The following is a 288,358-nucleotide window of genomic DNA, read 5'->3' as shown; positions in this document are numbered from 1 at the left end:
CAATACAATATTCCATGAAATTGTCGTAACATTTGTATAAAAAAAGCAAAATCAAAGTGCAAAGGAAAGAAAAAATCCATACAAAACACATATATATATACATATATATACACATGCATCTTAGAATGATATCTGATATACTTAATGTAATAAAGTAAAAGATGACCACCTTTTTATGAATTTCTTCTCTTTCATATTTGTTTTATTTATATACTTTTCCATACCATAATAAGATTTTATTTCAGACAAAATATGGTCGAAAACTGTAAGACAGTGTTTGCATTTTGCTGCAAAAATTTCTTTTCTAACGATTATAAAAATATAATTAAGAGCACAATTGTTGTTTCCGTAAAAACCGAATAGTTTATTCAGGTTTGAAATTTTGATATTCAAATTGTTACGAGAAAACCAAATTTCAAGTTGAGACCATATTTCGTTTGTGTGGGCACAAGAACAAAAAATATGCATAATAGTTTCTTCATAATTATAACAAAAGGTACATAAGTTATCTGTAACAAATTTAAATCGTAACAAAGCATCTTTCATATAAATAATTCTATTCACTATTTTGAACTGAAACCATCTCATGTTGACATCTGCAGTTGAATAAAAAGGTATTTGATAGTAGAACCTCCATATCGTGTTGTCAAAGTCAAACGTCTGTTTCCATTTGATGAGACTTTTACAATCTTTTCAACTTATACTTCAAAAAAATATTGTAAATGTGAGCACAACATTTTTTTACTTTAATTATCAAAAATAGTGCTTCTGGAATAGATAGGTTCCATAGCTTTTGGTATTACATGTTTATTGAAACCATATCGAATGGCGCTGCACAGGCCATAATATTGAAGAAAATTGACGTGTACATTGTATTTGCGTTGAAAATCAAAATATGAGAGAAATTTTCCATCTGTTCCCAAAATATCATTAACAAAACGCACCCCATTAGCACACCAAGACCTGAAAAATATTACATTATTATTCATTTTAATTTTTTGATTATTCCAAAGGGCTTGACATGCAACGTCATCAACAATAAGGCGGGAAAGATCTGAAAAGGCCAACAATACCTGTGCCCAAAATGGGTTATTCATTGATATAGCAAGTGATTTATAATGCTCAGCCCCCATGAATAATTGAAAAGATGTATATGCTGCAGGCAAAAATGATTGAAACATGTGAAAAGTAAAAAGTATTACTATTATTGCTGTGAATCTAAAAGAAGACAGGAATAAAATTATTACTTGGTCAATATTCTCTTTTTTCATGAAATGAAGAGAAGAATCCTGGGGAAATGTGTTCATCGAAAACAAAATTCTTTCACCTGTTTGATTTATCTGGTTCTCTGTCTGTTACTTTCCTGTTGTATTTTCTCATAGAGCCCCCTCCCACACCCCCTCTCTCTCTCTCATTTCTTGACAGCCCCCCCCCCCCATTTCAAAAATGTTATGTCTGTCTGTCCCTTTTTCTCCCGTTTTCCTTCTCGGAGTGCACCCCCTCCTTTCCCCCTCTCTATCTCCATAACAGATAAGAGATACATCAAAAGCAGACGGTATGTTCTATGTATGTCACCAACCCACTTATACCTCACAATTTAAATGGCGTAGAACAAAGGGTCATTTGAGACTAGAATAAGGGTTATGGGGTTTGACAAATTGATATTTCAAGTAATAATCATGATAATGGTCATGACTTCCATGGGGTTATTGCCACCATGGGACTGAGTAATGTTTGAAATATTCAGACCTCCACCGGGATTATGGTTGCTTTTCTGTTAGTAATGACGCCATTTATTTCTCTATGCCGTTCATCATGGCTATTTACGTTGTTTTTGCTGTTGGTTCGGGTATTCCCATTAGAACAGTCATGGCAGTGACACAGTGTCCAAAACTGTGTTCACACGCTTTCATAGATGTCCACGTGGTCGACTCTCCCTACTGGAAAGAACGTTGTATTATACAGTGTGAACACATATAGTCACAACGTGAAATACTAAAATCTAACACATTCGGTTCACCTTGTTAAATTGGAGCAGTTTCATGTAGTGACGATGAGTTCACACTGTGTCACACACTTACACTGTGTTCTTTCCAGTACGACTGTGGAGATATGAGTTATGATCGACGAGTTAGAATTCAACGAACAGTGTGAAGGTGATACCACAGTGAGCGTTACATCCACAGTGTCATGTTTGATTTCACAGTGTGTATTCAGGCCTATCTCTCACTAGTCTGCTGGGCAAACCCTTCACTCGAGTTAAGGGTCTGAATGTGCAGCCTACTCATACATGCATTGTGTACTGAAGGCCCTCTCGCTCCTGTATTGGAACAGCAAGTTTTGTATACTGTGCTAGTCTTTGCGTGGAGGCACACTTGTTGATCAAAGTTCCAATCAGGGTCTGTGCCTGCAGACTAATCTCTCACAGTTTGAAAGGGATTAACAAGGAAAAAGTCGAATTTAAAATGTGAATATGATTTTATATCGTGGACACACCCACGATATGGCAAGTTTCCCCCACATTTGATTTTACGGTGTGAACTTCCTCCCACACGATGAAAATACGTGAAATCTACTAAAGACAAAGTGAGGATTATTCCACAGTGGACACAGACTAAACTGTGTGTCACTGTGCATGGGTTGTACATGCAGTATAGAGATAAAGTCAATTTTACGTTCTCCATTTCATCATTTTCGTTCGCTTCAACATTAACATGATTATGACCAAAGTTAACATAAACTAACTTTTTTTAATCAAAATGAATAAAAATATGCACCTAGATATCCCCCCCCCCCTCATCGTGTCGGTTACACTTCGTAATTCCGAAGGTTCTTTATTCCGAAGGTTCGTAATTCCGAAACACGTAAATTGCCTATACCTCGATGTTCGTTAATCCGAAAACGTAAAAGGGTTCGTTAATCCGTACATTTGTGTCGTTATTCCGAAGGTTCGTTAATCCGAAAACTAAATAGGGTTCGTTGTTCCGAAGGTTCGTTAATCCGAAAACGAAATAAGGTTTGTTGTTCCGAAGGTTCATTAGTCCGAAAACGAAATAAGCTTCGTTAATCATTTCGTTTTCGGACTTACGAACCTTCGGAATTACGAACCTCATTTTGTTTTCGGATTAACGAACCTTCGGAATTACGAACCTCACTTCGTTTTCGGACTAACGAACCTTCGAAATTACGAACCTCATTTCGTTTTCGGACTAACGGTAGGATTTGAAAGCCTCTGAGTATGCCTAGCAATTGAGTCTTGGAACTCTTGTTGGAATGCTCCCCAGGGAGTGGAGAAGATGCATAAATTGTATGCGGGCATGCAAGGATCCGATGACCGGGGTAATAATATATCTGTAAAGCGCTTAGAGACGTCGTTCCGATGTGTTAAGCGCTATATAAATGCGAAATATTATTATTATTATTATGTAGGTCTAAATTTTTCGGAGTAAATTTCACTTTATAAAAGTCATAATATGTCTTTAAAAACATAATTATGGATAGGCAGACGGCGAGCACCTTAGATATCCATAATTCTAATATTCTTTTAATGTGATGGGCTTTCGACAAACTCAAACTTTCTGCTTTTTCAGATCAACTTGACGTCAGCGCTTGGAAAATCCCCATCCGCAGGAACAACCCAAACACTATTTCAAAGTAAATTTGCAGAAGAATTAGTCGTCTAGTGGTTTATTAACAAATATTATATACCTCACTTAATCGGAATGCGTAAGTATCGAAACTAAAAGAGACTTTGATTAAAGAAATAAATCTTGTTTGTGAGCATTGTCAAGTGGCATTAGATATTTCGCAATGTCGGTTTCCTTTGACAATGTGTGGGAATAGCATTTTCAGAATAGTATTAACTTACTTATTAATTTGTTATACATTCTGGAAGTCTTTAAAGAGGAAGTTCACCCTGACAAAAAGCTGATTGCAAAAATAGCAGAAAAAATAATGAAAAATATTGCTGAAGGTTTGATAGAAATCCATCAAAGAATAAAAAAGTTATTAGAATTTGTATTATTTGATTTGTGACGTCATGCGAGCAGCTTTCCTAAATGGTAAAAAAAAATAATGAAATTTTATTTTCTCAGAAAATTGAAAATGGTTATTAGTGTACCTTCATTATATCAATAGACGAATTATTCCACACCCGTTCCTAAAGATAAAACAAAAATAACTCATCACGAACCATAAAAATTTAGAATTTATGCATTTTATATTGCATAACATATGGGGCAGCTGCTCGTTTATGACGTCACAAATCCAAAACTTAAAATTCTAATAACTTTCTTAGTCTTTAATGGATTTTCCTCAAACCTTCACCAATATTTTACATTGTTTTTTCTGCTATTTTGTACAACAAACTTTTTCTTGAGGGTGAACTTCCCTTTTAACTTTAACTTATTGCTCTACAATCTGGAAGTCTTTAATTTGCAATGATACTGACACATCTTCCTGGAAATCATAAAAACCTTGGCGATACACTTGCTGCTGCTGCTGATGATGATGATGGCGGTAACAATATTGTAGGAACTAAAATATCGGATAACAAGCCTACTTATTTCATGGAAACAATCATACCTAAATAGGCCTAAAATTATGTATACCTTTTAAAAATGAACAAAGAAGCTCCAATTAAACGGTATTCAAATACCGCAAACGCTTTTTTTCATTGTTACAACTATTTTCAAAAGTAATAATGTAAATATCTAATTAAAAATTTGAATGCTCTGCAAAAAAACCCGAAGTTAATTCAAATATTTAGACGTGAGTTTAAGTATTTATAGCAAAATGAAATGTAGATATTGAAGTGTTGTTGGTCATCATGCTTTGTATATATGTCTTTAATCAGTCAAGGAAGATGATGAAATAATTCAGTTCAATTCAATGGAAATGTCTGAATACATTGAAAAAGAAATATACATCCTTCTGGTGCTTATCGAGTTTTATCATAAACGAAAAAGAAATTTTATGAAGGTGTATCCGAAAATTCTTGTTGGCAGGCGTGGCAGTCCCACGAGTAAGCTTGTTGTTCAGGTCAACGGCTTTTAGATGGATTCTGGATTACGCCGACCATTTTCGGGATTTATGATGTTATGATTTCCTTCATTTCCCATAAAGATCATGAATTACATGGGATTTGGGGGATGAACTTTTTTTAGAAAAGAGTATGGTTCTTGTACCAATGACACGTTACAAAGCTGTATCATGTAGGCTTACCTGCTATGCCCGCGGTTGAACTTTGTTTGTGAAGTGAGGAGAAGGGGGGGGGGGGTGCGGAATTGAATCACGCAAAACCGGGATACTGTGCGGTTTTTTTCATCCTGACGTCACGTTAGTTTTTAATAAATATGATAAATGCGAAACTAAGATAGAAAAAATACAGGTTTTTACAAAATCCATTCAAGAAGAACAGATTTATTCATTTTTGTTTACTTGGTATCGGGGCGTCACGTGTTAGAAGCTGCCCCATTCTATCAATAATCACTTTGTAATTTTTATTAATTCAATATGACTAGCTGAAAACATTTCATACAATCGTGTAATAGTATGTCATTATCTCATTAAAAAATATGCATATAGACCTTGATTAGGCCTATTTTTTTCAAAAACGGCATTTTATAAACTGGGAGTTCACAAAATATAACCTTTTTTCAAATAGAATGAAGTAATGCATCTGATTTTACATTGAAGATGTTGAATTCACAAGTTCAATAATCATACTAATTTTTATGGCACGTTGTGGAATAAAGTGCACATCATAGTGGGGACGCAGCTTATACGCAACTCCACAAAATTAAAATTTTATAAACATACATAACTCTTTTAAAAAATCATCCAAAACTTTATCGATTTGCTTCTATCGTCATTTTTTAATAAAAAAACTTTAATTGAGAGTACCACTCCCTTGTTTTTTTTTTTATTTGGAAGTTCATGTCAGCGGCATGAATGACTTTGATCACATGACACGCGGCATTTTTTTGACGCATTTACCACTGTAAATAAAATGGCCAAAATAGAAAATGATAACTTGAATTCTATAGACTTCGTGTGAAAGTTAAAGCTGTGCATTTGGCGATAAACATGTTCCCTGCGAGGTTAGGTTTATTTCCAATTCGTCTAATACTAATTCGTCTACTATCATTTGGTCTTCCATCAGTTCGTCCACTCACCACATGATCTACTCTCATTTAGTCTAATGCCATTCCGTCTAATAACCAGTTGGTCCAATAGCCATTTAGTCCATATACCATTTGGTCTAATAGGACTAAGTGTTAAATTGTGCAAAATGAATGAAAATGAAATGGATATTAGACCAACTGGTTATGAGACGAAATGGTCATAGACGAAATGGTGATAATAGATGAAGTGATGATTGGACCAAATGGTTGTTAGACTAAACGTTGATGGACGGAATGGTATTAGACTAAATAGACCATGTGGTGAGTGGACGAGTTGGCAGTAGACGAATTGGCAATTTACCCAAGGTTACAAGTGGGACGCCCCAGCGAGTGCTGAAGTCACTGACCGAGAATACATGGGGAAAGAAAACTCGTAATACAGCTAGTTATTAGCATGGATAACACGTGTGAGAATGAAATATGAGTCCGGTGATAGCTTTATTTTCTAAAAGCTTGACAAGAAAATCCATTCTATAGGAATCAGTCGGCAAATATTAAGTTTTCTTTCAAGAAGAAAATTTCAATGTTCAATGCAATTAATCTCGCAAGGATTTGGGGTCTGTATGGGTGTGCCACACCAGCATTTCGATATCTTTTTTGTAATTCAAAGAATAATTGCAATTGAAAATGAATGAAATTAACAAAATAAAATCAATCAAAATGGCACAAAGGAAAGAAATAAACGATACATCAATCAGTTGTAATGAAATGTTTGAAAAGTTTTCGATAAAATCTGTATTTGGTGGGCAATTATAAATTGAAGAAAATGATAACCAACTATCAAGAAATAATATAGATTCAAAACAATAATCCCTTTCCGAGTTCACGATGTGACGTAACGCAATATTTTTTTTTTTTTTGCAGGATTTTTTGCATTTATTGGAATATATACAAAACAAATTTACAATGCTTGAGACATAATCATAATATAGCATAAGTACATAACCAAGTGACAATCTTATATGTAGTGACTGGAGAAAGACATATAAATACAATATATAAAAAATATATATAATAAGTAAAATGCAGAGGCAAACTATATAAGCAAATATATGCTTGAAGCATAGTAGCCAAATATATTTCTTAGTCTAAAAAATAACAACGGTCTTTATAATAACATTATCGTGTTTTATGCTATATAATAAATTTATGAATTTATTAATTTTAAACGTTAATAATTTTCACAAAGCTTCATATATGAATCTGCAGTAATATTCCAAAGCTGAAAATTTATCAAAGATAAGCTACAAACATGACAAAAGTCAAAACACTTAAACTGCTGTTTCATGGATTTTGTATTCTAATCACATAGTATAAAATATAAATCATGTGTTTGGGGACCATTGATCATAACTTATAATTTTGAATATATTATTTGCATTAATTACAACGGGGTGAATAATGCACTCGAGGAGAATGCAAATAGCATATGACCATGACGTCTTTCGGATGGTGACGTTAAAGGTTGGTCCCAGACGTAAATAATCATATCTGATTAATACACGTCTGACAAAACTCAAATACACATACACACATGACAAGAACACATAAGCATATTGCTTTACGTTTCAAAATTCAAATTAATAAGAAAAATAGGCCCTATAACCATGCAATTTTTATGTAACTTGTACAAAGACCAACAGCAGACTATTTTCAAAATATCGTGTTTGATTCTTTTTGAGAATTTAACACTGCCGCATTTTAGTTAACACTACTCCATTCATCACCATTATGCCCTGTTAAGCGCATTACAATTTGTTTGAAATTCGAAATTAAAGAAGTCAAAGCTCGTTTCTCATCTTATTCAGCCAAGTGTGTCGAAATGTTCAGTGGCGCCTGCCCAATATAAACCAGACGCAAGAGGGTGTATATGCGTGGAGGCTATATAGGCCGACGGGCTGGCGGGGATCGCGTGTCAGGGACCGCCCAACAATCACGGGCTTGCTTGAAGCTGATATAAACCATGTGGTAGTTATATGATCGGTTCTTTCAAGATTTTTTTCTTCTTCTTGAAGCTTGAGATGTTTTGTGTGAGATGGAGAATAGAGGCGGGAGGTATAGAGAATCTGGCTCGCACGTGTACCATTGATGTAAATAAGAGGAAACATGCCCAACCAGCACGAGATTATGCTTGGCGCTTACACATTAGGCATTCAAGAAAGTTGCCATTGCAACCACCTCCCTCTAAAAGAAAAAAAAGAGAATTTTCAAAAACTTGTCATGTATAATATTTTACATTTTAGGAAGCTTGAAATTTGTTTTTCTTCCGAAACGTGAAAATTTACTGTCAGAGAACACTCTTACCTTTGACATCACAAAATAGTGAAAGTTTCAATTTTTTTATCTTACTTATTTTTTGAAGAGGGATTTTGAAAATACTTGGGGACGTAAGAGAAGAGGGAGGGATGTGTAAGGTGGCGCTCGTGAAGCCGTCAATGGTATCAAACAACTTGGTCCCATTCTTTCAATATGTTCAAAATTTGTTTATTCTAAAAAAAAAGAAAACATTTGAAATTAAATTACCCTTGCATTTTCTATATGTTTTTTTTATTTTGATCGGTGAAGAAAATTGAACCAATACAACTTCCCTGGACTATTCTTCACTCTAAAAATGTTTACCCAATATTGGGTAAAATGGGAACATGCATGCTGGTTGGGTAAAAAGATACCAAATATTTCGTAAATTTTACGCAGTGTTGCGTTGAAATAGCCCAATATGGGGTAAAAAAAAAAATAAAAATACCCAACAAACATGACAAACATGCATGTTCCCTTTCTACCAACTATTGGGTAAAATTTACTCAGTGTTTTTAGTGTTAGAAGTCTGCAAATTAATATTCATGCATGATCTTAATGGCTTTATTTTGTTATCCTTTGAATATGATAGGCTTAATTCAACCATGGAGCTTTTCTGTAATAGCTCTATGCATGGTTCAACATTGTGCAATTTATCATTATCATGGACCTGTTGTCACTTGTAGGTCCATCATAATCTAACCATCAACATGATCAAGGCGATCAAACCACTTAAGTTAAACCAAATTGTCATAAACCCTATAAGCTACACTTTTCATTCAAGCGGGTGTGGTAAGACGAATATTCATTCCTACTATAATTATACAGATAATTGACTTTCGATTTGATTTGTCGGTGGAAGTTTAATGAATAAATCTTAGATTAAGGGGGGTGAAATCAAGTCTATCCCTTGCGATTTCATTTCAGTATTTTCTTTGCAGGAGTTTCTACATTTTTTCTAAAATCAAAATGAATTTACATTACATAAACACAATCGTGATAGGACAATACGGTACATTGCAATGTGACATATTTATAAGAGGAGCAATAACAAAATTTAGACATAAATGCAATATGTGCAGCATATTAAGATAAAGTAATGACAATGCAGCTGCAAACTAGAGGCCTATGAGAAATTATTGAGTAATAGCAGCAGTTTGTACCCACTGATTCCACTCCCTTTCCCTTACAGGACAAGTTTACCCCAACAAAAAGTTGATTTGAATAATTAGGGAAAAATCAAACAAGAATAATGCTGAAAACTTCATTAAAATCGGATGGAATATAAGAAAGTTATTACATTTTAAAGTGTCGTTTATTTTTTACAAAACAGTTCTATGTTCAACTCAGTGATATGCAAATGAGAGGGTCGATGATGTCACTCACTCACTATTCTTTTTTTTTATTGTTTGAATTGTACAATATTACATTTTTTAGGGATATGACAATTATGACTAATCTTGTTTGAACCACAAAACGTTAAAACAATCGATTCCCACATGTTAAGGGAGGAATGAACTTTGCTCACATGACAATGAGGAGAAAAATCAAATATTTCATGTAATAAAATACAAAAGATATATATAGTGAGTGGGTGATGTCATCAGTCCCCTCATTTGCATATAACTGTCTTGTGAAATTTAGCAAAACTTTGAAATGTCATAACTTTCTTATTTCAGATCCGATTTTGATGAAATTTTCAGTGTTATTTTTGATTGATTTTTCTCTTTCTATTCAAACCATCTTTTTGTTGGGGTAGACTTCTCCTTTAAGTTTCCCCACGCCACTATTAGTTTTCCAGAATTCTTTAAATTTCCAATAAACCCTCTTGCATCAATTTCTCAGTATACTTTTTCGAAATTTACCATTTCTCTTTCTGCTCAATATACGACCGTGCCCCGTTTTATTTGGATGAATATAATGTGGGGACATGGGGTTATGTTCCAGGGAATACGAAGAGTCCATTGTCATCTACTTTCATGAACTTACTAGTTTCACTTTCTCTTCTTTTCATCACTCATTCGGAGCGTGTCCTTATCTCAATCTACTCTTATTATTACCTGTTCTCTCTCATTTTTATTGAGGGTATGAATCAGAATTGTTCTGTTACTCAGTGATCGAAACAACAGCCAGATATCATGCCTTGGTTGGCGTCATCATCGTTAGCGTACGCTCATTAACACGCCATTCGCCCTCCATTAGTTTCTATTCGACGAATTCTTATAGAGCTCCCGGTAATCATTATTCTGATCCGGGAACGAATCGCTCGCTGATTCCGGGAAAGAATGAAAGTACAGTACTCGTTCCCCTTGTCCGTCCACGCGCCACCCGAATACTTTCAAACTGACTCATGCGGGGACGCGTCGGTAACCAACAAAAAAAGAAGCATTCGTCGCATTTCGTCTCAGAAACTCACGGTTTTATTTTTGTTTCGTGAGAGAAAGAGACAGGGTTCAGTGCCCTCGTGTATAATTGTGTCTGAAGAGTTCCGTCCTAGCAGTAGAGTGCAGATGGGGGTGCTTGCTCCAACCCCAAATTTTTTCACTACCAAGGAAAAAAAATGATAACAGGAAAGAGAGAAGGGTGAAATATGATGTTGTTTTCTGAATATCATGACAAAATCTATCACAAAATTTGATTTTTGTAATAAAGAAATGTCGAAATATTTGCTAGCTCGCTTTTTTTTTATATATAAACTTCACCCGATATACGCCATATCTGGCCCTGTCGAATCTTTCGGCTCATTATGCCCCTTCGTGCTATATAGATATTGGATAATGATATTGTTGTTTCTTCCGGTTTTTTCGAACGTTTTTGAATGAAAGAAATCTTATTTATAATCAGCGGGTTTTGTCAAACCATGGACCTTACTACTCTGACAGAGAAGTAGGTCCGTGCATGGTCAAACTGTATGATTGCAACATTATGAATTGATTGTTTATGAAAATTAAAAAAGCTTTCTGTCACAATCATTACACTACCTCCTTTATTCCACCTTTTCCTTTCCTATCTCTTTTCCCTCTCCCCTCCCCCTCCTCATTCTTTTTCTTCTTTTTTTCGCCTTGTTCTTCTTCTTCTCCTCCTCTTTCTTCTTCTCCTCTTCCTCCTTCTTTTTCTCCTCCCATTCTTCTTCTTCTCTTTCTTTTTCTTCTCCCCCTCAATTCAAATTCCCACCTCCTGTAATACCACCTCTCGCTTTCTCCAATAGCTTTCCCTTTGCCCTCAATCGTATCAACACCAGTCAAATAATTATCAAGAGTTTAGTTTATCATCATATCAAATCATTACATTCCAACAAAAATTACAAGGGGTTGGACAAAATTTAGTTGGTATAGATTTTGAACCTTGAAGAATCGGAGGAACGAGTGCCGAGGTCACATGCTTGTCGAACCCCACATGTCGAAAGAAGAATATGAAGTCTTGTATTTCAGACACTATCTTTAATAAATCAAAGTATGAAATCATGGCACAAACTTTATAAATAGTATTATGCAGATCAAAATTAAAGATTAAATATCATTTATTATATATATGTGTGTTTACTTTGCTACGACTAAGAATATAAAATATTTGGGGTAACTTTTTATTCTCGAAAACTTGAAAATATTAACGACAGGTGCTATTTCGTTGAGACTAGAAGATTCCTGGTCGCCCGCACTGTTTCCGGTCAGTGGCACATGTCATAACTGTGGCACGCGTCTAATCCACGTCCACGCTCCTGGCGAATACAATACAACTTTTGTTTCAATTTTGCGGAAATTCGAAACAAGCGGGGTCTCTCTTGTCCTCCCAAGAGTAATATATATCCTTTAAGGCGATACCCTCTGCTTGTTATTTCGTATTTCTATCATGTTAATCGCTGGGGGCAATTTTTCCCCCCCGACATCTGCGATCCCTCATCTATTTTATTACCATTATTGCCTTACAAGGAGGACCATTTGTGGTCTTGGAGGGTTTTAGAAGCGAATAACGAGTCAATTGTGCATTTACAATCCTCCAAACTGATCAAAATTAAATCATAGCTTAACAATCGGGCGATAGAGGAGAGGAACATGCCTGACAATAAATTGTGGCAAGTTTGTGAAGTTGGTAGATGGTCTACGGCACGCGCCGCGTTTTCCAAGCAGCGCTGTACTGAATGGTGTCACACGTGCCGATAGCAAACAACAAACACCAGGGGAAGTGTGTTGCTATCCCAATTAAATTGGTTGCCATCAGTTTGATAAATTGCTTTATCTCCTGATATAGCATGCTCATCGCACTCATCAATCATTTATTTGACATAAAGAGATGAGTATTGATGAGAATACCATGCTAAAGCGCGAAGTCTGAAGCTTGGTGAAAGGAAAAGGATCATCGTCATCAGTATCAAAAAATCGATCGAAAGGGATTATTTTTAATGATTAACCTAGCTACCTCCAATAATCAAATCAAATTGATGTTTAATTCAAGGAATGTCATTAAGAAGTTTTCCCGGTTAATTCATGTAGAACATCCACCGGTGGTCAAATTAAGTATAATCATTAATCCATACTTTAAACGCAATACTCTCACTCTATAAAAGAAGAAGGATGAGATAAGAAGTTCAACTATAGGAGTCATATTGGTAAGTATATAGAAGTATAAGAAGAATAAATTGTAATATTAGTAGCAGCAGCCGTAGCAGTAGTGTAGTAGTAGTAGTTGAAGTAGTAGTAGTAGTAGTAGTAGTAGTAGTAGTAATATTAGTAGTAGTATTAGCTGTAGTAGTAGTAGTAGTAGTAGTAGTAGTAGTAGTAGTAGTAGTAGTAGTAGTATAGTAGGAGGAGGAGGAGTAGTAGTAGTAGTAGTAGTAGCAGCAGCAGCAGCATATAGTAGCATAGTAGTAGTAGTAGTAGTAGTAGTAGTCGTAGTAGTAGTAGTAGTAGTAGTAGTAGTAGTAGTAGTAGTAGTAGTAGTAGTAAACAGACAGTTAACAGTATTGAAGATGGTTGTAAAAAGTTATAGCAGAAGGATATCGCTGGATTGCGTTGTTGTTGTTGTTGTTGTGGTTGTTGTTGTGGTTGTTGTTTGTTGTGATGGAATGAGGTAGTGATGATGGTTGCATAGGCCCAATAATCCCCAACATGACGTCATAATTTACACCGGTATAGCACATGGACAAAATCTTTTCGCGGGAGAAATCATCCGAGGACTTTTGATCTCGCAATGGTTTAACCGTTCACCGATGCCTCTTCTGTTAGGCCTATAGAATGGTTTAGATATAAATCATTAAGTGACATGCTTTGTTAAAACACTCATTTGCAAATAATTATAACTGTTGTCAGACAGACCGTTTCTTTATATTCAATAAACAAGACGAGAACAACGTAGCAACGCTTTAGCCCGAGGGAGCGGAATAGGCCTACATTGACGCAATTTATGTGATGTACCAGATTCAATGAACGAGAATTGCTTTATGACATCTTTTATCATCCACAATCATGACAATAGTGAGATCTATCAAAATGTCAGATTCGTCCAGATGGTCCCGTCATACCCATATTTATTGGAATTATGTATTCTTACAGTTATTGTTTGATTTATCAATTCACATCACTGCTACAAAAAAAAAATGGTGTATCAATAAAATCCGGAAGCAATCTATTTTGTAAGTTGTCTGACACTACATAGCGGATTTTTTTTGTTATCTTGATGATTAAAGGTTTATCATTTTAATTAGAACCATTTCGATCGGTCTCTTTCTGAGGGATAAACCGTGAATTTAACCGATGGAAGGGCCGATCCATTTTAACCCCCCCCCCCCCCATTATGGTGCCAATTTTTTATTTTTACATGAAATTTAAGGAACTGACGCTATGAAAAATTGCATGAGGAACTTGCCTTCCATTCAACGGTAAATTGCCAATTCGTCCACTGCCAACTCGTCCACTCACCACATGGTCTACCTTCATTTAGTCTAATGCCATTCCGTCCATCAACATTTCGTCTAACAACCATTTGGTCCAATAACCATTTGGTCCAATCATCACTTCGTCTAATTACCATTTCGTCTATTACCATCTCGTCCAATAACCAGTTGGTCTAATACTAATTTTCTTTTCATTCATTTTGCACAATTAACACTTTAATTAATTAGACCAAATGGTATACGGACTAAATGCCCATTGGACCAACTGGTTATTAGACGGAATGGCATTAGACTTAATGAAAGTAGACCATGCGGTGAGTAGACGAACTGATGATAGACCAAATGGTAGTAGACGAGTTGGCAATTGGACGAATTGGCGTTAGACGAATTGGAAATAAATCCATTCAACTAGATAAACGCTGTGTTTAAATAATTAGTTCCTGAAAGTGTCGATTAAATAATAACCATGACCATGGTGATAACTAGCTAGGACCGACATAATTTATATTAAAAAAATATATATATCAACTTGAATATAGTTCTTTCAAAATGAGCAAAATTATGACCACATCTTTCCTTATTGGTAAATGCAATATATAATAAAGTTGATTGGGATTGCACTGTCGTTGGTGACATCATTCAAATGTAAATAACCATGACAATGTGTAATGATTTACAAGTTGTATGATAAGCGTTGGAAATTCTACGGATCCATCGATGAATGGATTTCATTGACAACCAAGAACCAGAGAACGTCGACCTCGATTTCGAAGAAAGCTTGTTCGGGGAACACTCGTGAAAGATGAAGGTCTTCGAGAGACCATACTAGAACATGGAGAGACAGAGGAAATTTAGGCAGCCCTGTGGAAAGACGATAAAATATTCAGCTTTTCGTTCTCTTTTCCTAGAAAACAATCAGAAAGAGACGGGTGATTGGTTTTCTTCATTTTATTTTATTTCATTTCATTTTATTGGTGAAGAGACGTAATAGGAAAAGAACTTGTGAATGCTGAAGGGGGAGATTCGGGAGATGAATTACCTCATCATCATGATAGTTACATCACATTGTTCATCCTTATTTTACGCCAACTTTTAACATATATACATGTTAAAACACTCTAAAAACACTGAGTAAACTTACCCATCATTGGGTGTATAGAAAGGGAACGTGCATATTTGCTGGGTAATTTTTGTCCCCCATATTGGGCAAAATGCATGTTTTAAGGGTAAATTTTAACGCAACATTGCGTAAAATTTCCAAAATATTTGGTATCTTTTTACCCAACAAACATGAATGGTCACATTTTACCCAAAGTTGGGTAAACGTTTGTTTAAGAGTGGAGTTGGTGTAAACAGTCAAATGTTAATTTAGTGTATTCTTCATGGCAATTAACCCATATACAAAAAAGTGCTCATTATGCAATACACAACCTTATCTGCTTATCCTATAGTATTTTTTGGAGTTTTGGTTACCATGGTTATAACCGGCTTACTCTCTTGGATATTTTAGTATAAAGTATCGGATCTGCCTTTGTGGGATGCTTGCTACGGATTTTATATTTTAAACGGCTTTTTGGATTATCATTTCTTAATCCTATTCGATTGAATTTCAATCAACTTCATTTTATAGGACAGTCCTTCAATTCTCCTCCCCTTCCGCTCTCAATCAAGGCTGCTATAAAAATTCGCTTCAAGTGTGATGGGCTTACAATTAATCTCAATTCATCCCTCTTAACGAAAATGACGCCATACAAAATACATAACATCACTTTTTATAGCTACTATAGCGATGCGCTTCATTCAATTGATAATCCTTGATGTACTTGCTTGGCATTGCGTTATAGAAAGCAATTGATGCCATTGAATTTGTAGATCCCCTTCTTATTAATAAGCCCTTTTGGGGGCTTCGATTCATCGTAGTCGTTGTCTTTTGAGATGGTATATATTTCGATTCTTCCCACTAGACTCATTTCCAGACCCATTTATGAACCAGGGTAGTTCGTTCTAGCCCCCTGTCCGCACAAACAGGATTGGGATTTTTTTTTTGTCGAGATGCATCACAACTTATAAACCCCAAACTGATTGCAATGCCAGTGAATTAGTTTCTTTATTTTTTTTCACATTAATTTGGAAGCCGATCACTTTGTTTTCAATGATGGTTCATTACTTCGTTTTTATATCAAACATGGTAAAACAACGAAATATTGTAACAAAAATAAAATAAAACTACAGTTACAGACAGTTCAACAATGCCCGTCAATCAAACTATAAAACATCAATTATACATAATTTTGCGTAAAAATCATACTTCAGTTTATACATGAAATAAACTATTTGTTTGGATAAAATTGGGAAAGTATTAGGCCTTACTGACAGAATTATACAATTCTTGAATCAAACGTTTTAATTACAATATTGTTGATTCCTTCAGTTTGGAAACACTAAGGACCTACAAACAATATTACATGGGGACTAGAAAATCGAATGAGGCATGTTGATAAATATCATTTCCATAAAACATTCAAGCGATACCTTTTCTTGAGTAAAAGAAGGGAGATATAGAATGAGGAACCGTGTACATGGTGTAAGGCGAAACCACGAAGTGCGTGATCGAAGAATGGTGGTTGCAAATTATAAGAATAGTAATTCTGATCATCTTTATCTCTGCCTCGTCGAAGATGTATCCTAATACCACTTCCAATTTACACGAAGCTCTCCATTTATCTGTCCATAATGGACTTAATTACACCCCGCAGGTTAATCCAGGATCCATTTAGAGGTAAAAATGGGTGCCTCTGCCAAGGATTTGCCCCTCTCCCAGCCCTACTAATCCACCCCCTTTCTTTTGTGCCATTCATTCAAGAGATAGTGAACACTTTTAAGTCATGCGATCAAGTTCTAAAGCTTTAAAACGCTAAAAACGAGAACCCCTTGACGTTAATTGTAAGTAATAGAATGAGTTTTTAAGTTCATAAAAAGGCAAATAAACAGAGAGATGAACTTGGGAGTCCTAAAGATAATAAGAAGACCGCTGAGGATTTTAATTTTTTAAGCGGAACCGAAGCGGAAACGACGGAGTAAAAAGACAAAGAAACGCCATGTTTGCGAAGATTGAAGACTTATTGCCTTCTTTTCATAGTTGAACGGCATAATGTAGAACTAATTATTGGCTTTGCACGAGTACTTAACGAGTTTATCTACTTTTCATCTTTGGCGCCACTTTCTGTCAGACATGTACGATGTAGGTTTCCCGGCAAACACGCGTTTCAGAAATGTATAATTTTCTGTACAATTCTACTTTTTTTAATTTCATCATGGTATTTGTTTCATTTTCAGAAAATTAGTCAACGAAATGTATGCCTTTCGTTTACGAAATCTAAAAAAATCATATTCATGCAAGTAATTCTACGTCGGCAGAACATGCAGAATGGCGCACTTTTGTGAATGATGTTGATCTATGCGATGGCAAGTTATCATTACTTGAAAGGAAAAGCGAAGAATCATCAATTTTGGTCCTTCATAATTTGCTTCTGACACTTTCACTTCTGACGCCATCTTCCATCGGACATCAAGGGCGCGTTGCAGGAAGAGTTATTAAAATACAAATAAAAACGAAGCCCGATGTCTAAATGCGTGTTTATGATTGTCTGAAAAGGAAGATACCTTTGAGTTTTAGAGTTGTGTTCGATTGCAACCCCACCTGATACAGCCACCCCCCCCCCCCCTCCATCTCTGAAGACTGTGATTGACACGAAATCAACAACATCCCCCGCGTCCCACCGTTGGCAAGGTTCTTTACAGATTGCACACCCATTAGCACGGCCATCCTCATCTTAGGGCTGTCTTTGTGTTCCCGAAGACGTTAGGAAGTTGGTGGATTTTGTAGAATCACTCCATTGACAAATTCGTAGAGGTCAGACACGAAAGGAGGATTCTTTTCATACCTGTATATGTTCTTTGTCACTGGCCGACAGGAGACAGTCACACCAACGAAACCGAGTCCAAACCGACCGATGATATTCCATTGGAAATAACGTAATAACTTTGATCGGTCTGGAGTCGGTTTCGTCGGTGTGACTGCAGCAAAAACCCCATTGACATGAGAGACTGTCACTTCGATCTTGAGAGCAGAATTAACCCCTCTTTTGATCGGAAAAGGGAAAATATCACCCAAGATTAGACCATCTTCAATTTTGAAGAGGTGCAAAATAGCAGGCTGACAGCCAGACAATCGGACAATTTTCCTCATCGTTTGGTCGACAGGGGAGATTCTTCTTCCAAACAATGAATTTTCTTTTCGAGATAATCATGATAATGGAGAGGAAATCCAATGAAATCTTCGGATGGATTTGAGATGACTTTCTTTTTATTTCTCTCGGAAAGTTTCTGTTTCTGTTTATGGTAACTCCTTAACTATAGAACTCGGCAGGTTTTCTTTATTTTCTGGTAATACCTTGGTCACATTTGTTCTACGGCGGCCGTACAGCGAGTTGAAAACAGCCGTTTTAACATTTTTTTTGTACCAGCTACATATAGGTGGTTTGAATAAAAAATAATAAAACGACTGTTTTCGACTCGCCGTACGGCCACCGTAGAACAAATGTGACCAAGGTATAAACGCCAAGCTGGTATATAACCTTTTACCTTGGGAACAGTTTACGTCCGAGGTTAATCAGTCATAGTGGCTGACGTTACAGACGACATATATTACTCTCGGGTCTTTTTATCAAAGTGGAGATAATGGTAAAGTTGGGATTCGAACTCACAACCTTGCGATTATGAGTCCAATGCTCTAACCACTGGACCACACGACCCAAAGTGCGAACATACATAGCAAAAACAGTGTTCACAACGCTTTCTACTATATAACCTTTACAATATCATTGTTTAACAGTTAAACAGGTGTTTAAAATCGTGAAAAACAAAACAACTAGTGCAAATTCATAATTATAGTAAACGGCGTTGTTAAATTTGTAAATAGCGTTTTTCCTGCGTAAAAACATTGACGACAAGAATGAAATCAATATCTTCACCAAAAAGGGTTTAAAATGTTAATGGGGGAGTTCTTTTCGTTGATTTTATTTTGTTTATAGACACGATTGCAAATGGCGTCCGCGTCACCGACGCAAGTGAATTAAGGGTACATGCTAGGAACTATAAATTTACTTAATTCATCCACAATAACCACGTCAAGCAAGTATAAACTAATTATGATTATATGATTTTGTTTTTTATATATCCTCGACATCGTATAAAAACTTTGACATCATTCAGTAATGAATTGGAATAGTGGCATGCACTTTCGGGTGATTTACCCAATCTTGACAACAAGGTGAAAATCGTCGGCAACATGCACAACAAAGAAGCTGAAATAGGTGCGAAGAGCTTCCGTTTTCTTTATCCTCGTTATAATCCAAAACAGTTCGTTTTTGTCGGCTTTTGCTAATCAAAACCCTTGATTTATTTGCTTCTAACTTCCCCCAAAACACTTTCCCATCCTCTCCTTTCAATGTAGCAAGTTAATGCGTGAAATTTAACGCAAGTTGTATAAAGAAAGCTTTTAACTTTATCCCTTGTTGTGAACTAAATGGCCGAGTGTTTGAGTTTCTGATTTGGATGTCTAACCATGTACCTATTGGTATAATGCAGGCGAGGTTGAGCAGGCTTCGAGGTGTAAATGCATTAGTTTTCCCCAGGTTTTGGTTATTTTGGGAATCCTTAAAGTGAAAATAACACTGATCAAGTAATTTTAGGCAATTATCATTGATGTTTAAACTTTAAACATGACGCTTATAAACGTATGATGCTTCCTTTTAACTGGACACTGCCAAAAATAAACATTTGTAAAAAGCAATACATTTTCAATGTCGATGCCTTAAAGTAACAATTCAAATATACTCATTTCCATTTGTTGTCGATTTACATGAAATGTTATGGGTTATCATAACTTCCGAAATTCATTACTCCTTTATTTCTAATAGGAATCTGTCTAAACTCTGCGAAAATATCATGACACTTAATTTCCGACTTAGTTTATTTGTTCTTTACTTTGGGTTAGACTTCTTATTTGATTTGTTTAATTTCACGGACCCTTGACATTGAAATTTTAATAAAAGAACCCTCTGTGCATTTCTTCCTCTGTCATTTTACGAACAATGATTTTCATTTTAACCCGCAAATGAGGCGTTTGTTGATTTATGGCAATATTTTCTGCCATTCAAACTACAGTGGGTTTAGCAAATAAAGAGTAACCTCTATGTGTACATTACCATAACCCATAAAATTACTCTTCTTTCCTGTTTTCAATAATAGAAAAGATCCCAATAATTTTCAACACACCTGCAGGAATTGCATGGGCAAATCCATGTTTTTTTTTGGTTTGTTTTTTATCGAAGAAGTAAAAATCCGAGAGCGTGCGACACGCGCTCACTCATTCTAACAGATTATACAATCGCGTGCGTGTGTTACATCAATAGAAACTGTGGTTTTCGTGGAACGATTGTTCCACATTGAGAATATTGGTAATGAAAATCTGGAATATAAGAAGAATTATTTTATACATATGAATTTGTTTCTCACAGCCGTTGCCACGATGCCACATGTGTAGGGGTTATTGCAGGTCGGTTGCTGCACTCGGGGTCAAAGCAGATTGACATAAATGGGACGTCCTTTGGATTTCGAAATGATTATTTTTAGTAAGGTTCGGAGCTCCTTGATCAAATAAAATTCATCGGAATTAATAGGTCCAGTTTGTGTTATCGGCCTATAGGGGTGAAATGAAATTCAACACAGATATAGGTTAGGCTTGTAGGCCTATCAGTTCTTTCATATTTAAGAGCTCCTTTTTAATGAGGCGGGTTTCTTTTGCTCTTTAGATTTAATTTCTTACAAAAAATGAAACTATTCGGCGCTGTGAATCACACAACGCATGGGGAATAGATACACGCAATATAATAAAGGATCACTTTCTTATTCGGGTCCAAGATAAGGGAGGGTTAGTAATTACAATCGTCGCCTTGGTTAGCTGGGCTGACCAATAAACTGACCAATATTCAATAAACAAGGTCTAGACAATCCAGATGTCCAGGATGAAAACAATGGTCAGCAGAGTGTCAAGAAAGCAATCATGGGTATTATTTTCGCGCCCTGGACCCCGTGTGTGGTCACCGGGCGCGTGGCTATCTGATTTCGCCAAATAAATTCAGCCTGGCGCGTGCGAGACTCGGTGTCTCCTCCCGCCTGATCAAACGGAGGGCAAAGCGGAAGGATCCGATAGAATCCCGTCACCACTTCGGTGATATCTGTAACGGATTAGTTAGCTAGCACGTCCGAAATTAATCCCTCATTACTGAAAAGGACAAGGAAGGGTGAAAAGGCAACGAATTATGATTATGCTAACTGAATAGCTTCATTGCTTACAATGTAGTCCTCTAACATGTAGGTCTATGAAAGACTTCATCACACCGTAGGCTCTTTACAAATAAAAAATGACAACTATTTTGTTTCGAAGATCAAGAGAAAGACACAGACAGTTGACGTCACCTTTAAATTAATGTCTCACAATATTCTTCAAATCACGGTGGTGACGATTGGGGAGGGGCTTAAAAGGGAGAGATTTTTTTTATAAAGAAACCCGAAAAGGGGAGAGCGGGTACAATGAAAGGAGAAGGGGAGGGGGTTGAGACAAGAGAGGGATGGGTGAGAAGGGTAGATGGGTGTGGTCGTAGCAGGACGGGGGTGGGGGTGAACAGAGATGAGAGGGAATCATGCCTGGACGTTCTTAAAGGTCAATCCACCCTAGACTTTTTTTATTTGAACAAATAGAGAAAAATCAAACAAGCACAGTACTGAAAATTTCATCGAAATCGGATGTAAAATAAGAAAGTTATAGCATTTTAAAGTTTCGCTTATTTTCCACAAAACAGTAATATGCACAACTCAGTGATATGCAAATGAGAGAGTCGATGATGTCCCTCACTCACTATTTCTTTTGTTCTTTATTGTTTGAATGACACAATAATTCAATTTCTACTAATATGACAATAAGGACCAACTTGACTGAACCATAAAATGTTATAACAATGGTAATACCACATGTATAGGGAGGAGAAGAACTTTTTTCACAGGATAATGAGGAGAAATATAGAATATTTCATATTTTACATAATAAAATACAAAAGAAAATAGTGAGTGGGTGACGTCATCAGTCAGCTCATTTGTATACTGACCAGGACCGTTGTGTGAAATTAAGTGAAACTTTTAAATGTCATAACTTTCTTATTTTTCATCCGATTTTCATGAACTTTTCAGTGTTATGCTTGTTGGATTTTTCTTTTTTCATTCAAATCAACTTTTTATTGGGGTGGACTTGTCCTTTAACCACCATGACCAAAAGATGTATTCTTATAACACACAGGGCACTTATGATCGAATCGTACATGCAGGGCATGGGGAAATAAAAGTTATCGTAATCGGAGATCATCTATGTTTTGAAAACTAGTCCTGGATATATCCTGTGTTGTCATGGTGATGGTATATCACAGCGATAATTACTAGCCTAAACAAAAATTAGACACAACAAAAAGTCATATGTAGTAGGCCTATAATACAATGATCAAATCAAAATGAACTGACACATGCCTATCATTCCCAACATCCAATATTGAGTTAAAGTGAAGTGAAATTCCAACGTATAGGCCTATACCACATATATTTTGAACAGCATCATCTCAAGACCTAAACTACTCACATAGTTCCTCATTTTCTACCCAGGATGCAACATTCTGACTCTCCGAGCATGCATAGTCCATATTTATATCAGAAGCCCATTATGATTCAAATCTTAAGAGCAGCCATACCGCAATATTTTGCCTGAAACAAAAGTGGTGCACTGTGCTTCCGAGCATTCTTAATTTTTTTTTACATAAAGATCAATTAGCTATCATAATTTTACCAAGAGCAAATTCACATATGTCTAATTATGACCCCTAAACGGGGTCATCAAGTTTCATACACTTTTATTTAACCAGGGACGTGTCCCTGATTTAACTAGGAAAGAACTTTGGCACACCGGGAGTACCTAACTTAAAGGTCTAACCTTGCACATTTCATTGTCAGAAATTAAGTGCGTCCTGCATTGCAAAAAGTGCATCAAGTGCATTGTTAAATAATAGCTGAAATACATTTCCTTTGTTAAAGATGGAAGCATATATAGAGTTATCATCCTAGGCGCCAATAATATGGATATAGTTGAGAAACGTAGCCATGACATGTCCCACAAAATAATCAACATCTCATAAATCAAGGCTGCATCTTATCGAAATAACTATTAAAACCCCCTCCTTTTGCTATCAGCGCATTTATAAAGATTTCTATTACACGAAAACATACAAAGTAAATACACTCCACCATGAAAAGGTGAATAATTAGGGTATATAACCTACCTACCCCAACTGCCTTTTAACTATTATCCCCGGAGTAACAGGGGTGGATATGTAGGGTTTCAAATGACATTTTAAATGGCGTTCCTTGATAAGCAACCAAAATGGTCAAAAGAAGTAGAAAAACGCAAAATAACATCGCGCAGACATTTTTCAACAATCGGTAGCAATGTCTTATTGAAATAAAAACCCTTTTAATTCGACTCCCCGATCATGGTGATAATAGCAGACGAAAGCCCATGAAAGAAAGTTGGGATGACAGAGAATTATAAATGGGACGGTAATATCAATAAGGATACTAATTAAGCATCGGCGCTCATCTGGAAAATGAGTTATTTTAAGCCGCCGTCAACATGATAAAAAAAGAAAAAGAATACTGCTGTGAATTGGTCTGACTGCCGACAGATCATACACCGAGCTTGGCTTCTTATTACGTCCTTGGTAGGTTTCACTTGAGATTCGCAATGTTGGTGGCGTCTCTCCTACAAACCATTAGATTTCTTTTATATACGTATATATAATATGTATACGTGGTAGTACACAGCGGGGTAGTATTGCCTCCATCCCTCTTCGAGATGTCCATGTTATATTTATTTCATTTTTTTAAGGAAGAAAATCTACGCAACGTGTAAGATCAGATTTCTAAATTTTGAAAATGCGCTCGCCCCTCGCTTAATGTTTATTCAAACATATTTCCTTCGCCATAGGAATATTTTGTTTGCCATTATCTCCGACAGTAGTAACTATAACGAACCCAAACTTCTGAGGGGGCGCAAGTTGGTATAGAGGGGGCAAGGTTTATTTTTAAAAGTATAGAGCGAACATTTTTGCCTTTTTGAAAATTAAAAATCTGTTGAGGTTAGCCCTCGATTCTTGCTCTTCTCAGATTGATGAATTTGTTACTTTGTGTAAGATCCGTTGCAATAGTATATAATTATGTTCACGTGGACAGCGGATGATATTGAAAGTTGGATATCAATAGGCCTTATTACCTACGGAACTATTTTTGTATATAATTTATTTCACCGGAAAATACTTAGTACAAGATTTGTCTGTAAGGTCGAAAATGGGCTGGTGTTTGGCTTGTTGCTCGCCTTGAGGCGAAATTGTTTTTTACTTACACATTTTCGACCACCTTTATACCAGGGTCGTCACGCCCGGAGCTCAGGGCGCCAAAACCAGCAGGGTCCCCCGGTTAATGAGACGCGCTGCGCATGCCGTAAGCGTGTTATTAGGGTTGGTTTGAATATACTCTGACTCTCCGCGGGGCGCACGCTCTCCCGACACACGTGCGTAACATGCGCGTTCGATGTAGACGAGAAAACTTTGCATCACCACAGGCGATGCAGCAGCCCTATTTGAAAGTTAATCAAAATATCACTGATTGAAAAGGGGTCCAAATGAAACGATAAAAAGAAACCGCACGGTTTGCGCCGAAATGAGTAATAAATTTCACTATTTTTATAGCATTTCAAGAAGGGGAAAGAAAGTTATATTTTCAATCAAACTGCGTAATTCGAGCCCACTTCTATGAGGTGCCGAAATTGGGCTATGGGCAAACCAACTTGTACAGTGCATTGTCGAGTCACAATCACTGTAATGTTATTCGACATTTCAAATAAATGAAAGTGCTTTTACCTGATATCATGAAATAAACAAAGAAATTGTTTGTTCATTTTCATGTTTTTCCCCCGAATTCAAAGAGAAAATAAATTGTCAGAAGATTGAAATTTGAAAATTAATTCAAATATATTGGCCTATTTCGCCTCGACATCTGCATAAGAGGCTGCAACAGCAATTGAAAGAATGATATTGATAGAATGTAAACCTATGGAAACATACTTCAAATTTCTAACATGATTTCTCTATATATCTACAAGATTTGTAGGCCTATTCCTTCCTCTAGCTCATTTTAGTTATTCACTGAACAAAATTAATGAGAACAGCAGGGAAGCTGAAATGACAAAACAGCTTTATAATAATGATAATGTCAATTCATACAACACGGTTACTATGTCATGTATGTGCATATAATCATCAACTGCGCTTTGATACTTAGTATCCCGGCTGTAGCTGAGCCGCCATATTAATAGGCGCTCAAGCGTTCAAGGAATTCACCTCACCTGGTCGAGTGCAGCACAATGTGGATACATTGCTTGCCGAAGGAAATTACTAGTACGCCATGGCTGGGATTCGAACCCACGACCCTCTGTTTCAAAGTCCGGCGCCTAATCCACTGGGCCACAACGTTCGACGACGTGACTTGATTATAATAACGGTTTAATAACCAATCCAACTTGAGTAAAAAAAAAAACCCTGTCCTACCAGCGGACCCTGCGAAACATAGTATGGTATCATCATGACTACCACCCTTGTCCAGTCATAATATCGAACGCCCATAGGCCTATAGCTAAAAGGCAGTGGACGTCTCATTTCGAAACACTTTCGTATGACTCGGCCGGGGATTGAACCCACGACCACCTTCATGAGGCGGGCGCGCTACCAGCGAACCACCACGCACAATGTTCCGTGGATTTTATATCAAATGTTGAACAAAACTGATCTGAAATATGTGGATATTAACAATATCATAAATACCATCATGAAACAAACTCCATGATGAAATCAACGTCATGTCACAGTCATCCGAATGGAACCGGCTCCGGACCGACCAAATCTAATTTTGAATGCCATACTATCGGTCTGTTTGGATTTGGCTTGGCTTAGTGTGACTGCATCCTTATACATTTCTGCCGATACCCGTCGAACCGAGTCCACGTTTCATGAAACTTTCATCAAATTATTTTAACTGACTGAAATGCTCTCAGCCAATCAGATGCGCGTATTTCAGTAGCTTATAACATTTACTGATGAAAAATCACAGACAAAACTTTTTATGAAACGCTCCCCTATTGTCTTCGAATGCTTTTTACATCCCCGTGAAACTGTGAGCCTTTGACACCCCTTTGACACCTACGATCGACGCCTCTAACACCTCTACATGTTTTGCGGGTACATTAATAAAAGGATTCATGAGAGAAAAGCTGCACTTTTACGTTATCCTCGTTATACACCCATGACACCTTTAAGTTCTGTTTGGTAGTGATGTAGTATTTGCTGCGTGTTTTGTTTTTCATCAGAACATTATTTTACAAAGTTCTCGACGTATGCCTTAAGAAGCTCAATGAATGTAAGAACTGTCAAAACGTGACGACATTCCTTCGGAAACTGAAGAAAAGGGATGAAAAGAAGCTTACAAACGAGAATAATAATGAATATACGTTAGTGATAGAAAACAATTTTTTGAAATTGAAATATTTTTATGTTTTATTAAATCATGAAGTCATAACCAAGGTAATATTACAAAATTTGCAAAATATTAAGACAAATCAGAGTTATTGTATAACAAAAAGCAATATTAACAAAAATAAAGCTTAACAAAGAACACAATGAAATAATAAAAGGTAAACACACTATAACAACATAGCATTGAACATTTGCTATTTGCTGTACATGTATGGGTTAAAAAGACTTGAAATATCGAAGAAAAATATCGAACTGTGATAGAAAACAATTTCATTATGACCTCTCATAAACACAGCATTTTCAAAATTACAAAATCTACATAAGGCTTGTCAATATACAAACACGGATTCAAAAATTTAAGCAAGTTGTTTATAAAGCCCAGAATTCTAACAACAAGTTGCGTAAACTTTTATATAATTGTTTAAACTTCTTTGAAATTGTTTAAACTTTTTAAACAATTTTTTTAAATATTTAAATAACTTCTTTAAAACTTTAAACAATACTTAAATAACGTGCAATTTTAAACAGCGTTTTAGTGTATAGCAAGAAAAGCATGGTGAAAAAAAAGAGGTATTGAAAAATAGTTGAAATGCTTGAATGAAATGTTGAGGGCAAAAGACAAGTAAAATCAATCGGAAGGCTGAGTATGGGCATGGACGTAATAGGTCCATGGTATGGGTGAGATTAAAACATGGAAAAGGGAGAATGAATTTTGATAAAATGATAAGCTGACTCGAGAATAAAAGGCGGCACTCTTTGATATCAAAGCACATTAGACAAATTATACGTTAAATTTGAATCATTCATGTAGCAAGAAACAGCCATTCAGGCGAGTTCATTACAGCGATTGTCAAGAATTCATCTAACAATAGAAGTATAATGACCCCATGAAACACTGCAAGGACTATTCCAATGGGGTGCTTATCCTCCCCCCACCACGCCCCGCTGCGAGGCTCAATAGCGACCCCCTCCCCGCCAAGCCCCCATCAAATCCTACCAAAGGAGGCGCCGCGAGTAAGAGATTTCTTTTCTACCCCCTTCAAGCGGGTTTGGATCCTATTTTAACGAAGCCCTCTTCTTCTTTTGGTCCTGTAAAGCTTAGATTGAGACGGCGCTGGGAAAATACTAACTCTTTTCTTCCAACTCTTTTTATTTTGGGGCCACCTGCCTGTGGGTCGGACAGGGAAGAGTTGGTTTTTAACAAGATTGGAGGATGAGCAAAACCATTCACCCCTGGAGGGTGGGGCCCCTACAGTTTGATGGAAATCTTTAATAAAGAAAGAAACAGAAAGAAAAAGGGAAAAAAGAAGTAAAGGTTAAAATTATATGACTAATATTGTCAAGTGAAATGTGATTGAGAAAATGTTGAAAACATTTATTTAAAAAAATACGCAAAAATCAATATCTAATGTAATTTGGTCGCACAAAATGCTATCTCATTTGCATTAAGCCCCTTTCACAATTGACGTACGACCATTTGCGACCTTTTGGTCGTGCGACAGGCTGCAACAGGCATCAATCGCTAGTCATCTCATAAGATCGCACAGAGGCTTTCACAGTTGCAACAGCTGTCGTACAACAAAAACAACCAGTAAACCCCGTTGCACGAGTAAGTCGCATATGCTCTTATTGTGCTCGTGCGATCACATGCGAGTGTTGCACGAGGGATTGCGAGTGGAACGGTCGCATACATGCGAATGAAACGGTAGTGCAATGTTGTAAGCCGTTGCGATCGGTCTTGCAACAGTCTTATGGCCCATATTATTATCGCAACCAGTCGCAAGACAGGTCTCTGTACATGTAGGTCGCTTGCACATGTGCAAGTGTTGTACGACCTCCAGTCAAGTAAATGCGACTACTTAGTTGTGCCACCTCTCGCACCAAGTCGTATAACGTTGAACAACGCTCGCACGATGATCGCCCGAGCGATGGTACGACCCCGGGTACGGCCTAATGCGAGTGAATCGATCGTATTTGATCGCGTTCGGATTTTGAACATGTTCAAAGTTCAGATGTGACCAGTCACGACCACCTCGAGTTCATGCGACCGTCTACAACGACTGCGAGTGCTCGCAAGACACCAAGAGATCGATCGTGCAACAACAAGAAAAAACTGTTGCAGGCGGTCGTAAACTGGTCGGACGTCCATTGTGAAAGGGGCTGAACGGTCGCATACAAGCGAATGCAACGGTAGTGGAATGTTGTAAGCCGTAATTTCGATCGATCTTGCAACAGTCTTATATTATCGCACCCAGTCGCAAGACTGGTCTCTGTAGGTCTCCAGCACATGTGCAAGTGTTGTACGACCTCCAGTCGACTAAATGCGACTATACTTAGTTGTGCCACCTCTCGCACCAAGTCGTACAACGTTGAACAACACTAATACGATGGTCGCCCGACCGATGGTACGACCTGTTGCGAGTGAATCAATCGTATTTGATCGCGTTTGGATTTTGAACATGTTCAAAGTTCAGATGCGACCAGTCACGATCACCTCCGACCACCTCGAGTTTGTGCGATCGTCTACAACTACTGCGAGTGCTCGCAAGACACCAAGGGATCGATCGTGCAACAACAAGTAAAAATTGTTGCAGGTGGTCGTAAACAGGTCGTACGTCAATTGTGAAAGGGGCTTTAGGCAACTGATGTTTGAGTAACTTATATTCAACATTTTCTTTTGTTCCAAAATTGTCAATTGTCTTTGAAATTTAGGATTTAACAAAGTAGTCATTTTATTCCAGCAGTTACAGCAGTTGAGTATCCTAAGCACCAGCTCTTCCACTAGAAATGCAATAACTTTAAATTGTTTTTTTTTTAAATTAAGAGGAAATTTCATGTATAACCCTGCTGTGAAAATCTTAGCTGAGTCTATGATCTTAGTAAGAATGTCAGACCTGACATAGACAATCTTATTAATGCTAGCCAAGAAGACGACTTGAATCCAATCCTCATCCCATGAAAATACAAACGAAAAATTGTTATAAATACCCATTGGTTTAGCTGGGGGGGAGCTTAGTACAACACCGTGTAGTCCCAGAGAGTATGATTTCATGCTGGGTCTATACAATACCCCAACCGTCATTCTAATGGTTTGCTGCTTGGACAATATTTATCACAAATAAAATTTCGATAAAACGCTTGGTGGTTTAGATATCGATATGGTTTCTTCCGAGTGAATAGGTTTGATTACTTGATTGTAGAAACATAGATACAATTTGTACGCAAACACTTTTAGAAAATATAAAAAGATATGCAAGTTGAGGTGGGGGTTCTCGTCGTAGAAAAACGTCGAGCCATTCCATTTATTTCAATAGGGCTTATTCTTTTCATTTGAATCTAGATAAATACCATCACCTGGTGGAAAACTGTCGATCGAAACAATAATCTGAATCTGACATGAAATCGAAATGGCTGACATTACCATGAAGTTATGGTATGATGCATATTGAAATGTCAACTGGAGGGGGGGGGGGGTGAGGAAAATGAAAAGGACATGCCTTGTACGGAAAGTTGTTTTGATGAAATAGAATGAAGGGGTTCGTCTTATCATGTGTTATGAAACTCCAGAATTATTTCCCGTTTCTGAATTAACTTAAATGCAAAATAAAAAGAAATTATTCGTCATATTTTATTTTATCTTTATCTATTTATTTATTCATTTCTTATCTATTTAATTTAATTTAATTTTTATATTTTTGGGGGGATGGGGCAACTGGATCTTATAACTTGCATCATTTGAGGAAAACGGGATAGGCCTTGAGACATACAATGCATGGAAAATAACTAAATAAAATGCCAGGTAACGATGATTTAACAAAAATATACCCTCATTTTCCGCTCAAGACCGCGAGTGATTCAACTATACGTCCCTGTTGGTTTATTTTCAATTAGTCTAATGCCAATTCGTGCAATTGCCAACTCTTCTACTAGCGTTTGGTCTACCATCAGTTCGTCCACTATCCACATGGTCTAATTGCCATTTCGTCCACTCACCATTTCGTCTAAAAACCAGTTTGGTCCAATATCCATTTAGTCCATATACCATTTGGTCTATTTGGACTATAGTGTTAATTAGGCGAAATGAATGAGAATAGAATAGGCATTACACCAACTGGTTATGAGACGAAATGGTCATAGACGAAATGGTGATTAGACGAAGTGACGATTAGACCAAACGGTTGATAGACGAAATGTTGATGGACGGAATGGCATTAGACTATACGAAGGTGGACCATGTGATGAGTGGACGAGTTGACAATGGTCAAATTGGCAATTTACCGTCCCTGTTTACATGTGATAATGAGTTGCATTATTATTATTTGAAAAAAGGCAAATTCCCATTACATTTTCTGTTATTTTTTAAAGCACAACCTGATAACATGACAAAGCAAGGGGCAGGAGATCCCCCATACATTGTAATTTCTTACTTTTGCATTGCATATTTCCACTCGACCTTTTTAGCAAAGTTGGCCCTCCCCCTCTCCCTCCGACCCAAAAGATGCATATTTGGCAAGTTTCAAAAGTATGGATATTCTCTGATCATTGGATTTCATCCTCAGATGTGGTGTCCTATATTGTCATTCTCTTTTCGACCTTGATTCAACTAGGTTACTGCCCTGCTTATGAAGTAAAAAAAATGTCTCCACAGACATTAAAAATATCTGCTCTCCCTTCTTTCAGTACAATCAAAATCATCAATATTACAATGGATGATCATTATCATCAACAGACATCGTCGCGCTTAACGGCTGAGCAGAAAAGAAGATTTCTCAGTGACGATTAGGTGGTTGAAATTCATTGTTTTGGGGCGATCATCCAACGTGAGAAAACGCATCCTATTTTCCAGTTCATCAGAAAGGAAGAAGGGATAAAGATCAGGATTAGTGAGAAAGCAAGAAGGTAGAGATGATGATTATCAGTTTTGTTAGAGTATTAACTATTCTTTTGACTCCTTTTATTGGGATTTAGTCAGTTTCTTCTCGGATTTTTCAACCGTAAAGTTACGGGATCATCCCGCATGAATTTAAATCAAAGCCATATTTAGAAGCCTGTAGTGAATTCACAATGAAAAAAAAATATATTTTTGCGGTTATCTTTGAATTCTATTGACGTAAAAATCGTCCTTTATCAGTATCACAATTTTTTTTTATCAATATACACTGAAAATGTTGTTGGATATTGTTCAAAGCGGAAACACATTCTATTTTTAACAATAAAATTACCAGCAAGTAATTTTGTGTGTTTGTGCACCCACTCGCCTCTCCCCACCCCTCTCTCTTCACGTTAAACTGCACATGCCCCGATAACTCCCACTCAATACATAAGTGTAAATTAGGGCAAAATATTTAACCGAAAGAACCAATTATCAATTCATAACCATTTTTTTTTCTTTCCGATCTCGACGCGATCTCCCCTGTCATCACATTATTATCTTCCACCCCCAATATATCCTTCAAGAATAGTCCCACGCACATTCTTACATGTTAGCTGAGAACATGGATGAAGAAGAACCGTACCAATTAGGAATGTGGAATAAAAACGGGTCAAGTTACTGGGCTACTCTCATATGAAACCAAACAATAAACAAAATAAAAATGGTTGGAAAAAGAGCCAGACCCTGAAAATTCATCCAAATCAGATATAACCCCCTACCCCCCCCCCCCGAAGTTATGTCATTTTTATTATTTTTTTCATTATTTTGATGAAAATTGTACATGCATTGTTTTGCAAAGAACACGGTGAACAAGATGGTGGTAACTGCAATCTGCAATTTTTCTTTTGTATTTTATTATTTGAAATTCTCTACATCGAGAATGAAACAATGGGAATAAATACCGATTGAATATGTAAGATAATAATTGCTGCAAGTTTATTTTCTTACAAGGAAGTTAATGGATGTAAAATGAAGTTAAATGAAAATCTTATGAAATCTTGACATTGAAAAAAACATGCACACACACATTCACTTGTCGTGCTTGTCTGAATCCCCAACATTTCGAAAGTGTCGAAAGCATTTGCAGCAAATATAGTTTGCGTTTGAGTAGTAGCAACGGTCTTATCTTTATAATTCAACGTTTCTTGGCGATTTACTTCATGAAATTGTGACACTCTTCATGAATCGCCCAATGCTGGCGCGCGACACTCCCTTTTTCTGTTTATTCATCAAGCACGCACAATATTCCAGCTCATGCACACAACATCGAGGTCAGTGCACAACACGCGACTCGCGAGGAGTCGAGTGCAAGAGGCACGCATCGCTGACTTCTGATTGGTCAAATGTTTTGGCGGGCTGCCTGTTACTGTGCGTTGATTGGTTCAATGTTCGGAGAAGTTTACGAAGGGTTAACGAGAGAGGTAGATCCGCGGAGGAATGGTAGAAGAAGAGCTTACAGCCACGTTTTATTGCAAATACAGCGGAATTCGCGTGTGAATATTCAACTATGGATTTTTATTTTAAAATAGCGGTCTTTCAATACAATTCGCTGTATCTCAGATCACCGAGTAATCTTTTTCATCTCTCAACGGGCAGATGTGAAATACGATTTTGAAAACAATGATCCTTTATTTCCCTCATGATAGAGATTTGGGTTTGATTGGACATGTTGGAAGCATGTACAGTGTTATCATGGAGATGTCGATGCAGATATCCATGGTATGATATTATTGCAGGGAATATGAAGTAGAAAACTGGCACTCTTCAAAAAATAGAACATAAAGATCAAATATCATTTTGATAAATGTCGGAATAGACAGACTGATTAATGATTACTGGTAATTGGTTGCATGCCCCCTCACACCCACACACCCACTCACACACACACACACACACACCCTCCCTCCCTCACACACACCCACCCACCATACGCGGGACACGCCAATCATAATGACACCATAAAACGTGTAGGACGTGCCGAACACTACCAGGTACACTCCACACCTGATCGCCCGGAGGGACATCCCGAACCAGTCATCCCATGAATCAAGTCTCCTGTTTGAGGCTAAATCTCCGGGATTTGTTCCAGTTTTCGTATTTTTTCGCCGTACTACCCCATAAAGACGGAGGTCAATGCCGAGTCAGAAGGTGGGCTCTTAGCCAGTCACTCAGTGAGCATTGCCCCCGGTCTAGCCCGCTAGGTCACTGCCACCGTACCCATCAAACCTCGTGCAGGGAAACACACCCAATCATGTCAATCATACACCTTGATTGATCACGTTCACATTTTATTTCACCAATAATTTTCGTTGTGTGGGGGATGGTTTAATCAGGGGTATCCCTCCCCCTTTATGATTACATTGCATGAGCTATAACGGTAGGTGTCGCGGTGAAATTCTGACGCTCGGGACTGTGTATTTCGTGGTTCGAGTTTGAGTCATGTTTGGGGCGCCATCCATCGTGATTTGGCAAGACATATTTTTGTCATTTATCACGTCAATCTACATGTGCCACTCTCCACCCAGGGCTGTAAATGGGTGTTTGGTACGATGCAAAAGCTATGCATGTATGTGTTGACACACCGGTACAGATGTGGAGAATGTACAAGCGTGGACCTATAGAGATAATCAACCGTTAGCATATCACGCTTGTTTAATCCATATTTTTATACCCATAATGAAATGTATTTGGGTTACTTTAACAATAACAGAGGAGGAAAAATCTGGAATCGTTTGCTCGAAGACGGGTCGCGTCCCTCCAAACGCAAACGACCCGAATGTCTGACAGCGACAAATTATAATGTTTATTTACGAGCGCTTCATATAACAGGTCACGTTCACGGCAGAGAATAGTGACCTCCAAAGTAGGTATAGGATTTAAAAAAAATTGTCTAGTGCCTTCGGTCAACTGTGTACAAATTGTTCACTTATTGACAGTGATATTACTGACGGCATTGATGACAATGCCGATATAAGAATTATAACAGAAATGATAAACAATTGTAATAAATGGTCGACAGCAATACGTTAAAAATATTTGTAATAAGGGTATGCTGAAGAAATAGACCCCCCCCCCCCCGAAATTTGGAAAACTTATATATTTGATGAAAACTTTGCACGAAATCCTTCAATTTCACTTAAGAAAATGCAAAAGTGCTTTCATTGCACACTCGGTCGATTCGCTGTCTCTCTTTCGAATTTCTTCATGTTTTTGTATGCGTCTTGCCCCCAGGAAAATAAATATGCGTACGGTCATGGCAAAGATATAAAGATGTGTCAATGACAGAATAATTGATATGATAATGAGGAAAAACATTGAATGCATAAATAATAAAATTAATGAATCATCTGACTGAAAAGATAAAAAAACATTGATATGAAGATTCAGGCAAACAATAGTCTTTTAATCGTGTGCTTTATTGGTTTAACAACCACAAACATAATCACAATATTTACATAATTAGATTATTGTAATTCCTTCAAATCAAGAAAAGGGTTATAATCAGGAACAGTGTTTTCTTGAAAATGGTTTTCAATATATCTTTTTGCAATTTGTATATCGAAGAAAATGTATTACAATTTTGGTAGATTTAAGTTGGAAAATTAAAAAAGATAAAAATCGAAATCATCCCAATTGAACAACAAAAGATGGTACATCTTGATGGCATCAGTCTCGTTTCGTATTACTCTCAGCTCTGACTATTTTCAGGCTTCACATTCTCCGAGAAGTTTGGCACCCTATTTCAAAATGGCCGCCGGCTTGTCACATTCTTACACGCAAGCCCAATGAAAGCTATACGACACGAAATCCTTTACACATTACGAAAAAAATGTAACATATTTTGACGAATTATTTAGAGTTCATGACAGTATGTGAGGATGGCAGAGACAATCGGCTTCTATTTCACCAAATTTCAGAGACATCAACACTTGGAGGGTGGCAAAGACTAGGTTCTTTTTAATCTCTCTTTCAGAACATCAACATCACCCTCATGTCAATGGTTATCACCGACTGGCACATCCCGAGATTTGCCTAACTTTTTAACTTTTTATTAATTCGCGCTTACCGTTTTACTCTTTCATAATTTTGAATAAATCTTATATCGTGCGTCAGAGTCATAGACTGGTGTAAACAAAGTTGCTATCCTGATATTGACTGCACTCTAAAATCAGAGAGTAAAAATTTACCCAATATTGGGTAGAAAGGGAACATGCATGTTTGCTGGGTAATTGTTTCCCTTATATTGGGAAAAAATGCATGTTTGAAGGGTAAATTTCAACCCAACATTGCGTAAAATTTACAAAATATTTGGTATCTGTTTACCCAACAAACATGCATGTTCCCATTTTACCCAATATTGGGTAAACCATTTTTTAGAGATTAGCTAATTAACATCATCATTGTCGTCGTTATCATCATCTACCACCACCATGTCAACCAACATCGCTAACACGTAAATTGCCTATACCTCGATGTTCGTTAATCCGTAAACGTAAAAGGGTTCGTTAATCCGAACATTTGTGGCGTTATTCCGAAGGTTCGATAATCCGAAAACGAAATAAAATGTGGTTTTCCGAAGGTTCGTTAATCCGAAAACGAAATAAGTTCGTTGTTCCGAAGGTTCGTTAATCCGAAAACGAAATAAGGTTCGTTGTTCCGAAGGTTCGTTAGTCCGAAAACGAAATAAGGTTCGTTAATCATTTCGTTTTCGGACTAACGAACCTTCGGAATTACGAACCTCATTTCGTTTTCGGATTAACGAACCTTCGGAATTACGAACCTCACTTCGTTTTCGGACAAACGAACCTTCGGAATTACGAACCTTCGGAAATACGAACCTTCTGAATAACGAACCTTCGGAATATCCGAACCTTCGGAATAACGAAGCTTCGGTATTACGAATGTATGCGGCACCAACACCTCCTCCCATACTTTCTTCTTCCATCAGTTCGTCCTCTCCCTCTTCACCACCTTCATCATTACCACCACCACCCCATAACAACATCAACCCCACCCAATCAAAATTACCCCCCCTCTCAAATTAAAAAAAAACTACTCCCAGACTCTCTTCCATGGTAAATTGCCAATTCGTCTACTGCCAACTCGTCCACGCATCACAATACCTTCATTTAGTCTCATGGCATTTCGCCTAACAGCCATTTGGTCCAATCATCACTTTGTCTAATCACCAGTTCGTCTATTACCATTTCGTCTCATAACTAGTTGGTCTAATATCCATATTATTTTCATTCATTCGCCCAATTTGCACTTAGTCCAATTAGACCATGTGGATAGTGGGCGAACTGATGGTAGACCGAATGATAGACGAGTTAATAATTGGACGAATTGGCATTAGACCAATTTAAAATATACCTCCTCCATCAGTTCGTCCTCTGCTGCACCAACTATACCCTCCGCCATCCCCACCACCACCTCCACCACCACCTCAACCCACCCCCTCCCCTCACCCCTATATTTTCCCACCAACTCATCCTTAAACCGCCACCATTCTCCATCGACCCCCGTTTTTCAAGCATCATCACCTGATCAAGAAGCGCGTCTACCCCCTTAATATAATCACTGGCATCAACATGCTCATCATTTCGAAGATAGGGGTTCAAGCACATTTGGAACCTGAGCTATACACACATCTGTTCTTCATCTAGGCTCAATAAAGCTACCGAGCTTGTTATTCCTGAGTGTAAACGATGGAATGTTAGTTTAGTGTTTATGAGGGGTGATGATAGCTTATAACTTCATTTCTGCCCACTTTTCAATGTCGAATATGAGCGATAATTTACCGTTAGCAAAGTGATCAAGAAATAGTTTGGGTATCAACAGCAACAACAACAACAACAATATCCCAATCACCTTGACTATGTTTACCGACATAGCAACCGCGAATCACTACGCCGCCAACATCACAACCAACAATGCCCTGTGTTTTTATTATCGCAATGACGACCATCACCACCATCACTATCACTATCACTACCACCACCACCACTTCCACTACTACTACCAATTACTATCGCCATTTACATTAAATGAGCATAATATATCTGTTGAATTTGACTCTCTTATGATACTTAGATTTGATGTCCAACCATTTATCTTTATCATAACGATAGAAGCTAACGACTGACCTAGAATATGGGTCGTCCCCACCTTCTTCACCTAACAAGAAAAAAGAAAGAAATAAAAAAATAAAAAAAAACATAAGAAATTTCTGCGTCTGTCGAGTAGCTGTCCTCTGATAATTGTAATTAACTTGCTGTTCTCATTATGTTATAATTTCAAAAAAAAAAAAAAACACTGATTATTTTCACATTGGTGCCTCGCATTGATTATTTCTGGTATTGATTTACAGATTATTTTTTAATTCTCTGTCATGTTTGTTAATCTGTTATTTTGATTTGTAAAAAAATATTTTGTCCCTTTTCTATTTCATTCATGAAATTAATGAAATCAAATGATAATACAAAACTTCCAAACATAAGAAATGTCACCTCGAAGTCTTATTTTATGACTTCCTTCGAGTTTGTGTCTCTCTATTGATTTTCTCGCAAATCTAATAATATGAGTTGAATTCCAAGTGATTAGCTCAGAAGGCATTTTTCGAGTGCCCTTTTCCATTCCCAAATCCGATTAGCCTACTAGGCTACTGACACAACGAATTGTTTCCTTACATCTCATTTCGAATTTGCTCTCATTTCTTATTTTTAATACACATATTTTAAACAGAATGAAATATTGAGTCTTCTAAATTTACTAAGGAGACATAAAATTATCTACACACGATTGCATAATGTGAAGTGACGATATCCACTTTTCCATAGAAGTACATGCACCCAGCAGTTTCATGAGTGAGTTTAGCGGAACAACCGTAGGCGGTGCACGTTAGTGGCTCAATAAATCACAAGAAACGACTGGGCGTCTTAATCTATGCCACGTGGATGTAGAATTATGTGACCAACCGTCACATAATAACAGTCACAAAATGAACATGTATCCATTTCCTGGGCTTAATTTATTCAGACAGCCGTAGAAGCCTTTCTCATGCCTTCTACTGTTAAAAGAATTGTGGTCGCGAGCCACGGAGAGTTGAACGATTTTTCATACGATACATTCATCTGGATAAATGGAAAAACGGTGCTCTTGAAAAAGAGTTTCACATGGTCTATTCTAATTTATTTCATCGAGAAAGTTTCTTGCGTACTCTCGAAGGCAATGCGTGGCAAACAATGTATGCAAAAACAACAGCAACAAAACAAAACATTAAGGATGACTGAAAATATTGGTGAACATAAAGAAAAAAGGTAGAAAGAAATAATGTTGATTTCTCTGAATCATGACAAGATTATGATACAGACATGCTGCTGATAGCTTATCGGACGTTAGAGCTAAACTGTTCTTCGTTGATATATCATATATAAGTAAGAGAAACAACAATCAATAATAAGCTGAAATTTTGAATTGTAAATTGACAACAAAAAAACATCTCAAAAAAATTAATTGTAACAAAGTGTTTTAAAGAAATATTTGTACACATTGTCTCAACGATGGAAATAAAAAGGAAGGGGGGGGGGGGTCAAACCACGGCGGAAGTATGAGAAAATGTTGAATCGCAGTTCTTTGACTTAAATCAGCAATTTACAATTTATCATCGTGGGAAGAATTCATAGCAAGGCAAATGAGCTGATCTTGAACTTTATAAGGATGAAAAAAAAAAGAGTGAATAAATGAGAGAGGGGGGATAAGGAAGTGAGAGGGTGAGAGAAGGGGAGGGGCGAGAGGGGGGGGGGGGGGTAGACTGAAAATAGGAATGAGACCATGTAGTTCCATGATGGTAACCCACCTTTAAATTTAAAAAAACCTGACGATCCCCCTGAACTAGTATGCTAGGAGAGAGCAGAAAATATTCTTCTTTTATTTTCGTGCTCGTTTGTCAAATGTTTCTGCAAGTAAATTGTTCCCCGTGAGTATTGGAAATTAACCCCCATTTTTGCTTGTATGTTGTTCGGAAAAAGTGCCCCCTTTCTGGTAAAATCCTGGGTCCGCCCCTGGATGAGGGCCAACATGTCACGGCTTTGACTACTGTCCAGATCTGTTCAACGATTCCGTTGATGACCTCGTTGAATGATGAGGAAGCATGGATGTAACATGAACACGAATCTGGGGGGGGGGGGGTGCCTAAGTCTGAACAGAAGGGGTCGGAAAAGGGAAAGGGTCAAAGAAGTCGTGGGAACAGACTTAAAATCACCCTACCATCTGGGTTTGTATGAGTGCCCCCTTACCTAATGGCTCATCATTAAGGAATATTATTGGAATACAATGCTTAAAGCTACATTCTGTAAATCCAATTTCCCCTTTCTTCTCTCTTTCTCTCTCTTTCTCCCCCTTCTTTTCTTTCCCACTCACTCTTTTTCTCAGACGTTCTTCAAGAGGACAATCACAATATCTACCATTTCTTTCCAATCTAACCGTGTTTGGAGCGGATCTAACTCATGATGTAGAAAGCAGAAATCCTAACTCTGTTTTAAAATTACGATTTCCGCATCATACAATGATGTGTGTGTATGTCCAGGTATGCATCATAAATACAATTAACCAATCTCGGGTTTTCAATAATTTAATCCAATATCTATATTAATGACAAATGCGTTTGGCATACAGGCTAAAATAATTGATAAATTTCATGATTTTCATCCAGTTTAATACCCAAAATTTTAGCTCATTGTTTCATTTTTCCTTAGAAATATATATAAGATTCGGTTCACGTTTAAACGTAAATTCGATTAGGCCCTGATAATAGATAAACAGTGAAAAAATACACATCACAGATAAATGAATGAATGAATAAAATGAGTGAATGAACAGAAGTTTTGACGATTATGTTTTGATAGCTTCCAGCTTTAAAAGTTAATAGGGCTATATTACTTGAAACATAAATGAGAAAAAAATTTAAAAAAATTGCAAAAGAAAGAGACTGGATTAGGAATACAGGATCATCGTCATAAAAACAATGTTTCTGATGCAGTCACCCATTCAGTATGGATTGAAAAAAAAAACACTTTCATCTAAAAATTGTTAGTTATGACGACACCTCTTTTTTCATAAAGCTTTGCCCTTTTCACTCTCCCCTCGCAAAACCCTTCTTTCTTTCCACCATAACCGTCCACTTACAAAACGGCGATGAAAGCTCGATTCACTTGGCATTCCATATAGCTATAACACGCTTAATTCATATTAGATTTTTATCAAAATTTACTTGGCCAGCCCAAGTGGGGATTGTGAACGAATAAAGATCTGCATTCCTCTTTCAAAACCGAGTAATGGAAACATAAATTGAGTTATAGAAGATGATTTACCACGCGAGAGGTGCGCTTGGACCAACAAGGAGTTAAAGTAAATTGAGGTAAGGGTTTGGCACCCTGGAATTTGCATGTTTGTCTATATCAAACTTATTTTCACCCTTTTAGTTTCACAGTAATTGCTCGATTTAACCTTAAGAAAACAAATTTCAAACAATTCAATCAAAGAAAAAAAAAGAGAGGAAAATATTGAAGAGCCTCTTCAAAATTTTGTTTAATTCAAACAATAATATTTAAAGGTGGATTAAATGTTGACTGAGCAAATATGGCATTCTAGTTCTGCGCTGTAAGAGATGGCGCTCTTCGCGAGCTGAAGGTTTCCATCACAATTTGCAAGTCATTCAAAATATATTTTATAATGTTATCTTTGTCATATTTTGATTTTTACAATCTAAACCCAAGATGTAAAAATATTGACGTGGGCTTCCACGACTTATGGACGGTATTACAACGAAGGTCTGACAAAATACGCCAAGGTATTTGTGATGGTCTCGATATTTCCGCGCACAATAAAAGCAATGTAAAAGCCTTCTCGAAAATTGAGATTACAGGCCTTTTCATTATCAGCGGAGAGGGGCCCTATTGATCTGAAAATATTACAAACCCACGAATAAAAATATCCAAGTGCTGAACTCAATTTCACCACCCGATAAATTCCAACTCCCGATAAACTTCAACAATCGTTACGATGCCTCGTTCGACCACCATGCCAGAGTGCGCCGAAGGACAGTTCTATTTCATTACGCCATTACTTTTCATCATAAAATCGAATAGATTGTTATCTTTTTATTTTCATTCTAGTGTCGTATAAAAAGCTAGAACGCTCAATAGTAAACAGTTTAACCATGGAGAATGCAATTAAGGGATGAAATACGAGGCAGAACCTGAAGGAAGGACATGCCGATGGATCCACAAGATGTCGGAAGGTCCGTATCACGGGCTTGGTCACCCTACACGATAGCCCACGAAGGCCACGAGACAAACATGAGATCTACGATCCCTGTAGACATTAAATGGAGGTTCATAGGACGTAAAGAACATCGGGTCATACAACCTACGAGTTAAATGACCCACGAGCTAAATGCTATTTAAAGTGAAATTCGCGCACGAGTTGTAGTCAACGTTTTCGAGGTCGCAGACTGTTTGACTCGTGGACCACCCTGGGCGGAACCGGGTGGGAGGGGGGGGGGGGGGTTTGGGTCTTAAGTCCCTCACTTATTTTCTTAATTTTCTGCAAATGTGCAACAACAACAAAAGAGTCAGTGAAAATTAACATCAAATTATGATTTTGTGCATTTTCTCCATCTTCAAATTCATTACGTGGCCCCTGCAGTGGGTAGCTAGTACAAAATAAGAGGAGAGTGACTGAGAGATCGAGAGGGAAAGAGAGAGAGAGAGAGAGAGAGAGAGAGAGAGAGAGAGAGAGAGAGAGAGGGAGAAGAGGGGGGGGGGGGGGGCCTCTGACCAGACCTCTGAAGGGTTGGGGTGGTGGTTTTATAAATCTGCATGGTTAGAGCAGGGACTCCGTCTCACGTTCCTGGTTAGAGTCATGGTGGTCCCACGCGACCCGACATCCTCCGTCATCTAAACCTGTCCCTCGTTTTATGATGTTGAAAGCATGTTGAAAATTTTGAGATATCGGGAGGAATTCAACCCGACATCTTTTGTTTCCTTTCAAACATCAACCCACGAGCAGTAAATAAACTAGGCATACCTTCAAAAGATCATATTCCCATCAACTATTTATGTTTGCGTCATTCAAATGCTCCAAACATGCGCCAACTAAGATCTGGAGCAAAGCGTCTTCCCCCGGCCGAAACCGAAACGCCATTACCGCTGCAGCGCTTCCAAACTTCAAAAGATATCTCATATCAACTCCAGCATGGAAATGAAGCCAAATACTGGCTGGACATTTAGTTTCATATAGAAGGTTTTACAATGACTGGCTATTGGATTTTGATGGAATTCAAAGAGAGCAAAGGCATTCCACGCATTTGGTAGAGGGTTGAGTTCGTCAGCGGGGATGCCGCTTAGCGCGGCAGGGGCAGTCGCTAAGCGACCGTGAAAAGCGCGCCAAAATAAATCGACATCCCGCCAAGCACGTGTGACGCACTTCAGTCAGGCGACAAAGAACCAGATAAGACTTGCGAAACTATTTCCTTAAAAGTTTCTTTAAAGGTCGAAAACAATCTAATAATTTCGCACTCTATACCTCCAATTAAACGAGTGACTCACTACTTATTGGACCACATTTCTACTGGTAGCCTACACCGACCTTTCTCAATATCTTCTTTTTTTTTGTCTTTGCGATAATATAAGCCCTAAATCTTCGGATTGGTAGATTTTTGAAAAAAAAAGCCTCAAAACCTGTATTAACAATTTTGGTAAATCACTAAATCTCACTCCAAATCTTACAAGATTTTGGCCATGACAAATCCATAGGCCTACGTCTAACGTATTTGGTATATTACAAGTTTTGGTAAATCACTAAATCCGAAGCTACGTTTTACGTTCAAATTTGTAAGATTGGAATGTAGTGACAGATCGGGGGGGGGGGGGGCACGGATGCGCGGCCTTTCTATAAATGTAGGAAAATTATTGTCTCCGTCCGCTCCCCCCCCCCGCCATTTCTGAATTTACTCTTGCTCTTCATTTTGAACTGTTGGATCTGCCACTGAAATATTTGAATGACAGTCCAAAATATTATTCACATTATTTAAACTCCATCAGAACTATAGAGAAAATACGAAAGGTCAAAGCATATTAACAGATCGAAGAAAGAGGGGTACAGCATGGGATTCCGGTCTCGTGGATCTTTGGTCAACAGGGTATGTATAACCTGAAATTAATTTTTGACAGAATGGGAAGGAAAAAATTCTTAAAGAAAAAAATGCAATAACTATACCAATATATTTCATATTTAGGTAGTTTGGTCAAAACGGGAACAATGAGAGAAAGAGAGTTAGAGAGAGAAACATTAAAGAAAAAGGGGTGGAAATAAACAGGATGTGCTTGCTCTAATCGGAAGAGGAAGAGAGAGTGACACACACACCCATCCACACCCTCACACACATACACACCCACACACACACACACACTCACCAACCCAACTCACATACACAAGAGAGTGTGAAAGAGAATGAGAGAGAGAAAGAGAGAGAGAGAGAGGGGGGGGGGGGGTGGAGATCGTTCTCGTCTACTTTGTTATTATATCGATATGAAATTGAACTTCTTTATGTGACTCACCGGTAGATGTGACATCTTTATGACTTGTGACCGGTTTCTGTTATGATTATGGTGAGAAAAAGATGACAAAATCGCTTCAGCGCTAGGAGTTTCCCACGATGAATCATAAGACTGATCATCTTTCTATAGACGAACCTCCAATAATCTCGGTTGTAGGTCTGAAGCCAAGGCCTATTTATTTCATCATCGTATTCGTGTACAGAACACGACAACAATCCGGTACCCCCGGATTCACTATCATCTGATGTGACAGCAATCGATTTTCAAACAATAGTTATTCTGTATCAAGTCCAGTCGAGTATAATAACCCTATTTGTAAGGTTAAGATAATGATACAAAAAGACGCCCACAGGAATACAAAGACACTTGGCCATGCATGAATGGTGTGTAGGTCCATCATGTCCATGGTCGGAATAAAGACCCAAATCGGCTTCAAATCGTACGTGATCGACATATTGCCGAGCGACGCATCTACGAATTAGAAATAATTTATATGCACGGAAGCTCTCATCAGCCGGAAAGCAATTCGATTCTAGTATTTACAAGACTATTCATTAAATGGTTATATAAATGTAATAACACCCCCACTGACAAAAAGGGAAAAGAGGAAAAAGAAAATGTGCAGGTGGATCGTAGAGTGTTCGGTGTACTTCTGGCTATTATAACGTACGACCAATGCCGACAGCCAAGTGCTTGACCAGGAACTTGCTTGGACAGACGGTCAAAAGATCAAACGAAAAGCTGATCCAGGAATCAATTCAGGGCGAACACTGATTTCATTTTTTTTTATTATTAAGTCCATCCCATCAAAAATTTGATTTCATATCAAAATCGGATGTAAAAACGAGAAAGTTTTGACATTTTAAATTTTCACATATTTTTCTCCACAATGAAGAATTTCCTTAAACATTTTAAATGCCATAACGTCGGATTTTGATGAAATTTTCAGCACTGAATTTTTTTCTTTTTATTCAACTCTTTATTGGGATAGATTTGCCCTTTGAAGTGTGGTTCCTGAATGGACCTCTAAATTTAGATGGTGCTCATCATCATCTTCTTCATCATCATTATTATCATTATCATCATCATCACCACCATCACTATCACTACCACCATCACCATCATCATCACCAGTATCAATATCACCTACAATACAGCTACGGAGGAAGGGGATCCATGCCAGCTGCCACAACCCTATCAGAAAATTTTATGTCGAGTCACTGAACCCCCCCCCAAAAAAAAGGTCTTGAAAGAGTATAGATATAACTTTTTAAAGATACATTTTCCAGAACTCACTCCAATGGGTGGTGCCGCAAAACCTTTCCCACATTTTCCCCCACACCTTGCCATAAAATTGCATAAAAGGAAAATTTTAACGGACATGTTGATAGATGAAACTCAGAAGAAATATTATGTAAACGTTGCAAGATGGCATCTGCAAGGACATTGTGGACATAAACTTCCATAGTTAGACGAAGAAATAAGGAAATACGATCCCTAGATCATTATGGTTGCATATCACTTTATTCATCTCATAAAACATAATATGTGGAGAATCCTCCAATTCATATTTACTTTATATAACAGCAGAAATTAGTATGCAGTCACACCAGTGACAATAGTCATGAAAGAACATAAAAATGTTTAGACTATTATCAGACATCATAAATACATACATTTACATTAGTTTCATTATGAGTATGACCCATTCTTCCTATACATTTAATAACAAGAAACAAAGACATTCACATAAATTGGCGTGTTTTTTTTTTACTTTCAGAGTTGCACTTTACACATAACATTTAATATCCTTCCATTTTATCCCAACTTGTATCCTACTTCTCACAGACATTAGCAAACCAGAGTTTCAGATTATCATATAAACTATGACATAATTTATAAAACTTAATGTTTGTACCATTTTCAGTCATCAGGAAGAAGATGACTTTTTTTTAGAATGAAGGCTTTATAAATATGTTAGAAAATCTCTCTGTAAATCTTATATTGGACATTATTCAAACATTCCATATTAGAAAAGACCAGTGACCATCACATAATTCTCACTAATTCATTATTTTGTAAATTTGAACAGGACTGTTGAGCTAACAGAGATATCTCAAGGGTTTCATCCAGGAAACTTTTTCTGTAATGTAATTAAAAAAAAATCAATATCAGTCAAATACATCAGTTATTGCATATCTGAAAGCTTTGGATCTATAAGAATATCATTGCCTTATTTTTATATTTTCCCCAATAGGCCTATATGCTTAAGAAGAAATTTCATACCCAAAACAATATCAAATAACCCAATAAACATGGGAAATCTTATTTCACTTTCAATAAGACACTTTACTTATGAATTTACCTAAATAGGCATATCATTGACTGCAGTAATGCATCCAATTCACACAAGTAGGCCAATGTTTTACGATATAATCTTCCACCTTATGAGAGAATGATCCCGAACTTCAATGAAAGATATTCAGATTTACCTAAATTATGGTAATTACACAATGAGGTCCTAGTGACACAATGGGGTCCTAGTCACACAAGTTACAAGCACTTGCCCCCCCCCCCAAAAAAAAAAAACCCGAAATTGTAAGTTTCTGGCAAACAATGTAAAAAAATTGCAATTGATTGCAAATATTGATTTTATCCCTTTTAGTGATGGGACGCAGAAGGAGTATAATCATGGTAACATTGCAAACTCAAGGTTTTTATTATAGTTTCCTGAAAATGATTAGTTTTGAGCCCTTATCTGCCTGCCCTCCATTGAATTTGGGAATGAGAAAGTGCTTCCGTGAGCACACAAACAAAAATTACAAACTGTCAACTGACATAGAAATTGTGAACCAACCAAGTACAAATATTTCACAAATCATTCTCTCCATAACTGCTAGCATGGGGGCACCATAAGCCAGTAAGAGGGGGGGGGGGGGGGGCTGCCCCCTATGATGTTTCAAGTTTTGGAGGAAAAAAGTGAAAACAGGGTAAAGAGAAGAGAGGCCCGTAACACAAAGCTTAGCAATGATCGTAGAACATTTTTCTTCGATGGATTCCATTGACTACAATGTACAATCAATCGTAAAAGTCAAGCGTACGATTAATCGTTAATCTTTGTGTTACGGGACCAAGGGCCCGTCTTGCAAAGAGTTACAACTGATCTAGTCACTCTCAACTGTATGGAAATCCATCCATACCATAATTTTTTCTACAGGAAATTTGCACGATCTCCTTAGTAAGCAAAGAGAATCACACTGAATGTTCAAGAGAATTATGAAAGTATGAATATACATCATATATCTAGAAAATGTTTTGGACAAATTTGCATTTTAGATGTTGACGTTGCTGGCCGTCCATAGTTGTGGTTGATCGGATCAATCGCAACTCTCTGTGAGACGGGCCCTGGATTGTGTAACTCTATATATACATGTAGGCCTACTACTCACACTAATCAACTAAAAAAAGGCAATATATTTAGATTATCGTACCCCCCTTTCAAAATACCCTCGTGCCCCCCTCCCTACATGCTAGTGTAAGGGGGGATTCCAAGAATATTTGAACACACTTGATCGATAGTCACACTAAAATCAGGCGAAGTTGACTTCAAACACACAAACAAAATTCTGAACACAAACATATACAAATAAACATAAATATCCATTTTGGAGATAGTATGAAATAATATTTCAATATAATTATTACAATACATTGCTGCTCTCTGAGAGACAGATATACAATAATACTATTGCTCATGTAATAACACAAGGCTCTTTTGTGAAATAAAAATACATTACCATTAATCCAAGAAGAACAAAAAGAAATTCACAATCACAATGTTTCTTAGATGTGATAAATGTTCATGTTTGGCTAAGTACTTGTCTTTAGTTAAAAAAAAAGAATGACCTTAAAGGTCAAGTCCATCCCAGAAAAATGTTGATTTTAATAAATAGAGAAAAATCAAACTAGCAGAATGCTGAAAATTTCATCAAAATCGGCTGTAAAATAAGAAAGTTATGGCATTTTCAAGTTTCCCTTATTTTTCACAAAACAGTGATATCCACAACTCAGTGACATGCAGATCAGTCCGTCGATGATGTCCATCACTCACTATTTCTTTTGTTTTTATTGTTTGAATTATACAATATTTCATTTTTTACAGATTTGACAATAAGGACCAACTTGACTTAACCATATAGTATTAAACAATGCTGATTCCACATGTTCAGGGAGGAATTAATCATTGTTTCACTTGATAATGAGGGGAACATTAAAATATTTCATATTCCATATAATAAAATACAAAAGAAATAGTGAGTGGATGACGTCATCAGTCTTCTCATTTGCATACCAAACAGGATGTGCATATAACTGTTTTGTGAAATTAAGCAAAACTTTAAAATGTCATAACTTTCTTATTTTACATCCGATTTTGATAAAATTTTCAGTGTTATGCTTGTTGGATTTTTCTCTTTTTATTCAAATCAACTTTTTGTCGGGGTAGACTTGTCCTTTAAAAAAATACTTAAAATGTTATCATTTGATACTGTTATGTATGGTTCTGTGATCTCATGCATCTAATTGTATAGGCCTTCTTGAAACTTTTTTGAAATGAGATCCAACAGCAATAAAAAAAAATGTGAAGGAATTCCGTGTTTGAAAACCAACAAGCCAACTTCTGATACTTTAATATTCGTTTGTACAACACTGATGAAATATGAAAATACAAATTCATATCTATGAGTTATTACTTTTCTAATGGCTACCGATTTGAAGGCATATATCTCCCTGGAAAGCTTTGTAAGATACATTTTACATTCTCGGCTTCAAATTGGCAACTTACTGATCCATGAAATTAAAAACAGGGCCAAGACAATCTGGGAGCTTTATAGGTCTCACAAATATGTCAAAACTTTCCAATTTCTCATAAATCTGCATCAATAAAATGCCTTCATTTGACTCCCAAATGAGAGGAACAAAAAAACTAATTCATGCCTGATTTATGTGCTTTCTAAATTGTAAATGAATTGAACTACTGCAAGAGTAGAGCTCCATAAATAAATATTATTGAAGGAGAAAAAAAGTTTAGCCTACTTCTGAGGAAGATGGGTCAAGTTACACATTGTTTCTCGGGAAGATTGATTTAAATATGGGAGATATTGGCTACAAAAGGCTCCTCATCATTTAATAGCTTGACAATACACGACGATATATAAATATAATAGGCCCTGTTTACTATAATATTGGTATTCAATTTTTATGCAGTATTTTCAATTGTATTTCATTATGGACAACAGAAGCCTGCCAGACCTAGTAACAAGTAATCCATGCAGAATGGACCTTTTTATTAATTTTTTTTCCTTCATTTTTTGACCCCAAATTAAATTATAGTCACCAATAATTCAGGTAAGAGGGGAATCCAACCCCAATGTAAAGGGGAAATTTTGAAATTGGATCAATGCCTGATTAGACTAAAAATAAGAAATTCATGAATTCTAGTTGTAATCACTATACCTATGGAGACTTCAATTTCCTGAGAAAATTTGTATTGTAAGTGAAACTGTACTATCTAATCAATACATAATATGTATTATCTTGAATGGCTAAGAAATTATTTATATTAGTCAAATCTTCTTTGCTACAAATGATCTCAATATCAGAATATGCCTACTTGTTTTTGGAAAAAAGGAGAAACAATCGTTTTATACTTTGCAGCATTGAGCAACTTTAAGGTTCCTTCAAAATTTTATGAAAATGGCAAATGGCACTATATTACATGAACTATTCCTGGAAAAGTATTTTTAGTGTTTACCATCTCTCATTTAGAGAATATTTTCCTCATGATGGTCTTGCTTTTCAAGCAAATATTTTACGGGATTTTCCATTGTTTAAGTTGGTCGATTGTACACAAAATGCACATAAAAATAGAGATGGTCTAATAGAAATATTGATTATTTACCCAAGGTAGCCACTTCAGCTCTTATGAACTGTTCTCTCGACGGGTCTTGCATAACTTAGCATTTAAAATTTATTTAAAACTACCAAAACAAGTCATGCTTGCTGATGATAAGTCCTTTTTGCACATTTCAATCATCCTATTTCAGAAAGCATGGACCTATTACCATGAAGAAAGGAAGCATGTTATTGTACAGTCTATGGCCTTATACACACAATTGCATTTTTTTTTTACAGTTCACCAAATAAATCTTCTTTCTATTTACAAATTTCCTCATGATTCACATCGGTAGGCCATACAATTAATGTCATACCGATTCTGAATGATAAAAATTTGAACTGATCATTACATAACAGTACACACAATACTAATGTGTAGAAAACCCATTGAATAGGTTTTCTCACCCACCCGATCAAAAAATATAATAGATGGTATTTTGCAGGTGTGAATGAAGATTACTTGTAATATGCTCACAACAAAAATACCCACAAATAAGATACTCTTGAAAATGATGAGAACTTTTGAAGGGATTTTTCAGCATGAAAGCAAAAATGATACAAGAACATTCAAATGCTGATATTGTTACTGGCTCATAACTTCAAGAACTTTATCTTGACTATATAGGTGTGAATGTAAAAAAACAACTTATTTATTTCATAAGGCCTGAACCCTAAATATCCAGGTACTTTTTTAAGTGGGTGGATGTGAATACGTCTACTGAATCTTAGACCCCGTTCTCATTACCATCTTCAAACTAGTTTGCAAACTAGAAATGAAAATGGTCGAAGCGATCTTCCAAACAGGTTAGGAAAACCACCTCGCGATGTACTGTAGTTTTCAAGATTGCTCTGCCTCGCTAAATTGGTTTTAGCATAAGTGAGGACACGACCATTCTTTGGGAAGCGATCTACGCACACGTTGTGTGTAGAACGCCTATGCTGCAGTTTCAAATTTCGTGCAAAATTGAACCATAGAAACATGATCGTTTTCTGTGAAGTGGTTTTGAAAACCATTTTCAGGTGATCAAATGGGAACGCTAGCAAAGCGATCTTCAAAACTGGTTTCCTGAACTGGTTTCCAGTAATCTAGTTTATAGGATTGTAATGAGAACAGTGTCTAACTTTGACAGTGGCTATAACACTCACAGGCAGCTATGAAAGCAGCAACTTTTGACATTGCCAGGACTGGTGTAGCCTACAGTTATGATAAAGTTTAAATACTAGTAATATGAATTACATTTGACCAGATCATTCTAACAATTGAATCTTACAATGCTTGGTGCGGTTTATAGTTCTTAATTTCTAATTGATTGATTACAAATTTCATTTCAATTATGGAGTTAATTGAAAGGACAACTGCAAGAACCTATAGTTTCTCCATATTCAATGCTTGTTAAGTTGTTTAATATTTTTTCAAATACATTTTTATTGTAAAATTAATAAATTTCAAGATTTTTTTCACAACATGTGTGTTCATGAGATAACTTATGATGAATTCATCAAATTTTGAAATGATGGTATCTAGATTTTTTTATTTTATCATTTCAAAATATACCAGCTTCAAACCAGTGTCAATGACATACACTGATCCCGAAGGTTCTACCATAATTATCCGGAGGTTGAGGTTGCATGTTCACAATCTACTCCTGGATAGAGAGCGACAATTGACCTTTATCAGCAAGATATTGGGATTGTCACTGGAGATAACAATTCTATTCTGTTTTAGATTGATATAGAACATCTAGAGGCCCATTCCATAAAACTTGTTATAATTATAAATTTGCAATGACAGTTTTAAGCTACTGAAATAATTTGATTTGAATGGCTGACACTGAACTTGTTGTAGAAATCATGCATTAACAAGTCTTTATGAAACGGGTCCCAGGATGATATGAAATGAGGGTTAAGTTATGCAGTCAAATTTTCTAGTAAAATCTGTTGATCTTTTCTCAATATTTTCTACTCCACAGATGATATTCCATTCTGGAAGGCTGTTCCCGCACGTCCAACTTCTCCTCTTTCATTCTGCGGAAAAAAGGATCACCGATAATGTACGATTCCACGACAAAGCTGTGAACCTGTGTCAATGTACTGTAATGTCTGAGTAGAAGACCTCCATCATACCTTCTCCTTCCGGAGTGCTTCAATGAATGCTTCTAATTTCTCCTGAATGTGCCTGACTTTATCTGTTGGAAGAATAAAATAGAGAGAGAAAGAGAGTTGAAAAATAATAATAATTATTTACGTAATTGTGGTTATTCTAACTTTTTATTGAATTTTTCTAAAATCGAGTATACTTTCACAGCTCTTAATAATTTTTTTGGCTAATCTTAATCTTGAAGGATATCACAGGTTGATCAAATGATTTTTTTCCTTCCAGGTATTTTTCACAAGGTAAAACCGAATATGATTCTTTTATTATGACTCTTAATCATAATCAATTTTGGCTACCCAAACACTGATGAAAATAAAGTTTGAATGGCCTATAAAGAGGTGTCCCGGGGCCTCAGAATACCCAACCTTAATTTTAAAGTGTACAGTGTTTTTTTTTCTTTCCAGAATTTTTTTCTAGGTATTTCATTGACCAATAACTGATAAAGAACAACTAGTTCTAATTTATGCATTAACTTCAAAATCTATTTTATACAACCCATACAAATTATGATATGCTTGGTTAAAACACCTCCACGGTTTAAAAGGTGTTCAATATTTTAACTTTTTATGCTGGTCCTTATTTTTAAATTTTCCATTGCAGTTTATTTTGTATCTAAAAAATCAATTACATAGGCTCCATCAACCATGCACACAGTATTTCTATAATTATAATATCATTCAATCATTGTGATTCTACTATTGCAATATAATGTGAATGGGAGTCAGTCCTATCCAGATGTAAAATAATTGATTCAATATCATTACTTATAATTCCTGCTTTCAATTTCCCTTTGGAATAGAATGATGAGAAGATAAAGTGATGAAACAGCTTTATCATCGATAAATCATAATATTTTCAAAGGAAAAAGAGGTTAGGTCTACATACAATCACATGATAATTGATCAGACACACATCATAATAACACTATTGTAAACACAAATCAAAATATTTTCATAGGAAAAAAGAGGTTATGTGTGCATTACAATCACATGATGAGATATACATTTAAAAATAACACTATTTTGAACATAACAAAGCAAGTGAATGTTGTTACTTCTCTATCTCTTAAAAAGAAGTCATTTGAATTATTCAATCTTAATTTTAATCTAACTGTAATTTCATTTTACTTTCATTTTACTGAAGCTCCGGAAAAGATTTAAAATCTATGAGAAATAGGGAAAAACATTGAAGCAGATCCCACCGTTTCATTCCAACATCTTCATCAATTAATCTCATCAGGGGGTGACACGACATTTGCTCTGGCGACAATTGCTCCAGGCTTTTTTTCGTCTAACATACAGGGTTAGTGTTAGGGATGCAATAGGGTTTAATGCTAGGTTTAGGGTTATGATTAGGATAGGGACATTTGATGTTGGTCATTCTATTACTGTTTGGAATCTACAGCCGAGCAATTGTCGCCAGAGCAAATGTCATGGAACCCATCACGGAATGTCTGATCTCAACATCATTAGGCTCCTGACATAATACCACTTTAAAAAATTCAGCAATTTATTAAAAAAACCCACCACAAATTTATTACATTCCTTGAAGACATGAATACCTTGTTTACAGCATGTAGTCCATTTTCTAACTACAGACTGGATTATCTCGCTTGGGAGTATGGATAAAGAACATTCTGATTCCAATCAACGAGGGATGCTATTGATTAAAGACACCATTCAAATCTCAAGGGAGATCGGTGCAGTGAAATTAATCCCCTTCCCTCCCCAGAGAAACCACCCATCATCATTCAACATAACCAGAATGAACAGAAGAACATTGGTAATTTATAAATATTTGATTCACATTAATGCCAAGCTACCTGTACTACATCTCCTTGAAATTATGTTTGTTTGTAATGAGAATGGATAAATCACTCCTGTAACTATGTGAATGATCTTAGATTTTACAAATGAAACGATGGTTGATATATATAAAAAAAGTTAATTAAAAAAGCATTGAAATATAGTATAGGAAGAGAAATAAAGAAAGAGAGATGGGGAATAGAGAGACACATGGAGAAAAGAGAAAGAAAGAAAAAAGGACCGAGAGTGAGGTATATACAGAGAAAGAAAGAGGGGGGGGGGGAAGTCTGCTGTGGAAACCCTTCACTCGAGTTAAATGGTCTGAATGCACAGCCTACAGTGACTTGTGTACAGAAGGCCCTCAGCAAGATTTATATGTGCTAGTCTTGTGTGAAGACCTACCTGTTGATCAGAGTTTCAATCAAGGTCTGTGCATGCAGACTAGGAGGGGGGCAATTACAATTCATTTATTAATTAAATAATTCAAAGATAAAATTCAAGTTGTGGTAACAAATGAGCACAAAATAATTTTGAACATTATCAAACAAATTGACCATATCAGTGATTATTTGAACAAATCACAATTAGTTATCCAATGATTCCGTCAGAACACATAAGCCTATTTATGCTTATCTGTATTTTATAGTTCATTTTCATTGTTTAACAGTACTTGGCTCGCTCAAATCACCATTGTAAGAACTTACTAAACCTTAATGATATGACAGCAAATAACCTTGATTTTAAAGACTTTCTCACAAAATTCTCGCTCTCAGGGACCTACCGAATTTGGCTTTATTCGCTTTAAACATTGTATCTCCATGCTTAAAATCAATTCCACCATGGTAGTCAAGGATTTTAGAACATGTTTTAAGCTTTAAATTGCACCAATAATTCTTCAAATTATGGAAGAACTCCTTGTTATCTTTTCCGGAGCACCAACATCTAACTGTGCATTGCATAACAGTTGGCATGCAGGGAGTACTCATTTGTCAAACCTACAATAGCATCGGTCGATTGTAAGAAAAGAAGGAAGGGGGAGAAGGGGAGAAACTGAAATTATTTCAAAATAATGGCGACAGTAATTCCTCTCGTGAAGTATGCACCTGTAGTCATGAATAAACTAACCAGAACCTATACTGATAGATCATTCAATGACACACGAGAAGAATAGCAATTATGATATTAAAACCTCTCATGGGCTCTGCAGGTACCAGATTGTACAATAACTAACTTTCCCTTTTCTTTTCTTTCCTGTTTTTTTCTTCTTCTCATGTTTACTTTTTGAGATTGTAAGATGCAGGGTGGAGAAGAATTCTCAGACAGATTTATGCAGTTGCTTTTTTAATGTTGCTTCCGATCCCCTGTAGATTCTCAAGTTGTTTGTTTGCTACACTTGACCATTACAACAAATTGAAGATTCGTAAAAAAAAAATAATTAATGGGCCCATGTCAACAAGTAGATGCTTCACACCAACCCAATCACAAAAAATACCTGTAAATGATGACAAGTTTTCAGGCCACAAAATAAGTGATTTTAGTAATTAATTCTGTGCACTTACACCAGCCTGGAAAGGATAAATTTGGTTTAGTTATGAGCCAACAACAAGACTCTTACATTCTATAGGAAAGAATGCACACTTGCCTCACATAAAAATACCCAAAAGTTGTTTTATCACTGCAAAATTCCCACTGACTTTTGAGAAACCCTGCATAAGTTATGAAAGAAAAATTGTAGGCTAAGTAGCTCATTATTTTATGGCAGAACAAGTAGGACTCCCTTGAATTTATATTGGCAAATATATATTATCAGGTATTTTTTGTGTGACCGACTGAGTGTTAAAGTACCTGGGAAATGACTTTTCTTGGAAAATTCATCTAAAAAAATTTCAATCATTTATAAGACACTCTCACTTAAAAACACAATGTTCTTTCAACAACAAAAATCAGGGCAAATACACACAAGTAAATAAAACACAATTGTGTATCATTATAACACTAATTTTGCTAGATGATAAATTTGAAGCATAAACACAAGTCAACCAACTGGAAAGACTCTTTCACCAGGAATCACAAAAAATATTGAAAAGAGGAGAATTTCTAAACAATAAAGGCCATTCACCCTTCTCCAGTGCTATAATCATGGAGGGAAATAAAGACAAAATTTGGAAGATATTTGTTTGGAGAAAACAGCAGGGGAGAGGGGGTTTCAATTTTAATGATGTTTTCATAGGAAGTTTATGTATCATCTTTATTACACTCCTGAAGTTTAGGATGAAATAGAGTGAGAGAGGGGATGGGCGAAGAGAGGGAGAGACAGAGGGGGGGGGGTGGGGGGGGGGGGAGATTTTATAAAACAGGGTTAGAACCACCCCTGCTTCCCCTCTCATAAAAGTTAACTCCTTGATTTTGATTGGCTGAAAGCACTAATGGATCCATTTCATGAAACAGGGTTCTTGCACCCCGATTGAAGAAAGTAATTGTAATCATAAGCACCTCTGAAAATCTATAGTTTATAGTAGTGTTTGAATCTGCCAGAGCAAATTGGTGCAAACTCTTTCACAGAATTCAGAAGTCAATCAGTTAATGTTGGATTTTAAACTCTTTCGATAACAGCTTTGTGTTATGGGGCCCCAGATCTTGAAAATATTCAATAGCAACTGACCATGCAATCGAATACGTACTAATTGAAATTGAAAACGCCTATATTAATTGTATATACAATATAGTAACCATGGAGGCATCCCTTGCCTTATTTCACAAAATATATCAACTATTTCAGATGATCAAAATCTATGTTAAAACAAGTTCATTGGTAGTACAGTTCATCCAACCATGGACCTAGCACAAATCCAACATAGTCATTACCTGAAAGTGTGTCTTTTACTCCAGAGAAAAGCTTTCAAGATCGCTTGAATATGATTTCACAGGAAAATGATTCTTGGGACATGAACATGATCATGCTTGAGATCTTATCACAGGAGATGATCAAATTATTCAATGACCCATTCACATAAGACAGATAATCTGAATATGTAATAATTCACTTGAAATGATCAAATTATTCAACATTTTGAGCATAGCTTTATCACACGAAATGATCAAACTGTTCAACGACTTGTTCACATAAGACAGCTAATCCGAATATGTAGGCCTAATGATTAAGTAAAGATTTTTCATAATTCTATGCATATCTTTATTGTTGGAGATGATCAAATCACTCACTGACCCATTCACATGAGACAGATAATCTGATTATGCAATAATGGTGATCCTAGGATTGCTATTTTAAAAAGCACTAAAATCCAGGAATTTATAAATTCTGAGCACATGTTACAGGCTATCACCTGCATGCCTTGTTGAAAGACTAATAGACACAATTGGTGTCAAAACAAGGCCAGAGTAAGTGTGAAACGGAACCCGAATGGCAAAATGCAGTAGAGGTTTGTGATCATATTTCTTTCAGTATGGCGTAATGATGTTTGAACAGCCACAGGAAATGAGTATGGAGGTGACAAGAAAGATATGATCATGATGAGAGCAAGTGATTTCAAGGTGAGAAAGGAAAAAAGAGGGGGATTTCACACCTCCCCCAATCAGGAAAATTCCCATAATTACAGAGAACTTGATTCAGTCTGCAAAATATTATTACTTTACATTTTCACACATTCTCATGTCAACTTCTCCATTCTCGCTTAATCTCTTACCACACATTAGACATTGGGATGGGGGGGGGGGGGAGGTTTCCCCTTGCCCGTCATCTATGCATGCTAATAAGGGAAATTGTAACTTGGTCTAAACCCACTTTAATTATTTTCCATTTGGTCTCATCCCACATGGTCTAATCCTAATTCATCTACAATTGTTTAACCATTTGGTATAATTAATATCCAGTCCACTTACCACCAATGGCAGTTGTCTAACCATTTTGGTCTATTAAGTCTACATACCATTTCATCTTATATTCATTTTCGGTCTAACACCGCTTAGTTTATTGGATTAGATCAACTTTTTATGAACAAACTGTCATTACGGCAAAGTACAGAATACTCAGTAGATGAAGTAGAAATAAGACCATCTGGGCGTTGGAATAAATGACACATTGTAAAGACTACAAACACTGCAAAAACGCTGGTGTTAATTTAACACCAGCCTGGTATCTATATTGGTCCACACCAGAAAAGCGTTGAATTAACACCAGTTAAGAATCAAACTGATATTGGTTTAACACTAATTGGTGTTGCTTGAATCATAAATGCCAAATTGGTGTTAGCCTAATGCCAAACCGGTTTTGTTTCAACACCTCTCTGGTATGGACCAATATCGATACCAGGCTGGTGTTAAATTAACACCGGCGTTTTTGCAGTGAAGTGAGTATTAGACCAAGAGTTTGCTAGACCAAATGGTAATTAGACCAAATTGATAGGGAGACCAAAGAGTTTAGCCCAGTTGGTGTAAGGCGATCTGAGAATTTAGACCATCTGCTAGTAGACCAAGTGGGTTAAGCCATGGTGGGGTGGTTAAACGATCTGATATTTAGACCAACTGCTAGTAGACCAAGTGGACACGACCCACGCGTAATAGCCCCCTCAGCTCTTTCATCATCAAGGAATGCCCATTCTCCTCTTCAGAAACTCTTTCTTGAAACAAAGACCATTAAGTGGTGTCCTCAAAGAATCAATCTTTCAACACAAATGTACACTACTGACAGTAGAAGGTTAAAAGACCTATCCCCAAAGGTCATACAAATGCTTGACCAATCAACATCTAGGTCATCAAACTGGACATTGGTATGTCCAGTCTAGGTCAAATTCAACCCTGCTCTGTCATAAGGGGGAGGAGTTTGGCTACATCATGTGAGGAATTAAACAAATTGTAAGAAGAAAATTGTTTTGAAAATGTTAAGTACTCCCTCCACCCTCCAAAAGTGTTATGATTCCATGAGCAAATCACAAATATCTACAAAATTATGAATATTTTGGACGAGTCTCTGACTATGGTCAATGTTACACTGTACAGTATATTATACTCCATGGTGACCAAAAAATGTAGATATCATAAAATAAATACAGTTATCTTTTTAATGAGTTACAACCATTTCAGCAATATTCATGGATTTATAGTGGTTGAAACACTGTATGTCCATTGTTGAAAATAGGCTGTAGTTTCAAATTTGCAAATACAAATTATGTGATGGTAATAAAAAAAAAAGAGAATTGTCCAAACTGCAAACAGATATGAATTCATGAACAGACCTATATACTTCAATTCAATATCATATCACTATGAACTTTGAATCACAGTTGCAACATAAGTTTATCACCACTTATGGCTTATTAATACTTCACTACATCCATATCTACTGTAGAAAGCTACCTATAGATCTCCAATTATAACATGGACATGATTATATTTATTTCTTTACTGTGACTCAACAGAGGATTGTCATAATTACTTCGAATTATTATTATTCTGTAGCATTTTCTAGATTGAAAAAAAAAATGTATTATTTGTCAAGTTTTTGTTTTGCTTTATTTGTATGTTTTTTCTTATTTGTTTGTTCGTGCTTTTTTTTTTTTTGTTTTTTGGGGGGGTCCATTCTCATAATTGATGTATTCAATCAAGTACGAAAGTTTTCCAAACTACCTACATACAAGTATATTTAATCCATTGGCAAAATTTAGGCCCTAATCCATGTTTTCCAATGCTATCTTGAAACCATACCATAAAAGAAGAGTATTGTTACATAGATTTGACCAAGTGGGGTGAAATTTCATGCATAATACACAAGTTTTGCCTTTGTGGCATCCTGATATAATCAATATTTAGAATCGATTGCAGCTTCTTTGTTCATGATTTGCTATTGCTATAAACTATCAGTTACAATTAACAGTACAACTGATGGAATCTTGTGTATTATCTACACAGCACACACAGTGCCAGCCTTTTGAATAACATTGCAGTATTTTGAGGACATCTGCAAACCTTTTTTTTGGGGGGGGGCAGGCAGTACCAAGACAGCAATAAAAGTAACAGTTGGCTAACCATAATTCTGATATTATTTCTCTTACAGAAAGCTGCTAACCTATTTGTCCAGCTGCTTTAGAGCTCAGTCTGCTCTATAAGGCATTTATGAATGGATGACATAGCATCATTCAAGGTTGATGTCCAAAGTTACACATGAATGCAAGAGGATATGACATTAATGTTCCGAGTACTAACACCTGCTTTAGGACCACACCTGAAATACGGAGCCAGTTCACACTGAAGAATTTTCAACTTCATCCTAAAATTGGGTGTAAGAAACATGGCTACAGTTAGAGTATCCTGCAAAATCATTTAGAATGATAAAGACTAATTGTGATTCCTACCAAAATCAATATTGGCCAAGCAATTTCAAAGATAATCAATGATAGATGAAGTTATTCTGGGCCCTTTATCACAATGCTTAGTGATTGATAATGGGATTGATATTTATGTTGATCATACATAAAAAGACCAATGGGGGAATCACACAAATCGGCCCCACAATCAATCGCTAATTCTAAGGTTATGGGGAGGGCCCATCTGCCCACATATCGATACACAGAGTGATGAATATTCATTTCGAAAAGGCCAATCACAGAATGAAATGCTGCCTGTACAAAATGAATGAGAAATGGGGGGGGGGGGGTGGGGGGTGTCCGAAAAACTAAGGTCATGTTAAGGAAACAGCCAAAATGTGAAGGGAAAAAAATGCAAGATCATGGATCTTGTATGTCTATGGTGGGTGGATTCAGGGGGACAAACATCGCATCCTTGAAGAGAGTTTATTTTCTGAGAGAAATAACTGCAGAGTTTATGATGAACATCTAAAAAATGCATTGTTTACAGTGAAATCATGGATAAATCTGTTAGCACTCTCTCTTAACATCACAATAACATCAGAACCTAAAACAAGAAGATGATCCAACTTAATTTTCATGCACCTGGAAATTGACGAGGACCAACTCTCGCATTATGCAATCTTCAAGGCGGAGTCATACAAAAAGATGTGATCAATGTTGACCGATGATCTATATACATAGACCCCGTTCTCATGGCTGTCCTAAAACTAGTTTACTAGAAACTAGTTTATTTGAAACTAGTTTAACGTGTATTGAGAGGGGCTCAAAGCGGACTTGGAAGCAATCTTCCAAACTGGTTCGGAAAACCACCTCGTGATGTAGTTTTCACGATCACTTTGCCTCGTTAACTGGTTCTAGCTTAAGTGAGGACACAGGAAGCGATCTTCCCACATTTTGAGCGTGCTACTCCGCACACCGGTGTAAACTATCTATGCTGTGGTTTCAAATTTCGCATGAAACATGTCACTCCACTGAGAGCATTCCCGTAGCAACAAGACCGCTTTACCTGAAGTGGTTTTGAAAACCACTTTCCAGTGATGAAATGGGAATGCTACCAAAGCGATCTTCCAAACTGGTTTCCCGAACCAGTTTCAGGTAATCTAGTTATAGAAAGTAAAATGAGAACGGGATAATACTATACAGATAGATGAAGTTGTGATTGATTCTAACTGATTGAGCACAAGTCTTTGTTAGACAGGGTCCTTGTCATACCTCTTGTGAGGTATGAAGTACGTTGCTGCAAATTTTCTCCCCCCCATTAGCAATAGTAATCTCAGGGAATAGCATTAATGGAAGATGGACAATATCATCGCTGTAATCTGTATTCCGCTTTTCCAGTACTTACATTTCAGAATCGTGCATTGGGTGGGATATCATTCTTTAATATGCTAAATGGCTGTTGTAAAGAAGATAATCGGAGGATTCGCCTCCCATATCTCGCACACATTGTCTCGCACAAGACACCTTGATAGATGGAGGCCAATACTCCATGATCGAAACTGAAACTGTCGTTTATTTCAGCCTATTTAGCTAGTTAATGTCCTACATTAAAACAACTGATAACAGATCTGAAGGCAGCACCAATAAACCAAGTCATGATATATGGTGGGGGAGGATGCTCTGTATGGGTGGTGCTGGAGGATTTCAAAACAATTTCCCTCCCAAATGAAGACCAATAAAGCTCTATTTTTTTTCCATTCAAGGACTTTGAATGACAATAAACAGCTTGCTCTGATGTGAATTTACTCACTATCCAGAAACCTGAAGGACATATCATGAAAAATATTTTGCTCCCCCCCAAAAATGCTGAAAATTTCAGGGATTTGATTTTATTTTGTAAGAGGAGGGTCGCAGATGGAAGCTATCATGTAACTCACTGCAATATCTGTGTCACAACTTCATGATTTTAATTTCCTTGCAATCTACATTGAAATTCTAATAGCTTCATTCTGAATCGATCTTAACAGCAAGTGTCTTTTGCAAGTTTGAAAATAAATAAAATGTTGATATGTTTGAAAAATATATCCTTATATTGGTGGTGGTGATTTTTTACCTGATTGCTAAGAAAGCATGAATGCTTGTAAGCAAGCAACCAGAGGACCAACAGCTTAATGTCCTCTCCGAAGGACCTGGTTCTGAGAATTAATGCCTTACCAAAGGGCACTAGCGCACCAAGTGGGAATCGAACCCGGGTCATCAGAATATGAATCCCCCGCTCTACCGACTGAGCTATCGCGCCTCCTGTATTGTGAAGTCCTATCAATGCAACACTGCAAAAACTCCGGTGTTGATTTAACACCAGCCCGGATTCTATATATGTCCACACCAGAGAAGTGTTAAACAACACCAGTTTCATTTTTGGACTAACACCAGAAAGGTGTTTATACAACACCAATTAGTATTAAAACAGCATCGGTTTGATTCCAAACTGGTGTTGTTTCAATACTTCTCTGGTGTGGACATATAGATTCCGGGCTGGTGTTAAATCAACACCAGAGTTTTTGCAGTGAAGGGTGGACTGTTGATCCAGCAAATTCAGGTTCAAAATCAAGAGGACATTCTATAGTCCAGAAGGGAAGGATGAAAACCTGTTGATCTACTGCTTGCTTACTTACAAACATGCACCCTTTCTTCGCAATCAGGCATATCTTGCTGTCAACATGGTTTAGTAATACTGAAAAATTCAGATTCTTGATTTGATGATTTTGGCATATAATCGTTATTTGTAAGTTTAAATAAAGAGATTTTTATGAATTTTCTAATCAAATATGTATTTATTTTAAAATAAGGCACAAACCCAAATGGAAAGGGACCTCCTGTTACTTGTAAAAGTTGCCACTGTGTTTGATGAATAAATGAACTTCATGTATCTAGAATTTGCCAAATATTTCAAAATCCAAATGTCCTCAATTCTCTCTCTTATGCAAGGCATGAGAGCTCAGTCGGTAAAGGGGGAACTGTTATTCCGGTGACTCTATGGTAAGGCATTTATCCTCATAATAAGACCTCTGAGAGGACCTATAAGCATTTGGTCTTCTGGTTGCGTGCTCACAATCATTCAAGCTTTCTTAGCAATCTGGTTAAAAATCACCACCAAGTTCAACTTCTTCGGGTTTGACTATTACTTTAAGGGTATGAAAAGGTTATCATTGTACTTATCTCTTATGATGTGAAACAAGATGCCAAGCATTACCCCCTTGACATCTTTAAGATGGTTGACATCTTCTGGTTTTCATCAGGATCTATCCATCGTAAGACGTAAGGTGCATTCATGCTCATCTCTCAAAGCCAGATTGAGCGTTTTTGAACAATGTTGAAAAAAAAAATGCAGTCCGACCTATGAACTCAAATGTCTGTGGGTCTATCTACAATACACTGACTAAAGGATGGAAGTTAATACAAAAAGGCAAGTTTTATCAAAGAGAGCAAATTTTCTGCCATTATCTACTGCGCTCGTACTTTGCGTGATTGGTAACCTATTCCAAGGGGTAAACTGCGGATTGTCTATTGCCATTTCCTCCACTCATCACATGGTCTACCTTTATTTCGTCTAAGCCATTCCGTTCATCAACATTTCGTCTAACAGCCATTTGGTCCAATAACCATTTGGTCCAATTATCACTTCGTCTAATCACCAGTTCTCCTTGGACCATTTCGTCTTATAACCGGTTGATCTAATATTCGTTTTCTTTTTATTCATTTTGCCCAATTAAGACCCCTGTTACATCTGAAAGTTTCCTACCCGAGACCCGACCGAGTCCACTTGCAACCTTGACTGGATTATGGGTAGATTAGCTTCGCGAACGGACCGAGTCCGAAATGTGGTCTGTTTACATCACAGCGTTCATTCCCTCCCCTATCAGTACGGTTTCGAGCGGTATCCGATTGCTGACACCAAAGGGCGCTCTCGATCTAGGCTCTGAATAATATGCGCGCGCTAATTGAAGTTGTTTACATTTCGTTACACTCGTCGGCTGCTACACAGAAATGACAGGGTGCGACATGTGCCGATCATTTCCAGAGAGAGTCGAAACGGCTCTTTACCTTTACCCGAGATTCTGAAAGAATGCTGATGATCCCAGCAGTCGTTGAAGATATGATCGACTTGAAAAGGATACGTTTAAAATGCTTCCTTCTTTCCACTGAAATCAAAGACTTTATCAATCACAATTCACATGTCGCTTGCCGCAAAACATTCGAAGAACGACGGGGCTGGGGAGGAGATAGCGCGCGCTATGACGTAATTTGACAGCTGGCGAACGGACCGAGATAGGTTCGAAAGCTTGTGTGCGTTTACATCTACGAATCGGTGGACCGTGGCCGGCCCGATACCTACCCGAGACTACCTCTGGATGTGGTCTCGGGTAGGTTCGCTAAAAGGTGGCCCGAGGTAGGTTTGGGATGTTTACATCTGATTTCTTTCCGACCCGAGGTAGGCCCCGGGCCGGCCCGAGGTAGGGAATCTCTCAGATGTAACAGGGGTCTAAGTCCCATTAGACCAGATGGTATACGGACTAAATGGCTATTGAACCGACTGGTTATTATACAAACTGGTTTTCATACAAAATGGCAATTAGATCGTGTGGATAGTGAACAAACTGATGGTAGACCAAATGATAGCAGACGAGTTGGGAATTGGATGAATTGGCATTAGACCAATCGGAAGTAACCCTTCCAGAGGATTGTTCTTATGGCAACTAACACAGAAACCTTGATTGTGATTGGCTGTTAATTAAGCTCCGTTACCATGGTAGTTACAATAATGGTAAAGTTACACAACTCATTATGAAAATGGGCACTGGAAATAAAATATGATAATTTTGCATAAAGTAGAATTAACAGTTATTTATCCTGTATAAATGTATTATTGTATTTTTATACAATTTTATGTAAATAACCTAAAAATATAATACTGGTAGTCTTCCCAGAGGGGGAAAACTTTCTATTCTATTTTTGCAGTGGTACAGTTCCCATGCAAGATTATTTAAGGAATAAAAAAATATGGTTTCTTCTATTCATTACCATTTAATGCATTAACAATACTGCATTTGAAAGATTTCAGAGGATAGATTCAAACAAGAATTACAGATTAAAAACTAAACCAGATACAAAAGACCTTTGATTGTCCAGCTAATTTCTTTCTTCTTTCTCCTTCTCTTTCTTTCTCTGCCCATTGGCTCTCTTTTTCCTCTTCTCTTCTTCTCTCTCCCTTATCTCTCTGTTCGCTCTTCTATATTGCACTTTTAGGTAATTTTCATGTTTTCTGTTTTACTATAAAAAAAAAAGTGTGTGTGATGGGTGGGGGGGGGGGGCCCTCAGCACCCCTGGTTTCACGCTCCTGCTACTTGTTAATAGCCTGACTTTATCTGAAATCTACAAAATTTAGAGCGAATCTTTCTCATTTCTTGCTTCTCTTTCTCTTTCTTTAATTATATGCTTTCATTCTCTTCTTCTTTTTCTCTCCCCTTACCCCCCATCTTCTCTCCTCTCTCTCTCGCTCGCTCTCTCTCTCTCTGTATCTCTCTCCCCACAAATTGTTTCTTCTGGGGGGGAATTTATAATCAAACCTTACTGATCTTCTTCAAAGTACACCACCATAAAAGCTCCCATCTTGTAATTATCTTATCTCTATACATGTTATCTTCCTAGTCTCTTTATCTGGAGATAATTGTACTAGCTTTCAGATTAGCAATACACATTGCACCCTTTGATGTGGTGCTAAGCTAAACAGATTTGGTCAGGATTACACAAGGATTTCTTGTCTTCTATCCACAGGGCTGCTTAAATAAAATTTAAAAAATCCAAGTTATTACTAGCATTCCCCAGAATGAATAGAGTTAATAATTCTTTGTGAAAAGTTGTTGAATTCGCTGAAACGCCACCTGTACATGCGAATTGAAGTTGAGACGGATAAACTCAGCACCGACCTGGTTTCATATTGAAAGGAATTCATATCCAATAATCCGACTAACATCAAGCTCAGTGGTTCCTCTGAGCGGCATCAGAGATAAACAAGTTTACCTCAGATCTAAGCTGTTAGACCTCTGTAAATATGTAGTGGGGTAGTGATCTCTTTTTTACAAACATCATGATATCTGTTTAAATTGGGTTTGTGGAGGTGTAGTGGTGTAGTGGTCGTAACTCACTTTAGTCACTTGACACTTAAACCAAGGGTCAGGGTTCAAATCCCACCGGTGCTAATACAGGGCCTGACCTTAACTTTTTTCTTAGGGAGCCAACCGGGCTCCTCAAGCACTTTTTTAGGGAGCCCGCAAGGGTTTGAAGGAGCCCAAGTTTATCAAATTTTTTTTGCATCATACTGGTCATTAACTTTTTCAAAAATTAAAACGCACTATCACGATATGTTTTTTTTTAAATAATCATCAGCACCAGGTGATTTATTCAGGGTAAATCAGATTTAAAGTGTTTAAGTGTATTTTGACACCCCACTACCCTTACACACCGGTATACAACTTCACAAACACACTGGCTTTTTTTTTTCGTTTTTAATGACCCCCTCCAAAAAAAAAGATAAATAAATAAACAAAAATGAAATAAAATAAATAAACAAGATGAAAAAATATATACAAAAATATAGGGAAAGAGTCTGATCTACTAATAATAAATTATGAAAGATCTAGAACTCTAAATTATTTGTTAAAAAATATTTTTTTCATGCTCAGAATCATGGGTGTGGATGTGGGTGTGTGGGTGTGACTGTGAGGTGGACTTGGATACATGTATAAGTAAAGGAAATTAATTATGTAATTTCTACTACATAATATCCTTTTTATATCAGTACGAAACCACACAGGATAAGTATGTCACATGTTAGATGTACGTGTACCCTAACTTTTCCTGCAGTTCTTTGAAAACGCAGATCTCCACGGAAATTGCATTTCTCTATGAGAGAGTCTAAATTTTGTGAAAAAGTATTCATTAATAACTTAAATATACATCACAATGAAGAAATCATCCAACTTTATTGGTTGTTTTAAAAAACAGACCTGAAATGTAAACTCTATCTGAAACAGAAAATCACCATCATTGAGGCCTTTACTACCCGAATCGTCCCCCAGAGCTCTGGCAGAGAGAGCTCGAGCTCAGACTTGCTCAAGTGTCAGTACGTGCGTGAGTAAAATCCGGCGGCCTCCTAAAATCAGATGGTGCCTTGTTTGATGATTTACTGTCTAATATTACCCCTCCCTTAGAACACAATGAAACAAATTATTTTTCAGTTATAATTCACAACCGAGGTAAGTTATTTTGGATGTTAATAATAGGCTCCGTTTTGCGAGCAGAGCCGAAGTCTACACAACGACGGACTCACCAATGCGAGGTTACTTATAATTAGATTCTGGGATTTATCTCATGTGCAATTGGAACTCCTATATCACAGAATCGTGATATCCATAGGGGAAATGTATACATTAGAAATTACACACGGCAGTAATGATAATGGAACCGTTTATGTGGCTGGTACCAGAAAAAAGTTAGGGAGCCCGCCGGGCTTTTTCAATTACTTTCTAAGGAGCCCGCAGAGGTTTTAGGGAGCCTTTTGCCACCGGGCTCCCGCTAAAATCGAGCCCTGCGGCCTAATGTCCTTTGGCAAGGCACTTATCCACATTTGTCACTCTCCACCCAGATGTTAAATGGGTACCCGGTAGGATATGAAAGTCAATGTGATTAGATTGGCATGTGTGCACTGATAAACGATTGCCTGGCCAGGATACTTCCCAGGGGGTGGAGATGGTGCGCTTTATGTGTGGAACAGTGATGGATCCTAGGACTGGGGTAATAATAATTACAATGTAAAGTGCTTAGAAACCAGCGTATGAAGCGCTATATAAATGTAATTATTAGTATTACTATTCACTGTATTTGCCATAAAATGGAGCATGTATCTTCCCAGTCCAAGCATGGCTAGTAAAAACTGTATATTGGACGTAGGCAGAGAGACAAGACAAGACAAAACAAAGATACAAATGCATCTGCTTTGATGCAAACAAGATAAAGACAACATGGCTACTGGAGTTAATTATCATCCGTTACTAGGTTCAGCAATCATTATTTAGGGATGGAGAGAAAAACTAGATTCCTCACAAATTACAGAAAATCTTCACCAAATAAGGATGGAAATTTCATAATATGAAAGAAAAATATTGGTGAAGGTTTTATGAAAATCTTTCAAAGAAGTTCTAACAGAATTATGAATATTTTAAGTTTTGGTTTTGGGATGTCCAGACGAGCATCCCCTCCACTATATGTCAGGTGAAATAAATTCCCCCAAAATGCAATTTTCTCACAAAATTGAAAATTATTTTATTTGTGCAGGGATATATCAATTGAGACACATCATTTTACATCCATTTCTACAAGAAATAATGTTAATAATAATAATGTAATATTTTACCCAGGGTAGCCACTTCAGTTCCAAAAACTGTTCTCCCAGCTGGCCTGGCTAATTAATATGATTATGTTATTATTACCCGGCTTTAGAACGCCTACCTTGATCGGGCGCTCGAGCATTAAAGGAATTTCTTCCTGCCAATACCCATGCATTCACCTCACCTGGGTTGACTACAACACAATGTGGGTAAATTTCTTGCTGAAGGAAAACAGGTAGTGGCTGGGAATTGAACCCACGTCCCTCAGATTGAAAGACGAGTCTTAACCACTAGACCACGATGCCCTAACATTTTCATTTATAATAATAATAATTAGACTTATATCGCACCAAATCCACTCTGTAGAGTGCTCAAGGTGCTTTTAGGAAATTATAAAAGAAATGAAGAAGAATTGAAGAGAAATGTTTTAAGGTATTGTTTGAAAGTTTCAGAGGTCAAGCACTGTTTGATGTTTTCAGGGAGGCTATTCCATAACTTGGAGGATGAGTGAACAAAGGATCTTTCCCCCCAGGTTTTGGAAACTTTGGGGGTAAAGAGAGAATAGGAAGAGGAGGAACGTAAGGATCTTGAAGGGGTATAACTTTTGATCAGTGAAATTTATCATGTTCCATTGAAAAAAATTGAATATCAATGGAATTTACATTACATGATTTATGGTGGAGCTGCTCACACCTTGGATTTTCATTAAACCTTCACCAATATCTTTCTCCATTTTTTCTGCTTTTATTAAAACTAGTATAACATCGGGGTGAACTTCCCCTTTAATTTTACTTGAAAACAGACACATCCCCTGAAGAAGGGGTGGGTTTAATCCCTGGAAGTTATTTTTATGGTTATCAATTAAACATTCTTATATAGCTACTGAAGTAATTACCACCATCTAGTTGCCAGGATTAGGGGGCAATTAGACTGCGATGCAATCCCGTCTGTGATAGCTTATCAATCATCCCGCCATAATCGGTGATCTATTACCCCAGGCAAAGAAAGCTTGAGGGTACCCTGGGATTGATATTTCAGGTCCAGGGGCCCACAAACATTTTAATATAGAAATCAAAATCAAAGTTAAATATAATTTTTGTACAGTCACAGCAAAGCAGCGTAGGAAAGAAATGAGGGTGATAGACTCATGACAGCCTCATGACAGCCCACATTGCTCCTGAATCCAATTCCAGAAATGTTAGGCAATGGAGTGACAATCTTTTCTAGAGTCGCCCAAAGATATGCCACAAGCTATCAATATTCTACATAAGGCAGAATGGTGAAATTTGCATTTCTGTATATTTACTTGTTGCACAAAATAGTCGCCCTTCAAAAAAAGAAATAGACCTAAAATTAAAGGACAAGTCCACCCCAACAAAAACTTCATTTGAATAAAAAGAGAAAAATTCAACAAGCATAACACTGAAAATTTCATCAAAATCGGATGTAAAATAAGAAAGTTATGACATCTTAAAATTTTCGCTTCATTTCACATAACAGTTATATGCACATCTCGGTCGGTATGCAAATGAGGGAAGTGATGACATCACTCACTCACTATTTCTTTTGTATTTTATTATATAAAATATGAAATATTTTGATTTTCTCGTCATTGTCATGTGAAATGAAGTTTCATTCCTCCCTGAACACGTGGAATTCCATTATTTTAACATTTTGTGCTTCAGGCAAGGAGGTCCTAATCATCAAATTCGTAAAAATTGAAATATTGTATAATTAAAACAATAAAAAACAAAAGAAATAGTGAGTGAGTGACATCATCGACTCTCTCATTTGGATGTAACTGGCTCGTTCATATAACTATTTTGTTAAAAATAAGCGAAACTTTGAAATGTCATAACTTTCTTATTTTACATCCGATTTTGATGAAATTTTCAGCATTGTGCTTGTCTGATTTTTCTCTATTGATACAAATCAACATTTTTCTGAGGTGGACTTGACCTTTAAGCAATCTCCCAAATATGGGGAAAAATTTGTTTATGAAGATTGATGTATTCAACTGCTTTAAAATTTTGTTCCAACACAATTGATTTACAAGTGTTCTGATGAAAATCAATAGACTCAAATTTTATCAAAAGTGGATGGCTATAAATTCTTCATTTTTTCAATTAAATATAGGCCCTACTGTGTAAATGTTCTGAGAGAATTTTCACATTCTACTAAATCATTCATTTCTTTACAATCAATCTATTGTGTTATCAGGTAATTGAAAACTGAATTTTTAAAAAGCTTCTCCTTTTCAAAGTCTCAAGGGTCTAACTTTCAATTTAGCCTGATCATGAAGAAAAGCATCCACTTCTTCTTCAATCAAAGTTGAAATTGGGCAGAAAATAGCAAGAGGGGGAGGAAACAATCAGAAATTGGAAATTAATGACCCAAATCAGAGCACAATAAATGACAGTCAGTCAGAGATTGGTTTTTAACGCAAGTCTGGTTTGAGTTGATGGTACTATACCTTGAAATCATTATATGATAAGTGAGTAAAGGGACTTAAGGGACCTTAAGAACAAGAAGACACAGAAATCAAAACCTAAAATTAACTTCAAAAGATTGTAGAATACCATAGAATGGAAAAATCATTACCTAGCCTGGAAGAAATTAAGCAAGCATTTTCGTTTGTAAATGAACGGAGAGAATATTATTTGTTCTGAAATTATATGATTTCTAATATCTTGCATGAATAGTATTACAATGTGGTAAAAGCAAAGCAGTACTTATATCACATGCTCACACTAGGCTACTGGAGGGGGCCTTCTTAACCCTCTGAAGAAATTACCCCCCCCCCTCCCCGAAAAAGTATTTAAAAAATAATAAAATATGAATAAAAATAAAGAAAAAATACATGTAACTATATAAACAAATAAATAAAAAATACAAATAGATAACATAAAGAATAAGATGGTTCCTAAAGTTAATCTAGAAAAGTAATTGCACAAAATAATCTAGAAACACTTTAATCATACAAATATGCACATTTGTGTCGTTTGCATAATATTGTGACTAGCTGATATGTCTACATCCGCACTAACAGAACAAATTTCAAAATGTAAATTATTGTATAAAAACAGGTTGGAAGAATGAATTTGTAGTGAAAGTTTCTTTGAATCCCTTCAACTTGTTCAGGAGTGCACAGACGAAGTGATGCACCCAAAACGAACATTGCCGCACCAAAATGACCAAAAAATATATAGTCGGACGGTTGCGTAGAATAGAGTGTGAACATGTGACTTGCATACGCAATCACCATTGGCTACATCAACCCTGTTTTATGCTACAACATACCATCCATTTTGTAACATGAAAGGAAGGATTCAAAAGTGAACAATTAAATTCAAATCAATTCATTCACGGAATGGTTCTTGGAGAATAGATTTTCGCTAAGCTTAGCAAAACGCCCATCATTTCACTCTCCTCCAAAAGAACCTGACAAATTAATTCTCTGTGAAAATCTATCTACACTACAAGTGAAAAAGTATTACTGTTGTATTACCTTACTCTCCACTTGTAAACCCATATAAATGCTATTTAATCTTTATTATACAGTATAATCTTAGCAGGTCCTGAAAGTTTTGGTCTACTTTACTTTGTGTGATGTATAAAGGTTTCCTAATTTCTTTCTGTATTAGTACTGTAGATTTCTTTCACAATTCAAAGTCTTACAAATTATTCTTTCTTCTTTCCTTTCATTTTATCACCACTTATTACCTTTCTCCTTTACAGCAAACCTATCTGGCATATCCACTGGTAATCACATCTTTGGTATTTCTGAACCAAATTTTGAAATAAAATGATGTATGCTATCTCCAATGTGTGCCGCGGGGGGGGGGGGGTGCAAATGGAGGGTGGGGGAACCACTTTCCATGATTTTCAAGTAGTAAGGACGAAACTTAAGAAAGAAGAAGAAAAGAAAATAAAGTACTTGAAAACTATAATTAATCATTATACTTTAAGGAGAGTTTTGGTTTAAATCAAGAACTTGCTTTTAGGTGGACTTACCTTTAAGTGCAGAAAATCATATGTCCTCCAAGGAGTTCAGGCTTACGTATAGTTATGGGGTCTTTGTTTTGTAGACACCCCTTACATAGCAATAATGTTACTCCTTTCAAATATCTTAAATGATAAAGCCCTTTTCAAGATTACAATCATCTACACATTACAACTACCTACCATGTTTGGCGAGTTTGTAAATTCTTTGAAATGAAATTTGCCTATCACACAAATGCCTCACTCCATTTGCCTATAAGCATATCTTGTTAGTATTCTCTAAAAGTAAATGTTGATGGCGTAAAAGAAAGATCATGGAGAGGTAAAAGGGCAAGATAGAGCTTTAAAAATCAACATCTCTACTTCAACACAACTGTTTTCTGTTTGATATGAAGATCGGGGAGCAATTAGGGCCAACAATTGCTTTCTTTTCTTTTATGTCTGCAGACAATTCATTCCAGCAATTATCAATTAGGCCACTTGAGTTGCCATCCCAGCCCTAAAGCAGTCCAATCTATTTTATCACGCTGGTTGGTAAACATTTCGATCTCACTCCAGAAAGACATATTGTATGGATTATTTGCTCCCTGAAAGGCAAAGTATATTTGAAACTATGGAAGACAATTCTAATTGCTCCAGTTACACCAATGAAATGGACCGATGGTATGTCATTGGAAATAATGAAATAGATTTGATCGGTCTGGAGTCAGTTCACCGGTGTGTGACATTCCCCAGTCTGAGTAGGCCTAATTCTTATACACTAGGGCCTACAGATTATTCTGAAGAAATTCTTGAACCTTCCTGCAGAATACTGTCATTACACTAAAAGCTCGCACAGTGGTAGGGCCTATATCGTCGGCAGTCATCCGAACCGTCATATCAGTCAATTTTGGTCCAAATAAAAAATTGATTTTGAGATTTTTTCATCAAATGAAAGTAGAAGTCCTACTCTATTCATAACTAAATTTCTAGGCAGCAATTTATTTAATTTTCTGAGATATGAGAGAATTTTTACGGCGATGCCATACAAATTTTTAATAAAATGCGCAAATCCTATTGGAAACGTGTACTGTAACAGAGCGATACGACATTTTGACTGACCGCGATTTCGATGCGTGCAGTCAGCCAAACCGTCGTATCGGCACTGGGAACTACACTGACTTTGCACGTGAAAAAGCGATATGACGTTTTGACTGAACGTGCGCATTAAAATTGCGGTCAGGGTTGTTGTATTCCCTATGGCAGACCTGCCAACCTCTGGGAATGAAAAACTGTATTCTGTGATTAAAAAAAATTATTTTTCCCCAAAAAAGTGTATTTCACAATAAAATGTTTGGCGCACTTGCTCATCGCAGCGCTCAAGCTGCATGCAAGCTAAAATGCGCACTGCTCTTGCAGATGAAAAAAAAAACCTTAAAACATGTGTATATCTTCACCCTGGTTTTAACAAAATGATTGAAAAAAAACAAGTGACCTGTAATTACATTGATCTAATAACCATATTTGTATACGTTTTATGAAATAGAGACATATTTTTTTTTTCTTTAAATACAAAAAACATACTGCCGTATTTTGGTTGCAAAAACGTACTAAATACGCCTAAAACGTACTGGTTGGCAGGTCTGCTATGGCGTTTTTGTACAGGGAAAATCTAAACTGCTCAAACCGAAATTACAAGCATGTAGGTCTTTTGCGATATTTTATCGAATTCTTAGTTTTGTGTAAAAATAAAGATACCAATGTCAAGCAATTGTTGGTCTTTCCAACCATGTATTTTTCTAGCAATGAATATGTTGTAAGGCTGGGGAACTAAGTGTGAAAATTATAGCAAACTTTGAAGTCAATTTTCTCTGAAATGGGTTTGCACCGTCGTATGTGTGATACGACGGTTCGGATGATAGGTCAGTATTTCATATAAGTATCATCTGATTCATCATCATCATTCCAAAGTTTTAAATCTGGTTTTGTCACCGTGAATGGAACGTGCAATCTACACTCATATTCCTAATTTTACACTATTCCTTTCTGCATCTTTATTAAAATGTTTTAATCTATACTTTGTCACAGCTGCGCTCTGCTTCCAACTCTGAAGGAATCTAGACGGACATGTAATCATATGTAAACGCACCCAAACGTCATGAAAGACAGGATCATTCAGACCATAGGCGGTCTGCTCCACCCATGCCCCTAAATTTGTCCTGTAATGAGTGACGAGGGGGAACCCTGCCCCGCCCCTGGGATTAATTAAAATCAGATCTGGATGAAATCGACCAGTGCCGCTGAGGAAAATACATTGAATACCGCTACATGAAAACATGTCAGGCGGGTTGATGGCCCACATTAAATATCAATTGGGTGTAATCTCGGGACATGACCACCAGGTATCAGGACAGAGGACAAAGTGGGAGATTGTTGGTAGGGTTATGAAGGGGTCTCCACTAATCAGGAGGGGGGTACAGAGGGGAAGATAGAGAAATTCGAGAGGGAAAGAGAGAGAGAGAGAGGGGGAGAGAGAGGGGAAAAGAAAAAAAGAAATAAATTGATAAATGGACAGAAGACAAGAGAGAGTAAGAGAGGCAATAGGAGAAAGAGTGATGGATGTACAGATACAAAGAAAAGATAGAGAGAGAAAGGGGGGGGGGGGAGGGTTGATAGATGAAAACCAGAATGATTGATAGCAAAATATATTTTCATTTAATTCTGAAGTTTAACTCCTACCTAAACCACAACAGCAAAGTTAACAGAATGATGAAAACGACAACAACACTTGACAACAGTGATAATGATGACAACAATACTACTGGTTTTACTAACAGCTACCCAAAGCAACTGCTAAAACTTCTATGCTTACCACCACCACCACCACCATTATCACTATTTGCTACAACAACTTTTTTGTCTTCTTTTACTAGCACTTCAGTGGTTACAACAGAAGGTGTGTCTTTGCCCCTAGTACCCATTTTAAAACAACTGGGTGGAGAGCGGCAAATGGAGATTCTAGCCTGACATTAGAGCAAACGCAAGGCTCAAACATAGGTCCTGTTTCATTAAAAAATGTTACCATCCTGACACCTTAAAAGCTGCAACAAGGGCCTGAACCAAAGATTCCATTCTGATCCAACATTTCAATATAAGGCCCAATATGTTTTTTGTTGTTATTTTGGTTAATTGAATTCCACAAACATATTATTTGTTCCTAGTCATATTAAATGAACCAATTGCTGCATTCTCTTGAATGTCCATCTTGAGTCCTCCGTACATGTAGGTCAATTACCCTCAACTTTTAGCTGGACTATCAAAAGAACCAGAGAATGGCTCGCACAAGAAAAGAAAAAAAAATAGCTTTCTGCTAACACTCTTACAGTTTTCCTCTGACAATAGACCAAACACCTTTATCCCAAAGACTTCCTGGCTTTCAGGCTTTGATACCATTCTCAAAACCTTGTTACACCTTTCTTTACCCCTAGGCTGAATAATTCACCTGGATGAACCAATCAGCAATCCAGTTTCAAACACAGTCTCCATCCCCTCAAGGCACTTTCAAACAATGTCTCTGATTGGTCCATCCATTGTCCTGCTCTTTTTTGGCTTTGTTTTTCCAAAACACTTTTTCCGGCTTTCGCTACAATAGCCGCCGGATGCCGAGGGGAGAGGTTTTCGGCCGTAAAGAGAATCAACATAGCTTTACGAAAATGTTTGGGCAGCAATTTTGAGCGTTTTGGAATGTAAAGCCCGCCATACCCCCAAGTCTATTTTTCTATTTGATGAAAAAAAAACTTGGGTTAACTCGCACGCACCTGTATACATATCCATTAAGAAGTCCTACACGGCACATTATGAGGTTCTTTTGTAAACCAGTAAGCACTTTAAGTTGCAAACACCTTTAAAAGTTGAATGATCATATAAGTAGAATTGCTTTCCGCTTCCTGACCTGATGTATAATGGCAACCTCAATCCAAATGCAACCTCTCTTCTCCCAGTCTTCTCTATTACATCCATATTTATATCTACATACTAAGAATGCTGCTTTTTGATTGGTTAAACAGGAATCACATGACAAAATTACATATCATTTTCAATCAAACACAAGGTGGTATTCTGCTTTTTGCTGATCTCTTCAAGAGTGACAACAAATGGTATTGTTGTCCCCCAGATTGAGCAAAATAAAAGTTTATTGCACTTTGTGCTATCTTTGATAAAAGTTTGTTGCACTCTGCACTATCTTTAATACCCATAAGCACACTATTGAAAGCACAAATCAATTAAAGAAACATATGCAAATTTAATACATCTTGGGTTTGTCTAAATTTAGCCATATACGATATCAGTTTCGTTGTAATTAGACATTTTCAGATTTGGAACATAAAGCAAATAATAAAATTTGTTTCCAGTGGATGACACAAGCTATCACCTCCTCAGCAATATGAATGTGTATGCTGTAAGCTGAAGCAATTCCAGCTGGATAAGAGTTAATTACGAGCGAAATACCCAATACCGTGACTGCTACCATAAAAACATGTGTCTCACTGCGAAGCCCAGTCATATATGCAAAAATGTGACCAAGACCCAACCTGCAATAAAATACCAAATTCGAAGAAAATGGAGCCTTTCTATAAAGCTTTGGCAAAACTTTAAAAATATAAGTTATATTGAACTATTATTCTAACATTACAATCCTAAAAACATGTAGTTTACTTTCCATTTGCCAATCCTTTATAAAATTGTGAATTTCCCCCATCAAACAGAATTAATGCCCTCTCTTTGTAAAGATTTATTTTGTATACAATGACTGCATATTAGAAAGTTATAAGTGCTATTTTCACTCCATTTCTTGCTTACCAAAAGGGGAAAAAATGCTTTAAAAATAATATTTTAATTCAGACATTCAAATGTCAGTTTTCCCCTATGAACACCTACAAAGTAACACGTACAAAACAAATGAATTCAGAAACTTCCCTCTTGCGAAATGTGAATAGATTTCATCTATGAGAAACAGGCATTCAATATTTCTTTGAACAACATAAGAAAAAAAATCTCCTTGAAAACTAAAAGAAAAAAGGGAGAGAATTTTTTTTTTCCAGGCTCTCAATTTTTTCATTTCCATTATGCCTCTAGTGCCCTATTCTGTTTGAAAATTTAAAACCTGTTACAAATTTCCAATTGAAAAGATTAGACATCATAATAGAAGCTATGCCATCATACATGCGTTGAAAGGGAGATGTTTTTACAAGGTTATAAGCAATTAACCTGTCCCTTCTAGGACACAAATCAATTACAAAATGCCAAGAATTGATGCAAAAAAAAAGCTACTTTCTTGTGCACTTGTTTTTTAAACCGGTGGGTGTATAGAACATGGATTTTAAAAAAATGGAAAACACTTTCTATTTTTTCTGCTTTTATTTAATGTTCGGGTTAACTTCCACATTTAACAATATGCTTATGATAACGATCAGAGGGTATACAAATAAACAAATGGTCCTACACATGGTTGTAAGGAATTTAAAGACATAAATGACTGGAAAAGATGAAAATATCTGGGAGGGTGGCAAAAAAGGAGGAAAGAGAAAGAGAGAGAAAGAGTGGGAGAGAGTGAAATTAGCAAAGGGTGGGGGGGGGTCTCTTTCAACAAAAAGAAACTGAAGCAGACTACTTTTTGAGGTGAAATAAGAAGAAACATAATAGAGACATCAGAAAAAAAGGTCAGAATAAGCAGTGAAAACAACTTATTTCCTCCCATTTTCTGGAACAAAGAAACTAAGACTACAGTGTCAAACAGAATAAAAGTCCCAAACAACTATATCACTGTCTCCAAAGGTATTTATCTACTCTCTTGTCTTCTTTTGTTTCAAGAGCTTGTACAGTCCCACATATTGACTTTCACGTTGTTGCAAGTACGTGATAAGCCCTGTTCACAAGGCAGGAATAGAGTGCTAAAACCAGGACTACAAGAATGAACAGCTTAGCTCCGTTTATGTAATGTGTTTGCTCTCTAGAAAAACAGGCTACTTTTCTTTTTTGTCTCTCTTCGTTCACGTCGTTACAAATTCAAGAGAAAACTGACAGCAGAGGGTAAAGTAGGTGTTTTTTTTAACCATTTGTGCTCCTCTGTGGAGAAATAATATAATGCAAACCCAAATCTAGGTATTGCTTCCCTTGAACAAAAAGAAATATAAGAATTCATGAGGGCGTCATGGTTTAGTGGTTCAGTCACTTGACTCTTAAACCAAGGGTCGAGGGTTCAAATCTACCCGGTGCTAATGTCCTTTGGCAAGGCACTTATCCATGTCTGTCACTCTCCACCCAGGTGTTAAATGGTTACCCAGTAATACCCTTTTTACACACGCTAAAATTTCCTTAACCCCGTACTATAGGTGGGGCTAAATTGCCATTTAGCCCCACCTATAGTACGGGGTTAAGCTTAGCCCACTTTCTTTTTACACAGCATTTTTGCAAAGTGGGCTAACCCCACCTATAGTACGGGATTATTTGGCCCTGCAAAAAAGCAGGGTTATCCCAGCAATTGCGGTGCTAAGAGCGATAGTACGGGGTTAAGATCGCTAGTGTAAAACGAAAGTGGGCTAAGCTTAACCCCGTACTATTTAGCCCCACCTATAGTACGGGGTTAAGGAAATTTTAGCGTGTGTAAAAAGGAATGAACCCTCAGTGCGCTAGTGAATATTCGTGAGCTACCACTAGTCCGGGGTTAGCGAGTTTCGTGTGTGAAAAGCAAGCATTCCTTATCCGGGGATAGCAATAACGATTTGGCATGTGTGAAAAGGAAAAAAGATAGTACGGGGTTAAGGATAGTACGGGGTTAGCGATAGTCCGGGGTTAAGAAAATCCTGTGTAAAAAGGGTATAAGATATGAAAGTCAATGTGATTAGATTGGCATGTGTGCACTGATAAATGGTTGCCTGGCCAGGGGCCGTATTCTGAAAATTGTCTTAAGAGAAATATTCTTGTATCTTAAGAGTTACAATAAAATCCGTATTCCGAAAATTGTCTTAACTTTTCTTGTAACTTTCACTGAGCGCGTATGATGTCAGAGATATAATGATGCGTAAATATATAATCGGCGCACATTATGTCTGTGCGCAAGATAAAATCTCGAGTTACAAGGTATTCTGAAAATTCTCTTATCTTTGCGTTCTCTTAACTTCCTTGGAAAATACAATGAAATTTACAAGAGGTGGGGGGCTATTGTAACTTATTGTTGCATGCGATATTTGACCGTCCGCAAAAATTATTTCTTGCTGCATCCCGCAAGAACATCATATTTTACAAAAGGAGACATTCCAAAGACATTATAACGACGGATTGGTAGACTTTTCAGAAATTAAAAATTGGTGTTCGAGACGATGAATCTTTCGAGAGAAAATAATCTTTGAAAAGAGCCACGTGTATTTTTAGCACAGAAGCGCACAAGCATAAGCGTCGGAGGCGCAAGGAAATTACGCCTCATAACAACAATGCGCTTCATTATTTTTCAGAAGAGACGCTTCTATTGGTTGACCTAAGCATATAACAAGCTTAATAATTGGTTGATGACAGAATATTGGGCGTGTCAGAGATAAAATAGGGGACGCCCTTACAGAGATAAGACAATTTTCAGAATACTAATTTAAGAGAATTTTAGCGCGCTGTTATCTTGCTGACTTACAAGAAAAGTTAAGAGAAAAGTTAAGACAATTTTCAGAATACCACCCCAGGATACTCCCCAGGGAGTGAAGATGGTGCACTTTATGTGTGGAACAGAGGCGGATCTTAAGACCGGGGTAATAATAGTTACAATGTATGAAGCGCTATATAAGTGTAACTATTATCATCATTATAAAATGAGAGGGGAGAAGAGAGAAAAAAGGAGTGGGGAGAGAAAGGAGAAGATGGAGAGGGTATAAGAAGAGTAATAAAAGAAAAAGATGATTCAATAAAGGATAGATGTAAGAAAGGGATAACCTCTTAACATAGCACACAATTTGTAGTCAGCATGGTTAGAGAGTATTAAAAAAACAAATTGAAAGAAATGAGGAGGGAAGGTTGAATCAAAGAGATCTCAAATCCAAACTCAGATCGCTGTTTGCTGAACTAAAAGAAATCTTTTAGAATAGTATTGATGCTTGCCAAACAGTGGACTGGAGTGGCTCTATTCTTCCTCCATTATTTCTCTTATATCTTACTCGGGTGAGACAATGGGGACAGATCAGAATGAGAGTTTAATTGAGAGTAATTGGTAGCCACAAAAACCATGGAACAACAGGAACAAGCTGACAAACAATGACCCAAACCACCAATTAAAGTAGCATGAAGGTGCATTCAAGCAAAAAATAAAATTTTATAGCAAAGACCATCACCTTCATTACAATATCAATATGGCAAGTCCCCCGCAGTAAATGACCAATTCGTCTACTGCTAAATTGTCCACTCACCACAATTCACACTTAGTCCAATTAGACCAAATGACGATTGAACCAACTGGTTACTAGACAAATGGTAATTGGACGAATTGGCATTAGACCAATTGAAAATAAACTGTCCCCACTTAAAATGTGAGATGAAGACTGATCCTGCAGAACTAACTAGATTAAAAACAAGGCAAAAGCAATTTTGTGTCTCGCCCACTTATTAAAATAACCAGAAATATCGTGATTTGCGAGGGCACGCAAGAGAATTATATCAAAACTTAATTGTGAAATGACTGGGATGGAATAACACTTGTCATAAGAGCCTTGCACGTAAACTTTATTGTTGACCTGAAAGGACCTTTGACCTTACCATGTGACTTCCGACTGCAGCATAACATGCAGGTCGCCTAAGTACATGTATCTACCATCCAAGTTTTGTTGAAAAGTAACTTACAGTTGCGGCGTTAGGTGTCATAAGAGAGTCTTGCATGTAAACTTTAACGTTGACCTCAAAATGACCTTTGACCTAACCATGTGACCTCCAACTGCAGCATAACATGCAGGTCCCCCAAGTTCATCTACCATCCAAGTTTGGTTGAAAAGTGACCCACGGTTGTGGAGTTGGGTGTCATAAGAGAGTCTTGCATGTAAACTTTAATGGTGACCTGAAATGACCTTTGACCTTACCATGTGACCTCCGACTGCAGCATAACATGCACGTCCTCCAAGTCTATCTAATATCCAAGTTTGGTTGAAAAGTGACGTACGGTTGCGGAGTTAGGTGTCATAAGAGAGTCTTGCATGTAAACTTTAACGTTGACCTGAAAACGACCTTTGACCTTACCATGTAACCTCCGACTGCAGCATAACATGCAGGTCCCCCAGGTCCATCTACCATCCAAGTTTGGTTGAAAAAAGACATACGGTTGCGGAGTTAGGTGTCATAAGAGAGTCTTGCATGTAAACTTTAACGTTGACCTGAAAAAGACCTTTGACCTTATCATGTGACCTCCAACTGCAGCATAACATGCAGGTCCCCCAAGTTCATCTACCATCCAAGTTTGGTTGAAAAGTGACCTACGGTTGCGGAGTTGGGTGTCATAAGAGAGTCTTGCATGTAAACTTTAATGTTGACCTGAAATGACCTTTGACCTTACCATGTGATCTCTGACTGCAGCATAACATGCACGTCCCCCAAGTCTATCTAATATCCAAGTTTGGTTGAAAAGTGACTCACGGTTGCGGAGTTAGGTGTCATAAGAGAGTCTTGCATGTAAACTTTAACGTTGACCTGAAAACGACCTTTGACCTTACCATGTGACCTCTGACTGCAGCATAACATGCACGTCCCCCAAGTCTATCTAATATCCAAGTTTGGTTGAAAAGTGACTTACGGTTGCGGAGTTAGGTGTCATAAGAGAGTCTTGCATGTAAACTTTAACGTTGACCTGAAAAAGACCTTTGACCTTATCATGTGACCTCAGACTGCAGCATAACATGCAGGTCCCCCACATCCATCTACCATCCAAGTTTGGTTGAAAAGCGACTTACGGTTGTGGAGTTAGGTGTCATAAGAGAGTCTTGCACGTAAACTTTAACGTTGACCTAAAAATGACCTTTGACCTTACCATGTGACCTCAGACTGCAGCATAACATGCAGGTCCCCCAAGTCCATCAACCATCCAAGTTTGGTTGAAAAGCGACTTACGGTTGTGGAGTTATGTGTCATTACAGGTTTGTGACGGACAGACGACATTTGGATCCCTAAGTCTCGCCTTCACCTCTGGTGGGCGAGACAAAAAAGTTCATCCAAGTTGCAATAAATGCACACATGAATTTTTTTTGAGAAAATTACTTTTATGATATTCATATCACATGACATACGGGCCAACTGTCGTTTGTGACGTCACTCAATCTAAATTTTTAAAAAATTCTTATCTCTCTTATCATTTGTCAGATTTTTGCCAAACCTTCATTCACGCATTTCAGTTGTGGTTCAGCTTTTATTAAGGTCAATTTTATGCAGGATGATCTTCCAATTCAAACATAACTTTTGGTTGAAGCAACAAATATAAAAAAAACATTACAACAAAGTAATGCACGTTTTTATAATAGAAATGTGTACGAAATGATTCTTGAAGAATTTTGGCAAGTTATAAGGAAAACAAACCTTATTACGACTTTGGTGCTGAAACCTGTAAAATAATGAGATTTTGATAATTTGTGTCTCATGCTTGATTAATGGTTTCCCCCAAAACCTATGACTGATATCAATCGTGAGATTAAAGATAAATACCAGTTGTGGTAGCGACCTCAAACAGAATCCAATAAAATTACCACCTAAGTGTTTGTATATATAAATAAAACATATGTGCCTACTGGCAAATAGCTCTGGAAGAAAATTCATAATTTCTGAGAAATGAGCAAAATAAGCACAGAATTCTATCAAATGTCGGGTATTTTTCCAAGCAATATCAATACACTATCCCAAATATGCTTTTCTGTGTTAGTTATCATCAGAATTATCGGTTTTGAGCTAAGGATTTATGATTTTACAAAGATAAGTTTACATTAATGTACCAGTTCTAGATAAATGATAATATGGTGACAATTAACCTTCATTTAAAAGACATTCTCATGATATAATTGTTTGCTGCAACAAATTTCTTTTACCTTTAAAACAATGTTCAATTTGAAGGTTGTTGTGTTTGACGGAAGATGGGGGAGTGAGCTTACACTTCCGTTGTCAATTAGAAGTGATGTTGTAGTGCCTCTCCTGTCATCGCTGTCAATACTCAAACCTAATGTCTCAATTAAAACCTTTAGAACGCATCCACCCCTCCCTTGGGGGGTCAACTAGCACTTGACAGAAGGGGGCGATTCTGGATAAACTCGCTGAACTAGACAAAGACTGCAATCTTGTGTCTAAGAACTTTGAGAAGTAGTTACTAGTTAGTGGTATTCTAAGTGCTATGGAGAGGTGTGTCAATATTGGGCAAGCTACCTGAAAAGTCTTAACTTTCAAGATGTAAGAAAACAAGAAACAAGATGATGGATGGATGGATGGAATAGCATAGGATGATGCGGGAATGGATGTAGGAATTAAAAGAAAATTTGAATTATTCGAGCAAAAGCATATTAACACTGGGAGCTTTTGAAAACATGAACCACTTGTTATAAAACTATATCCATACTATACTTTCCAACTGAGCCTTACATCTACATGTACATTTACAATACAAAGGGTATCTGAATGCATTGCACTATGTTGTCTCAGTAGGAGCGTCCATAAACCATGGACCTACTAGCAAACCACTTGATTGCAGAAATTACCTGGTTTTTTCTGATCAGAAATTCTACTCGCATAATGAAATACCCGCAATTTCGCCAATGAGAAAGGAGATTACTCCCAATATTCCTTAAAAATACCATAAGTAATTTATAATTTTACACTTATGAAAACTTCTATCCCATCTCAAAGAATATGTTTGGGGTGGGAATCATATAGGGCTCTTTGGTTACTGGTTAGGTGAGCTGGTGATTTTGAAACCGTGTGCTTCAATTGCTACTCAGCATACACTCCTCATGCTTTGAGAACAAACCCCCAAAACGGCGTGGATATAGGTTGGATACGGATTTCTTTAAAAAAATACAAATTCTTGAAAGTTAACAGCATATTGGTCATCAAGTGTAGATCTGAAAACTTCATTTTTTCATTAAAGAGACAATTGCTCTTGCAATACTTTCTAAAACGCTCAACTGGAATGGACTAAGCCGTGTGGTATATGGGGTGTGAAAATATGGCGGCGCTGCAAGAAAATTTCAGATATATTTTACAGGACGAGAGATCAGCCTATGTGAATGCTTGCGAGGCAAGTGGGCCTTATAAAAGAAGTGGAAAAAGAAGAAAATTGGATGGATGAGGAAAGAGATGGAATACAACATGAATCAAAATCAAGATTAAAGAATATGAAAATTATCTTATTTAATAAGTCAATTCTATTAAGTTGAATTCAAATTATTACATGTCCTGACATCGTTAAGGCCTTCAGACCATTCTCGCAACGCATGCGATGAGAAGGACTTCATGTCGAGACAGAGGGAGGGGAAGTCATAAGACGCTTGTTTGCCGCTTAAACTCTCCTTAGTCACATAAATAATGGAATTAATTGGGTGGAAAATCACTTCTATCCCTCAACCTTGCATTCAGCTCCACAAGAACTCCCCTCCTTTATCCTTTCACGATTGTTTCCTAAGAACATCCACAAATAACATGATGCATTCTTCGCGTGGCATCTGCATAGTAATGATACAGCCACACCAACCTTTCTGACTCCATAATGACCAAGGGTATGCCATTGGAAATAACATAATAGATTTGATCAGTATGGAGTCGGTTTGGTCGTTGTGACTGGGGCCTCCTCATGACAAGAGGAACTAATCCACGACGTATCTTGCATCATTCTGAAGGCTTGTGTGGTAAGAATGTCAAATACTAGAAATCAACTCCAGTCTTTTAACTGACTGCATTGAATGGAAAAAGCAAGAATAGCTTGCATTAGATGGAGAGTATTTGTCGGGAGTAAACAACTTCTGTATATATCATTGATCCATTGTCGGGGAAAAAGTGGAGTTAAAAGTTTGGCTAATAAATGTACCCTCCCTAATACTCAAATGGCTCCCCAAACCAGAATGTCTGTTTCCTGAAAAGATGAAGGAAAATAACAACTAAAGAATGTCAGATATTTAAGTTTGGATATAGTTGATATAAAAAATGATTAAGAAGTCAAAGTATAGTATCTAATTTTGTGGGATTCCACATTATGTGGGGGTTATTATTGAATGGAATGATTATTCTTGTATAGCATAACAGCTGAAAAATGAATCATCAGTTACTTACCTGTTAGAGATATAGGGAACACCATGATGAATAGGTAATATGCAGTGGAGAGCAGGAGTGGTGGGAGAGAAAGAGAAAGTGTCATTAGGTAAATTGTCTCGATTCAACATTATAACAACGGAATGATTTCAGATAATTTTGTAACTCCACCACAGAGATTGTCACTACCAGTACCACAATGGATCTCACCCGACCCACATTCACTTTCTCATCAACACAATGGACAACAGCAACATCATTTTTATTATCACCATAACCACCATCACCAACAACATCAATGAATACCAGCGCTCCTCCTCCTCATCACCATGCTCATCATCATCATCTCCTCCATCATCATCATCATCATCATCATCATCATCATCATCATCATCATCATCATCATCATCTCCATCATCATCATCATCATCATCATCATCATCATCATCTTCATCATCCTCATCATTTATTGTTCCCTTGATCACATGGTGCACTAATTATTATTCTTGTCTCAAAGGTAACCACCATCCAAACTCTACTACATCAAAAGAAGAATATATCTACAGTATGAATAGCCTAATCTTGTCATTAGTCTCTCATTAGACTATTGGAGAAAGGGGACACTAGAAGAAGCCACTTCACTTTCCAAGCAAAGCCAACTACTCCTTCAATTGTAAAATATTTAAAAACCTCATCTTGTTAACAAGCACAAAACTTGAGTTAAAACTCACCCAAATCTACGGGCATGCCTTGGGCTAGTCAAAATATAGAAGTAATTCAAGATCTTAGATTTAGTCACTATTCAAATGTTTAATACCACTTGTTAGAAACCTTTTAACCATCCCATTGTACTTCTTATGAAAAGAAGATGGATTAAAAACCGCCCATTATCAAGGTGATTTTAGTGAGCATTAGTGCAAGCCTAGTTATCAGAATCTGATATATAAATAAATGAAGATGTTTTCTAACAAAAGTACCAAGGAATAGAGGGTTGTTTGAATTATCTACCGACTTATACATACACTATCTCACTGCAGGGCAAACTCACTGCAAAATCTTCCTACAATCTAATCTAAAAAGATTTAATAGTTTATTGAAAGAATAAAGAAAAAAACCCAGTAAGTACTTCCAATGATTCATTTATAGCCTCTTGAATATGTGTGCTTTAATATTAATTAATATCAAAGATTATCATCGATATAGACCGTTTTAGCGATGCATTAAAAAACGCGTATTTCGGTCTGCATCAATTGCCTGTGGAGTATCAGAGCGTATCCCTAGAATAACCGAAATCCAAAGATTATCCCGTAGGCTCCAGTACAAAATTTGCCATTGAATATGAGATCGTATTCAACAGTATAGTGCGCATGCGCGAATACATTGAATATACAACTCGTACAACAATGAAAGCAATGCGATGCGCAGCATAGAGCACAATGAAACTCAATGTCGTCATAATGAACTACACGTATGTCGCATGTCAACGACAAAATTGATCATTATGATGCCATAATGCGAAAAGTGATACCCCTTGTTCAACCAAATTTCTCCCTCTTTTTTAGGGGGGGGGGGGTGGGATAGATGATAATTATATTGGATGGCTTATTTCATGGAATACCAGAAATATTCCACTCTTTAAGGCCAATATTTGCCCAAACTCTTTGAATATTTCTGAGCCATCCAATATAATATAATTATTCACCCTAGGTTGCCACTTCAGTTCTTATTCACTGTTATTTGAGAGTGCCCTATAAAACCAAGGAGCTTCCAACATAATGTTAGCTATGATGGAGATTTTAGGGAGCAATAGAAGGTTAAAAAACAGTCGAAATTCCATCAAAAAGTGGGGTTGGTTATCTTTTCTTACAAACACACTTTTTGCTTACATGAATAATTTCATTACTTTCAGTTTAAACAAAATCCTCATATGAAGGAACACATGCCTATACACACAAAAAGGCTATAAATAGAAAGATTAAGAGAAGATGGAGGGGGGATTAGGCATATGACAGACACCAGTTAAGAACGTCTGTTTGCAGTAGAGCGGAACAAAGTTTTAAGAAGTGATTTGGCTTTGAGCTAAAAGTACATCTCTCTCTTTTTTTTCCCTTTCACCTGTTTCATAAATTGCTCACATACAAGAGATAATTGAGTGTTTTGCCGGGAGATGTAGGGGGAAGAAATCGGAGATGTTTTTGAAAGAAAATCATTTGAGAAAACAGGGATTGGCGCGTTAATGACAGGGATTTCTCGTCTTCCATGTGGAAAATCTACACCTCCAGGCCAGTGGGTTTCACCACGCGCTTTTTAGTATGTGGGTCTCTTGGCAGTTTGCTGACTGACAGGCTATTGAAAAAGATTCTCTCTCGACTTGTCTGAAAAGTTTCTCAAGTGGAGCAAATATGTTGAATATTGAATACCTATCCACTAATGCTATTTTCATGCCTTACTTTTAGCAGTTAAAGTCTATGCGTCTATGTGTTAAAGCAAAAATCGCATAACAAATATCAAGATGGAGGCTGAGAAAAAAAGGAAGGCCAATTTCACTGAAAAAGAGAAAATTATTGAGAGAAGGAAGAGATCTTGAGATTGAAGCTTAATTTACGTATCACGTTTCAGGATAAAGAACAGGCATGGGCCGAAATTGCCTTGAAACTAAAACAATTAAGACAACTCACAATGAGTCATAACTGTCTTTTTAAAGTTAGGGCAAAATTCTTAGCCATGTTGTATTTATGGAATACAGACTCTGCAGTTTTAAGTTACTTAGCCAAATTCTAAGACAAACTTCTTAGCCAATTCTTTATGGAATACACTTTTTGAATTTTGTCTTAGACAGAAAATAAGACAGAATGCTTAGATTTTTTTTACTTAAGCATGCATATCTTGTTTATGGAATATGGGCCCTGAAACCTAGAAAATTAGTTTATAGCCAATATGCCAGACCCCCTTTGAAAAGCACAATCTCAAGACCTAAACTACCAAGTTAGTTCCCTGGGTGGAGAGTGGCAAATGTAAATAAATGCCTTGCCAAAGAACCGCATACATTCGTAATTCCGAAGCTTCGTTATTCCGAAGGTTCGTTATTCCGAAGGTTTGTATTTCCGAAAGTTCGTAATTCCGAAGGTTCGTTAGTCCGAAAACGAAAAGAGGTTCGTAATTCCGAAGGTTCGTTCGTCCGAAAACGAAGTGAAGTTCGTACTTCCGAGGGTTCGTTAATCCGAAAACGAAATGAGGTTCGTAATTCCGAAGGTTCGTTAGTCCGAAAACTAATGATTAACGAACCTTATTTCGTTTTCGGACTATTAAACCTTCGGAAAAACGAACCTTATTTCGTTTTCGGATTAACGAACCTTCGGAACAACGAACCTTATTTCGTTTTCGGAATGACGAACCTTCGGAACATCGAACCTTATTTCGTTTTCGGATCATCGAACCTTCGGAATAACGAACCTTCGGAATAATGCCACAAATGTGCGGATTAACGAACCCTTTTACGTTTTCGGATTAACGAACATCGAGGTATAGGCAATTTACGTGTTTCGGAATTACGAACCGTCGGAATAAAGAACCTTCGGAATTACGAAGTGTAACCCCAAAGAACAGGAGTGCCATGGTGGGATTTGAACCTGGAAATTGTGGTTCAAAATAGAGTTATCCACTGAGCCACAACACCTCTCCACCAATAAACATGCCACAATATTTTGCAAAGAAAAACAAATTGCGCAGCACTATACTAACAAACATTTCTATTTTGCAACATAGATGTTTTTATTTTTACCAATTTCCAGGTTTAATTAATGAAAATGTACAACTATTAAGACTACCTAAATGCACATCGGCCTATATGGCAGAAGATAATCACTGTGTAATTTAGGGTGTGTTTAATGTTGAATCATGACTGAAGATGCTATTACAAAACACAGAACACAAACACGATCAGCAGTGCACCATTCAGTGCCAAAATATAAAGCTGTTTATATGCCAATCATCTTTAAATTTCCCGCTTTCATTAGCGGAGCTTTATTGCATCACAAGAAAGGTCCATTCTGGCTCGCTTGTAGGCTTCCACTGCGAGAGAAAATTTAAAGACGTTTAAAAACTCAATCATGTTAAATGTCACATTCGCAATGCTGAAGGTCATAAAATCATAGCTGATTGCACTTCCAAACGTATCTTTTTCGAAGTATTAACTTTTCCTCCCAATCGTGATCTGAAAGACGTTTACTTTTACGACCGGGAATGGGGAACACTGAACACACCCTTTGTTTCTCATTTTTTCTGCGTTTTGTAATAGCATTTTTAATCATGATTCATGTTGCTGTTTAAATTTGAATCGGTTTCGTAGGTGTGCCTGTTGCATTATAATAGAGAAAATCTTGGGCAAATTTGTCAAGTACCAATTCCTCTTGACGATAAAACAATGACATCATTTAACACCTAAGGAAGGTCATAAAAGTCAGCAGGTCACCATAAAACCTACCTGGCTATTACATCTCCTATCTAAAGTAAATGCTATCAAAGACACAAACAAATAGCTTTTAATCGAAATCTAACAAGGTCCACCATTGATGCAGGTGTGAGATTAACATTATTTATCTAATGACTTTATGATGTTCTCATTTAAACCTCTTCATTGTCTTTAGGTAACCTTATTCTCATTAAATTCAGCCTATTCTAAAAAAAATCCCTTTACTTTTCAGCAGTATTGGCCCAGTAGGTTACAGGGGAAGTTCACCCTGATGAAAAGTTTGTTGTAAAAATACCGGAAAAAAAATAAGAAGAAATAATGGAGTTGGTTTGAAGAAAATCCATCAAAGATCAAGAAAGGTATTAGAATTTTAAATTTTTGATTTGTGATGTCGTATACGAGCAGCTGCCCCATATGTAATATTAGATGCTTAAATTTCATTTTTTAATTGTTCATAATGACTAAAAAATAATTATTTCAGGAGTGGGTATGAAATGATCAGTTTGTTGATGTACTCATGGACCTATTACAACATGATATACTGGAGGTACCATAAAAACCATTTTAAGAAATGAAGCTTCTCACATATAACGTCACAAATCACAAAATTGAAATTCTTTCTGACTAAAAAATCTTTGTGTACTCATGGACCTACTACAGCATGATATACTGGAGGTACCATAAAAACCATTTTAAGAAATGAAGCTTCTCACATATAACGTCACAAATCACAAAATTGAAATTCTTTCTGACTTTTAAAAATCTTTGTTGGATTTCTTATTATTTTTCACTATTTTAAGAATATTTTTGTTGTTATCAGGGTGACCATCCCCCTTTGAAGATGAAGTTCATCCTGACAATACCAAAGTAATTTGAAAAAAACAAACATTCCATTCAGGCACTCATAGTATAGAACTGAAAAGACAATAGTGTCATAAAAAGTGTGAAAGGGAATTGGGGGGGGGGGAATGATGAAAAGTTGCTTCTTATGCTTGTTTGATTGTACCACATTTCTTAGAAGGACCTCGATATTGGGAGGACTGGACCTTTTAAGTTGCTTGTCTCAGAAGTTTTCAGTTGAAAAATACACAGATGATAGGACAAAGCATTCAAAAGAGCTTGCCATCTTTATTACTCAATACTTTGTGACATACAATGTTTAATAGTGATTGCCTCGTTAACACTTTGTTAATTGGATTTTATGACTTGACACTACCCAGCTATCGAATTAACACCTAGGAATCATCAGCTTTGAAATACCATCCTCTCCAAGTGGCACCTATGAACAGCAGCACTTCTGAAATGGCTGAAACTTTAAAATTATTTCTAGGTTTACACAAAGTTTGGTTGTTAAGCACGCTGGGGGGCGGGGTTCCTGTGTTTTAGGCAATGTTGTAAAGTAGGAGTTACAGCTTTTTAAAAATGATCATGTAAATATAACAAAGAGATAAACACCAAGTGAACATTGAATTAACACCAGGATTTTAACTCTGAAGCAACAAGTGTATTTGAAGTGTAAAGTAGATCTTGCTTGGTCATTTCGACATCCCTTGCCAGTAATCAATTACTATCATCGTCATGACAATTAAAATCTTTGTACTCCAAGATCCTGCTTGGATCAAATGAAAGAATAGAGATGGTTATCGCAATATATGTCAGAATTGATTAGACTCGTTCCAAACTGGAATAATTGATGCCTATGCCAAGCATAGCCACAGGTGCGTAACTTTTGAAGTATTCAAGAACATGAATGATATCTGTTAAGATCTCAAATAAAAGAGAAACATAGGTACAGTTGAGGGATTGTTACCGAGCTAATGAAACAAAATAAGCCAGATTCCTGAACAAGGCCTAGCATAAATGAGTAACAAATTGCTTCAGTTTACAAATTGTAAGGAGGTAATTGAGTTTCTGTTTGCGGTTTGTATTTTATTCATAAATATAAGGGTTTGGTCTCTCCATATAGAATGCAAACATTGTATGCTGGTCCCTTGCTTGGAGTCAGTAACCTTTGAGAAAGAACAATGGTCCGTTTGAAAAAGATAAGCCTGGCAAGATTCTGAATATGCATACAAACTTAAAGTGACACATTATTGGTAATATCAAACAGTGCCATCTGAAGGAAATATTAGGCAATATCGGGGATGATGCTCCTTAGACCCCGAGACTGATTTCATGACACCATCAAAAGATTCTTTATCAAAATGGAGATTGTTGTCCGCAAACTATTTCAAAGAGCCCTCTCTGCCAAGATTGAGGACAGCCTTGCTGAATAGTCGTAACTCCGACCTGTCATATTAAAGAAAAAGTAATGCAGCACCATCACAAGTCACATATTGGGTAGACTACGACTTGCAAAGAGGCCACAGCAGTCGTAACTCTTTGACTTTGTGGAACCGGTTCGGAAGATTGGGGAAAACTCCATAGTTGGCAGAGAGGCCGTTCTCATTATGCTTTCTAAAACTAGTTTACTGGAAACCGATTCAGGAAACCACTTGGGAAGATCGCTTTGCTAGCGTTCCCACTTGATCACAAGAAAGTGGTTTTCAAAATCACTTCACGTAAAGCGCTTTTGTTGCTATGGAAACGCTCTCAGTGGGGTGACACGTTTCGCGCGAAATTCGAAACCGCAGCATGGGCATTCTACACCTGTCGTGTGGAGTAGCGCGCTCAAAATATGCAAAGATCGCTTCCCAAAGAACGGTTGTGTCCTCACTCACGCTAAAACCAGTTTAACGAGGCAAAGCGATCTTGAAAACTACATCGCGAGGTGGTTTTCCAAACTGGTTTGGAAGATCGCTTCCAAGACCGCTTCGACCGTTCTCACTACGCATTAAACTAGTTTCCACTAAACTAGTTTCCAGTAAACTAGTTTTAGGAACCTAGTGAGAACAGCCTCTTAGACTTTGTGGAACCGGTTCGGAAGATTGGGGACAACTCCATAGTTGGCAGAGAAGTTCTTACTGTCTTTTCCACCGTGTCTAGAAATGAGTCCTGGTTACATCAAGTTTTTTCTGTAAGAGACCCAAAAGTGTCCCCCTATTCTCAAAAACATCTTAGAATATGTATTCAATCATTTTTACATTTCTTTGTCATATTTTTATATTCAACATCCATCCCAAACAGCAGAAAGCCTTGCTTTTCATCTATGGATTCCCCTAATAGTCCAGGGGTCATTGTAACCCCTCTCCAGCCCACGCTTACTCTTCTATTCCTAAAGAAACGCCAACAATTAGGCGTATTGTCGCACTAATCAGCTTCCACGTGCTGCGGCTTGCACCAAAAACATCCCCGCTCAAAGGATTTCATTAATCAAAAACACTTAACGCTTTCCAACTTTACAAAAGATTTGCAGGCTTCACAAAGTGAGAAAAGGAGTATCTAAACACCAATCACCTATCAGTCCCAGAAACCACAGATTCAGGAACTTATTTTCGGACCCTTTTTATATCATTTTATTTGATACTATGACTGAAAAACATGAAAAAAAGATGGAATGCTTTATTGAGCGGGAATTGACGATGTTTTTGTGGGGGGTATAGAGCAGAGATTAGCGAGGGGTTTGGTGGCTTGTGGTCTCTTGGTCCACATCAATCCCAAAGTAAGAAACGCACTGATGGAAAAGCAAACTTTAATTTGTGATTTGTACATTGTAGGAGACTTTGTTCAACGATGGCTGCAAACAAGATCTGACATTGAAAGATTTCTTTTTTCTCTCTCCATCTTTTCTCTTTGATGACAAAAACTGAAGAAAAAAAAACAAAAACTTAAAGTTTGATGTATCTGAAATGATTTTTCAGCAGCACCTAAGGTGGATTTTGTTCTTTAGATTATGCAGACATTCTTCTCTGGTTATTGAAGTGAATTTGCTTCCAATATGAAAGCATTTTCAGTAATACTTTTTGATTTCTTTAAACTTAGTTTGAACTTCATGAAACCAATCCTGTTTTAAAACATCACTTTAAAATCTTTTAAGATCTGAGGAAGGTCAAAATTCAATTACAAATCTACGAACCCGGGTTCGATTCACTTTTGGTGAGCTAGTGCCCTTTGGAAAGGCATTGATCCTCATTACCAGGTCCCTCAGAGAGGACCTAAATCTGTCAGTCCTGTGATTGCCTGCTTTCTTAGCAATCAGGTAAAAAAAAAATTCCTAACCAATGATGACAACTGTTGAGAAATTGAATTTTGATACGAAAGTTTTGCTGCTGAAGAGGCAAAACTTGTGAATAAGTTAGATGTAAGTGCAATTATTTTTCATCTTACAAATGTACAGGAATCAGCATTTTTTTTTAAAGCATGATTTAATTCCTCGTAAATAACAATATAACTACAAAAATGAATAACTTCAAACAAGAAAATACTTAGTAACTTACCAAGTACTACACACAAAAATGTCTTGAATTATTTTTTGTCCAGATTAGTGCTTGTAGTATTGCATTTATACAGCAAGTCCTCACAATCCTTTCTCTTTTGTAAATGGATTTTGTGCTGATCTGTGACAACACAAATGCTGTTAATTTTCCTGTGTCCTAATAAAACACATAAAGCATCTCAATTGTGGTTAGGTCATGATTCATTTAGTAGTCAACGTAGCATCACTGTTTGTATAATTTTTCTTCAGTGTGGGGAGAGGGTATTGCCCCCTCTCTTATCATCTTTTTTCCTTTCTACCTCTATCCATCTCTCTCAATCTCATTTATTTATACATACTTCTCTCAATATCATATACTTCTCTAAATCTAAATCTTTGTCCCCCTGAATTATCATTGAACTTTATGTAAATGGCTGATTTTTTTTTAAATCTTCCAAATTGATTTCAGGTATAACATAAAAGTAGTATATGGAATTATACTACTTTATCTTCACTTTTTTTAAACTCTTAATGATTTTCAGGTTCTTTTTTTTTTACAACATATCACAGTCACAGGTGACAACTACATTATAACAGTTCAGATTTTCTTTTTATCAATGTCAACCAATGCCTCTAACTTGCATATTAGAAAGTCTGGATGCTGGGGAGACATGTCAATTGTTCCTGTCAAGAAATCAACAGGGACTAGAAAGAGGATTGAATAATAGATTAAATGCAATTAAATCTAACTGTCTGAGATGCTATAGTAAGTCAATATCAGAGTCTTAACCTTAAACTGGTTAAGTGATCTCATTAAAGGGATGAAGGGGGCTTTGTCTGACAGTTGAGATTGACAGATACGAGTAAAGAACTGCACCTGAAGATCTGTACTGACTTCACAGAGTAGACCAAATCACATTCAAATCACAGAAGTGATGTCAAACCTTGCAAACGTTGATTCAAGATGTTGCAACATACCCAGTCATAACCTTGTCTCTGTTAGTGCAAATATAATTTTCTAATGAATTGTGGATAAAGTAATAACCATTATTTTATTAAGAAAGATGTTTGTAATAGCCTAATAGTACTGTAAAAACTGGAAAGAAAGAAAAAAAACCTTCGGCTTCAATGAATCTCAAAAAGAGGCAAAAAATCTGTACATATTTTATTTCCCTATTCCTGTTTAGTAATAAACTTGAATTTAAAAGCCACTTCTGGGGATTTTTTTTTGCAATTTCTGACAGCTATTTTTTGTTTTACAAAGTGAAGGGGAAGTGTGTCAATAAAAGTGCTAGTGTCCATGTGTATTTTGTCACTGTCAGTGTTAAGTCATCCTGTACCAAACTTTATGTATTCTGAGATATTGTATCAGTAATGATATAAGTAGCATCAGACATCTAGAATAAAATATTTACCTTGACTAAACTCGTGGTAAACATGTAAGTATGTTTTATTTTAAGATACATAATAATTTCATGAAGAAAATGTGTGTTTATCATCTTTTTTTTATAAAATACATGTACAAACTCCCCCGAGGTGGGGGGGGGGGCAGTCAAATATATTGCTGTAAACATGCCTGACAAAAAAAAACTAGTTAAGGGGGTGTTCGATAATAATTTGGTCACGCATGTGTACAGCAAAAAATTTGACCCCCCCCCCCCGGTACAAACCACAATTTCAGACAAACCTGTGGCTATTTCAGTAGCAAACTAATATCATAAATCTACAAAGTTTGGACAAAGTAAACTTTCTTATTTTCTTGCTGGGGTACAATGATATATGAAGGGTAATCCTCAAATCTCAAGTTTTGGTTACTCTTGCCAAACAAAGCAAGTATAAACACAATTGATTACCACCCTAATTGCCCTAAACAACATTTTACCCCTCTATTGACTCCACCCCACACCTCCACTCTTCCCCCCTTACCCCCTTACCAGGAACTACCTCAGATGAGCACCCATCCACCTGCCAGACAACTCCATGCGTATCCCATGCTGTCCCCCTAACGATTCCCTAATTCAACAATAATCAAGATACAATTAACGAATGAAGAGGAGAAATCTGTATAGGGATTTGGTTTTACAACACTCCTTGACTGGTAATTAGTGAATGCAGGTGTGGGCCCCACACTGTCTGGTCAAGTTTCTTTTGTACCCCCAGACAAAAGGTGCTTTTTATAGGCTACAGTGACGGACAATAGTGGTGGACAATGAAGACAACACCTTCACAACATACAAACAATCAAACCTGCTTTGCCTCTGTCCTGCACCCCTATCCTTCTTCAGTTTATACCCCTCTATTTTTGTTATCTTTTTGTTATTTTTTTTATTCTGCTAATTTATGTTTTTATATATCATGCAAGTAGAAAATGATTCCCTTTTTTCACTGTGTCTCTTCCTTTGGTTTGTGTTGATTGCTATTGATTCCTATAATTCATGTTTTTAATGATTAAATATACATAATATTTACCATTTCATATCTTATTCTTTATTTTTCTTTTTCCAGACCTCTATATGTTCTATGTTGATTATTTTGATTTTTGTATAATATATGTTCATAATGGTTTCGATATAATGATTATTTCCTTATTTTTGTTTGCTTGCAATTTGTCATTTCATTTTTATATTGTCTTAAACACGTACTGATTTTATTTGTTGAACCCCATAGAAAAACAGCTGAATGTGCGCGATCCACCGCGTTGTGCTTTTTAATAGGGAAAACATCATTACTACATGTAGTAATATCTGTATTTTCTAAATATATCTAATAATATGACCAAGGTTATGCTATACATATTATATATCACCTGTAAGATGATGCATTTAAATTGATTTTGCTCAAAATACAAAAGCTGGAGGAACTTATTCACTTACTCAGAGTGACATTGCAAAGATTAACAAAGTTAATTCAAAATTTTCAATAATCACCAGGTGTGATAATCCTAAAATATATGTTGCACAATGATGGAAACCTTGACAACCAAATAACTCAAATTGAATAATATTCCAAGATTATAATCTGTTTTGTGACCTTTAAGGAGATTATTGAATATGAGGTCAGTTATAAATGGACTGGCAATTGCTTTCATGAAAATTAATGGAAGTAAAGTCACATTTTGTTGGCCTCTTGTTTTTCTCTCATGGTCGACTCTTTGTCTTCTCATGGCTTGACTTAGGAAGAAAGAAGCCATTGTATGTTTAGATTAACTTCCTCATATGACAAACACATTACACAGTACTGAAGGTGCATTCATACCAAAAATTTAACCTTGAAGTTGATTGGCATTAATTAACTTCTTTGTATGACCAACACATTAAAAAATAGATAAGGTGCGTTCATACTCTGGCATAGAAGATGTGTGGCTGCGGTAAATATCAATGTGAAGAACTTTGTGACAAACTGTGCACTTTGAATGGGGAATGAAATTGCTGAGAGAAGACGACAACTAAAATAGTAATGATGACGATGATGACTGACAGTAGTAGTAAAAGCAAAAAAGGGGAAAAGACACACAAACAGTCAGACAGAAACACAGACAGACAGACGAAAACATATGCTTGATTTTGAGTGTGAATTGGACTGACACCCTTTTCCGATATGCCGCAGGAATGATCAAATCCCATGTTTCTTGCAAAAAATAAGAGCATGGAATGGTAATTCTCCAATTGATGTGCAGGTGTAAACTCAACCATGTCCAACACTGCCAGTCGGACAAAAAATGTCAGTGCTCTTCCACAAATCACCCATGGGTTTCAATAAAGAATCTATTTTTTTTCTCACTCTGGGACTTCATGTTTAAAAAGAGTGAATTCTGTAGAAACTAATACCGAACAGGTTTAAAGGAAGAAACTAGAATTTCAACTGTTAGTGACAGGTTTAAAATGCTATATTCCATTTACCTACAGGTTTAAAGGAGCAATCTCGTATTACAAATATCCACAGATATTAAAAAAATATAAGCTGTCTAAATGCTGCTTTTGTTTGAGCCTGTCATTGTAACAACTACTGTTCAAAGTTTTAAACAAGCTGTTTAAAAAGTTCTTTTTAATCAAACAATAGTTTAAAAGTTTAAACAACTTGTGATGGGATTGAACAACGTCCTTAAAATGTTAACAGCATTTTAACATGTTTACATGTAGAATCTACTAGTATGCCATTCAATCAAAATACAGATTTAAAGGACGGTATTTAATACGTCAACTGCTCATCCACTGGTTTAATGACTCGGGTGGACCTACAGCAGTTTTAGGTCAATTGTGTCATGGACCTACTGATGAGATCAAGTAATGAAAACTTGTTAACTTTTAACATGGCATATGCCTATCTTCAGTAGATTTGAACATGGTACACTACAAATATTAAAATCATGAGACAATTTCTTACCTCCACGATTGGCAAGAATACCAGATTTCTACTTTAATCATTATCCTGGGCATATAATTCATTGTACTATCCCACAATTTAATAGGAAAAATACCAGACTTCTACTCCAAACATTAAAGCCAGGCATTTTTAACGAATGTCATTGATCATTACATATATTATCCAGCATAAAAAGGAGGTTCTTTTAAGAAAATGCAATACTTCTGCTATGGATATTTACAGTGGAAGGAAATTACAAAAAGAACTTAAAAAGTGACCTATTCAAAGTGCAAAAGATGGCAGACTTCTTTCCCCCAATACAGTGTTACAGTGAAAATTCTTGTGACCATCCTCATCAGTTTATCTTCTGTACTTGAGATGAAATTAAAAGGTTTTCAGAAACTTTTAACAAAAAAAAGGAGACTTGTCAATCTTCATCATGCATTCAAAGCCGTTTTGCCCAAACCTTTATCAGATGTACATGGCACAGAAGTTTGTTTCTATTTTCCCCCCAACTCTTTCTATTTCCCCAACGGAGTCACGCCATGCACATCTTAAGAACGAGGCGGATTAATGGAGGGATGAGAGGGGATTAGCCGATAGCCCAATCAATGTAACTGTCATAGGATTAAGATTAAAAGGTGGGACTATAAATCTGAAAACAAATACAAGAAACTGGCCCTTTATTTCATCTTCACACCATCTCCCCATGGAAGAAATCCTCGCTAAAAGGCACTTGAGAGAAATGTAATATCCAAGAAGGTCTTGAGATCAATTTTCTCACGCCTTCTCCCATTGTGAGTGGGTTAATCCATCACACCTGGCTTGAATAGAATCAATTAAAGAATAGTCAAAAGGATAATCATATTGACTAGCCTATCTAACAAGTCTAACTGTAGACAGTTGAGGATTGTCTAAAAGGAATCCCAGGGACCCTTCTTACACATAGTTGTGAAAAGAGCAAAATCAAACTCAAATCGCGATTGTCATTGATCTAAAATTCTATTTCTGAAATTTTTTTAACTACACAAATTGACATCGATCACAATCTGAGCCAAATCAAACTCAAAGTGCACTGATCTAAGCCCTATTTCTTACATACACGAAGTAAGATCAATCACAATATGAGTTTGATCACAATCTATTAAAACTCTTTGTAAGACGGCCCCATCATGTTCAGCAGTTTACCATTGACACACTACTCTGTCTGCATTGTGCAATATATATATATATATATAAAAGACAGAATCAATCATGCTATCAGTTGCCTCTAAAGGTCAATTGCACATTATGCACCCAAAGGTTATTCAATGTAAAATATTGATTATTACAGGGGGCCTGATCAGTTCCAGGAATAGGTTCATAAAATCAAAGATTGATATTGGCATCGATTGAATCAGTAATATATTTGATGGGACACTTTTTCTAAAAACTAAAAAATAACTTTAAAATTTTCAATCGTTTCTGAAGAATGTGATAAGAATAAATGTACCTAACATGGATTACAGGTGCAGGATCATGTTTGATACACACGGGGCAGGAAACAAATATTTTACTTCATCAAAAAGGAAGAAAACATTCTTTGAGAATCTATGTGCAGACCACATAAGATAGGTCCTCACTATTCAGTATTCTAGTTTTCTGTCTCAAGCTTAATTATCACATCAGAAATTCATCAACCTAATGTTTCAAATCATATTTTGATTACATTACAGATTCACCAAACTTTTCCTTCAATCTTCAAGAATTTTATTATGACTCACAGGGTTATGATGAAAAATCTTGGTTCAACAGGAATCTGCTCCTGCAACATCGAAAATGACTTTCAAAACTTGTTTCTCTGCAAAAAATACAATGTAAGTGGCATTTGCCAGCTCCTTACAAGCAGTCAAATGCTGCTACTCATTTCAATCGGTAAATATTTATCTGGGGTCAAGGCACAAGGTTGCCCAAGATTTAAACCAGGAACCTTAACAAGGAACTGTCTACAGCCTATCAATGTTACATGGCTAACTTTCAAATATTTGGGCTAAGTTCAAGGACCTAATGAGTAAACATCATCGTTCATCCTCCTCTTGGACTCATAACACAGGTGCTGGGAGAGTATACGTGTGAGGTATTAATATCTTAAGGTGTGAAAATACATGGGTAACAATGGACCAAGTTCAACTTTTAAATATTTGATGGCAGAAGTCTACCCTGTTTCATCTCCTGTTCATACGCCCAAAGAATGCAGCGGACAGGGGGTGAAGAAAGAAAGCGCAAATTTGCAGAATGTCTTTTCCTTGATTTCTTGATTCAGGTGTGCAGGCAAAGCACGCCCTCACTGTCAAAGTGCTTCAAAGCGGAAGAATGATTTTTTCAAGTTGTATGAAGTGTGTGCACTATCCTCAACACACAAACACAATGTAAATCCAAGGTTGCATTCTACTTTAAACTCGGTGTGACTTGCGAAAACACGACAGTGAGAACAAGCCTAGGTTGGTCAAGTTCACAATTTTGTGGCAGGAAGCAGTGTTTTGGCAGCAGGGTCGTGTTAGCAAACAGCTCTTTGAAGATTTAGGAATTAGGAGAAAGTTTTCTTGAAGAAATCTGCCAATCACCATGATGTTGTTCATAGGAGTCAAAAGTGAAGTCATTGGTACAACTGATTTTTTGGGGGAAGGTTTAACTTTGAATAGGTGATGGTCTTCGATCAAGGAGCAAGAAGACAACAAGGAGATTTTTCTCATTATCTGTTTCAAAGAAAAACAGTTTACATAACATTTTTTCTTCAATTTCCCCTTTTGCTTTACAGTGAACAGATCTGATGTTCTTTTATTATTTAATCAGCCCACCAGTGCACTTTGAAACATATGTACAAATGTATACAAATGTTATAAATGTGAAACCTGTATATAAATACTGCCCATAAGAAAAGAAGTCTTTATGCAAGTAGGTGGCTTTTATAAACATTTTTTAAATACATGCCAAAATGGGAAAAAATTTCAAGAGCAACGAAACTAATGATCTTTAGAAAAAGGTTATTTTTCTGCATTATTATTTGAACTTCTGACAATAAAATTTAGCATCTTGTGATATTTCTCTTTCTATCCCCTTATCTCGCATCTGCTAATGGAAAAGGGGTTTCTCGAACCTCAAGATAAATCTCAAGGAGGGATGATCAGGCTTGAATCAAGATCGAGATCCGGCAAACTTGGGCTGCTGAGAACCACTTCATTTCCAGACTTTCTGACTCTAACCATCAGAAGTGTCCATCACACAGTGTGATACCAACTTGATCTTTCTTTCAATAAAACTGACTCTCATTACCGCAATCACAACAGATAAAGATCACGTTCAAAGGAAAGGACAATGGCAAGGTGATCTTTCACATCAGAGTTGTTATACACTTGAACTTGTCACTCACTGGACAATGGAACTCAAAGAAACTGTGGTATCTGACAAAGAGAACTAGACAAATTAAACCTAAACGGTCTTACTCTTGACCACAGGCCTTCTCAGGACCACTGTATCATCAATGTACGCTGTTGCATGTTGTATGTCTAGTCACGTCATCACATCACTTTTCTACGGGAGAACGTCTCTTAAGACTAAGAGACAACATTTTTGAAGGGTTAAGGTGTCAATCACAGATTTACATTGTGCGCTCCTCATTGTTATCGATATTGAGACTCTATAAATTGCATGGATTCATTTTAACCATTTTCACCAAGATTAAAGGACTTGGGAGATTCACTTGAATGTCACACAGGGAACTTGCCATAAAGACTTTATTTTACAAAGCCATTTTCAAATCATTTATAAAATCCTAAGTTTTACAAAGAGCCTTGAAAAAAAACTTAGTCACGTATTTTTCTTTTTTTTACTGAGAAGCGAATACCGAGAAAAGAGGGCATCTTCACATAACTATACAGACAAACCCTCCCATAATTCCCTTCATACACACTTATCTGGTTGAAATGATGCCCATGAAATCAACTATCCCTGAAATAGATATCATAATCAAACAAAAGAGCTAGCAGCAAATAAATTTCCTATCACATTAACCTCATTTTTATCTGTCCTTAGTTAATCGGGCGTGTCTTCAATATTTCAGTCAAGAGATAAACACCAATCCAATAATTTTTTAATCTGCTTCTTTACAAAATACACCAATTTATCAAGAGGGGAAATGATAGTTTGCCACTTTTCTCTTCTTTGCAAATCTGTCCCAATGATGTGCTCTAAAACTTTCTTAGTGTCCCCTCACTTTATTGAATGGCTAGGAGGCAGATGGTCTAATGGCAATGATTCCTCATCTATTATCTAGTCTAGTCATTTATTTAAAAAAACACCTATTTTCTTCAGGAAGTGGGCAAATCAACCACGGAGTTCTCTGTTAATTAACAACCATCATGATACTATTTTATGCATGGTTGGTCAGAGGGCCTATTATAGTTAATGAGGATTTCTCTTTTTTTTTAAATCATGTCATTTGTCCAAGTTAAAAATAAAACTTTTGGGGATGGTGTGTTTATGGGAACAGGAAGTTGGTTTCAATTTGATGTAGTAAATACTTTGAATATAATGTGATTCTATTTTACCAGTTGGAATGGCAACAAGAGTGAAACATGATATCATAATCAATCCCTTTTATTATTTTCCCAATTTTTTTATTGTTGGCGACTGTTGCTTGGTCCCCCCGTAACATGAAGGGAGTATTTTAAGAAGTCATTTTATTGACAATTGTTATAAGCTACTGAAAACCTTGTATCTAATTGGCTGATAGCAAATTTGCAAATGGAAAATTATGCACAAAACAATTTAAGAAATGCCCCCCCTCATGGCCACAAATCACCTCACATTATGCAAAACGGTCTCCTAATCCATGTAGAAAATTCTTCCTAGGAATATTGCAGGTAGCCAAATATTTCATAAATCTAAAATATGACTTTTAATGAGCTGTTCTCAAATTTTGAAAACATTTAGAAACATAAAGGGACTGACCATTCCATAAGGTTTATTAATAATATAAATGCAGAGGGCCAATTATTCTCCTATTCCTCCCACACACCATGAATAAATTATTTCCCATAATTTTTCTGGGTCACAAACTAAACAATATATGACATACATATCACAGGATTGTCTATTTAATTGTCAATTCCATACAAGATCTGACTCAGTTGTCACAACAAAGCACAGACATAAACAAAAAATATAAAGAAATACATAGACCAAACTATGATAACAAATTGTATTTGTAGAAGTATGTGATTATGCTTGTTATTTCATTACAAGTTGCTCAACCATACTGCTTTGTCAGAAACTCATCCATGACATCCAACAAATAAATACTACAGATTAGATGACAGAAAGTATTAATCTTTGTCTATTGGAGAGAATTATCTGACAAATCCCCATAAATGCAAAACTAATTCCACAAAATAAGAATATGGATGTGTTCAGGCAATATCATTTTTGGCCAGGAATCATAATTTTGAGAGACTTTAGCTGAAAACATTCATTCAAATTTTCATCAATTTTGAGGACACGTATTTTAAGTGCAGTACAGAATGCATTCTGAAACCTTATTTTTGCTTGAACCACTCTTACCATTTCAATTTTTTTCTTTTAATGAATTGCACCAATTTTTACCAAACAATGTGCCACAAAGGCACCTTATAGAAATGTTTGGAAAGCATGTTTCAAAAATTGATATACATGAAGAAAAACTATGCATGAAATACATGTATATATACTGCTGCACAAAAAGAAATCTAGAATTTCATGTGAATCCTTTAAAAGTACTGGATGAAAACAAGCATTACACAAATTTTGTTTGAACAGTAAAACCTGCATTTGTGACCACCTTTACAGAAGGACCACCTGTCCAAAATGACCACAAGTTTGATTTCCCTTGAAAAATTATCCCCAGCAGGACTCCGTAACACAAATGTTAGCGATAGATAGAGAATATGAAAGAAAGAACACTTCTGATTGGTTCCTGGTCAGTATTTTAAACCAAATGCGCGTGTAACATAGATCTTGATTGGTCAGTCCATTAAGCGATTGATTGCTAATCTTTGTGTTATGGAGCCCTGACCATGTTCGAAAAGACCTATCCATGACGACAACCTGCTCGCAGAGACCACAATTTTGTCTCCACAAAGCGGCCTTTATAGACAAGTTCCTCAGAACCATGATCCATGTTTTGATGATCAAAAGTTTGTACACTTCAAAAAGTAAGGTGTTAAAACTGACAACAGTTGGTGTGTCTATAGGACCGAACCCTGAAGTGTTAAATTACACCATAGAGATTGAAAATAACACCAAAAAAGTGTTAAAGTAACAACCAAAGGTGTTGTGATAACACATATAGCTGTAAATTTAATACCAGCTTAAGGACGTTCCACAGTTATGTTTGTGCGCATTATGGTCTGCGCATAGTTTACACTCTGCGCGCTGACGTCACAATGGAAGAACAGGTGATTGATTAGCTGCGGGTATGAGCTGATTTTTCTCATCTTCTACACTTTAACTGCAGAACCGATGCGTTATTTCATGAAGCTAAAAAATTGAATTATTCCATGGACCATTAAAAAAAAAATTGTCTACAATTTCAAAATACTTTACTTTGCAGTGCTGCCAAGAATCACGAATATTACCCCGAGTTTGAATAAATGGTAGAGTGGTTTTGATTTTTTCTTCACATAGATACTAAGCATTCGGCGCATTTTTGGTGTTTTAAAAAGCACATTTGCTCTAATAAAAATGCTAATAGTTTAAAAACAAGCACATGAACCCCTATTTTTTAATGTTTGTACCTCTTGGGTATACCTTCCTCTACAACTCTTCAAATTTTGGTGAAAATGACATGGATTTTGAATAAAGTGCAGCATTTATTGTATGTTTGTAGTTTGTTACTGAAATTTTTACATTTTTTAGATTGGGATTTTGTTATCTTTTACTCCATTTGTAAGAACTGACAGTGCTGTTAAACCTAAAATTGCAAACAAATAGCAATATAAATAGATTATCCATTCTAACGATACAATTATCAACTCTCTTGCGAAATTTGATGACTTTTTCATGTATTTTGACTGAGTAATAGAGGTTAAAACTCATTGTAGTAATCTTGGGCGGTCTAAAAATGCCAAATTCTTTTGAATGCGCAATTCTTAAGAACGTCGATTTGGGTGAACTTTGAAGCTCTATAACAAAAAATCAAGCACATGGACCTATGTTAATTTTTGCATATTTCGAATATTAAGGTTCTAAAGTATCTATGTGCAAAGTTTGGTGAAAATGACATGGATTTCACTTTAACTGTGGAACGTCCTTAAAATGACAGGTGTGGTCCATACTGGTTAACATCATGAGATGTTTGCTGTGTATGAACACATCCTACAAACACCAAGGTTTTAAAATATCATATCAAGCGTTAATCCCTCCCTAAGCCTCCCATTGTCATGAAGTGAGTGGGTGATAAACATAACCAATCCCATAAACTATGATTTCATTTTCAGCAGATTTCAGCTGCAATCCCCATTGTGCGGTATGAATTCAAACTATCAAAGCCATTCCCAATCCTATTTGATCACTTAAATTGTTTCTTTACATATGAAAATTGGCCTCATTTGTCAAATTAAAAGAGATGGTCCATGGGGTTAGTGAACTTTCATCTCTACACAAATCAACTATTAAAAAAAAACTAGGTCATTCATTATAACAAAATATTACCAAAGAAATTCCACAGATCCTATTTTTTCAATAATTTTACAAAACAGATGATATGGATTTATCTGAAAATATTTCAGAGAAATAGTTGTACATAAAAAAGCCACATGACTGTTGTTAAAATATTTCCACAGATCCTACTATTTCAAGTATTTAACGAAATAGAAAATATGTGAATATGTCACTTTAGGTGGTTTCAAACCGCCTCGATCACAAGAATCCCCGTTAAATTACGAGAACTTTTTTAGGCTGAAAAATACCCATTAATTATTCCTGCATTCACACCGCCCTGAAACATACCCTTCGGGATAAGTTCCTGAAGTTACGAGCATGAGCAGTATGGTCTGATAAGCAGCAAGGCGCGAAATTCAAAATCACTAGCCCAGCAGCAACCCATGCACGGCGCCGCACCCAACGACACGCTGGGCTAAAAGTTCCAGTAATTTGCTTTCAGACCGCCAAAATACCCACGACCTTGGAAAAATCCCCGCGAAAGTTCTCGTAATTTCGCCAAGTACCTACTATTTATCGGGTATTTTCTTTCGGGGATATTACGCGTAGTTTGCTTTCAGACCGCCAAAATACCTGGTATTTTCTGATCGGGGTAAATTTCCCGATCAGAGAATACCTGGAACTGGCGAACTTCGAGGCGGTCTGAAACCACCTAAAGAGAGAAAATTAAAACTAAAAAAACCCCAGAAGATTATTGTCACAAAGATCCTATTTCACAAATTCAATTAAAAAGACAATAAGGATCTAAAATAAATATGTCAGGAAGAGTATATTAGCTATAACTAAAGCACCATGTCCATGTTATGTTCACATATTATATTTTGGAATGGTGGCCGAATATACGACATGTAAATTACCGAAATTATAAAAAAAAAAAGAAGTTTATGAAGCTTTTCTGCAATTGAGTAATCATAGCATGAATGCACTTCTCAGGTAGAATGGTCGAGGGAGGTTGTTCTTTATAAACTCTACTTCATATCATTTTCTGGTGAATAGGCTTTATTTGGCCCCGTTATGGGGCCTTCTTATTTCATCAAAGAAGATCAAAGAAGCGCGATATGGACAAATCATTCAAAATTCACCATCATTATCTAAACGAGATGAAATTTTGAAAATGAAGTGATATGTGACACCACATCAATTCTCTGGGGTCCCACTGGAGTCTTAACACCCATGTCTCTAAATATCAATGAAAGCAAACATCAGCATCCAACAACTTTTGCAAGGAATTTTGATGAGGCGTTTGACAAGTTTGCGCAGCGAGCGGACAAAAGGGTTGATTACCTGTGTGATTGAGTGTGTTTGCTGTGGAAATGTGCAGCAATTTAAACTCGGTTTGAATAATCACAAAATGCAAATATGGATTGGAGTCGGGCGTATAGGAAAGGAAACATGAAAGAAGCTGATTAACTCTTGATTATAAATTTAACACTTGCCTTGCTTTAACCTGGTGGATGGATTTCAAGAGAAAAATAAGAAATATTTTTTTGATTTTTTTTCTCCAAATTGTCTACTTCTTAATGGTAACTATCATACTATGACGAGGAAACAAAATTTCATTGTGACACCAGTTGAGAATTGAAATACTGATTATTATGATTAAACAGAGATTTCAACATTTTAAGACAGTTGTAAGCAGATTATCATTTTCATTAGGCTATAAAACAAATCATACAATGTAAATACAAAAAAAAAACAATTAGAACAATTAAATGTTTTAAATGGACAGTAAAGGAGAAAAAGTAAATTGGATTTCCATGGGCCAGGGCTCACAAAAGTAGAATTCGATCCTATTGACCAGAGGCATGCGAGCCCTCACAGAAAAACCATGGAGAAAATATTACACATATAGTGGTAATATACATCATCACATTTTGATGACAATTAAGCAATCAAGTTTATTCAATTTCACATTGCAATTTATGCATATCTTAATGGTTCTATTCTTGAAACATTATGTGATATTGCCATAATGGACTTGAGAAATTGGCTTCCTTTTTTTCATAATACTGAAAATTGAAGTAATATTTATTATCTCAAGATTGCTGCATGAAGAAAATTTATGACTCATGCAAATGGGGAGAAATGCTAATGATGTTGTATAAAATGAGCCATGCATTGAAGGGCAGTTGAAAAGTGAACTGATGAGCTTTGTACTTGTATATGCCCTCCAAGCAGAACTACATATGTATGGGAAAATATAAAGAATTTCATGGGAGATGGCCAGCCAATGAAGTGAGGAAATGATATGTCAAAATGATTATTCAGAAAGAAAACTTGAAGAATACCAAGTGGAAGTTATAAATCATGGATACATCAGTAGGAACAATTTGAATTGGCTGTCATTGTATCATTCCTTGCGATGCGCATAATTGGATTGTACACTGTACAAAAGCAAGACTATTTTCATATCTCATCAAAACTTATCAAATAAATCTGAGCTGGTTTTTTTTTCAATTACCTGAGAGGATATAACTCTGCATGGATAAGGGGTTGCTAAAAATGAAAAGTCTACTCTGGTGCCATAACATCAACAAGAGAAATCTTAATTCCTAGTGCTATACCCAAATTACATGTCTCTCTATCATTTACAAGCAGGGGGGGGGGGGGTGGGCCTTGGTCCCCCTAGCCCCCTGCCTATGCCATTGGTTGATGCTAGTCTGCAGGCACAGACCCTGATTGAAACTTTGATCAACAAGTGTGTCTCCACGCAAAGACTAGCACATACAAAACTTGCTGTTTCAATTCAATTCTGAGCGAGAGGGCCTTCAGTACACAAGGCATGAGTAGGCTGCAATTCAGACCCTTTACTCGAGTGAAGGGTTTGCACAGCAGTCTAGGTTGATGCTTAGTCTAATTTACCCCTACAAATCTGGGGGGGGGGGGGGGGCTTTGGTCTCCCTAGCCCCCTGTCTATGCCAGTGGTTGATGCTAAGTGTAATTCACCCCCACAAATCGGGGGGGGGGGGGGTGCTTTGGTCCCCCTAGCCCCCTGTCTATGTCAGTGGTCAATGCTATGTCTAATTCACCCCAAAAGATGTGTATCTAGTAAAAGGGGTTTAAAGATATCATTCTCATAAATAGCTTTTAGGTCAAGAATAAGTATGGGTTACATCCGGATTTGCTCCCATTCACCCTCAAACATGCACGGAGCAATAGATGATGAAGTAGATGTACATGATGTACTTGGAGTTGAGGGGAAAATGAGAATCCTTAATTTAATTTGGAGAGGTTCTTTTCTTTGCCCCTCTAGGGGTGAGCTGATAAAATTGTTATGAGAGTAGAATACCAATGGAGGATCCTTGAAGTGCTCTGTTTCCACTAGGCCTTTAATTCTCTAATATTGCGAGAAAATCAATTTTAAGTCCCCAAATCAAGTGAAATGCAGTGTTGGAAGAGTTGGAAGAAGAAATTGAATGCAAGTCAGCTAAAAATTTGCATTTATTCAAATGACTTGAACACTTGATCTTTGGATTTACGCTTGATTTGAAATTTCACTTAAGTATAATGTCCTATTAGAACATGAAAAAAATACAATATAAATATATGATTTTCAGAATATCAGGCTGAAACATGAATTATAAGTTGTTAACTGTCCTATTATTCCAGTTTAAAGATAGATACTAGTTGTGGTAACGATCTCAAAATGAGTTCGAACAGAATCCAATGAAATTATCACCAGAGTGTCTGAATGTATAAATAAAAAAATATGTGCCAAATAGCTCTGGAAGAAAATGCATAATTGCCGAGAAATGAGCAAAATAAGCCCGGGATTCCATCAAATGTCATTTATTTTTCAAAGCAATATTAATACACTGTCCCACATGTGTTTTCTGTGTTGGTGCAGAATTATCCATTTTGAGCTAAGATTTCATGATTTTACAAAGATAAGTATAAATCAATGTACCAGATCTAGATGTATGATAATATTTTCACAATTAACCTTGATTTAAAAGACTTTCTCATGAAATACTTGTTTGCTGCAACTACTACTGTCTTTTACCTTCAACCCTTGATACAAGATGGCGGATTTTAGGAAAAATATATCATTATTAGGCGTATGTATGAATCTAGGCTGTCTTCAATGACCTAGTCGATCTGATTTTTTTTTTGTCTACTCAACAAAGTACAACTTATAATATTGCAAACTAATACTATCTATATATATTTTATGCCAATGAATTACTATTTGTATTTATTTTTGTAAAAAGAAATGTATCACTATTTTTTTTGTATGTTGTACACTATGTTTGTTAATAATATCTGTTGTAAAAATGCTGAAATAAAATCAAATAAAAAATCAAATCATCTACTTACGTGGCAGAAATTGACAATTTCACCTCATAACCAGTTGGTCTAATATCCATTTCATTTTCATTCATTTTGCACAATTAACACATAAGACCAAATGGTATATGGACTAATTAAATGGCTATTGGACTAACTGGTTATTAGACGAAATGGTGAATGGACGAATTGGCAATTAGACCATGTGGATAGTGGACGAACTGATGGTAGACCAAATGATAGTTGACGAGTTGGCAATTGGACATGGGTATCGATTTGTGTTGTGAATCTATTGTTCAAGGGGGGATGATCTATTCACCCCCCCCCACACTTGAATAGTATGACGTCACGGATCGACACCAGTGCAATTGGACGAATTGGCATAAGACGAATTGGCAATAAACCTGATCTAACCTGTACAGTATTTTAAGTTTGAGATGCTTGATAGTGAAGACAGGCCCTCTCAATCTACCCTGGTAACATTCTCAATACAGGTGCTTAAAGTTTAGTATGTCTGCCCCAATAGATTTGACAGGTCTATATTAGTGAAGAGAATGAGTTTTCATCCTATTCCTCTAGGGGAAAATGAGATGATTAGTTTGGGATTCCATGTCAGATCCAATCCTCTCTCAATGTTCTGTCTCAACGTGTCGCCTCAGCTTACAAATATTCAGCTACCAGCTTGGATAGAAATCATTTACAATCGTAGAAAAATAAATGTTCATTTACCAATGTAACCGTTTGTGTGATAATTTGTAAAAATTGTGAATTTCATTTGATTGTAATCCTGTATGTTTGGATTTGAAATCAATAAAATAAACTTGAACTTGAATTTCAAGAATGCTCATGGATTGCACACGGGAGGGAGGGGGCGGTAGTACGTGAAGGCAGCCCCCCTTTTCACATCTTGCCAGGCAGGACATATTATCTGCACCTTTTCCATTGACCAACCCGTTCTTCCCCGTTTCTAAGTTACGCTCTTGAAATCTCTTATTCTCTGGATTTATCTTTCATTCCTTCACCATTCAATGAAATTAACTTCAATTGATAAATAACAAAATTCCATTTCTCTGTGCAATACTCCCCCAGCGTGCAAGGTTTCAACACATCTTGTAAAAGTACAGCATTCTATGAGATACATTACGCATACCTCCGACTCAAATGATTGGACGCACTGCTCCAAAAAGTGCACAGGTAAACCCAGCAGAGGGACTGGAATGCCTGAACTTTGCACAGGTGTATAGAGAGCATCAATCTCTTTGTAATGTAACATATTCTAGAATAACTATAAAAGGTTAAATACGGTTCCATAAAATATTTTATGTTCATTATCAAGCAAACAGCGATTTTATCTTCCATAGACAGGGATGGATACACCAAGAATGAGGTTGACTCACCCCCCTACACCTCCCCCCCCAAAAAAATAATAATAACAGCAATGAATAAATAGAAATTAAGTACAATCTTTAAAAATTAATACATGAATAAATAAATAAAAATTAATAAATGAATCATTTATTTTTTTGATAAGACAAATAGTTCATCATTTAAAAATCAAGTAACCTAAGACATATCTTACAATGTATTAATTAAAAAAATCCTTACCCTGCTTTATGTAAGTTACATAATCTTCTGTTCTCACTTGTACAATGGATACACTGTAAGTACTTTCATGTGAATGGAACAGAACTTAAAGTTTGCACTAAAATTCTCTACAGATCTAGGCATTGTAGCTCCATATAGGTCTAGAATGTATCCCCACATTGAATCTCTTTGATGGTGATTCTTTTGGTCAACAGGTACCAAGAATTTGTTTTTTTCATCTGAGAAATATTCTTCACATTTTAGGTATGCCAGGTAAAAACACTGAACTATTTTTCAATTCTTCACGCACCCAGGAGGGCAAATTTTTTTGTCCGATATCCGATCCTTGTTTGCCTGCTATCATCAGTGTAGTAGTTTCGGAGCGGTATTAAATTAGAGAGGATATTATTTTGGAAATTCATTGCTAAGCCTAGGGCAATAATAAAAGACCTTGACAAGAACTATATCTTCTATGAATTTGGACATGTAGCCTTCTTCCAGACCTTCCCAATTGTCTTTCAATGCCTACCACTTTGTAACTATGAGAAAAGCAAAATATGATTAATGTGATTAACAGGAGAATGCAATGAAACATATATAAGAAGCGTGGTGAATTGATGTCTTCAGGTGAGATGATATTTTCAGTAGATTTTAATTTTGGAAGACTTGAAAGAAGAATATGTCAGAGAACCCACCATGTTATTAAGGATGCATCGGTTATTTGGCCAAAAAGTTAGTCACCCTACTTGGTTAGATATAATTATTTCTAGAGGCTACAATACGACTAGGAATTTTAGGCAAACACTGAATAAACAAGAATACAATTATTATAAGAAAAAAACAACCTGCATAGAAAAGATTGCTTGAAAATTGTTTTAATTTGCCTACTTGACATTTCCCTACCGGGGGGGGGGGGGGGGGGGGGGGGTATAAGCCGGGTATCAAACTGTAAAAATATTGACTTTTCTAATTTGTTAATTTTTTTTTCTTTATTGCTGATGAAACACTCCCGTAACACAAAGGTTAGCGATTGATCGTAAGCTTGATTTTCACAATGGATTGTACATTGTAGTCAATGGAATCACTCGTAGAAAAATGTTCTACGATCATTGCTAAGTTTTGTGTTACGGGCCCTGGGCTTTGTAAAACAAAGGTTTGCAATCAATCGCTTAATACCAATGACCATTCAAGATCGTCGTTGCACGCACTCTGTTTAATAAGTGTGGTGCTTTCATACTTGCAATTCATCGCAAACCTTCGTTCTAAGGGGCCCAGAAGTAGAATACAATCCACAGAAGAAAAAAATTAAGAGTTGAAAAAAGGATTTAAAACAAAAAGGAACAAAGGAAAAAAGAAATAGGAATGAAAAAGAAAGGAAAGAGAGCAGAGGTGAATGGATGATGAATGAATTTCATGATGAAAGAGCAGACACTCTTCTTGTATTTTTGAGGTTACCCTACTTTTATCTACTACAGGCTTCAGAGAAGACGTGTCTGCAACGAGGAGACAGGCACTCCCCGTTTGATCAACAATCAAGAAAGAAAGTTAGGACCAAACTTTCCTCTTCGGGCAATTTCAATTCCATTTTCAATTGATAATGATAAAGTGCAAGACAGGAATGGTTTGCAGTTATGTCCAATGATGGGGAGGGGGAAAAGTTTGGATGGAATCAAGTGCAAACAGGAGCAGATCCAAGATCTCATAAAATAAAAGAGGGGCAAAAAGTGATCTATTTTAATACTGTTGGGAGGGGGGTAACATATGCCCCTTGGATCTATGTCTGGGCACAATTTGAACTTTCTTGAATTTTCATGAAGTTAAGTGCTAACAGGGGCAGATCAATTTTTTTTATAAAAGATGAGCAAAAAGGGATTTTTTTCATAATGAAGGGTGAGGTGCCATATGCCCCCTGGATCTATGTCTGAGCACAATTTGAACTCTCTTGAATTTTCATGAAATCAAGTGAAAAAGGAGCAGATCCAGGAATCCATAAAATAGGAACATATATAATTGACTGTTTCTAAAAATATATATATTTTTTTTTTTTGGGGGGGATGTTCCATATGCCCCCTGGACCTGTGCCCGAGCACGGATTGAACTTTCCTGAATTACCATGGGAATCGGTTCATTTAGACCGAGATGGAGTTTACTTGGTCCTCATGAGTGGTGTTGGCTCCAAAGGTCTGAGCAAAATAGCCCTCGGACATGGGGAAGCGGGAGTGGAAGACATGTATCAACGTTTAATCAGTGTCTGGCACTTGATCTGTAACAGTCTCTTCTAAAAAAAAAAAAAAACGAGACACAAAACTCCCCCAGAAAATCTAATTTCTACAGACATAAAGGAGATGCATTCATTCACTATTCCTGTCTTTCGAAGGAGGGGGGGGGGGTGTGTGTGGCAATTTCTATTACTTTCTCAACTACGCTTTCCCTATTCTACAGTTTACACAAAATTTCTTTTTATATTGATAAAAATTGAAGGAAACAATAAATAAAGTACTTCTCAGGAGTCAGAGCAAACATTCTTGGTTTGAATAAATGATTGGTTTTTATTTCTTTGGTTACTTATTAAAAAGATCTACCTCTCCCTCTTTTTCTACTTCCATCTTCCATATATTCATCATTTGGGAAGGCAGAACAGGTATTTTGAAATGCTATTCATAAACACACTTTGACAGAGTACTACTTTTCATGCTTCTTTTTTTTTCTTTTTAAAGTGAATTTGGGGGTTCTACGATTGGTTTTGCAAAGATGCATTAGTAACCCAGGAGGAGATGTCAAATGGAGACATGCATTTCTTTAAAAAAAAAGAGTATTATGTAATTACAATAATCACAAAGTTGGAAAAGCATTGATAACATCATTTAAATGCGTTTAGAACTGTAGTAGCATTAATGTTTCCACATAAGCCAATTCTTAAAGAAAAGCCAATCACAAATGCACCTGTTTGTAATTTTCATGATTTTGTTTAATGAAAATGAGAAAGAATGCATTGTGTATTTTGAACCAAACGTTTAACAAAAAGCTGGATTTTGGCCTGAAAATAGAAAGCATAACTGCTCCCTTGGTCTTGTTTTGAATATGGATGACAAAACAATGCCAACCCAACCCTCCATTGAAATGTCAGAATGCATATTTGAGCCATGTCTCTGTCATCTGCGTCCATCCTAAATTCTTGTAGACACTATCAAGCATAGCTGAGCGAAACACGACACCCATCGTTGAGAATGACACTATTTCATTAGACTAATCCACAAACAAATGCCCCGAATTCCTTGTAATGCAACTCCCGAATATACCTCTCATCAACTTCAACCACTCCACAATGAAATACAACAAAATAACAAAAAATGCAACTGGGGGGAAAAGTCCTTGGAAAATATGACATGTCAGATATATGGCACCCAAAATAGTTGACAAATTTTTTTGATTGTCAGAGAGCTGTATAATATGAACTTGAGTTTCTCCCCAGCCACTCCCTATACGATGACATCTGATAATAACTAAATTCACTTTTGGTATTTTTTTTGTAAATCAAGGTTTTTTAATTCACCACTTTCCCTTAGCCATTGCTGTTTTATTTTGATATATATGATAGTACTATCATCTTAGATTAATTAAATCATGATTTCAAAAATCTAGCATTCATTATCGATTTTTAAAGAATTTTCGAAATTTAAGTTTTCAAGGATTTAGCTCCTTTTGGAACAAAACCTTAGTAAAATGTCAAATTTTGCCAATTTAAACATGTTCGATAATGGAAATCGAACTCGAAACACATAAATATGGCTAGCAGAATACATTTTACATCTTTTCTGATGTTTATCCATTGAAAATTACAAAAAGAAGAAAAAAATGATATATTGTCATCTTTTCTAAGGACTGCAACTTTTCGATATCCAATTCCAAAAGGAGCTAAATCCAAAAATATTGATAAAAATTGTAAAATTCTGTTATTTTCAGCAAAATTTGAAAAAAAAAGTCTTGAAAATAAAGAGGGCAATTTTTGAACAGTAGAATGTAAGGAGTAAACCAGCTCATTTTGAAATGAAAATTCATGGGCAGTGCTTCCTTCATTTCTGGTGACAAAGTAGTCAATTAACCCATCATTGATGGAAGTTGACTGGGCATACAGTGCTCGTTGCTATGTCAGGGAATGAACAAATCCATTTTAACTGCTCTTTACTGAGGGTGTTCATCAAATATGAATATTATACAATCAACTGGTCTACATACAAATACATTGACTGCTTTTCAAAGGGGCTGGAGGTGAAAATAGAGCAAAATGGTAAAAATGCTCCGATGAAAGTTTTTGAAACCAAAATAATGAAATAATAATCCAAGATAATACCACCCCCCCCTTCCGGAAAGTATAGTCTAATAAAATTTTCATCTATCCGAATTCTTACCCCGAAAAAATATTCTTTAAAAAAAATCTTCAAAATAAGATATTTCATTTGGTGTCTTTCAGCGTCATATAACCATCATCAAGCAAACTTGAAATAGTTCCAGGCAGTCTCTGGAGACCGCTGGAGCAGTGAGATATTATCCTGCGATTATAAGTACCAGTAATATGAAATCAAGATATCTTAATACCAACATGCTAATCCCCTGACAATGCTAAAATATCTCAAACTCAAATTCTTATGATTGGTAAAAGAAACATGAGCGACTGTAACTCTTTCAGCACTGTTCCTTATCACGTCTACGCTCTATCGCTTTTGAAGAAAACTGAAAATATTCCATCGCTCCATTGGTATTACTGCATGCTTGAAGGCTATTCACTTTGATCTCTCTTTCCATTTTTGTATATTTTCCTTCTTTCATTCATCTATCCAATCTGTTTTTCCACGTCATGGACTATCACCTCATAGAATCACAATGAAGATAACATCTTATAGAAATGACCCTTAATCTCTACTTTCAACACGATTCTATATTCCAATCTAAATGTTTTCTCCCCTTATCTTTGCTAATATCTCTTGTGTTGTTGAAACTCTCTTGATATTCGATTCATGAATTTGAAACAAATGTGATTCATGCCACGGAACTATCATGTTCATTAAAACAGTCAAACTATTCGTGCATTGTACTTATTCCTGATCAAAATATGAATAAAACTTGGATTAAGAAACATGGACTAATGAATACAAATAAGCATAATTTCTATTAATACCGATGAGGGATCAGAATTTTTTTGGGGGGATTTCATAAAGTTTTTTGAAGTAACGGATCACTTAATGCACAATTTTACAAACGACAGTACTTCACACACAAAAGGTTTCCTCTCCCCTGCCCCCCCTTTTTTTTAAATAGTACAAGTGACTACACCACAATCATCACTACCACCTCAACCAACATGCGACCACCACCATCACCACTACCACCACCACCATCACCACTGCCATCATCATCATCATCACCACCACCACCACCAACATCAACACCATCACCACAATCATCACTACCACAATTATCACCATCACCAACCCCCCTCATCATATCAACACCACCACCACCATCAACATCATCATCTCCATCATAACCATCACCACCACCACCATAACCACGAACAATCGGCACCGCCACCAACACTTGGTGGCAACAACTGTGTCTTTCTTGCTCTGCCTTTTTGAATGCATCTGTTCTGAAACTGTTCTAAATGTGTGGGTTCTATCAGGGACGTGAGAGGGAGACGGCATCCAGGCATTTAGCGGACACTGAAAACAGGTTCATTGCCATTCAAATCAATTATATGTTTCTATTATAAATATGCAAACACAAGTATGTTTTACCTACTACATTTTGGTATTGCATCAATTCTTTATCAATTCAATTTGTTTCAGCTTTAGGTTGCTATTTGATTTTTTTTTAATAAAAAAGAAGGCATAATAGCTCAGTTGGTCAGAAGAGCGGTGGTTTTGCAATCTACTAACCCGGGTTCGTTTCCCACTTGATGTGCTAGTGCCCTTTGGTAAGTCATTTATCCTCACTCCCGGGTCCCTTGGAGAGAACTTTTAATTTTTGGTCCTCTGGTTTTTTATTGTTTACAAGCATTCATGCTTTCTTTGCAATCAAGTAAGGAAAAAAAGACCATCACCATATTTATATTCAACTTACCTGAGGAAGGAGAGCACAAGGTGAAGCATTCGGCAGTAGAATATAACATGAAGAAATATGAGAAAGAAGAAAAGAGAGAAAAAATGTTAAAAATCAAGGTATAATTCAATGATTAAATATATATATTCAATTCCTTTGAGATAGATACATAACATGATTAAGATAATCAAACAATTGATGTTGTTAATTTCAGTTTAAAAGTTTTATTTTCAGGAAATATACATCAGAATATAGAATAAATTGGTCAAACTAAGTAAAATAAGTAATTAACAATGAAAATATAAATGAAACTATTTCACAGGGGCAATCTTCATGCTATCATAAAGAATTGACCAAAGCTTAGGGCCTGCACTACAAAAAAAAAAGAATAATACCTAAAATGTTGTAAACATTCACGTTTTATACACGTAATACACTTGAATGGGAGACAAATTTCTACAAAAAAAAAAAGACTTCAGCAGATCTAGCGATGACTGAGATATCTGTTGACAATTTTTTGTGACTCACACGCAAAGCTAATCTTACTTGGCTATGAAGGGGTCATTACCTTTCAAGTCCCAACATTCAAAGAAATGTAAGTTCTATGAACTTTGTGCATATTATGAGGGGCTAATGGGCAAATTTGGCATTAAAAGTTATGCATTATGATCACAAAATTACTCTAAAATGTTCCATGGGCCATAAACAATGAGTCATAGTACATACCCCTCCCCCCCCAAAAAAAAATACAAAAATAGTTACATCTTTTCAGAACCCTTTAACATCACTTAAACACAATCATTTTTTAAAGAAAAACAATTTTTTTTATGTTTTACTGTTTAACTATTTCACTGTTCACTTTATTGCGGATAAAAAAATTAAATCATTTTGGAGGGAAGGGGCTTTTCGATTTACAGTTTACAAAGGCACAAGAATGTTCAGGAGAGGCGAGGGGTGAAGATATGATATAACAGATGTTCCTCCAGTATAATCTTTACATAAACACTTGTAATAATGTGAAAGTTCCCTTCATTTTACAATAAACCAACTGAGATTAATTTTGCCATAATGAGACTTGTATATGAATGCCTTGTCAAATTTAAAGAATTTCCAGTGACCATATGAAAAAAGCATGATTAGAAGCTTATTTCAATAGCTTATTTGAATATTTAGAACCCATACAAGATAAAAATGTTATAAATAAATTTCTTTATAATTGCAACCAACTTTCAGATTACAAGTGCCTGCATCTGCAAACAAAATGGAAAAATGGATAGCAGCAACAGAAAAGCGACACTCGTGAAATTGAATCAAGGTTTATCTACACCAGTTGAGTAGGTCCATGATATAATCAAGTACATATTAAAAGAAAATAATAACTCCTTTCAGGCAACTAATATCCCCCTCCAACCCCCCCCCCCCCCAACAAAAATGGAACACTGTTTCCAATTTTCAAAAATAATATTTTACGACTTGATCCAATTAGTAATGCATATTTCTCAAATGATACATGTCTACGGCTTTGTTGATTCTAAAGACGGATTTGGTTAGAAAGGAGCATTTACATAAATCACCATCGGGCGTGGTCCCACAGGGGGTTGGAATGATGAAGAAGGGGGGAACGAGAGGGGCGGTAGAAATGACTTTGATCTTTCATCTTGGGCCAATGCCTGGTGGTGAAGAGAGGAATGGGGAGTAATGGAAATGAAACAGCATTTTTTTCCTCTTTTTTTTTGAAGCTGTAATATTTCTATATTGTGATAATTTGAGACAAACTTTGGGCACGCTTCGAGTCAAATCAGAGCCGTGGCTTGTTGGCTGGTATCCCAAGAGACAGAGAAAGAGAGAGAGAGAGGAGAAGTGGACAGAGGGTGGGAGAGGGGGTGAGAGGCATGAGGGAGAAAGGGAGAGGGATTTTGTAGTATGGGCCTATTTTCCAGAGTGTGGGTCAGAAGTGTGGGCCAAACTTTTGAAAGTGTGGGCCATTTTGCGAAGTATGGGCCAAATTCATGGGCCCATACTTCTACCCCTGAAGTGTGGGCCATTTTTGGCCATTTGGCCCAAACTCTAGGGGAAGTATGGGCCAAAATTTCATGAGAAAGGGTCATTTACCAGTCTCGAATGCGAAAATGAATAAATGAATGAAAGAATGAGTGACTGAATGAATGAATGAATGACGGTTCCTATCTGAGAGAGCATGCGCAAACAATGTGCATGTTTTTCATTGCACGTGCTTATTTTGCATTAGCCAACTACAAGTACAGTACGGTATACGATTACGACTAAACTAAGTTACGACCAGTTCCAAGCTCAAAAAATTATGGCAGACCGAGACGACGACGACATCGAGGCTATGTTGGCTGATCCTCTTGTAAGTAGATTGGAATTGTCTTAAATTTTTGCCTATGATTTATTGAGAGTCTTTATATTAAGGGCCTTCGATCGGACTAAGTTAGTCCTGGCCCTTGGCTAAGTTTAGTCAGACCTGCGGTACCGTAGTCCAGCGGGCTGGGGCTGGGACGGGTTAACGGTAAAGACGTTGACGACTTTAACTTAAACTTAAAGTCACTCGCACCGCGGAAGGCTGAATGGGGGTCAACGTAAACGTCCTCTTTTTATTCGTTTAAAACTTAAAGTTTTCTTTGAGGCAATATTTGGATACCACTTGAAAATGATCATCTTCTAGAATCTAGTTCTACCACTACCAGCAAAAATTGGTACTTTCTTGAAAAGTTGAATAATTCTTCACCTTTTTTTGGAAGTCAATTAAAACTGATTATCCATCATTGATGAGACTTGGGCTGAGTTCCAAATAGGCCTAGTCAATGCTTGGGCTTCATTGCATAATCTTAGTCTTTATTGAGGTCTAAATTTCATTTTTATTACCTTGTCTGTATGGTATATCAATGCAGGTTTCATGACATTTTCATAATAATATGGTCAGTTTCCCCATGACATGTCTGCGCAGTCTCCCAAATCTGCGCACCCGCGTATCTGCGCGATTTCTAGTAAAACTTAAAAGAAGATACGCAATGAGCATGAACTTTGCAGTACACATGCAATATAGACAGGTATTCATAAAAAATTCGACTCAAAATGGTGGAAAAATAATGAATTCAGGGCATTTCATGTGACGGCCTCAAAATGCAGCGTTTGTCATCAAAATCCCTGAATCGTGTGCAAAGTGAATGAGTGCGCAGACAAGGGGTAGGCCTAGCCCTAGGCCTAATAGCCTACCATTTTTTTTCAATCTGAAAATGACTGCCCGAGGTTTTTTCAAGGAAATCTTATATTTTCTTTCATTTTTTAATGAGAATTTGGTACATTTACTCTTTATAATATAAGGAACACTATTAACCAAAAGATTTTGTGAAATAAGAAGAAATTCATGTTAAATCTTAACTCAAATTGTTACGTGCGCAGACTTGGGGCCCACCATCATACTGCTGATTGATATTTTTCTGGTAAAATTAGGGCTGAGAAACCCAAGCTAACAAGCTACATGTACATGTCTTTTGTTTTGGAAATTTATGTCATAATTTATGCATAACTCCAGGCAAGCCTAGGTCGGCTGTGTGCCTGTTAATTTGGTTGTGTTTAATTCGATATGTGTGTTGGATACATACAGAGTATAGCGCTGTGCTTCTTTGTCGCGATTTGGGACTGACGAACCAAAGTTAATCAAGGAAATGTCTCTTTTGGCAAAATGTATGTGTATATTTGTATAACTTATATTTAAGTCATGATTTTGATACCAGATGGTAGAAAAGATGCCTTAGACTATTGATGTTAGATGTAGTAATTAATAGGTATGTCTAATTTTATTTGTATGTCTATAAATGCAATGATTAATGCTATAATTTATTCAGTGTTTCCATTGACACAAAGTAACACTCTAGTGTTTCTTTGGCACTCGACTAGTTTGGTTAGTGCTCCTTTGGCATATGTTGTGACTCTTTGGCACTAGTCTGGTTCAGTGTTATATTGACACAAGTGAAGCATTTATTCGGATTGAGTTCAGTTTGGTAACTCTAGTGCCAGTGAAATAGTGAATGATATATGAATATTTATGACAGAACTGTAAAATGAATTATGATTCTTGTGCTCATATTTGATTAGATATATTGTATTTATGTTTTTCTCAATGGTCACTTGTAAGAAGTAATGTTTGGAAAGGTCAACCTACATTTGGACCAAGCAATTTTGTGCTTTACAGCATGTTAAAATTCTTGTTGAAATAAAATGAGATGCAGTACAGGTCGTTGAGCAGACTGACAACTGTCTCAAATGCAGCTGTGTTCTCGTCTAGCCTTTTCCAGCATTGCTTCCGTGACATTTGGAAATTATGTATGACTTTGGTGAAGTTATTGATGATTGTGTGGGTTATATGTTTATTTATAAAGGACCAGTTCCAGGTTCAAAAGATGAATTTTTGAGGAAGAGGCTTCAGGCCTCAGTTACTTAAAAATGCCACTAGTGTCTCATTGGGAGGCATTTTTTTTTAGTTAGGCATTCTTTTAGTTAGGAATTCTTTTATACAGTAGTTAGTTAATTCCAAGTCAGTTATTCGCTCAGTTAAGCATCTAAATTTGAATGCATCCAATATTTTATAGGACAAGAACAGCAACTATTTTTTATATTTGAATCAAGTGATTTTGCTCCTTGTGTAAATAGGATGTAGTTTTAAGGAGTGCTTTACATGTATATAGGCTGAAACTTGTCAGTTTGGCAAACACTTTTACTTTCATTCATGCTCTCTACAATTTCTAGCTATTCACTCTAATATAAGCACTCAAGCGTAGAACCAGTTAGGGTTAGGAAGTTAGTAAATTTCATTATTAGTCAAAGCAACTGAAAGTTTGAGATTGATTAGTTCAGGCACTGAAGTACAGATTGCAAGAAATGAATTCTTAGATATGCAGGATGTCTTGATTTAAAGTACGTAAAGCCGAATAGAAAGTTCTGAAGTTGGCAATAAATAGGGATTAGTAATTTGAGGCTAATTTATTGTAGAGACTAGGGTAGTAGTCCATGGTTAGCCAGGAGAGAGTTAACATGTAGACGAGGGGTGGAGAGACCCGTTAGTAAAATTCCCGTTGAGTGGTAGCATAATGTAGGTATTGATATTTCTCACTGCTAGAAGATAGTTGATTTGAGTTGGCTCGAATTTGGACTGGAAATATTTTGTAGGTGGCTAATAGGAAGCCTATGTAGAATTGAATGGAGACCAGGAAGGCCCAGTATAGAACTACTGTTTAGGTTTAGTTGGAAAGACAAGATAAATTTGGTCGAATTGACTTCAATTGTTTTAACTTTACATTACATGAATTACCTCACTTATGTCTGATAGAATAAAACCCATAAAACTGAGCTAGCTTAATTACAGGTAGATTAGTAGATTTATATATTTAGAAGTAATTTACAGGATACCTGTACTAGATAGCACTAATAAGATGTAAATTTGTACATATAGGAAAGATGAATTATTACAAGTAACTGATTTGATACCATAGTTGTACGTGCCAAATGCATTGTACAATGCTTTTTATTTATGGAATTTCTTGGCTTGATTGCCATATTGTTGGAAAGAACAGTTAATAAAGTTATTTGTTACTTGTTTACTTTAACGATTTTGCTTGATTGATTCATTCTTTAAAATGTCTGGTCACATGCTAGTCACTATGGTAGTTATTAAATTAGTACTTCAACATCTCATTTAGATAGTAAATCAGAAAAATCATAGAACGGAATCATTGTTTAGTTGTTATGCTAGACGCTTAACCATGTCATTGTGCCTTAGATTGCTTGCTACCGTATAGGAGAACCGTAACATATAGTACATGTGATGAGAATCTGCCCCAGTTAGAAGTTGTGTGTGATAGCTCGAGTTTAGTTGTGCTAGCTTAGACACTAGTGGATAGCGTTGCATGTAGTTTGTGATGCTATGTGGAGTTGGTGAATCAAAGAAGTTTGATTGATTGTGCACGTTTTAGTGCATGAGATTAGTAGTTAAAATCATTTCAAAAGTGTTCTTAAAATGTTTATTAGGTGGTCTGTCGATGACAGATCACCTCTTGATTTCACCAGAATTTTCTTTCTTTATTCTTTATTTATTTTTATTTCTTCCGTAAACTTTTTTGTACACACGTTCACTCGAAATCGACATGGTCAATTTCCTTCAAATTTCTGTCAGTCATCAAGCCCTATGATTTCAAGTTAAATCAACTTTTTCAAGGTCATCAGGTCATCGCGACGTCATCCAGGCGCCATTTTGTAAAAATCAGGTCATTATCATATCTCAATAACGAGTCATCAAAATTCAACTATATTTGGTATACATCAACTTCAGGTCAACGGTCAACTAAAAATTTCATCAATTCCGCGCGCGCACCTCGACGCGCATTAAAATTTTAAAATGCTCAAATTCGTTCCACATTAATTTTCCATACGTTTTAGGCCATTTTAAGCATTTTGCAAAAAACGCGCGCGCACACACATGCGCGCGCGTGTTCGCGCGTAATTGCATCTTCCAACATAGAATCGCCAAATTTGTTTATATCAATGCATCAATAATATAATTCTGAACAATTTGATACCTTGATCAACCAACCTTCTACGACAAGTAATAACAAAATTATCACCCGTTAAACTTTGCAGCATGTGTGCGCGCGAGCTCTCACTACAGGCCATATATGGGCAAAAACATGTCTATTGAAAATTCACTGTAGCTCTTTAAAATAGTCCGTTGACCCAAATTTTTTTTTCATATATCGATAGAGTATGAGTTGTAGATTTGATTTCATGTCACCATTGCCCCTCAATTTGATCATGACGTCATCAAAATTGCGCCTAAACTGAAAATTTCATTTTTTCAAAAATGACGTCATCAAATTTATGCAAATTTGATCATAACTCTGTGAATATTGATCATTTTTCGCCCAGATTTTGATGTGTTGTAGTTTAGAATGTACTCTTTCTCGTCAATTCCATGGATTTTTATTTTGAAAAACGCATCATGGTGTAAAATTGCGATGAAAAGAGGCATGTCATTTTTCCTCATATTACGTGTAATCTCTATGGGACATGACTTTTTCTCAAAAGTAGATTCTACATTCGTCTATTTCGTGAGATATATCTCCATTTTTTCTTGTTAGTTATCCCTGAGCTTTTGATATGATGTAGCTGAGATTCTAAGTTTTCGGAAGTGTGCCCTCCATTTTTCGATCAGATGCCAGGATCATACCCGTTTTTCGCCAGGATCATGCCCGTTTTTCGCTTGCAAAATTGGATTTGTAATTCTCAAATTTGCTTACGTCTAATCTCTATGGGAACGTGTAATCTCTATGGGGATTATCGTGGCTCAATGGATAATGCCCTTGACTTGAGTTCTCGGGGGCGCAGGTTCGAGTCCTGGGGGTGAACAAGATGATTTTTTTTTTCATTTTTTTGTCTTTTTACCACCTCGTACATGATCCTTTATGATAATTAAAAGGTATGAAAGTTGAAATTTAGCAAGATTAAACAGATTATAATTTTTTCATATCACATGTATTTTCATATATCAAAGAGACCCTTTTCACAGTGCTTTATCATCTCCCGTCTTTCACAAGTATTCCATCCATAATGATTAATGAACATTCCGTTGTCATCATGAAGATCATATTGATCTGCTTGAACATGGTAATAGTGATCATGATGGCGAGAATAAGGACAGACCACCTAATTCGTCCGCATGACGAATTAAAATCTAGTTTATAATTAGTTGTTAACTCATCGATATTGTTGCGAAGTGCAAGTTTGTTGTGACACATGAGCCTTGAATTTAGAGATGTTCTGCATGCACTGGTGTCGAGTTTAAGTGAGCATGAATGTTTATGATTTCTAGGGTGTCGGGGTCAGAGGTGACCAATTAGAAGTTGTGGTGATTGTGACATGTTGAATTTGTGTGCCAATGCGCTTACAGCAATTTGTGAATGATTAAGGCATTTAAATTACAATGTTGTTGTTGTTATGGGCCAGTGAAGCTGGCCCATGACGCTCTTTTAAAGTTCAGATGGTGGCAGCGTACTTTGTGGAGAATGGTTGATGATAATTGGTGGCAGAGTATGATAGGAATTTTCAACATATTTTCCATTCTTTATTTTCTCTCTTGTTTCTTTCTTCTTTCTCAATCGTTTACTCTATCATTCTATCTTTATCCTTGATTTCTCCATCATTCATTTTTTCTATTTTTCATTTCTTACTCGATCTTCTCTTTATCTGTTTCCCATCTTGTTTCACAAAACCCCTCTCTTTTTCCTCTTACCCGCCTTCCCCTCTATCTTCTATTTTCGCCGCAATAATTCATTGCTTTAAAAATAACAATTAGTCTAGACTAAAGTTAGAGGAAATACAATCAAGAAACATTCTCACTCGCTATTCCAAATATTACATAAATTATTTCATATTTACTAACCGTTTTCTTTGCATTGGGCTTGAAGCATACCCTTCCGCAAAAAACAATTATTTTCTTGAGTGACAAATAACATCATGATTCCGGACGCTCGCCGGACGGGTGAAGATGTTCTTGATTAATGATGTAATTAAGAATTGGGGTGTTTTTTTCTTCATATGTCATATCGTGAGTAAATTCTAAATTTTTTCATATCAAGTCTGAACAAAGTTTGGAAATATTATTTAATAATTTGTGTGTGCTAACTAATCTTCATTTTTGTCTTATTAGCTGCATGTTCCATGGCTTTTTTTCCAATATTTTGCTAGTTCCTTAGCATTACACAAATAAAGTTTGTTACGATAATAGTCTTGTTTAAACACCAGCTCGGAATCTATATATGTCCACACCAGAGAAGTGTTAAAACAACACCAGTTTGGAATCAAACCAATGCTGTTTTGATACTTCTTGGTGTTGTATAAACACATATTTGGCGTGAGGCCAAAAACCAAACTGGTGTTGTTTAACATTTCTCTGGTGTGGACATATATAGATTCCGGGCTGGTGTTGAATCAACAATTCAGTTTTTGCAGTGTAGCCCGGCGACATGTGCACGCTTCCCTTGCTTGCCTTTCCAATACAGGAATTTTTCAGCAACTATTTTCTGAACTTGCTACTAGATGGTATATTGGAGCACTTGTGGTCGCATGTGGATCTTCTGAATAATGAAGAGTTAATTTCTCTTATTTTTTAACCATCAGGTGCAGGCACATGGGCACGATGTCACCAGAATGCTGGCTTATAGCATAAGGCCAAAAGTATACTTCAGCCACATGCAAAAAGGTGGGTCCTTTGAAGAATTGCTAAATGAATTACAAAGGAAGGAATCTGAGGAAAGCCAGCAAGGAGCAGGCCAAGGGATAGTTCCAAGGGATAGTGATGATGATCATGATGGCGATGATGGCGATGATGGTGGTGATTATGAAGAGGAAGAGGAACTACTATATGAATTACAAAGGAAGGAATCTGAGGAAAGTCAACAAGAAGCAGGCCAAGGGATAGTTCCAAGGGATAGTGATGATGATCATGATGGCGATGATGGTGATGACTATGAAGAAGAAGAGGAAGAAGAGGAAGAGGAACTACTATATGAATTACAAAGGAAGGAATCTGAGGAAAGTCAACAAGAAGCAGGCCAAGGGATAGTTCCAAGGGATAGTGATGATGACGATGACGATGATGAAGAAGAACTCTGGACATTGCAGGAGGAAGATGAAAGAGGATATTCCAGTGAAGATGGACAGGAAGAGGAAGCTGTGGAGGAAATTAAAAAAGGTCAGTACTCTGTTAATAATTCCTTAAATCATTAACCCTATTGTTTCTGAAACTTTATTAGTAAAAGCTTGTGTTCACATAACACCAATATTGAAGAGATGAGATTAGTAGCAATCGAAGGTTACTGATAATCCCCACTTAAAACATCCATTTATAAATGCTTTCAAGCCTCTATTATGTTTTGAGTGTCTGCATTCAGAATACATGAAATCGCACTCAAATACAACTCGATAAACGATAACCCAAACTATACAGTCCAACCTCTTATTTGGCCTCCCTTTATCAGGATCTCTCTAATATCCGAATGCAATCTTCCTGTGATTTTCCCTAGTTTACTCAAATAATTACTGGGAAAACAAAGATTTCAAGCATAATCATTATTACTAAAAAAAATGTGAATTATATATTATTCCGAACATCTGTAATAAACATTCAGATGAACTTTCATGTTGATAACATGCTTTCAGACACCTTAGACCCATGCAACTGCATGTATTAAACATAGAGTCTCCCATATTCAGGTAGAAATAGGATGCGAAGTGATGTGGGTGACATGAATTCACAGTATTACATGGTAGTACAAGGTGTCCAGTATCCAGTAGAACCATGCTCGTAGTGAGCATGGCGAATTCGCTCAAGAAAACATGACCTGACAAAAAAAATGTGTAGAAGGTTAATTCATTATCTTTTGTTTGCCAGCAGATGGGAAAATTAATTGTGTTATACATTCAAAGGTATAGAATTAAGATTTTGAATAAATACTTACATGTATAATAATAATGTGTTTTCTGTTTATTTATGTACTAAGGAACGAAAAGGAAGCAAGGACAAGATGGGAAAAAGGCGTCCAAACCAGCAGGTAAACAATTTACACTGTATATTTGTACATGTATACAGCAATGATTTGAAATGTAGAGGATATGTTCAATGATATCCTGCTGTCAGGTGCAACTTCTTGTACATAGGACAGTCAGTCCACCTTATTGAGCAACAAAGTGTCTTGGCATGCATTTGTGTTGCTGGGGTACGATAGCATGAATTCTATATAGTTCACAGTGGTAGGCAGTCTGCTTCACGAATGAGTCCGGAACTTTGGTGAGTGACTAGTCCCTGAAAGATCAGTCATGCAACACAACATCTTGGCCTTGTTGCATAGAACTCTATAACTAGAGATAAATTTTAACTGGAGATTTTTTATCATTATTTTGGGGGTTTTGTGTTCAAGTCAAAAGTCAAAATATGTAATTTTAGTCCTCAATTGTCACCAATTGTACCGGTTTTATGCAATGGCCCTTGACAGAATGTAAACATGTATGGACCCCAAGTCAATTCAATTCAGGTTTACAAAAAAACATGATTGACAGTCAAAACTGGTTTTAATGTGGATTGGAGATGAGTTTGTGAAATGGAATGGACCTGTAAATGCGAGCTGTAAACCGAAGATGACAGATGATCATACTCCTTCATGAAATATCAAGAAATATATATATATATCTAGTTTAATTTGAACCATTCCATCATTTTCACTGTTGATATGACAAATAATCATGTTTTCAAATATTTCATACTGAATTATAGAATTGAAAGTTGTAGAATTTATCCTTTTTCAGAAGTTAGTGTGCCACTGATACACCCTCACTTCCCCTCATACTCCCCAACATACATGCACAAAATAGATATACTCTATTAATCATTTTATCCCTCGAGATTAGAAAAAAATAATAATAGGCCTACACTGGTAGAAATTTTCCTATAAGAGTCTTGTAGGCCTATTTGGTTAAGGAAGACCTATACTCATGATTCATTTTTTAAAATGTCCTACCTTTATATTCCCTATCCCTTTAGTTACATTTATTTAGTAATACTATTATTCACCCTACATGCAGATCGAATCGAGCGAAATTGCCCACTTTGTAATGTTGCGACAAGAACGCTTGCCCGGCATCTTCGCCGCAAGCATACACAGCTGAAGGAAAACGAGATCTGGCATTTCATATATCAAGCCAGAGAACGGTGAGTATAGTTCTTTACTCACCCATTGCCTCCAAGATTATCTGAATTTCATAGGTTTAACACAGGGACTACCCAGTTCCTGTAACCAATAGATTAAACTCTTTGCAAGTTTTGTTTGTAATTTTGTACAAGTGGCATGAAAATCATTGACAGGAAGTGTCGCTGTTATTCCAGAACTGAACAATAAAAAAAATCAATATTCTATTTCATTATGAAGAGAATTATAGGAGAATGGACAACTGAATGATGGAAATACAAAGCATTTTCACATTTGCACCTCATAATTGTGTTATAAAAGGTTATTGATAATTGATAAGGTGTGATCATCTGCAGACTGCAGTTAGCAAATTTATACTTTCTAAAGATTGAAAATATGCATGGATATATTAAGTATTTGAAATCAAATTTCAAAATCCCTGCATTCTGGTCATATAAAACTCGGAATTGCTTTCATGAACTGGTATTAAACCAACATGTTATAAAATAAAAGCTATGGGAATCATGTGTTCAGAGAAATTCTTATTTCTTACAGTGTGAGTATATGATGTAATATACATGTGACATACTTCTTCTATTTTTTAGAGTCCCAATTCAGAGGAAGAAAACCAGAGATGAAGGACGAGAGAGAACTGGACAGAACTGTCCCCTTTGCGCCGCAAAAGGATTAACCAAACTCTCAGACCATATGAAGAGGAAACATAATGGCCACACAGTGGAAAAACAAGGTACTTTGAATAATTTTGTCAAAGCAATCTCATGGGGTAAGCCATTTATCACATTTAAACTATAAAAAAAATCCAACAACAGAAAATCAGGCATAAGAATTTTATATTCTTGCAAAAGTGGATTTATTACACATTTGTAGTTGATCATATAGGAAAAGGTATGCAATTAGTCATAAAGGTAATAATCTCCCCCCTGCACACATATACACTACCAGCATGATGTTTCTGGTGTAGTAATTTGTAATGGCTTATTGTGAATAAACATTGCAATGATTTATTTTGAAAAAGTAATATTTTCCACTTCGAGATTAAGAATCCTGTCCATCTGTGTTTCCAATAATGGCTTCATCAAAGTTTGTATTTTTGTCTCACCTGTGAAGCAGAGTGAGACTATTGGCGCCACTTTTCCGGCGGCGGCGTCAACACCAAATCTTAACCGAAGGTTAAGTTTTTGAAATGACAGCATAACTTAAAAAGTATATGGACCTAGTTCATGAAACTTGGCCATAAGGTTAATCAAGTATACTGAACATCCTACCTGAGTTTTGAGTCACATGACCAAGGTCAAAGGTCATTTAGGGTCAATGAACTTAGACCATGTTGAGGGAATCAACATCAAAATCTTAACCTACATGTAAGGTTAAGTTTTTGAAATGTCATCATAACTTAAAAAGTATATGGACCTAGTTCATGAAACTTGAACATAAGATTAATCAATTATTGCTGAACATCCTGCTTGAGTTTTGAGTCACATGACCAAGGTCAAAGGTCATTTAGGGTCAATTAACTTTGGCCAAATAGGGGGTATATGTTGAATTACCATCATAGCTTAGAAAGTTTATTGGTCTAGTTCATAAAACTTGGACATAAGAGTAATCAAGATTCACTGAACATCCTTTGCGCATTTCAGGTCACATGACCAAGGTCAAAGGTCAATTAACTTTGGCCATGTGGGGGGTATCTGTTGAATTATCATTATAACTTTGAATTTTTATGGATCTGATTCATGAAACTTGGACATAAGAGTAACCAAGTATCACTGAACATCTTGTTTAAATTTAGACCCCAGGGTTTAGATTCTAGACCACTAACGTCAGACTCTAGATCTAAGAGTCTAGATTCTAGATCTAGAAAAGTCTATATCTAGAGTCTAGCTCTAGAGCTCTCACGTTATGGTGGTGGTCTCCAAGTCTGTTAACGATTGGAGTTAAGATTTTAATATGAATTCTAGATCTATCTATTTATTTCATAAATTCTTTCAGTTGCATAATGTTTTATTTTGTTAGACCTCTAGATCTAGACTCTAGATCTATATTCCAGATCCAGACTAAAGTCCTATCTCATAAAAATTTAAAAGAAATAGATCTAGAGTAGACCTAGGCCTATAGGTCTAGATCTAGGCCTAACGTAGGTCTCTACAAATCTATCTGCGTCGTTGTGCCGCCGCTTAAGGTTTTTCCACAAACTATTTTAATCCGTAGATCTACATAATTATGGTAGTCCTATATACTTAGACTCTACCTTTGTCATCACGAAAATTGGCCGATAGTGATTGCAATGGTCAAGATTGACCACCAATGGCATTTCCCAGTCGGCGACCTCCCTGTCTCGGGTGCGCGGTACGATGTACGATTCCTTTGTCTATCGCATATACTTGACCATAATACTGAAAATAAAATAATTGCCAGAGTAGATCAGGCTTTAATTATTCCGGCAAAGATACCAATACCACTGAGTGAAAACAACTTCTCCAAGAACCACTGTACTGAAAAGTGACCTTTGTTTTTCATTTTGCTTCCTTGTCCATTACTGGATGGATAGTTGAAGGGAATGACACCCCTGCCATATCATTTTTCTAAACAAGTCTAATAGACTAATGAGAGACAAGACTATTTTTTGTAAACAGTTGAGGTCTGAAATTGTATTGTACTTTAAAAATCCCAAATTCCCAATCAATCAAAATTTGCCGTTATTAGGTAATTATTAATTTTTTGAAAATATTCCCCTCTTCATATTCCACAGCACCAATTATGGATTGTCCTCCTCCTCCACCACCTTCTTGTGCTTCGTCTATGTCTGTTTCATCCCTATCTCCCCCTCCATCCTCATCTGCTGCTCCATCTTCATCTCCTGTTCTATCTTCATCTCATGCTCCATCCTCATCTCACGCTCCATCATCTCATGCTCCATCCTCATCCGCTGTTCCTCCCACACCTTCACATTTTGTTGCTGTATTTAATCACCCCTTATCTGCTCACTCTCATCATCATTGTAATCATGTACATGTACCACTTTTCAATTCTTCTCAAACTCCATCTGGATTTTCTTGTAAGTGTTTTGCCTTCTTTTTTTTCCTTTTCTTGATCATTTTGTTTGTCCTGTACATTATCATGGTCATATCATATTTGTTTCTTTGAAGTTGTGTCTTTTCTTTGTCCATTGTTTGTGTATCATTTTGTATGCATGTTGTGAATGTAATGTCTGAATCCTTTGCTGTGAACAGAGCTACCTACATGTATCTTTTTTCATCTTCAATGAGGGAAATTCTTAAGGTGAGCTTTTAAGATTTCCTCATTTTGGACAGTATTTCAATGTTAAAGACCTAGACTGGACCCCAAAATGAAATTGACAAATCATATCATATACCAATTGAAAGCTTTATAAAGATAGCATTGTAAGCTTTAGGCATTTTACTGCTTATCAGCTGAGTACTTTCCTTAAAGTGATTGTTTAACATTGGTTTGACTTTTAAAAAATCTGAGCTCGAAGGTCACACATGTCACCAGTGTCTGTGATATGTTACAAAAATGAAGCCCAGAAAAAATTGCATTCGAAAATAATTATTTAGTGCTTCAAAAATTGAAATATAAAGTGACCGGAAACACCACCTTAATTTCATCCCATACACTTATGTGTACTATTTAGGCGTCTAGTAGACGCTTATTTACAAAATCAGGGTTTGCCTTGTAGTTTTAGGTTTTCTTTCTCAATAACAGTTGTTTTCAGGGTTTATTAGTTCTAATACATGCACTTGTACACATGTTTCATCTTGGTTTAAGAATTTTTTTAAATCGGCTGCTCACAAAGTTAAACCATACCTTTAAAGGACAAGTCCACCCCCAAAAAAGGTTGATTTGAATTAAGAGAGAAAAATTAAACAAACTTTAACACTGAAAATTTCAGATGTAAATTAGGAAAGTTATGATATTTAAAGTTTCGCTTAATTTAACAAAACAGATATGCACATCCTGGTCGGTATGCAAATGAGGGGACTAATGACATCACCCACTCACTTTCTTTTGTATTTTACTATATGAAATATGAAATATTTCGATTTTCTCCTTATTGTCATGCGAAACAAAATGAAATTGCTTCCTGAACATGTGGAATTACCATTAATTTAACATTGTTTATTTCAACCAAGAGTGTGCAAAAATTGAAATATTGTAGAATTCAAACAATAAAAAAAAAAGTGAGTGAGTGGCTGACATCATCAACTCTTTCATTTGCACATCACTAAGTTGCACATAGTTACCATCATATCTCTGTAAGTGTATTGGTCTAGTTCATAAAATGTGGAAATAAGTCACCAAGTATCACTGAACATCTTGTGCGAGTTCTAGTAGTTTTCAAAGTCAGCACTGCTGCTATATTGAATCGCGTGATGCAGGTGAGACGGCCAGAGGAATTTCACTTGTTACATTTTAAATTCCTTTATCTGAAGGCACCAGAAGCATATTTACTGGCCAAATGTCAGCAGTGTTTGGTTGCAGGGAAAGTACTGTATGGATGCATTCATCCATGTCATCATTCTATTCCCTTAATAATTATGATTATTTTATTCATTTTATTTTTTATCTCCTTAGCCAAAGATGGCATCTTCGAAAGGTATTTGCAGTTCACAAGCTTCTATTGCAAGGAGAAGACGGCTGAGCAGCATAAAAGCCAGCTTGAAAAAATTGATGATCTTGCCGGTGGCCTGTCAGCACTCTTCTCTGACCATGATGCAATTTACAGGTATATGGGATTCAATCTGGTTAATATATCCTTGGCCAGATACCCTATATGGAATAATTTGAAGACTTATAACACACTGAATAGTGAATTAAAAGTTACATAGTATGTGTTAATGCATGTAATGAAAAAAAAGTAATGTGTCACAATATTTGCTCCCTCAGAAAAATTAGAAATTTATATTTGAGTACAAAATGAATGTATATCCTCGCTCTTAACCCTAAACCTACCAGGGGGAGGGGGAATTTTGCCCCCTTCCAGTTTTAGTATTTTTTATTTATTCATTTATTTAAAAACAGGGAAGCCCATTCAACAAAGTGTTGGTCTCCCATGGGGCCCTGTAACAGTGTACATAGCATAACATAACAATTATGAGAATTCATTTACAAAGCAACATCATAAGAGAGCCATAAATGAATTAGTAAGTACACGTGAAGGAAATAAGGAAATACAATTAACAATATAAGTAAAATTATTTTAAAAGCAGATGACGTGAAAGAAATAAGACGTGTATTGTTACAATTACAATGAGCCAAAAATCTGTTAAGAAAGTAAGCTGAAGTAATTGTGAGTCGAACAATATCAAAATAGAGCTAGGGCCATATGTTAATTATATATAATGATTGAGGTACAGCTTGAAAAGAAGAATGCTTATGGGTCATGATTAGATAATGCTCAATGTTTCTAAAAATGAAATTTAAATGATGCAAAGCTAGTTTGGGATCTTATTTCAGTTGGTAGGTTATTATATAGGGATGGGCCGTCATAGCATAATGCGTTTTTACTGTATTCTGTGCGACATTTAGGGAGTACTAGGTCGCCTCTTGCTGACTGGCGGGTGTTAATTTGGTAAATTTCACCAAGTTGGAGAAAATGAGGTTTCGTGTGATTATTCCACATACATTTTTTACTTCGTTTAATGTTCTCGGCATGACTATTTATGACTTTTTTTCAAGTATTGCAAAACTTTTGAGACCAAATTTGTCACTCTCAGTCATATCACTTCAAAGCCCCATAAGTAATGATTATGACAATATTATTGTTGGGGATATTCAGAAGATTAAGTTCACCCAAAAATCAAATTCTTGAAGCTTTATTTTTTTATTTACAGGTAAAAAAATATTTTTGCCATAAGTTAGCATAAATTAATTAATATAAAATACATATATTAGAATTTAAAAAATCTCACTACACAGTCTTGTTTATTACATTGGCCTCTACCTTCTCGCAAATTTTCATGAGCTAAATCTGTAGGGGGGGTGGCCAAAACACAAGACCCAGTGGGATTAGGGTTAACTAATTATTTTAGTTTTAGAAATATGTTGAAAAAAAACACCAAGAAGTTAATTCTAGGACAACTTACTGTTTTCCTTTCTATGTGACATTAAGTTGTAGCATCTTTATTTAATAATTTTGCCTTTATCCTAGTGTATACAAACACTTGAAGACCACATACCAGCCAAAAACGGTCGGCAAATATCTAACAAGTGTGGCAAAACTGGTGGCTATGCTCAAAGTAGAATATGCGGAAGTCGAGAGACTGCAGATTACGGACAGAGACCTACAAAGACTGGAAAACCTCCTAACTCCCTTGTCTAAGAAGACATCCATGGGAATAAAGGAGCGAGAAGCAGAGCTTAAAGACAGCATTGCAGGTTGCATTAAAAAAAATTGCTGCGTTATCATTTTTGAAAGGTTTTTGATTAAGTTCATTTGAATCATCCAGTTCTCTCATGAGCTTTTCCAAATCATTTTCTTAAGAACTTTCAGATACCCATTTGTTTATAAGTTATGCATGTTTTTTCTAACATATTTTTTCATTTGTTTCAAAATGTTCTATTTGCTTAACAATGTTCTGCCTTTTATGAATAATGCAAATAATTCATTTTTGTGCTTTTTTTGTATTGATGTTATCTCTATTATTTTTAGCTCACTTGAGCCAGCTTTAGTTCATCATGCATTGTCTGTAACTTAACATTTTCATATTCTCTAGAATGAGTGTCAGATTTAAAAAAAAATTGGTAGAAATCGCCTTTTGGATATGGGGTGTGAAGTTCAAATGTTTCCCTTAAATCCAAAGTGGTTCAGGGGACAACCCTTCTTTTGCAAACTGTTCAATGTTACTATTGCAGCCCCATTTGCTAAAACTATTAAGGTTTCGCCCATTAACTTCAGCTTGGAAATTTAAATCAATATCAAATTTGGTAGCAAGTAAGAAGTAAAATGAGCAAGAGTTTCTAAACACTGGGACGAAAGGTCAAAGTTTAAGGACAAAGGTCAATTATTGTTAGAAATGGGGGGTGTTCATATTGCATAGGTCAAGTTGGATATAAGGTTAGTCTCCACCACCAGGATCTTTCATTTGTGATTACACAAGTATTTATGGAATTTCAGTGTCATATCTTTATGATAACCCCCCCCCCCCCCACCAATTCTCTGCCATTTATAATGAAAAATATTATAGTTTTTAGAACTGCACCATAAATATTACTTAACTTTAATTTCCATAATCACATTTCTTACTGGAAAAGATGTCATGAACTCACAAAATACAGTGTAATACAAAATCCATTTAAAAAAATAAATGTGTAGGTGTGGGATAGGCAAATGCTAGAGGCCTTGTAAAATAGTCTGGAACCTACCAAGGACAGGTGCCTGATCTTACTGCCCTGTCCACTCGCCCATAGGAAAACCTCGGCAGGCTCATTACTCACAAGGGCTCTAGTAGTGCAGGCCTAGGCCTAACCCCTAGACAGAACAGCCATCATCAATCGAAAGCAAGTCTAAACAAATGGGATGCATGATTTTGTTTTAGACTTTCCAATCAATAATTTCATGTGTGGATCCTATTTTGAATTTCACAAGAATGCATATAGGCAAATTATTACATGAAAGATTCAGGCAATAATTGCAGGAAGGCAGAGGCATACCAGTCAATTGCATGCAGTCAAGTTTTTTGTAGTTTTTGTTGTTACAACTGTTCATTGTTTCAATCTAATAATAGATGCAATGTATACTCATATGCAGAGATAATAGTTGCTGTTTGTTTAGTATTTTTTAAATGTTAAAATGTCACTGAAGTGATACCATTTGACTATATAATGCTTATATGCATGCTTCTAATCATTAATGTTAATTTTATTTTGTAGGTGTCACCATGTTCGGTGGCAGCAGCATCAATAAAGTTTGATATTTATACTGTTCGGTTTAATATATTAAAAGTTTTTCATGCACAGAAATTTTTCAAGGCTTTCCTTGTCCTTCATATACATATGCATATAAAATAGCTGCAAAGATGACTCACCCCAAATCTTATCCACAGTGTCTCGAAATAACTTGATTTGTAATCTGTTTAGAGGTTACAAATATGAGTCTACCCCAAATTTGTAAATAGCACAAAACATATTAACTGCAGGTTTTATACACCAAATCTGTTAAATGTTAAAATTTGGCAAAACATCTTACTATGCAATGTTCCAAAACAACAAAACCTAAGCCCAGTAAAAATGCAATTGACGATTGCGAAAATTTAGGAGAAGAAAGATGCAAGTTTATTTAGTGATGCCTTCTGATCTGACTTTCACTTTTTCCCAAATTTTATTGCAAGAGCTGTAGAGAATAAGGGGCTGGGGCATCTTCCCGCAGGAATAACCACCTTGTACTTTATTTCAAGTTCATAATTGCTGATTTTATCATATTCTTCTGTTACAGAGGAACTGCTATCAAAGGAGGACCTGCAGATGTTTTACAATACCCTCTACAAGCAAGCATGTGATGTGAAAGGTTTGCCGATTATTAGTATTTTTATTCGTCCACGCCAAAGATTCTGGAGGCATTATGTTTTTGGATTGTCCGCATGGCTGGATTTGTTATGTTTGTGTGTAATTCTAAGAACTCCTTGATGGATTTGACCATACTTGGCCCAAAGGTCCCCTGTGACGTGTTGAAGAACTGATTAGATTTCGGGCCAGATCCACCCAGGGTCAAAGGTCATATATAACTTTATGTTTAGTCGTTTCCCACATCCTCCCTCCCCAACCAGTTATCTTTGATTTGTTGACTAATCATTAATCAATATGCATGCTATGTATATCCACCCAACCTAGGCTGTCAAAATGCAGTGTATTGAAAAAAATCAAACAAATAACTCAGACAATTCATTCGAATGTAGGTCTAAACAAACTGAGTTTAAAACTTTTAAATCTAGGACCGTAAATGTGTGGATCCTATTATGAATTTCACAATAATGCATAATGGGAAATTATTATATAAAAAATTCAGGTAAGAATTGCAGAATTTGAGAAGACTGGGGCATACCAGTTGACTGCATGCAGTCAAATTACTAGTGTCATTGGAAAAACTTGTGTTTAAATGGTGTTGATAATGCAAATTAACTTACAAATTATGCACCCTCCCCTCCCAAAAAGAAAAAGGTAAATGTTTACACAGTTTTTAAATAACTTTCAGTGAAATGTGGCTTTAATAAGCCTAAAAAAATGGTTCATTTGATTGCAGTATATATGATATTCTCTCTCTTGCTGTCATGTACCAAAGGGAACGATCTGGATTGAATTAAATAAATTTGTTGTTATTCACATACCATTGACCTGCTGTAGAATTGGCTCTTAGCACAGAGGGATGAAAATTCTCCAAAATTTAATAATTTCAAATTAAAAGATAAATTTTGAATTAATCATTGTTAATTTTGAAACCAAACAAAATTCAACAAATTGTATACTATGCAGCTGTCCAATGTCTGAATCAAAATCAAATGTGTCAAATGTTTTGTAACACCTATTACATTTCTGCAAGGACATGCATTGTGCATTTTTTGTGATTTACTTATTCACTTGTGTTATTTCTTCAGAAATGCACTTGGCTGGGGAGAACCTAAAGTGGGAGCATGTAAGAAGCGTACGAGATTTCCTACTTCTGACAGCAGTACTTAGTGGTGCTCCGAGAAGCTGTGTGCTCACCAACATGAAAGTGGGAGAGGTTGCCAAAGCATTCAAGCAAAATGGAAGGGTTGTGATACAGGTACAAGCTTTTCTATTCCATTCAATTATTTTGTCATGTTCAATGATTAAAAACACAAAAATTATCCACAGACTCTTCTTAACAAAAAGTGCATTGAAAAAAAATCACAAACTATAAAAACATCAAAATAATACATGTAATATGAGTATATCAATAAATAAATATACCCTGTCTGCATGCTTGAGGACCCACAACACGACACCAACCACTGATCCACTGTATGAAACAAAGTGTCACCCGCAGTGGAACAATGAAGTCTCAGCATGCTGACAGGTACCAGGAGCTATTACGTGGATACAGGAATAAATTAAATAAATAAATTAATTTGACTTCACCTCCACCTCGCAAAACAACATCAGAATTCATTGAGATTCTGTACAAACTCAAAAACATCATCACCTATGATATTACACTTGCTTCTTACATCGAAGCCTGTAATCACCTTCAGTCCATTCCAAGCATCTCTTGAGTTTCCTACTTGGAATTTCCTATCTACTTTTTTACCAAATTGTCTTTTCCTGTTCTTCATATATTTCTTAAAGTTTCTCTCATTCTGAAAGGCCTGAACTTTCTTGTGAATATAGTCTTTGCATTTCTTATCCACCTATGGTTTGTTATTAGGGTATGTTCTTGTTGTTACCTCAGGGATTAACATATTCTTACAAAACTTGATGTAGCCTGTGACAACATTCACTGTCTCGTCCAGAGATGCTGATGAGTCCAGGAGGACATCCCAGTCGGTGCACTCGAAGGAGGCTCTCAATGACTAAGTTGTGTCATCATTCCACTTACTTTCCTTGTTACTGGTTTCACACGCTTGAGTTTCTGCCTATACTTCGGAAGTAAGTGGATAACGTTATGGTCAGAATTTCCCAAGGGCGGCTTGGCTACAGCCTTGTAACCGTCACGTACATTCACAAAGCATTTGTCTAATGTGCGGTTCCCTCTGGTTGGTAGGTCAATGTACTGATACAGATTAGGCATTGCAGTATGCAGATCACAGCTATTAAAATCACCTAACACAATCTGCACCGAATCTGGTGAAAAATTAGAAGTCTGATGAATAGTACTTTGGATTTTTGTGGCAGCAAGATCAACATTCGCACTTGGTGGGATGTACACAATAGTAACATAGATATTATTAAACTCCCTTGGCAGGTAATGTGGATGAACTGCTATAGAGAGAAGTTCAATGTTTTCTGAACAGAAGGTATCTTTCACAGTGATGTTACTTTCATGACACCATCTCTCATTAATGTAAACACACACCCACCACCCCTGGTACTCTTTCCTGATGCTGCTGTGCGGTCCCCTCTAAGACGGATGAAACTGTCCATGGGCGTATCAGTTTCAGTGCCTTTTGATGAAAACCAAGTCTCAGTAAAACACAGTAAGCAGCTATCACGGTACTCATATCTGAATTTCATACATGCCTTCAACTCATCAAATTTATTACTCAATGAACGACAGTTACCTATTATAGAGAGCAATGGGGGACGAAAACATCTCTTTAGGCGAGCTCTAACTCCTCCTTTCCTTCCTCTCTTACGTCTATTCAGCTCCCTTGGAATATCGCAGCTGAGCTCAACCTTGCCACTCTCGCCGGCAAGCCGAATCAGAGATTGAAGAGCGCCATCATATTCAACAACAACAACAACTTGTATGAAATGTTGATTTCACTATTTCGATTCGCATCATTTTTTTTTTAGGCTCTTGCATACGCACATTCAAAATGGTTTGAATCAATGTAATGATGACCAACTTTTCAATTTAAAAGTGGCCTTGGCATTGCAAGGCTGATTCATCACAACATTTAAATTAAGCTATCTTGAAAACTATTCTACCTAAGTCAGGAATGCATACCTTCCAAATGATCTCTCCGCTGAATTTAAATATTGGAATGTATAGAGAACCATTTTGCTGAAGGCCTAGGGATTGATCTAGGAATACATCAAGATATTTATAGGAGGTTACTCTTTCCAGTATAGTGTTATACATTCAAACAATCCACGGATGGTTACAATATTTGTAATAACAATTCAAAGATTAGATGTCAATCCAAATATTAGATGAAATTATGTAAATAATCGACTAGAAATACAGAGGACATATTAACAGAACTCAAATACTGAACATGTAGTCGAATATCGTGTTACCCCTATAAAAAAAAATTTCACTATACTACCAAGGAACATATATCTCCACTATACTACCAAGGAACATCAATATTATCAAAGAACTCATGATCACAAGACATCCTCATCATTCGGCCGAGTTGAAGTCATTGATGAACAACATTTCCATTACTTCAAGTTTTATGATGAGTTGCGTAAACTAACGCCATCATAGATCACAGTCAGATAAACTTGTAAACGCACCATATTTCCTTGCCCATACTGTTGAAGCCAAGCTCCGAGTTTACCGAGGCATGGAGGGCATATGGCCTGCAGGAAGGGGTCTAGTGGAATATAAATTTTATACAACATATATTAAAAATACATACAGCATTAAAATTGCAAAGAACTCGCTGTTCTTCATTGTTATTGGAGTAATTTAAATTGGTCTATAATTGGACATGTCGTCCCTTTCTCCCCGTCCTCTCTCTGTATACAGGGGTAACTCTTGAACGTTTCCATTCCACAGGTATTTTGCCAGAATCTATAGAAAGATTGAATGAGTGCATAAGATGAGAACATATGACTGAGGATGCTCTTTTGAGTAATAAAAGCAAATTTCACTTTATTACCAAGGAACATATATCTCCACTATACTACCAAGGAACATCAATATTATCAAAGAACTCATGATCACAAGACATCCTCATCATTCGGCCGAGTTGAAGTCATTGATAAAGCCAAGCTCCGAGTTTATCTTGTTTTATCTTGTTTCGTATAAATTTCTCATCGACTTGTCAAGTTTGAATTGTGACTCTGACCGATTAAGCATCTTTCTTTGAACTGATGTATGATCAATCCAAGATACACAGTTGATACCAGCTGTCGAAAAAAAATTCATTGAATTTTTCTGCAAGAACTCCTTGATCGATTTCTTGTGTACCATTACCACTCCTAATAACATAAGTCTTCTTGTTTGAGAGTGTGAGTATTTTGAGAATTTTACATAGCTTCTTTGGATTATTCTTTTTTTGCATTATCTGTTCCTGATAGTAACTCTTAAGTCATCCTCAAATTATTCACAAAATTTCTCATACTTCTGAATTGTTTCCATGTATCTCTATTTCTAGTCTTTTCTGCCATTTCTTTCAATTGGTTTATTTCATCTATTTATTTCGCATTTTATACACGGTAAGCAATTCAGTTATACACGATAAAAACATTAACAATGAATAAAAAGCTGGTTTACTATTGGGCCCTGTTAATTAAAATACATGTACATACAAATTATAATGATAAATATATACAGTACATAATATACAAAATATACAAGAAATAAATCTTTAAAAATCCCAACCCTCTGTGCTTTCATCAGATTCATCAAAAACACACAGACACACACACTCCATCACATACTAGGGCACATTCTGCAGACTCGTTACGTGTAACGTATAATAATTAATTTAACATTTATGATGTTGTGGATAGCGTCCAAAATCATCTGTTACCCATGGGGTTTTGGCCGATCTTGCTCTCATAGAAACAATAGGAGCATGTTTGTCACACACCTTTGATAACAATTCTTTCCAAACTTACCATGCGTCTTCAACATTAACACTTTGTAGAAAGGGTTCCTAATCAACCTCTTGCAGATCGCCAATAAAAGCATCTATGTCAAACTTTTTGAAAGACCGAATAGTAATCATTCTGTGAAGCAAAGTTGGTCTATAAAGTTTCCTCACTACATACACAAAGCTGTGGTCGCTTAACCCATTGGATACCACTCTACTTTCTTTGACATTTAGTGGGTTATTAGTTAACAAAATATTAAGAAGACTTTGGCTATTTCCAGTTATCTGGGTAAGAGATTCGATTACCTGTTAAAGGTTTGTTGGATACACAGTTGTTTTATAAACTGAGCCTTTCTAACATCAAGCGTATTGTAATTGAGATCTCCTAAGACATATACTTCTATTCTCATAGCCTGTGAGACTGTAGTCTCAATTAAGTCCTGATATTCAACATTGGATTGTGGGGGCTGATAAAAAATTCCTATCAAATTTGTGTTTTGCAGCTTGAGTTCAATCCATCTAGATTCAATATGTGAGCTCTCTAGGTCCACTCTTCGACATTAATTGAGCTCGTCAGCAATGACCATTGCTACGCCTCCCCCATACCTATTCCTATCTTTTCTCTCAATAACAAAACCATACAAATCAATGTGATTCCTTACCATTCTGAATATCACTTATTTTTTGTAAAGGCAGCTGGATCAGTTGTAAAGACAAAACCAAACCCCAAAATAGGATGCCATGAATGGTCATGGTGGTTTGGATCAGGAGAAAAGACATATTCTTTATCTTTTAATTCCAGGTGCATGATCACAAGACGTCGTCTTCATTTGGTAGAGCTGAAATTGTGGTTGAAGACCAGCATTTCAATTATTTCCAGCTATATGACGAGTTGCGTAAACTCACACCAAAGAGCTCACCATCAGATAATCTTGTAAATGCGCCATACTTTCTGGGCCATAATGGCAAGGCTGTGTTGAAACCAAGCTGCGAGTTAACTGAGGCTTGGCGAGCATGTGGGCTGCAGGGAGGGGTCTCTACGAGAAGCATCCGAAAGACAGTTGCCTCAGCGGTAAGTAAGATTCATCCTTGACACAGAGAATGAAAATAGGTGCGCTGTACATATACGTTTGCAATGAACGGCAGAATTGCCTGAACAAAATGCCATTTACACCACCACCCTTACCCCTCCCCCTCCACCAACTCTTATATTTTTTTTCTTTTGTTGCAGTTTATTTTTTGATGGAATATGTGACATGCATTTGATAAAACAGAATACTGCTAAAGCAATTCAATTTCAGCCATTGAGAGCAAATATAAGCATATTTATATATGAACCATGACGTGAAAAGAGTCAAATTGCAGTTCTCCTGTACACAAAATCACTTTTTGGAGTGATTTTTGGTCTGACATGTATGAATAAATAATTATCTAACTTTAGAACCATACCCCGGGCATCACAAATTTGATGGCAAAATTTGTAGGAAACTTGTAGGAAAAGTCATGAAAAATCGTGGCGAGAGCTTTGTGCCTTCCAGAGCACTTGGGCGAAATCTGCCAATTGGTGTGTCAAACCATGGTAGTCAAACCATCAAAGCAAGCTTTAATAAACTGCATTTGGAAGTAATGTATAAATGAGTACAGTATTGAAGGAAGGCTTGTAATGGGAAGTTTGAGGTGTACCAAGGCATTGTATGTGAAAGTTATTTCTCTCAATTTTGTTGTTATGTTGCAGGCACGGGATGAGATGTCTGCGGAGTGGCGCAAGAAGGTGGCAACCTTCATGTGTCATTCCGTAGAAACTGCCGAGCATTACTACACGGCAAGATTTAAGACTTCCCAAAACATCGAATGCCGCGATAAGGTGTGGAGTCTTCTTCTTGGACAGGTATGTATCCTTCATTATGCAATAATTATCAAATCACATGTGTTATTGCTACCCTAATATTACATGTTTTCACAATTTTTCTTTTTTCAGATGACTCTTGCTTTAAGAAACTTGCAACTGCCAAATAAAAAAAAAAAACATTAATTTCTTATCTAACCCTTAAATTTCATTTTACTTCTTAATCTTATCCAATCCCAGTAATATGTGCAATATTTTGCGCATTATTAGCACTGGACCAATGTGTTATAGATCATGTGGAACCTTTCTCGGTGGAGCTTACTCAAAGACAAAAGAACACAAATGAATTAACAACCTAACTACCAGTAGTTGATTTTGCTATTCGGTAATTGTACCAACTACAAATTCAATCAAACAATTTTATCCTCCATATGCCTCCATTGTACTATCAGTGAGCAAAGTACACATTCTTTTAATTGGGGTCAGTACATATTTTAACCTGCGTATATATTATGCTTCAGATTTGATATCTATTCATAAATTAAATCCTACATGTTTCCTTAAAATCAACAGCAGCCAGAAATGCAGGAGCAGACTGCTCCTGAACATCCTGTAGATGTCCATGTAGAGGTCCATGCTGGACCATCAACGAGTCAGACGACCGCCCTAAAAAGTGCAGGCATGAAGAAGAGGAAGGCCCAGGGAAATACACAAGCCAACATCCCCTCTGAGTCTGCTCCTGAGACCTGTGGCCATGAGGAAGGTCACGAGCTTTCTCAACAAAAGGAAGTAAAAAAGGTTTGTCACTAATGCTACATGAAGTTTATGTATTTCATATCAGTATGTTTTTTTTTAATAAGACCATGCCTTATGAAGTTTTTTTCTTTTTCTTTTTTAATTATTATTTTTTATTTAAGTAAGGTAACTCTCATAGAGAGTAAAATATAACATTTCAAATTATAAATTTCTTACTACATATAAATCAGTATTTGTAAAATTATGTTTAAACATAGCAAAGAAATCCTTGTTTTCTGTGTTTTTGTTGCTCTTAGATTATGAATACATCAATTTGACAAAAGACAAACTTGTTGGTTTTTGCAAATAAACTCTTTATTTGTAAATGATAAATTTATTTTGATATAAGTACAGAAATAAAACATGCATATATATATATATATATATTTGTATTAAAGAAATTGTATATGTCACTAATTCATTGAAAATATATTCATTCACTTAAAATATTATTTATGATACCCGATATATTTGAATATGCATATTACAGAGAATATCTGAAAATACATTATTCCAACATGTTGACTTTTGAGCAAAGCTCATTCTAGAGCTGCTAATATAAGGATCCATAATTATCAACTAAAATTAAATTCATAAGCATTTACTTTCTAACTTTCTCTGATATTAATTTGATGTCTCCAATTGCGATGAAATCACACCTTTGAGGAAAGAACATACTCATCTAATTGTTTCCCCTTCACAATTTTTGTTAAAGTTTTACATCAGTAATAAAATACTGAAAATAAAAGATTTATATTTTATTTTCTACTATGTTTGTACCTACAGCCAAGATCCCGCTTCGTACTAACATCAGTGGAGCTTGAGGACATGAAGAGGACAATCATGGCTGTCATGAATCGGACATGCTCAGTAGTCAAAAAACCAAAATTCAGGGATATAGTGAGTACAACATTAATTTATCAATACTCAAATGTTATTCACAATATTTCTAATAATTATCCTATATAGTGTGCAATGTGCGTATTCTCTCTAAACCAAATGCTACTTTATAAACTGGAATTGGTGCATGTTTTTTTTTCACAATGTTTTTTAAGTCACAATGGCATGAGAAATTATCACTTCAATGTATGTCTGTTGTGTTGAATACTTTAGCAGACTTGCATGGCTTGTGCAATCTAATTCAGTTTGATTTCACTTGTACGTTTGAAGTGTGATGTGATTTTGATAGCCCCCTCTAAAAGAAAAATGACAGATTTAAATCAGTTCCGGAGACTTGTGAATTAGGGAGAGAAAAAAACTGAACTCTTTGGAGTTTTTTGTATTATGTTTCAAAATCACAAAGTTCTAATAATCGCCTATTTATTTTTTCAATTCTTTTCCCTTTGAAATCGTATGTGAACTCAATAAGGTTAATGGTTACTTCTGTTGGATAGAAACTGAGTGAAAGATATATTATTTTCATGCCTTGAGCAGACCTGCCAACTAGTACTTCAGTAATTTCTATTTAAATAGGAGAAGAATAATGATTATCACTAGCAAACTACTGATTTCAGAAATTAGTGTCTGTGATATAATATACTACACTTCTGAGAATTACTGATTTTCATCCATCAAAGTACTGACAGGCTTTTACAAAATTTGGCAGCTGTACTTGAGCATGAAAAGGTAAAAATGAACAATTTGAAGTAACACACACAGACACCAAAAAACCAACATGAATTAAATAAATCAAGCCACCAATCATGCCGATTGGTAAATTAAGCACACACAGAATTAATAAAATACAGAGCCTGAAGTTTTTTGCAAAGTCAGGTTGCATTACAATACAATGACACAAGTGTGAGATTCCTTAGCCTTCTGGGTGGATGTAGACATATGATAATGTGAATATGAACATTCACAATTATTGTCACATCAAATTGTCAAGAAGTTAGCTCACAAAATGAATTTCTTTTACCCTAAAAGGCACAAATGAAGTGATGCCTGGTGATGCATTTTATTATTTTCACAGGGCTTGTGGTTCAAACCTTGTTGGTTCCAGGCTGTTATGAACACATTTGAAGATACATAGGTCAGACAGTATCTATAGATTTTGAGATATGCAACTCTATCAATATTTTACAGTGATTGTTCAAATGAAAACATTCATGGTAAAATTATTTTTTTTAATGTATTCTTCTTTTTACCTGTTCTCTTTTATTAAGTTTGGAAATGCACCTGACATTCCCCATTGTTGTGCAAAAACATTTGCACATTTCTGTACTTTCCTTTACTATTGACTAATTTGTTTATGCTGTTTTAATTTTGATTGTGTATCCCATTTTTTTGTCAGACCAACGAGGCTTATAAAATAATAATGCCTAGTACGAGAGATAAGATTACTAGTCAACAATTTTATGACAAGGCCAGAAACTTGGGTCTGCGAGAAGGTAAGCTAAATCTAATGGCATCACTGCTAGTATATATACATGTGTAAGTCTCTCTATTAGAAGATCCTTGTATGGATATTCCTTTCAACATTTTTTAGTGATATAAAGGCTCTATGACAGGCAAAGGATGTTGACTCCTATTAATGTGTACTAATTTTCAATCACTTATTATTTAAAGTGATAAAAAATATTTTAATTATTTTTAAATGACCTAAGCCCCCCCCCCAAAAAAAAAAGTACAGTATTGTGAACAGAGAACTCTTCCTGGCAACTGGATAGATAATAAAAATAGTGTTGCATGTTTTCATACAGTGGACCATTACATATTATATTTTAAGATATACATTTATACAACTTGAGATAGGAATGCTCAGTAGTTTTGTAACTTGCAAGGAAGATTATGAATAAGAAGATATGTTGAATGAAAGGTCAAAGTCAAAGGAATAAGATATTGTTCCCACATGTAGTAAATGTTGACTTCTGAGCAATATTTGGAAACCCCCTAATAAGTTTAATTCCTTCTTGATCAATTCTGTCTAAGTTAAAAGAGGTAAAAGTTAATCAAACTTACTTGAAAATAGAAATAATATATTCAAAATTGATGATAAGCACTTTGAATTTGTCTTTTACAGAGATCTGGTGAAATGTGACAAGATCTGCCGCAAGTGTTGGAAGTCAATGAGCCCACATCAAGCATTACGTCTTACCCCCGTTTGGGAACGGACCGCAGATCAGATTGCAAACTGCGGTATTTTACCCCATTTTGCATTTGAAAATCTAAAACATAATTTCCAAGCCCTGGGGGTCTTTTCATAAAGCTGTTCGTAAGTTAAGAGCGACTTTAACAACGACTGGTGATTATCGCTAATGGTTTGTACCATTTACCGCAAGACATGATCACTAATCGCTCTTAACTTACGAACAGCTTTATGAAACATCCGCCTGATCAACCCCGCTTGGCCAGGTAATCCCCACAGGCCAGATTATGAGCGTTGAGCCAAGAACGAAATGATAAACAACAGCTGTGCTATTACGTAAGTCTTCTCTGCCTGTAGAAGGACCTTCGGAATTAAATAATTGTATTCGATATTTAATCACGTTTTCAAAGGCATATTGTATTCAGAAAGTTAATGCTAGCCCATTTTCAATTTCGAACGAAGAAAATCAACCTTGAAATAAGGAAAGTAAGTGAATAAAAAATGGCGACATGTTTTCCAGGACCGCACTCGGGCTGTTGTGTTATCTTCGGACCGAGGTAAAGAAATAGGTGTTTTGATACTTACATTGCATGCTTTGGGCAGTAGGGTTTTCGTACTTGAAGAGAATTCATTGAGAAAATCCGGGGTATAGTGTTATCAAAAGGAGGTTTTTCGTCATGAGTTTGAGAACATTGAGGCCCGAATTTTCAAAGGTGGTTTTGAAAACCCACGGTTGAGTCCATGGTTTATGCAGATTTCCTGTTTAAATTACGCTTAATTTAGCGCGTATTGGGCGTGTGTATAAAAAATGTTCAATGCTGATGCGCGCATTTGTCACAATGCGCCAAATTGACGCCTGTTACCATGGTTAGATACGCTATTTTATTCATAAGTCCACTGTTTGAAGAGTGGACTCATGAATAAAATAGCGTATCTAACCATGGTAACAGGCGTCAATTTGGCGCATTGTGACAAATGCGCGCATCAGCATTGAACATTTTTTATACACACGCCCAATACGCGCTAAATTAAGCATAATTTAAACAGGAAATCTGCATAAACCATGGACTCAACCGTGGGTTTTCAAAACCACCCTTGTGAATTCGGGCCTGAAGGTTACCGCCCTATAGAAGTATACTTAGTGTTTTGTACATAAAAACCTTTGATTATTGCAGTTCCTCTGATTGTTTTATTTCACAAACAAGTTATTTGGATTGTGATTGCATCTGATTGATTTCAAATAGAAGATTTCCATTTCTGCATATTGCATTAATGAGTCACTGAGCATGAATGGTTAAATCCAAGCAAAATATTAATTTTCCCATATCCAAGATGATGATTAAATCATTGGGATGCCTTTATTTTGGTTTAGCTAGAGGTAAGGTTACCAGATTATTATTAGATACCAGTGGAACCTATTACATGTAAAGCCAGAGGTGTCAAGGAATGATATGATCGTGTACTCTTATATTTGCTATTTTTCAGTTCTTTGAATACACGCTCGTATTTTCTGATGCTTAGAAGAAAAGTATACAATGCAAGGTATTATACCCATGAAAATGAGCATTTGATATACAGGTCAATTAAATGGACACCTTAAAATATTATGTGGCCATGCGTTTTGAGTGAGGCCCATTTCCATTACAACTCGAATTTTCCTCCAAAATCGCACTGTTTCATAAAATTGCATTTGTTTTCTTATGTATGACATCCTATACCCATAAAAGTATATATATACTTGAAAGGAAATTATCTGAGGAATTCAAAAATGCAATCAGAAAAGGCATACGGTAATGACATAAAAAGTTTTAGGTTAAAATATGTGGAAAACTGTGAAAAAAAAATACTTCCCAATAAATCTGAGAATCAGATAAACTCTACACCCTATAGGGAAATAACATGCATATTTCAACTCTTTAGAGTGAGACCTTTCCAGTGATATATAACTTGTTAGGGATAACTCTACCAAAATAATTGGGCACGATCATCTGTATCAATGTGTATCAATGCTTGATTTACCCCTAAAATATTATGTAGTCTTGCCTTTAGTTGCATAAATACACTTGCAAACACTAAGCAGTATATTATAATATATTTACTGTGGTTATTATGATATTATGAATAAAAAATGATTTCATTTGACTCAAATCGTGGGATTTGTCACCTCTTGGCTCAAAGACCAATGGACCACAGGTTGACAAACTGAGAGTCAAGTTTAACATATAAATACAGAAAAAATGTGAATGCACAATGAAAAGTTCTTATTACTGCTTTAGCTTATTCAAACTTAGTGTGAACATAAACAACTAACATGTTATAAATAAATCTATACGCCTGGTAAAAATACTTTATGTTATTCTATAGTGTTATATTTTAAATATATCCTCTTAACATTCTGCAGGACATGGTCTCTTGGTACTGGGTCAATTGAATGTCAATGCACAAAACACATTGTATGGGTACAATTGCCTCTGTTTAGTGTGATCTTGTACCAGTTTCATTCTCAAGTAGTTTGTTTGATAATTTGGAATAATATTTTCTGAACACTTTTGTGCCAGCCAAATATGTTTAATATACTGTTTCACAGACACAGTGTGATGTATCATTAAGAAAAAAGGTAAATAGCATCAGATGAGGGCTTTATTGCTACAAACAAGTTTTCATTGATTAAAATTGCATTAAAAGGTGTGTTTGCTTTCTGTTATGTTGTTTGATAATTTGGAATAATATTTTCTGAACACTTTTGTGCCAGCCAAATATGTTTAATATACTGTTTCACAGACACAGTGTGATGTATCATTAAGAAAAAAGGTAAATAGCATCAGATGAGGGCTTTATTGCTACAAACAAGTTTTCATTGATTAAAATTGCATTAAAAGGTGTGTTTGCTTTCTGTTATGTTACCGGAATAATCTGAAGATTCTGACACATCAAAGTTATCACTGTCAGTCTACGCTGTCAAAATTAAAACCATGAGGTCATAATTAACAATTGATTGATTTATCTCTGAAGTCTTTATTAGTTTGTGCTTTCTTTTTGAAATTTTTGCAGCTTCTAAATTTTATTGAAGGTGTAACCCACAACTATATTTTTCTCCTCATTTCCTATACATCAGTCACAATTTCAATTGTGTTAATTTCATGATTTACATCAATTAATTATAGTAATTAGCTTGATTACGTATCCTTTAAACTTAAAAGTTCAAATTTGACCCACTTATGATTGAAGAATAAGCCAGTGAGCTAATAATATATAGCTCTTACAATATTAAGATTCAACCTTAAAGGGTGCATGCCTGCTCCATGTCTCTGTAGAAATGTGAGTTCTAGTGAACTCCTATATGAAAGGCCATTAATTGTACTGTCTGATTTTTAAATAGTTATTAATAAAAGACCCATCTGCTAGATGTTAACAGATTCTGATTCAGTGCTTGTCCCTCTGACTGTGTGACCTCCCTATCGAACCCACTTGTCCTAACCAGTGATGACACGACATTTGCTTCTGTGACACTTGCTCTGGGCTTTTTTTAGTCTAAGATAAAGGGTTAGGGTTACAATAGGGTTTTATGTTGGGCATAGTGTTAAATCCAGGGTTGAAGTTAGTTATTTGGTTAGTGTGAGGAATTTAAAGCGGAGCAATTGTCGCCAGAGTAAATGTCATGGAACCATCGTAATCGGCCCCATTTCCACACAAGCAGTACACATCTCCCCTCCCTCCCCCATACATTATAAATGTAAATATTCTGGGAACTTGTGATGCAAATGTCACATTTCGCATCTCTTGCAGGCATGTTTGTGTGTGTGTGTGTTTTTCATGTGTGTGTGCATATTTGTTCTTAAGCTAAGGCCCGTATCACAGTGGTTAACGATTGATCCCTAATTTCAAAGAAACAATTCTGATTGATTTGATTTAGCAATTAATCGCTAACATTTGTGTTACAGCGCCCAGGTCTAATAATGGAATAGGGATAATTAAAGTTGCCTTAAAGAGAAAGATAATCAGATGTCCAGTTTTTTTATCGCTTGTTTTAAGAAAAAAAATCCTATTGACTAAAAACTTTCTGTAGATTAACCATGTAACATGAAAACTTTCAAATCGTCATAAAGTCTACATCTCTTGTTTTAAAACATTTGTGAAATGATGGGCATTTCTGACTTTCAGTTGACAATTACGTCACTTTGGTGTGTAATTGAGATTGTTGTATGTTTGTGTGTTTAGGGGTCTTAGGGTATGTTTACACATGTGTTGATGCATACATGTTACTTCATGGCCGAATATTCCCGGGGGGATGGGGTATGTGTTTTTGATACATCCGCGTCCCTTACCTCATAAAAGTCACCTAACGAGGATTTTAGCAAGGGATAATTTTACACCCTATTCAGAGCGGCAAACTCTAAATCACACATTTTCACACCCTTAAAGAGGATTTCTAATCTAGTAATTTTTGGGGTATTCATTTTTATGGCATTTACAGCTTCCCAAAAGCCGACCCCAAAAGAAAAAAAAAGAAAAAAAGGCCAAATAAAAATAATTGAGAAAAGGAACCTCTTTATATTCCTTAAAGTGTAAAAAATAACCAGGATAAAATAAAATCTTTGAAAAGATGAAAGTTTTGAAACAATTTTCTTTGACTAGGTCTGGAATCAAACAGAAATTTGGCAAGGGGCGATTTTCCCCACTCAGGCAAAATTTTCCCGCATTCCAATCTCCCTCGCTATTTTATATCCTTTTCGTCAATGACACACCCCCTCCCCTCCCAGGGTGAATATTTAAATGAAATACTGCACACATTCATTAAAAATACAAAAAGAAACATACTATAGGGTAAATGTTTAATCCGGAGTATTAATCAAACAAAATGTACTTTAATGAACCCAACTAAAATTGTGTCCCATACTTCCATTCACAGTCGAAAATCTGGCACACACTTCCGTCCAAATGGTTTAACCATGGGGGCGCCCTTGTTCCCATTTTACATCCTTCAAAACTATCATCCAAACAAGGCATTTGGGGGAGAATTTGATCGAAATTTGTCATTAATTTCATAATATAGATTCTAAAGATGGAATTCAAATCATTTTATGACGAATTTTGTTTAACATTTGTCCACAAACTTAATCTGAAAAGGTGGCCCACACTTCCCTACCCATAGTTTTCGTGTACTTCAGTAAGCAAAAACCACAAAAAACAAAAAAATATTGCGACAAATTTAGAGAGTTTCAGAAACAAGTAGCGCTGATTCTGGAAGATATTTGATATATCTACCCCTTCCAACTAAATTCTCAACCCTCTAATATTAATTTTCGTTTTCTGAATGGGTTGAAATTTGTAAAATGTGGCCCACACTCCCTAAAATGTAATTTCAGGATTTTCCGTTTTTCTCATTAAAATTACGGTTTGGGTAGAAAAAAAGAATGTAGTATTCAAGAGTAATGTATAAATTATCTGTTGAGCATTTTTTGAATTTTTCAAATCGAACAGAAAATAAAAATTGAAATCCAATTTGTAAGGCTGAATTACCATTATCCGTTATTCTCTCTTTTCAATACTATATGGGGCAGGTCTTGTTAACGTCTTTCATATATAAGGGGAAAGTTTCTCAAACTGACGAAAAGAGGAGTAGCGAATTGGAATTCCGTGGAAGAATTAAGAATTTCAGTATTTGAGGCGATAAAGCATCAAATTTTGTTCAAAAATATAAAATTTCAAAGTTATACTGTGCAAAACAAACGAGTAATTTGCAATACCCACACTTCCACCCCGTGTACAAAACAAATGGGCGGATATAACGCGCGAGAATGGGAAGTTTTTCATGAGATTGTTATCATTTCTCAAAGTTAGCGTGTCCCATACTTCTTTTGCCAGAGGAGGAGAGAGAGAAGGGCAAGAGAGAAGAGACAAACAGAAATAGAGACAGAGAAAGGCAGAGACAGATGGACACAGAAAGAACAAAATGACTGTAGAAAGAGAGACAAGGAGAATAAGACAAACAAGAGCGGAAAAGACAGAGAGAGACAGAGACAGAAAGAGAGAGATTAGGGATAGAGGAAGGGGAGGGAAAGAGAGATGCATAGACAGTTCTGATTGGTTAACAGCTTTCAGCCAATCAGAGGTTGATGGTATCAGGTGACACTCCTTCCTCTCCCAAACAATTTCCTACGCTGGATCATTTTCTCTTCACTTCTCAACTATGAACTCGCTTCGTAATAGAGAGTATTGCACATTACAGAGAAATCAATCAAGGTTGCAAATTTAGTAGTTTTTTCTAAAAAGCAGAAAACAATGTTATTCATGAATAAATCAATTATTTGATACTTAGAGCAATCAAAATATGAATTCTATATCATAATAACATCCAAGCTTATAAAAATCCTGCGAGATATTTCAGTATATGTTTATCTATTAATTCGGTGGTGGGGGGCAAATATCATTTCATTTTTTCTTCTTTTCTTTCTTACGATACTTTGCTTTTGTTTGTTTTGTGTTCATTCCCATATACTCATGCAACAGTCTCACAGACAAAACCAATTCAAAATTGAGTGATGGAGTCAGTTTTGCCGTTGAAAAAAACAAAACTCAAGTAATGAAGAAGAAAAAATGTAGAAAAAAGACCAAGCCTGAAAACACTAAGCAGCTGTATATTTGAATAGGATATTATTTTTCTTTTACATTTTTTCTGAAGATATGAAACCTAAACTTTTAGTATGATTATTATTTACAGGAGGAGAGTACTTGAGAACTTATAACTTGCTCTAACTATCTCTGAAAAATAAACAGACCACCAGCTGGATATACAACCCTGCAATGCCATTTCCATTTTATATTGGTATCAATAACTTTGCCTCAATTATCATAAATTCCAAAATCATACATGAAGTGGCTCGCAAAATATCCACATTTACACTACCACTACTTGGAACTTTCGCTGAGAGGCTCAAAAGGGAGATAATATTGAAAGGTAGTGAAAGTTTGAAATTTTCTTTACAAAAAAGTGAAATGAAGTAGTGATCAGGCAAGGTTAAAGCATGATATACAAACAATTTCCTAGTTGAAGAAACAGCTTCCTTTTCATGAAGATATGATAAAATTCTTGGTCCTGATTTTTATATATAAAAAGATTGTTGTAAACTATGTGTCTTTTTTCTACAGAGGGTTTGTAAACAAGTCATGTAGAATTAGTACTTGACTTTCCCCAAGAAAATTCTGTAAAATTATTTTTCCCCTACATTCAAAATAAATTTTCTTAATTTTTATAACAGTTATTCGACAAATGGGAGGTTGGCTAGCATCATAAAATCATCAATGATCTGAGAGCTTCCCATTCGTGTTGCCAGATTAAAACCTCTTCATATAAAAAATTTAATTAATGGAAAAATTTGTGTATACATTTTATTGAAACATTCTACTAATTTGCTACCTGTACAATCAATTGAACAGAAAGTTCAGACTTCAAACAACTTGATTTTCAGTGTAGAATACCTCTCCAACAACACCATATCATGCATGAGACCACCAAGTTGATAATATTAGACAATGTATTGGTTAATATCAAAGAGCATCGGGCAAAACTGGTAATATTAGCTATTTGATACATTAAGTATCAAATATTGTAAGTTAATATCCCGTACCCACTCCGATCCCAACCCAATCACATCTCGAATCCGACACCTTCTCCAGAAACATCAAAGGCGGTAGCAATCGTTGAAATGATGCGATTTATCCAAAACGGTTATTCTGTACTCCACCCTTGCGACCTCAATTTAGTATCCTAAGACAAGCTCTCTCTGTAGTTCTTCCACAAAGACAGATTTACAGTCAATTAAACAGGTTTACTAGCAGGTAGTTTCAACTTTGACCCGCTTTGGTAAACTGATATGTACACAGGCTGTCAGTTTAACTCAATATAGTTATTTTTTCTTTCTTTCCCGAGCATTCGGTTATCATTTCAAATCAACCAAAGACATTTGAAACTCCGTAATAGTAGTGAGCTGAGCCAAGTGGTGTCGCCTTTCATATTGTTTCCCACACAAACTTAACATCTTGAAAAATAAGAAACAATGGTATTTGAATTAAATATTATTCATGGTGAAATTTGTTATTTATTATTTTCCCTTTTTTAAATAAAAGATACATGTAGGGGCATAGTTTCGTACTATCTGAAATACAAAACAAATTTGGAAATGAAATGGGTATAACGATAATAAAGATATTCTTCTTTTTTCTTTAGAATCATAGGCCTATAACACAAGATGCTGATGTGATTATGATTTTATGAATTGAAAAGGATGTTGTGGGGAGATAGAATATTAAAGGGTATCATATCTATAAAACCGACCTGGAATAACTGTTATACTCAGAAAAATGTTTAGGGAGATTAATATGTTCTTTATCTCAAATTCATCTTTTATATTCATAATCAATTTTTGGTGGACAATTTACACAAAGTGAATGAATTTACAAAAAAAATGTTAAAGTGTGTTAAGTAGGTGCAGAAATTAACTGCTAAAGTTGAAAAAAATCTTTGAAAAATCTATCTGATCATTTAATGATAACGAACATTTTCTGAGGTTTTTCTAATTCCCCTAACTCTGCTTCTGTCTTCCCAAATAAATATTCAAGACATTGATCAACTTCTTTCACAAAATGCTCTTGCAGAAACGCTGCAACGTTGGTGGCGAAAGCTTGGTGTTATTTCAGAAATAGAAAACTAGAACAACACGTGAGAATCCGATATGTAAGGCATGTTAGTACAATATTGGCAATATCCTGTATAACCAGCCAAAAGCCCTCAAAGCCAATAGCGTCCAAGAAAAATATGTCAGCGGTCAAGTCAGAGAGATATTGTTTGTCGGTCAGATCTAGAAAGGACAACTGTCATCAGAAAAGAACCTTTATCTGAAAGGCATATAAGATGGAATTTCATACTCGATTTTGACTAAGTTGTTTTATATTAAAAGCTATTATCTTTTTTTTTTCAACATTCAAAATCTAAATCAAAATAATAAGTATCATTGAATAGCCTTAAAATTATTCATGCAAAGGCATTACTGTGATCATCTATGTAGTAGCTTTTTTCTCTTATTAGCTATGATAGGGTACTATTTTAAGGAAAGTCGCAAAATAGTTAAAGTCTGTTCCCCTAAGCCAATTTTGATACGAATTGGCAACATCACATCCTACCAATTACCCATTTAACACCTGGGTGGAGAGTGGCAAAGTGTGGATAGAAGCCTTGCAAAAGGATGCTAGGCCGTGGTGGTATTGGCGTAGAAATAACCCTCTGATTACAAGGCTATAGTCATAAATACTACACCACTGGTCTTCCACCTAGAACCTATTTGGGTTCACCAAAACCGTTCTCACTTCTTGAAATTCATAAAGTTATAAGCCTTCCTATGACGAGATTTCATCATTAGAGGGCCTAGCATCCTTTCTTTGTAAAGCACATAATCACAGATGAATGAGAGGGCTAAATGAAAATCGGGTCAAAATAAGCCATACATTATTACGATATTAGCAGGCTTATGGCAATAATCCTTCCCCTATTAGATTTCCACGATTCCAATCTGTGTACTTCTTTCTTTCCATCACTCACTGGTCAGCTAATGTCCACTATTATTGGACTGGTCAGCAAGCTTTCTGTCTTGTTCTGACTTAGAGGTCAATGTGATGGTCAGGGATGTCCCCTGGCAGTTCCACTGCATGTAGCTTGAACTTGACCAATTTGGATTTAATTTGGAAGCAAATGAGAGAATTATTTCAAATGAGCCCTGACCTTTACACATCAAGTGGCCATTAAATCAAACAACGGTAATTAACTATTCTTTTATTTCATTACATTACGATACATCATTTCTATGTGCTTCAACGGGCAAAGGTATCACTTCCAAATTTTCATGATTGCTACTAAAAAGAAGTAGAAGGTTTCCATGGCAAAGATGAGTGAAGTCTGTAGCTTGTTTCATGATACACTACACCATGTATTCTTCTGTGGGCATCTGTTGGTCCTGAAAAGGACCATCCAAACTTGATATCGCTATTCAAGAAACTGGTCAAATTGCTGTATTTTTAACATTGACGTTTCAATTTTAGTCAAGTTCTTATTTTGTTGCTGTGTCGTCCTACACGAACATGCTCCAGGGATCTTCCCCTCCCTCCCCCCTCCTCTGCTGAAAACAGCTTAGCAGATGGACAGTGGCCATCAATCTATGGGTCAAAGGAATAGAGTTACAAACTTGACCATTCAGAAGGGCAGTCCCTTTTACCGACAAGCTTTACCGGTAATGAGGCGGGGAGAAATAGTTGTCCCGTAAATCCATCTGAGCTGCTAAACAAAGACCTCGAAAATAATCTGACATCCAAAATGGAATTGATAAATTCATCAACACCATCCATACTTGGGGGGGGGGGGGGAAAGCTTGGTCATCTACCTTGTAGTTAACGTTCACTTTATATAGTTATATTTCAAAATTTTGTCCCTTAAGGACGTTCCACAGTTAAAGTGAAATCCATGTCATTTTCACCAAACTTTGCACATAGATACTTTAGAACCTTAATATTCGAAATATGCAAAAATTAACATAGGTCCATGTGCTTGATTTTTTGCTATAGTGCTTCAAAGTTCACCCAAATTGATGTTCTTTAAAATTGCGCATTCAAAAGAATTTGGCATTTTTAGACCGCCCAAGATTACTACAATGAGTTTAAACCTCTATTACTCAGTCAAAATACATGAAAAAGTCATCAAATTTCGCAAGAGAGTTAATAATTGTATCGTTAGAATGGAGAATCTATTTATAGTGCTATTTGTTTGCAATTTTAAGTTTAACAGCTCTGTCAGTTCTTAAAAAAGGCGTAAACGATAACAAAATCCCAATCTGAAAAATGTAAAATTTCAGTAACAAACTACAAACGTACAATAAATGCTGCACTTTATTCAAAATCCATGTCATTTTCACCAAAATTTGCAGAGTTGTAGAGGAAGGTATACCTAAGAGGTACAAACATTGAAAAATAGGGGTTCATGTGCTTGTTTTTAAACTATCAGCATTTTTATTAGAGCAAATGTGCTTTTTAAAACACCAAAAATGCGCCGAATGCTTTGTATCTATGTGAAGAAAAAATCAAAATCACTCTACCATTTATTCAAACTCGGGGTAATATCCGTGATTCTTGGCAGCAATGCAGAGTAAAGTATTTTGAAATTGTAAAATTTTTTTTTGAATGGTCCATGGAATAATTCAATTTTTTAGCTTCATGAAATAACGCATCGGATCTGCAGTTAAAGTGCAGAAGATGAGAAAAATCAGCTCATACCCGCAGCTAATTAATCACTTGTTCATCCATTGTGACGTCAGCGCGCAGAGTGTAAACTATGCGCAGATCATAATGCGCACAAACATAACTGTGGAACGTCCTTAAACATATTTGATAGTGCATGTAATACGTCTCTAAATCGCAAGGCCCAAATTAGAATCCTGATTGAGGTCCCCACTGCGTTCAACTGATTTTGCAACATGAATTGTTCTGCAGAATCCCCTTTGAAAACACACCTATTTCAGCTCTACATCTTTGCATTTTTAAAGACGTTATCTTTATTATTGATGGAAAAGTGATCGAATGAAACCGTGGTTTGCATTAAACATCTTTAAAAACCGTCATTTTGAAATGTACTTGTTTGAAAATCTTGTTTCTATAGTATTAAAAAAAGTTCAACTTGAAGCTGTGTTTTCCACTCGCCAATCTGTTTTGTCTCCGGGTTTCGCGATGACGCACTTCCTTAATCTTTAATAGTAATTGAAATTTGATTACAACTTCAAATTCAAATCAATAAATTCTAAAATAAAACCAACAAAAAGTAATAAAAAATGCAGAAAACTGACAGGAGGGAAAAGGATTTGTCACATGGACTTGGGGTCAAAGAATACAAGAAACCGATTGTTGGGACAAAATGGATATAAAGGATACTGAAATATCAGTTTGGTGGAAGAATAGTGGACACAGCAAAGGGTGATTGATTTAGCATTTGAATCTTGATTGGCATACACTGAGAAAAAGCTGCAAATTTAATTTGTTTATGGGGCAAGGAACGAAAGACTCGTAATCAGTTGTCCATTTGATGTGACATTTTATACCAAACTAGTCCATTCACATTGTATTTAAAAAAACAAGTGCAATTGTGAAAATCTAAAAGATAATCTTCGCCCCCTCCTCCCTCCTCCAAGAAATATTGTAATGACTGAATAGAGAATAGTGCATGCTAAAGCAATGCTTTGAATAATGATTTACAGATTCAGTCATTTTGTGGATTATTACCTTAATTAACACTCCTGGAATTATGATAATCCCATTTCTCCAACTAAATTTCCTGTGGTGTGGGAAATGGTTGCCCATTCATCAACCTACAGTAGTGAAAAGGTTAATCTGACATGTTCTCCAGAGTTTATGACGATGACAAGTATACTATGATGTGGTGTGAACACGACAGCAAATCTGGATAGAGCATTTGTCCCTTCCATGATGATTATACTGAAGTTCAATCCCTTATAACATCCACAAATAGAAGTTGATCAAGTCTTGATATGGTGTGAATACAACTAGCAATCTGGATATAAAGATTCATCTATTCCATGATAATATCATTTGATGTAATATGAACACATCCAGCGATCTGAAATCCTGGATATAAGCTTTGTATATTCCATGATATATATGTTTTTTAATGTAATGTGAACATATCCAGCAGGTTTACTTTCAATTGGTCTAATGCCAATTCGTCCAATTACCAATTCGTCCACTATCTCTTGGTCTACCATCAGGTCATCCATTATCCATATGGTCTCATTTCAAGTTCGTCCACTCACCATCTAATAACCAGTTGGTCCCATAGCCATTTAGTCCTTATACCATTTGGTCTAATTGAACTAAGTGTTAATAGGGCAAAATGAATGAAAATAAAATGGATATTAGACCAACTGGTTATGAGACGAAATGGTCATAGACGAACTGGTGATTAGACGAAGTTATGATTGGACCAAATGCTCTAAGACGAAAGTTGATGGACGGAATGGCATTAGACTATTAAAATGATGGTAAACCATGTGGTGTGTGGACAGGATGGCAGTAGACGAATTGGCAATTTACCATCCAGCAATTGGGATATAACTGTCTATTCCATGAGGATATTGGTTGATGTGATATGAACGCTTCCAGCAATCTGGTCATAAGCTTTGTCTATTCCACGATGATTGGAGGGGTAAAGAGGAAGCATTTGATGAACATCACTCAAGATTCTCCCCAGGAGGTTGAAAGAAGAATGGACCTTTGTAACAATCACTTTCCCTTGTACCTCTAAATCAGAAATCAAGATCGTACAGGGCTCATTGAGAATCAATTAGCTATTCTCATGCCTGTTCCGTTACGATTTATTGATTTCAAAAACAAATCTTACAGATCATAAGTCATAGGGCCTATGTAGGCCTACTTAATACACTGTACTTAACAAAACCTGACATTTTCAGTCCTCTGAAGTAGAAGGATATTGGAAGGGACAAAATCTCAAAAAAGAACGAAAGATGATAATACTAGTAACGATAATCGATAATAATATTTAACTTATTTACTGCAAATATCGGAATGGCATTTCAAAGTACTTTAATTCTGTTGTTGCTTGAAAATGGATTAAAACAGGGGCAAACAGGAAGAAATACTGTAATGATATTATCAGGTTACAGGTTTACAATACTGACATTAAAATAAAGTCATTTAGAGATCATTACTGATCTTGCCACTCACTTTCTGATAGCTCTCTGTTCCATCCCATTCCAAAGAAAGGAGCAGTAGGGGTGTATCACCCCCTCCCAATTTTAGGGGCTAACTGACCCCCCCCCCCTCTCGCTACCAATAATGAAAATATTGGGAAAATACAATCTTGCAATAAGAGCACACTTTATGATGAAAAATATGAAAGCTTCACTCGAACCCCCCCCCTCCCCAAACCACACCCTCTGTCTTCTTTGCCCCTCAATTACATAGAGCTAGCAATTCAGGATCTTTCTGAACTCCATCAAGTTGATGAGATGTGATGTTTAAATGCATATATCTGCTAGGTTCATCAGTATATATCAGCCCATTGATGGAGTTAACGTTGATGTCTAAATTAATAGTACTATTAGTAAGAGAATATCTGATTTCAAAAGCCGCTTACCTTGATAATAAAAAAGTAAACACATTTTTCAGCTTTCAAATGATAAAAAAGTTTTTTTTTTAATTTGTCAACCCTAAATGTATTTGTGTTATATGGAGGAAGAGATTCTCTTCTTCGAATATCATGAAATCCCAATTTTTATGATTTTTCATCCATCCATCACTACCACTTTTTCTTTGTTACACCACATACCACCCAATGTGGTATCTCTTTACACCAGAATGTTTAGACTCCACCTCATGACCCATCAGTAACCATGACAACAGTCTGATGTCACTGCCCTAGGTGATCATAGGATGACACCTATTAGTATCCCAGTCATCATCTTCAAATCATGAAGGAACTTCTTCTTTAGATTCTCAAACTATAATTTGGTGGTACTTAAAGGGATCGTTTAACTTTGTGAGCAGCTGATTTAAAAAATTCTCAAACTGAGTTGAGACGTGCGTATGAGTGCCTGTATTTGTCCTCAAAAACTCTGAAACAGACCACAATATAGGATGAAAAACTCTAATTTAGATACAAGTAGCAATTTATTAGCCTGATTTTGAGAACCGTCTAGTAGACGGGTTCAGCTTATGACCAGTTTTCTCCAATTCAAAAAGTCCGTCACTGCCTTCTGTTGTGTGTATCTCCTATACACACACTATTAGCTGCACTGTACATTCAGTGTATACCTTGTACACACTGTATGGAGGTCATGCTGTGTTCATCTAGAATTAATGTGTTGTGGTGCACAGATTCCCTGTATACACATCGTCATTGAAACCAACTCCCAATTATTTCAAACTTTTTTGAGTTTTAACAGGGTTGATTCAAAACAATCAAGAAAGCTATCAAACTTTGGCTGAAATAGTAGTTCAATATTCGGTGACACGACATTTGCTCCAGCGACAATTGCTCTGGGCTATATTTCATCCAAGATATAGGGTTAGGGTTGCAATAGGGTATTATGTTAGGTTCAGGATAGGGTATAGTGTTAAATCCAAGGTTGAAGATGGTCATCCTATTAATGTGTAGAATCTCCAGCGGAGCAATTGTCGCCAGAGCAAATGTCATGGAACCGATATTCCTTGGCCATGTTGCGTAAAGAGATACAACACAGGCAAATTTGCCATCTGAATATTCACCAGCCCATTAATCAATGATTAGGCCTAAGTTGGAAGTTCCATGCCACTGAATGGCAACAAAACCGTAATAGTTTCTCAATAGTTGATTAGGATCTTATGAAATTGCTTTTTGGGCAACATGCCCCGCTCAGGAAGCAGTCTAGATTATTCTTGAAAAGCAAGGTACCAAAATCTTGAATAAAATTGTCTCACTGATTCCCAAATAGCACACAATATCCTGCTCTTTTTCAAATCAATCTATTAAATGTGTTATCGTCTTACTATTTCCACCAACTTGGTCAAAGTTCTGTCCTTATTTAGCTCAAACTTAATTTGTTTTAGTACATGAATTCAACTGGGCTGGTGTAAATATCAAAACAGATGGGGCAATACTTTCACTTTTAGTGATCTGGAATGTATAAATATTCCTCTAATAAGTAATATGCATTTCAATAATGACGAAAAGTGCATATCCCATGTTTTCTCTACACCTTATTAAGATGAAAAGTTCAGTGGTCAGAAGATATATTTCAGAGCTCTTAAAGTGAACTTTATCAAGGAATTTGATGAGATAGACCCCTGGGATTTAACCAATCATCTAGAGGTTGTCATCACCTGACAGTTGCATGGCTCCATCTTTTCTTAAAAAAGCTGCAAATCTCAACAAATTGTTGAAAATCTAGAAACAATCTACATCCTTAAAGCTACATTCATCCATTTGAAAGGTATGATTTTAATATCTGTATCTTTAGTCTGAATGAAATGCCTGATTGATATCATACCATAATTATAATTGATTTCAATTTCAATTCAATTTCAATGCAATTTCAATGCAATTTCAATTAAATTTCAATTCAATTCCAATTCTATTCCAATTCCATTTCAATTCAATTTCAATTCGATTTCAATTCAATTTCAATTCGATTCCAATTCAATTTCAATTCATTATCAATTCAATTGATAGACAAATGATACTGAAAAATAAAAAAGCATTTCCACATCATAAACCATTTAACGGCAAGGCACACAACTTATTTTTTCTTTAATTGTAGAAAATACAACACGAAGGAACAGTAAATACAGATCAAATTCAAAAAGTTGAAACCAAAATACCATTAGGACTTTAAACCTTTGAATAAAATTTGTATCACCAATACCAATTTGAATATCATTTCTTTTAAAAAAACATTATTTCAAGATATTCAGGCTTTATTGGAAAGGAGGTTGATAAATAAAATGTGAAATCCAATCAGCTCAATACTCAAATCTGATTCTCAAAAGAATACGCCAACGGTCTACACGTATATGTTGAACATCTTCCAATACTTTTGTAGTATAAGACACTTTGTCTAGTGCCAATTTTACGTCTGTCAGAAATAGTGCAATGGGCCGAGTTGAAGACTAATGCGAAATATTTGATATGTTTATTATGAGGTTTCCATCGTTCATGGGACTTGAAATAAACATCAGGAAAGGTCATACTCAAAGCTAAATTGTTGAGAAATAGAGGAGAGACAAAGCACTAAGATTGTAATTCTTTGAACAATTTGATATTTTTGTATCACTGCCATCATCATAAGGGGGGGGGGGGGGGGGATAGTGTGCTTACCAGAATTTTTTCTGTCATTTTCCAGAGATACTTTTCAAAATATACTGCCTAAATCAGCAACATTAAATAAGCTATAACATGGCAAAAATGGGGACTTTCCAGGGCTCCTTTTTTTTAATTTCCAGGGATCTCTGAAGATTTCGGGGGCAAAATCACCCTGAGCCCCATGTAGTTTTCTCCCTCTTGCTTATTACTTATCAAGGTATGCATTTATCTCTTCTAACCAATAGTCTCCCCCCTTTCCTCTATCTTTCTCGCTTTGCCAAATTCTTAAAGAAAATTCAGTAGATTTACTAAAAATATGTGCCACATATTTAGCAGGAATCATATCATACTTCAGTAAAAGGTGAGGATTAACATGGGAAAGATTCGGTTCTGAGTTTTGGTGTTGAGATGGATAGATCTGTAGCCGCTCGGAACCATCGTGCTAGACTCCTCTCCATGCCCAAGAAGTTTTCAGTGTCACTTTAGAGTCTGGGTCAATAGACTACTTTCTGATTGACAGATATCGGTAAGACCATTTCCAAAGTCAATGATGAGCTTTTTGTACGATCTACCCCAAATCCCCCCACCTTCTCTACAATTTTCCTACGAAAACCGGCTAATATGAAATCAAAACTTTGTACCCGCTCAAGTGCAGGTGTTCATAACTTTGCAGAATGCGATTAAAGGTCAAGTTACAGATAATTCCACTTTAAGCATTGTCCGACAGGGCTGCACCATCATGAGCTTCTTAACTTTATGCGCAATCCTCACTTTCTTTTGTAAGCAGATTGAAAATTAAATTGAACCATGATTAAATTCTTATTGCGTTTTTATGTGCACGAATTAAGATGCTTTGAAATACAGAAGACGTTAGGGGGAGGGGGAACCTTTGACCATCTAGAAACTAAAATTTGACAAGATTTGGAGAATAATACTTTGCCATCGGGTGTTTGGGATAGAACTTACAATCTAAAGAGGGATTCAGATGGAAAAGAAAGTTTTCTTTGTAAGCTGGTTTATAAAAATAACAGAAAGCAGACGTCAAGTGAATCCCCTCTCTCCTACCCCCCTCCCTTGTTGCCTGAATATTGTATAATTCACAGGCCATGCAATTTAATCTGAAATATTCTCACATAGATATTATAAAAGTTTGTCTAGCTAACAATCTGGGCTTTGTAATGCATGATTGGTTCCAGGCCAGTGTTAAAGCTAAATGAACGTAGTTGCAGTAAAACACTGATTTCGTGAGAAAGTCTGTAAAACCAAGGTAAAGTAATGATATATCATCATGGATCTAGATCTGGTACGGTTACATAAACTGAACTTTGTGAAATCATAATATCTAGCTAAAAACGATCACACTGAAGATCGCCAACACAGATAGGCACACGTGGGACAGTGTATTATTATTGCTGGAATAAAGACCCGACGGAAGTGACCGAATCCGCGCTTATTTTGCTTATTTCTCAGCAATTACACAATTTCTTCCAGAATCCTTTGGCACATATTTTTTATTCATACAAACAGACACTTTGGTGATCATTATATTAAATTCTGTAAAAAGTCATTTTGAGATCGTTCCCACAACTGGAATTTATCTTTAAGAACAAAACGCACAAGTAATGATAATCATAGTTGGTCATTGCTATTCAGAGATTGATAACAAACCTCTGTGTAATGGGGCCCTGGTGGGTGTTTCACTAAAAGCTGTTCGTAAGTTGAGAGCAACTTGAAGAACGACTGGTGATCCTTTCTCATGGTAAATGAGTCACCATTAAATGCTCATTGGTGAATATTTAGCGCGTAAGAAAGGTTCACCTGTCATTCTTAAAGTCACTCTTAACTTACAAACAGCTTTATGAAACAGCCCCTTGGTATCTTTATACTGGTGCCTTCCTTATTTTTGATGCATTTTATTGGCAGTAATCTCCTCACCCCCTCTCTCTCCTTCTTTTCCATCACAATCCCCTCTTCTTCCCTCCTCTCCCCCTTCCCTCCTCCTCTTTTCTTCTTCCTCCTCCCATTCCTTCCTCCCTCACCTCCTCCATCTCTTACCCCTCCCCTCCCCCCTCCTCCTCCATCTCTTTCAAATCCTGTTCCTCCATGTCTTCCTCCTCTCCTTCCATCTTTATTCTCTTCCCCCTCCTCCTCCCCTCCTACTCTCGTTCCTTCCTCCCCTCCCCATCCTATTCCATCTACTTCTCCTCCATCACCTCCTCCTCCTCCATCTCCTTCCCTCTACTCCTCCACCACCACCATCCCCTTTTCTATCTTGTCTTCCATTTCTATCCTTATTTCTCCTTTCTTTCTCTCTCATCTTCTCATGATCATGAATTCTCAATTCAATAATTCAAAGGAATCGGAGGACCTTTGCACTTAACCCATACCTCACCCATCAATGTCTTGAGTAAATTGGAGAATTTTTTTAACAGGCACTCAAATTTTCCACCACCCATGCTTTACATATGCAACCAATTTTAAATACTAACAGACTACTGATGTGCTTGAATTATCATCTTTTTAGTGGTAAAAGGGCATAAACACCTAAACCATAGTGAGAAAAAATGAATGCCATAACCTGACCTATTCTTCACCTGTTTACAACCACTCACTCAATCAGCGTAATAATGAAAAAGTGTTTTTATGAATAGAGTTTCTTACGAAAAACAATCATTAAAAAAAAAAGAGAGAGAAAAATCAGAACCAAAACATATGAGTTCCTAATTAATACAAAGCAAAAAATTAATGTTTCAACTATTTCAACACCTATTGCTAGATCCTTGCTGAAACGTAGAAATAATGTCTTTCTGGCTCTCAGTTTGTGTACCTTCTCACAAAATTCTTTTTTTTTTTTCATACCTGGTCACATACACATAATATTGGCTCAACACATGAAAAGTGGGTCAATCAGGGATGCCACACAAAGAAAGTAGATCCACATTTTACATACGTATCATGTTCCCTATATCGTTCACTGTCACAATGTAACATCAAAGAGACGTATTTAACGATCTTCGCAGGGTGGCCATGAAAATCGCTCTTAAAGTTCAGTTCATTTACAAAATACTGATTTTCATCATGATTTTTTTTACCTAAGAGTATTCCCCTAAATTTATGATTAAATGATTTAGAAAAATTTAGATGATAAATGAGATGGAAAATTCTTTGTAAAATCTTTCACCATCCAAAACTTCAAAACTTTAATTAGTGTATATAAATCTGATACTATAGTAAATTGAATATTTCTGGAGAGTGAGAGACAGAGATGAAAGAGAGACAGAGCGAGATGGAGAGAGAAAGAGAGAGAGAAAGGAAAAGAAAAGGTGGACAGAAATATCCGTAATTGAGTTACAAATCAAACTGACGTGAACCCCCTCCCCCCATCCACTATTATCCCTTGAAGAATCGGACAACCATTAGGGGGGTCAAATGTCACAGTCCACTTTGTTGGTGGGACCTGACTCTTCGTCAAGAAAATATAAAGATTAAAAAAGACCCCCAAAATATACCCAATTCTTTGGGGATCCTAACCCATAATTCCCAAATCATATTTTTAGGGCAAACATGAAGTACAAGTCTTAGATCAAACCGATCAAATTTGAAGCGACTTCTTTCCACCATATGACTCTAATATTTTGTGCAAATTGTGTCCGATTCAATTCAAGGGAGTAATTCATAAGAATTTTTTCGATGGAAGTTTGCCTCCAAATTTTTCTTCATTACAGTCTAATAAAACGAAAAGAGAGGGAAAATAGCAATCTTGAAAAAGCAGAAATTTGACAAAGGCAATGGACATGATGGATATTCATTTATCATGGATAAAAAAGAGAAAGACGAAAGAGAGAAAGAGAAGGGGACAAGTGGTTAAAAGGAAGAAAGAGAAAGAGAAACAAGCAAGAAAGAGAAAATGAAGGAGTGGAGCAAAAAAAGGACCAGAAAGGAAAGACAAAAATCCAATTAAGTGGAAAATGAAAAGGTACTAGTATGAAAAGGGACTGAAAAGTTGTGTTGTCTGTAAAATAACATAGCATTTTTTTTTTAAATAGTAAAACACAAGAAAAGCAATTCTAATCAATGAGATTTCCAAACATGCTGGACTTACATAATTTTGTTACTGTTTTAAAATTAATGCTACATTCACTTGAGAACTATTATAAATCTATAGAAACTAATCATACTTTTTTCATTTCACCTAAAAAAAATACATTTACCCCCGGTAATTAAAAAAACAAAATATTGAACTGAAATAGTATGTCCTTCAAGCATGAAGAATTCAGATCACTTTACACCATTCTTTTCCTTTGGAAAGATTTCTAGAAGCATCAATGAAGTAAAAACACTTCAAGGACAAGGAATACTGACTGAAGTCAATGCAGAAAAGAGTAATTGTATTACATGCCCAGTTTGATTTCTACGCCCATTTACCAGTCGACGCATCAAGCAATTTGTTAAATGTCCCAAGAAAACGAACCCATCTTGCTCTCTTAATGGTCACTTACTTTTAACCTTTTATCGCAATGGTAATCATTCATAGTTGAATGCTGAATACAGCATGCATATAAACAAAAGCAACATAACAAGGAGAAAATTGCATTCTTTGAAATGGGTATATAACAACTTTATGATGAATGCCTCGGAGAGTAAATTATCCATTCAAACATCATGCCATTAAGATAAGTACATTCCTTGGATTCAAGTGCACTAGTAAACAATCAAATTCATAGAGTTTTCTCTTTCTCAATTCTTTCAGCTTATCTTAAAATTGCAATTAATTGTATTTTCTCTAAAATTACTCTTGCATAAAGTGACAGAGGTCATCCTCATAACTATTTTCCGATTTTGTTTTACTATAAAAATTTCAACAATGGTGATTAATCATAGTCTACTTTAGAAGCATTTTTGTTAACTGTCATTTAAAGATAAATTCCAGTTGTGGTAACGATCTCAAAATGACTTTTTACAGAATCCAATATAATGTCTGGTTGTATGAATAAAAAATATGTGCCAAAGGATTCTGGAAGAAATTGTGTAATTGCTGAGAAATAAGCAAAATAAGCGGATTCGGGCACTTCTGTCAGGTCTTTATTCCAGCAATAATAATATACTGTCCCACGTGTGCCTATCTGTGTTGGTGATCTTCAGTGTGATCGTTTTTCAGCTTAGATTTTATGATTTCACAAAGTTCAGTTTATGTAACTGTGCCAGATCTAGACCCACAATGATATAGTAATACTTAACCTTGGTTTTACAGACTTTCTCACGAAATCAGTGTTTACTGCAACTACTGTCATTTAGCTTTAATATCACCAGCAAAATAATTCATTTTTATCATCCTTCACTGTTTTTTATTTTATCTTGAATATAACCCATATCACAGACAAAGTGCAATGCATTGCATGCGTAACATACTTCTAAATTTTTTTTTATTCAGATGAATAAGACCTGCCTTGGTAGAACTAATTAGCAATTAGACTAATTAATCAACTAATTAAATAAATAATCATATCATTAATGATCTAACTGCATGTATGAATAAAGGATTGAATAATTACACACATTTCTATCAGGGAATAATTTTGCTTTACAAATTCAAACAGCATTTAAGAGAAAAGCTCTCAACTAAGTAATGTACAGTCCTATGGAAAAATATGCTATGCAAAAGACTTTATGCGTAGCAGTCTTTCAAAAATGTGGAGCAAATTGCGAAGAGATACCAGGAAAATTATTCTGTCTATAATGGAATGGTGCATTCAGTCAGAGACATTCCAACCACTGTCAATATGTGAAGAGAGGGATGATAAGTGGCATGGTGGGGTTTGAACCTGGGACGTTGTGATCCACAGCACAGAGACGTTTTCATTTCTGTCACTTGGTGGAAGAGGGATGATTAGTGCTGTGCTGGGGTTTGAACCCAGGACTTTGTAATCCACAGCACAGAGACGTTTTCATCTCTGTCACTTGGTGAAAGAGGAATGAATAGTGCTGTGCTGGGGTTTGAACCCAGGACTTTGTAATCCACAGCACAGAAACGTTTTCATCTCTGTCACTTGGTGAAAGAGGAATGATTAGTGCTGTGCTGGGGTTTGAACCCAGGACTTTGTAATCCACAGCACAGAGACGTTTTCATCTCTGTCACTTGGTGAAAGAGGAATGATTAGTGCTGTGCTGGGGTTTGAACCCAGGACTTTGTAATCCACAGCACAGAGACGTTTTCATCTCTGTCACTTGGTGAAAGAGGAATGATTAGTGCTGTGCTGGGGTTTGAACCAAAGGACTTTTAGTTTAAAATGCATGTAACAGCTTCACATGAAACACAGTATATACACATTGGTACCAATAGAAAATTATACATAATTGCTTTCTATAAAAGCCCTCCATTAATTTTTAAAATGTGAATACGCGACGCGGGCAAAATGAAGAAAATATAGAAGATACATATTTTTCAAAATCCTTCGGCTTATACAACTTATTAGGAAGCTCAGGACAAGTTTGATACCTTAGCCATTGAATTAATAGGATATAGGATTTCTCGGTAATGCGCCAGAATTAAAATTGGGGGCTTATTACAATTTCATCTGCAGGCCTACATGTCCCTGTAGGCAACAAAATTAAGAGCAGAAAAAGGGAGAGGGCGAAAGTGGGTGCTTACATTAAGTTTTAATCTTGTCCAATCATTTATTTCTTGAATGCTATCAAATTTAATCAGGGGAGTACCTTGGGCTTTCCCCGAACCATAATTTGACTTCCCCCAAACAGTCAAGGTATAAAAGTAATAATCAGTTCAGAAAGTCACCCTGCTCTATTGTTCTCGGTCCCCCTTCTCCATGCTTTTGCCCAAATTGAGGGGGGTAATTATAACAGCCCAATTCTTGCACACCGCTGGACAAGGTTGATCAAACGTCCACTTAACGTGGTCAATGGTCTACCGACAATGGGCCAGGGAGTGCTTGGTGCGATTTATCCCGGCCAATAAAACCTACACCATTTACACCCAGTTAATTGAAAATTGCCACACGTTTCTATATAATAGGAGCAAGCGTGTCAACCCGATGTGTAAGACTGAGAGACGCGTGACCCGAGGTCATTCAATACCGCTCTGGTGTTGCCACTGTGGTCAGTCATTTTTATTTTATTTGGTGATGGAAAATATTTATCAGCTTTGAGAGAATTCCATGTGGAAATGAGAAGTTTGAATTGTTTACCAACTTCACTAGAGGGAGTTTTCTTGATAAGTAGCTAACTTTTTTATGTACTCTTATCCTAAATTGCCCCCTTATCCCAAATTACCGGTATATTCCTCCCTTCCCCCTCTCTCCCTTCTCTCCTTCCCCTCCCCCTTTCCTCCCTCTCATCCTCCCTTGTGGTGCGATTTTTCTCATGATATCTGAACACCATGGAAAATGTTGCTGAGCATTATGGTGATAGAAGGTGGTTTAAGACCGCCTCGAAGTTCGTCAGTTCCAGGTATTTTCTGATCGGGAAATTTAGCCCGATCAGAAAATACCAGGTAATATTGGCAATATGAAAGCAAATTACGCGTAATCTCCCCGAAAGAAAATACCCACTGAATAATAGGTACTTGTCAAAATTACGAGAACTTTCGTTGGGATTTTTCCAAGGTCGCAGGCATTTTGGCAATGTGAAAAGCAATATACGGGAACTTTTAGCCCAGCATGTAGTTGGGCGCAGGCGCCTTGGGTGGCTGCTGAGCTAGTGATTTTGAATCTCGTGCCTCGCTTGCTTATCAGACCATACTGCTCATGCTCGTAACTTTAGGAACTTATCTCAAAGGGTAATGTTTCGGGGCGGTGTGAATGGAGGAATAATTAATGGGTATTTTTTAGCCTAAAGAAGTTCTCGTAATTTAACGGGGATTCTTATGATTGAGGTGGTTTGAAACTGAGTATTGATGCAGACAAACATCCTGGTAAAAAAGATATATGAGAAAAATCGGCCTGTGGGACCTTTGGTGTTCTGGACCCTCGGCCACGTAAACCTTCGTGACTCATGGACCCTCGGCCTCATGGGAAAGTAAATGGCCTCATGGACCCTCGGCCTCATGGGAAAGTAAATGGCCTCATGGACCCTCGGCCTCATGGGAAAGTAAATGGCCTCATGGACCCTCGGCCTCATGGGAAGACCCCAATCGCATCATATCTGAATGAAGCACTTGTGGTCCTTGCAGAATGAAGTCCATCTCTGGACTGAGTATGAGGCTGGACCTACCATGTATTTAGTCCTGACCTGGGTTTCTCTCAAAAATACTTCCAAGTACCAGAGCTCACAATAAGATGATCCAAAGCAAAGCCAGTGAAGTGAAATTCAACCAAATCTTACTGAAGAAATGGAAACTGTCTCAGATTTAAAGTCAAATGACTGCAGTGAGTCTTATTAAAGGATACTATTTAATGTCTTGGAAAATCATTTTGTTAGTACCAGGTATCTATGTTAGTTGCATCATATTTTAGTGTGTGAGGAAGAAATTGTGTTTTTATCAAATAATGAAATACACTGTACAATAAACCCTTGATGGAATGCTTAAATAATATCAGAAAAGTGAAAAGGTCTAAATGTCTTTCATAGGGCCTGTCAAATCTACCCCTTCCTTCCCTCCGAATACATCCATACAAACTGTATATGAATACATGAATACATTATTCACAAATAAGTACAAATTACATGTCGAAATTAAAAAAATATATATATGTGATATGGTTTGTCTAAATCAGACAGAAGTCGCTCGATACCGAATTGAGAAAATGGGTAAAATGCAAAAAATCTTCAAAAATGTCGAAATTTTTATTTTTACATTTTAGGGATGTTCAATGTTTCAAGTATACTCTGTCAAAAAATCAATCGAAAATGATAACGGGAAATTGTCGAAAAAGCCGTTTTTCTGCGAGTGTTTTTTTTCGGTCAGTTCGAACTTTTCTGACACTCCGCTCGTTCATCAAGCTCAAATCTTCGCGCTGTACTAAGCTCCGCCCCTAGCAACGTACGCCATTTTTTATTGGCTATTCATAATACTCGCACGCAGCCGGTGCATGAAGGGGATTATTTAGCTGAAATCGATGAGCTGGAGTTAAGAATTCGCCTCCCGTTAGTAAATCTTTCTTAACAGGCATGCTTTTGAAAAGCGATGCTTTTGATCTATCTTTTTGAAGCGCGGGCGGGGAGGTTGTAATAGAACTGGGAAGGGCGGGGGCGTGGGCGATGAGCTTGATTATTGGGTCTCAATAACAGCCGAGGACAAAACGTATTTAAAACACGGTTTGTAAGTGAGGATTAATTTCATTGAAATTACAAAGGATATGCTGAATTGAGAAATAATCTTTTATTTAATCTTAGGCCCATTATCAGGATTTTTTCATTAAGCGTTAAACGTGAGATGGCATTTTCAAAAGAATGATTCTCAAATCCTTTAAAATATTGATCGTCAGTGAATGCATGTTGATTTATTAAGTTCAAGAGAACGAAAGAGATCAAATCTATCATTCTCCCCTCACTATGTTGGTTCACTGTGTATTCCCATGTCTTTTTTTTAATGGTTCTCTCTGTTGGCCATTGTCATAGGTATTTATTTCATATGTAATTCATTATAACTATTGATATCCGAGGGGTCTACGATCCAGCTTCTAAGTGGACCTCTCCATTTCCAGCGAAATATTATTAATTCACCATAGTTTTTTATTGCAATGGGTTTTTATCAATTTTGATTTCACATTTATAAATGTAACTGAAAATATATAAATATAACTAAAAGGTAGATTGCATGTATTCTACTTTGCATTATTGTCATGATACTTGTATGAATATTGTATTTTTTGGGAAATGAGAAAAAAATAAAAACTGAACTGAACTAAAACTGTAGCGGGAATAATCATAATCACTTATTCAAGATAGGGAAAGCGGGATCTGGAAATGTATACTGTTTACTGTACACTTTGTGAACTTATAGGGATTAGAATCATATCAAACCCTTTATGATTCAAACCTCTCGACGTCAAATTTTCTCATGTCGTTTGAAGAAACAATAGCATTGGCGAAATGTTAACAAAGATACCAACAAATCCAATAGAGAGATGAAACAAGAAAAAAAGATCGATTGCTTAATCAATCACAATCACCAACGATAATCGTGATTCAGGGTAACTACAATGTTAATGATAGAATAATACTAACGAAGATAATAATAATGATAATACAAAATAACAATTATAATTACAGGGATGATGGTGATGATAATCGTCAAAATGATAATTATGATAATTAAAAGAAAATCAATAATTAAATATAAAAATCAATTTGAGCTTGTACTGCCTTTTCCGTATCTCAACAGTTATGGCTATCAAAATAAAATAATTCTAATCAATTTAAGAATCATAAACTACTAGGCTTAATCTTAGTGTTTTCTTGCTATAGGCCTATAGGCATAATAACGTTCTCTGATGGGTGAGAAGAAACATGGTATTAATACTGAATCATGCTTGTGGTTTAATGTTATTGTGATAGAAAATAATAATAAAAAACAAAACAAGCATGTTCGAGTTAGCATCTGTGTCTGGCTTTGGTAGGCCAATTCATGACGAAATGCTAACAACGCAATCATTACAAAAATAAATAAAAAAAAACACAATCTGTTACGATTCCTATTTTTTTACTTTTGATGGTGCAAGCATAGGCCTTTACGTAGAAAAAAAAAGACAGATTTGATAATGAACAATGAAGATAGTCCAGGGTGTAGCGATGGGGGTGGAGATGCTCCCGGCCTGCGCCAGGTGCAAATTTTGTGTAAAATACTTCAAAAGGCTTAGGTTTTTTTTCTTTTTCTAATTATAAAAGCTAGATTGTGGTAAAGAAAGGAAGCATCCCCCTCGCCTTCCCGCCCGCGCTTCAAATAGATAGATCAAAAACATCGCTTTTTAGTGTTCTCAAAAGCATGTTTTTAAGAAAAGTTTACAAAGAGGATGCGAATTCTAAAGGCGTAGGTGTGGCGATAATGGCACTGGGCCGGGCGGGGGCGTGGGCGATGGATTATGAGCTCGAGTATAATCGCGAAATAAAAGCCAAGGGCAAAACGTATTCAAAACACGGGTTTTTTATGAGGATTAATTTCCTTAGAATTACAAAGGATACTATCAAGGAGACAATGATAACAGGTACTTTCTCTATCATAGGCCATGATCAGGATCTTTTCATTATTTAAAACGTTTTTTTTTTCGGAGATGGCATTTTCAAAAGAATTAAAGATTTTCAAATCTTTAGAAAATATTGATAGTCCGTGAACGTGTGCTAATCTATTAGTTTTAAAGAGAATAAATAAAGAAACTAAATCGAACGTCAAAGTTTGCGCTATCCAAGTGAAGCCCCTTTCACAATGGTGAATTATGTAAGAAAAAGAAAGAAATTGATGGCTTAATCCATCATCAACAATAATCATGATAATTGAAAAAATAATAACCATGGAAATAACAATGACATTAATACAAACGATAATAACAGTAATCATAGATATAAAATAACAATGATAATGATGATAGGCCTGTAATGGTAAAAATGTTGATTATGAATGATGATTTTTTTTTTTAATACAATATAAAAAATATATTAGGAGCTTGATATTTTATCCGTATCTCAATATTACTGGCTATTAAAATGAAATATCTTCTAACCAATTCAAGAATAATGACTAATAAGCTTTATATTAATTTGTCATAGGCATAATAGCGTTCTTTGATGGTTGATAAAAAACATGGCATCAATACTGAATCTTGCTTGTGGTTTAATAAAAAAGTTATGATAGAAAATCATAATTAAAAAACAAACAATTATGTTCGAGTTAGCATCTGTGACTGGCTTAAGTAGGCCTTCATGACGAAATACAAACAACACAGTCATAACAAAAATAAATAAGAAACCAATCTGTCCATATTCCTATTACTACTTTTGATGGTGCAAGCATAGGCCTTTACGTAGAAAAAAAGACAGATTTGATAATGAACAATGAACGCGAAATAACCAAGGACAAGACGTATTAAAAAAACCGGTCGTATGTGAGGATTAATTAATTTCATTGAAATTATCAAGGATATGCAGAATTAAGAATGTTTCTTTTAATCATGATTACGATATTTTCATTAGCGTTTTTAACATTTTCAAAAGAAAGATTTTCAAATCCTTAAAAGATTGATCGGCAGTGGAAGTGAGTTTTGTTAATCAATTTTAAAGAGAACGAACACTAAGAGTTAAACGTAACACGTTCTTAACAAAAAGCGGAGTCTATGAGTGAGGGGATGTTAGACTTCTTGCATGATTTTAAGAAACACATCTGTGAAAATATCCTTCATGGAAGAAAAATAAAGCGGAATAAAAACAAAGACGGCGTGTGCCTCTGTGTGTTGGTTTTTACGGTGGTATAAACACAGTTCGCTTTACTCATTTTACCCCGGCATTTTACGTTTTAAACTCTTCTCATAAAGGTGATGAAAGTTCTTAAGATGCCACGAAATTGATAATAACTTCAAAAAAGAAGGAAGAGAAGAAGGAGAAGAAAAAATGAGGAGATAGCAGATTAAACTCCCGGATTAGACTCATGGTAGTATAGGGCCGATACAGGCGCTGGTATAGACTAAAAAAGGTTCAGTCCGCATTCAACATGGACGCCACGCACAATCGCAACTGAAAGCACAATGTAACAATAGACAGAGAACAATACCAGACACGGCAAAAGCCACGCAAAATGCCTCACTGTCCAATAAAATAGCTTGTATTTCTCTCTTAAAAAAACGTATAATTAATGGTTGAAACGATTACAAAAACTTATTTTCTTTGAGGAGAGATCTCAAGGATTCAGGAAAACCCAATTTTATTGTAAACCATTGACGGTTGCTAAGCACTTTCAGTCAATGAAGGGATGAGTTTCCGCGTGAAACATGTGAAAAAGGCTCCGAGAAGTCTGAAAGCGGGCGAAACTTCAGAAGCGATTTTCTCGTAAAAATACTTTTTATGAACTCTCGTACCTGGGACATTTAAAGACTATTTTCTCAGCAAATACTATGTTCCTTAGCATGTGCTATATACCAAATTAAAGCTTGAGAAATGGAAAATCATAATCTTAAAAAAAATTATATTTAAAGAAATCGAATTCTGTCTGCTTTTGACAGGACGAGTCACATATATGAATGGATTTTGAAGAACAGATGGCTTTCAAACCTTCCATAATGGTTGGTTAAGATTGGCAATCAAAACCTGAAAGTGACTACCACTGCTTGTCAGACAGAATTCATGTGAAACCCTTTTAAATTATCGGGAACCTATTCTATTTCAAATACAGTCCATGCATTACTGTCAGATCAGGACACTTGGCTTTAAGGGAAAATCCAAATTGATATTCTTAATACCACTGAGGTGTCTCCTTGCTCTTATTGCATTAACATAAACTTATCTTTGTAAAATCATGAAATCTTAGCTCAAAATCAATAATTCTGATGATCAATAACACATAAAAGCATATGTGGGACAGTGTATTAATATTGCTTTGAAACATACCCCACATTTGATGGAATTCTGTGCTTATTTTGCTCATTTCTCAGCAATTGCGTACTTTCTTCCAGAGCTATTTGGCACATATTTTTTATTTTTATACATACAAACACTTTGGTGGTAATTTTATTGGATACTGTTCAAACTCATTTTGAGATCGTTACTACAACTGGTATTCATCTTTAAACTTATGGATGTGCTTCTATTTCAGAAAAATATCAATCTAAATCCTATAATTTAAGAGATTCCAACTTTAAATCAACACCTCCCATTTTGAATTCATTTTCCAGCTTGAATCAAAGAACGAAATGGAAAGCGTAAGGTGATCGCGTGTCGTCTGCGACCCCAACACTCGTCACAATGCCCGTGCAGACGTGTGATTGAAACTCTAACTTGATGAATCACAATAGAATGAAATAGAGGTAATTAATGATGGTTCTGCTTACATTAATTCAATCAAAATACAATGCATTGAGATCTCACATCTCAGGATTTTCATCTGGAAGAGAAAGGGACCGGGGTCTCCTGATGGATCATGATGGGGAAAGGGTCTGGCAGAGCAGCAAAGGATGATGAAGTGTAAGCTCCGGAGGAATTTCCATCAAGTTACAGAATCGGTAGGAACCGTCCATCGACCAGACTTAACCTCAAGAAGTGATGGCCGTTGACTCTAAATGATTTGACTCGATTATAAGCAAGTGATTGAGCTATGCCTATTCAGAACTCATGACCTTGAAGTCATTTTCAATATGTATATGAGCGTGTAATATTCAGCGTACACTAATATGATTTCATAACTAGGAATTGGTTGTGGCATAGTTGGTAGTAGCATCAACGGTGCTCATTTTTAAAAACATGAATAAGGGAGTCTTAGAGACAACAATCAATAATAGTTTGTTTTAAAATTTTATTTTATTTCTGTAGAAAGACCTAGCCATGTATGTGTATTAAATCTAAATAAGAATTTCTACAAGGACTTAGCGTGAGAACCAATAATACATATAAAGAGAGAACAGATTTTACAGCCCCCCCAAAAAAAAAAGTTGAAATTTTATGGCTCTAGTGTAATTTGCTTGCTCTAAAAGGCCTAATCAAATCATGTCAGATGTTCTCATGTAACCCGTAATAGAAGTACACACACCTTTAGAAGCAAATTTAGTACAGAACAACTCGAATTGGAGAAGGGTGGTGGGGGAGAGGCTGGTTATTCAGTGATCACTGATTGATCATTATACTATAGAAAGATAATTTCTACGGCTTTACCTTTTACAAGAGAGTGACAACTTGGTGCCCGGTGTTCCAGTGGTCAAAATACATTTCACGGATCATCATTCCAGAAAAATAAATTGAATCACTGACAATTGAATTGCCACTGTTTATTTTTACTGATCGTTTAAAGTAATTATTTTCCTAATGCGTTTGAATTAACAAATGCAGGACAATCAATGACAGCTCTATTGGTGATTTCTTTCAATAGGGTAGAAGTTGAAATTATTGTGATTTATGCGGTTAGCAACTCAACCAAACAGATTTTAGCAGCAAAATCAAAAGGAATGAGAAGATGAAATTGGAGTTAATATGCACTCTATATTCAAAGGATCTAAAATGAATCCAGATCTACAGTGAATGAGGAACAGCAGAATATTAGATTTAGATTAAAAAATTGTGGCTTTTAATATATTGAAAGATTTGAATTTAAATCTTCTGAGATTTAAAAGTTAATCCTTCAGATTAAAAGTAAATCCACTATTCGGCTAGTCACTCTTCATGACCCATCTGCATTTATTTTAAATCCTTGAAATCAAGAGTGTGATAAACTTATCATTATTTATCTCAATGGGAAAGGGTATTTTCTTGGTGTTACTAGTTACTCATTTCATATTTATATTTATTTTTCATTTAGTTTTAATGATTCAAAAGATATTATATGCTGGAAGGAACAGTGTCTCACAGTGTGGAACACAATGCAAAGTCATGTTCACACTGTTAAAATGTTCAAGTTTTACACTGTGAATCTCACATTCATACGTTCCCTTTTGAAGGATAAATAGTGAGTTTTCAATTTGTATTCACCTTGTGCTTCTCGAACTGTTCTTTCTGCTTCTCCTAAACCACGTGTGAAAGCCACCATACCTTTGTACAGCCATCTTCCACAGTCTTGTTCATAAGGTTTGAAATGTATAAACGCACCCTAAAACAAGAGTGAGAGCTGTCATACCTTTAAACAGCTATCTTTAATACGCACAGTATTTTCCATGAAGTTTGAATGTATTAACACACCCTAAAAACTAGTGTAAAAGCTGCTATAACTTTGTACAGCCATCATAACTTGTTCATAAAGTTTGAAATGTATAAACACACCCTAGAACTAATAAAAAAGTAAAAGCTGTAATTCCTCTGCACAGCCACCCTATGCAGAGTATTTTCCATAAAGTTTGGAACGTATTAACACAACCTAAAAACATGTGTGAAAGCCGTCATACCTTGGTACAGCCATCATGCCTTGTTCATAAAGTTTGAAAGCCATAAGTACTTTCAAAACAAAGAAAACTTTTAGTAAAAGCCTGGGTTAATACCGGCCACCTTTCCTATATTCCACTTCATCCCTGCGCAGCTTGCCATGCCAAGGCATTGTTTTTAGATGAAAATCTGTGCTAAAATCATACCTAAGCCAAGATATATGAAGTATTTATTATTTCTATCTACACTAAAGCAGTCCAAAATATCAGAATTTGGAAGACTATCATAATATGTGGTTTCTGTGCAGAAAAAGGCACTTTTCGGGGATGAACTATTTGTCCAGCAAGTTAAAGAAAACAGACCAAGGGCTGGAGACTTTTGATCTTTCTCTGTTTCGTCAACGGTGTAGGTATTCCTCTGTTTTCCCAACTTGAAAACTTGCAGTTAAACCCTACAGCGGGTTATAGGCTACTGACTTGTCAGTTAGTGAACTTCCATACTGACCCAAATCACGGACAATAACACGCACAAAAATCTTGACAAATCTAGAACGAAATACTAATTTACACAAAAAATAGAAAGAGAGCTTAATTTTTTTTAAATTAAAACTTAGCTGATTCATCGTAAACGTACTAATGTGGCCAGATATAAATGCAAGAAGTGTCTCAAAACTCAAACTTGGAGCAACAAAAAAAATATATATTCAGTACCGTTAATTTTCATCTTGCAGAGTTATTACAATGTTTCATTTACTTGAGAATACTTGCTTTGTCTAATTTTAAATTTCCATTCTTTGACTTTGATTCATTTCTTTTCTAACGTTGAGAGAGATTGCATTGAATGTACAGTACTTGGGCAATCCGGTGACAATGGAGTCAAGTGTGAATGAGACTGGTTACCTGTACTTTTTCACGTTGATTCTCTTATGGATATTTTCTTATAAAATCATTCAATTTACCTTTTCCATGTTTGCACGCAAAATATGTGAGGAATGTGACAGATTTTGGTAGAAATGAAGGGAAAAAGAGTTGACTGAAAATCAAAAGAAGAGGCGAGGTGGGTGACATAGGTCATGATGCTCTGTTTCAAACTTAAAAAAAAAATGCACTATTTTTTTGACATCTCTGGTGGGGTTCAAAAGATGTTGACATCATTTCAAAAGGAAACTTTGAGAGAAAGAAAGAAAGAGAGAAATACATACATTAAATGACAGACACAAGACAGAGAGCTGGGGAGAAACACTAACATCAGATCAGGAGAAACGGCAAAAGAAAATATTTTATCTGATATTTTTTGTGACTCTCTAGCTTTTATCTCAAGCAAAATAAATTCTTATGAAAAAAATATAACCATAACCAGAGAGAAAAAAAAAAGCAAAGTATTTTAAGGGATCTTAATTTTAAACAACTTTAGGAGTTATCAACGAAATCATCCTTTCTGCCATCACGTTTTATTTCTCTTCTTGCGAAATCCCTCAAAGATGCGAACGATAAAGACAAATCAACACGTTTTGGACTAAATCTACCCAATATTCCTATCTTCAAACCCATCTCTTTATTTCCTGCATTCCATTCTGTAAGTCTTACTATCTAGTAAAATTGAAATGAAAGCAAACTTCTGATTGGCAACAGATGACACTACAAGCTCAAATACCTGTATTGATTTCCCCAAGTAGCACCCTTCTTTTTCCTTCTCTCTTTTTTCCTTTCAGAGCCACCATGACAATCTGGCAAGGAGGACCGCGACCGACAGACAACGCAATCCCACCACAATTCCAGCTTAATAAATCCGGAGCGTGGGAATCTGGCTGACGATGCGCGAGCCAGGTCTTGATCCCAAACACATGGTACTATTTGGTCTAGGGGTCCCTGGGGACTAGACGAAGATGAAGTCCAAGAGCAAGCCCACCAATGAGACACGACTGTCAATTTCTTGAACATTGACAGCCAGAAGTCATCACGCATGACTCTGATCTTCAATTCCTCCACCTTTCAATCCGACGAAATAATGAGATAATTTCTGAGACGCACTTTACATTCTGGCTTTTACTTAGCGAATAAAGGAGCAGTAAAGTGTCATTAATAAAATCTTTATATCTTTTATTCAAACTACAACTGCATTTGAAGTTAACTTCAATGAAATCATTCCAATCAACTATCTTGACCTGGGAGCCCCCGTTTCATAAAGAGTTACAACTGCTGTAACTTTGCCATGATGGCAACTACCATGGCAACAGGTCTGAGACATTTTTCAGTTTAGTTTTTATCACTGAATCAGGAAAGTGGGCCACGAATATTGCTTGTTCTTGTCTAAAACAATGAAAAGATTGTGCTGTATATACATAAAGTTCATCAAAAAGACATGCATGAACTTTTTTATCAGGTAGTTTGAGGCCAGGGGGCTGTTTCATAAAGCTGTTCATAGGTTAAGAGCGACTTTAAGAACAACTGGTGAACCTTTTTATGTGCAAAATAATTACCAATGAACATTTAATAGTGAATATCATTTAGACATACAAAAAGGGATCACCAGTTGTTCTTAAAGGAGAATGAAACTCTTGGAGCAAGTTAGCTTTTGTGAAAGCAGAAAAATCAAAGAATAAGATCAACAAAACTTTGAGTAAAATAGGACTAGCAATAAAAGAGTTATGAGCATTTGAATGTCGAGATCACTAATGCTATGGAGATCCTCCCATTGGCAATGCGACCAAGATCTGTGATGTCACACACGTACAACTCTCCCATTCGGACACTGAAAATATACCCCAAAACATCTCTTTTTGCTCATTCTAATCATATGTCAAACGATTCATCAATGATATAATGTTGTGAAACCTCTGTACTTGTCATCTCATAAAGAAAACACCTAACCTTGTGATAGACTCTATAAAAGTGAGAATATAAGTGAAATAAGTACTAAAGTAATGAGGGAGTTGTACGTGTGTGATATCACAGATCTTGGTCGCATTGCCGATGGGAGGATCTACATGGCACTAGTGATCTCAATATTCAAATGCTCATAACTTTCTTATTATTCATTCAATCTTCCTCAAACTTTCAACAATATGTTTCTTTGATTTTTCTCTTTGATATGGATTCAGCTAGTTTCAAGGGTTTCATTCTCCTTTAAAGTCGCTCTTAAATTACGAACAGCTTTATGAAACACCTACCTGAACAAGTTCCAATAAATCAAAGGTATTTCAAATGGAATTCTTTTTATCAGGCGGGTGTGAAACCAAGAATACGCCTTCTCGCCCCTCCTCAAGAGTGCCATTTCGGATTCCAAGATGACCCTTGAAAAGTTCACAAATGGGACACTAAATTTGGAGCAAATTCAAAGAGCCTAGATCAACTTGGAAGAGATTTTGGGGAGAGCTTCAAGAGTCTACATTTCAAATCCAAATACAAGGTTGGCTGACAATCAACAGCGTAAACAACTTAGAGAAAACTACTCCCCGAGACTGCAGATAGTATTGCAGATAAGAGTTCTTGTAGAGATCCCTCTCCTATTGACAAATTACATGTACAAGTTGGAGGAAATCTGAATAGAAAATACAGCAAACGGGCGCGTTTCCATCTGTGAAGAAAGCAAGACGAGCGGTCAGACGAAGCAAGATTTGAAGAACCATCCAGGGGAGTGTTCCATGAATCAACATGTCAGTGATTTTCACTTACAAATTTGCTCTGAGCCAATCAGATGCAAGGATTTCAGTAGCTTATATCAAATCATCAGTAAAATCACTGACTTTTTGTTTATGAAATGCTTCCCAGAATTGGCTTATTTATACATGGTGGCCATGACAAAAAAATTTAATTTACAATGGCTCTGCATTATCCAGATTTTTTATTTCAAAGTAGGCCGATAAAAAAATAGAAATTGAACAAGAAAAAAAAATTCAAGGGGAAAAAATGGATAAACTTCAATTTGATTAAAAATGTATTAATCTAAATCATCCTCATCATAAAACGAAGAAGAAATAGTTTCTTTAAATAATCAGGATTTTTCAAACCCCTTTCTGCCCTACCCTCCCCAAAAATCAATTATGTTAACAAAACATTAATAGGGTGTATTTCAACAGTTCCATGTACTTGTACATCTCAAATATTCAATATTTTGAAGACTTCCCAAACATATTTTATTTCATTCATCTCTCAGAATTAGAAATATGAACACATCTTCTGGAACGAAATAGCGAGAGAGCGTAAGGGATTTCTGTAGGGGCCTGTGGCTATATGAAATCTCCTTATCCATGTAAGATGAAGGAGAAGCCCCAAGGAGGAATCTCGTTTACCAGAGTAAATGTTTCAATTTCCTAAGCTTGAACTTGAAGGCAATAAACAACCTTTCCAATCTACTTTTCTTTTTATGGAATGTGATGAAACCCAAACCACGATCATACTAATCGCTCCCGTTTGGAAGGAGATTTGGTTTGATACAAGACTGTTGTCAAAAGATGCAGGCAATTTGGATTGTAACAACTTGGGAAGGACACTTGCTTGAGGATGAAGAATAACACGAAAGCTTCGTTCATATATAGCGTAAATAAAGCTCTGTAATATCTCTTAAAGGATTCAGCCATGGTATTACATTTCACTGCGCAATATACATGTACAGTTGTGCTCAAAAGTTAGTGAACCCCACCACAAAATGCACTCAGTCATGCTGAGTGTTGAATGTACATGTAGAAAACATAACAATGTTTGGCAAGCCCGGAGATACTAACTTTCTTGAATGTGATATATTTCATCATCTGACTCTTACAATTAAATTAAACATGGCAGAACTTGAACACTTTAAATATGTTCATTTTCTGGTGGGGTTTGCTAACTTTTGAGCACCACTGTATAAGCCTGAGTAAGAGTATGTTTCCAGCAAAACAATTTGTCCACATTGCAAGATAATGTGATTCCATTACTACATCATGTGCCATGATAAACATGATTAGATGTCATAACGTGCTTGTTCAAGAATGTGTTCCACATTTCATCATTTATTCGGCATTGGAAGTGTTCACTTTTTCAAAGTATGTTAATCTTGGAGTTAGCATGAATCACAGAACCCAAACAAATATCAATACAATATTTTCTGACAGCAGGATGTAAAGAATGATTTCTACACAAAGTGAGCACAACCTCATCTTTTTCATACTTACTCTCAAAGAAGGACACATCTTTGAGGTACTGTAGCTATGGTTTTATCTTCAGGTGTATATATCTTTGGTTCTTCTTTGATGTTAAACTATATGAATGTCGTGTGAACATAACTACTAGAGAAGAAGAGGATTGGACTGAAATAGATCTGTTTGGTTTATCATAAGCTTCTTGTTGTAGATCAATATGGAGCGAGTTCCACCTGTCCAAGTAATATCTGAAGTTCATACACCGATGATGTGCAAGAGGTGTACCAAATGTGATCTTTTCCAGACCACTGTCAACCTGTTTGCAGTAAACTGTTACCAATGAATATGAAATTTATATCAAATATCTGGAAAAAAAATCTGAAATTCCAGAACAGGTTGCAACAGCTGAAATGGAAGAACCTTTATCTCAACCCCCTACCCTTACTTCTAACTATATACTGATTTTATTCGGCATGGACCATTATAGTTTTACTATGGTAGGGCCTATTGGTTTGCAATACTAGTACTAGTACACCAATTATTTGTGAAAATTTTGATTTTAAAATAGGTTCCAAATGGCATACAGCTGACAAAAAAAAATTATTCTCACACCCCTTCCTATTTCTAACTACAGAAATTTTGGAAGAGGTTACAACAAGGCATACAGCTAAAACATAAACCCCCACATTTCCTTTCTTTATTCACCTTTGAATTTTGCATGCACTTCTTGCTGTGCAACACAGGTCACGGAAAAGTAAAAGTGGGTCCAATAATATTATTGCACTTTGCCACTTACAGGAACAATGGAACCTATTTTGCAATGCAATCCAAAAACAAAGTCTGCACTTTTTGGAAAGGGAGTAAGAGGGAACAGGTCATATTTTTTTGTTTTGTTTTGTATCATGTCTAGAAAGTCATAATGTTTTCACTCTCAAAATGAACCCAATGTATGCAAGATTAAGTGGTCTGTGGGTAGACATTTGCAATACAATGGCTAGACCATTGCTAACATTACTGCCTGAGAAATATGATTGATGACCTATATGACGGGGTCAGGTATGGAGGGTTAAAACTCAACAAAGCTTGATCTGTTACATGTACATCCCCTGGCAATCTAACATGTTGATACTCTGGAAGAAGAAGTCATTGACCATTTTAAGGGAAGCCCCCATTGATCTTGGCTCTCAGAAATTAAAAGCATAAATCAACCAAAGACACTTAACAATAACAAGGCAAAGTTTCAAACATTTGACAACTGAAACTCAATTGATTCTATTCAGTTGAAAGAAAATAAATGGTCTACCGGCTGTAAGTTGTTTGAATAATTTCAATGTTGTTTTTTTTACTTTATCAAACAGGATAAAAGACCTATATTTCAAGGAAAAGAGGAGATAATCAATCATAAATGTGGACCATTGTTGGTATGGTAGACATCATACACTAACTTGTCCCACTCCTTGGAAATTGTGTATGAACTGAAAAGCATAATACTGTCCCACTCCTTGTAAACGGTGTATGGGCTAAAATCAGCAATCACTTTCCTAACCTTGAAAGTACAGCATTGATCTTCACTAAATTCCAGCGCAGATCTACGGGATAGAGATGCATCAACGTCTCAACAAGGAATCACAATTTCAAACTTTTCATATTTCTAAGGATTTATTTTGCACGAAAAACAGGAAAAAGAATAGACAATTGAGCGACGAAGGGCAAATTTTGGTACTCATTGAGTGAAAGCATATCCTGACCCTCCTCTTGTCAACATAGCACTATTACACTTTCAAAATTATGGATTTCAAGGGCTCATTCTTAGGCATAGATGATCGTGGCTAGATTGGAACTGAGCTGGAATTTATTGAATTCTGGCTTGACAAGACAAAAAAAGTTATGAATTCTTGAGAGTGGGCCATACCAAGTAGCCAAAATTAGAGACTTACGGAATATCAAGCTAAGAAATATCAATTAGGTAAAAAAAGAAAGGGCCTGTTCTTCTGTTCTTCCCAAAATGAACTTTATATTTTCAATAATAAAACAAAAAGCTATTTCTACAAGTGGGCAATATCAAACAGCTGAATATCATTTTGGTTTTAAAACGAAGCATAAATTCATTGTAAAGCTAACTGTATCTTTTAAATAACAACTTTTTTTTTTCCAATACACATTAAGATCAATGGTAAGGATTTCATTAATTTATGATTATCATTCATTTTTTTTTGGGGGGGGGGTTGCAATAATGTAGGCCTATCTGCAAAATAACATAACATACATCACACAGATTCAAGGGCAAAAATCTATATATGAATTTTAAAATTGTTTATAATTCAGTTCATTCTTTGAATTTTAACCGGCACAAAAATATGCCAGGTAAGGTATTTCAACTCTCCCCCATCTCTTTCTCTCCAAAAGGTGAAATTCCCCGCATAATAATATCCCGATCCTAAAACTTTTCAAACAACCTGTGCTGTAGTCCGACCCAGCTCCTGCGCCCCTCAAATCCCAGATTATAGAAAAAACGGGACCGTAGAAATTCCATCCATTCAGGAATTTGTTTAAAAAAAATACAGTTATCATTGTGAATGTATGATTGCTTGTCAATGCATGGCCTTATTCTCATTTCAATGGTATAAGGTTGTTATATTGTTTCATCATTTTGTTAGCGCAGTCGATAAGGATCAGTGAAATTGAGGCTATCAGATTGGATCATCAGAGTCGAAGGCTTGTTGAGACACAATTGCTCTCTTTCCTCTATTTTATTGCTTCCCAATGGACAAACCAACGGTACAGCAATATCCTCCTATACTCAAATACAAGAAGTTCTTTACATGGTTTAAAAAAACTTACAGTGCTGAATCCAGAGGAGAGAGGGGGGGGGTGAGGTAGGGATGCCATTTGCCACACCCCCACCCCCTCCCAAGTTGGAGGGGCTCATTTTGGTGGAGCTTATGCTTTTTCAAAGTTTACTCAGACACTCATTAAATTTAGATGGCACCTTGATTTTTTTTTGTGCTAGATTTGCTCGTTCCCAAACAAAATCATGGATTTGCAGTGTCCAGCTGCCACACTTAAAAGGTGGTTTCAAACCGCCTCGATCATAAGAATCCCCGTTAAATTACGAGAACTTTTTTAGGCTGAAAAATACCCATTAATTATTCCTGCATTCACACCGCCCTGAAACATACCCTTCAGGATAAGTTCCTGAAGTTACGAGCATGCGCAGTATGGTCTGATAAGCAGCAAGGCGCGAAATTCAAAATCACTAGCCCAGCAGCAACCCATGCACGGCGCCGCACCCAACGACACGCTGGGCTAAAAGTTCCCGTAATTTGCTTTCAGACCGCCAAAATACCCACGACCATGGAAAAATCCCCGCGAAAGTTCTCGTAATTTCGCCAAGTACCTACTATTTATCGGGTATTTTCTTTCGGGTAATACGCGTAGTTTGCTTTCACACCGCCAAAATACCTGGTATTTTCTGATCGGGGTAAATTTCCCGATCAGAGAATACCTGGAACTGGCGAACTTCGAGGCGGTCTGAAACCACCTAAAGAGAAAAAAGTAGCATTTGCGAAGGCTTCACTAAATATCAGAAATTCAGAATCTCTTCCAAGATATGCTCTGCCAATATTTAGGCCTATGTAAATGCAGAAACTCTGTCACAGTCCAATACCCCACCCTTTTCCCTTACACCAAGGTGGCCCTTGGGTTAGTTATTAGAGGCGGAGTCTCTGTTTATTAGCCACGCTCCTTGAGGTCAAACTCCGCCCCCAAATATATTCTTCTTTCTGTGAGGAAACAACAATTGCTTTATAGCATGGTACAGATAGAAAGAATAATCCAATACCGAGTCTACGTAGCAATGGGGGGGGGGGGGGTTACCATGAGGGACATAACCCAACGCCCCCCCCCCCCCCCCATGGGGCGATGTTAAAAAAAATCAAGAAAACATGATGGCTGGGGAGAAAGATAGTAAAGTGGAAAAAAAGGTACTCATGAGTTATGATGTGAAAGAATAATTAAACAGAGACAAATATCCATTGCTCAATGAAAGAAAACAAAAAAATATTACTATAAAGAAAATGAAATATTTTTTAATGTTTTCTTTCATACACACACTGCCTATAAAAGGGAGCTAGCAATGAATTAGTATGTCCTTTGCCGACTGCATGCATATCTTTATTGATATTAATATTTCCAAAAAATCTATTTAATAACTTGACAGTGCATATCCTAATATACAATCAGCAGACCCACGCATGACAAGCCTGACATACCCTAACCCGAAAAAGACAAATCTTGTTTTCTGCTTTACATTTTTAAAATGAAAACACCCCTCAAGACAAAATCACAAACGGAGAAAAAAAAAGCAAAATTTTGATTTGAGAAACTTTGACAAGTTTGCCCTTCTACAAACAATGGCCTCCATTCCAGGAATAGTTTGTTGACACCTAAGAAGGAACTAAAATCAATCTTATCTGAGACAGGAGAAAAAGAAAATGTCCAAGCAAATTAGTCTCTAAGGATGGTCAAACTCTTAGCTTGAAGACTGTGTTTCCAACTTCAATATATCTAACTTCTCAAGAAAAAAAAATAGTGGAGCAGGAAATTATTTTCGCTGTTTTCAGTCTTGTCAAAAAGTGCAACTTAAATAAAACAAATGATGTGGAAATGCAAAGTAATATGACCATGGGGCTTCAAATGATGATACAATGCTTTAATGATTCAGACCAAAATGCAAAAAAGGCCCTTACAAGCAATTGGATACATCTTGGATCATACATTGGAGCGTCGTGGCCCAGTGGATTAGTCTCTGGACTTTAAAACAGAGGGTCGTGGGTTCAAATCCCAGTCATGGCGTAATTTCCTTCAACATGGAATTCATCCACAGTGTGCTGCACTCGACCTAGGTGAGTGAGGTAAATGGGTACCAGCAGGAAGTAATTCCTCAAAAAGCTGTGTGCACCTGAATTGGTAGCCTAGCTTAGTCGGCCCGCACGGAGAACAGTTTTTGGAATTGAAGTGGCTCCCCTTGGTAAATATACCATTATTATTATTATTACATTTTTTGTGGAATATCTGCATCAAAATTTTCAATGTCCTAACTACGGCTCAATCGAGAAATATAGGGTATTGATACAATATCATAAGGAAAGTAAGGTACATCATTGTCATACAAAAATCTTGATACTAGAATCGTAAATATCTTATACCCCTTTCATAAACCCAATTATGCGGCTAATAGCAGCATAATTTGGTCGTAAAATTGGAGGAGGACCAGAGTTATCCGCATTATTCTGATGCTGCTATTATCCGCATAATAGCAGCACCGGGACAAGATTTTGAGTTTATGAACGCATTTCAAAATAATGCGGATAATTGCCATGGTGCGGTCACAAGGTCACCCTTTTCCAACACAACCGCATCGGAGGGGGCGTGTCCAGTTGTCATGATGATTATCCGCCTTTTTCAGGACGGGCGCTCGTAAAAATAATGCGGCTTATTTTCAGAGTTTGTGAACGCAATTTTTATTGAATTATCCGCATTACTCTTAGGCGGCTGATTGGAGGATGGGTTTATGAAAGGGGTATGAACCACCCTTCTTTCTCAATACAAGAAAACTTTCATAAGGGTCCAGCAGAGTCAAGAAAAAATAAACCTCGCTCCATGCCATAAGTCCATCTTGATTTTCCCCGGCCCAATATTTTTCTGGTCTTTGCCTTTCCCAGGAAACAATCCTAAATATTTTGATTTTATTATTTAGAAGTGGCACCGACAAAAGTCAAGTCCGATAAATAGGTCAGTGTTTGTAGTGTTTCTATGGAAGTAGGGCAACAGTTACTGAGACTCAAAGGATTTGGAGTATAAAGACTGCAACCATTGTTTGATATTAATCATACTCAAACTATTCATCCCTCATTGTAAGAAAGGTTAAATCAACTATCCTCCGCAGACTCTGTATTTGGGGTACAGAAAATGAAATATGACTTAATCGTAGATATGAAAAGCTTGTGTCATAAGACCCAGATTTTTTAAATCCCCCCATCAAAAAAAAAAAATCTCATTCCGTAAATTTCAACAGTTGTAAATATCTGATATCATTTAAGTATTTTTTATGTTCCAAAGCAAATGAGCAGAGAAGTATACAGTACATACATTTAAAATTAATAAATGATATGCGTAACATTTTGAAATATCAGACCAAACTAAACTACCTAACTGTACAGGTTTATCGATACAAAATTGTAAATTTTCACTACATTCTGCCTAACTTTAGAGTTCAGCTATATAAGATATTTGCCTAACTGTTAAGAATCACTCAGTTGGAATTGCCTAACTATAAAAAGAAAATAGATGCAATAAGGAATTTTAAAGTGAGGTTAAGACAGGTTAAGAGGGAGAGGGACAACAAAAAATAAAAAACAAGAGAAAGATGCAGAGGAAGAATCTTTAGTATAGAATGTGAATTATATCTACTTTTAACATTGATCTGCTACACCGACTGGGGAATGAAAATAAAGTCTAAAATCACAAGCAAAGCAAACTTTCTTAATATTAAAACAAACACTCATAAATCAAAACTTCAATCAACATCATCCTTGTGATGAGTTCTCAAATTTTATGCAGGAACACACATCTATGTAACATCCAAAACCTTGACTATTGCTTTAGAAGGCCTACATTATGCAGTCATCACTTCATCTTTCTCACCTCAGCGCTCATTCCATTGGTTTCTTATCTACACTCATTTTCACCTCCGGAGAATATTCAACAACTATTCCTTTTCATGCAATTCATGTTTTCTGCTTACTTTTCCATACATTATCATCATAATCTCCCTTTTCTTGCGCATCAAACAACCTTGCATCGGGCCATTAATCATCGGCTTTATCAGCCAATTGGGCAATCATAGAAAATTATTCTGCCCTTCCAGATCTATGGGGAACTTGCTAAAATGGTGTGAAAGGGAACCAGTGCGCTTTATTTGTTCATCTATTTCTTTTCTCTCATAGAATAAAGAAAACATGAGTTTTATTGAATGATTTCTTGCCTTGCCTCTAGGGGAGCAGTTTACATCAAATGCGATGATAAAAGGATGCTCGTTGGTTGTGATATAAAAGGATAATCATGTAAAGTCGGTTTTAATCAAGGTTGACACTTTTGGTGTCAGCGTTTATTGAATGGAATATAAGTGGATTGAGTCATCTTAATCCAGGTTATAAAGCTTTTTTACTCTCTCTCTTTCAATACCTTTATTTTATCTTGATAGAATAAATCATTATCTCATCTCTCTCTCTCTATAGGCCATTATCTGTCCATTTCTGTGTCTCAATCCCTCCTTCTATTTCTCTCATTGACCTCTCTCTTTCTATTTCACATGTTTTCAGTATCTTTTTTATTCTTATCATACTCTATAATTCCTTTTGTTAAAGGACAAGTCTACCCCAACAAAAAGTTGATTTGAAAAAAGGAGAAAAATCCAACAAGCAAAACACAAAAATTTCATCAAAATCGGATGTAAAATAAGAAAGTTACGGCATTTTAAAGTTTCGCTTAATTTCACAAAACAGTTATATGCACATCCTGGTCGGTGTGCAAATTGGCAGATTGATGACGTCACCCACTCACTATTTCTTTTTGTATTTTATTATATGAAATATTCTAATTTTCTCCTCCTTGTCAAGTGAAACAAAGTTTTACCGGTACTTCTCCCTGAACATGTGGAATTACCATTATTTTAACAATTTATGGTTAAGTTGGTCCTTATTGTCAAATCTGTAAAAATTGAAATATTGTATTATTCAAACAATAAAAAAACAAAAGAAATAGTGAGTGATGGACATCATCGACTCTCTCATTTGCATATCGGTGAGTTGTGCATTTAACTGTTTTGTGAAAAATAAGCGAAACTTTAAAATGTCATAACTTTCTTATTTTACATCCGATTTTGATGAAATTTGCAGCGTTATGTTTGTTTGATTTTTCTCCATCAATTCGAATCAATAATTTTCTGGGGTGGACTTGACCTTTAAATAATACCAGTAATATCTATCCACATTCCAAAGACGCACACTATCCACTCCCTGGAAAACATCCCAAAGGCTATCATAGAACAAGACATTTCTGTCTTGTCCTGACTGAAACATCTAAAACCTGATTGGAAAGTGGCAACTATTCATCAATATCTTGCAAAAGGATGCAAGCGCCATGATGGGACTAAAACATTGTATAAAATAAGAAACCAGAAACATCTTTCCGCATTTCGCAGATGCACATCATCCACTCCCTGGGAAGTATTCCAATCGCAATGTTAATCATAGGATAAAAGACATTATTGTTCAAGCTGGTAGCCATCTAAAATCTCATTAGGAAGTGTCAAAAGCACATTGATCTCTTGCAAAAGGATTCAAGTGCCCTGATGGGACTATAACCTGGATGAGAACCCCGTTGAATAAAAGTTACCATTGTGGTAACTTTGCCATGTAATGGTAACTACCATGGTAACAATGATCAACACCCAATCAGAATCAAGGATTTCATGAAAGTAACCATAAGATGGCAAAGTACGCAACAGGCCCCTGACCCACTGTCAGGAAAGAAAAAAAATATATATATATTTTTTTATATTTGTGGGCTAATAATTTTACAACCTAATGCTTAAATTGGCAACATTGGATAAGCTGTAACATTGCTGTGAATTGGGATTTTCCAGTGCTCAAAAAAAAAAAAAAAAAAAAAAAAACATTTTTCAGGTTTTTTTTAAAGCATATTGGGGGTGAAATCACCCTGTACCCCATTCATTTCATGCCCACAGTTCAAGCACATATCCACTATATAAATGAAACCTCACAAAAATTGGGTACTTTAAATACCTCCACTGATAATGGTGAAACTTGTGATAAAATCTGGAAAAAATACACAAGAAAGAACAACATTCTATGGCATGTTCTGATATTTTTGTCCCACTTTTGTATATATCATTTTTTAATAAAAATAAAACAGGAACACAATGAGCTAATCTAAAAATGTATTTATTTCTCCCACTCATCATGTAGATTGACCTGAAGGTTACTTTATTTCAAATTATTAAAAGAAAGCACATTTACTCCTCTTCCTACTCTTTCCCTTCCCAATGCCCCTTCCTTTCTTTTCTACCACTTCCCCCCACCCCTCCCCAATTACCATCCCATCTTTCCCCATGGAAATAGCACTCTTTATCATTTAATAATTTTTTATGTGATAACATCACAACCTGAAAGATTCAAGAGAGAAAAAAAAAAATCCCATTTATCTGGCTTCCATGTGCAGGTCTGTGGGCAAAATCCATTCAAAGCGGCTAATAGAGCAGATCTAACGCTACAGAACTGCTAGGGTTTCTTTCAAGATACAAGAGAAGATGCTGCGGTGAAGGTCACATCGATTTCCAGAGAAAAGACGGCGGATAATGTTGGGGTTTTTGAGGTGACTTGGACGGCCAGTCACCGTGGCGTGGGAAAATTCCCCATTGCACTGCAGTGGGGGATACTCTATTGTGTGGATCTAGTCATGTGTATACATTAAATGACCAATTAATGGAGATGCATGTTTAATCACAGGTATCATCCAATCACAATGTTCTTTAAAAAACTAACGACATAATGGGAAAGTTCGGAATATCTTAAGGTAACAAGTATCACCGTTACATGCTGCTCTTAAAAACGGTCTCCAAAACTAATGACATAATTTATGCTAAGAGTGGAATATCTAAAGGGAACATGTATCATGAATATATGTCCTTTAAATGTTCTTCAAAACTAATGATATAATAAGCAAAATAATGGGATATTTAGAGGTAGCTGTATTATTATTTTTCTTCAGTCTGATGATCCTTGTTTAGATATGAGGATTTAAAGGTAACAGGTGTCATCAATATAGGTTGCTCTTCTAATGTTCTGTAAAACCAATGACATAATTACAGATACTCTTTTTCTTTGCACAATGCTCATACAGAATAACATAATGGAGGAAGATTGAAGGATTTAGTGATAACAGGTGTCATCATTGCATTTTGCTCAACTGCTCTTTAAAACTAATGACATAATAGGCAAAAGAGGAATATATAATAGCATGGATCATACGATCCATGATAAAAGTAACCTGTATTATCAATACTTTTTTCTCCCTCCAAGTAACCTGTATTATCAATACTTTTTTCTCCCTCCGAAGCTCTTAAAAACTAACGACATTTATGGGCAGAGTGGAATGTTTACATACATCGGACTTCCCAACCCATTTAACTGCAAAATAGGGATGGCATTTTTGCTTTAAAAACATAGGTAGGAATGGTATTTCCCTTAGGATTGTACATTTAAGTTATAAAAAAAAGGGAATAATGATAGTGAAAATATTCATACTTTTTCCTCCAAATTCAGATATGGTTGAGAAGTCTACAATATGTCGTAAGACTTTTTCTCTCTCCTATGCGATGCTCTTCGAAACTAATAACATAACAAGCCAAGATCATAGGGTTTAACATTAAGAGCAGAAAAGCCTTTCAGTACTGGTATAATCCCCCCCCCCCCCCCCATTAGTAAAAGCTTATGGGTTGTATCACAAAGGGGATTATGTACGGATTGCTCTAGCTTGTAGAACAAAATTAACAAAATAAATTGAAATAAGAGCAAAATGATGCAATTATTCTCCTATCCACTGCTCATCAAAACTAATGATATAATGAGCAGAAGAGTGGAATATCGAAAGAAAGCAGGTATCATCAAAACATTTCTTTAACCAAACGTTCTTCAGAACTAATGGCATGTAAGATTGGATGATTAAACATTAACAATCATGCAAAGCTTGAAATTCGTTCACGTCACAATAAATAACTTTCACCCTTCCCCATTAGTAAGAGATTATGGGTTGTATTACAAAGGGAAATATATACAGATTATTCTACCTTAGAGAACAGAATGAACAAATGTTCTCCTATTCAATGCTCTCTACTACTAATGACATAATGGGCACAGACTGGAAGATCCAAGGTTGCATGCATTGAAAATTTTCTCTTTTTTTAGTTTTTTTAAAGCAAAGACATCACATTTACCCCCCCCCCCCTATAGAGAAGACTGAAAGGAAGATGTTCTGAAAGGGAGTTATCTAGAGGTATTGCTTTAATTTGAAGGCCAAATGAAATGACTTGGTATGAAGAGAGAGTGAAACTCACTCAATTCTGAAAGGAGTTATATTTTGATATAAATGTGGGTCTAACATGAAGGCCAAATGAATGAAATAACTTGAATTTAAAGTCAAAATTAAACTCGATCAATTCTGAAAGGAGTTATATTTTTATATAGGTCTAACTTGAAGGCCAAATGAATAAAATAAATTGATATGAAAATAAAATGAAGCCACTCAATTATGAAAGGAATTATACTATGATAACTTAAAGACCAAATGAAAGCCAAGACCCATTTATTTTCAAAATAAAGTTATGTTGCATACAGTATGCAGTAGCTGAATATAATCTGTTCTCATTCATCTAGTACTTTCTATGTATAAATGTAATTTACTATATTTGCATTAAACATTTTAGGTCTACGAGGGTCTTGTATTATAATTTAGTCATTTGATATTTGTAAAACACAAAGCGAGTCTCCACAAATCATTATGCGCTATACAAATCTAAAGTATTATTATTATTATTGTTCTTATTATTATCATTATTATTAGTAGTAGTAGTATTATTAGTATTATTATTATTAATATTATTATTATTATCATTATTATTGTTGTTATTATTATCATTATCATTATATTTTTTATTGCCATTATTATTAAATGAAGTGACTTGATATGAAGATGAAATAAAACTCACTCAATTCTTCAGCTAGATCCACCCTCCTCCCTGTAAGTAGTTTGACCTTGGTTGACCTATCGTCTCCAAAGTCCTCCAAGACCTCCTTCACCTCTTTACTCAGTCTTCTCGCTGTACAGTGGTTAATAAAAATTCAATTCAATCAGTAATTGATTTACGTTACATAACTCTTCGTTCAGTCTCCTTGCTGTGAAATGGACAATAACAATTAAATTCAATCAGTAATCAATTTACTTTACATAACTCTTCGTTCAGTCTCCTTGCTGTGAAATGGACAATAACAATTAAATTCAATCAGTAATCAATTTACTTTACATAACTCTTAAATCAGTCTCTTTGCTGTAGAATGGATGATAAAAATAAAATCCGATCAGTAATCAATTTACTTTATATATCTCTTTATTTCTTTTTCTATATTAAATGTCAGTGGTGGATCCAAAAAGGGGCACAGGGGAATCACCCATTGAAAATCCCCAAAATGCATCCATCAAATTCATTACTCTACATTGAATAAGCTGAACATTTTAGGTTATTATCTTATTTCATAGCTTTCTGAAATCCAATCACTGAACATACATACCAAATGTAGCTAATTCTGAGAAATTTGTCATCCCTCCCACCCTCTTTTTTTTATATATACATGTACATCTACAGAGGCCTGTTGCAAAGAGTCGCAATCAAACGCGACTCTAAAAATCAATCGCAAACTGATTTCCAGCCAATCAGAAGTGTGCATTTAAGACTTATGTTTGATCGCAACTCTCAAAATGAAACCTAAGTCTCAAATGCGGTCTTCTGACTCGTTAAAAGTCAGTTTGTACTGTACAAACCATGACAAACTCTATAGGGCTCACCTTCCGTATTCATGATCTGTTGACGTAAGACATTACTTGTCAGTTCTAGCATCCGTTGTATCCTCCAGAAAAGTACAATATCGTGGCATTCAATCTGAAACATCAATATTTCATATTCATATCATGATCATGCAGGAATTACATAGCAGGTATCTACTTGATCATAACATCCAACTTAGCATGGCATGTGACTTGTGCTAATTCGGATACCTCCATATTTGTTTAAACAAAACAAGAGTGAATTTCCTTACAACCCTACATGTAATCGAACTTCGAACAATATTTGCGACTACCAGGCACTAAGTGTTAAGAATCTTTACACATCAAAAGCAGAAGAACAAAGTCTACATGCTGGAACTGTAATTTCCAACATCATAAATGATAACGATCATAAATAATAATGAATGCAAAATTAATTTCTAGATTAATGACTTACCCCTAAATCATTTAACCCTTGATGGTAATGTTATAATCCTTGTCTATGATCAGTGGAAAGACATCATAAATAATAACGATTGTAACAATCATTTTTAGATTAATGACAACTTATCCCTGAATCATTTAACCCTTGATGGTAATGATTAAATCCTTTCTTACAATCGATGGCAAGACATCATTAATGATAACGGTTATTACAATCATTTTCAGATTAATGACTTACCCCTGAATCATTTAATCCTTGATGATAATGATAAAATCCTTTCCTACAATCACTGGCAAGACGAAGGGATCGGTGCATGAAATGTTTCCTGAACAATGGGTACCACGTCTCTTGTATCTGAAAAAAAAAAAAAAAGAATTAAAGTAATACATTTAAGACAAATTACCATTATTTCTACACTGGAATGGTTAGCCGGCATATTGTGGTGCTAGCACCACAATTGCGGTGCTAAGAGATGCAGTGTGAAACGAAACAGGGCTAAGGAAAAGTGGGGCTAAGCATTAGCCAATCACAGAAGTCGAAATTGCACATCAATCACGCTCTGTCTGGTAAAATCATCAATATTCATGAGCTATGTGATAGTCCAGGGTTAAGGCGTTAACCCCGGCTAAGCAAATAGTATGGGGTTAAGAAAGACAGTGTAAATCTAAAAACAGATAGTATGGGGTTAAGGATAGTCTGGGATAAAGGAAATTATTGGGAAATGCAGTGTGAAAAGCACATAAATAACTTTCTATTTGCATTAAGCATCTTGTGACCATTTCAGTAGCACAAGAAATACTTACATGTGACATCATCAGATCCTATTTTGCATTCAGCATTTCCATAACCATATTTTGGTATCAACACAAGATAGAAAACCTCCACACATGAAATAAGGCACGAAACGGTTCATGACTGCCCAAGGCATAGCCGAATGAATGCGTAATTTGAAATCAATGTAAATTCACCTGGTTCATATGGAACCAGGCAAATTTATATTGAGTTCAAAGGGGCTCAATAGGTACAAAATAGGTACTGAATGGCCACCTCTGAGCCAATGAACCGATTCTGCAGTTTTACCTGCAGTTTCATGTGTATCTTGTGCAATCAAGGCTCTATGATAAGTACGGAGTCCCAGCCAAACGTTCAACAACAAAAAATCTAAGAACTGTCATATCCCGACTGGCCCTGATTTCTTCCTGTTTGAGAAAACAAACAATTTTGTCTTGCTTTAGGAACATGATACTTACAAGATGGTTATCTACATCCACTCCTTTTGTTTGTAGATTCTTCTTGACTGTGGTTTGCTCATCCTCAGTCAGCTCTGGTAGATGATTCTAAGCAGGAATGGAGAAAGTCAAATAATAAGTCTTGAAGATAACATTTATTTCAGCTTGTGAATTTAAATAATGGAGGAAACTTTTTGTGGTGTAAGACTGTTTGTAATTGATCAGGCAATTATTTTCTAATGCATAAATTTACTTCTCATCAGTGATGAGGCTAAGCAGTTATAGTACAGTATAATGACTGGTCATGGTTTTGAGATGACAATGGTTTATCAAATAAGGATCCACAAAACAAATAATACACATCATTTTGCTTGATAATTTGTATATTCACCCACACTAGTTACCTCATAGGACCCAGTGCATATACTTATTACTAATGCCCTCCCTGAGATGACAATGGTTTATCAAATAATAAGGATCCACCCATGGGGGGGGGGGGGGCACTCAGTATATAATGCATAGTGGGTATGTGCCGCGGAGGGGACCCCCATTTTTACACTCAAATTTCTGTTCCAAGGCATAGCATTTTTGTCTGATTGAGAAAAAGAAGAAAGAAATCCGCTCCAAAGCTTCGCATATTTTTCGCTACGCCATTCCAGTCGCATTGATCTGCTACAAGGAGCTGCAATTTTGGTGAAAAGCGGCCGCAGAGCGCTGTCCGACCATCGCCTCTGCCCGAGCGCACCCGGCGGAGGCCGCGCTAGCTGCATCATGCACGCATGCCCGTTCCATAGGGATGCATACGCACTCATCACACGCTGGCGATCCGTTCCAAGGACCCCCGTTTTTGTAGTTCCGAAGCCCGTTCCGAGGACCCTCCTTTTTACAATTAGCCCGCTCCAAGGCCCCCGTTTTTTGTCTCGCCCGCGGCACACCCCTACCACTTTTTTGGTCGAGTCCCCCCCCCCCCCGGGGGATCCACAAAACAATACTATACATCATTTTGCTTGGGCATTTGCATATTTACCCACACTAGTTACCTCATAAGACCTAGTGCGTATAATTATTACTAATGCCCTCCCTGATGTGCACTATTTGTATATTCTCACCTCTTCAGCTTGGAGTAACTTTTCTAGTTCTTCCTTTGCCAATCTCCTGCTAATCTGTTGAAAGACAAACAAAAACCCAACAATTGCTAGAATAAGCAATCTGATTTCTTTCTGAATATTACTGGAGTATATTGCCAATTCGTCTACTGCCGACTCGTCCACTTACCACATGGTCTACTTTTATTTAGTCAAATGCCATTCCGTCCATCAACATTTTTTCTAACATTCAATTGGTCCAATAACCATTTGGTCCAATCATCAATTCGTCTAATCACCATTCCATCTATGACCATTTCGTCTAACCCCAGTGGGTCTAATATCCATTTCATTTTCATTCATTTTGCACAATTAACATTTAGTCCAATTAGACCAAATGGTATATGGACTGAATGGCTATTGGACCAACTGGTTATTATACGAAATGGTGAGTGGACAAATTGGCAATTAGACCATGTGGATAGGGGACGAACTGATAGTATACCAAATGATAGTAGATAAGTTGGCAATTGGACAAACTGGCATTAGACCAATTGGATATAAACCAATACTGGCACACCATGGTAACGGGGGGGGGGGGGGGGGGGTAGATCACATACAGTGATGCAGTAAACCACCAAAATGACATAAGAAAATCTGCCTTAACGAGCAGTTGGGCTTTATGAGCAGGTTCCTATTATACATGTTTTAATGGGGAAAATTATCCAGTGTAAAACAAACTTGTGGTCTTAATAGACAGGTGATCTTTCTATACAGGTGGTTGCTACATATTTCATTGTTATTTGTGTAATATATTCAATGCATTATTCATAGGTATGGCATTTTGTTTCAAAAATAGAATGAATCATCATGAAAATGACTCCATGGCCAGTATTCTCGAAAGAGGTTTCAAATGTACCATGGTACAAAACCATGGTTTATGCAGATTTCTTGTATTATCGCGTTTCCCTTTTAGCACCCTTTGCCAAAAGCGTGCGTTTTTTGGATTTTCTTAGTCTATGCAATGAAATAAGGCTAATTATGTACAAATCTGCATAGCCTCTAGTTTTGTGGAAACCAATGCAAACCTCTTTCAAGAATACAAGCCCATAAGACTGGATTTTACTGAATATTTCTAGACATGGAAAACTTTGAATCTGTCTTTCTTTTCATGAACTAATCTTCATCACCTCTTCTTGACTTATTCTCTTCCAGTAGATCCATCGCTCTGTGGAACCAGGTCCTATCAGCTGCTGTATGGCTATATCAGCTGAAATGAACAAAATACACAACAACTGATTTGTTATCAAACAGATACTACAGAAACACCAACAATCATAAAATGTATTTGAAAAGAATCTAAAACGACAACTATCAAAGTGTTTGTTAGTCTGCTGCGCAAACCCCTCACTCAAGTTAAATGGTCTGAATGCGCATACTACAATGGCTTGTGCACTGAAGGTCCCTCAATTGAAACAGCTAGGTTTATATCTACTAGTGTTGTGTGAAGGCCCACTTGTTGATCAAAGTTTCAATCAGGGTCTGTGCCTACAGACTAAGTTTTTGTAAACATGAATCCAAAATATATGTGACTGATGATCCTGGTAGAAACGGAGTAATTGATGAGAAAATTGGAAAAAAATAACCATGGCTTTCTGTCAGATTGGTGGGTCTTCCTGCAAAGTAATTTTAATATATGTTCCCACATGTGCTAATCTGTGTCAGTGATGTTCAGTGTACTCAGGTTTCAGTCTTGATTTTAGGGTTTCATGATTTGATGATGCAAGAGGACACAAGAATACAGAGCAGAAGTTAAAGATAAATGTCAGTTACAAATTCAAAATGGGTTTGTAGAGAATCAAACAATATGACCATCTAAGTGTCAGTTTGCATAAATAAAAGGTGTGTGCCAATTGATCTAGAAGAAATTAGCAAAATAAGCATGGTTTTCCAGCCTTATGTCGGGGGTCTTTTTCCAAGCAATACTCATGCACTGTCCCACATGTGCTTCTCATTGTTGGTAATCTCAGTGTGATCATTTTTCAGCTTAGATTTTAGGATTTCACAAAGTTCACTTATGTAACTATACCAGATTGAGCTCAACGATATGGTGACAATTAACCTTAGTTTTGCAGTGTCTACTGAAACTACATTCATTTATCTTTAAGATCAATTTAAGATCGGCTTTCATAGTAATCCCCCTCCATCTCCTTCATAATCTGCCTATACCGCCTCCAACCACCTCGTGCTGTTACCTGTCCCTTTTTCTTTCTATGTTTATGTGATTTCTTTCTTTCTCCTTTCATTGTTATCAAAATTTGGTCATGATATGAAGATGTTACAATTTTTATATGCATATTTGTTGTAATTTATGATGTGATGTAATTTCCACCCAATTCAGCTTTGGGCTGCCGTGTGGTTTTTAATAAATACCTTTTCAAATCCGCATTCAAAAGATAGAGAAACATTAGATCTTACTTTCTTTGAGTCTCTGTTTGATCATGGTTTCCATGAAGGAGATTGCTTGGTCCCACTGCCTTCTGTCAGGTACGGATCTATCCTCTAAAGCATTGAACTGAATCACTTTCTGAGAGGGGATAGGGAGAGAAAGGGAAAGAGAGAATATTTCTCTGAAGTATGCATTCTAAAGCCTTCAAAACTTACATATACATATGCACACAATAATCAAGTTTTAGGGATTTATTACTCCCATGCAATCAAGCAAGATGTACCAAAAGTTTCTGAGGCAATATCAAAAGTGGGAACAGCAAAAAGGCCTGTATCAACACCAGACAACCCAATTATGGCCCGATTCATGAGTCCAAATCCTTGTAGCTCAAGTCCACATTTAAGTCCCAAGAAAGTGGGACTCGAGTACTGCAGCAATGGATAAGTCTTAAGAATAGTTTTAAATAATAGGCACTTATATAGCGCCATCTATCTAGAAATGTTCTATTCCGAGGCGCATTGTTTATTATTATTATCACCCCAGCTTTAGCTCGAGCTGCCTTCAGCGCTCAGTGCAATAAAGGAATTAATCCTGCGGGGTACCCATTCACCTCACCTGGGTTGAGTGCAGCACAATGTGGATAAATTTCTTGCGGAAGGAAATTACGCCATGGCTGGGATTCGAACCCACGGCCCTCTGTTTCAAAGTCAAAAGACTAATCTACTGGGCCACAACGCTCCACATAGACAATGTGCTTCACGACGTAGCCCTCAATATCATCTGAGAGTGAAGTGAACCTCAGAATAAGTGAGTTAAAAAGGAACAGTGAACCCAAGGGAGAGAGCAGTAGGTGGTCTATGTGGACAGGTTGCTGTCATACATGCTCCAACAGGGATCGCTATTTGAAATAGTGGTCTTTATATGGACAGATGGTCCTTCTATACAGGTCACTGGCGGATCCATGGGGGGGGGGGGGGTGGTGAGCACAGCCGGCTCATGCCCCCCCCCCTTTGAGAGGCACAATTAAAATTTGTAATGTAAAAATGCTGTTAAAACACAAGTGTCCCCCCCCCCCTTTTTCGACAGTGAGGACCTCTTTTATTTGGGGGGGGGGCTTATCAAATTTTTTTTTGGACGAAATGTACTTAATTTTTGGTTGAAAACCCTTTTTTTTGGGGGGGGGCTTGTCCAATTTTTCCTCGGGAAAATTTGCCCCCCCCCCCCCCCGTTTGAAAAATCCTGGATCCGCCCCTGAAACAGGTGGTCATTAAACCAGGGGCCCACAACACAAAACTTAGAAATGATCATTTAACGATTGATTGCATTGACTACAATGTGCAATCAATCATGAAAATCAAGAGTACGGTTAATCAGTAATTTTTGTGTTATGGGACACAGGTTTGACTGTATGTGAGTAGCAGTTCCTTACCAGGTTTTCAACGGCCCTCTCCATCCATTGATGCCTACTGATACTCTCATGCTTGACAGCTGTCTTCAGTGAATCAAAGATGGTGTCGTGATCTTTCTTACTTTTACTCTTCTCGACGAGCTTGGAGTATTCCTCAACGAGTGTGTTGCTTCCAACCTAGCAAAATAGGCCCAAATATATGATATCAATAACACAAAAAATAACAATAATTGAAAAAGTGGTTTACAGTACATTATGAGGTGAGTCCTAGGACTAATAAAAGTGGATAGTGGTAGAAGTGAAATGGAGAGGTGAAAAGGTAGAAGGTTGGAAAGTAAAGTATTCCTTTCTGAGATGAGTGCAGTCCTTGAAAAGGACTGTAAACTAGAAAAGTTGAAAGGCTTGAGTAGTTGGAGAGACGAGAAGTCCAATGCACATTTATTGTTGTTTGTGGAGGAGGTGTATAGTACACCATGTGGTGAGTATTAAAAGGACTAATAAAAGTGGATAGAAGTAGAAATGAAATGTAGAGGCGAGAAATTGAAGGTTGGAAGGTAGAGTATTCCTTCCTGAGGTGAGTGTAGTTATCAAAAGGACTGTAAACCAGAGAGGTCGAATATTTGGAGATGAGAGAAGGCTGGCTCGAGTCAGCGAGTAGAATTGCAGAACAAGGGAGCATTTCATCACATCAACATTTTCATCCGACAAGTTGTCAGGTCTGACAACTTTCCTTGATTATGATTGGCTGAGAGGCACTGCTACCATAGTAACTGTCAGATGAAACAATATTTGTCGGATGAAACGTCTGACAAGTTCTTTCATGAAACGCTCCCTAGGAGAGAAGACTCAATGTTTTTGGCAGGAGCGAGTATTTGCTTGGCGTGCCGCGGTACTATCGACCATTATTTGTACCACCATGCAAACCTTCAAACATCTCAACAACAATAATAATAATAGTCAGTCTTTAGTAGGCTCTCCATACCCAACTATATCACAGCCCAAACAAAACAATACGTATCCAAATACATTAAGTACCATACGCCCCACCTAATGAAATTACCCAAGCATCAAAATTCAATGAGATCAAAGATTTTATATCAATGTATGCTCATAAAAATATCGTTTGAGCATTTCTACGAACTTCATCTTGCATTCTTTAAACCACATTTGACACCTATATTGCAGAGTTGCCAACCCTTACAGAATATTAATGCAGGGTGCTACATAAGCACTTGCACGATTTCCCAGGGCAAGATAAAGGTAGAGTCGGGCAAGTGTTTTGAAGTAAAGACCAAAACTACTTGCCCGAATTGGGCAAGCAAAATTCACACAGTAGAAAGCAAAATTCTCACAGTAGAATGACCAAAATTAGGGTCGATATATGATATTGACCCTAATTTTGGCCATGGCAGGCAGATATATTCCAACTGTTTAAAGATTTACTTGCCAGACTGGGCAAGCGCTTATAAAAAGTTATGTAGCACCCTGATTAATGAGATGTGTTCTAAAGTAAATTCAGTGTTTACTTCCCGATTGAATGACTGAGCGAAAAACTTTTAACATGTTTTGTCTCATAAGAAAATATTTGGTTCAGCCGTTTGGTTATTTTTCTCATCTGATTAATATTCAACAACGATTGGCATCTCTGATATTGCACCAGCTACATTGCCACAATACCGATAGGGAAAAGAATATTATGTACAAACCTCAATGCTTGTCTTTGGTAGAACATTCTCGGCCCATTCTTTCAATTTGATGTCAATGATGGTGTTGAAAGCCCTGAAATACAATGTATCAATTCTAATGATAAACATTCACAATGCATTTAATAAATATATTTTCAATAAGCCTGGTTGACTGCTATATCTTTCACATCACTTCTACACTTTAGCTTCCATTTCACTTAGGTCTGATCATGCTTTCAGTTCAATCTTGCTATTGCTCTTGAGAAGTACAAAATGACAAATTTCAAGCATTTCTTTATTCAGCGCTATTTTGAGATATTGCAATATCAAATTTTTGTAGTAACAGCTTTTCATCAACTATGAAAAGAGAAGACATTGAAATATTTACAATGTATTTCCAGGATATAACAATATTCATACAAGATTCGTTTCTCTTTGTAAAGAATATGACAAAAATATTCCCCAAATTTCAGGACTATAGCCTCTTTCCATCTAGTCTCATTCACTGGTTTGACAATGACACACCACTTATAATACTCGAATTATCAAAATTATGTGATATTGAAAAAAAAATTGAATATTCAATAACGGTTTTATGATTATGTTGATATATCATGGTAACACAATATGACCACAATATTGTCAATTATGAAAAATGTATCTCTATTTATCGACCACAAATGCTGCTCTCTATTGCTTTAAACCAACTCAGAACTTTGTAAGTTGGTAGCTAAATGCCCGCATTTCATGGACAAGCACTGATGAAAGCCTTACTGGTACTTCCCCCTTCCCTGCTCTCACAGAATTGCAGCTCATAATGAGCGTATATACATGGAATGATATTTCAGACTCAGCGGTATATCATGCTATACGCAACATTTTGCTGGCGAAAATCGACTAACATTAAAATCAAATATCAACCAGTGCCGGCCGCACAGAAAGGTTGTTAGGCTAACAGAGCTTTAACAGTAAGCCCAGCCACATCTTTCAGATTGTGAAGCAAAAACATTGATTTCAATGTGTAAGTAATGTATTGTTGTAACATTAGGCATCGCTGCCACATTACCGGTTGTAACAGGGCCTCTGTTAGCGCTAACGATGTTTCTGTGCGGTCAGTAAGGCACTTTGCACTAAATTCAACAAGCATTCAAACAATATTTTCCACAAGTACACAACTCACCCTGCATCTAACGATTGTGAGGCTGGGAGGTAGATACCTTCAAAGACATGGCTAGATACACCTTCCCATAGGAGCTTCGATAGAGTCTCCTCCCATTGTTGTGGTTTGATTTCATTGAGGCTCATGACTTCATCCAGCATCTCGCTCTTCGCTCTCTCAAAAAGTTCATCCTACGGAGAAGAGAGTATTTTTTAAAGTTATCAGTTCTCCATACATGGGGTGGATAGCTCTCTTCAGTCAAAGTGGTAATACTCTTGAAAGTGGCTGTTCTTCTGAGGGGTCCAGATGTTATTTCATAAAGCTGTTTCTAAGTTATGCAAGACCAGGGATTTCTTTTTTTGGGGGGGGAGGGGGAGGGATTCGTAGTCATTTTTTTTTTAATTACTGGGTCTCCTCTTTTGACTTTTGGGGGCTATTTCTCTCATTTCAGGGGGCCCTCTTCATAATTTCTGGCAGTATCTTTCCACTTAGCTATAGGGGATGTTTTATCTTGAGTTTACTATCAACAAGAAATCCCTCTATTTTCTCTATTTGTCAATCATGCTAAGTTTAATCTTCACATTATCGGAATCTTTCAATAATAACATCTTAACGGAATCTTAAGGTGGGTGTTTCATAAAGCTGTTCGTAAGTTAAGAGCATTTCTTATGCGCTAAGTGATCACCATTGAACATATCATATACAGTGCACCACAAGAAAGGATCACCAGTCGTTCTTAAAGTCGCTCTTAACTTACGAACAGCTCTATGAAACAGGCCTCCGATTTGGCAGGAAATAAGCCCAACTGTGTACGGAAGGGAGCGGAGCATTAAGGAAGAGAAGATTCTGTGTGATGGCTTGGTTGTAAAATTTAAAGCCTCCCATTATGGAAGAGCAGAAAAAAACTCACTCTATCTAATTCTCGTAACCTTGGAAAGTTGTTCTTCCATTCTGTTTCTAAGTTGTATCTGGAAGCTGTCAATACAAAAAATACAAATGTATATATATCAGGGTATCCGTTAACTGAACATGAAAAACGAATGCCTTTCATTCATTAATTTTATACAAATCAAGATTAGCATTGGCTAAGAAAATACACTAAAAATCATATGAAGGTTCATGTCCAGTAATTTGAAACTACTGAAATATAATGCAGAACATTATATTTAGTAATATAAATAATACATCATTACTACACTGCGATGAGAACCTGAATTATACCTGCACTTATTTGAAGATAGATCATAGCAATAGTCGACACGTGAAATAAGTTAATCTTCAGAAATCTAAAGAAATCAGCAAAAGAGACCCTTCCATAATATTTTGTTGGTAAGTCAAAGTTCAAAGCTGGATAAGACCACACTAATCAGTGTTTCATGTTTAGCGTCCCTTAAAAAGACTTTCTAACCATTTTACAGGAAGGTAAGACGTTGTGAAAGGAAATTGCTGACTATACCTCTATACACATCTGCTTGTTGTTCTACTGACTCTCTCACCATCTTCCAGAAGCAGTCTGAGACGGCAAAGCTAAGGTTCTGAGTGTTCAGTTGAGTTGCCTTAAATACACCTGACCTACAAACACAATAGAATATAAAGCTTCCTGATAATATCTATGAACCTAATCCACTCCATGGGGAGTATTTATTCGGTAGCTTTAAAATCTATACCAATTACTAATATTACTACTTTTCATAACGACATCACTACCCCAGATATTGGATTCAGGCTAGGCCTGACAAAATATTTCACTCCCTGGGGAGCATTAACCAGTATCTTCTAAGCTTTTGATTAATAATTACACTTCATCATAACGATATCATTACCCCGTCATTAGATTCAGGCTTGGAATGACAAATATATGAACATTATTCACTCTCTGGGGAGCATAAACCAGTATCTTCTAAGTTTTTTATTAATAATTACATTTCATCATAACTATATCATTACCCCAGTCATTAGATTCTGGTTTCGACTGACAAAATATATTAACATCATCCACTCCCTGGGGAGCATTAACCAGTAGGTTTAAACTTTGATTATTTAATACTACACTTCATCATAACCAGTCATTAGATTCAGGTTTGGAATGACAAAATATATGTACATTATTCACTCCCTGGGGAGGATTAACCAGTAGCTTTTCAAACTGAGTAACCAATAGCATATATTCACAAGATCTTTAAGTGCACTGCACAGTTGCTTCCATGTATACTTTTTTTTCAATTTCAAATGAACAGGTAGGGCAAGACGTGATTATAAATTTCCATGGAAAAAACATGTTTTGTTTCCTTCTCTACCATCCTCAAATTGTCTTTTTGTTTCTTAGTTGTTTTCTTTTTTGCAAAAGATTGACAGTGAGATAGCCATGTTCTTTGATGCACAAAAAGACCTACTTGCTTATTCAAATGAATTGGACATGCAGACATACACACCTAAATGTACATAATTTATACAAATAATGGGAAAATTCAATCCATTTAAAGTTGCACAGAAAATAAGGTGGACTTTTTATCACGTAGATATCTACAATTGCATCAAAAGTTGAAGACAGTGTGAAATCCCAGAAATTCTAATTCTATATATATATATATATATATATATATTGAAATTTTAGAAGTTTCTTACTTGAATAATGCCGAGTGCCTAAAGAACTGCTCTTCATATTGCTTAATGCTGTCTATACTGTCACTGGTATTGCCTAAAATAAAAGGAAATATAAGGAGGAAAAGATAAATGTGAATGTCAGTGTAAGAAGTATTCATTATTCTTAAATGCAAACTACTTCTACTCTAATGCTCTCTGCAATATACCACTGTCTCCTTGTTAACTCATGAATAATTGGCTGGTGATTTCACTGCAGGAGATAAATAGCTCTTTTCTAATAGGCAAATCCCAGCAGGTTGGTAACATTCTTTCAAAACTGAATCAGAATCTATGAAACATATATTGATACTGAAATAACGAGTTGTATAGCGCTGTGCATCATTAAGAATCAACTTGGTATTATAATGAAGGGGCACTTTAACTTCAAGAAAAAAAGTTACTTTTACCACCCATCATCATGAAATATGAATAAAAAAATAAAATTTTCGGAAAAAAATTCTTATAAGCATTTAACTTTAAGTAAAATTTGATAAAGGGTTATCTTATTTCATCCTCTCAGAATATATATTAAAAAAAATAGAAATAACTACCTTTTCCTGTTACAACTGCAAAGTAACCCAGAGCCTTCATAGGAAAGAGCCGACCATCAAGGATTTGTCTTATCTGAAATAGTTTGATAATGAACATGAATTAAAACAAAACATTTTGCAAACTAATGATGATTTCAAGACAATGTGGATATGTACAAGTTGATGTGATCAGAAACTTTGAGGTGTAATATTGTGGGTGTTTCACAAAGAGTTAAATGTTTATTATAGTCACAAAGTATGTAACTGCTAATGTGAAAATGGTATCTAACACAACCTTATTGATGAATATGCAGTGGTAAGCGTCATTGTCTGAGCGTGACCTCACCAATATGGTGACATTCTGAGAGTGACCTCACCAATTTGGTGACGTATTATAAACAGTTCGCAACTGGGATTTCAAGTGCAAATTTTAGTCAGATACTAATCTTTGTGAAACCCCACACGGTATGTAACCTTTGATTTATACCATTTTCACTTTCATTTATAAAAACCAGAAGCAAATATCATGTCAAGGCTGGTACCCCAAGTCCCCAACAATCTTTTCAGCAACAGATATGGGTACAATAAGATTGTAAGATTACGGGCAAAAAACATATGATGATGATTATTATAATGCTGGTAACAATGATGATAACAATAGTTATAATGGTATAATTATAATGATATGTTTTGAATCATTATACTCAACATTGCCTAATTTAAGTATGTATGTTCGAATCATGTTTTGATATGTGACTGAAATATTTTCCCTGTTTTATATTTATTGAAAGGATAAAATTTCGTTGATAAATAAACCTGAGTATTTCTATAGAAAAAAAATACTGCAAAAAAATTAATGGTTATCATCTCTGGGCTGTTATTTGAAGGAATTTTGTAAAATAGATAAAATCTTTTCCACTCACTCTATTTGGGTTTAGATGATTCTTCTCTGCTAGATCTACTTTGGTCAAGACGAAGATGGTCCTCTTTCCTGTCGGATCAACCTCGTTGACAAGATCAGTGACTATACTACGCTCAGCATCGATCGCACCATCTGAATAAAAACAAGATGTATCTATGAATATTTCAAATTTATCCTTTAGAAATGCACCTTGGTTCTACCTCTTAGCATGACAAGTGACTATACTATATTCCGCATCAATCTGAATCAAATCAAGATAAGTCTATGAACGTTTTGAAATGAACATTGAAATGCAAATGGGAAAAGTAAAACAAAAGATGCCACTAACAGAAACTTATTTTTGAGTGGACTTGACCATTAATATAGAAATGCACACATAACCATTATGATGATGACAAAACACTGCATTGCAATTCACAAAGCCATGCAATCTTTTTCTAAATGTAAATAACATTCTAATTTTATATATTTGTTCATTTACAAAGGGTTGCACTTCAGGGCCTGTTGCATAAAAATTACCCTTTTGGTAACTCTGCAAGCCAACGGTAACTTCCAATGAAATCTGTGATTTTGATTGGCTGTTAAGCACTGTCACAATGGTAGATATCATTGGATGGCAAAATAACTATAATCGTCACATTTATGCAATGGGCACAGAATTTCATATTGTTGACTAGTAAACATAATAAACAGAATAAGGGGGTCCTAAGAAATCAAATAGAGTACAACTGACCTTGTATACATAGAATGATAGCATTGGGGTTGCCCATATAACCGTTGATCATCTTTTGTATAGAGGACTTTGTGTCTGCAGCCATTCCTGTTGTTACAGTCTGTTCAGAATAAGAGGGAACATAATTAGGAAGTGAATGAATAAGTCTATATAGGACTGTTTATATTCAGACTTACATAATATACATCTGGATTTGGATGCATACGATATAGGGCCTTATTGGGCATTAACGCATCAGGGTACTGGCAGGTGTAGCACTCTCCTCTTTGCGAAGAGAGAACTGGTTTTCATGTGCATAGGTTGTGGCTCTCCTATACAAGGGACCAACACCTGCGTCCTTTCAGACGGACGGAGTATTTCCCAACTGCATTCACACTTGCTATGAATGCAAGGATGAGGCACGCTTACACAGTGGTGTTCAAAAGTTAGTGAACCCCTCCGAAATATGAAAGTATTTCAAGTGTTCAGTTTCTGCCATGTTTAAGGTATTCAATTGTGAAGTCAGGTGATAAATGATTACATTCAATAAAGTTTGTTTATCTGGGCTCACTGAACATTGTAGCGTTGTTGTCTATATTCAACACTCAGCATGAAGGAGTGCATTTTCTGGTGTGGTTCACTAACTTTCTAGGACCACTGTACATAGTGCTATGGCATCAGTTTTTTTTTCTCCACTTTTTACTAGACGTCTTTTAGCATGACCGGGACTCGGAGCCATTCACGTTGAGATCATACAAATATCCAAAACAGACCCTCTAGCTCTAACCCTAAGTTTAAGGGATGTTAACATTAACATTGACCATCACCAGTCCGAGAGCTATTCATATTAATCATCACTAGTCTATGAACGATAATACTTCTCTGGGCTCATCGAACATTGTAGTGCTGTTGTCTCCATTCAAAACTGAAATTTCATTATAATTATTATTTTTATCACTACGTTTTTAAACTGTAGTGTACTGAATATTATTCATACTTACACTGATCATCCCTGGTAGATCAACAAGAACCATCCGCTGTATACCCGGCCCTCGCACACTCAGTGATATCACCTGCAAATTATTTGAAAAACAAGTCGATTTATTTAAAATTGAAATTTCTCCACCAATCACTATAAGTATGTTTCCCCCCTTAGCCCTTCCTCCCACTTATGCATGCCTCATACTGCAGTAGCAACAAGCAAACTGAGGTAAAACAATGGCTGATTGTCCCTTGAACTATTTGGTGCATTTAGCCTAGTTACCGAATTCATTCATTACCTTGTGAAACATATATATATAAATTCTTATTGAAGTTAATTGATCTGAAATAACCTTTGACCTTGACCTGGTAACCCAACACTCATACCAGATCACCAGACACTGAATTATCCTTATGTTCATGTTTCATGAAAAAGGTCCATTTACTTTTTTAAGTTATGATTTCAATATTGATGACACTGTCGTCGGAAAAGCAGCACCTACATGTACATTCATATGTCTCAGTTCTGCAATGCAAGCATGATAACAATAAACAAAAACTGCCTCACCTCACTACTTATGGTCTGTCCGTCCTGAACACTGTTTTTCATCCTAGCTTCTATCTCCTGCCTTAGAGCTTTTAGCTGCAACAGACACATAAAGAAACACATATATCAGTCAGAGCTGCTAGAGAGACTACATGTAAAATATTCATGAACATATTATCTAAACCTGAAAAAGTTCTCCTCTTGTTCAGAATCAAACTTATGATCAATTACAAATCTGTTTGGTGACACAACCTCCTGAGAGAACTTCAAATAATAGATATATATTTCACACACAAACAATTACCTAGCCCAGGTAGAGTTTGCAAAGGTTTTATAGCATGCAACAATATGTGTATTTCTAATAGAGTAATGGTGACTGATCTTCACTCATCTCTTGATGTGAGAAAAGTTCTTGAAGCTGCTTTCACACTGCCCATACAACCCTGTAAGCTTACAGAAATCCCTCTGAAAGCTCTGGTAATATTGACATGTCCATATGATCTGCGGGTTATTCTTGCCAAGGGATTTTACAAATACTTTGCTTCTATTTCATTCTTCTTATATCACAATGATCTTGCAAATTCTTCAGATTATTTCAATTTCCAAATCTTTGTGGATAACTCCAATTCATCTTATATACTTAATTGTGATAAATGTTACCGTAAGTAACGGTGTATTAACCGCACCTTTTTCTCGGCGGGACAGAATCAAAAGTCGGGGGTGCGGTTTATACACGGTGACAGGTCTGAGCCAAGCCAATCTCAGCCCGATACCACTACCAGTTTTTAACTCGCGTCGGGTGGCCGAGCGTAGCCGCTTGGGGCAATCCCGTTTAGAGGGGTATGAGCCGCGGGTATAAAAGGGAAGCAACTATGACTACCGGTATCTGCCGTAAATGTCCCTCAAAGTTATATCACGGTAACAAACGCACCTACCTTCATGAAACTGACTTTTTTTAATGGTGTGACTCTGTCATTGTTGTCATTTTTTAGTCATCGCGGCAAAGTTCAGACGCCAATCGATCGCACAGCGCGGTGCAGCTAGCCGAATAAGACATGCATGTGTAATGTTTATCGCAACGTCAACGTAAGCTGGCGCTTTACCTTTCCGTGGAAGTTATTTTGTTTGACAAATTATTGGTATTATTTGACAATTAATTTCTTTCATTTGCCTTTCCTTCATTTCTCTCTATCATCCATCATCTCAAAATCAATCTTCAATCCCCATCTTCACTCCTTCCGACTTTTTATTTTTAATTATTATTCACTTTACTCCCGCCCAGAGCTCCCATTGAAAATACGGTATACCGGTACTAGCATTTTTTTTTTCCTATTTTGCTGTCTGTAAGATACCGCCACACACGTACTGAGAACTACCGGTAGTGGTTCAAAGCAGACAAGAAAAACACCTGAACAAAATCGCAAATTTCTCGTATCTTGAACCTTCCCGTATTCCCTTGTCTAAAATTCATGTCAAGACATTGAATGCTAGACAGAATTCTGAAAGCAAAAGTGGGGCTGTGATGCAGGAAATATGATATGAACGATCTTCTCGTATGGGTGAGCCCCCATGTTGATGCTGGTATCGGTACTTGCAATGAACACCGGTACCATATGTGTGTGTGTGAGGTGAGTGTGGAAGTGGCCAATAATGTCGGCAACTTGCAGATAAGTGACGAAGCGCTGATTTCCCATCATTTTTTACCAGTAATTCTTCAATATTTTTTGGTTCTTGACTCTTTCTTAAATACGCATATTAGAGATAGAAAGTAATTTTTTTTTTATGATTTTTTTTTTTTTTTTTTTTTACATCCGAAAATGGGGGGTGCGGTTAATACACGGGTGCGGTTAATACACCGTTACTTACGGTATATTGATTTATCAGGTATATGAAATTGAAAAGCATAATAGCATGGTGTAATGCAAATAAATTAACAATTAACATCAATAAAACTAAATTGTTGTTTCAAAGTAAAAATAACTGTTTTATAATATCATGACAAGTAATACTGCATTTGTGAATTGAATCAACATCATTTCTTGGAATATGTATTGACAAGAACCTGACATACATGTACATGTAGCTCCAATTGCCAAATAATATGTTTTAGGTAACAATGATAAGAAATGATTGTTTATCTATGAGATTTGGTGATAAACTTGATTCAGACTGACAATATATGTACCTCCGATTCCTTGGTAAGGTCAAATTCCTTTCCACTGTCCTTGAACTGTGCTATGTGATTAGGACCTTCACTCAATGTCACCTTCACAGGCGATCTAGTCATCATCTGACCGGCTCCCCTGGTTACAAAAAAACAAAAACAAAACAGAAGTGGTCAATTAGTAATCTTTTTCACCCGTATTCTCGAAAAAGGTTTCAACTGTACCATGATACAAAAACCATGGACTATGCAGACTTTCGTACACAATTACGCTTATTTCATCACATACTCTCACAGAAGTCCAATTATAAATGCACACGTTTGGCAAAGGGTGCCTAATTGAAGCACGATAATACATGAAATCTGCATAAATCATGGTTTTGTACCATGGTACAATTGAAACCACGTTTGAGAATAGAGGCATTTGTGTTCTTTTGGTGTCTCATTTTATTCTCTATAAAATTCAATTTCTTTAACTCTGAACATACTGTCGTTGCCAGCTGGGCATCAAATAATACGTATTAATCCAATGAAGCTGCAGCTGACATTTTCTACTAAGTTTTTACAAGGAAGGGGGGAGAGGGGTCAATTGACATCCATCCACCTTCAGATCTCAGCCATAAAAGGATTGGAATTGGGGCTGGGGTTCGGATTTATGTTTGGCTTAAGTGTGCATTTTCAGTCGGAGCAACAGTTGCAGGAGCAAATGTTATGGAAGTTGGAACCCTCTAATGAGCTCTACCAAGAATGGAAGGATGTGAATGTAGCTGTATGGTAGCAGTAATAGAGCCTACTTACCTGGGGAATATCCTAGCCTGAGCAATCATCTCAAGAACACTGGTTTTCCCGGCACTCTGGTCTCCTACAACTACAACCTGGAAAAATAAGAGATTAAAGTTTTTTTAATGAAAGCATGAAAAAGTGTACTCAATAACTACATAATATCTCTCGAAGTAATAAAGTATATCAATCATAATAAACTTCAGTTTTATCCTTCTTCCCCCCACCATCCTCTTAAAATCCAATCCAATGAAATCAAATTACTCCATCTTATAACTGCATTCTTAACATTATAATCACCAGCCATACTAAATCATAATATACTAATATAATTATTGATGTTGCCATCATCTCACCGCCACCGCTACTATCATATCATTATCATCTCTACAAATCATCATTACCCCCCGCCCCCTCCTATTCATCATCTCACCATTATAATAACCCTCCTCCTCCTCATCACAATTTTCATCACCATAACTATCACCACCACCACCACAACCACCACCACCACTACCATCATCATCACCACCATCATCAGCAGCACCACCATCATCAATACAACCACCATCATCATCACCACCACCACCATCATCACCACCATCATCATCACCACCATCATCATCACCACCACCACCATCATCACCACCATCATCATCAGCAGCAGCAGCAGCACCAGCAGCACCACCACCACCACCACCACCACCACCACCATCATCATCATCATCATTTCTATTTACCCTTGGAAGATGATCCTGCATCTTGTATGAGGTATCAAAATCAGAGAGCTCATCCAGCACCTCAGAGTACATATCAATCAGCGATTTCTGTGTACAAATTAATGAAATAAACATTTTAACAATACATTTTCAAGGTATTTGCTACGACATGGATGCCATGTACCTCCTTGTGGGCTATGAAAAAAAAAAGGTTTCATGACTATTGCTCCCCTGTAAACTCCATACATTATTAATTACCAACTTTAACCCTGGGTTTAACACTATACCCTATCCTAAACCTAACCTAAAACCCTATTGCAACCCTAACCCTATATCTTAGACAAAAATAAAGCCCGAAGCAATTGTCGCAGGACCAAATGTGTCACCAAAAAAAAGAGAGCTTCAAATCAGCTTCTTGGAGTCATACATATATTATGGAGGAATGGTTTGGAGATCTTGCACCGACTGAAAAAATCAAAAGGAAGATGCACAGGGACCTATAATACAAATGTTTGTGTTTGGATTGCAAATATTAAAGGGGAAGTCCACCCTGAAGAAATGTTTGTAGTAAAAATAGCAGAACAAATAATAACAAACATTGGTGAAGGTCTACGGAAAATCCATTAAAGATTACAAAAGTTATTAGAAGTTTAAATTTTGGATTTGTGACATCTTTTACAATAAACTTTTTGTCAGGGTAAACTTCCCCTTTAAGGAACAATTCGGATTGGCTCATAGTGTCTTGAACATTTACATGTAACAATGATCTTGATTGCACATTGTCATTTAATGATTGCAAGCTTTTGTTACAGAACTCTTGCATAGAAGATATCTGTTAAAACCTCTATAATTTGGAGTTATAACATAAGTAGCAACCTTTTTTTGCACAGAAAGTGTTCTCTAAAGGAAATACAAGACTGTTTTCATACAATATGATAATTGCTACCATTGCCATTATTATAAAATACATTTCTTTCTGACCTATCCTCGATTTTTATCAGCCCACTGATGTCATCAGTTATGTATACATGTGGTTTTAGGCCACTATCATAAACCAATCATGTTTTGAGTTAATTACCTTCTCTTTTCTTCCTAAGGCATTCTTATCTCCTTTGCTCAGCAGTGATTTCTTGAGTCTTTTATTCTCCTTCTCCAGTCTATCAATCTCTCTTTGGTACCTCAGCTGTCATATACATGTAAAGATAGGTCACATGACATTTCATAGATAGGTCACATGACATTTCATAGATAGGTCACACGACATTGCATAGATGGATCACATAACATTACAAAAGGAGGTCCTATGACATGATCATACTTCATAACAAATTAATTTTTCAGGCAAACAAAAATATTTTCTGAAAGAAAACAAATATTTTCTCACAATACACCAAAAAAGACAGAATATATAGATAATCCATAATACTTTTTGAAACTTTTAAAGTTAAACAATACCTTTTTGGGGGGGATCATAATATCAACTTAAAACATTACTAAATTAGCTGTAGATTCAGGATAATGAAACTTGAATTTCAAATCAAAGATTTCCCATATATATGAAGAATTAATTTGTTAGCATTTTGCCACTTGACAAAAAACACAAACAACTGAATTCAATACAAGTACTCAAGAAAAGACTCAATGTCTACTAAATGTACATTGCACAGGTTTTGAAATAGCACTATGAAATAATCAAATGTAGTAATCTTGAGGACAATTTATAAATAAAATTAAAACTAATGATTCACAGAACCTGGTATCACAAACTAAAGCCATTATATTATAAGCATTATAATTCCTTTGAAATGACATTAATCTGTCACTTCAAATTCTATTTTAACCACAGGCCTGCCTTTAAAACTCCAGTACTATGTAATCATTACCTGCGCTTCTAAGAATTCTTCTTTGATTTTCTCAAGAACATCTCTTTCCTTCTGACTTTCCTACAACAGACAAAAACAGGAAATTAAACATTTTGAGGGTGTCACTGCCAGATTTCTGCTCAGAGGATCAGGCAGCCAAGGCAGGGGAAAACCAACAATGAACATATGGGGCCTGATTCATGATGCTTAAAGGGGAATGAAACCTTTGGAACAAGTAGGCTTGTGTCAAAACAGAAAAATCAAAGAATAAGAACAAAGAAAGTTTGAGAAAAATCGGACAAATAATGAGAAAGTTATGAGCCTTTGAATATTGCAATCACTAATGCTAGAGATCCTCCCATTGGCAATGCGACAAGGAAGTGTGATGTCACATGTGAACAACTTTCCCTTTGATGGACCCCCAAATACCCCCAAAATGTATCTTTTGCTTTTTCTTACAGTGATACAAGCTTTTTATCCATGATGTATTCTTTAAAAATCTGTATTACATGCCTTCCTATAGAAAGAACACATGATCTACTGATAGATGTGATAAAAGAGGCAGTTTAAGTGAAATATATACTAAAGTAATGGGGAGAGTTGTTCGCAAGTGACATCACACATCTTTGTCGCATTGCCAATATGAGGATCTCCATAGCATTAGTGATCGCAATATTCAAATGCTCATAACTTTCTCATTATTTGTCAGAATTTTCTCAAACTTTTGTTGATCTGTTTCTTTGATTTTTCTGTTTTCACAAAAGCTATCTTGTTTCAAAGGTTTCATTATCCTTTAAGGAGTGGGAGTCACATAGCCCATAAAGTAACTTTGTATATTAAAACAATGAGATATTTTCCTCATTTACTATTTACACCACAAAGCTGCTTCCTTTTGTCATTAGGAAGTGATATTACACACAGATTTCTCCACAGAATGGTGGGTCACATTTAAAGGCAAAAGAAAGTAGCTGCTGCGAACAATTATTTCATGTGAAAGTCTTTCAAATCAAGGTCAAATATAACCATATTATAAAATACCTAGATCTGGTACATTAATGTAAATGTATCTTTGTGAAATCATGAAATCTTAGCTCAAAACCAATAATTCTGATGATCACTAACACAGAGAAGCATATGTGGGACAGTTTATTAACATTGCTTGGAAAAATACCCCAAATTTGACGGAATTCTGTGCTTATTTCGCTAATTTTCAGCAATTACATATTTTCTCCCAGAGCCATTTGGCACATATTTTTTATCTATACAAACATGTACAAACACTTGGGTGGTAATTTGATTGGATTCTGTTCGAACTCATTTTGAGATCGTTACCACTACCAGTATTTATCTTTAAAGAGTTAAGCGGGTAAAGAATGTGCAACCAACAATGGGGGATATGAAATAAATCTGTAATATATTTATAATAGACATTCCCAGCCATAATTATTTTTCAGGCAAACAACTTGATCTGTATTACAGATCGAGCTAATGTGCATTTACTGAACATGTTTATGTCAATGTCTTATTTTTAATTCATAATTATTTGGACTTCTTGACTGATATTATAATAAATTTTTCCTTTTCTATTCAGTGACATGGACAGCAAAACAATATAATACAAGGTGTATTACATATAAACAAGCCTAGTAGTATTCTACTAAGACAAATGAAATGCTACCTGTGCAGAGGCTGATGATGTCTCTTGAGTATCTTCAGCCTTTAGTGCCATAACAGGACTGGCCTTCTTACTTTCTGATCCTAAATAAAGAAAAATGACAGAGAAAGAGAGAAAAAACAAACAAACAAAGTGCATTGGTTATTAAAGGCTGAATTGACTGAAGATACATGAGCTGTAAGTTTCAAATTGCTACAGGGGTATGTTATATGTTATAAAACAAAACCCGGAAAATCATTATGTTGCTTCAAAATAGTGAAAATGTACAACAGACCAGAAACACCACCCCAAGTTCAATTCCTATACTAAATGTATTACAAATTCTTGTGCCCATCAAATCAATTAAATCAATTAAATTGTTCTTCCAGTCACAGATATCTTGAAGTGTCTGCATGATCTCGATTTTTTTTCTTCCTGTCTGTGTTTTTTTAACATGTAAATCCATTTATACAATATCCAATACATGTACAGCACACTTCAAAATTCAGGATGTCATTTTAACAAGACCTCTGTAGTATAAAGCAATATACTGCTACATAACACTGAGTACTTCATGAATCATGTTAATCTAATTTCACGATCAGATAAAACGCTTCTATTTATCTTTTTTAAAGCCCATTATCACACAATCTGACTGGAACCCAGTTTCTTAATATATGATTAAGTGCTCTAAATATAAAAGTTTAAATAAATATATCTAGACAAGTAAAATATTGTAATAGGAACATTGTTAGCTGGAAATCTTCAGTTTAAAGTAAAAGCTAAAATAGCTTTATATTGTGCTCATTGCAAGATTACTATTATACATGTATGTACTTTAAAAGCTCAATTGAGACTTGCTAATTGGGCTAAACATTACACACATTTTCCATAGACTCAGGCCCGCATATACCAGTATGCAGGCCCGACCTCCATCAGGATTCATAGCCAACTTCACTTCTATAACAGGGCAGGAACCCCCAGTTTCAGTTGAGAAGTTACATGTGTACAACAATTTAGAGCTTTTGAAAGCATGTCATCACATATTGACCTTCATGTAACACAACTGTGAGCAACCCTTGCCTACAAAACACAGTAGAACGTGCCAAAAACGTATTATGGTGAAGGGAGGCCCACACTAGCTGCTATCAGAACTGTTGAAATTTCCACTCGCTCCACTGCAAGTCAGACCAAACTTTTAAATGGAATACTGCATATTGATTATGCGACAATATGCAACAAATATGCAAATGTGTGATGGAGCAATAGGGAAAAGTAACTTGAAAACTCATTACAATAATATAAAAATAATGCATGCAGCCGAGTGCGTTAGTGGAAATGCAGAGCACGCGAGGTTTCTTTAGATACCCTGTAGGTGCCGCAATGTGCACGAGCCGCTGGCGGCGAGTGACCAGTGTGTGCACCACCTGACAAAACCGAGCTTTCTCTGCATTTAATTTTACGCACGACACAGCAAGTGCATTATTTGTTTTATAAAATAGCAACACAGACACAAATTCTTAAAAAGTTACAGTACAGTTTTATTGGACTTCTCCCGGGACTTCTACCGCACCGGTCTGCTTGAGCGTGCAATGTCAATTTTCGTTGCGCACCTTTTGCACTGCCGCGCATGCACAAATAAGTTGGATGTCATGTGACGCGTATTGGCCAATCGAAATGTTTGAAATAATACACCTATTTTATAATAATAGTATATCATGAAGAGCAACCATGCCTGGTGAGTGCAAATAAATCAATCATGCATGGAAGGGGGGGGGGGGTAATCTACAAAGAACATGGGTAAATAAAGTAATAACACCAATACACACCTTCCCATAGAGAGTTTGTTACAGGTATAGAACCACCCTGACCCAAAACATGAATTTGGGGATTTGAACCTGCAGGGAGTAATCAAAACAAACAAGCAAACAAAAAAATATGAATAAAAACAAATAATATATACATGTACCGTACTTTGATTGGGGTATACTGAATTCAGTAGATTCTCCAGGTTCTTCAAACATTTCTGTATACTCTTGTACTCCCCCTGTATGTCTTTACTTTCCTAACCTCCCTTTGAAGGTGACTTTCTAAACTTTCAGATAGTCAGAAAATAAAACCAAAAACAGTTTGAATAATAAAAATTGATGGGAATAATTCATAAAACATATATTTTTCTCCTTATGACATTTTTTATTATCTTCCCAATTGATGAAATAAACTTTGAACATAAAAATGGCTTCTATTATCATTTATCTGGTGACATATACTGTATATCTCCCTTTTCCTAGATTTTTCTTCATAATCAATGATTTAGGTTATTGGGCATAACTGAATACATGGAATACATGAATGACAATATAGTTAATGGTAGCAAATATATCTCATCTGGATAAATGTGCTTCCCACACATAAAAGTATGTGTATGGTTTACCATTTTTCAATCTTCCCTATACCGATAGTGATTTTACATAATTTGATTACAATTTTTAAATGAAACATTGAAAGATCATTCATGAAAGACACTTCAATGGTAAAATTGGAGGGTAATTTCAAGGATGTGGGACTCTAAACTCTGAATACATGTATATGACAATGAAGTGTAAAGTATAAAGTATGAATAAATTTAGCATAGGATCTTTGCAATAAGCTATGCTTTTAATATAAAACAAAGCCAAATGAACATGAGGCTAGTAGTTAGCAAGTGATGAACATGTCCCATCACCTATTCAGGATTGTTTTTTGTATGTCAAAAGATGTTTTATCCCTGAACATTTCCTTAAGATACTGCAATAAACAAGCTACTGAAAGGTGTGTACGGTACCAGAAATTAATTTTGAACATTGAACTTTAGGTTATTAACATTAACATTGAGATCTACGCTAACAGATACAAATAAAATGCACATCGAATTCACTATATATGTGACATTCATGCAAGCACAAGGAGATAGAAAGATAAATCACATATATCCCATGAAATGATATCACAAAATGATTTACTGACACTACATGAATATGCTTTAGAAAAAGGAAATAAAATGAGAAGTGAAAATTTTAAAAACAAAATTATCCAATGAGTCAATTCCAAGACAATCATTTTTATTAGGGTGATTACAAAAAGCATGGTAGGCTCTTTCCACCTAATTTTTTTTTTTTAAACACATGCGTGTGAAGACATGAGAGTACATGTGATAATTGTGATTTAATATTTTTTTGCTCTTATTGTACCTAGCCCCATCCCTACTTCTCAGCAACTTCCTCAATGTTCATATGAAATGAACAAAATCTGAAATATTCATCTTGTGTTTTTCTCTCCCAAAATCTCCTTCATATCTCCAAATCAATGCTGTGTCATCAAGATGACAGATTCCATTGTTTTGTCACACTTTGGATGCAAGCATCCCGCCATACTATAGCAAAGCAAAACATTGATAGTCATTTTTTAATTTGTTTTGTTAGATTAATGATATACAGGAGTAGTGAATATAATTGATGATCATTCGGAGGAATTTTGAAAGCGGGTTTTCAATTTGAAGGTTAAACAAAGATTGTGGGAAAGACACAAGTGTGTTTTGAAAATCTTGCATTTTTGTATTTCACGCTGCAAAAATTTGACTAATTTCTGCAAGGGGTTCAATCTTGTTAGGTCAGCAGAATTTGTAAAAAACAAGTGAAATTTCTAATGAATGGCAATAACCAGAAACCAGGATAATTTGAACTTTTGGCACATCTTCAGGATTCAGCTGCTTATTTGGATTTGTAATTTTGTATCCACAGCAAAATAATGTGCACACCAATGAAAACCCAACTCCAAGAATGAAAAAACAGTGTAGCGTAGTAGGTTTCACGGTAAACCATGTATCTTTCTTGGGCAAGTGTTGGTCCTGAAAAGGACCACCCAATCTCGACGTTTCGACAAGTGTGTTCTTGTCATCCTCAGGAGAATTGGGTGGTCATTTTCAGGACCAACGCTTGCCCAAGAAAGATACATGGTGTACCATGAAACCTACTACACTATTCTTCTTCGCCATGGAAACCTTCAGAAAAAGCAGCGGTTAGGAAGAAAAGGACTAATCTAAAAACATTTACCATCAGGAAATTCAGGCATGAGTCCTTTAACGGACTCCACTCTGCGTTTCAGCCAACCTTTATCTGGTAGCTTCATGTACACTGTGAATCGACGCATCTCATTGGACATGTCCCTCATGAGAGATCCGTCGGGGAAGTAGTCGTTTATCCAACTCAGGTCTGGGATGCTGTCCTTCCAATTGTTGTAGGTCTTGTAAGGGAAACAGGATACAAATGAATATTGAAATCGGTAGCAGCAATTATTATTTTATGAGTGGGGGGGGGGGGCGAGCACCAAAGGTAACTGTCCCCACCCCAATCCGTTCTTAGATGCCTAGTACTGCTTTACAAGAAATATATATATGGTAAATTCAAAACTTGTTTTTTTTAAACATTTTTAAACATTTTTCTATCAGACATCTGTGAAGTTTATATACTGGGTGCAAATCAAAAGTGTGTTTTATACCAATAAACATACTCTATTACCAATAACTTATGACTGAATTAAAGATACAGCTAAATATAGTCAACAAAATAATAAATATGAAAGAAAAGGGTGAATACAATGTACTCAAGCCTAACACTATTGTACATGTATCTTAATATCAAACTGATTAAATTGTTGGAAGTGGACGAGGCTACGACACAAGAAAAATCAGGATCACGATTCCAAAAAGTAATCAACCCTATTTTTTTCCCATTCTTCACTCTGTGAACTGCTCAAATCGTTAGCAATTACAGCATTTCATGAACTTGAAAACGTTGGCAGTTCAGGCAAATCATGCATAAAGAGGTTGGACATGTACACATTTCATAAAATCATTTTCCCAGTAGTTTTCTGATTCATAAACAGAAAATTACCGGTACTTACCATTTTGAGACTCGTACCACCTGCTACAGCAGAGCCAATGACGATGTATCTAATCTTCAGCAGTCGGGTTATCTTGGGCAGCATAGACATGGCCCTTGTGCTACCCTCCGAGACATACACCTTGGGCCGCAGGACAGCGTAGACCCGGGTAAACCCAGCATAATTGGCTGCTAGCATGGCATTGATGCTGTTTGGTCGTAAGACAGAAGGATTCCGTTGGTTTTGTTTGGTGATTGCATGCTGTGCGCTTCGTCTTAACTGATGGCTGCTGTAGGAACTAAAGGAAGAAAAGAAGTCATCTTTTTAGTCCCTTACTTCCAAACTACCCCGAAAAGGGGTCAAACGCACGTTGAGTAAGGTGCAGTGATAGTCCACTTTTAATAGACGTTTCGCAAAGAGAGAGAGAGAGAAGGCGGTTTCAAACCGCCTCGATCACAAGAATCCCCGTTAAATTACGAGAACATTTTTAGGCTAAAAAATACCCATTAATTATTCCTGCATTCACACCTTCCCGAAACATACCCTTCGGGATAAATTCCTGAAGTTAGGAGCATGCGCAGTATGGTCTAATAAGCAGGCAAGGCGCGAGATTCAAAACCACTAGTCCAGCAGCCACCCACGGCGCCCGCGCCCAACGACACGCTGGGCTAAAAGTTCCCGTAAATTGCTTTCACATTGCCAAAATACCTGCGACCTTGGAAAAATCCCCGCGAAAGTTCTCGTAATTTCGCCAAGTACCTACTATTTAGCGGGTATTTTCTTTCGGGGAAATTACGCGTAGTTTGCTTTCACATACTAAAATACCTGGTATTTTCTGATCGGGGTAAATTTCCCGATCAGAGAATACCTGGAACTGAAGAACTTCGAGGCGGTCTGAAACCACCTTCTGACCAGTGGTGCTCGGTATTTGTTTTGGTCATGACTTTAAAAGTAGATATCAGTTTTTTTTTTCCCAACTTGAACACATTTCAAAGTAAAACAGAAACCACAAAAGTTGTAATCAATGGCAAGGAAATATAATGTCCAATATTACATAGGTTATGTAGATTCGAATTAGTGATAGGTCAATACGCCATCACGTGACCATAGCTGCGAGGATCGCATTTGTTATATTCTAGGTTTTGACGTCACCTCAGGGAATATACTGCGTTATATTGTCAATTGCGGCGTTATATTCACTATGGTGACGTCACTCGCTGCATAGTTCATTTGATGTAAGCGCTAATGTTAACGCGTCGATTGCATGAAGAACGCGCTTGATGTATTTTCCAAAAAAAAATCTATTATGACGTAGATGGATCAGAGCTGTAGCAAGAATTTCGGGTTTGAGCCAGATGATGAATGCAATTTCTGATAGCGAATCCACATAGACAATATAATATAACAGATATTGCCTGGTCTATCGTTTTAATAAATAACATTTCAACTCCCTTCCGAAGCTATATTTTTCCCTCGGGATAATATTTTCCCTCAGCGCTGTGCGCTTCGGGCAAAATATCATCCCTTGGGAAAAATATAACTCTGTCGGGGAGAGGAAATGTTATATTCAAACTCTAGGTAGGCAATATCTGTATAATATTAAATCATTATATTTCTCTGATGAATTAAAAGACATTGCAATTGATTTTCTAGTCGTGTTACCAAGCACGTTTTATATATTCAATCAGGACAAACAATATTTTCCTCAAAACTTCCTCACACAGATACCTACAAAAACTGAAGATGGACAATTTTTGCCAGGCCAAGATCAGTTTTTTTTTTTTAACGGTATCAGCTTCCAATTACATCCCTCTTGGCATGTGAAATTATTGGTCGCTTGAAAATGGTATTGTGGTAAAATGTGTACCACAGGGGCATGCGCGATAGCTCAAGCTCCCTAGTACCAAAGGATGGGGTTGGAGCAGAGATAGTCGAGATCTATCTAGACTGGAGGGTGTGTGTGTAGCACACACTGGCTAGTCATGGAGTAGAAACATCCATCCATGCATGAGTGCTCAACAATGAGGAGTGCTAGTGCTGCATAGGCCTGCACCCACTCATTCTATGAACAAGGTTATGATATAACCTTGTTCTCTGTTACTACTCCCTGTGTGGTGAAATAAGGTTGGCAATGCTGGGCTTATTTTCTCTTTTTCTTTGGGACAAATGCTTGATTTTTTGACACTGTCAGTTTCCATTACAGTTATTCATCATATAAATTGGCTCTTAAGTAAATTTGATTCTTTAAATTATTTTTTCTTAGTTAAAAGTAGAGACTGAATAATGACAATTGTCTTGCCATATTACTTTCTACCAATAGAGGGCGTACACAAAAATATGCCCAAAATTCAAGTTTTCGAGCACTCTGGTGAATACAAAAATTACTCCCAACTTACTAATGAAAAATAGATTGCAACTGTATGGAATTAGTATTTTTGGTCACAAAAGTGATATTTTAATGATTTTTTAAATTATGTGCTGTGTACAGAATTGGCATACCATAGTCCTTACTGTAGATTCCCCACAGGTCACAGGCAGGATGGTAATGAACCCTTGAGTGGCCTGCACCAAGATCTAATCTTCACTTGGAGAGTCGGATTACAGCGCAGAGGACATGTTCAACAATAATTGCTACAACTCCTCTTTGCATTATCCGGACGACCTGGGTTTTGCTACTGCTACGTAATTCACACCCTACTATCTACATCTACATTACTCTTTGGGCTTCATTTTTGCTATTATTCTTCCTTTGACTGGCCAGTCAGCGAGTTACAGCTTCACTGAAGCTAGTTGAGTATAATTTCTCCCATCCCAATTCCCTTTTCCCGTGGAATTTAACGCCTTGAATTCCACAGTATACAAAACATTGACCATGGCCACGTTAAATGCATGTCATTTTGAGGAAATAAAAACTTTAAAAATGTGTTTTGGCCCTTCTTAACTTCTTTCTTAATTTTAAAATTTAATTTGGAAGGATGTTCTAAGTATTAGGCAAATAAAACAATTTTCTGACATGTAAATGCTTGTGTAAAGGGCCGGCTGGTAATAAAATCATTCACTCTCAGTTTCATACCAATTTTTTAGGCTGCAGTATTACATACAATGTCTTAAAAGCTGTAAGACATGAATTAACATCATGCTATAGGGATAGAATTATAGGATAGCTGTCAGTATCAAATCTGATATCAACGTTAGGCCTAATTTATTAAATTCATTAGATCTCATGAGATCTATCAAATCAAATAACACAAATAAAGTATAATTTTTCATTCTCCATGTATAGTCACGTGTTGTATTACCGGACACTATTATGATTCCGGACGCGCATATTACAGCGTTCTAAAACAAATTCGTACCGTAAGACTTCTGCAATTCAATTTCACAGAGCAATACATAGAACAAGATTGCAAAAACAAGGCGAAAAATCCAACTTTTACCTAATTATCTCTAAAAATGACAGAAAATGCTTAAATTTTATCATATAACATAGTTTTGTATTAACAATTGATATATTTTCTAACGGAAATATGGGCCTGATTTGCAGAATTTCAATCTCGTCCACTCCTTCGATCGAATGATGAGGTGTGGTGTATTGTGGGTGATCGTCGACGGCTAGTTCTCAAGGTACCCGTGCGTGAGGTTTACCGTGAGTAGAGCCGTCGATCGGCAGCGCATCGATAGAACTTGATGAGCGTCACGATACGAACGCGAGCATATTATTATTGGAAAGAGCCATGGAACATGCAGCTAACAAGACAAAATAAAATAAGTTATCAAACACGAATTTATTACCAACATCTGCTCAGATTCGATATAAAAAAAGCAAATAATACTTAGAATTTACTCATGATATGATATAAGAAGAAAAAATCACACAAATTTGCTCTTACATCATTATAATCAAGGATATCTTTACCCATCGGGCGCGCGTCCGGAATCATGATGTAATTTGTCGCGCACGAAAATAATTTTTTTTCGTGGAGGGGTATGCGGCAAGTGCGATGCAAAGAAAATGGTTGGTAAATATAAAATAATTTTATCATATTCATAATTTTCATAATATTTGGAATAGCAAGTGTGAATTTTTCTTGATTGTATTTCCTCTAGTTGTCATTTATAAAGCACTGAAATAAAGGTGTCCGGCAATAGGATACACTGCCATACATGTACATACATCTAGTCACTTGAAAATGTTTTTTTCTTCTTCAAATTAATGTATGATTAAATATTTTTTTCTAATTTAGATCTACTGTTTATCTAGACCAAAAGCTTCGGTCTCTGTTATGTTGGTTGTTCAGCTGAACTCCGTTGGCTTCACTCACCAAATACAGAGACCGAAGTTCTAGCGCGATCTGTACAGGGGACTCAATGACAATGGCCATATGTTTATGTACTTAAGATCGGATAAAACGGGGAAGTGAATTTGCGCGACAGCCGAGGTAAGTCACTGTTTTTGTTCCTTTTAACTTGATTTTTCTCCGTTTTTTGGCAATTGATGCCAAGAGGGAATATTAATTTGCATTTTGGTCGCGTGAATTTTCAAAATTTTTACTCATTAAAGACAAAAATTGAAGAGCCCCGACGGGGGGATTTTGCATTGCAAGTCCCCTAATGGTGGCTGCACGCTAGCGAGCCGTCTGTGTATGAGGAGAAATTAAAAAAAAAAAAAAATGTTAAAAAACTCCTCGAAACAGACGGCTGCCAGCTGTCTACTGTTTATCTATTATGACATGTTGAGTTAATATTGTCAGGCGCTTTTAGTTTTAAGACAAAATAAATCTAAGTTGGACTTGTACTGGAGACTGGAGTGAATATGTGCACGTCAGAAATTTTGTTCTTAGTTTCTACCACTCATTCAATGAACAAGGTTATGATATAACCTTGTTCTCAGTTATATCTCCATGTGTGGCAAAATAAGGATGGCAATGTTTGGCTTATTTTCTCTTTTTCTTTGGGACAAATGCTTGATTTTTTTACACTGACAGTTTTCATTACACCTATTCGTCATACAACTTGGCCCTTAAGTAAATTTGATTCTTTAAATTATTTTTTTCTTAATTAAAAAAAGAGATAAAAAATGAAAATTTTCTTGCCATAATATTTTCCACCAATAGAGGGCGTACACAAAAATATGCCCAAAATTCAAGTTTTTGAGCGCTCTAGTGAATTCAAAAATTATTCCCAAATCACTAATGAAAAATAAATTGCAATTGTACGGAAATTAGTAATTTTGGTCACAAAAGTGATATTTTAATCATTTTTTTGTGTGCTCTGTACAGCATTGGCATGCCATAGTCTTACTGCGGCAGCCCGAACACGTACTGTGTTCGGGCTGCGTTGTGATTCACCCCGGCTCACCAGATCAAACCAGATGAGCATCGGGAATCAATCAAAAATACATAAAATTGCACAAAACTGTTACAAAGGAATCAATACATACTTACAACTTAAGCCGCAATATGGGCGTCCCTCAAAACTTCGAAATAATTACCCAAAACGAAGCAAAAACGTCGGAAAATTTTGCCGGTGTGCATTAAAAGTCGTTTGTACAGGAAGCAATGGAGGATCGATATAGCCTTTTGACGAGGCAACGAGATAAATTGATTTTTATCTTCGTGCTAGCAGAAAACAAAAACAAAAGAAAAATAATAGCCTAATCCTTATAAAAACAAAAAATAAAATAATAATCGATTATAATACGTTTATAATACGCTCTTCCTATTAATTTCACCCTGTTTATTCACTGAGGATCCTATAGAAATATACTAGAAGTCTTTGACAAAAGGCTATCGTATGAGGCATGCGAGAAAGGGTAATATGAATATTCATAAGTCTAACTTAGTGGCGTAATTTCTTTTTCGATGGTTTGGCTGCGTGGCAGCCAGTGAATAAATCACTATTTTAACGGCCTTTTGTTTTTATTCGATTAGCTTCTTTTCATGTAATTTTTTTCTTCATTCTTTTCTCGTGTTCTAATATTATTTCTTAGTTCTCCCTCGTGATTTCTTTTCACTTTCTTTATTTTTTATCCCCTTTTCCGTTTTGTTTTTATTATTTTCATATTTTGTTCATCTACTTTTCGTTTCGTAGTTGATTTTCTTTTCCTTTCTTTACTGTTTCATTCTTTTCTTTTTGACTTTTGCTCTTTTTTCTTCGTTTCTTGTCTTTTCTTTTCCCTTTCGTTTTCTTTTTTATTCTTTTTTTCTTTACTTTTCTACCTATTGTCTCTATATTTAAATTAGTTTCTTTATCATCTTTTTTTTTTCGAGAGAGATTATGCACGTGGTGTCGCACATTTTTTTAAATATGCATAATTGAAAACAATTGATACACCTTGTGAGTAAAAAGATAATTTGATAGCCTATTTTATGTGGTTTGTATTGACGCTTGAAATGATGAAGCCTATTCTTTGCAAATAATTTATTTCCTTGTATTATATTAAGAAGTACTAGTAATTTGATATCATTTCATGTTTGTATTTGAGTATTATTCTATTGTTGTAAATTGTTGTACAAAATAATTATTCAGCCTTTGGCTGCGAGGCATGTTTTTAACAAACCATTATTGAATTGATTTTAGCCATATATATGGCTGCTATTTTTTCAAGCATTCAGCTTACGGTAGCTGGTCTCTGCATTTGAATTCATTTGTTATTGTTTACATGAATTATGTCTATATCTTCTTATAACCATAGGCGGCGGAAGTGGGGGCGGGGGGAGTATCCCCCCTAAATTTTAGGTGGGGTTACGAACCCCCCTAAATTTTTTGTTGATAACCTTTTTTTTTTGCTTCAATTTTTTTTGCTTGTCAATTTTTTTTGCTTTTCAAAAAATGTGGTGCCCCCTAAAATTGTTGGCTTCCACCGCCAACTACATTGTCACCGTTGTAATTTGATCATTATGTATGTTTGATTTTAAATAATTGTTATATATTTGCAATTTTGAATAAATGCAGAAATACCTGCTTTAAAAAGAAAGAGAAATGCTCGCATATATGACGTCACAAAAAAAAAAAAAAAAAAACTCTATTATTAGCCCGGGGGTGGTGGCTCAACTTACCCCGCCTTCCCCTATATATATATACATTTTTTTTTTTTACCACAACCGGCTGGATACGTCTTTCTCAGGCAACATCTTCCCACTAGCGTACCTATACTGCCCCCCCCCCTTACGAGTCACACTCACAACCCATGCAAGGGACGTGTCCCTAGCTATGCCATCCCCCCCCCCCCCCGATGAGTCACAACTGATCCCTGACAAGCCACCATAGTGGCCCCCTCCTTTGAAGTTGAATACCTTCTTTTTTCTTCTTTTTTTTTGCTTGTCAATTTTTTTCTGGTACGAAATCCTTTATTTGTGATCGAAGACCTTTTTTTTTTTTTTTTTTTTTTTTTTTTTTTTTGCTTGTCAATTTTTTTCTGGTACGAAATCCTTTTTTTTTTTTTTTTGCTTGTCAAATTTTTTGGCGGACGGTTTTGCCCCCCCTGTGGAAAATCCTAGGTACGCCACTGGCCATGACGTATTTTTCTTTACTTGGGCAAGTGTTGGTCCTGAAAAGGACCACCCAATCTCTTTAAAAAATAATAAAAAAAGACGTGTTGCATTTTGACCAAGAAAGATCAGTATGGAATCCAGTTGAGTACTACTAGATTAGGACACAAGTAATAATATTGTGACCATGCAGTAACAAACTCCAGTAGACTAATATTATATTAAGACCACTTTAATTTCGAGTTAGTAATTCAAGATCAGTTTGACAAGTGGAATTTCAACTTGTAACTTTTTAAATTGACTGGTCTAGCTTAGTTGATCCAGTCTAATTTCATATGGACGAATATACGCGCAGCACTGAACCAGTAAGACAAGTAACCAATGTTGCAATTTCCAGATCGAGTTACCAGTTGAAATTCTACTGGTCAGACTGGTCCAGTTTAAACTGGTTCTTTGTGATTTATTACTTTCTCCATTAGTTTGTGATGGAGGGCAAAGCACGTGCTCTTTCCGTAACCCGTTGGGAGAATCACGAGACTGTCATTTCCTCTCTGGGCCTCTTCCACGGCCTGTTTTTGAGGCACCTTTAATTTTATTGCAAATTCTTCTTCAAGTTCCTCCATATTTGCAACGCGAACTACGTTTCTGACGTCAATGTCGACTCAATATTGACCTTGATTCTAACTTATTACATCTCTAATTAAAAAAAAAATGTATTTTGTAAACGCAGTCATGTTTGTTCATAATATACAGATTGAGATAAATATAATTTTAATGAAATGAATTCTTCTTTAAATAATTTTTTTTTTTCTATGTTAAATGCAAGCAAGATTGATATCCATTACTGAAATACCTAAATCGCGATTTATTTGAAAAGCAAGTTCGTGATTCGACCGAAGTTTTCTTATCTCTTCTTGTAATGCATATTCATTAACCTTAACAGTGACGGCATCTTATAAATATTCATGTTGCGCATGCGCATACATGTTTTTCATTTAATTCAACATGGCGATTCGTACGAAATCCGAAAATTGATCCTCTATTGTACGATTCCATCGAATTTTCGTAATTTTAAGGAGAACGTATCTTGAACTCAGTTTGTTTAGGTAAGGTCAGTCCTAACTGTCATATTTTTGGTTTCGTTTTATCATCCATGTTTTTGTAATTTAGCGATTAATCTAGTGCATCAGTGCACTCCGGTGAGAACGAGTGGGAGCGTTCAGGACCTCGACACTGTCTAAAGACGTCGTGTCGAGGTTCCCGGGGCAAGCCATAGTCCAACCTGTAGATTCCCCACAGGCAGGGTGGTTGCAGTGAACAAGTGGTTTCTACTAGACCAAAAGCTTCGGTCTCTGTTATGTTGGTTGTTCCGCTGAACTACGTTGGCTCCACTCACCAAATTCATATGAGGAGAAATTAAAAAAATAAAAAAATGTTGAAAAACTCCTCGAAACAGACGGCTGCCAGCTGTCTAAGTTTCTACTTACTACCTACTAGTACTAGAATTCTAGATATCTAGACTTCTAAAATATATTTCAAATATTATCTAGCTCCAGGCTATTCCAGGCCAGGGGCCCGTTTCTCAACACCGTCATAAGTCTAACTTCTTGACTAAATCGGAGATAGTGAGCTACTTGTCCGCTAACCGTTTCACGAAGCCCTCTTTACCAAGATCGGGTACAACAACCTCACTAAATATTTATGACACCTCCGAACCTGTCATAACTTCTTTATCAATGACGTAGTGGCATCACGTGGGTAGACTATGACATGCGAAAGTGCCTAGAAATTTTAAAATTATAATCTTACGTAATCAATCATAGAGGTTGAAATTACATCACAAAACAAGTGGGTTAATGCATTCAATGATAATTGTAATACAAAGAAAATATAAAACTGTTGGTAAAATGCCACAAAACCATTCATTTTGAAATAGTGAAATGATTTAATCGATAAAGATTCTACCACATCAGGCCATCCATAACTGAACTCGTATTTGTTGTTTTCAGACCCCTATTAACAGTTGGATGAATTCTATCTCTAATTTATGCATATAATTTGTCCAATATCGTATCTTTCGGTATCAATGATTAAAAATGTTTCGTTAATCTATATTTTGATGTCGTTTGAAATCGTAAAAGTCCGTATAATTATCATCATTTTACAAAAAAAAATCATTATGGTTTACTTTCGTAAACTATTAAAATTGGGTATCCCAGGGGTACCCATCTCAACGTCCACAAGTGATTTTTTAGTCATGAAATGAATTATTCATAATTTAATTTTCTCTGCAATTGAATGCTCCAGTCTTCATGGTCTAAGTATGTATGATGCATAATTCACCTGTGCTATTATTTGGAAAAGATTTATTTCCCAATTCATCATATTATTTGCAATTTTGTCATAATTTTTCTTTTTGAAAATTGTGCTATTTTGTGACTAAGGCTACGTCTCGTCTGCTCTTTTTACCGATAGTATCGATATCAAGGTATTCTAGTTAGGAAGCCTTTCGAGAAACAGGTTTAGTAAGATTGGAACTAACTCCGTGGTTGGTGGATAAAGATATGACTAACTTGTCCATGTGTTGAGAAACGGGCCCCAGAAGACCAGAGTCTAGGCTAGGACCAATTAAAGTCTTTCTCAATAATGTGGTAGCTTGTTCAGCAATTTCCGGACTCTCCGGAGAGATCTGGCAGAATACACTCCACATGCACGGAGACAGAGTCACACCAACAGTCGACTCAGCGTATTAGGGAAAAGGAGTCCTCCACTCGCGGGAAACTACGGGGTGATGGGTTGACGAGGCACCGCTCAAAATTATGATAAGTTCATCCAAAATCACACGGATCGCACACATTCAAAAACTAAGATACAAAACAGAAAAAGATAGAAATAACTTACCCAAATGTCCCAGATAATAACCGTATCATTCTGATAATATTCTATTCTCTGAATTTAATGAAATTCAATGAAAATCCACTTTCTTCATGAGAACCATTTCCCGGCCGTCAATCCACACGCACAAACGCGATCCTCCATAATTTGTCGCCTAGTCTTTTCACAGTCGAGTCTAATATTATTTACATCATGCAAGCCTAGCCTACAAACAAAGCCCATCCCTCCCTCGAGATCAAAAGAGTGACCCTAATTAGTAATTTTAATCCAAGATCTATCTGAGGTCTAGGATATTGGCTTCCAATTTAACACTTATCAAAGCTTCGCCCTATACTGTACATTGAAGAAAAAAAAGATACTCGAAGTCGAACAAATTTCAAAGTGAAAGTTCTTTGGTATTTTCCTCCTGGTCCTGGCCTATAGCTATCGTTAATAAAAGTTTACCTTTTCTACTTGCAAAGTGCCCCGAGTAAGAAATACATCATTACCCCTATGACTTTTAAAGTGTCCCTGTCCGTTAATTGTGGCGGAAATCTTTCCCAAAAGGTAGGGGGGAAATGGGGCTGGAAAATTTGACAAGCATAAAAAAAAAGATTATCACCCCCAAATTTAAGGTCATTTCGGCGAAAATAAATCTGACAAGCAAAAAAAAAAAAGTTCTCATCCCAAAAGTAAGGTCACCTCGTCCTAAAATACATGTTTTATTTCGATTTTGAATGATGTATTTCTTACCATCATAAAAGACCACAAATAGTAGGGGGGACATTTGATATTGTGTCCCCCTACTACTTTGAGTAGGGGGGACACGCCCCCCTGTCCCCCCTGGGATTTCCGCCCATGGGAAGCTTGGACCCCAGGGACAGATCCAGCTTTCGTCGTGCAATATGGGGGTGGGCCGGGGCTGGAATATCTCTTCCCTAAGCACCCCTTTTTTTCTTTTATTCCCCCTTTTTGCGCCCTTGAATCGGGTTGGGGGTGGCCACTTTGGCCCCTTGAATCCGCCTATGCAGATGACCCCCTATTGGCACTGAAAACAAAAAGAAGAAAAGATAATACTGATGAAGAAGAAGATTAGAGAAAAAGAAGAAGAAAGTGAAGGAAATAAGAGGGAAATGATTTGAAAATATAAAAAAACTTTCAGGTCATTCAGTACAAACAAGGCTTATTCCACATGTTCAGGGAGGAATTAATTATTATTTCACTTGACAATGAGGAGAAAATTAGAATATTTCATACAATGAAATACAAAAGAAATAGTGAGTGGATGATGTCATCCATATTGAATGAGATAACAATGAAAATCGAGAATAACATAGGGCTTAAATTACTCTGTTTTCATGTCATACGCACATTTTTTTCTGCTGGCGATTCTAGTTTTATGCGAGATGTTAGTATGAATTATATATTTTCAGTTCGCGCTTTGCGTTCGCATTAATTGTTTAGTAAGTCAGACACTCGTGTTTTATAATTATTATAAGAAAAAGTGCTTAGAATGGGCATATATGTCCTGTATTTAGGTCTAGATAGCCAAAAGCTTCAGTTCGCGCTCAGTCGAGCTCGCATTTTACAGAACAGGTCTGTTAAAAAAAAGGAAAACAGTTTTATTACAATAAATTTGTAAGGTTACGTAGGCCTACGCCAAATACCAATTTTCTGTAATTTTACACAATTGCATGTAAGATTACAGCAGCTGTTCTCGAAACTCTGCTGCCGAGGAATTTTTTTTTAACAGTGTAAAATATCCCGTTTTAAGGCCTAACTCTTGAAAAATAATTCAAATGCACACTCGTATTCTCTGTTCTTTATTAAAATAAAAACGTGTTTATACTGTTCAGTTCTTCCATTAGGAATATAAAAAATCGGCTCGCGCTTCGCGCTTGCATCAACTGTTTAGTTACATTCTCATCCTGTGCTGGCAAAACTTTTCCAGATCGCGCTTCGCACTCACATCAGTTTGATTGGGGGAAATATATTTCCTCTTTATGAGTCACTGCAAAAAGTCTGTATCGTGCAGTGTCCCTTTTCAGAAATTTGAATTCGCACTTTACGATCTCATTAATTGTTAAGACCTTAATAAGAGTAATTGGGGGAAAATGTAAAAAGCATATTTGACTGCATCCCCCTCCCATTGACAAAAGCAATGGATCCGCCCCTATATATCTACCACCAACATTTCTTCTCGCGATTTTTACTCCCCCCCCCATGAAATACCCGATACAGGGATCCGCCCCTGTTGCCCCCCGCCCCCTATAACTCCCCTCCCCTCCCCCAAAAAAAGGGGAGAGAGGGGAAAGAAAGATGAGGAGAAGAGGGAATTAAATGAAATAGAGAAATTATCATTTTGATCCCGAGAAATTTGACAAACCAAAAAAAAGTATCACTACACAATGAAGGTCAATTGTTACATTTTTTGGTTAGACTTCTCCATTTTGTCACACCAACCAGAATTCCAGGGGTGCGCTGCCTATGAAGAATAATTTATTTATCTATTTATTTATTTTTCTTATTTATTTATTTATGTTTTATCTATAACAAATGATAAAACAAGGTGGAGGGTAATCCGGTACAGTTATAAAAAAAAACTGCTTTACAACGAAGCCCTCCACCTTTACAAACAGAATAATCGAACATAAACATAATATATAAATACAAATGAAAAACTAACATAAATTAAATTGAAAAGTACGTAAAACATAAAAACAAATAAAAAAAAACAAAAACAAAGGAGGAAGGACTACCGGAACATACTTTATGTTATGATAAATGTTTGGCCAAGGAGCTCTTTGAATTTCCTTGGTTTGGCCAACTGGTATTCTCGTTTAAAAGAATTGGAATTGATAGAATTGGTGGATTGAACTGAAAATGGGAGTTTATTGATGAGAAGGATCTTCTTTTGAATTCGGTTTTAGGGAATGGAATGTCGAGGAGAGAATTGAGTGCATTACGGGTACAATATTTGAAGGTGCGATGAAAAATTAGCTACTTTAAATAATTTGGGGAATTTATATTAGTTAATATTTAGAATACTAATAAACAGTTGTGATATTTTAGTCTTCGCTCAACGGATTGCCAATTTATAAGAAGTGTATAACTGTAGTGTGTTATAATTACTTATTTATCTTGTATATATTTTTTGTAATTTTGTGTAGCTTGGATAGATTTGTTTTTGAACAGTTTCACCATGCAGTGCAACAATAAATCAATGTGTGGTAAACACTGGCGTAAATCCGTGTTGATGGGTGGGGGGGGGATGACTGAAATATTTTGGCTTTTTTTTTTTGCAATCATGTTTTTAGATATGCAAGGAATTGTCATTGATATGCCCACAGTGGCGTAACGTGGGTCACGTCATTGGGGAGGGGGGCACCAGCAAAATGTTTGAATCACTGAGTGAGCGCGCTCAGTTGCCAGTTATACTGACCTAATAGAGACATTTTCTGGACAATGTCATTAAACGGATATGCATCTCACTGATCAAATAATGCAAGTGCGAAGCGCGAGCTGAATTTTTTTTATATTCACACCTAAAAAGAGACATTATAATCAAATTTGTGTAATCATGATAGGTACCTGTCTCGCTAAACAATACGAGCGCGAAGCGCGAGCTGAAGTTTTCGTATATTTTGACCCCAAACAGCGAGATTTTGAGGAATATATTTTAGGAATCCATTAAGAGTATGCATATCTCACCATAGTCATCTATTGCGAGTGCCAAGCGCTTGCTGGTTTATAAGAATTACATCTGAACACACGAAACGAAACACTTTTTGTAGTCATTGCAATCATGATAATCATATGCATCTCACTAATCAAATATTGCGAGCGCGAAGCGCGAGCTGAAAATCATAGATAATTCAGAACTGAAGTGGGGCATTCTAAGGTTTCTTTGTAGGAATTAACTAGGACCATACGTATTTTAATATCCAAATGATGCGAGCGCGAAGCGCGAGCTGAAAATTTTTGATATTCAGATCAGAAGAAGGGAAATTTTAAGGACTGATTTTAGGAATTCATGAAGAGCAGACATATCTCACCAATCCACTAATGCGAACGTAATCACGGACAGGAAATGTTTCATATATACAAAGACCTTAACGTGGGGCAATCACTTTTTGAGTCATGAAAAAAGAAGCATATGTCACTACATAAAACAATGATAACTCAAGTGCTAGGAAATATATTGGTTTATATTGACTTGAAAACGGGATGTTTCAGTACAACAGGATTACATATCTCGTTAACAGACAATGCAAGCACCATGCAGGAACAATGAATACGTAGGCCCTGGGCAAATCATGTTTCATGAAGTTATGATAAAAATGTTTCTGATGTAATATAACATTATAATTAATAAAATTTTCTTCTTTCCCACTATACGCTTCTCTTCCTTTCTCCCTCTTTTCTCCTTTTCCCCGTTTTTTTTTTTTTTTTTTGTCAGCCGATGGGGGGGGGGGGGGGGGGCACGTGCCCCCCATAGTTACACCACTGTATGTCCATATGGCAAATACCCCTCCAATATTATTATCTTTGTTACCCCATGATGGTTTAATGGTTTTATTAGAGATTACATTAAAAAAGAATTGACATTCCATCTTAATCCCTTCCCAAAGACCCCAACATTGTTGAATTGGAAGAAACGGGAGTTTCTCTTCAATGTTATAATAAGGACATAAGTATTTCGTTTGGAAATGGTGAACTGGCTCTTTATTTGCATCCCCCCCCCCCCTGGGGGTTTACGCCAGTGGTGGTAAAAATAAAGCAAAATATAAGATTACAGGAGTTTTATACGGAAAATCTGTTGGGTGCTTCAGCAGTCCCAGCACCCCCACTGCCCAGGGCCATTGACTGATAGACTGAGCGTGAAAGGGAATCAGTTGTGATTTTTACAAAAAATTTATATTTGGAGTCTAAAAGTCATTGCCTACACGTTTACCTTAGCTTTCCAGCAAGATGAGGAAAGGAATAACTAGGAGAAAATTAAGTAAAGTAGCAAAACGCTGAAAATTTCATCAAAATCGGATGTAAAATAAGAAAGTTGCGACACTTTAAAGTTTAGCTAATTTTTCCCAAAACAGTGATATGCACAACTCAAATGAGACATTCGATGATGTCCCTCACTCACTATTTCTTTTGATTTTTTTTATTGTTTGAATTATACAATGTTTCTTTTTTTTTATACAGATTTGACGATAAGGACCACTTGACTGAATCATAGAGTATTTAAAGGACAAGTCCACTTCAACAAAAAGTTGATTTGAATAAAAAGAGAAAAATCCAACAAGCAAAACACTGAAAATTTCATCAAAATCGGATGTAAAATTAATAAGAAAGTTATGACATTTTAAATTTTCGCTTCATTTCACAAAACAGTTATCTGCACATCCTGGTTGATATGCAAATGAGGAGACTGATGACATCTTCCACTCACTATTTCTTTTGTATTTCATTATATGAAATATTCTAATTTTCTCATTGTCAAGTGAAATAATTAATTCCTCCCTGTACATGTGGAATTAGCCTTGTTTGATACTTTATGGTTAAGTCAAGTTGGTGCTTTTTGTCAAATCTGTAAAAAATGAAATATTGTGTAATTCAAACAATAAAAATCAAAAGAAATAGTGATGGACATCATCGACCGACTCATTTGCATGTCACTGAGTTGTGCATATCAGTTTTGTGAAAAATAAGCGAAACTTTAAAATGCCATTACTTTCTTATTTTACATCTGATTTGGATGAAATTTTCAGCATTATGCTAGTTTGATTTTTCTCTGTTTATTCAAATCAACGTTTTTCTGGGGAGGACTTGACCTTTAACAATGCTCATTTGACATATTCAGGGAGGAATTAATCGTTTTTTTCACTTGACAATGAGAAAAATAGAATATTCCCCATTTTATATAATAGAATACAAAATAAATAGTAAGAGGATGATGTCATCAGTCTCCTCATTTGCATACCCACCAGGATGTGCATAAAACTGTTTCGTGAAATTAAGCAAAGCTTTAAAATTTCATAACTTTCTTATTTTACATCCGATTTTGATGAAATTTTCAGTGTTATGTTTGTTGGATTTTTCTCTTTTTTACTCAAATCAACTTTGTTGGGGGTGGACTTGTCCTTTTCGCAAGAGAGTTTAACATGCACATCCTGGTCGGTATGCAAATGAGGGAACTGATGATATCACTCACTATTTCTTTTGTATTTCACATGTATATGAAATATTCGATTTTTCTCCCCATTGTCCCGTGAAAAGTTTTATTTCTCCCTTAAAGGTAAATTCCAGTTTTGGTAACGATCTCAAAATGACTTTTTACAGAATCCAATATAATGACCACCCAAGTGTCTGTTTGTATGAATAAAAAATATGTGCCAAAGGATTCTGGAAGAAATTGTGTAATTGCTGAGAAATAAGCAAAATAAGCGCGGATTCGGTCACTTCCGTCGGGTCTTTATTCCAGCAATAATAATATACTGTCCCACGTGTGCCTATCTGTGTTGGCGATCTTCAGTGTGATCGTTCTTCAGCTTAGATTTTATGATTTCACAGAGTTCAGTTTATGTAACTGTACCAGATCTAGATCCACGATGATATAGTAATATTTAAACTTGGTTTTACAGACTTTCTCACTAAATAAGTGTTTACTGCAACTACTATCATTTAGCTTTAACATGTGCAATTACTATTGTTAAACATTTTATGGCTCAGTCAAGTTTTTCCTTATTGTAAAAATTGAAATATGGTGTAATTCAAACAATAAGAAAACAAAAGAAATAGTAAGGGACATCTATTCTCTCATTAGCTTGTTACTAAATTGTGCATATAACTTTTTTGTGAAAATTAAGCGAAACTTAAAAATGTCACAGCTTTCTTATTTTACATTTGATTTTGATGAAATTTACAGCATCGTGCCTTTGATTTTTCTCTCAAATCAACATTTTTTTTAGGTGGACTTGACATTTAACTAGACTACTTCACACCAGGATATACGGTATAATAAATATATTCCTATAAAGCTGACTTAGCACCGAGAACATATTCAGGTAGTTGTTCGTAAAGTCGTAACTTTACGAAAAATTGTACAAAACTTTTGAGCGCTCTCACTTTATAGTATCGAAAGCAAGATACAGTTTACACTAAAGTACTTCACACTTCAAACAGGGTTCCTCATTCAGGGTTTGTACACATACAGTTTTCAAAATTCCTTACTTTCCAAAGCAGAAAATGTTAACTTCCATGGCTTGTAAATTTGAGAGTCAGTCCAAGCAATAATTTGCCAATTCACAAGAACGTCTACTTCACAAATAATTAACGATAATGTACAAAATATATAATTTTCGATTTTTTTTCATGAAAACAGAGGAAAATACAGAAATTCTGTGACATTTCCCTTCTGGAAAATAATCCTGAAGCCTCTACCTAGAAATTGTAATGAGCCCTGTTCAAATCATCTCTCTCACATCAAAATATACCAAAATAAATCAATCATACAAAAGAAATATTTTACAAATTCATTTTACTCATTGTGAAGATCAAATCACTGTACATAATCAAATATCAAATGAATGATGCTTTTCTCTCCATTTTTAAAATAATAAAATGCAATGTCACATACTTGAGTAAAGTGAAAAAGGTGTAATGAATGAAATGTTACATAATATAGAAACATCATATGATATATACAGGCTATCACATTCTGATAAAACAAAGTTTCAGAAAAAAATATCCACGTACTCATATATTGATACGAATGAAATTGTGTATAGTCAGGATAAAAATAACATTGCGTTAAGCAGGGCCCGCTGGGGCAACACATTCTATTAGCACTAAAAAGGAGCGACGTGTTATTCTATCATCATGCACTCTTGGGGCACTAACGCAAAATCCCAATCATTTTGTTTTCTTAGTTTTCGCTTTTTCTTCATTTCTGTTTCACGGCTTGGAATGCCATGTTCCCAAATGTAAGGGGGGAATAGACACACCTGTAATGGAGCGCCATTTACATGTGGACTAACATTCAGTAACAAAAAGGGTTATATCGCAGCAGCATGAACGACAAAAGGTGGTTTCAGACCGCCTCGAAGTTCGTCAGTTCCAGGTATTCTCTGATCGGGAAATTTACCCCGATCAGAAAATACCAGGTATTTTGGTAATGTGAAAGCAAACTACGCATAATTTCCCCAAAAGAAAATACCAGCTAAGTGGTAGGTACTTGGCGAAATTACGAGAACTTTCGCGGGGATTTTTCCAAGGTCGCAGGTATTTTGGCAATGTGAAAGCAATTTACGGGAACTTTTAGCCCAGCGTGTCGTTGGGCGCGGGCGCCGTGGGTGGCTGCTGGGCTAGTGGTTTTGAATTTTGCGCCTTGCCTGCTTATTAGACCATACTGCACATGCTCCTAACTTCAGGAATTTATCCCGAAGAGTATGTTTCGGGGCGGTGTGAATGCAGGAATAATTATTGGGTATTTTTTAGCCTAAAAACGGGGATTCTTGTGATCGAGGCGGTTTGAAACCACCTATAGACATCCAGAGGTATGGCTAATGGTTAGGAAAAAGGCCAGTGGGAGACCAGTTTCTCTTTTAACTGAAGTGGATACCCTGGGGAAAATAAGAAATTACCATTTTTATCATAAAAACATCTAATCGGATTCCATGATTGAGCAGAATTTGTTCAGAACAGTATCTAAAAAGGTGCTTGGTATTACACATTCTAAGAATAGCACTAAAAATGAAAGACATTCTATTTTTTCTTTCATCATGCACTCTTGGGGTACTTACATAAAATCAAGCAGAAAAATTCTTTTTCATATTTTCTTTGATTTTTGATCATTCCTACTGTGCTACGCTCCCGAGAGTGAAAGGCAAAATACTGAAGAGGCTCCTTTTCAGTGCTATAATTATTAAAATATAGCTTAAAAATAAATCTACAAGAAAAATTGCATTAACAAGACAAGCGAGACCAAACACTGTCCAATTGCTGCAATAAAAAAAAAAAAATGGGAGAGAAAAATTCAAATGAGAAATTCACAAATTGTAAAATTGCTCCAATATAAATGGATTGTTGGGACACCAAGCAAATTTTTTTTGAATTAATTTCAGAACAAAAAATTATTCCGGCACCATCTACAATGGGCGGAGGCAACAAAATGTCCCACAAGCTCTGGCCTTTGCAGATGCAGCTCATAAACAAGGTGCAGTACTTTTAATAACATTTTTCAAGCAAAATTGGAGATGTACAAATAAGCTCAATTCCAAATTTTGTCCTTTGCATTTTGTTGGTTTTGTATGTGCAACGCCCTGTTTGGCATTGAAGGAAAGGAATACATCCTACAAACAATTCATTTGTTTCTGGATTTGTGTCAATGGTGTAATTTCATACTAATTCACATAAAACTAAAGCAGCGAAAGGTCCGATGATGATCTCAAACGTTGGCAATCCACCTGCTGCATTGTCCACTTTGGCATGACACTTGGGGGTGACGACGGTTCCAAATATACCATTCAAATAATAGTGGACAAATCACATGCTAATTCCAGATACCAGCTGGTGCAGGCAAAGATCCAATGAAGATCTCAAGCTGACGTTATACCTGCAGATATGTCCAGTTTGGCATGTTACTAGAAGGTTGAAATTAATCCTTCAAATTGTGATTTTCAAGTCTTAAAATGTTTATTATGGAAGGATCATCTAGTCGTCCCCGAATGTCTTCTTCTTTCCTTGGAATTCCTTGATGCCGTCTTTCTTCTGGAAGCCAAGACCTGCAGCAGGGAAAGAAATTGGAGAAAAAACAAATGAAACCTCTGTTAACTATTGGAATGATAAATATGGCAATTTATGAGATGATGGAGGGAACACAGTTGAATGAATGTCTCAAGAAAACCTTGTGGCTGTAGCAGAATAATAAAAATATCTTCCAATATTGCTTCCAAACAACCTTTGAAGTGATGGCATAAAAAGAATCAAAATAGCTGCCAAAATAACAGATAAGAATCTGTACAGCACTTCCACTCTCCCACCGTAAAACAGCAGCTTACATAAGTGATTGGTCTGGTTTATTTTCCATTGGTCTAATGACCATTCGTCTGCTATCATTTGGTCTACCTTCAGTTCGTCCACTATCTACATGGTCTAATTGCCATTTCGTACTTTCAACATTTCATCTAATAACCAGTTGGTGTAACAGCAATTCAGTCCACATACCATTTGGTCTAATTGGACTCAATTTTAATTGGGCGAAATGAAAAGAAAATGGGTATAAGACCAACTGGTTATGAGAAGAAATGGTAGACAAACTGGTGATTAGACGAAGTGATGATTGGACCACATGGTTATTGGACCAAATGATTGTTTGACGAAATGGCATTAGACTAAATGAAAGTAGACCATGTGATGAGTAAACAATCTGGCAGTCTTTTGTAGACGAATTGGCAATTTAACATCAGTCTTTCTTGGTCAAGTGTTAACCCTGTAACCTGCGAGATGCAATCTAAGGTTCTCAGACAAATGCCTCGATTCTAAAATCAACACAAGATTCAAAGGAATCTATCTAGTCTTTAGATCAGTCATCATTGAACAATGCAACCAATGTCATTCTTATCATTAGCCTAATAAATTTTGTGCATACTCTCGATGGATTTGCTGCAGTGAAAATCTATGCCTCTGCCCGTGCCCACATCTGGGGACGTTTCATAAAACTTGTTATAACAAATTTTCAATAACAGTTAAGTTACTGAAATCATCCAATTTGATTGGCTGATAGTAAATTTGTCATGGAAAGTGTGCATCTGTTATTATAACAAGTCTACATGAGATTGGACCCTGAACTTGAATACACCTGTCACATTATAGTCTCATTGACAAGATACCATGACGACACAGTTCAAGTCATTCAATAAATGCCTTTTACACTTCTACATCGCAGGATCACGTACAAGCCACTTTATATAAGTCTAATCTTAGGGGACTACAGAAACATATTTGACTGAATAGACTAGAGATACAACTTGGATTATACAACACACATTGTGCATAATTTAATCTGAAATACTTCTTTGACCTGGGAAACATTTGAATTGCGGTAGATAACTTCAGCAAGTTTGCTTGTGCAAAGTCTCACAAACATTGGAGAAAACTCAACGATAATGAATAAAATCTTACCTCCACGTCCTCGTCCACCTCCCCGGCCACCGAAGCCTCCTCTACCGCGACCACCACCTCGTCCACCGAAGCCACCACCGCGACCGCCACCTCGTCCACCAAAACCTCCACGTCCTCCACCTCGACCTCCAAAGCCACCTGCAAAAGAAAATGTATGGAGTTTTATAAAAAGTATTCACGTAAGTGGAAATTCATGCTTCTGACTCACAATATACATTTTGAAAAAGAAAATTGAGAGGGGCAAGGGGCATTAAATGAAGAGATACAATTAACATTTAAAGTATATTGTCACATTTGGAAAAGGTTTATGAGATTGCATGAAAATCATATTCAGAGCTCAACATTAGCAGTGGCCCGGGGCAACCTAAATTGAGAGTCGGGTCACCAAAATTCTGTAAAAGTTCACGCTTGGTGGCCCGGTTGGCTAAAAATGTTTTGCTAAATTGTGATGTTTTCTATGGTTTTAGGGCCACCAAAATCTGTATTCTCATGAGCTTTCTGATATCGTTTTCATGTTGTTGTTTGTACTTGTGAAATATGTAAAATGAAGTAAAATCACATAAAAAATCTATTGATAATATTGGTGGACCGATCGGGCCACAGAGAAAAAAAAGTTAGTGTGGAGCCTTGTCATATTACCTATTTTTACAATCATATTAGTGAAGGCCATGTCTTTTCCTCATATGAATGTTATGTTTGATGATTTTAATTGTGATTATTTCCAATGTTTTTGTTTATTTAATATGTAGCACCCTGAGTAATGATCCATTAGAAAGTGTGCATTAGAAATACTTATTATTATTATTATAAAATGATTTCTGCTCCAATGGTACAGACCCAGGGTCTAATTGACACTGAGAACCCCTTTGCCAACAGTGGTTCTAAGATGATTTTTCAAAAACTGCCTTGGTTACGACTCTAGTCTTTCAATCAGAGGGACGTGGGTTCAAATCCCAGCCATGGCATGTTTTCCTTCAGCAAGAAATTTACCCACATTCTACTGCACTTGACCCAGCTAGGTGAGGTGAATGGGTACCCGGTAGGATTTATTCCTTGAATGCTTTAGCTCAGCTACAGCCGGGGTAATAATATGATACCAAGTATCAAGCGCAGTAGAGTATATGCAATTATAGTAGCTGCGCTATATAAATGGAACATATTATTTATTATTTGAAGCCCCTGAAAGATTACTGCAAGAGCTGCAATTAAGTTTTGGAAAATCGGCCAAGTGATCATATTCCAACTATTTACCTCGTCCGCCTCTAAATCCTGGGCTACTCCTCTCTTTGGCAAAGTCCAGGAACAAGCCATCTTGACCTTGGTAACTATCTATAGCAGACTGGGCTCCACTGTGGTCATCGAAGTCGGCGTACGCATACCTGAAATGAAATTTACATAGATGCTTTGATAAATAATGTTGATGGATGATGCATCTCTGCAAAGGATTTACCGCACTGCAAGGAAATTTATTGAAGACAAAGTGCTCTGGACAAACTGGATGAATTCTTGATAATAAAGATGATAAAATTCTTGCCTCTGCCAAAGCAGGATTAGGTAGGAGTGTGATCTTGGGACCTTTGACCTCCTAATCAATCCTTTTAAGTAAACCCCCAAAGCATTTGGTCATATTAACTCCAGTGAGGCAAAGACTGTATAAAATCAAACTGTTTAACACTTATTTTATTGCATAGTAACATATTTCCTATACTGAGACCTGAGACCTTGAACTTTCATTGAATTAGTCTCGAGACACTTCCGATTGACCTTTGACATTACACAGATGACCTCGCACTTTAAGTCTTACCACATCAAGTGTAACTAACACTGAAATAAGCGACTAAGTTTTAAAGAAATTTTGCCAGAGCACATCTCTGTTTATAAATTTGGATGAATGGATAGACAGACAACATGAATAAGGTCTTATCACTCCACTCTCTAAAAATTGGAACAAAATGTATCGCCTATAGACGAAAACAGGGGGGGGGGGGGAACAGCCTCCCGTCTCAAAACAAAAAATGCATAATTTCTATACCTTCAGCCAGTCATATTGCATGTTTTTAGAAGCTTTGAATTGTTATTGCAAATATGTAATTTTGAAATTGGCCCCAGGTCTCCATAACTAGTCTTGAGGACGCATTGATGATGACTTTTAAAATAATGATATATACTTCTTCATCATTGACGTCTTGACACTCTCTCCATAGTCTCATAAGCGACGGTCCAAAACAAAGATGGATTTCCCTAGGAAATCCATCTTTTGAAACATAAATGAATTTAAATTAATGAATTTTATTGATTTTTACACCTTCCTACGCCTAATGCGTAGGAAGGTTTTAAAAAATTTTACTAGAAAAGTATAAAAAATTAAGGTTTCTTACCAGACTGATGTCGAGTAGACCCCTCGATCCACATGTAAACAACGCAAATACAATGGCGACGACCCGTGAACCGCTTATGTATTACGTACTTCCGATACACAATGCCGTTTTGAATAACAATTTTTAGATAAAAAATATTATTTTACAAATATAAAAAAATTTTACGTAATTAAAAAAAATTGATATAATACTGCTAATTATTTATAATCAAGTTATAAATTTTAATATTTGTAAAGTAATATTTTCTATCTATAAATTGTTATTCAAAACGGCATTGTGTATCGGAAGTACGTAATACATAAGCGGTTCAAGGGTCGTCGCCATTGTATTTGCGTTGTTTACATGTGGATCGAGGGGTCTACTCGACATCAGTCTGGTAAGAAACCTTAATTTTTTATACTTTTCTAGTAAATTTTTTTAAAACCTTCCTACGCATTAGGCGTAGGAAGGTGTAAAAATCAATAAAATTCATAAATTTAAATTCATATATGTTTCAAAAGATGGATTTCCTAGGGAAATCCATCTTTGTTTTGGACCGTCGCTTATGAGACTATGGAGAGAGTGTCAAGACGTCAATGATGAAGAAGTATATATCATTATTTTAAAAGTCATCATCATTGCGTCCTCAAGACTACTCCATAACCCTTCTCTGCATTGACAAAAAAAAAAATGAAAGAATCGCCTCCTTACAAATGTTGGGCCAGCTTAGTGAGCACATGACAATAATAATCATGTACAAGTGGATCCGGTCCATTTATATCCCCTTCGGTCTTACATGCAAGTAGTAGAGAAAGCTACAGACATGCCTTATTTGAAGGGTTGGTGCAATTACAAAGATCAATGATGAGGAGAGTTCCTTACCCTTTTAGTTCATTGGTGTCCCTATCTCGGGGAATTCGGACAGCAACCGCACCTAGTGTACTGGCAATGGAGTCCTCGGATGCATCAGATGAGATGTTCTTCACAAATAACGTCTTGCTGTTGGAGGTGTCTGATCGGGACAAACAGATACCAGAAGTTTATGAACAACATGCAGGCGAATGCAGTATTATGACTGATAATCAAGCTCCTATTTCATATGATTAACTATGACTATACATAGAAACAATTTTATAAACAAAATTACTGTTTTTATCTTGGCTGGGGAAAAAAATACTTTGTATTTTAGGATTTATATAAAAAAAAGGATTTAAAGAGTCAAATGAAATGAGAAATTAATCATTTCTATTATCATTTTACTATCAGTAAGCCTATTTAACAAATGTCTGAACAGAATTGATGAAAGAATTTTTATGGGGTTATTGGATTAAGCTCAATCTTCTGGACAATAGATATTGAACAAGTTAATCAAAATTAAGATAGGTAAATTTTACTCACCTCCACCATCTCTACCGCCGCCACGACCACCACGTCCTCCTCGTCCACCACCACCTCGACCTCCTCCTCCTCGACCACCAGGGGAAGCAAAGTTTTTCCTCTTGGATCCACAGAAGTCCAGGATCAGGGACCAGCCGTCAAGCTCAACTCCTTGGTGTTGCTTGATAGCTTCATCTGCTTCTCCTTCAGTCTCAAACTCGAGGAAGGCAAATCTGAAGTAGGGTCAAGGGTAAAAGGTTACAGAAAATCTTTAGTTTACATAATAACAAATTTTAACATCGAACCCCTTGATGTTTCTTGATAGCCTCATCAACTTCCCCTTCAGGCTCAAACTCAAGGAAAATCTAAGCCAAAATTCATAAATATATCATTTCTACTTTTACTGATTAAACTTAATTTTGTTGTTAATGATCAGAATTAGGTCTGCAACAGTTCCCCCCCCAAAAAAAAACAATAAATTTTTTTTTTTTTGAAAAACAAAGAATTACATAAGAAAAAATAGCAATACCAAATTTGTTTAAGTACATTTGATCAGGATCCTTCAAAGGGTCTGAATAAAAAAATAGCAGTTTTGGGGCCGTATGATAGTTGATTAGAGCAAATGTTTTATTTCATGCATAAATTTGCATAATTAGATCTAATTAATTATATTAAAAATCTATTTAAAAAAATTTAACCATACAGCCTTGTAGATCGAAGGCCGATGGGGGGGGGGGGGATAAGCCCCCTTCCCCCTCCCAGACTGTGAGATGGGTCCAAATAACCAGGCTCTTTTAGGGTTAAGACTGCATAAGAATTAGACTAGGTGGGTAATAGACCAAGTGTAGTGTAGACCAAGCAGCAATTTAGCCAATTTGATGGTAGGCCAAGTAGGTTTAGCTCACAAGGAACAAGACTACCCGAGAAATAGACCAAGTAAACAGTTCTCACCCCTTTGGTCGTCCTTGGTCATTCAGAGGAATCCGGGCATCCATGCACCCGAAGGTCTCCATCAGAGACTCGCTAGTTGTGCTGTAACTAAGTCCCTTCGCAAACAGTGTCCTGTCGTCAGACCCGTCACTTCTCCCTGCGAAAAAAGAGAGAGCAATATGATTTAGTCACTGTGGACGACTGTCAAGAAAGCATAAATGGCCATGAGGCATGAGTGCTTGTTAATAACACTGCAAAAACTCCGGTGTTGATTTAACACCAGCCCGGAATCTATATTGTTCACACCAGATAAGTATTGAAACAGCACCAGTTTGGAATTAAACCGATGCAGTTTAAATACTAATTGGGGTTGTATAAACAACTTTCTGGTGTTAGACAAAAGGAAACAGGTGTTGACATAGATTCCAGGCTGGTGTTAAATCAACACCAGAGTTTTTGCAGTGTAACGACTACAGACTGAAGTGCATTTTGCACATGTGAAATTGCCATGAAATTGGCAATATAAGCATTACACTCCTGTCAGCTGACAGGTCTTTTTTTGAGCAATGATAATGCAAGTTCCCACATGTGCTTGTCTGTGTTGACAATCTTCATTTTGCACACTGATTAGCATGAATACCATTAGTTCACAGAATTACGTTTAACAAAGTTTACTAATTCCAAATCTATAGCAAGGGTAAATATTTAATTTCTATTTCTAATGAAACAATTTCTTGTTTTTGAAATGGTCTTTGGATATTAATACAGAGTAAGATGAAACTGTTGGACCAGCTTAGTGAGCACATGACAATAATAATCATGTACAAGTGGATCCGGTCCATTTATATCCCCTTCGGTCTTACATGCAAGTAGTGGACAAGCTACAGACATGCCTTATTTGAAGGGTTTATAAACTGCTATTACTCATAACTTGGAAATTGTACTCAATTGTGTTTTATCCACGTTTTTAATTTGACTAGTACTTCAATGAGATTTAAAAAGGAAAACCCAGACTAGATCCATGACAAGAATTTACAAAAAACTGGAAACAAGTTGCCGCATCATTCTCACAAAATTGGTGCAAATATATTCTCCCCCCCCCCAAAAAAAAAAAAATTATGGTAAATTAAAATCAAAGTTCAATCTCCACCACATGTATATCAGAATAGCATTTCTAATTTTCTGTTTCTCTTGTCATTCAATATTAGAAAGAACCAGCTTTTAAACAAAGACGTCAATCTGTAAAGCTGATCTGTCTTCGACTCTAAATTGGCAGCCATACATGTAGCTACTGAAATGACCCTACATATTAATAGGCCTTGGCACATGTATTTGCACAAACGCTGACTGCATGTTGGGACACTGCAAAAATAACATCACCAGCCACCGGTTCAATGAATTAGCATGTAGATCGATGACAAGATCAGGGAATAATTTTCCTGGTATCGCATCGCACTTTGCTCCACATTTTTGAAAGACTGCTATGCATTAAGTCTTTTGTATAGCATATTTTTACATAGGACTGTACATTACCTAGTTGAGAGCTTTCCTCTTGTGACCAAAAATGCTATTCAAATTTGTAAAGCAAAATTATTCCCTGAAGATGGTTTGTTTGGGTTCCTGAGGCAAGTTATACGCCTAAATAATATACAACTATAAGATGCGTGGCAGTGTCATGGTCTAGTGGTTATGAGTCTAGTCTTTCAATCAGAGGGACTTGGGTTCGAATCCCGGCCATGGTGTTTTCTTTCAGCAAGAAAGTTACCTACTCAGGGTGCTACATAACTTTTTAGACGCACTTGCCCTGTTGGGCAAGTAAATTTTTAAATAGTTGGAATATACTTGCCTGAAAATCTATTTCACTTGCCCAAAAAAATCCTTGAAAAAATTTAAAAAGAAAATATTATGGTTTTAGAAACCATTGAACTTTTTTTCTCTCTCTTTTGACATGAACTGATGTACCTTGTTCTGCATTTATTTTTACAAAGTGATTTTATCTTGCCCGCCATGACCAAATTTAGGGTCAATATATCATATCGACCCAAATTTTGGTACATGTAATTCTACTGTGAGAAAGTTTGCTTGCCCAATTCGGGCAAGTAGCTTTTATCTTTACTTCAAAACACTTGCCTGACTATAACTTTTACTTGCCCCGGGCAATCGGGCAAGTGCTTATGTAGCACCCTGCTACTCAACCCAGGTGAGGTGAATTAGCAACCAGCAGGATTGAGTCCTTGAATGTACCAAGTGCCTTTAGTAGCTGGAGCTTTAGTCGGATTAATATAAAGTGCGCCATTGAATTACTACAGAACGTACAAAAGAACATATGATCGCAAATACACTGAGAATACAAACATACAAGCAACATAATGATCATGTCTAAGTTATAAATGGCATTTTACTCTTACTTGATCCTCCGCCCGGTGTGCCGCCTGGTGTGCCGCCTGGTGTTCTGTCATTTTGTTTTTTATCCATACTTCGGCCACGTTCCAACCTGACATTATTACCATTCAACTCCGACCCACTCAGCTCGAGAGCCTTGTTCAACTCTTCTTCGGTAGACACATCTACGTACGCAAACCTGAAGAAATGTACGAATGGGAATATTACAGTTAAATCTCCGAGGGCTGGATCAAAATTATATATTTTGGTGTTTTTATCAATTTAATTCCTATCAAAACGTAAGGATGCCTGCGAGATCATCTTAACGTTCTCAGACAAATGCCTCGATTCTAAAATCAACACAAGATTCCAAGGAATCTATCTAGTCTTTAGATCAGTCATCATTGAACATTGCAAGCAATACATGTACAAGGAAATGAAAAGTGGTCCAAAAGACCAAGTGGACTTGCTTGGTACTATTGTAGGAAAAATTCTGCTCTCAACTGAATCGATATTATGGGCTGGTCTAAAAAATATTGCTTAGTGGCACAACTCTTACAGACATAGCTGAACAATTATATCGTTGAAAAACAAAATATCCTTGGTCAATAGCAAATTGATATATATGAACCCCATTTAAGTCAATTTTCCTAACTTGAACATATCCATTAAAACCCCACTCTTCAATTATTATTGCAGTCATACATGTAGAAGTTCAATTTAAACACATCAAAGCTACTTCATCAGTCCCACCAAGGGGAAGAAGTTTGACTCTCATAATTGCAACAAGGTAATCAGTATCCTTGGAAACTACAGTCAAAGCAGAGTCATTATCTTGGACACTGAAAATTTGAGGTATTGCTCAGAAATTTGAAAACAAAGTCTGGTAAAGTGGATGAAAATGAATGAATTGTACATGTACTTTCTGCTCTTGACCATGCGTGCGTTGAAGCAGCTAACGTCATTCTCTTCAAAGAATTCTTGGATCTCCTCTTCTGTGGTGTCTGGATCCACGTTGGCAATGAAGATACTGATTGCACCTAAAAGATAATGTAATGATATCAACAATCCATGTGACAGGGGGGGGGGTGATTTATTTGGGCAATTCCAAGCAAATTTATTCTTTTTTGAGGGGAGGGGGGGGGGGGGGGTAAAGGATGATTTATCCCAGAAACTTCACAAACAGCCCTCGCAAAGGGCTGTCACATCTTAAGATTCAGCCAGGTATCCCAGCGTACATATCGAAAGCTATTTACCATCTTATTCTATTTCAAGAAATAAATCTGATAAAAAAAAAAAACTGCTTAAAAATTAAGAATTTCGGATTAAATCATAACATGGCTTGCTCCAAGGACATCGGCATACGCTGGATAAATCGTCCAGGCGTGTTAAAGCCAACATGTATAAATTTCAATTATCAAAAGAGCCTGAATTATATGGTAAAGATGATAATCCCACACGCATGATACAAGAATGTAAAGTGTTCAGTATACAGCCACAACCAAGACAACCATGAAGAAACAAAACTCGTACATGTCACACAAAGTGCAAATGGAAAATAGCTTCTCATTTTCTTTAAGTGCTGCTTCATGACGAGAGTTGTAATGATAGAATAATAAAGTCGACTACATGTATAATTTGAAATATGCAACTTATTAATCTGCATAACTTTATGTTAATCACTTCACATTTGTTTACCTGCAGAGAAATGACCATACTGGAAAAGAATGTTTGACAAAATATGACAGGTGAAATTAACCAAAATAAAACCAGCAAAAACGTTTCAGATTGAACAGGGCAAGGAGCAATCATATTTGAATTGCGCATCAATGTCACCATCAAATACGAATGAGAGAAAAGGTGAATGGTCTAAAAAGAGGCAACAGAAAAACAAATGCTATAAGAACTTACTATCGGTTGCAGGGGCTGGGGTAGAATCACCGTTGGCTTTGGCTTTCTTGGCTCCAGCTGGTGTCTTGACCTTCTTTGTTGGAGGCTCATCTGAAATCAATGAAATTTTTTTCAATTATGAAAAGCAACTTTTCTTTTATGTAATTTCTAAAACTTGGCAAGACTGCACATTTTGAAATCATATTTATATCAAAGGCCTCAGCATATTAATGTCATGTATGATGTTTATAACTTTCAGAAAAAACTAAGTCACTTTGATATTCTAACATCTGACTCCCGACACGACTCACAATAGTATTCATTCCAAAATAAACCCACCCCCCCCAAAAAAAAAAAGTAGGAGTTAAAAGTTTCACTTTGAACAGGTAAACACTTTCACACCAGAATTTTTTTTATTTTGATTTACTTTAAAGTGAAAGTCAAAGCAAATTTGAGATTGCAAAATTATAACTACTCTCAAGCATCTCTACAAATTTAAACCGGTAAACTTACCCTCTTCTTCCTCGTCGCTATCCTCTTCATCATCATCATCTTCATCACTACTTTCTTCTGTCTTCTTCCTTTTCACTGCAGTCTTAGCTTGCGCTACTTCCATTTCTTCTTCTTCATCGCTGTCCTCTTCGTCATCGCTGCTTTCCTCCTCTGCCGGAGCTGGCTTGGCCTTAGCTGGTGCCTTGGCCGCTGCTTTGACGGGTGCCTTGGCTTTGGTTGGTTGAGTTTCCATCTCCTCTTCACTCTCATCGTCATCATCACTATCCTCTTCGCTATCATCACTGTCCTCCTGCGCTACCTTCTTCTTGGGAGCAGGCTTCGTGGCTTGTTTTACAGGTGCCTTGGCTTTTGGCTTCTCTTCCTCATCACTTTCCTCCTCGCTGCTGTCGTCGTCACTGTCCTCCGCTGGAGCTGGTTTGGCAGCTTTTACCGGAGCCTTCTTGGCAGGTTTTGGAGCTGGCTTAGCAGGCTCTTCCTCTTCCGAGCTGTCGTCATCATCGCTGTCGTCATCACTGTCTTCCTGAGGCTTCACAACCTTCTTAGGGGTTGCCTTCTTCGCTCCCTTCTTGACAGGTACTTCCACCTCTTCTTCTGAAGACTCCTCACTCTCGCTCTCTTCTTCAACCTTTACAAGAGATAGAAAAATAAGGTATTGTAAAGATACATTCATGCAAGTTGTGGGAACGACTTCAAAATGAGTTTACACAGAATCCAGTCAAATGACCAACCAGGTGTCATTATGTATAAATAAAACATAATTATGTGCCAATGGATTCTAAAATAACTTCTTTAATTGCTGAGAAATTAGCAACACATGTAGGGACAGTGATTTTCCGCAATCGCGGAAAACGGACGGAATACACGGAATCGGCCTTTTGAAACGGAAAGTGGCTTTTCAAACGGAAATCACAGAAAACATGTTTTTTCTCAAAATGCACAAAATAGCAACAGAAATTACTCCCAAATCCTCAACAAAGTACGAATATCAACTGGATAAAACACGATCTCACTTTGCTACAACAATCATGACAATCAACACATCGTAACTACACTCGAGCCCCTCGATCGTATCTAAATTAGTTTACACTCACGTCCGCATGAGGCAGAATACGGCCGTGTGTTGCTGCCCTCTGCGTTTGGTCATAATATCATGATCACGGTGATTCAACAATTCCAAAATGGCTGATAGGCGGAAGTCGTCGACTGCTCAAAACGATGTCCGAAAAGTCCCCAAATCAGTGATAAAATCTCATTTAACCATAAAATAATACTAATAATATGAAAGGTGGGAATGTATTCATGTTGATTATGTTTCTCTAGATAGTTTTTGAGCTCGAATATCTTCGATTAAAATGGATTTTAAAGCGATGTTAGTACATTGGTAGATGCAAATTTTGACAAGCGCTAGCATTTTGACATCGCTACTCATTGCGTATTGGTTTTCTATGTAAACGGAATTATCACTTTTTCATGTACACAAAGTCTATGGGGAAACAGAATTTCCGTTTTCAGACATGCTGAACAGAATTTGAGATTTTCTGAAACGGAAAAGGCAATTTTTAGAAACGGAAAATCACTGTCCCTACACATGCATTAAATTCAAGCAAAATGTTTTTTCCAAGCAATAATAATACACTGTCCCACATGTGCTTACCTGTGTTGGCATCTACAGAGTATTTGTTTTTCAGCTTCGATTTCATAATTTCACAAAGTTCAGTAAATATGTACCGGATCTAGATCAACAATGGTATAGTGACAATCAACCTTGGTTTTACAACTTTGTAATTTCTTTCTTCAATCAAAAATAACTTACTGGTTTTGGAGGCGGAACTTTACTGTACTTCTTTCCCTTGCCGGACCTGTAAAACAATAGTAAATAATTGATTTAAAAAAAATGAAAAATAACATCAGATAAAGATGTTTCAACAGAGGAATTAGTTGGATGGATATTATCTATTTGATTACAAAGAGAATAGAAAACTATATTGGCATATATAGCTTGCACTTTGTACATGTATGTAACACTCAAGTTTATACATGGTACTACAGTACATGAAGACACTAATGGATAGCAAACCTATGATTTTTTGCAACTGGCCCTGAAGTAATTTTTTGTTTACATGTGCATCGCGAGCAAAGATGCCACAATTAGACCAATTTATAGATAAGAGGTAGAATCATCATTTCCTTCAGACTCTTTATACAAGTATCAGTCATAGGCCTATATTACTTGCGACCATTTTTCTATAAAAAAACAAACTTACTTTTCTTTCTGTTCAGACTTGACCCCCTGCAAAATCAAATAGGAGAAATGTATATCGTGAGTACAGTTTATCCACAATGTGCATATGCAATATGATATGAAAATTCACATGACTTGAAAATGGGAAAATCATCAAACTTTTGGGCAAAGATAGTCTTCATGATTGCATGCAATTCTTATAATGGTATAAAATTGAGAATGTCCACTATAATGCTCTGCAGAGTTTTTCAATGTTTTTTCAAACAAAGGACAAATGTTCAAGAAAAAACAACAAAAAACAAAACAAAAAATATATATTTAAAATAAAAAATATCAAAACAATATGAGTAAGCTTTGTTGATCCTTCAATACAAAAACATATTTTTGTTTATAATTTAAATGGAAATATGAAAAATTTTGACTTCAATTTTCATTGCCACCAAAGATTGTAACAGATTTTCACTTTTTGCATGCAAATTTCTGGTATATTGGAATAGTTGCCAGTGTGAGTGACTCTTGTAAAATAACATTGACACCATACACGTACATTTAAAGCCCATCTGAAGCTTTGGTAAAGGGTCAAAAGTGTAAATTATTAGCCCCCATTACACTTATTCCGAATCAAGCAGAATTGACCGGAATGAAAGGACTATTGTTCGACCACCAGTTGGTCATTTAAATCTACTTCGAACAGTTTGAAAATACCCCTCCGGGACGGCCAAAAGAAATGACAAAAATATTTAGAATGCTCTCAGAATGCAGGAAGAATATTTAGAATGCGCCTAGAATGTCCAAGAATGTAGCACGAATTATCAATCTGACTCCATTGCGGTTCATTAAGACTAGTGTATGATTCATCTGGTCAATTTACTGAATTTCAACTCCAGTTTGGTGAATTCAGAAATTCCTCCCAAAATGTCTAGATTTGTTTAATATTTTTTTCGTTCCAGCTTCTGCTTGATTCCTGCTGATTCCGAATAAGTGTGATGGGGGCTATACTCTAGTACTATCTAACATTCCAGTCTTATGAAGTGTAGTATCAGTTGCATCTCTTTTTCAGCAGCCGATTCTTTAGGAAAAATTAAAACTTCCTTTTGACATCTCGTGCCCTCCCTCTGTAATGACACAGAGTTTTACCCTCCAAAAATTTTGAAAACTAGAATTTTTCAGAGTTTTTACTATGTTTTCTCTCCCTCTTTAAAAGGATCTTTGTGCACTTATTTTGTGTTTACTGATTTTATTAAAAAAAATAAAACTAGACAAAGATCCTACATGTATGATTCAAAATTTTCATGCAAAACACAAATTCCATCCAACTAATTTTTTTTTTGCCATTCCATCAGAAAAGTTTTAGGGGTTTCATATAATGTGGCATTAGCAAAGAATTGGAAAAGTTATGCATTTTTGGGATGATCATTTACCAAAACTTCAAATCGGTTATGCATCTCAACTACAACTACAAGTACCTTACCACTTAAACATGATAGAGGGCGAGAGTGGAACTGGTCTGTCTGGAAATTGGTAGGAAGGGCGAGCCGAGTCAGTCATCTATTAAGAAAGCCTGAAGCCGGGCCTTGGTACCATTGTCGCAACCAGTTTATCCACAGACTCTCCGCCAATCATGCAGATTTGGTACTACCTCCCACTGTTCGTAAGAAGTTATTTACATGTAACTTAGGGCCACGCAAGACCCGTACTACAAATGCACAGGCCACGCAAGACCCGTTGTCTCGTATTACCTGCATGATACCTAGATCAAGGGCCACGCAAGACCCTTCACACCATGGCCACGCAAGACCACTGGGTCACTTCAATACCATTTTCCGGCTACCATTGGAGGTACCCAATTACTTACACTCTGGCAACCAACTTTTGGGCCACGCAAGACCCACAAACCAGCCACATGTTAATTTCATATAGCAGGCCACGCTAGACCTCCCCTCTCCAACACATTGTATCGAAACACAATTGGATCACGCAAGACCCAATCTAACCACAATCATAACGTGCATTCATGTAGAAGACTTCGCTAAGCCTTCATTAAATTTAACAAGTCAACATATCTAGACAATTTGCACCACGCAAGATGCAAAAACTGGGACGAAGATTAATGAAGAGCAGCATTCCTCCAGATCCAGGCCACGTCGGTGTACAGCTAATAGTCTGCAGAAGGATAAATTTCAAGTTAGGATGATTTTAGGGGTAATTATGCAGCATGATTGTTGGATGCTCAGACTGTGGATCCACTGACCACTCCTACCCATTTGTGAAATGGACCCTAAAACAATGCCTGACCTCAGGGTACCGGAAACAAGTACACATATTTTCCCCCATCTTAAAGGGGAATCCAGCCTTGGCCATAAAATGTTGTGTTGGGAAGAAAAATAAATTATACAGAATGGTGAAAGTTTGAAAGAAATTATAGCTGCTTTAAAATTGAGATCACTAATATTATGTAGATTTCAAATTGGCAGCTGAGTAAGTAAATTATGACAAGGGGCAAGGACAACTTTCCCATAGGCCATGTACTTTATTATCAGGGATTTGTGGTTTTCTCCTAAGTACCCATTCCCCTGGGGCAGTAATCTAAATACAACCCAGGTAGTATATTGTTTTAAGACCTCATGACAGAAAATTATAATTTGAAATAAAACTTTTGGGAAAAATGACATTTTAGCCATAATGTGTATTGGAGTACATTGAATAGTCCTTGCCTTACATCACTATGACATCCCATATGCGGCCAATTTAAAGTCTCCATGGGTATAGTGATTACCAATATTTACAACTTTTAAAAAATTCACAACTTTCTTGTTGTTTGTCCAATATTGTTCAAACTTTCACCTATCAACTCGTCTGATTTTTCTTTTCCTTATTTGGTTGGATTCCCCTTAAAAAATTACACGTATGCCCCAATAATCTATTTCCAGAGGCAAGGGTTTCATAAACTCGGAAACCTATAATTGTTAGGCCTACATGATTTTTTTTTACATTAAAGTAAAAAAAAAAAAACACTAAAAATTTGATCAAAATCGGACAATAACAAAGTTATGGCATTTTAAAGATTATTCCAGTGAAACAATTCTATGCATTGATGTCACTTGTTCTTTTGTATTTTATTAGGTTTATTCAATTTTTTTCTATCAAGAACTACAAAAAATTGGATTGACCACTGATATAGTGCATTAGATACCGGTATTCATTGCTGCAACTTATTAAAGGAGACACGTTATACACACATGTATGAAAAAATGAAACAATTATGATTTTATGTAATAACATGAGAAAAAGTGGGGATGTGACATCAGCCCACAAAATGAATATTCATGACGACGTGCGACTACAGTATTTTCACAAAATATTGCTTAACTTAAAAATTCACCGACTCCGTTATGTGTTCTCGATTTTGATGAAATTTTCAGCATTTTGCTCTGTGAATTTCAATCTATTTTAAAGTCAAGATTTGTCATAATTTTGGTCACACACTTGACCAAACTTTTTTAGTTACATGTATGACATTTTAAAAATCTAACTCTAGGTAAAGAAGATTTTGAAACCCAGGCAGGATGTTAAGTTTCATTTATGTCCAAGTTTTATCCATATTTTTCTAAGTTATGACATTGATAATTCAAAAACTTAACCTAGTAATAGTATAAGATTTCTATGTTGACGACGCAGGATTGAAGGTGAGACACAAATTAGAGAGAAATTTGATTTCCTTGGAAAAAACTGAGGTCAGTCATTTTTAGATTAAACAAAAAAATGGTGCCCCATGTCTGCGTACCAATTCACTTTGCACAAGTTTCAGGGATTTTGTCAAGCAAGGCTGCATTTTATTTGGGATATTCCATGAATTTAATGCTTTCAATTCAATATTTAGCACCATGTTGAGTCTAAATAATGTTCAGACAAGGGGCACTGTGCAGACTAGTTGGAGCATGTGGCGATCTTGCACCAAAAGTCCAAATCTAGCCAAGTCATACTCGTCATAGATTAATAAAACTCAAATTTGGGCAAACCCCCCCCCCTTAAAAAAAAAAAATGGACGAACATGAATAAATTTTAAGTCAGAGGACACTACACAAGCACAGCATAAGAATAATTAAGTTGTCTGACACTCGGTCTCAGTAAGATTTCAAGACCATTCACCAACCACGGCACGCCGCCAGCCAGCCTCACCACGTGGCCCAGCACACAGACCGCGTGTTGCTTTTTTCTGCACGCAATCACCATTCATGCCTCATGGCCCATTCACGTTCACGCACTGTGTCTCCATTTGCAATTTCAACGATCCCAACATGCCATGAAAACGAAGAATTTTAAGTGTCAACAGGGAGCAGCATGACACTCAAAACACACTTTTCAAACCTTACTTATGGTAATCATGATTAATAAACGTACCTTAGTCTTCTTTTGAACTTTGTTGGTTCCCATTTTGATTAAATTTAGTGGTTCTTTTTTAATCAAGATAGAGCACAGTCTTCTCCGAGAGTTTACGTGATGATTAAATGGCCGAATTTTGCGAGGCGTTGTACGGCGCGCGAGACGTACGTGTCGTCGTACGCATGCACCATAGGCGCAGCAGGCATGCACTATGGCAGCGTAATGGAACAATGCCAATGTTTTCGGAAGGGGGGGGGGGGGGGCAAATCAGTAATATGCCCCTCACCTGTCGTGAAATTTGCCTCCTCTCTTCTCAAAGAGGGTGCGGAACCAGGGGTGGGGTGGCTTCAGCCTCCAATTTTTTTCAAAACCATGTACAAGACGTAAAAATGACCATCCGGGGAGCGTTTCATGAAAGGACTTGTCGGACGTTTTATCTGACAAGTCCCATTTGATCCGACAGTTACTATAGTAACAGTGCCTCTCAGCCAATCAGAATCAAGGAAAGATGTCAGATCTGACAACTTGTCAGACAAAAATGTTGATGAAACGGTCCCCTGATTTTTATATGGACATGCAGCCGCCCCCCCCCCCATTTTCAAAACAGTTCTGCGCCCGGGGGGGCACTCAGTATATAATGCATAGTGGGTATGTGCCGCGGAGGGGACCCCCATTTTTACACTCAAATTTCCGTTCCAAGGCATAGCATTTTTGTCTTATTGAGAAAAAGAACAAAGAAAGCCGCTCCAAGGCATAGCATTTCCTTCTTATCGAGAAAAAAAGAAGAAAGAAATCCGTTCCAGAGCTTCGCATATTTTTCGTTACGCCGTTCCGGTCGCATTGATTTGCTACAATTTTGGTGAAAAGCGGCCGTAGAGCGCTTTTCGACCATCGCCTAAGCGCGAGCGCACCCGGCGGAGGCCGTGCTAGCTGCGTTATGCACGATTGCCCGTTCCATACGCACTCACAGAGATACGGAGATCCGTTCCGAGGACCCCCGTTTTCACAAACATTTGTAGTTCCGAAGCCCGTTCCGAGGACCCTCCTTTAAAATAAGCCCGCTCCAAGGCCCCCGTTTTTTGCCTCGCCCGCGGCACACCCCTACCACTTTTTTGGTCGAGTGCCCCCCCCCGGGGTTCTGCGGCCCCTGTGAGAGACTCACCTATGTGCTTGCTTTGCATATAGAGATTATGTAAGTTGAAAGCTGTCACCAGCACTGAAGGAATTCAATCCGGCAATGATGCCACCTCATACGTGCCCGATAACCACCTACCCCCCCCCCCCTGAGCCAACATTTTGTTATGGGGGGGGGGGTGAAGATGGGATAGGCGGATAGGCCTACTTGAACTTGGTTGATTTCTTCCAAAATACATTCCTTTTTAAATACATTTGCAGTACAGTTTTAGAACCTGGGGTACCTTAATTTTAAATGATATCGCAGCACAGCCGACACCCCAAATGGAGAGCAGTTTGGCACTGCATAACTATATTTCACAACTTTTTACACGGGGTCCAGACAGCTCGACAAGCCGAACAGCCAGATCGGCTGGACAACTCGACCCAATTTCACCCAATTAACACCAAAAATATGCCTGAAGTAATCAGAGCTGACAATTTCATTCATGTCGCTGAAAACTCGGTTTAAAAAAACAGGGGATATCAAGTTTGGTATTGGTGTAGGGCCCCGTTTCATAATGGCATGTTAAGTCCACAATTTCTGTAAGAAATTTGCTATTAGCCAATTATATTGAATGATTTCAGAAGCTTTAAAGGACAAGTCCACCCCCCCAAAAAAAATGATTTGAATAAAAAGGGAAAAATGCAATAAGCACAACACTGAAAATTTCCTCAAAATCAGGTGTAAAATGAGAAAGTTATGCTATTTTAAAATTTCGCTTAAATATGCACATCCTGGTCGGTATGCAAAAAAGAGAATTGATGACACCACCCACTCACTATTTCTTTTGTATTTTATTATGTGGAATATAAAATATTACAATTTTCTCATTTTCATGTGGAACAAAGTTCTATTCCTCCCTGAACATGTGGAATACAATTATTTAACCATTTTGTTGTTCAGTCAAGCCAAATCTGTAAAAATCAAAGTATTGTATAAATTAATAAAAAACAAAAGAAATAGTGAGGGACAAAGACATCGATTCTCTCTTTCGCATAGAACCAAGGTGTGCATGTAACTGTCATAACTTTCCTATCTTACATCCCACTTGGATGAAATTTTTAGCGTTATGCTTGTATGAGTTTTCTCTATTAATTCAAATCAACATTTTTCTGGGGTGGACTTGAGCTTTAAGCTGTTCTTGCAAACTTGTCATCATAACAATTTTCATGAAATGGGCCCTGTTTCATAAAGGACTTGCAACTGTTGTGCCATAATCGCAACTACCATGGTAACAGGGCTCAGCAGCCAATCAGAATCAATGTTACCATGGTAGTTGCCATAATGGCAAAGTTACAACAGTTGCAAGTCCTTTATGTTCGGGTTGGAAGCACAATCAAGATTGCCTTCCTTAGATCCAAGAACCAATGTGAGTTTGCAAATCTCATCCCAATTGATACTGATAGCTCAACATCTAGTAAGATTCATCCAAGGACCAACTTCATTTTTAATTTGGTGCTGTACTGATGATTTAAAAAAAATCAGCCCAGCACCCAAAGGTCAACACCGAACTTCACATCCCCCAGAGCCTAAGCTGTTCCTCCTTTTCTTTGACTTCAGGGGAGAGCTTCATGAAGAATCTTGTCAGGCTTTTCAGCCGATCAGATGCAAGGATTCAACAGTGAACATCACTTGCAAAGAGCTTTGTGAAACTCCCCCACAATCAAATGTAAATACAGTCAAACCTATCTATAGTGAAAACCTTACTTTAGTGGCCAACAAAATTGTCTCCCATTTGAAAGTGATACATGTTTAATAGAACCTGTCTATAAGGTGACACAACATTTGCTCCTGCAACAATTGCTCCGGTCTTAATATATCAGAAGGCATAGGGTTAGACTTAGGATTGTAATAGAGTTTTTGGTTCAGAATGATGTAAATATTAGGATTAGGTTTTTTTTTTTTAGTTTTGGGGGTTAGGTTTTATGTTTCGCTCAATGTGCAGATTTTCAATCGGAGCAGTTGTCACCGGAGCAAATGTCACGGAACCATCTAAAAAATGCCACCTGTCCACAGAGACCTTTTTTTTTTTCTGTTGGGTGGCTGTAACAGACAGCTTTGACTCTATCTCCTTTGTATCAGCACTGCAACCAGGGAAGTTTGTAAAGACTATGATTGGTAGAAATATATGACATGGCACATTACGTTTGATGGTGGACAGAATATTTATTCACAAAATGCAGGAATGTACATGTACATTAAAAACAAATCGAGCTGCAGCACAGTGAGATTTCTGGGTAAATCTCAAGTTGATAGGAAATCACCAGTAGATCTACAAGAATCCCGACCTAACAATGACTTTAACTAAAAGAGTAATGTATATACTTTGTATTCATAATGTATTCAAGACTCCACATTGATTATGTTAGTATTCCTACCCATGAAAAGACGTTAATAAACTTCCATTGAAAACTGGTTGAATTGATGACAATCGCATTAATGAAATTATTGGAAAACTAAGACTCTAAATGGTACCTCAAAGCAGTGGGTAGGTGTTAGTTGGGCAATTTCATGTTCTCTCTTCAGTTTGGGAGAGATTTTTAATATCTTAATGATGAGTATTGGTACCCAGTCCTCTGGTACTTACATGATATGACGTATATTAGTTCTGATAATAAAATAATTGTTTGGATCATACATGACCGACAAGCTGTAAACCAACATAGTTGAGAAAATGGTAGGTCTGCTTGAGGATTGTAACGATTCTGCCATTTCAGCAGACAATATGGAAAATACTAAACCAATTAAATACAAGACAAAATCACATTATTGTAAATAATCACTTTGACAAAAACAACACATACAACATGCACGAAGGGAAAACTCTAGTGCAATCCTAATATTACTGAAAACCCATAATGAAAATAATGCTCATCTGTAGAGTAAACAATCATAAGTGCAAAACCAGTCATTTTACACTGCAAATTGCAACACTTCTATCTCAAATGTGAAATTTCAAGTATGAGACATGGATGGTCAAAGCAATATCATACACCATGTTGTACAGAAATATTATTGGTGCCCAGAAGCTAGTGTTCTAAAAAGATGATCTGAATGATTTCTGAATGTCAGAAATTCATATATTTATTAATCTCCAGAATTTTGGCTAATAATTGGGTCTACCTCAAGTGTATGACTGTCCAAACTGTGTCCATAAGTAGTGTGACATGAAACAAAAGGTCGTTAGAAATTTACATAAACAACCTATTATGTGTCAGTGACAATGTCATGCCCCTTAGTACAGTATTATATGGTCTCTATTTACACCTCTACTGCATTTTTAAATTACTTTTGGCACAGTGGGAGGGTCATATCCTCAAGAAAAATGAATTCTCTGCCAATATTTAGTACTAAACAATGTTACTTTTTACATTTGAATATTGATAATTGTTAGTTCTGTGAGCAACTGTACAGTGTTATCACACAGCAAACAAGATTATGTATAATGATAATCTTTTGAATGAACAATCCCACTTCCCAAACTTATCATAAAGATAGTTGAAATCAGATAGCTATATTATACAAACATATTCCATCAATACACACATAGTTATATACATCATGCTCTGTAATAAGCGGACACAATTCATCGATACTTTCAGACGCGGCTAGGCAATCATTTGATCTACCTTAACACATAATTTCAACAATGATCGTCATTCACCCATCGATACATTTCACTCCACTTCAGTTGGAGTGTACACAACATTCAAGCCTCTGGTCTTTCGTGAGAACACATCTGTGTCCAAGTGTGAACCCTACTTCTCAGTTTCAAAAAACAAAATGAAATATTGGGTAGCATGACTTTCCTCCTTCATGTAAATTGTGACATTTTCATTTAAATTTCATCATGTAATGAATGAGTATAGCTCAAAGAATTATGCACAAAAAAAATCATTACAAAGATGTTTTTCTTTAATACTGAATTTAATTAAAATACATTACTTCAATGAATGAAATAAATGGAATTAATAAGAATATTTCAATTCATATGGAGACTTTCCATTATCGTTGGACCATACACAACTTTTGGCAGATCTTAAGTTTGTTTTTACCTAGCATGAATGTAAAATGAAATATGATACAAACATGACTTATTTTAATACTGACATTTCTGAAAAATAATATCACTTTTCAAAAACACTCTCCCTTTTTTCCGGGGGGGGGGGGGGGGGGGCATTAGTCCAAGTAATAAGAATACAGTTCAAGATAAGCAACATATAATTGGACCAACTTCAATCTGTATTGCATCAAATTTTGTGTGGATTTTTCTTTTTGTTTTTTATTATTATTATTTTGCATGTTTTTCTAAGGACATTATATTACAAAGGAAATTTCTTTCTTTTCTTTTTCATTTGCTTGTTTCTCTAAGGACAGTATATTACAAAGGTGATATATATATATTCATATTCTACGATACTGAATGTTTCTACAGGTCCCTTTGGTCTCTCTGCCTCCCGCCTTGGCCTGGTCCCTTGGGTCTGGCAGGGGTGGGGCGGCGGTGGTAAGGATGGGCGTCGTCAGAGGTTGTCTCAGAACGATCGAATCGGACAGATTGCTGGTTGTCTTGATGGTGTCTCACGGGCCTCTGCTCTCTATCGTGCCTGTACCTGCAGTAACCATGGTAACAAAGGATCCATTCAAATCATGTGATATAGTCAAGTTTTATGGACTGAATGAGTAGTCAATTTATCATACCAGATTGTGATCAAAGAAATCATAAGTATACAGGGAAAGGGCTTGTAGGTCACTGCAGATTGACCGTTGATAAATCGACAAGACAAGAACAAGATGGATTCTTGAGGGCATGCAGTCAAAATTCATACGTCCCCTATTGTAAGATCAAGAATATATTACATACCTAACTTCTAATGTTGTCAAATGTGACCTTTGACCTTATGACAAAAACCCTAATCCAAGTTATCTCTCAATAAGTCTTGTTATAATAACAAATGCACTATTTCAATAACAAGTTTACCATCAGCCAATCAAATTGAAATATTTCAGTAGCTATAAACTGTTATTGCAAATTTGTAATTATAATAAGTCTTATGAAACAGGCACCAGATCATTGTCACTCCCATATGCATACATAAACAAAGTAAGAAACTGATCCCGCAAAACAATTTCTTTGGTTTTCAAAAGAACATGATATTTCATGAACGTTCAGACCTCTGTAAGTTTTTATCTTTGACCCTAAAGTCTAATCAGATCATCGTCCACCAACATGCATACAAAGGTTACAGAAATCTAAACTGATCCCTCAAACTGTTGTTACAAAAACATGAGTTCTATATCTTTAATCTTTGACCTCAGGATCCCATTTTTTGCTTATCAATTTTTTTACATAATAAAGCCCCCCCCCCCCCCAGGCAATCTCGATCTGCCCTAGACAAAATAATAATAAAATTTGATGAAAATGTAAAGCAATGACAAGTTTTAAGTTGGCACATGGGTCCCGTTTCATAGAGACTTGTTATTATAACAAATGCACAATTTCTAACAAATTTACCATCAGCCAATCAGATAGAAGGATGTCAGTAGCTTTTAACTGTTATTGTGCATTTGCTATTGTAACAAGTTTTATGAAACTGATCCCAGATCTGAAGAACCATCTACAGTAACGGACAAATTTCAGTAGTCCAAGGCTCAACTGAACAAATTAGGAAAAGCAAAGAAACAATGAAAGCAAACTTACTCTCTGCCGTCTGTGATAGCGGACACGGTTGGCCTGCTAGCCCCTACAGAACGTCCACCTCCACGATGACCGCCTGTTCTATGCTTCCATTCACTATCAAATGCATGTGCATCACCTGGATGGAAGTCAAATTATAATGTCATCTGCTATAGCGATTATCATTTAATCTTAAGATTTAAGCACTCTACAATCAAGAAGCAGCATAATTGCTCTGGCTAACAGTTAGAGAAGCAATTACATGCTTCTGCATTTCAAGGAATGGTTTTTTGTGCAGCGGACCTTCTTTACTACGTTACTGCTTCAATTACATGAAAAGGCTTTTTTTCTTTCCCTCTTCATCTAAAATTTCCACTCAACTATCATATTTTTAAAGGATGCAAATATACTTTCATCAAGATGCAGATATATTACTATTTGTAGGGATGTCACTTATGATTTATATTGAAGCGCGAAAACCATCTACAATGAGACATTTTGTAGATGAAGAAAGAAGAGCTTTTTATGGTCTGAATTATACTTTAAATCCCTGTCACATCTTTACGTGCAAGCCTTGCGGGCGAGTAGCAACAAGTTTTGAGCATGTTCGAAACATTTTCTGCGAGAAAATCTGACTTGCGTGTGCTCCTGCGGGCAACTGCATGCCGATACGGGTGACCTTTGGGTGACCTGCCGGTAGCAAAAAATAGTCCCTGCACGTCACACGCAAGGCTTGCACGGAACAATGTGACAGCCCTTATGCCATATTTTTAGCCTTAAAAGTGGCATGCCCACAGGTGTCATTCTACAAGGCCAATAAGCCAGTTCACGGTTAGCTCATGATCAACTTTTCTCAAATGACCTTTGTGATTTTTCATTAGGATAAGCACTATCATTTTCAAATGTAGATGTTGCGTAAGCTTTACCGGTAGAGTATTCAAATTCTAAGAAAAAAAGGCATTGTATAGACCAGGTGACTAGAATAGTACATCACGGATAAAGTTTGGAAATCTGTTTTATTGTCTGCTTTTGGCACATTTGACTATTGTTTAGGCTACTGTCAAATACCAGTGATTATGAAGGCTCTATTTATTACTCTTCAGCTTGGATGTGATAAAATGAATATTTTGAAAGGAATACATGAATAATCATCAAATCACAAATGCCTATGTCAGTGAATTTGAAAGCCACCTTCATGGCTTATCTCAAATGACCTTTTTCTGCTCGTGCGCAGTTTACAACCGTGAACAGGCTTATTGAAGCATCCATTACATCTTGGATTGGTAGTCCAGGAACTTTTCTTAAAAGTTCTATTAAAAGAATATGACTTACTTTCATCGATATTCAAGAAGTCTTGCTTCTCTTCCTGGTCTCCTGTTCTAGAATTCCTTGATTTCTCAATCACATGACCTCTTTCACCTGATACAAGATAGAATATTAATTTCTGAATAATACACATATAATAACAACAACAATGACAATAATAATAATACATAAAATTCATAGCATGCTTGATATTAATATTTCAAAGCACAATAAAGAAAAGAAAAATATTGAAGCAAGATAACAAAAACCTTTTGGAATATAGAATAAAAAGAATATGAATGTCAAAATCATCGTCAATGCGACTATCAAAAATATATATCATATAGAAACTAATACAAACTTTAAAAAAAATCAGAATCAAACAACCTAAATAAAAAGAATTATTGTGACAAAAAACAGAAAACAATGCATCTGTCACCACCTACAATGGGAGGAGGCATAAATACATTTGAAAATATCAAGAAGGCATAAATCCTAAAAAGTAAGTAAAACTGTGCAAGATGAGCAATACTTACCAATGTGATGGCCGATTGCCATTTTATCGACGCCTACCATTGAATCCCTTACTGTTTTCCTTGTTTCACGAATCTGGAAAGGTAAAAAATGCTGTTTTAGTTCAAATAGACTTGGTAAATTATGATATATCTGTGGACAAATCTTTGTTGTGTGGAGAGTCTTCACTTTATAGTTCCATACATTTTCAATGTTCTGAGCAAATATTCATTTACAGGGTTTCCATTTTACATAATACCTGTATGATGAGCTACATATTTCAAATGTGCCTTTCAGACTCAAATAATTCAAAATTTTGATAAAGTTTAAGCATGCCAAACATCAAGAGAACCTCCTTAAAATTAAGTACACTGAAATCATCTACACACATACATTATAAACACACATGGGCACATTTATTAATTATTGCTAGAAAAAATGCCTGGCTTATTTTTTTGTATTCTTTATCATTAAGCACTTCTCACTTTCTACCAGAATCTTATGATGGAGGTGAGGCGGCAAAGTGGTCTAGGTACCTGAGACTCTCGACACACGTAAGTCTATTGTTTTATTCGTAGCCAAGGTAGCGACAGCAACATGGCACTTGTGCAGGTTATTTTATCTGCTCTATCAGTGCCAATATGTGCATTTTTGAAAAAATAAATCTTGAAATTATTTCTTTTTGACATATAAGTACGAACAGTTCCATGATCATTTTGATGGATTCCATTCAAATCTATGGGTGATAATTCAGGGTTCCTGGTTTTTCAAGAAAAACAAAATTCCCGGATGAAGTTTAAAAATTCCCTGATAATTATAATTAATTAAACCCATTCCCAATTTCGCATGTTTTCTAAGTTGTTGCACAGTTGCAGTGAATTACATGTATTTTCAGTATAAAAACAATAATGTAAAACTAATTATTAACACCATAACCAGTCATTCAATGGATATTGTTTTGATAAGCAACAAAATATAACAAAGTCTGACTGACTACCGTGCTTTCGACTTTTGGGCTGATCAAATTCCCTGAATTTCCCCTGAATGTAAAAAAGTAAAATAATTTTCCTTGATGGGCTTGGAAGTGGGAACACTGTTATTAACACAGCTAGAATTCATCTTTTATTCTCACAAATATTTTGATTGGCTGATTGCTAATCTTACCCCTCCAGGTGCTTGTCTGGTGGATGAAGAAGCCTGGTAGTATTGCGGTGCACCATCTCCGGTATTAGAGTAACTCATCACAGATGATGACGAGAAGCAGTGAGAGTTGGGATCGTTGGCTACTCTTTCCTGTCATGAAAGAATACTACCAAGATTAATCACATTCTACATGATCAATTATCATGGTATAAAACAACATTAGCATATGATAAATTGGTTGTACTGGAAGACTTCAGGGGCCCCGTTTCATAAAGGACTTGCAACTGTTGTAACTTTGCCATTATGGCAACTACCATGGAAACCTTGATTATGATTGGCTGCTGAGCCCTGTTAATTACCATGGTAGTTGCCATTATGACAAAGTTACAACAGTTGCAAGTCCTTTATGAAACGGGACCCAGATGTAAGTACCTGAGCTAGGGAGTATTGCAAGAAAATATTTGCACTCAATTGCAAATATTCAGTTGCAATAGACTTATCAATTTCAACAGTAGCAAATCCAGTCAGTCCGCAAGCCCCTGTGTTAATGAGCAAATGAGCAAGATTTATCCAAGTCCTCTTGTGGCTGAATTCATGTCCCTGCAAAATCTCGTGAATTGTGAGACTTTCTTTCTCAAAGAATTTAACCACTTTCTCCTTGAGTAATATTGATTATTTTTGTACCATGGGCAAGAGTAAATGTTACTCTTTTATATTGGTCATTTCTTTTGAATGAAATATTTTGATAAATAAGTGAATTTTTTACCTGAACAGATGCATCAAACAGAATTTTCTTCCTCACTTGCAAATTGTGCAACATTTTGTGTTTTAGGCACCAACATTATTTATATAATCAGAAAGCTCAAACTCTATACTTTCTTACAATGTCACTCTTGATATGTGGCATCTTTTAGATGGGTCAGCAGCCAGCTTTTTCCATCAAGATGCAAGACGAGATTTCTGAAATTTCTGAGTAACATAAAATCCAGAGTTCTGATTGGCTGAATACTGTTTTCAAAACAAACAGGCGCAGGTAATTTGAAGAGATTACCACATGGTGAGTGTGACCTTGTAGAGGCCCAGTGTGGGGAACATTGTAATTTGCGTGGGTGTGTGGTCTCTATGACCAATCAGAGCGCAGTATTCTTGTTTTTGAGCTGCAAAATGTACTTGGCCTATGAAAAGCTGGCTGCTGACCCATCTAAAATACATCTTCTTATAAAAATTATATCATATTAAAGCTTAGATCTTCAGCTTTATCATGATTTAAAAATCATTTGTGCCCAAACAGAAATTAAGTGTGAAAACAACAACTTTTGTTGCATGAAAAAAAAATATTTTGTTTCATGTTTTAGATCAAAAGTTTTTCCTATATTACAACATTCTTTTAAAAATCCAAACACATGACCTGAAAGAATGATTCTTCTTCTTTACAAAGATACCAAAAACATGAAATTTGGTCAATATTTAGAGCAGCAATGGCCGAATAAAAAGAGGTGTTTTGGTTCGCACCAAGCTCATTAACTATGCGAAAACCCTCTAGTCATGAATATCACTTGGATAAAAGAAGCTACTTTTTCAGGGCTTGCGGACTGACTGAATCAGATTACACTGCTTGTTTCAAGAAGCAGATTTGCAATCATCTCAAATTTGCAATTAATATAAAAAATAATGATTGATTTAGGGATCGAAAATAGACTTGCGATTGATCACAATTTTCTTGCAACACCCCATTACACTGAGACTGATAATAATAACAAGAATAAGAATGAAGTACTACATTACTACACTGTATGATTGTCTTCTTATCACATAGTCTCACAAAGAGAAGTGGCATGAGTACCATAAGTAACGGACTATAAACCGCACCCGTGGATTAACCGCACCCCCAACATTGGCCAAAAAAAAAAAAAAAAAAAAAAAAAATCCTCACATTATATTTGAGGTACGAAGAAACAAAAACTAGGTTAAAGATTTCAAAGTATCCAAAGAGATTACCGGTATGCGGAAATCTGCTGTTTTTGATCAATTCATCTACAAATGTTTGCAAGAAAGAAATGTCCCGACAATATTGGCCACTTACACACTCACTCACCTCACAGTCAGTGTACACACACACAGCACTGCCGTTCTTGTACATTGCAAACTACGATACGGTACCAGTACATCTTATCAAATAATGATCTGTGTCTTTCCCGCCGTAGGAGGAAGAAACATTCACATTTCTTGCATCACAAACTCACAATCACTTTCAGAATTTGTCTAGCATTCAATGTCTTAGCATGAATTTTGGATACGGGATTACATGAAGGTTCAAGAAACAAAGAAATTTGCATTTTTTACAGTTGTTTTGACGGCTTTATGCCGTCTCTCTCGTTGCATGGTGTACATGGTATCTTATGAAAAGCAAACGGGAAAGAAAAAATAAGCTGGCGCGGCGCAAAACGGGACTTTGGAGGGGATCGAGGGTTAAAATGAATAGCGCCAGCTTAAGTCGCACTATAACCACAATACAACGCAAGCTAGCTCAGCTAACTCAACTCTCGCGCTCGCTCAGCTGTGACAAAATATTACAGAGTATGCTTGGCTTCTCTTTGAACTTAGCCAGGGAACTTCGCTGCTTTGAACCGAGAATAAAAGTCGAAATTAGTGTCATGAAGGTGGGTGCGTTTGTTATGGACAATATTTGATAAAATCGTAATAATCGCTTCTCATTACCCGCGGCTCATACCCTCTAAACGACATTGCCCTGGGCGGCTACGCCCGGCCACTCGATGTGTTGTGAACTGGCAGACGTCTTACATGTTCGGGAAGGGTTACGACGGGCTGGCTCACACCCGTCACCGTGGATAAACCGCACCCCCGACTTTTGCTTCTATCCCGCCGAGAAAAAGGTGCGGTTAATAGACCATTACTTACGGTAGTACACTGCTCAAATCTGTATCATAATGCAGTGTGTAACTTACCATATGCCTCTGCATATTTCCCATCATGGAGTTCATATCTGCAAACATGGGATTCATTCCCATCATACCAAAGGGAGACATCGCCTGCAGAAGAAAACATAACATACTTTGTTACATGTACATGCATGAAATCAGAGGAACAGTTTCCAAAAACTTAAAGTGATTATTTCACTTGGTTCTGAATTTTCTGATTTTAAAAATGCTCATTTCGGTTCTTGAAAATAGGCTAAACATTAGGCTTATAGTATAATACCATCCCAAAAGATTCAAAGTATCATATCTATAGGAACTATTATAAAACTTGAGATGTAAACCAAAGTTTGAAAATAATTGGGGGTTGGTTTCAAAGCTATGTGTATACAGCGAATCTGTGCACCACAACACACAAACTCTAGATGAAACCAGCATGACCTACATGTACATGTACATACAGTGTGTACAAGGAACATGTACACTGAATGCACAGTGCAGCTAATAATAGTGTGTGCATAGGAGGTACACACAGCAGAAGGGAGTCAACACAGCGAACAGACTTTTTGAATTTGAGAAAACTGGGCAGAAGCTGAATGCGTCTTATAGACGGTTCTCAAAATCAGGCTAATAAATTGCTAATTGTGTCTAAATTAGAGTTTGTCATCCTATATTGTTGTCTGTTTCAGGGTTTTTTTAGGACAAATACAGGAACTCATACACATGTTTCATCTTAGTTTGAGAATTTTTTAAATCAGCTGCTCACAAAGTGAAACGATCCCTTTAATTAAAAAAATAACAAATACAGTGGAGCATGTATGCCACTAATTCCACCTAAGAGACACAAGAAAGCAGTCTTTGTGAGCAGATGATAAACATGGATAGATGGCACTTGTTTCAAAATGGAATTCTATTAAAGTGAGTGTAAATTTGTGGCCTCTTTAGACACCAACAGGTAGTCTTTCTACCAAGGTGGTCATTACAGATGGTTGGAATGAATATATATGGGCTTTAATACTGATACAATTTAGATCCGAAGGGGGGGGGGGCACCCAAATTATTTTTTGATGGGGGTGTGCCTCACGAAACTTTGAAATGGGGGTCTAAGGAAATGAATAAAAGGGTAAAGTACGGGGTCTTGGGAACTATAAATATATACCGCCCTGTGTGAAAAACAGGGTTTACGGAACGGATCGCGGCACTGTAGGTATAGAGCTGTGCATGCGCTAGCCATGCATGGAGCGGCTATGTAAGGAGTTGCGAAGCCGTACGTGCATCCTCTCACATGCGGTGCTCGCGCTTGACAAGTATGGCAGGGCTGGGGAATTGAGATGTCTCGTAACAAGGGTCTTGCGAGCGGGGCTGGGCGGCTTCTGAACTGATTTTTTGTCATTTGGAGTATCTAGAGAACTGAAAATTAGGTCTGAAAAAGGGGGTCATCAAAGCAGCATGTCCCCGTACCACCAATATATGTGACTGCCCCCGCCCCCCCCCCCCCCAGGTTTAGATCCTATTGCCCGATGCTTCAGCCAAGGGTGACAAGAATTGGAAGAGGAATCTCAGGCAGGAATGTCACTCAGCTTATTTTCTCTTCTTGTCTTGTGAAACACCCCCCGCCCTATTTTTCTCTTGTGAAACACCCCCAAGGCCCGTGCATAAAAGTTACTCCATGTATCAAAGTATCTTTGCCGTCCAGTGGTAACTACCATGGTAGCACTGATCAACAGCCAATCAAACACCAAGGATTCTTTGCAAGTTACCATTGGATGGCAAAGTTACGATAATGGTAACTTTTATCCAACGGGGCCCAAAACTGGGATGAAAATGTGATCTTACCATTGGATTGTTTGCAGGATTCCTTGCTGGTTGAAGGGATCTCATTGCACCTCTACCTTCTATAGCTGGCTGCATGAAAGGGTGTGAGAACATACTCTGCATCGATGACATGTGCCGACGATGTGTCTCCTGCATATCACTGTAACATGGTAAATACAGGTCCAAATGTCAATTCATTATTTTTAAAACATATACCAGTACTACAGTAGCCAGTCTATAGAATATTTAAGGTAAAAAAGAACAATCTCGGATAGAATTTGTGTTGTTTCAGTAAATGGAAGAGTAGTCCTGCCTTACGACGCCACAACATCACCAATGCAGCCAATTTGAAGTCTCCATGGGAAAAGTGATTACCCGTTACTAATTTTTACAAAGTTTCAAAATTCATAAGTTTCTTATTCTTTGTTCAATATTGTCCAAACTTTCACCCATCTACATGTCTCTTTTTCCCCTCTAAAAAAGCAACTTTTTAGTTTTTACATCTGTATTTGATTTGGGTTCGATTCAAGAACACTTTAGTTTACTTTATGGACACTCCTGCATTGTCAACTTGAAAAAGTAGTGCCACATTAATTGGAGTTGATAAACACAAGACATAATTATATAATATTGACTGGTCTTGAGGGGAACATCAAATATATTGCCAGCAAAAGAATCATATTGGCCCGAGTCTTTAGACGAGGGTAATATGGGTCTTTTAAGGGCAATATATTTGATGTTCCCCGAAAGAAGGGCAGTCAATATTTTTATTATCATCCAAATCAGATATCTAGAGCAAAAATCATGATAGCAGTGATATCTTTTAAGAATAGAGTTATGTTGTGTCATGATAATATCAGTGTCTAGGCTCTGCACTTTACCATTATGACGTACTTGCAAGCGCCCAGATCCAGCGTTGTCTTTATTATGACGTAGATCGTTGGTGTGCGGAACATTATGAAGCGTATCATTTCATTCGGATCCTCAAAGGCCCGGATGTGAGACCAGGGAAAATACAAAGGTATATTTTGCGTCGTCTCTGCATGCAAAGTCAATACGCGCATTGAGACCGAGGAAAATACAAACAATATACCTATACCTTGCCGGTATACAGAAAATGTAGGACAATACGGTTTTGTAAATGACCAGCTCAGATGTCTGATACGGGTGATAATGAACAATATTGCCTCTTTTTTACGCACAAAATTTCCAGTGTAAGCATAAGTACATGATGTATGGTTGGATTTATACCTTTTATTGACCATCTAATTTCTAATGTTAAGCATCATATCTGCGAAAATATTTATCAGTTTTACCTAGTTTTCGTCTTATTTGTGCAGAAAATTTAGCAGATCAGAATCCCATGTACCGACGACTCAGATTCTACGCATGTAGATATCGGCGACCAACATATGCTGCGATGATTACAAATGTGCTCATTTGCACCTCTTTTTTTTGACTGACCACCCGACATACGTTACCTTATGTTATCAAATTTTTTACGGCCGATTCTTGCCATGCTGACAAAATATTTTGATTCTTCCAAGTCAGTTCTATGATGTTATCACATTGGCTGATTCTTTCTCTACTTCTAAGTTCTATCGCGGGCTCCGGCACATGATTCGATGAATGACAACGGATATTTGTAAAGCCGATTTCTTGGTATAAAAGCCGTTTTGCAGTTGGGTTCGGGTCTGGTCAATACAATTTTTATATTTCTCCTCGTTCACAGATGGCTCGCGATCGTGCAGCCGCCATTAGGCGGTTAACAATGCAAAATCCCCCCGACGGGGATCATCAATTTTTGTCTTAATTTCATAAAAATATATAAAAAGAACTGGAGCAAAATAAAGATTATTAATATTATCATGATTATTCTTCCGTTTTGGCCTGAAAATGAAATGCACCAAAACGGGGAAAAAATGAACTTAAAAGGCAGGGCTCCACACTAACCCTTTTTTTCTACTGGTCCAACCTATTCATGTCGGACCAGTAGATACCCAGTTTTTCCATTTTTTACTGGTCCGAACCTAAAATCTACTGGTCCCCAAAATAAAGAAAACATTAAAAAAAGGCGTGAGTTTATTTTGCTGTCCTTTCTTGTTACCCCCCCCCCAAAAAAAATGAAGGAATGAAAGACAAAAAGAAAGCAAGACAAAAAGAAACAAAGGAAGAAATAATAAAAGAAAGGAAGGAAGAACAAATAAAAGGTAAAGAAAGGATAGATGTGAAGGAAGGAAAAAAGAAAGAAAGAAAGAAAGAACAAAAGAAAAAAAGGAAAGAAAGAAAAAACAAAAGACAGAAAGTAATGAAAAAAGGAAAGAAGCAATAAAATAAGAAAGAAAGGGTATAAGGAAAGATGGAAAGAAGGAAAAAAGATAGAAAGAAAGAAAGAAAGAAAGGAAGAAAAAGGGTAAAGAAAGGATAAATGTGAAGGAAGGAAAAAAAGAAAGAACTGAAGAGGGAAAGGAAGGAAGGAAAGAAAGAACAAAAGAAAAAGAAGAAATAAAGGAATGAAGGAAAGAAAGAAAGAAGGAAAGAAATGAAGCAAGCAATATAGAAAGAAAGAACAAAAGACAGAAAGAAGCAATAAAAAAGAAAGAAAGGGTAAAAGGAGAGATGGAAAGAAGGAAAAAAGAAAGAAAGTATTGAAAGAAGGAAGAAATAAAGAAAGGTAAAATGATAGATAGAAGGAAAGAAGGAAGGAAGCAAGCAAGCAATAGAAAAAAGAAAGAAAATGTAAAATAGATGAAAGTAAGAAAAAAAAAAAAGACCGAAAGACAAAGAAAGGAAGGAATGAGGGAAAAAAAGAACGAAAGAAGAAAGGAAAGGAAGCAAGCAGTAAAAAAAAAAAAAAAAAAAAGGTAAAAGGATAGATGGAATGAAGGGAAAAAAGAAAGAACAGAAAGGAAGGAATGAATGAAAGAAAGAGAGAAAGGGCTGAAAGAAGGAAGAAATAAAAAACAAGAAATGGTAAAGAAAGGATGGATGGAATGAAGAAAGAAACAAAGAATGAAGGAAAGAAAGGGTAAAAAGAAGGAAAGGAAGAAAGAAAGAAGAGATAAATATAGGATGGATGGACTCAAGAATAAAAGAAAGAAAGAAATCAAAAAAGAAAGAGAAAAAGAAATAGAGAAAAATGTTAAAAGGACAGAAAGAATGAAAGAACGAAAGACAAAGAATAATTAAAAAAGAAAGACAGTAACAAAAAAAATTAAAGAAGAGAGGGAAGAAACAAAGAAAGATTGAAAAGAAAGAAGGAAAGAAAGATAGAAAGAAAACAGAGGAAGAAAGCTAAAACTATCATAAATAAATTATCAGTTTCTTTTTGGCTCAATTAAGATATAGCTACGAAAGAAACCAAGTGTATCAACACACACACAAATGCATATGTGGGGCTATCATGTATTCAGACGATATCACTCGAAACCCGATCTCTTTGAACTAAAACAAAAGTGAAAATTTCTCCTTTTACTGCTTACAAATGACAGTTACCCCAATTTTTTGGAAATATGGACATTATAAGAGCTTTTCATTAGTGTGAAATGTGAATTTTGACCGTTCTGTGAGAGATTTCTGCCAGAGGTTTGCCAAGCTTCGCCAAGCTTCGTTCGTGCAGCCAGTAGAAAATTCACCATGTGGGCTGTGTGGCTGGCTAGCCATATGTACACTGTATGTTACCCTAGTAAAAATTGCATGCGATTCATTCTGTGTGTATTCTGTGTGTGAATGACCAAATTTAACGGGAGGAAAATGGTTTGCAATTTGAGTCATGGAATATTTTTTACGTTTATGTTGGACTAGTGAATTTGACCATTTCTGGAAAAGTTACTGGCCCAACAATGGTTTTTATTACTGTTTATGTCGGACCCATAAATCTTGCTATTTTTGGAAAAATTACCGGCCCGACAATGATATTTTCTTACTGGTCTTGTCGGACCAGTAAATCTTGCTATTTCTGAAAATCTACCGGCCCGACAGTGATTTTTACCGGTCTGGGACCGTCGGACCGGCGCTAGTGTCGAGCCCTGTAAAAGGAAAAAACAGTGACTTACTTCGGCTGTCCCGCAACTCCCACTTCTCTGGTTTATCCGAACTTAAAGGACAAGTCCACCCCAACAAAAAGTTGATTTGAATAAAAAGAGAAAAATCCAACAAGCATAACACTGAAAATTTTACCAAAATCGGATGTAAAATAAGAAAGTTATGACATTTTAAAGTTTCGCTTAATTTCACAAAACAGTTATATGCACATCCTTGCTTGTATGCAAATGGGGAGACTATGACGTCATCCACTCACTATTTCTTTTGTATTTTATTATGTCAAATATGAAATATTCTAATTTTCTCCTCATTGGCAAGTGATACAATGATTGATTCCTCCCTGAACATGTGGCATTAGCATTGTTTAATACTATATGTTTCAGTCAAGTTGCTCCTTATTGTCAAATCTATAAAAAATGAAATATTGTATAATTCAAACAATAAAAAACAAAAGAAATAGTGAGTGAGGGACATCATCGACTGTCTAATTTGCATGTCACTGAGTTGCGCATATCACTGTTTTGTGAAAAATAAGTGAAACTTTAAAATGTCATAACTTTCTTATTTTACGTCCAATTTTGATGAAATTTTCAGCATAATGCTTGTTTGATTTTTCTCTATTTATTCAAATCAACATTTTTCTGGGGTGGACTTCACCTTTAATACATAAACATATACAAGTAGCATTGAGTCCCTGTATTAGTACAGATCGAGTAAGATCTTCGGTCTCTGAGACACTGAGACTGACTCTCACTCTCAGTCTCAGTCTCACTCGATTGGTGAGTGGAGCCAACGCCAAACGGAGTTCAGCGGACGTAACAACCAATATAACAGAGACCGAAGCTTTTGGTCTATTGTAATATGCAAGTAATCTTGGAAGCCATAATTAATGTGCACAAGGTGGTCAGTTTCAATGTCAAAAGAGGTGGTTGATATGTGGACTGTGGTGGACTCGTCATGCAGCATGCAGCTGCATCATGCATAGACAGGAATAACCGTCGTTTCTGGGGATTTATTCAACAATTTCTGACATTTTACTGTAATCCCCATTTACCGACGGTAGGGTGTACGTGTGGGCTCACATGTGTTCTCATTCCCTCCCTTTTGTCAATTCACAGTCCAAAGTTTGATGTATTTTACACATCGAATTTACAATCTAAGGATGTATAAACAACAAACTTTTAAAACTTGATATTTTAACATTTAAATACTTTAAACGATATAGATGAAAAAGGCATGAAAAATATACTTTACCAATGTTTAATTGGGTTGAACACGATAAAAATGGTCAAAATGGCAGCCAAACTATAAAATATTTACAAACGAACGTCAACAATCACGAATGTGATATCGATATTGCTTTCGATATTATACGATCTGCTCCATATGCGAACGAAACCGAAGATAAACGATACTAGTTATACTAGTACTAGTACTAGTTATAATCGCGATATATCGATTCGAGACATTAAGTTAATACGATAATGACGTCATTCAAGATGGCAACTTGCAAGAAAAACCGTCAGGTCAGGTGAAAATGTCTTAGATGACAGATTTCTCAATCATCCAGAGGATTTTTTTCAATAACTCCGGCCCAAGGTATGCAATTACTTAAGTTATTTATATTTCCCTGATAATGGAAACCTAGACCAAAAGCTTCGGTCTCTGTTATGTTGGTTGTTCAGCTGAACTCCGTTGGCTTCACTCACCAAATACAGAGACCGAAGTTCTAGCGCGATCTGTACAGGGGACTCAATGGCCATATGTTTATGTACTTAAGATCGGATAAAACGGGGAAGTGAATTTGCGCGACACCCGAGGTAAGTCACTGTTTTTGTTCCTTTTAACCTGATTTTTCTCAGTTTTTTGGCAATTGATGCCAAGAGGGAATATTAATTTGCATTTTGGTCGCGTGAATTTTCAAAATTTTTACTCATTAAAGACAAAAATTGAAGAGCCCCGACGGGGGGATTTTGCATTGCAAGTCCCCTAATGGTGGCTGCACGCTAGCGAGCCGTCTGTGTACTATGAGGAGAAATTAAAAAAAAATAAAATGTTAAAAAACTCCTCGAAACAGACGGCTGCCAGCTGTCTAATGGAAACCATGAAACTTTCAATTTTGCTTAAAAAACAGTTTTAAATTGCGATCTATAAAACGCTAGTTCACTATACGTTGGCTGTAGGTACGGGGCCCCATCCCCTTCAGTCTATGTATGGTGAGTGGAGCCAACGTAGTTCAGCGGAACAACCAAAATACAGAGACTGAAGCTTTTGGTCTACATCATGCACAGCTCAGGCAGCCGCGGGCCCGCGCCCGCATCCCTGGCCTCATCGAATCGCACAGCCCAACCCCCAATTTCCCGGCGACATCACTATGGAATGGAAAACGTAACAATTCGATTTCTCACCTGAAAAATGGATCGTCAAATCCTCCAAAAACAGACGGTCCAAACATAGTGAAGTATTATAATGGATAAGCCTCTGGCTGTAATCACTGCAGATCGAGAGAAATGTGTGACGGGAGATGCACGATCATCAACAAGTTTTTAAGGGAAACATTTGTTTAGATTTACGCAATATTCGTCGAAGATTCACGAAATTCTATTGTAGCAATTAGATCTGCAGGCCAGCGAAACTGCACGTAAAATATATGACAAGGTCCGGTACGTAGCGAGCTAGTATAACAATGATCGGTGCAGTATATACGATGCATGGGGAAGCAGCGAAAATATCAATACCTATTTTCTAATCAGCCCCACCCCACCCATCGAATTACTAGAGTTTGACGGATATACATGATTTATCCCGGGGTGGTTTTGTAAAAATTCTTTTTTTGATTTTTATGAAATAAAATTGTTCCCACCTCAGCAACATAATAGTTTGTGCATCAATCATATTCAGTATCATAATTCAATCGGCCTGTAATTAGAGATCATTGATAACTTGGCAATATAATTTAAAAAAAAGGTTCAAATGATTATAGTTGATGAAAATTCGTCAAATAATAAAAAAGTTATGATTAAAAAAAAA

The 288,358-nt window shown here is 36.4% G+C and overlaps 4 protein-coding genes across 6 annotated transcripts; 1 reads left to right on the top strand and 3 right to left on the bottom strand.

The window, feature by feature from the left end:
- Positions 1 to 46,174: 46,174 nt before the first annotated feature.
- Positions 46,175 to 229,399, bottom strand: LOC129275856 (dynamin-like 120 kDa protein, mitochondrial). Of its 2 annotated transcripts, XM_064109637.1 has the most exons (28): positions 229,124 to 229,399; positions 228,274 to 228,463; positions 226,012 to 226,080; positions 224,207 to 224,286; positions 222,550 to 222,609; positions 221,745 to 221,849; positions 220,688 to 220,774; positions 219,966 to 220,042; positions 219,189 to 219,306; positions 217,025 to 217,099; positions 216,477 to 216,548; positions 215,497 to 215,596; positions 214,765 to 214,895; positions 213,863 to 213,935; positions 213,294 to 213,366; positions 212,125 to 212,240; positions 211,579 to 211,643; positions 210,690 to 210,859; positions 209,531 to 209,603; positions 207,846 to 208,001; positions 206,446 to 206,554; positions 205,158 to 205,237; positions 203,992 to 204,045; positions 202,904 to 202,990; positions 201,891 to 202,007; positions 201,230 to 201,323; positions 200,376 to 200,486; positions 46,175 to 52,810 (listed from the first exon to the last, which is right to left on the bottom strand). In XM_064109637.1, exons 1-28 carry the CDS (start codon positions 229,298 to 229,300, stop codon positions 52,743 to 52,745), a joined length of 2,787 nt encoding a protein of 928 aa, XP_063965707.1. In that variant the 5' UTR covers positions 229,301 to 229,399; the 3' UTR covers positions 46,175 to 52,742. The 2 variants fall into 2 exon arrangements, with proteins under 2 accessions (XP_063965707.1, XP_063965708.1); XM_064109638.1 differs by lacking the exon at positions 226,012 to 226,080.
- LOC135156699 (uncharacterized) lies at positions 125,660 to 152,332 on the top strand. The gene is made up of 13 exons (XM_064109698.1): positions 125,660 to 129,294; positions 130,103 to 130,153; positions 131,181 to 131,307; positions 131,890 to 132,032; positions 135,899 to 136,049; positions 139,758 to 139,813; positions 140,914 to 141,083; positions 145,571 to 145,840; positions 146,504 to 146,656; positions 147,188 to 147,412; positions 148,196 to 148,309; positions 149,703 to 149,799; positions 150,432 to 152,332. The coding sequence occupies exons 1-13, from the start codon at positions 128,751 to 128,753 to the stop codon at positions 150,440 to 150,442; spliced, it is 2,112 nt and encodes a 703-aa protein (XP_063965768.1). The 5' UTR covers positions 125,660 to 128,750; the 3' UTR covers positions 150,443 to 152,332.
- A 17,587-nt stretch (positions 229,400 to 246,986) lies between the features above and the next one.
- On the bottom strand, positions 246,987 to 266,923 carry LOC129276622 (nucleolin-like). Of its 2 annotated transcripts, none has more exons than XM_054913010.2 (13): positions 266,740 to 266,923; positions 262,361 to 262,386; positions 261,910 to 261,955; positions 260,097 to 260,721; positions 259,605 to 259,694; positions 258,616 to 258,733; positions 257,720 to 257,892; positions 255,333 to 255,468; positions 254,403 to 254,614; positions 253,887 to 254,016; positions 251,899 to 252,026; positions 250,648 to 250,785; positions 246,987 to 249,248 (listed from the first exon to the last, which is right to left on the bottom strand). In XM_054913010.2, the coding sequence occupies exons 1-13, from the start codon at positions 266,770 to 266,772 to the stop codon at positions 249,178 to 249,180; spliced, it is 1,926 nt and encodes a 641-aa protein (XP_054768985.2). In that variant the 5' UTR covers positions 266,773 to 266,923; the 3' UTR covers positions 246,987 to 249,177. The 2 variants fall into 2 exon arrangements, with proteins under 2 accessions (XP_054768985.2, XP_054768984.2); XM_054913009.2 differs by having other exon boundaries at positions 258,610 to 258,733; positions 266,740 to 266,858.
- Positions 266,924 to 270,044: 3,121 nt separating this feature from the next.
- Positions 270,045 to 287,980, bottom strand: LOC129276623 (myeloid leukemia factor 2-like). The gene is made up of 8 exons (XM_054913011.2): positions 287,737 to 287,980; positions 281,306 to 281,444; positions 279,500 to 279,583; positions 276,555 to 276,683; positions 275,414 to 275,486; positions 274,905 to 274,991; positions 273,597 to 273,711; positions 270,045 to 272,508 (listed from the first exon to the last, which is right to left on the bottom strand). The coding sequence occupies exons 1-8, from the start codon at positions 287,781 to 287,783 to the stop codon at positions 272,328 to 272,330; spliced, it is 855 nt and encodes a 284-aa protein (XP_054768986.2). The 5' UTR covers positions 287,784 to 287,980; the 3' UTR covers positions 270,045 to 272,327.
- Positions 287,981 to 288,358: the final 378 nt, after the last annotated feature.

This window comes from Lytechinus pictus, chromosome 14, assembly GCF_037042905.1.
Source record: "Lytechinus pictus isolate F3 Inbred chromosome 14, Lp3.0, whole genome shotgun sequence".
NCBI lineage: Eukaryota > Metazoa > Echinodermata > Echinoidea > Temnopleuroida > Toxopneustidae > Lytechinus > Lytechinus pictus.
This window is presented reverse-complemented; position numbering and strand designations above follow the sequence as displayed.

What these genes read in the sequence shown, in the direction of transcription:
- LOC135156699 (XM_064109698.1), top strand. Translation starts at nt 128,751, where the DNA reads ATGCTGGCTTATAGCATAAGGCCAAAAGTATACTTCAGCCACATGCAA. An exon ending in TGTGGAGGAAATTAAAAAAG is followed by an intron (nt 129,295 to 130,102) that starts GTCAGTACTCTG and finishes TTATGTACTAAG; the next exon opens with GAACGAAAAGGAAGCAAGGA. An exon ending in AAAGGCGTCCAAACCAGCAG is followed by an intron (nt 130,154 to 131,180) that starts GTAAACAATTTA and finishes CCCTACATGCAG; the next exon opens with ATCGAATCGAGCGAAATTGC.
- LOC129276622 (XM_054913009.2), bottom strand. Translation starts at nt 266,772, where the DNA reads ATGGGAACCAACAAAGTTCAAAAGAAGACTAAG. An exon ending in AAGTTCAAAAGAAGACTAAG is followed by an intron (nt 262,387 to 266,739) that starts GTACGTTTATTA and finishes TTGATTTTGCAG; the next exon opens with GGGGTCAAGTCTGAACAGAA. An exon ending in GTCAAGAGCAGAAAGTACAT is followed by an intron (nt 257,893 to 258,609) that starts GTACAATTCATT and finishes ACATTTCTTCAG; the next exon opens with GTTTGCGTACGTAGATGTGT.
- LOC129275856 (XM_064109637.1), bottom strand. Translation starts at nt 229,300, where the DNA reads ATGCTAGCAGCCAATTATGCTGGGTTTACCCGGGTCTACGCTGTCCTG. An exon ending in TGCAGGATCATCTTCCAAGG is followed by an intron (nt 220,043 to 220,687) that starts GTAAATAGAAAT and finishes TTATTTTTCCAG; the next exon opens with GTTGTAGTTGTAGGAGACCA. An exon ending in TGGATGTAGATAACCATCTT is followed by an intron (nt 202,008 to 202,903) that starts GTAAGTATCATG and finishes TTTTTTTTTCAG; the next exon opens with ATACAAGAGACGTGGTACCC.
- LOC129276623 (XM_054913011.2), bottom strand. Translation starts at nt 287,783, where the DNA reads ATGTTTGGACCGTCTGTTTTTGGAGGATTTGACGATCCATTTTTCAG. An exon ending in ATCCTGCAAACAATCCAATG is followed by an intron (nt 279,584 to 281,305) that starts GTAAGATCACAT and finishes TTTCTTCTGCAG; the next exon opens with GCGATGTCTCCCTTTGGTAT. An exon ending in CTTCTTGAATATCGATGAAA is followed by an intron (nt 273,712 to 274,904) that starts GTAAGTCATATT and finishes ACTTCCATCCAG; the next exon opens with GTGATGCACATGCATTTGAT.